Raw genomic sequence first — 271,703 nt, 5'->3', positions numbered from 1 at the left:
GTGTTCCTCTTGGGAGGGGGGCAATGGAGCCTGCTGATTCATTCCACAGTTACAAGCCCTATCATTGCCACTAACTTCTCTTATCCGTCCTCTGCCGGGCAGAGCTGCGATGCTCTGAATTGTTTTGTCTGGATGATGATTGTGTTGCTTTTTATTTTAAATAAAATGATTATTTTGCATTACTCTATTTGTCAGTTATTATTTTTCATCTAGCAATCTGGAAAAACTACATATGTGTAGCAGGTGCCTTTGTCATCTGCTGTGCTATAGCAGCAGACAGATTAGTTACAGTAGTAGTTAAGAGGAGCCTCCATCATTGTAGCTTGGGGGGGAAGTGTCAGTCTCATTGTTTATCTCACAGTATCCCTGCTACTACCTATGGTCTCAGTCATAGCCCTGTGCTGCATGTTTGTATCAGATGAGGCCAGTACACACTTTGGAAGCTTGTGCCACCATGGAAAGCTACTAGGGACATGATGGCGGCCGGGAGAGGGACCCCCATATCTAATATTCATTGTCAGACTGCAATCAGTGGGAGGGAGGGAGACAAATAAGTGAATTGCTGGAAATTTGCTTCCGGCTGCGTGGCTTTCTTGTCACAAGCCAGCAGTGGACTTGATCTTGTGAGTAGATGGGGTTGTGTTGAAGCCAATAGAGCTGACACATGCGGTGTAGAGGATCACCAGGAAAGGGTTAAATTCAAAGTGCAGTGCAGTGATTTGCCCCTCTCCACTTCTTGTTAAGTGCTTTGGTTTTTCTTCTGGTGAATTAATGGAGTTAGCCTTCCTGGAGGACACTGGACTATTCTAGTTGTCACTGGCAGAGACTAGATGGGACTCATCTATACGTTAAGCCTGCCTATATACATGTGTGCGTGTATTGGAACATTTGGAACTTATCACAGGGTTTGTTGTAAGTTTTATTACGGGCCTTTTTAGGAAACCAGATTCCTAGGGTCGACAAGTTAACACGAAGCACATGTCAGCAGGGAGGGAGAGAAAGCCCTGCGGAATCTAAGAAACTTATTTTTAAAATATTCCAGAAATTGTGGAAAGAAAAAGATCTGAGGGGGAAATGAATTTGTGGCAACGCCGGACAAGAATGTTGCTGACTTATGCCTCAGCCTAGGTCCATTCCTTTCAAGTTTGCGCCTCTCCCTGCCGAGAATTGATTTGAAAAACACACTTTCTATTACTTTTCCCTCCGCGGAGCTCTTGCAATGCAAGAGATGCACAATTGCTCTCTCTTCCCTTGCCTGCTGGAAAACTGGCTGGAACTAAACAGTGAACCAACAGCAGCCACATTGTTAAACTAATCCAGCCCCCAGCACATGTCCTTCGGGAGAGTTAACATCTTGATGGAGATGGAGCCATCGAAATGCTAACATTGTTAAGGGCTGCAGTTTGGATTAATGCTGAGCTGCAGAAGTATTTTTGCAATGGCTGTCCTTCTGCTTTTCATCCCTAGAATTCCCATGATATATGCTTTCATATGTCCCCAAATTTAGGCTGTCTGCTGTTGTAGCCTAGAAGGACTGCTATGGCCTTGCTCTATTCTTCCTCAGATTTCTTTGATTCTTTTACTGCAATTGCACCATGGCTCCTCCCTCTAGCATAGAGGATGGGCACATTGATCCTCTGTTTAATTGCTGCTAATGAGCTGCTGGAGGAGGTTACATCAGTTAGAATGTAAAGCCGTAATTATCATGTGACAGCATTGAAGGCCTGCCTAGCTCTGCCATCTTTCCCCTCTTAGCCTCAATTAGAGGCACACTTGCCAAATAAGGTAAAAGTGGCCCCCTCCTTACAGGGTCTTAGGTAAAGTGAATGTCATGGACCTCAGAAAGAGGGTTAGAAACAATGATGTTTCACAGTGAATCTCGAATGCAGCATGTGCAGTACCCTCACAACAGTATGCTAGAATGGCCGTGTTCCCACACAGCTGCTTAGCAAGGGCCACCTAACCAGCACTAAATACAATGTGGCTGCCATGGTTGGGTTGGGCAAATCCCTGTTGTTAAAAAAAAAAAAATAGTGCACAACAGGCCCTTCCATGCAGGGATCTCATAGTGCTTTACAAGGCACCACCCATGTCGCACAGCTGCACCTGGTTTGTAGATTTTGGATAAGGGCAAACTGAGGCACGTCTGGCCAATGTTTTCCATGGACCTTGTGAGTTTGGGGTACCCAACATGAGACTCCTGGGGCCTGATTTTCAGTGAAGCTGGACTCTCATAACTCCAGCTGATGTCAATAGGAGCCATGGGTGCTTAGTAGCTCTGAGAATCAGGGGTGCAGGTTGACTACTCAAAAATGAAGGCACCCAGACATTGGTGGACATTTGAAGTGGTGGCTTGAGTGTCTTGCCTAAGTTTATACAGTGAGTTGGTGAAGTCAGCACAGAATCTGCTGTGAGCAGAGACAGATGATAGGGTGGTTAAAACAGCAGCAGCACTAGTGCTCCCACCATTGCCAGTGGAGATGCTCTGGCGCAAGAACAGAGTAGGGGAATTTCAAAAGCACCTCTGGGTGGACCCAACCTAGGGCCTTTTCTATGGCAATAGATGGGGCCAAATTCTTTTCAGTGCTTGTTACAGAAAGCATGATGGGCCCCTAAATTATAAGTCAGTTTGGCCTTCCCTTTGGGGACAGGATCAATCTATTAATTTATTTAAAATTGTGCAGCAAATAACTGTAGTTCAGGACCCTGTGCTAGCAAAACTACTATGTTGGAAGGTCATGTTGTTATAACTGTGTGTGACTGGAGCTGCCATCTGTCCTCATCAGAAAACAAGTGCTAGAACCCTCTCCGCATCAGCCATGCATATTCACTCAGAGTTGGGGGTGGGGACAACTGTCCACTGCCATTGCATACATCATCCCGGACCCAGAGTATTTTCAACCTCTGTCTGAGGAAAGGAGCGGTTGCTGGTGGGGAGGGGCTGTGGTTGACACCTAGGTCATTACTACAAAGGCCTCCTCTGAAGCTGTCCATCTGCTTCCAGGAGGCCACATCAACCCTCATGCGCTGTTATCTGTAAGGTAGGAAACTGACATGGCCCTGTTGGACTGATGAGATAAATTTACCTCTTGTCAGACCTGTGTATGCTACTATTGCAGGCAGCCTTGTTAACAATAATGGTGTTGAAGCATGGCGTTTGCTAGCAGTTTCCTTGGCTAGCAGGATAGCGCTCCCATCCATGCAGGAAAGATTTTCAAGCATGACCCAACCCACACCCCAATCTGGCAGTTTTGAGAATATAGAGCCCTTAGTAGGGTTGTTGCTAGCACAGTTTTCATCCCATGGGGGCAGTAACGCAGCTGATGTATTGAGCCAGGATTATACCTGAATAGAGCAGGATCTTGTCTCGCTAGAGGGAGGTGAAACTCTCCCAGGTTGCTTTAGCTCTACTGTGAATGGGTGTGTCCCTTCTGTGCCAGAGGCTCCTGAGCGGACAAGTAGATCTAATTCCTCTGCCCACTAACTGAATATATAGAGTTGGGAGACTAGCAGCAGGTCACATTCTTACGTACCTCAACTGGATTTTCTGTCCCTGGGGAAATGCCCTTTGTTAAATCATCTCCTTTTGGCTTTTCTCTTCCTTTTTTGTTAGTTAAAATCTCTAGCTTTTTTCAGCCCCTCTGATTGGATCCATCTACAGATAGTTGGCAGAGATGGCTCCTCCTTGTCTGATGATCACTATGTTTTTACAAAGCCACTGTCTGCCTTTCTGTGTAGGCTAGCCCTTTTCCATGGATTATTTCATACCCCGGTTGACAGTTGACTGTCTGATGTAGAGCCAACCTTTTCCCAGTAGAGAGCAGCATGCTCTTCAAAGATGGCTCACAAATACACCGGCTTTCTCAAAAGCTAGCCCTACCCATTGAAAAAGGGCTGTACCCATTAACAAACAGTATTTTACCCCCTTTTAATCTTAGTGAGTGGAGTGCTGGGTGATGTATGTCCCCAGAGCATTAAACACCATCACAGTTAGCACTACCTGATCCCCTTGGCGCTGGCAATGGCAGCAGAGAGGCTAAAAATTGAATGGACACACACACAGTGGACGGTAAGACAGGGTTGATTGACCAACTGTATTGTACCCTTGGCAATCCAAGCTGCCAAGCCTGGCAAGGGCCCTACTGAGTCTTTTTACATCGTGGGCAGGAGCAGAGCTAGAGCAGAGCAACAATCAACAGGGAAGGGAACCTGAATAGCTAATTTGGCAGATAATGTGAAGATCAGCCATGTTCAGCAAGCTGAGTGTTTCCAGCCTGTTCTTGCTATGTGAATTCGTGGCCTCCTGTCCCTTAGTCTGCTGCAGTCAGACAAGAGCCAGGGGCATTAATCCTGCTGCTGGCTTGGAATCCCCCCTCTTCTTGGTCTCCAAAGGCACGGGAAGGTCTCCCCCAATGGCTGTCCTCCTTTGAGATCCAGGAAAGGAGGTCCCTATGAGCCCAGACCTTCAGGGAGGCCAGTGGAGGAAGCAGCTGGCTTACATAAGCTTGGCTTTTCAGGGATCTAGAGCACCTTGAGTTTAAGGGGCAGAATTTATGTGAGGAGGAGATGGGAGCTTGGTAGACTGCCCAGCCTGCCTCTCTGCTCCCCTCCCCAATACATGCTGGATTGGGAGCAGGTCTACCTGGCAGGTGCAAAAAAAGATGCACAATGAGCCAGCATCCACCTGCCCCTCAAGAACAATAGAAAAGAGGGGAGGGCCACCAGCTATCCTCAGCAAATGGGTAAATGTGTATGGTGTATTCAGGGCCCATTGTGGGAGATTGTTATTTGGAGGTGGAGGAAAATTATATTCAGGAGACCAAAGAGCATCTGAAGGGTGGAGGGAGAGCAAGGTCTAGTGATTAGAGCCAGAGGCTGAACTCAGGAGATCTGAGCTCTGTTGCTGCTCTTCCGCTGACTCACTGGGTGACATTTTCAAAGACATCCCAGCATTATTGGATGCCAAACTTCCAAGACCTCTGGCTGGTTTTTCAGAGGTGTTGAGTCCCTGCAGATCCCACAGACATTAGCTGGAGTTAGGGGTGCACAACATCTCTGAAAATCAGGTTCCAGGTGTCTACAGTCAGGCACCTGAAAACTGAGGCTCTCACGTCAGAGGCTGCTATGGAACAATTTGGCCTTAACTGCTCTGTGCCTCAGTTTCCCCTTCTGTAAAATAGGAACAATGTCCCTGGGTCACCTGGGGGTTGTGAGCCTCAGCTCATTTGTAGTGATGTGAGATACTGGGATGCAAGGTGCTAACTGAGGCATGACCTGTGCCTAGGAATATCAGCTAGAGCCAAAGAGTGGGGTATTTGCCATGCCCTAATAATCAATATTCCATTCAGTGCCAAAAAGGGAGCTGAGAGAAGCCAGGCTATCAGCCTGACAAGGCCCACCTGGGGAATAATGGGCCATTATAACAGGAGACAGTTTGAGAAAGAGGTAGCCTCCACCAGCTATAGCACACAAGGACAACTGAGATGACGGAGGATTCTTTCTATGGCATACCACATTCTTTTTCCATTACCTCTATTTAATGAGTCAAAATTTCTGATGCTCATAACATTACCAGTCTCAAGAGTGGAGGGGAGAGTTAACAAAAAATGTGTTTGACCGAGTAGCTGTAAATCATTCGTTATTGTTTGGGTTGAGCTGTAGTGTGGCTATGATGATCTCCCATGAAACCTAAAGCTGCACAGAGAAGAAGATTAAGTGCTGTGGTTGTTTGTTACTAAGAATACAGTTATCCATAGGCTAATGAGCTCCTGCTTGATAGGATTACCCAGAGCAGCAAGAATCAGCTCCAATCCATTTCCCCCCTCCCTTGGGATTTAATTTGGATTGAGGAGAGGGGGCTATTTTTTAGTCAATCAATAAACTGCTACTCACCTATGCAACCACGGAAGGTTTGCTGGGGCAGAATTGGGAGCCAGATTCCTGTGTCTGCTCCCCTGATGCTCCACTGTGGCAACAGTAATTAGCACTCATAGAACACCTTCTATTTTCAAAGTGCTTTGCAAACCTTTACTGAGCCTGCCACAGGCAGGGAATGCTGGATGGCAGAGACTTCAAGACCTGACAAATCACCCAGTCCAAGCTGTGTCCTATGCAGGATTGGTCCCCATGAAGCATTTGGCCCAGTCTAGTTTTTCAATGTCCCACGCAAGGTCCCATCACTTCCTTTGGGAGACACATTCCACAGCCTAAGTATAACTAACCCCATCTGACAGATGGGAGTAATACAGCCATCTAATTTTCCTTGCTAGTCCTTTTTATCCATGCAAAGGGTGGCCTGGCCAGTCCACAAGCAAGGGCTTCCTGTCACTTCCCGCATGGAGGGGGGGAGGAAGACAAGACACTCTGGAACTCTGGCTTCCTCTCACCTCCAGATCCACCTTTCCCAAGAGCAGCCCTTCCATTACTGAACAAAGGGATAATAAGGTGTAAACTATTCACTACAAGGTCCCCCTATCCTGCAGTCAGATCCAAGTCAGTAGATACCCAGGCACTGAATTTGATTGGGCTCCAGGGGAGGGTCTGAGTGCCAGGTGCCCTACAGAGGAGGACAAGGGCGCTGCCTAAACACTGCTACAGACACTAGGCTAAACAAGGCTCATTTAAATTAATAACTCGATGAGTCCCCGGAACTTTCTGGAAAGAGCCTTTTGGACACAGCCCGCTTCTCGCAGAGCTGACCATTTCCATCAGGCTAGCTTACTTTTTCCCAACATCACCCCCCCGGGGCGGGGGAACCCCTTTCCTAGGGGAGTGGAAACCCGGTTCTCAGTGCTCTGGGGGGACTGGACCCGCGCTGAGAACACGCTGAAGGAGAAAGGGGGAGAGAGAAAACCTGATAACTTGGGCTGCCTGCGCGGTGGGAAGGCAGCGGTGGGCAGGGCCCTGGGAAGTGACGCTGCTGCTGGGTATGTTGTGAAACCCTATCCAGCTTCAGCAGAGCCGGGATTTCGCTCACAGCTGCGGGCAGATTGCGCTGCCCCTTGAAATTAACCACAGCTGGTCAGTTGTTCCCAGTCAGCAGCCGCGCAGGGGAGCCAGACCAGAAAGAAACAAAAAAACCAAGCAACGCCCTTGGGTCCATTGCAAATCGGCTCCTGCCCAGAGATGGATGTGGCCGTGGATCTGTACCTGGCGGTCCCGCTGCTGTTCACGGTCCTGGCTGTGATCCTGGCTTCGGTCTTTGTGAAGCTGAGAGCGGCTGACGGGGACAAAGCTGCCGAGCCAGCCAAGGGGGAAGGGTCCCGGGGCAAGGAGGCAGGGGCCAGCGCGGCAGCCGAGCCGGGGCAGGAAAGGAAGGATGGCGAGGGGGAAGGGAAGGAGGGAGACGCGCTGAAGGAGGAGGGGATCCCGAGGGGGGAGAAGGGCGAGGAAGGAGCGAAGGACGAGGGGAGAAGGATCCTGGTGGAGGAGATTGGGGCTGAAGAGGGGAAGGCGAAGAGAGCCGCGGAGAACGAAGAGCCGCGGCCCGAGGAGGAGGAGGCGGTGGGGGTGGCAGCAAGGACTGCAAAAGCGGACCAGCAGGGTCACCCTCAGGAGATGAACGTCCCCCGCCAGGCTGCTGAGGCGGTGGAGGAAGAAGAAGAGGAGGAGGAGAGCAAGGTAGGAGCGGGGAGCTTGTCTTCCTTGCACGACTTTGGGAAGTTGGGTTGGCTCCTGCTGCCTGGCCCTGTGGGGTTAGGTGCTGGAACTGGGGGAGCTGCAGCACCCCCTGGCTTGGTGTCTGTTATACAGGGGGGACAGTCTGGCTCCATGGCTCTCCGCACCTCCCCCCGTACACGTTGGGCCAGCAGCCCTGCCTGTGGGAATGGCGTGTGTGCAGCTCCCCACCTAGAAGTTGTGTGGCTGTTGCCTGTGTGTGTGTGTGTGACAGCAGCAGCAAATGCTGGGGTTGGCCCGAAACCTGGTGTCTGTCATGACCCCCTGGCAGGCCAGGCACACCCATACAGTGCTGTGCGCAGGGCCTGTGCGGATCTCACGCACTTGGCACAGGAATGCCTCTAGCCAGCCAGTTTTGTTTTTCTTTGTGGCCTCCAGCTCATCCCACCCTGCCCCAAACCCCAGATCTGTTTGATCTCTCTCCTTCCCACCTCCTCTGATCTAATGGGGTATGACAGGCTGGTCGCTTCTGGGGGCGTGGGGGGGTGGGGTGGAGATGCTGCTCCACTGAAATGTTGATTTCGGATTTTAACTCCTAGCCCTTCCCCCAGACCCCCGCCCCTACCGCTTCCAAAAAAAATGGATTCTGAAAATTGAATGCAAGCCAGATGACTCTTTGCGTGAGCTGACCTGAGGCTGCAAATCTGGCTGGTGAGGCTCCTCCCTCTCTATCACTGGCCTCACTAATCCAGATAAGGAGAAGGGGTTCAGAGGCTTCCCCCTCCCCCCCCCCGTCTCCTTTTTGCACCCTCTATCTAGATGTCTCTGGTACAGGCTGGCTTCTTGCAGCCCTGCATATATGGGGGATGAGCCCTTGTGAGGTGGTCTCCAGTGCCCCTCCTTCCCCATGCCAAGGAAGGAGAGATTTGAACGCCCTGTCCTGCAGTCTCGGCATGAGACGGCTCCCAGAGTCTAGACTCGGTGTCCAGTAACCCTGAAAAGTGCCCTGGGTATCTGCAGTGTGTGCGGCAGTCACCCAGTGGCGTGCAGCAAAAGTAAATCCTCCCACCGCACCAGATCTTGGCTGTTTAAAAAATAAATGAGCAATCCAAGGTGGGTGAAGAGCTCATGCTTCATTGCTATCCCTCCTCCAGCACAGCCAGGACTCCAGGGGGCCAGTCGCCAACGGATGGTAAACTGGGCCTGCTGCTTTTCTCACACTCTTTTAAACATGAATTGCCTGAACCTGCTGAATTGCAGTTACCATAAGCTTTCCCCCAGGGTTTGCCTGGTGGTTATTTTCAAAGGCACTTTGCATCTGTGGGTCATTGGGTGAGTAGCTTAAAGGTGGCTTTAAAAAAAAAAAGTGTGTGTTGGGGGAGGGGGGCGATGTCTATTTAAAACCCACACTCCAGACAGGATGCTCCAGTGGAGAGAGCACAGGCCTGGGGGCCAGAGATGCCTAGTTATGTTGTTGTTGTTAGTTTTACTTTTAAAATGTCCTGGCCACGGTACAATAGACACAACAGAGCCAGCCCCTGCCCTGGAGAATTTACAATTCTTGGCTCACTATGTGACCTTGGCCAAGTCACTCTGTTCCTTCATTTCCCTACCTGTAAAGTGTGGTTAAGGCTTCGTAATGTGCTTTGAGGTCTATGAATGGAAATGTGCTAGATGATTTGCCAAGCCCTATTAATTAGTATGGAAAGAAGACTGAAGCAGGCATGGTGACTTTGGCACACGGATGCAGGCCTATATTTTAACCATGCTCTTCCTGATCTGTAACGTCTCTGTAGTGGGGCCTGGGCAGCATCCATGCTCAACTTTACTTAGCTTCTCACTTTCAGAGGTGCTGAGCTCTCACAACGCCTGAGTTCAGTGGGACTTACGCATGGGCAGCACCTCTGAAAATCGAGCTACTCTAGCTTGGTCATGTTGTTCCTTAGGACCTCCTTATCTCTTGTCCCACTGAGGATTGTCCGTATCATTGGTCTCATAAGGGGAGTACTTTGCCTCTGGAATAAAGAGGATGATACCTGGAGACATAAGTTGGGTGGTGGGAGCTGGCCTGTTCACTAGTCTTGCTGTTGAAAAGCTTATTAGCCAGGTTTCTCTGCACTCCTCAGTCAGCTGCAGGGTCCAGTATGTGTCCCAGCTTTTCTGGCTAGAAACGGGCAGCATCCTGTTGAATTTGCTGACTTTATAGATTTCAGAGTGGTAGCAGTGTTAGTCTGTATCAGCAGAAAGAACAAGGAGTACTTGTGGCACCTTAAAGACCAATAAATTTGTTGGTCTTTAAGGTGCCACAAGTACTCCTCGTTCTTTCTGACTTTATAGAGGGTTCCCATCAGCACCCTTGGCTTCCCTCCAGGGTTATGGCTGCTGCATGGCTTTTGTTTGAAGGTCTCTTCATCCTCTCTCTCATACATAGTCCCTATTTCAGAGCTTTGCTAACCAAAGCAGCTCGGATCCTTTTAAACTAACCTCTGTTGGGGTTGGATGCTCGTGCTCAAACCAGTAACTTGATCAGGGTGACCGTTATCATGCACCTTGGCTTGCACCATCCCCCAGCTTGCTCAGAGTTCACTCCAGAACCTGGCTGGGTTTGGTCAGTGGGCGGAGAAGCTAGTCAGGATGTTTCCAGAGGTACTGATAGGAGCCTGCCGGTTTTACTCACAAGGAGAGTGATTGCAGCTGAAGGCGTCTCTTCATTGCTCAGCGATGGGGCTGGGCAAATGAGATGAGACCCCCGCCCACAGTGAAGGTGTCTCAACCAGCTTGTCTGATCTCCTTCCCCAGTTGGCTTGTTGTCTCCACAGTTCTGTCTGGGCTCCACAGGCTTGTTGGCAGACTGCAGTTACGTTTCTCTGCCTCTCTCCCCAACCCCATCTTAAAACATGGGTTGTGTCCCCAAATCTTGTTTAACCCCTTCAGTACCTTGCACTGTTGAAGGATAGGAGTCTGTAGGGTGGCATGGCTGTCTCCTTGTAAAGTATGTCCGGAGCAAAGCATACTTGTGTATGTGTCAGATACAGGAGAGACCATAAAGCACGGGGCATTTGTGGGTGGACTAGGGTTGTGGTTCTCCACCTTTTTTCATTAGTGGACCCCTTAAAAATTTTTTGAATGGAGGTGCCGACCCCTTTGGAAATATTAGACGTAGTCTGCAGACCCCTAGGTGTCCATGGACCACAGGGTGAGAACCACTGGACTAGGGTCCGGTGATGTATAAACCAGAGATGTTTCCCATAGAAACTGGCCTCTGATGTGCTCTAGAGGGAGAGGCGTGTGTAGATGAGATGTGGAGAGTCTGTTTCGAACAGCAGTTGCTGCAGAGGAGAAGGCTCCTGCGCCACCGTTATTGAGCTTGTGGGAGAGGATAGAGCAGGCTGATGCTAGATGAGTGCCAGGGGAGGGGGAGGAGAGCATGAGAAGGGCCATGAAGCAGGCAGAAGGCAATGGAGGGCTGGACCTGAAGTGATTTTTAGGCAGCCAGGGAGGTGGCCAATACGAATGATTCCACCTTGCTTGCCTGCAGGCAGGCAGCTTGCTGTGCTGCTTGAAGGCTGGTGCACTTAGCTCCCCAAAAGAGCCCATCTTGATGACTAATCAGTTAGAGGAGCACAGCTGGGACACTGACCCTGCCTGGCACTTAACCAGGGCATGGACTCACTGCAGCGCTTCCTTTGACAAAACAGGGTGAGGGAAACTGCTCTGTGCCACCAGGAACCCTGCCCCAGGCCAGCCCCGACTGCCCCCAAGAGCAGAGCCCAGTTCTGTGGCTTGCAAACTCCCAAGGGAAACAAACTTGGGGCAATAGCTTGGTTCCCTGCTGTGCCCCTTTCTCCTCTCCCTGCCCACCCTGCTCCCTGACAAGCACGCTCCTGGGCTATGCCTCCTTCCCTCCATCACCCTCTTTCCCCTCCTAAACCCCCAGGTTCCCAAAGTGAGTTAAAATAGGTCCTCTCTGACATGCAAGGCATTTTTTTTTTTCCCCTGAGAAGAATGACTTCATTCAGGTCACGTTCCAAACAGCCTCTCTCTGGTGGACCTAAGCCTGTGGATGGAGAGGGTGGGAGGGGGACATTTTTCGGTGGTGAGTGAGTGAGTGTGGGAGAGAGAGAGATCTAGCTTGTGCTAGGACTCCTCTGAGTAGGGCGTTTAGTTTTACAACAAGTGCACTAGCTAAACAATCTGATTCAGGACAGTAGAGCGGAGGGAAGATGATGTGCCATCCCAAAGGGGAGTGGGTGTGCATGTGTAGGGAAGGGGTGGCGGGGACTTAATACCAAACCGCTAATGCCCCATCACTGTACTTCTTGGCAGCTGCTCACCTAGACGGAGAGGCGTCTTTCTCTGGCTACTGTAAAAACGACAGGGTCTCTGTCTTTGGGGAAGGTATTTAGCTCTCCCCATGCCCCCTCTCTCAGAGGAATTTTCAGAACATGCCGAATACCCCAAGGCTGGGGTGTGACTTTGCCAGCGACTGGCCTCATGCTGATTCTCCCATCAGCAGACTGTCTGGAGTGTGAGAGCTCTCCCTGTCCTTGGGCTGATAACCTCACCCTGCACCCCTGGAGGAGAGGGGCCGAGAGAGGAGGTGTGAGTGGGGAGATGGCAGTTCTTGGTTGTGTTTGTTGTTACAGAACGTGTTTGGGGCAGCACTAGGCAATCATGTGCCCCATAACTTCTGCGTATGCTAGAGGCTTTTAGTAGATGCGAAAGGTGCCCCAGGAATGGGCAGGGGGACGAGAGAGGTAGAATGGAGCTGAGCTAAGCTGGTGCTATCCAGACAGCACCAAGGTTAGACTCGGGGGTATGGAGCTGTCTCTGACCCTCAGTAGATTCTAGATTCAGGTCCAACATCCTAGCTGCAGCCATCTTCTAGGCAACTTCTGGGGCTGGTACAAATATGTCCTGTTCAATGGGTCTAATCTAATCTGGAAAACTGCAGTCCCTCCGCACACAAGATTCCCAGACGTAGTCGGCTGGGCTGTCTATTCCGTAGCAATGGCAGGGGTTTGCTATACGGGCTGAGAGCTTTATAAATGAATCAATACATCAGACTGGGGGGCGGGGGTGTTCTGCAGTGCCAGCGTGGGTTTCTTGCCTTCCTCAGCAGATGTACTGCCTCGGAATGGTCCAATTTCACTGCAGCCATTAACCAATCAACCAGAACGTTGAGGGAGAAATGCTTTTCTGAGCAAGCAGCACTGGTGTGTCTTAATCTTTTGTGCTGACTGGCTGGGGTCATGAATTCTGCTGTCTCCGATTATTTTCCCTAGTATATGCTCATGGCAGGCTGACCTTTCCCTTAGCACTGCCAACCAGCAGTGTCTGTTTTAACTTTCTCTGCTCCTCTTCCTCCGACAGCTTCAGAGTTGTATGCAGCGGTGGTGTAGCCTTGTTGGTCCCAGGATAATAGAGAGACAAGGTGGGTGTGGTAGTATATCTTTTACTGGAAGAAGCTGGTCCAGTAAAAGAGATTACCTCACCCACTTTCTCTTGCTTCAGAGTCTTACTCTTCAGTGTACCGAGATGATGTACGATCTCTTGGCTAGAGCAGTGGAACTGGGCACCAGGACTCCTGGGTTCTGTGCCTGCCTCTGCTGCTTGTTTGCTTACTGTGTGAACTTGTGGAAGCCCCTTAGGAGTTCTATGCCTCCATTTCCCCTTTTGTGATATGACTACAATACAGCACCCCCATGGGGTGGGGCCTAAGGCTTAGCTAATGTCTGTAAAGTGCTTTGATATCATACGAAGGGTATGACAAAGAGATCTTTCCTCCCTCCTCCAAAGGATACCAAGTCTGCCTGGCTTGTTTTTTTCACTTGTTTTGATCTACATAGTCTAGTAGGATGGAATGTGGTGACCCCTCTTCTATGGGGTGAGGGGTGAACACACAGCATGGGCTCTCCCGACCTCTGCTCTTGCTGGCCCTGACACAGGGTGAGTTGGTGCAGAGGCCAGGTGGCCAGAGAAGCTTGCGTCTTAGTGCCTTACCGCCGGGGTGAGCCGACTTGGGCTGATTCAGAAGCAGTTCAAGCTTCCCAGCTGCTTGTCATGCTGCAAAGCCTTGACGTGGAAGCAGTTTTAAATGGGATCTAGCGCCTGGCCAATAACTGTCATGGGTCAGACAAGAGGGGAGCTGCCTCCTAGCAAAGAGTAGATGAGACAAGGCCCGGGATAGCTTGTTGCTAACAAAAGGCCACGCTCGTCCTTTCCACACAAATGCCCCTTACAGACACCGTCTTGGTTAATGCTAGTGGGAAGGAACAGACATTCAAAAGGTATTAGGGCTTTACGGGGCGCTCTCCAGCTCTAGATCTCAAAGTGCTTTGGAAGGAAGGGTTGGGGAGAGGTATTCCTATCCCGCAGAAAGGTGGGTAAGAGGTGCAGTGACTAGCTCAGTGGCAGATCTGGGAACAGAACCCAGGTCCCCTGACAACCAAACCAGGGCCCTTGCTACCGGACATCCCTTGCCTGTGAGAATCTCCCTCTCCTTCTGATGACTTGAAGTTAATTACAGAGTTTGTCCATGTGTTGTTTCGAAAGTGAGCTCAGTGTCTGAGCGCTCCCTGATGTTGCCTTCTCCAGGTGCTTCCAGTTGCGGGTGTGAAAACATCCAGGCTCTGGCCCAGCTTCCTTGGGAAGATCCTAACAGAGAAGCTGAGGCCAGCACTGAGTGAACAAAAGGGATCAGATCCTCGCCAGCAGGGCAGATAACTACTCCAAGTGGTTTTATCATTTTGGCTGTCACAATCTGCTTTGCTGGCAGGATCCTGAGAACTGGGACGTATCGGAAGTGGGGGAGCAAAATGGCTCTGTTCTAAAGCAGATTCTTACAAGCTGCCCCGTCCTGTAAGGTGCTGAACATCCTCGACTCCTACTGAGGTCAATGGCAATGTGCAGTACTCGGCACTTTTTAGGATTCGGCTCCAAGTGAATAGAATGCTCAGCACTCCCCTAGCACCTTTTGTGGAAGGATCTCAAAGCATGTTATCAACATATTCATTTTTTGCAACCAACCTATGAAACAGGTAAGGATTCAGACTCATTTCACAGATGGGGACACCAAAGACTGAGGTGAAGTGACTTGCCTGAGCTCACAAGGCAAGTGAGCGGCACAGCCGGGGAAGAGAACCCAGGAGTCCTGACTTCTTTAATCACCAGTAACACTTCCCCCTTCCTTTGATTAAAAACTGATCCTGCTAAAGTACTTGATTTTTGATTGGTGTCTAATCGTCTGCTCTCGGATAAACACCCCCGGTCATGCTGTCAGCTCCATTAACACAAGATGAGTTTATATCATGAGTTCTTTCTGAGTGTGAGAACCAGACCAAGCCATCTTTGAAATTGACCAGTCTGGTTCCTGTGAGAAACTTAATCCGAAAATCGCAATTCTATTCTTATTATAGTACCAGGCGCTGTACAAACACCTACCAAGAGAGAGTTCCTGCTCTGGAGAGCTCATAATTCAAATAGACAAAGGGTGGGAGGGGAAACAGAGGCTGAGACAGGAAGTCAGTTGCCCAATTTCACCCAGCAGGTCTGGTGGCAAAGATGGGAATAAAGCCCAGGTCTCCTGACTCCCAATCCAGTGCTCTAGTCACTAGGGAATGCTCCTCCCCGCTGTCTGTTCTAAGGAAAGCCTCAGGGCTGTTGTCCGAGGTGAGAGAGAAACGTTACAAAGCCCTGGTCCTCCCAGAAAAACTGCCCTTTTCAATTTTCCTGTGTGAGCAGCCCTGGTAACAAAAACCAAAATAGGGAAGAGGTGTGAGTGTGGGGGAGACAGACAACAACCCTGGCAGAACAGCCTTTTAAAGGGGTTGTTTTCCATGAAGCAGCAGAGAGGGTGTCTGAATATCTCTGGGTAGAAGCCATCATAGAACAGAGATCTCCTGCGGTTATAGATATGGGGAAGGTAAACAATCTCCTTTCCTGGGTACCTCTGTGTGAGGGTGGGCTCAGTGATCTCCAGCCCACCCGGTGCTTTATCCACAGACCACTGAAGTCAAAGGGAGGTTTTTTCCAGTGACTTCAGTGGGCTTTGGATCAAGCCCGTCCTGGAGAGGGTTAACCACCAGGTCCAAGCACCTTGCACTAGAAACTGCCTGTCAGCCCGAGCAATCGGAGCAAACAATGGCACTAAGACTTGTGAGCAGCCTTGGGCTTGTTGCAGGGAGCCCAGGCTGTGAGAGGGCAGGCCACGTGGAAGGTGAACTGTGCTAAGACAATGCTGGCCTTCTTCTCCGGATAAACTGACACTTCCCCCGCCAAGTCAGCGGGCCTCCCACCTGGGGTATCACTTTGCAGGCAGACAAGGCCCTGATTTATGGCTGGGGGTGGATATTAGCCGAGCTGCTCTGATGGCCCTGCTGTGTGGGTGGCTGGGAGGCCATGATGGCTACCCCTGGCATCAGCTGAGCATGGGGTAGCTCTTGTGAATAGCCACTTGGGAAGCTAAGACCAAGATTTGAACAGGGCAAAGGGAGAGAGGTGGAGAGAAACTGTAAGGAGGGAGCAGAGTTTCAGTGTGATGGGGCAATCCAGCTGCTGCTGGGTTCAGGCCTCAGTCCTGCAAGCTGATCTGTGCCCTATGTGAAGCCCCTCAGTTCAGCCTGCAGGATTGGGGCCGAAGTCGCAGCAGCTTTGCAAAATCAGCATGGAAACATATCAGCTCAGGCACAAAATGCACTTGTCCAGATGCTACCACTAGGATAGTGAAAGCACTAAAGAGATTTTGTCTGCCTCTGAAAATCCCTTCCCCTGTGAAGTGAGGTTTTGCAAGGCCTTCCCCCACCCCATAGCGTGCATCATGCCAGCATCGTTATTACTGTTTGCGTGCTCTGACCCACAATGCATTGCAGTTTTTATTTTCTTTGGATTCGCATGAAACATTGCAAAGTACTTATCCAAGGGCTCTGGATACCTCTGACCTCTGGTATGTTTAAAAATATGATTGTCCTGCTACAGACAGAGATTAACCCAGCAGCCTCCCCCGCACTGGGAAGTAACCAATTCCTCCCATGAATAGCAGCTCTGGCCATGCTCCTCCCTTCCCCAGTACCTGGGGGATGAGATCTCGCCTTGTCATTATGTCTCATGAGACAGGCTTTAAGTGGCTATCAGCAGCTCTTTTGGGGTGGATTTGGGTTCGTCCCATGGTGCTGCAGGAGTGTCGTGTCTGTCCTTCCATCCCATGCTCCTGATTCTGCCTGGCCTGGTGTGGGCTGCTAATGAAAACCACATTCAGCCTTTTCCTGTAGGATTCCAAATCAGAAGTTTGGGACACGAGCGGGACCTGAATGTTATCTCCCCTTTGTATGTGTCTATCACTTTCTCTTTCTCATGTCCCTGTCTTCCCCCAAATCTGGGGTGTGCTTCTGAGGAGGTGCCAGTTCTGGGGACTCTAGAGCTGTTACTGTGTTGTTCACTGTAGCCACTTTGAACTTCCTGGAGGCAGCTGTGGGGGTAAAACTCCGATCCTCCTGCTCTAAGAAGCACAGGCCCAGTCTGCTGAGGCTAAAGGAAAATCTTCGTTAGCAGTATAGGGTCTATGATGCCCCGTCAGACTGTTCTGATTCCATCCAGTAGAGGGCAGTGGTTCACATACACTAGCCAGTTCATGAGACTACTGTATAACTACTCCCCTCCCCTCCCCAATTCAATTTTGTTGCTAGCCACTTGCTAAGCTTTTGAATCCAGGTTGGCCATAGCAATTGCGGATTTCCCTGGAAGAGGAGGATATACTTTGCACCTACAGCCCCTTTCATCCAAAGATCATCGAGTGCTTTTAAATCAGTGGGTGAGGTTTATCCCAGCTTTACAGGTGGGGAAACTGAGGCACATCAAGGTGCTGTGACTTGCCCACGGTCACACAGTGGGAGACTAGAACCCGCTGACTCCCTGCCCTCTAACTGCTAGAGTCCTGACCGGTTAGTCCTGCCCTCTAACCGCTAGAGACACAGCCTCCTTTGGTTTCTTAAACACGGTTGGGAGGTGTCAGTGCCGGCCGGCCAACCTGTGACTACGCTGACTTAGCGAATTGCAGGGCGAATGTAGCCAGGGGCCTGGTGCTGACAGACACAAGACATCCCAAGGAGACAGAGGAGTCTGATTGCGACGCAGCCCTTCTGTCACATCTCACAAGGGAGATCGGAGACCTTGGGCAGGGAGGGGAATAAATAACTTGAGATTCGCGCAGCCAGAAATCTGACTGTAAAGGAGCTGCCTGGGCTTGGTGCTGCCTTGGCGATAATTCCCCATCTGGGATGCTGCCGGGGTCTCAGGTGCAGCCGGCAGGGCATGTGACTAGCTCCTGAGAGCCGTGTTCCCCAGGGTTCCCAGTCTGCCCTGGGGGAACGGTGTGTGCAGAGAGTCCAGTGCTAAAAAACGAGACAAGCCTAAGAAGTGCCTTCTGTGCTGAGCCATGGAGTCTCTCCTGGGTGGACCTGCCCCTTTGGCCGGTTCAGGATGCACCTTCGCTGTGAGCTAATATCCTTGGCTGGCAGGCTGCAGCGGCTCAATGGCAGTAACCAGCAGGTGGGGAGGGGAGAGGCTGAGCCAGTTGTCCTGGAGGAAAAGGCTCTCAAAGGCAGGGAAATGTGTCGTGGACACATGGCACTGGGGAGAAGGGGAGATTGCTGGTGGTGTTGCTAGCTGAGCTGGGAAGCAGGGGAGGAGAGGTCAGCTGGGCCAGTGGTTTAAGCAAGTGATTTACAAAGCAGATTGGCTACAGCCCTATCTGGGCTTTATCTAGACTAGCATTTTAGTCCTGGTGCTGCCCCACCTGTGTGAGCAGGGGGGGCTAGGACAGACCAGCTGCTGGGGTTTAGCCCCCCTGCCCAGAGCTGGTCTGCATGACCCCAGGGTTAAAATGCCGGCAGCTGGTCTACACTAGCACTCCCAACGTTGCCACCAGCAGTATGACAGCCCCAGGGGAAAGTGCTAATGCAGATGAGGCCTTAGGGGGGCATGGAGGCTATTGAGGATTGAGGGTGCAAAGGAACAACAATCCATCCGGGCAGTTGGACTCTCCCTAGGAATGTTTTATTAAACCTAGTTGCCAGCGGGTAGGTGGGAGGTGGGCTAGGTCACCCAGCCATGGAGGGATTTGCTCTTCGGAGAGGGTCAAGCCCGCTAAAGGCAGGGAGGTTCTCGCCAGCTTTCAAGTCTAAATCTCAGAGAGGCAGCACAATGAGCGCCTGGCTTCCCCCGGCTGCTGCGGGAAGGACTCGCAGGATGGGGAGGCCACTGGCAGGGCTCTTCCACCACAGGAATGTCTGTAACAGGGAAGCAAAAATAGATCAATTCAAAACCGCCCTGGCTTAGGGCTCAATCCCCAACATGGCTCCTGCCTCCTTCCCAAAGGTATTTCCTAGCACCCTAAGCCCCACTTCATTGCCCTTCCTTTGGGCACTTGGGCAAGGGGAAGGGGTGACTGAACTGAGGATTAACTCCTCAGGGGCCAGCCAGTGCCTCTGCCCCCTGTCTCTCACCCACAGCAGAACTGACTGTGGCTCACAAGATGGTCTAGGTCCCCAGGTCTGGCCCAAGGTCTGGGCTTCACACAGCTCTGGTCTCGTGGTCCTAGAAATGAGAGGCGGAAAAGAGACATCCAGTCATAGTGTCGACCACCACTATGTACGGCCTGGCCCAACTCTCCGCCCTCCAGTACCTCAGGATCTAGCCACAGCAAAGTGCAGTCTTGGCCGAAGGGAATGGCCGGTGCAGCAGGAGAGCTGGCTGACCTTGCCCTTCTGACTCCCTGGTGGCCCTCGACTCCATCTCATGCCACCACAGCTGTGAATAGCTTTGGGAGGCAGGGGAGCTATCTGCACTGCTGCTCCCCCCTCTGAAATAATTGACAGCTCCCCCGGGCCAGGTTTGGAAAGCACCAGGCTCAAGAACGCTGCCCTGTCCAAAACAGCCACTCAGCCCCTGGCCCAAGAGGCCCTGCTCCCCTCAAACGCTCAAATTCACCCACTCTCCAGCCATGTCCGGGATTTCCACTTCGAAGAGCCAAGCTGCAGCCGGCAACGTGTTTCATTGCATGGAATCGTGGAGTCCTCGTGCTTTCGTCTGCTGGAACCAGATGACTGTTTGGCTGAGCCCTGCCTGGGGAGAGGCGTGCAGTGCTGGGTCTCCATCCCAGGGGTGTGAGCTAGTGTTGGTACCTTTCTCCCACGTGCTCCCAACTGGAGGGTAGCTTTGCCCAGTCCCTTCACCCTCTAATGCACATGATTGACTTACCCAGGAGCACCTACCCCACCCCGTGTCTTCCCCCTCTTCTCAGTACATACGCCTAACACAGGAGCTGTTTGAGTGTCCTGGTGGTGCCAGCAGCTGATTCCCAGCTTTCAGGGCTGCCTGCTAAAGGGGTGTGGGGGGGGGGGGTTGCATTCCCCAGCACTCTCAGGGGCCTGCGGGGGGGAGCTCAGTTGCATGCCTAGTCCCAGAATGGTCCCGTAGCTCACAGCTATGGGAGCTGCTGGTGGAGCCTAGTGGGAGGCTCGGCTGAGCCCGTGGAGGAGAAGAGTGGCTGGAGGTGGGATGTGGGGCAGAGCGGCTGGGTCACTTGCAAGTCAGGATGTGAAACAGGTCCAGGGCACCGAGGACCTGCCTCTCCTCATTCTGTCCTCTACCCTCATCCCCTCAGAAACTCCCCCGCCATGACCTCTCCACCGCCACACCAGCCTTTTCACCCAGCCGATGGATACATGTATATTTTTGCCTGGCAGGGCACAATTGGACTGGGCAAGGCAGAATTTGATGCCTCCCTATGGGCTAGAAGGGAAGAATATTGCCCCATAGTTTCAGTGGGGTTCCCTGCCCGAGGCAGCTGCCCACTTGCTTCTGCAGCTGTTTCTTGGTGCATGGGAGAACTGGAACTCCCCAGCTACATGGGCTTGGGACGGGGGCAGCGCTGAGCTGGTGATGGGGAAGGGGTGAAGGGGGCATTTATTCACTGAATTGCAGCCAGGCCTGAGGTGGCTCACATGGCATGTCCTTTCTTGGCCCCTCAGAGCCTCACTGGCCAGGATTATTTCATGGGGGAGCAAGGAGGTTTTATGCTGTAGCAGCTGCTTTCCTAGATGCACAAACGAGGCTGAGTGGCGTGATTTGGGTCAGAGGGGACGTTCTGTGTGGTGACCATCTGCTCGGCCAAACTCTGCAGAGAAGAAGTCCCTTCTTTCCCCCTTTTCTCTCGGCTCTTCTTTTTTATTCCCTCTCCTCTCTGCCCCTTTCTTTCTCTCTCTTGCAATGTCTTGCATCAGGCTTGGATCAGAAAGTGCAGCCATAAATGGCAATGTGTTACTCACGTCTGCGTGGGGCCTGGGTGGTTATTCCAAAGCACACGCTTTCCCTCCCCTCTCCTGGAGGCTGGCTACTCGCTTCTCCCTCCTCCTGCCGGGGTAAGAGACACGCTGTTCTGCCCCAGCCGCTCTGGGGAAACTGGAGCTTCGCCTCCCAACAACGGAGGGCAGCTAGACGCACCAGCCCACTTGGCCAGATTTCGGTTGCCCCCTTTGCTAAAGGGAGGGGAGACTTGGACTTGAGGGAGCTCCTCACAGGGAGGGTTTGGGCTGCACAGAGGAAATGGGAAGAGGTGAGGTAATGGCTTGCATTGTCCAGCATTGAGTTTAAAAACAGATTATGATACGACTTTGCCAATGGGTGGGGGGTGGAGTGAGGGGACAGACTTGTACAGCAGAGAGTGAGCTGGGCCTCCCTCCCGACAATCTCTTTTTCTGATCCTTCCCATTTCTTCTCTCTCTCACTTCCCGGTCCAGGGGTTAGGACTTTGAGTGGGCTAATCATTAACAGTTGGGTGCATTCAAAGCATTCTACAGGTATTAAGTCAGTATCACCACGAGTGGGAGGTGGGTAGATCACTATTGTTATCCTGATTTTACAGGTAGGGAAACTGAGGCAGGAGGTGGTGTGACTTGTCTATCTTAAGGTTTTACACTGCCACCTATCATGTATCCTGACTGTCTTCCACATCAGATCAATAGCAAAGTCCCTAGCAGACTTCAAGGCCCCAGACTGGCAGAGCCAGGACTAGAACGCAGGACAGCCTAGCTACCGCCTCTGGACCATCCTGCCTGTTCTTTATTCAGTTAAAGGCCAAGCTCTTAACTTTTTTCAGCATTGCAGCATTCTTGGGATTTGATTGCAAATCTCATAATAAATGGTGTTTTTCTTAAAGCCCCAGCTGCTGGAGTCATGTGAATACATGAGAAGCTCAGCTGTTATTTAAAAAATTCCAGGAAAGGAAGTTTCAAGCTTGGATGACCTAAGTTCATCCTAAAGGTTCAAACACCAGAAGGCAAATAACAAATAATTTTTGGTTATTTTTATTATTATTTTTAAATCTCATGATTTTTAAGCCAACCTTGTGGTTTTGGGAGTGCCTGATTGAGAGTATTTTTCACGTTTGGGGTTGGCGAGACTGCCTTTGGAAGCATGCTATGCTACCCTTTTGTTTTTGGAGGGGTGTGTTGGAAAGTGGCCTTGTTTTGTGGTGATGCTGGGAGTCAGGACGCTGGGTTCTGTTCCCAGCTGGAAAGCTGACACTCTGTGACCTCAGGTGGGTGACTTAACCTCTCTGTGCCTGTCTCCTGGGGTGTCGTCATAACTCCCACCCCTCCCATGTGTGCTGTGAGGTGTGACTGTCTGCAAAGTGCTTAGAGACTCTGAAAGAGAAGACATTTCACTGCAGTGTTGTTTTTGCTTGGAGGCACCAGCAGGGGAGGTGCTGTAGAATGGGCCGGGTATGGCAGAGGTAGCAGGAGCAGGCAGGGGTCACTGAGGGCTGCATTGGCCAGGGTGGCTGAACTATGTCTCTGGCGCTGGGCAGCTGCTGCATAACGAAGTCTGTCGTTAAGCCTGCAGTGACGTGATCTTTGTCTGTTACAGCAGCTGGCCCGAACTGCCTGTGTAACTGTCCTCCAGATGCTCCCAGATAATTATCGCTGTGTCCTGCCTCCCTAAGGCAAGCAGGACTTTTCACTGCGGGGAGGTGTCCTCCCTAGGAGCCTGTGCTTGTTGATGCAGCCAGCGAATTGTGGGGAGAGGAGAGGCCAGGAGAGCACAGGGTTTACGGGCTCGCCTAGCCAGGGTGCTTCGGATTCTGCTGCCAGCTGATGCGTCCCCTTTTCCCAACTCTAATGCTCCCTTTGCTTGGAGGGGCAGCTTGCCCTGATGTCCCTAAAACGTCTCCCTGCACCTCCCCCTGGCTGCTTTCCAACTGGGCAGAGCTCAGGGCCCAGCTTCGCACAGAGCCTGGGCCGGCTGGGCTGTCTGCCTGCCGGAGCTGCTGCAGTTGGCTCGGCTTCCGCAGGTCCTGGAGCCTCAGTCACACTCAGGGCTCGGCTGGGGTTAAAAACCAAACCCCGTCTGCATCTGCAGTGTCCAGGCCGGGCGGCCGCCCGCTCTGAAAGCAGGGTGAAGCCCCACCCCTCTATTTCACACTTTGGGAAGTGAATGGGGTCTGGAGTGAACCCTTTTCATGAGCTGATTATTCTAGACTGGGATTCAGGAGCTCTCGGTTCAGTTCCTGGCAGGTTAAAAGCTCAGTGTCAAGAGCTGCACAAAGGAAGCCAAAGCTGCTGTTGGAGCATAACAACAACCAGTTTCATTCGTCCTGCAAAAACCCAGGAGCTGTGCCAGGTATTATAGTGCACCACCTGCTGGTCCCTTCTCTGTCAGCTAACTATTTACATCCCTATGGACGTGGAGCAGTCCTGTAATGTCTCTGACTCCCTGCGTGACCTTGGGCAAGTCACTTAGCCACTCTGTGCCTCAATTCCCCACCTGTATAGGGGGATCATAATCCTCCCTTTCTTCCACCCTGTGGTCTTGTCCATTTAGATTGTAAGCACTTTGGGGCAGCAAGGAAGGGCACCAAACCCACCAGCTACTCCCACTTTCGTCTCACTAACCCCCCCCCGCCCTATCTACTGGCTTTGTTCCCCTTCCCTGAAGGCCTCCATGCACTCCCCATACCCTCCTGGGGCAGTAGGAGTGTCCTCAGGCCTCTGTCACCGAGTCCCATCTGTCATGGAGCTCCCCTCTCCACTGTGGGGCTACAAGCTGCACTTCCCGAGCCCCTTCAGCTGCTAGTATCCCCCTCTCCCTGCCTCCCGTCTTGTCACAGGGGCTACACAGTGCGAGGGGGAGAGCTGTTGCTCCGGTGGCTTGAGATGCTCCCCCCTGGTATTCCCTCCCACCCCCAGCTGGGGCCTGTGGCTCTCACTCGGCTTGTTGGCATGTCTCCTCAGAGGCAGGGAGTGCTCATACCAAACTCCCTGAGAGAGGCGTGGGGAGGGCGGATGGGTACACATCCCCGTTATCCCCTCCCATCTCAACGCTGACACCTTTGTGAGCCTCTCTTCTAGCCAGCAGCTGGGAGGGTGCTGCAGGTCTTGGCCTGGTCCTGCCTGTTGTGAAGCAAATTGGACACAGTAGCTCTGTATCCCTTCCCCTGTGTTAGCATCGGCTCTCTGCTAGGTGCAGTACTGTCAAAGTCAGGGAGAAGAGTTTGTGGCGTGAAGGGTTGGCGGGGCAGGTAGGAAATAGGGCTGGGCAGGATTTAAACAAATGTCTGCGCAGCTCCGCTTCCGAAGCTGGAAGGGGTCTCAGCAAACAGGCAGCACTGAGCTCTGTACCAGGCTGGGCACGTTGGCAGGTGGCTGAAGGGCTGCAAAGACCCTCTGGAATGAGCAGCTGTCCAGGGGAGGCGAGTCTGTCACACAGACCTTGCAAGTGCTGACTGGGTAAGAGGCTGCGTGCCTCTCCTCTCCAAACTCCTCCTGCAGCCTGCTAGCCAAGACTCAGTGCACTGGCATCTAGGGGAGCGGTTCTTATCACCCTGCCAGGAAATCTAGACAGGCCAAGCCTTGCAACAGCCGTGATGCCTTTGCCTTAGATATACTTCCAGCTGCTTTCGTGGGCCCTTAGGAGCCAGTCCTTTTAGCTTGGACCCGCCTTTGTTCATGCTGTTGAAAAACTCTCGACTGTAGGTTTGTTTGGCTCCTTGCATTACCTGGGTCCAAATCCTGGCTTGGGTCACAAGTGAATCAAGCTTTTTAGGTCTCAGCTTGGTATTCACCAATGAAACAGAGACGACGCATGACTGTGGATGGGGAGGTGGGGATGGCACAATTTCAGGGTTCTGATGGTATGTAGCAGGGTTCAGGGCAGGGCATACAAACCCTGGCAGAAATCTGGAGGGGGACATGTGACCCCACATGCCTCCTCCCCCACACGTTGCCTCTGAGCTTGAAGGTCAGTCTGTGCTCAGGAGAGGCCCAGAAATGGAGCAGCGGGGTGGGCGGGTGGGTCTGCAAGTCCGTTATGGGGTTTCCTGTCTAATACAAAGGCTGGTAACTCCAAGGGTTGGTTAGTTAGACGTGCCCATGGGCTCACTTTATTGGGGTTTGCCACATCAGTCCAGATGCTGCAGCATCTCTCGCGCTTTTGTGATCAGGCCTGTGTGTATCCAAATAAGGGTCCATGTCACCATGCCGACAGCTTTAGAAATGGGCAGAGGCAATCCCAAGAGGGCTGGGAGTGTGGGATTGCCCTCCCCTTAGGGCTCTTCTGAAAAGTCCATTCGAGCACAGTGAACCAAGTTCTGGGTGGGCCCGGGCCTGGCGGCAGGGCTGCTGCTGGGGCTGCCTGTGAACCCTGATAACTGCGCTGACATGAGAGAGCCATGCTACCCGAGTCACGTATTGTTCCAAGCTAATGCCAGCTGCAGAGGGGCAAAGCCCACGTGGTTGGGTGATTAAAAGCTGGGAGGTTCTTGGCTGCACAGAGATGCCAACTACTTCATAAAGAGGAGCGAGGCTTTGGGATATAGAGTCGTTGCTTATAGACTGTGCACAGGCCAATGGCTCTGCTATCCAGCAGAGGTCTCTTCCCCACGTTAATGAGTTGGTAAGTAATGCAAAGCACCAAGGCCCTTGAACTGGGTCACAGATCTAGCTATGGAAGTGGGTTAAGAAGCCTGTGCTGTCAATCCGAAATGCACCCAGGAGTCCAAGGGTAGCGGATTTGCTGTCAGAGGTGCAGAGTAATTTCCAAAGCACAGTGGTGGCCATGAAAACCGTCAGGCCACATCCTCGGCTGCTGTAAGCTACTGTAGCTCTCCTGACTCCCATGGAGCTGCACCTGCTGAGGAGCTGAGTTAATGTTTGCTTCCTGGCTGGCTGCCCTCTACCTAGGGTGGGTAAGGGCTTGTCTACATGGGGAAACTGATGGGCATAACCACTCCCATGTGGGCGCTGCATTCCAAACAGTGGGGTGCCGTCTATGTACGCAACACATGCACTGTGTGCCCATGTAAGCCCTGAATATGTCTTCCTGACCAGCTGTGCTCACGGGATGATTCCATCTGGGCCCTGAACATGCACAGAGGATGTCATTTTGGGATCCTCCATGCAGCATGACCTCACAGGCCCTGTACATGTGAGGTCATGCCTTGAATGCAAGTGTAGAATTGCATGTGTTAGTAAAAATGCCCTGGCATGTTCCAGAGTCCAAAAATAATTCTTTATTCCGGAATAATCACTCCACTGCCCACAGTCTGTATTTATTCTGGAGTTGCCCCTGTGGTGTGAGAGTGGAGGGATCTTGGAGATAGGAGGGGGGGCTGGCTCAGCTAAGGTGTGTAGTGGGTGGCAGGGAATCAAGAGTGGGCGCGGAAAGGTTGAAATGGACAAAATGAGTAGCCAGGATGAGACCCTGGGGGGTAGACTAGAGGACCCTTGTAGTCCCTTCTAACCCTCCCCATGTACAGCACCATGCACTTCCCAGGTCTGGGGTTTCCTGATGCTGACAGATGGGAGCTCTCACTTCTGGCTCAACGCAGTTCATGCAGGATAACGTTGCACCCCAGCATGCAGAGAGGGAGGGATGGGGCTGTGCTCAGATGGGTAGTACCCTCTTCCTAATGGGAGCCTGAGCTGGTCTGCTGCCGGCTCTAAGGATGCTGGGCTAGATTCAAAAACCCTCATTGTTCCCTGCTGTAGATATTTCTTCCCCTGTACTGGAGCTGAGAAATTCTTCTGCATGAGGAGTTATGGGACTACAGATTCTGGCGGGACCCAGGGCCTCAGGATGTCCTGCCGGGCTTGGTGGGACCCACAGCTCCTGGTTGAGAGGGTTTTCCACACTGTTGGTGCCCTCCTGTGCAACGCAGGCCAGGGGGAGCTCTCAAGGAATATCTGGAAATCTGACCACTGCGCCTGCTTCTCTCCCCACCTACTATCCCCTCCCAAAAATATGCCCCTCTGCACACAGGCATGGGGAGCTCCTCCTAGGCACCACTGCAGCTTCATTGCTAACTGAGAGAGTGTGACTTTGCGAAGGAACTGCTCCCAGGAGTCCCAGGGCAGTGCTAGCCAGCTGGCTTATGCCAGTGCCAGCCTAAGGCTCAGCACCTGAGCCGAGTTGCCCTCCCAGCAATGCTGCTGACATTCTTTCCACCACTGTTCATAAAAGAAAGGGCTCTGTGGGCTCCCCTATCCATCGCTCCGCCCCCACCCATGCAGGCCTGGGAAGAGATGAATGGAGAGTGAAAGGGAGCTTCCATTTTTGGAAGTGTGGACCAAAATAGCTGTGGTAGAATGTGTGAGAGATGATGGGCGTGTGGGCTGTCCGCGACCCAGGGACCAGAGGTGCAAGAGGAGCCCAAATGGCCGTGAATAATGCTCATTCCCCGCTGATGACATAACGTGCCCGGTCCTGGGCTCTGGGCTACATCCCAAATTCCTGATGTTTATTATAAAACTGTGCTGAGAAACTCCACTGGCCTGTTCTGCAAGGGGGCAGCTCCTGCCCTGCCTTTCATCTCTGCATTGCTGACTGAGTTCACCTGCACAACGCCTGCCCGTGGCTCAGCGAGTCGGCCCTCCCGGCCATCTTGGTTCTCCTTGTCTCCTCTCCCATGCGGCTTCTTAACCCCTTTCCTCCCTAACTGAGCTTGGCAGCTTCTCCTGGCTCTTTCTGCTCGCACACAGACCCAACCCCTGCCCTGTGCACCCCCAGCAAGCTGGGGCATCTGTGAAGGAGCGGTCGCTTTGACTCAAACATGGGAAGCCAGACGAGCTGGGGTGGTGGCAGGAGCCAGGACTGCGCACCCTCTGGATTCTGACAAACTGCGAGTTATCTTGCCGGTGCTGGGCAGACAGAGAGAGAACACTCTGCCTGCTGCCTTTCTGATGTGCATTGCAGAATCTGAGTACTAGACTCGTGTGTGTGTGTGCTGGAGAGAGGATGGGAGACACTCTGGAGGCATCACTATGATTTTGGAGGAAGAAGACTGTAGTTTTCTTCTCCCTTTTTCCAGCCCATCCTCCATGGAGAGTATCCTGATCAAAGTCCGGGGCAGTTTTCTTCCCCATGCCCCCACCCCAATAACCATGGCCCCTTACAGCCCTCTCTGAGATGCCACGGATTTTGGATCCTGCCCCATGGTAAATTTTAAAAAAATGAGATGCTGCTTGTTCATTATTCCTTTTTGCGGTTTAGTTGTTAGCCCTGGGCTGGCCTGTAGGACCGAGAGGCTGGGCTCGTTTCACGCCATGGGCCAAGGATGGAGCTGGCCTGTAGGACCGAGAGGCTGGGCTCATTTCGCGCCGTGGGCCAAGGATGGAGCTGGCGGTGCTCCTACCCCTGCAGATTGTTAGAGTTGCCAGACTCTTCCCTTTACAAGACCCTGGGTTCCGTTGCTTACGTCTTTACCAAAGTTTAATAGTTTGGGCTGAACTAGCACCCACATGTGTTGGAGCGGGGTCTTGAAAGGCAGGGAGGTGGCCTTTGTATCAGGGATGTGCCTTTTGACATACCTGTGAAAATTGCCTGCATTTGGTCAAGTAATAAGCTTTTGAAAACTCGCAATTTGCTAATGCTCTATCAAGTCTCTGCTATGCCTTGCAGCTTAATTCCCAGAAGAGTCCATCCTCACTGAAAAGGCACCAACCTGGCATTGAGGAGGACTTTCCCTGCAGTTGCAATTCCTGACTTCTGGGCCTTGCTGGGTCTAGATCAGGCATAGGAAATTAGAGGAGGCTTCTACATAACATCATGTGTAGGAGGAAGCTGATTGAATCAAATGCAGAGTGGATAAGAGCCAGACCTGGGAGACACAGGGGGGACTGGAAGCTAATGGAGGGGCAGCTGATGGAGGGGGAATGAGACGGAAACTGGGAGTTGGGTGAAGACTGGGAGGAAATGAGAGTGGCTGGCCAAAGACATTGGGACTGGAAGCCAAGGAGGGAAATGGGCGAGGGGGCTGAGATTAGACTAGGGGAGACTGGGACTGGGAACCAGTGGAGTGGAAAGAAGAAGGTTGTGGGTGGGGGAGAGCTCACAAGAAGCCAGGGTCTGACTTGCAAAAATGTGAGTATGCTCAACTGCACCTGAAAGCACTAGGAGTGGTGCCTGAATATGCCAAGTACTGTGAGAAAACAGGTGATGGCTCATCTCACGAGAGTGCCACAAAGATAAACGAACGTTTGTGGAGCACTCGGATACTGTAGTGCCCTAGAAAATCAATAATTCTCCCTTCAGATCAGGATTTGAATTGTGTGCTGTAAATAAGACGTAGGGCCATGCATGGAATAATGAAGAGAAAACAAAATACTGAATAGCGGATCATTAAATGAGCACTGTCCGTCCTGGGCAACAAATGGGGCAGGGGTCCTGTGGAAAATACAGCATGTGACAACATAATTAAAGACTGTATCATAATGTATGTGCACAAGGGGGGGGGCAAATTAAGGATGCACAGGCAACCATAATGTTCTTTTACTGTAGTGTGTGTGTGTGTGTGTGTGTGTGGAATATATAATCTTATTAATAAAAACTAGCTCTTTTCATCCATAGATCTCTATGCAGGTCAGTATCATTACCCCTATTTTAGATGGGGAAACTGAATCACAGAGGGGAAATGATTTGCCCAAGGCTCACCCGGCAGCCAAATGGCAGAGCCAGAACTTGAACCCAAGTCTGCCATGTCCCAGTCCATTGTCTGATTCACCGAGCCATGCTGCCTCGGGGAGCTCCGTTTGCTCCACACACTGTTCTCCCCTCTGAACTGCTCTGCTCTTCATTCTCTCCAGGAGGAAGATCAAGACTGGGAAAAAGAGAGACTGGTGGTGAAGGAACCAGAGCTGGACGATGGTAAGTGGTGGCGATGCAGCAGCTGGTGGGAGAGAGGGCGTAGATAGTGCCACGCTGCCAAGGGCCAGCTTGGATCTGAGCTGGAAGCTCCTGAATACTGAGAGTGAAATTTCCCTCTTCTAGAGTTCTAGGCAAAATGGGAGACCAGGCCAGTGTGTCCAGGGTCATGAAACACAAGGAGGAAAAACTGTATAAAACCCCCCAACGCACATTGCGGGGCCTTTTTTCATACTCCATAAAGAAATAATCTGCCGCCGCTCCCTGAAAAAATAGAGTGACAGGTGACACTCCCTTTTCTCCTCCCCCATACAGATCACCTTTCAGTTTGTGGGGTGTGTTTCCTTCCACCCATAGGTGCTGGAACTAGGGGTGCTGCGGGTGCTGCCATACCCACGCCTTGAAGTGGTTTCCATGATATACAGGATTTACAGTTTGCTTCAGTGGCTCTCAGCCCCCCCACTATACGCATTGTTTCAGTGTCCCTGCTTCCACCAGACCCACGTTGTGTGCAAACACACTCAGTGTTTCAGTAACACAAGGGGCACCGGACTGTAAGTGTGCACAGTACAATCAGACCATGGGAGTGGTGGGGGGTGTTCGGCAGGCTGACAAATCTCTGTTCTTGGAACTTTGGCAATGATAATGCTCCAGTGGCAGAATCCAGGAGAGTTGTGGGCTAGACAGTGTGGTGGGAGGGCGGGGGGGGGGGGGGGACGGACAGAGGACTTAATAGAAAGCACAGACCTGGGGTAACGTGAAACAAAAGGCAACCTCACCAGTTGAGGGGACCACCACAGAACTCTGCCATTGAGATCAGAACCCGATCAATTTACACCTTCGTCATCTTAGAAACTCTGTCCCAGCTAGAATGAGGCTGACGTCGCTGTCCCTTTAAATTCCCAGCTGGCAGAGAGAGTGGAAAGAGAAGGGAGGGCTGCAGGAATGCAATGGCCTGGGCATTCTTCGCCCTGCTCATTGTGTGCCAGGCACAGAGTCTGGGGTGGGAGGGCCTGTTCTAGGACAATGCTGGGGGACCAGGGCAAGGCTGTCACTTGCTATAAATATAGCCCCTGGTCAGCAAGGCCTGGAAGCTGCTCAGCTGCAAGCCTCTGGGGGGAAGGCTGGGGATTAGCTCCCCTCAGCAGCTGACAGCTTCCTCTTCCTCCTGATTATTGAGCTGTTAATTCGCTCGGTTGGGCTAGAGTCAGCGGAGCACAAAGAACAGATAGCATCACTGGCATTTGTCATTGCGGCGGCAGCCTGGCAGGCCCTGGGCGGGGGTGGCTGGGGAGGGGGAGGGGACCAGGATGAGCCATGGGTTCCATGCCGCAGAGAGGATGGAGAGCTGGGGACAGGCCAGCAATGTATGAACACAGCTGCCCCCACCCGGGGCTTAATCCTTTTAAGACTGCGTGTGGCACACCAGCTCGACGGCCGGCTCTCGTGGGTTCCTCTCACCTCCCTTCTCCTTATATCGGTTTCACCCCAGCAGCTCCCTCCCCATCCTGATGACAGATGTGCTGTGCCTTTTGCCTCCAGCCATTGGCATGACACGAGAACAAAGCCTGGCAAAAAGCTCCTTGAAGGCACCAGGGGATCTCCAGAGGGTTTAGCTAGAGCTGTGTTTAACTGATTCGTCAATGACTTTATTAGAAAATGATTAATTGACTAATTGGGACAACAACACAGGACCCTTGCTCATAACTCTTCCCCCCCTCGCCTGCCCCAAACTAGATGATGGCAGGCAAGTGTGTGTTTGTGTTGACCAGGAGACTGTCCCACGGCAGCACCACAGTCAATGTGATGGCTTATAGCCTCCATCCTGGGGGGGCCGGGGTGGTAGGAATCCCTCCTCCCTGTCCCACTTCCTTGCTAGCCTTTGCAGCCCCCTGTCACAATCCCTCTGGCGCAGGAGGCTTATGACAGATGCTAATCCTTGCAATGCACCTTCAAGGCAGGGAGCCGCTATCACCGTTTCGTAGAGAGGGGAGTGTGTGGGACAGAGCCTGGCACTGCGAGCTGGCCTGACTTGCCCCAGGGGAACACAGCCAGTGGGTGGCGGAGCTGTGACTAGAACTCAGGTGTCCTGACTCCCAGTCTAGGGCACGTGCCACTCAACTGTGTTGCCTTTTATCCTGACAAATTCCCTTCACCTCCTGTAGACCTTCAATTCTACTGTCTGAAATGCAGCTGCCTCTGGGGTGGGAGAGGGCACACAGCAGGCCACACAAGGGAGGGGGAGGGGAGTTTGGGCCCAGGATCCTGTGGCAAACTGCAGCTGCTCTTGCAACCAGTCTGTTGTTCAAAACTGTAAGAGAGCCCTACCAGCCGGCCTCAGGAGGAGGTCAGCCTGGGCTAACGACACTGGGATTTGGAACCTGTGCTACCAAGGAGTCAGAGCTATGGCAAACCCATGCTTGGAGTGGGGCTGAATTAGGAGTCCCTCTATTGGCCATTGGCCCCCCACTTTAACTGGCTAGTGGGGTCAGTGCTGAGGGGCTCACGGCTCTTCCCTATCTTCTCACACCTGGAAAAAGCACCCCCTCCTCCTGCTCTGGGTTGTCTGCGCTGCCCCAGTCCCTGCAGCACAAGGCTCCGTGCATGGTGCCTGCTCCAGGCCGCCTGCATGGCAGTACCTGCCGCATTAGCAATAGGCGGCCACACCGGCTTTTTTTGCTAAATGAGGGCCTTCACGATGATGTGCCCCCGGCCAGCATTACGGTAAAGGATCAAGGCTCCAGCCTTTTCCAAGCTGTTAAAATTCTCTTGCTCAGTTCTCCTCCTTTCTGCCTTCAAGAGCCTTGGGCCAACATTAACAAAGCGCTTAGGCCACAGTTTTCCGTGCTAAATTCCTCAGGCTCAGTTGCAAAGCTCAGCCACGGAAACTGATTGGAATCTCACTAAGCTGTCCATCTCCAGCCTCTGCATTTCCCTTCCCAAACTGCTGTGTGCCCGGGCATTCACCCAGCGGGCTCTGGCTTGGGTTCTTCAGTGTCGGTGACATTGTCGTTGTCGTCGTCGTTGTTTTATTAGAAGAAAAGAAAAAAAGGAACCTGAACACTTTTCTCTCTCGTTTTTTTCCTCCCCCCGACTCCTTGTTCAGTGGTAAAAGAGAAAAAGGAAGTGAGATGGGTAACCCCATTCTGCCTGCCTGAATTCCTCCAGCAGTTTGAAATTAGGGTGACCAGATGTCCCAATTTTATAGGGACAGTCCCGATATTTGGGACTTTGTCTTATATAGGTGCCAATTACCCCCCAACCCTGTCCCGATTTTTCACCCTTGCTATCTGGTCACCCTGTTTGAAACAGATGCTATGATCTTCAGTTCCTGCCCTAAACTGTATTGCTGGGTGCTGTTAAAGTGTTACTATGTCCCATCCCTGAAGTGGCTGCATTTCAGGGTAAGGTTAAGTGTTCCCTTTTCCACTACTGGGATGGGGAGGCAGAGGGAGTTGTGACGCTTAACTAACCATCCTGTCCTTGGATAAATGGTACTGTAGACATGCAGGCTGCAATTCATTCCCTTTTAAAGGAATGTTCTAAATAATTCAGGCATTTTAATGGGCTGAATAAGATGATGACTCAGTCTGGCCAGTGGGGATACTAAGCCATGCGTGTGCATCTAGTATAACCACAAGGATCTCGGATTGTCAGCCAGCTACCTTTTTATTTCTTTAATGCATTTTCTATTTATGCACTTATATGGCCTCCATTGCAGTAGTGTCTGAGCACCTCACAGTTATTAATGAATGCATCCTCACATCTTCTGTGAGGTGGGAAAGTATTATTGTCCCCATTTTACGCATGGGGAAACTGAGGCACGGTGCGATTAAGTGATTTACCCAAGAACACGCAGGAAGTCTGTGGCAGAGCCAGGACTAGAATTCAGGTCTCTCTAAATACTAGTTGAATGGCCTAAACACAAGACCATTCTTCTTTTCTTTCAAGAAGCAAAGTTGTACAGAAACCTCTGGGGAACTGGCAGGTTCCTGGAGCTAGAACCAAGGTGTCTGGGAGAGTAAGAAGCACTGGGTGTGGAGAGGTAGATTTGAATTAGGACTCTTTTTTCTTTTTACCAAATGACAGCCAGTAAGAAAATACCCTGCAAACCCAGCGTCTTGGAAACCTGCCGACATTGGCGGGGGAAATTCACAAGACAAATATCTTTTTTTAAAACTCACCTCACGGCTGTTCTATTTAAGTAGGTCATTTTATACTCGTAAATATTTTGCAGTTCCTGGGAAAAATCATGCCTAGAATTTTCAATGTATTTCCTGAGACTTATCTCCAATCTGAAGAGAAAGAGAGCCCTTGAGCACTGAAAACTTCCAGCTCTTTCCTTCAAAACCTACAAGCACAGGTTGGCAGGCAGATGGGCGAATGGCTATTCCCCTTCCCCTCAATTTCTAGAGTCCCTTCTTCACTCTGATTTGAACAGCCCCTGTTCGGGGAGGGAAAACCGGCTTGGTTTTCTATCAAGCAAAAGATGTTAAGAATAAAGATTTGTGATGTGAAGGGCACCGATGAAGCCTGATTCTCCTTTCACGTACCTTAGTGAAACTCCACTGACTTAAGAGAAATGACTCCTGATTTACACCAGTGCAAGTAAGAGGAGACTCAGGCCTGATATCTCCCCGAGCAACAACCGGTTAAAGGCACGTTTCAACGGCACTTTTAAGGCTCGTTTTTAGTGCCTGGTTAACTGAGCCTAGTCTCTGTTTGCTTCCAGTTGATCAGGCTTGTTTGCCTGCCAGTGCTGAGCTTTTTCCATTGAGGGAAATGAGACTTTACGGAGCTGCGTTTTCTGGGCTGTGGAGCGAGGGCACTGTGACAGGCTTAGGTTTGCTGAGCTGTTGGGCAATGGCTGTAGCTTTTCACAAGAGGCCAGACAGCGGCCTTTGTTTTCACTCCAGTGCTACGGCTAAATGATTAGCCCTTGATTCGGAATCTTCCACAGTGGAAAACTGACCAGGATCAGCGTGAGGCTTGTTGACACGCTGAGGTGCAGCGACTGGGGAGTGAAATGTGAAATATTTGTGGAAGTGGTGGATGAGGAGAAATTCTGTCTGGGAACCTCTGTTTCCTGTTAAGTCTGCAGTTTTAACAGGTTTGGACCAGTAAACATCGGTTCACACTAAAACCTGGATGCATGCTCTGTGGGATATTTTTTTACCCTAGCAATGACTGTCATGTAATAAACATGACACCTGGGTTCTATTCCTGGCTCTGCCTGTGTGGCCGTGGGCGAGACAAGGTTGGTGATCACCTCACCCACCATGTCTCCCTAATATCCTGGGACCCACATGACTACACAACACTGCAGGCGGCCTTCGGCAAGCCATTTCACATCTCAGTTTCCCCACCTGTAAATTGAGGCTTGTACTTGCCTGCCCCACGGGTATTCTGAGGCCTGGAAAGTGTTTGGAGCTCAGCTGTGGACAGAAAAGCAATGTGGTGGCAGTTTTTGACCTCTGTTTTTCCAGCCCTTGAGCTTGGGAAGTAGGAGAAAATAGCTTGATCAGGCAAAGACAAGAGGATTAGCAAACAAAGGCTGGATCCTTCCAAGGTTCAAAAGTTCTCTCTTTCTCGCACTAGCTAGGGCAAGTACAAGGGATATTTACAACACCTCTGGTCTGTATCCTTCTCCTGTGCCGGAAGGAGCCATGCTAGAGTATCTGGCAGGAGGCAACATGGCACTATGGTCCCTGGAGTGTTGACTTTATCTCAACACAGCCGCTAGATGTTTTATTTATTTTTTTATAAAGCCAACAAATATGCATAAGCCCTGGCCCTCCTGGGATGCATTTTGGGCTGACTTTGTGCAGGAAGATAACCCTGAGGAGTGGGTTAAAAATAAACAAAGAGCTCGAGCAAAATCTGCTTGGAGAAGCTAAAGCTCTGGCTCCACATCTGTGAGCTACAGAGTTTTAATTAGCAAAGAGATGTGATCTAGGGGCTTGGGCAGAGGAGAGAATGCCTCCAACAGAGCAGTGGTTTTCAACCTTTTTTCATTTGCAGACCCCTAAATATTTCAAATGTAGGTGCGGACCCCTTTGGAAATTTTAGACAGTCTGTGGACCCCCGGGTTGAAAACACTGCGTTCTACCAAAGGGATGCGACCCAAACTGGGTAGTAAAGAGGATCCTTTTCCCATTGTGTCTATCCATTGGCACCAGAGGGACTTCAGCACCACTGCAATCACAGCTGTTGATCGGGTCAAGAATGCTTTGGACCATCTCTGTTTGCAGCCCAGGAATTTGCCACATGGTGTCTCCCTTTCCCAAAGCCATTTCTCAAGCTTTCTTGCAATGCTCCTGGTTGCTGGAATGTTGTGATTTCGAAGCCCAGGGCACGGCCAGGGTGACTGGACCATCGTGAGTTTGAATAGATTGTGTGGTACATGCCCAGTGTGCTTACAGCATGGTCTCCTGAGCGATTGTTCACAAATCCAAAGCATGAGCATGGGGGTCCTAGCTTCTGGGGAGGGGGGGAAAGGAATGTCCAGACAGAAATAGAGATGAATTCTGCAGGCTACGGTTACCATCCTCCTGCTAAGCCCAATGAGCCTCCAGAGCTCTGACTCCAGGGGAGAGAAATAGCCCAACAAGTTCCCTATGCGCTAGAATTTAGTTGTATCTCATTTCAAAGGGGATAGGTCACTAACGTTGGACCACAGATTGTTGCCAACTCCAGGTGAGTCGGGCAGACTCAGTGACGCCAACAGCATTAGATGGTTGTGATGTTAGTCAGCTGTAGGCAGGATTCTAACCATCTCCCTGAATGACCAGGCCAGGGTCTTGTTAAAGGTACTGTTCGTCTTCCACTGGCATCACGTAACTTTGTTGAAGATTTTTGTGCCTCCAGTCGGTGTTTAGCTGTCAAATGTGCTTCCAGGGTGGCGCATCTCCCACTCTAGGGTGCAACAGGAGGAGCGCAAGGGATCCATCCATCGCATTGGCTGCCTGCCAGAACTCACCAGGGTCTCCTTTCTCACACAACTGCTCTCTCTCTCTCCAGCAGCGGACGAGCAGATCTCCTTTAAATACAGCCCCGGAAAGCTGAGGGGGAACCAGTATAAGACAATGATGACCAAAGAAGAACTCGAGGAGGAGCAAAGGTACGTTGAGCTTCCTCTTACTTTGGACACAAGGCCACCTTGTGGCCGTCCTCTTGCAGCACGGTGTCGATTTTAACCCCTCTCCTCCATGAGTAGCAGCGGGAGCTGTGGTGTGAATGTCTGGCCAGTGCATTTGGTCCAGACCTGTCTCTTTAAGAGAGGCTGGAGAGCTGTTAGAAGCAACCTGGATTTGGAAGGTGGGGAGACCATGACACTGGGTTCCCTTGTATCTGTTCAAGCTCCTTCTGTAGATACTTTGGGTCAGATCCTCAAAAGTATTAAGTGCCTAACTCCCACGGAAATCAATGGGAGTTAGGTGCCTAAATACCTTTTGAAGATCTGGGCCTTAGAGGCAGATCCTCAACTCGTGTAAATTGGCACAGCTCCACTGAAATCAAGGGCAGGATCCTCATCTGGGGTAAATCAGCATAGCTCCACTGCCTTTATCAGAGCCATATTGATTTAGTCCTGCTGAGGCTTTGGCCCCATCTACCTTTCTACATCACTTACCTGGTGTGTTTTCATGGAAGGTCTCAGAAATGAGAGTGTTCAGAGATTGAGTAAAACCCAGAGATGCTGGGACCCAGAAGTTAATGTAGGGCTTTAGTATTATTTTCCATGAATACAATAAGATTGTGCCCTGCAGCCTGAATGTAAAGGGATGATGATAACCATTCAAGTCATTGTAAAATTATATGAGACAATCCTATGGTACAACCCGGAGAGGGCAGGGGAGAACAGAGAACCTGACATTCAGAAGTGCTGAGCACTCACAAAATCGAATGAGGTCATTGGGAAGCACAGGTACTCAGCAGCTATGAAACCCAGGTCCCAGATGGCCTAGTGGCTCTTTCCCACCTCTGATTTCTGTGGATCAAGTTCACAGTTGCTTGCTGAGAAGGCCTGAAGTTTGCTGCTCCTCTAGAATTCCACCTGGGGTGCTTTCCAAGACTCTTTACGCCCCAGGGCTTGCCACGTTTTCATAAAATGAACTTGGCAGATTGAGTTGCCATCTTGCAATCTGATAAAGCCCAGACTAAGCCCCCACGCCAAACCGCAGCCTGTGCATAAAACCCCATTTTGAATGAACCGCTGTTCTCAGCTCAGTGACTACGAGCAGTGACACCAATTCAGATATTTCTTAGGTGGGGCAGCTTCCATTTCCTCCTCCCCCCCAGCAGGGACCCTGTTCCAGTCCTTGCTCATCCCATCCCATCCGCCCCTGCGCCGTTCCTTCTCCCCCCACAGAGACCCTGGGTCTCCCTCAGCTGGGGAGTCTCCTCTCTTTCTTACCCACTCAGCGCATGAGCTGGTGCTGCCAGACGTCAAGCTCTCAGTGACTCCCCTGCACGCTGCGAAACAGGAAGAGACTTCCTGTGAGCCACGTTGCAATACCATGTAGCTGATCCCCCATGTGTCTGTACGGAGGGGTAGCTAGGCCAAATTTGAGTGGCGTCGCCACCCCATGCGCCAGGTCGCAAAGCCTCTCGTGGGTCAGATTTCAGTGGCACTGTGACCATGCAGCTGAAGCAACGCTCCATACTGCTCCAGCACAGCTGTATGATTTAGTACCAAAAAACCACTGCTCAAAAGTGGTCAGGCCACTGCAGCTTAAGAAATTTTGAGCGAGTGCAAAAACCTTGGAGATGCGGGCATTCCCACCCCCTCCCAGCCAGTCCCTCCTAGGTTCCACCAGCTACCAGCAAACTAGTGTGTACATTGCTGTACAGTCACTAACTCTATGGGGCTTCTCTGCTGAGACTGCATTCTATTAACTGGGGTATGTTTGTAACAATAGCCTCCAGACAGTGTCTAGGGTGATAACTACCAGTACTGTACCCTGCTACCCACCCAACTTCTGCAGTTCCCTTTCATTCAGGCCAGAGGGGAAGGTTTGCCTTACCTCCAAACAACAGAGCCCAGATTTTCTCCCTACATAACACAGCATATTCTGGGGTTTTTACCCATTGCCTTTTCAGAACAGTAATGAAAGTTGCGTCGCTGATGAATTCTCAAAGGCTACCTAAGGGACTCTTGTCTCTTAAGCTGTTCATTCCTATTCAGATGACTATCTCCATGGTGAGCGCGCGCACACACACACACACACACACACACCTCTATCAGCTGTCTGATGGACTGAATTTTCTTGGGACAGTTACATTGGAGCAGAGTTTTCCAGGCCCAGTGTTTTGGGTCAATGCCATGGGTGGCAGGTATGATAAAAAAGCCTATGGTAGATCTATAGTTACTAAAGATTTGAGTGAAGTGAAGGAAGTTTATACCCTTGTCACTGCATCTCAGACTTAGCTGTTAGGCAAATTTAGCTTCAAGGGCTTGGTGATTCCTCCTGTCCAGGGTTGGGGATAATGCTGGTTTTCTAACTTACTAACTGCCAGCGTAGTGGGTTAGGCAGCTCTCTTCCATTGCTAATGGGTTGGCCTTTGTGATGCGGCAAGTGGGGTTCAAACTGTTGTCTTTTCACTTTAAAGTCTACTTCCCCTATGGTACAATGAAGGAAATATCCACCTCTGCTTCTGTAGTGGAAGCCCTGGATCCTGATTCTCCATTGCCCTGCAACTTGGGTAATCACATACGTTACTGCAGAGTGGGTGTAAAAAGCTGCTAAATCGGAAGGGTAACATTGTACACCTGCTCTGTACTGGTGTAACTGCCTGCACAGGATGTGGGGCAAGGGAGACGCAAGCCCTCTGTTTTATCCCACAGCCTTGTGTGCTGGGGCATAGGAGAGCCATGGTCTGGTGAGGACCTGTTGAAAGCAAAGTGGGAACTTGTGACACAGGCAGTCTATGAGAGGATCCAGCCCAGGACATGTGTGTCATAAGCCAGGTTCCCCTGGTCTTGGGAGATATAACAGAAAGCTAATGAGTTATAGGTTGCTGCCATCTTGATCCTGGCAAAGCTGAGCCAGAACCGACCGTCTTATGGGATTTTCCCCTCAGGAACCCTCTGAGGCTGTCTCTTCTCATCATGAGATCCTAGATATCATCCTTTCAGTGCCAAGCAGTGAGGGAGGGGCCTCGCTGGCTTTGAGGAGGTAAAGGAGCAGTGAATGACTTGCTGTGTTCCTAGTCTCCTAGAAAACTGACATGTCCGCCTCGTAAAATGCACCTTTGGGATGAGATGGGCCCAATTCAGCTGGTGATGTGTTTCTCTGGGACTGAGGGCTGTAATCTTAGGGGAAGAAGTGCAGGATAAACTCCTGATTGCTGGGCTATGTGCAGAGAATGCCTAGCAAAACCAAACTCCTGCCCAAACAAGAAAAAACCACTCACTAGGATTCCCGTTGACTGTCCTGAAGTTAGGTTCCCCTGAGTGAGCCTTGCTTTCCCCTGGCTGTATACCCTTTCCAGCTCACTGGGTGGAGATCACCTTTAACTGTTAGTTTGCACTGGAGTTAGAAACTTTCAGGTTACCTTGCAGCCGGATGGCAAAGGGATTTTACCCACATCCTTCTTACCGGCACATTGGAAAAGTGCTGTAGTCAGAAGAGTGACTTTCCGTATAGGTGACACTGTGGGGTTCTGTATTTAGTTTTGCTCCAGTTCAAACTTGCTCCATTTATAACTCAGCAGAGGATTTCCCCTCCCCCTGGGCCCCAGAAGCTTCAAACTTCCCTGGGGATCTGAGAGTCATGCTGGGCTCTTTCTCTCTCTTACCCATCATCAGTCGTAAAGAATCTGGAACAAAACTTTGTTGCTAGTTTTGTTACTGATCCATGAGGCAGAACAGGCTCCAGCTAGCTCTGCTGTAGCTGTGGTGACCCTGTATTGGTGACAGCAGTAAAAACTTGATTTGCGTTTCCCCTTTCTTTATATTTCTATCCGGACCAAACTCTCCACTCACTAACATGTAGCAAGTTGGCCATGTCTGGTAGCTTCATCCCACCATTTCCACTCAGACAGAGCCCTTATGGACAAGTCCTGTAGAACTGAAAGTGAATGACACCAATAGGGTTCTATAGAAATTACTCTTGGAACACCTATTGAACCGAAAGACTATCCTACTCTACAAGTGTTTAAACCAGCCTCTATCGTACTGTGTGCTCTAGCTCAACCAGAAGTTATGGGCTGGATGCAGGCATTGTTGTTTGAAGTTATGGCCTGGAATTCCTGTTCTGCAAGACGTCAGACGAGGTGATCATAATGATCCCTTCTGACCTTAGAATCTGTGGCTGAAATCTTAGGACACTGAAGTCAATAGAAGTTTGACCCTTGTCTTCATCAGGGCCAGGATTTCACCCTGTGAAATTAATCCTGGAGAAAGGTTGATTCTACAGGATGGCTTCCTCATCAGGTGCATTGACACCCGGCCCCAGCCTTCTGGGCACACACAGGATCCATCCCCTATTTCCATTTAATTCCTTTTTAAAGGGGTTTCCTGTGAGGTACCGTCACACCTGGAACCTGTCGAGAACACACCTGGAGTTGGCTCTTCCACTTGGGGGTTCTTTTCAAAGTTCTGCTCGGCGTTCCATGTGAAGGGGCATTGGCCAACTGCTGAGTTTCTCCTAACGGCTCCTTTATTTTCTTGTCAATGTTCCATGTTTCTGTGTGTTTGTCAGAAGCTTGTGTTTTGTTTCTGGTTTCTTGTCTTCTGGATCTCTGCTGTGGCATCAGCAACTTTTCATTTCAGGCTTCACAGCTTCCTCTTCTCTAGCTGCTATATTGGGGCAGAGCTGCCCACAGGTAAGATGCTAAGCAGATCAGTTGAGAGTAGCAGTGCAGCTCAGCCGCCTCCTTCGTCCTGCCTCATACCCCTTTACATCCTCCCCCCCTCCTGCCCCCCCCCCCGCCCCGCTGCCAGGCACCTCCTGACAATGCTACTGTTTTGATATGACCCAGGTTTGCTGCCTTTATATTGCAGGATTGAACTGACCTCTGACCTCACATCCCTGTAGCAAGTACCTTAGGTCCTCGGCCACAAACATTCTTGCAAATCTTTTTGGTAAGGAGATGACGTTTCTTAGAAGTAGTGGTACCACCTGATAACCTCTGCTAGTATGTTTTGTTTTGTTTTGTTTTTAAATGAAGTAACCATGTCTGTCCCACCTCCCTCACCCCCCCCACTCCCTCCTCATAACAAATTAATAAATCTACTCTCCTCTGTGCCCCCATCTCATTTTCCATCAGCAGCACAAACTGATCTAGAGAAACGGGATATACAGACCTTTGCCTCCTCTAGCTAGGGCTTGATCTGGCCTGTACTGAGCAGCTGTGATCTCTGCAGTAAAAGCCACTCGTGCTCAGCATCTCTTAGGCTCTGTCCATCACACTTGTGTGCTCGGCCTTTGAAACTTGGAAGTTAGGCCCCTAAATCCACTTTAGTCCCCCAAGTTTGAAAACTAGGGTCACAGCCTGGATGACGGAGCCATCGCAGGTTGTGCCGGCTAAAGTCGCACAGAAAGGCGTTTTGGTTGTTTTTCTGATAGCATCTCTTGTCTGTGCCTGGAGGAGTTGTCAGCCCCATGCAGGAAAGGGGAAGGGAATGCAGCAGAAAGGGTTATTTAATAGAAAACCATTTCTGCTTCATGCCACCCTGCATTGCCTCAAAACTGCAGATATTTTTGCACCACTTTGCTTGATCCAAATTGAGGATTTATCCCTAAATCTGCCCTAAATGCCCTGATATGGGGAGGAGTATATAATGTACTAGCTGCTGCAATTTCCTGTCTCTGATCATTTCAGTCTTAAAAATAGAGGCACTTCTCAGAAAAAGAGAAGGAGGTGACCAGACTGGTGAATGTTTTGGCTTAACGTGGTTTACCAGATCCTGTTTCTTAAAAGTCTTGTCTTCTGCACTAGTGATTTGCCCCAGTTCTGGCCATCAGTTGCCAGCCATAAGTGTAGCTGCCCCAATGCAAACCACTGGTGCAAACAGGCTAATCCACAATTTTCACTGGTGTGGTTTACCCCGGTTTCATGCTGTACCTGCGCAAATCACTGCTTGTAATGGTTTAACCTGGCTATGTGAGGTGCTTGCACAGGTGCAGCTGTCCTGGTGGCTGGGCCACAAGGGGGTACAGGCAGTGCTCTTAAATGCAACCACAGTGACTGATTGAGATACACTGACTATTTTTAAAGTAGCCTTTGTCAGCTGCTTCCCAAACTTTCCTCCAAGTCCAAAAAGAATATTTTGCAACTGGGCAGGAAGATGATCAGGACTTCACCCAACTCTGTAAACTTCTGCAGGGCTGGCAGACCGGTGTTTTTAAAGAGGAATTAATCCAGGAATAATTCCTTTTGGTCAGTTAATCCTTTTGTGACCCCTTTTCTTGGCCCAGAGCCTGGTCCTTGTAAAGTGCTTGGCAAAACTAGTGTGGACGTTAGTGGGACACAGGAGTCAGCCCCCCCAGGAGTCTGTGCCTTTCTTAACACGCCTCCCTTGCCAGATTCATTGGCTGACCTGGGCTGGAGAAAGGAGAGAGCAAGTGTGTTTGACTCAGCATGAGTATTTGTGGGAGGGTCTCTTCTCCCTCCTCCACTCCTCATTCCAGGGGCTTAGGAGAAGGTGAACATAGGCAGAAGTACCCTGTAGGGTCTCTAATCCTAGGGGGGAAACAGGGTCATCCCTGTGAGTTGGAGAGAGAAAGGGTGGCAGCTGTATTTTCAGCATAATCACCTTTCACTGGTGGGTGTCAACTCAAGCATCATAGATGCTTCTAATTCTTGCGTGGGCTGCAGGCTTAGAAAGGGGCAATCCATAACACTCCAGACATTCTTGGCTGCAACTTTAGGGTGTCAGCTAAGCCCAGCTTGTATTAATGTCAGAATGGGTTGGGGGAAGACGTTCACCCCCAGATTTGCCCAAGGGTGAGGTTGGTCAGGAAGCAGAAGTGGAACCCTGACCCTGAGTGTGCGAATTCCTCCCCATCCTTCGAGCTTCAGGGGTTATTTTTCCAGCAAAGCCATAATATGCCTGGAGTAGGAGCGCCCTCTACAGGGCAAAGTGAACCCTTTTGATTTGGATCTGGACTTCAAACCCACAAGTAGGACGAACTCATTGGGAGGCAAGATTCCTTAGTATGTGAGTTTGCTACTTAGTGGGAGCCACTGGAATTAGGGACTAAACGATCCACTAGACTGTAGCTTCTCTATCCCACCCTGCTTATTTCATGTGCGTTGTGCAGGCAAATCTGCAATTGCTTTGAGAAATCCCTGCCTTGCTCAAGGCTGGGGAGGCTGCAGAAAGATGCCGGGGTGGGGGTGGGGGGGATTGTCCCAATGGGGGGAAGTGGACTCATTATCCAACCAATCAGTTGAACTCTTTGGGGGGAAATTCTTTCCCTCCTTCTGAATGTCCCCCTCCCCTCCACTCTCCTGCCCAGTTCTTAGTAGAAATGAGCTGAGGGGGTGATACTTGGATCTGGTTTAGGCTTAGGCTAGGGTTCAAGGCTAAACTGGAGTCCAGCCCCAGGGGAGTTATAATATATTATGAGCTGATCTCATGAGATTTCCATTCTCTTGGGCCTCAATTTAGAACTGGAAAATTGGCCCCTTTCCACTTTGGGTCTCGCCTGAATCTGAAGTTCTTGAAATTCAAAGGGACGGGGTGGGAGAGCTGGTTTCCAGTCTGCGCTCACCCCTAGTTAAGGATGGGGAGAAGAGACCCTGCCGTGATGTAGCATCGCAACATGAACCTAGGATCGAAACGGGGGTGCAGCTGGACATATAGAGGGAAGGTGGTGGTTTTAAACTGGAGAGCAGTGGTGGCGACTCCTCCAGAACGGACAAGGGCTGCAAGGGGCTGGTTGACGCTCTGACAGTCTATTCGCTGGGTATATTTCAAACTCCTCCATTACTGTTTCCCCCAAGGGTGCACAGGGGGTGGGGCTGTAGCTGGACAGGACTCCATTAGCATTCCCAGCCCCTGGGCTCTCCTACCATGTCCATCGCATGCTCCCCTCTGCTTGCTCATCGGTGCATTCTGCTTGCTTTCTCCTTTGTGTAGCATGGGGATGGGGTGGGCATTTTCCCTTCCTCCTTCATCTCTTCCCCTTTGCTGCTTGCTTTCTCCCTGGCCCCTTCTTTGGCAGCTGTGCTTTCCTGTCCAGCATGGCGCTTCTTTTGGATGAGAGAGGCTGGTAAGTTTTTTTTGTTGCTGTTCCTTTTTTTGCTTTTCATCTTCTGCAGCACGATAAGTGTCCTGGGGCGAGGGACAAGCAGTGAGGAGAAGGGGTTGGCACCTGCTGTTTTATTTAGGTCAGAATGATGGCCCTGTCTAGCAGCAGAGAGCATTATAGGCAATGCAATGCGTATTGCCATTCAGCCAAAAAAAAGTCCAACGCCAAGAAATGTTTTCCCCTCCCTACCACATCCCTGATGGGAGTCCTGTGTTTCTCCGGTGGGTCTATGTTGGGGCCACACTGCAGTTGGGGCTAACCCGTCCCCAGGCATAGCTGCAGAAGTGCCAACCCTCCCCTCCCCTTTTCTGGCCAAATATTTACCTCTTCCCACTGAGTCCCTACCAAAAAGGTCTTCTAATCGAAAAGAGTTAAGCTCTGGCCCATTTATTGTTTTCCAATATAGCCACTAATCTCACTGCAGCCTTAACTATGATCCGGAGCCATACATGATGCTTCCATAACCGAGAGCCAACAGCGTAATGGAAAAATCCCCGTTTCCCTCCCCATGCTTAATACTCAGACTTAAACTTTTCTGGGGCAGGGGATCACACAGTCCTCTTGGAAGAAAGCAGCCCCGTCTCCCCTGTTTGGTAGAACACCCTCTACAAATGGGGTGCTGCACGTAAAAAAATCATAAGAGTCACATGTAGAAAATATTGCCCATGTCCTGTGTGTGGCAACGGGGGAGCTTTGAGAGCTCCTGGCAGCTTTTTCCATCGGTTTCGAGTCTCTTCTCTTTCACTGTGTTGGGCTGAGAATATGGGTCCCGCTCTGAGCTGCTGGGTTCTTTTCCTGTCTCTGCTCAGCTCCCCAATTCTCCTCTGGCTCATGGCTGCTTCTCTGTGTCTGCCCGGTCCATTATTCATGACCTGTCTTCATCAGCTTCTGCTTTGCTTAGTCCTGTGTTCCCATGGGCAGCTTGCCATTCTCCATCTCCTAACTCACTGGGAGTCTCAAACCTCTGGAACACCTGCATTCTCCCATAGCAGGGAGCAGTGGGTGCCTGTAGAGGAACTTGGGCTGAATACCCAGACAATGCATAAGTTACAAGCCAATAAGTAGGTGTAAAGCCAAAACCTGGTGTAATTTATATGCCAAAGGGCCAGAAGTACGCATCAGTCTGCCTTTTGCTCCACTTTACTCATCACTTTGGAGTCTGGCCCTTTGGGCAGGATTTTCAGGAGCGGAAGGGACGTAGGCCTGGTCTACACTAGAAAAGTCAGTCGGTTTAACTCTGTCAGTCAAGGGTGTGAAAAATCCACACTCCTGAGCGATGTAGTTAAGCCAACCTGAACCCCAGTATAGAAGGCGCTAGGTCAACAGAAGATTTCTTCCATCAAGCTATCTACCACCTCTCAGGGAGGTGGATTACCTACACCAACCAGAGAATTCCTGCCGTCGGCCTAGGTAGCGTCTACACTGAAGCTCTGCAGCTGTGCCGCGGTAGCATTTTCAGTGTAGACAAGCCCCAGGAGCACAAGTCCTACTGAAAGTCAATAGGGCTTGTGGTCCTAAATCATGTAAACTGTTTTCAAAATACCACTTGCCTAGTGTCCCTGTGAAATGATGGATTGGATGGGAACTTCTGGAGGTCACTTTGTGTATTTAGCCTTTTGACTTTTGTTAACTCCATGCTGCAGGAGGCATTTGGATTCCCATTGATTAAAGCTTGTTCCATAGCCCTTTACCTTCCCTCTTCGTCTCTCTTTCTAAGCGTCAGCGGTCTCTAATGTTTTCTCTATGCTGAAGCAGTCTCTCCATGCCTCACCCGCTGGCAGAAGCAGCCAGAGAACTCAGGTTCGATGCCCCCTTCCTCATACTCAACAAAACCTCAGAGGGCTGTGGTGAATCAAGGAGAACAGTTAAGGTCCCAGCCATGGGAGGCAGTTTGATATACTGGGCACCCCTTGTGAGCCGGACCCTGTACCAAGTTTAAGATGGTAATTAAAAAGGGGCTCAGTACCTGCAAGGGATGGTATGGAGGAAAGGTGGCGGTGGGAACATCCCTCACAGGAAGAACTGGGAGGCCAAAGGTGGGCTGGGATGCTGAGAGAAGCTCTTCCACCCAATGCCCTGGTCTACCCTGTTCCGGTGGCCCTTCCTCATTGACATCCCATCAGGATCAAGCGTGTTTTCACTCTGGACTGGGAGGGGGTTGGCCCTTCATGGAGCCAGCCAAGCTTCTGCTTCTCCTTTCTGGATTTCATAGACACCAGAGGCTGAGCAGCTGGCGCTCCGGGCAAAGTCAACGCTTCTGAAAATCGGGGCCTAAGTTAATCAGCTGCCACCGTATGCAGCCTGCAAAGGCATTCCTATCTCCTTCAGTGAGCAAATGGGACCTGCGCTGGGAGCTACACCATATCCCCTGAAAGTCTGGGTCTGCACCTCAATGTTTAGCAAGGGTTAATCCAAGTGCTTAATAGCTGGCCCATCTGGTGTGTTTTTCATGTGTCTGAAGGACAACTTAGCTGACCTCACAGTGCCACATCCCTGTCCCCTTCAGCCAGTCCGTGGAAAGTGCCTTCCCCTTTGCTCTGTCAGCACTGCTTAGGCTATCCCGCTCTCCCCGGAGGCTGGTAGTCAGTCCCATTTGGATGAGGAAACAGAGCCACAGAAAGCCTAAAGGACTCTTCCCAAAGTCCCAGAGGAAGCTTCAGGTTTCAACTAAACCCCAATGTGTTCATGATGGAGGGTGGAGGAGGGAGGCATTTGAAATGGAAAAGGAAGGAAAGGGACTCGGGAGCTTTTGGCTCCAGTCCCACTGGCCAGTTGCTAGATGGTGCTTCTCCCCTGATTCTGTGTCCTCCATGGGTAAGCTGTGGTGCCACCATTTCCACCCCACCTAGTCTAACGCCTGGACTGTAGGAACTCCTCCAGCGGGTGCATAGTATGGAGTCCTGTTACCTCACATTGACTGGAGTAACTTCTACACCCTTCCTACTGCGCCCCTGCTGTGCCACATCAGCTGTGGGAAGGGGCAGCACCGGAGACTCTGCTCTACCTGTGAAGAGGGAGGTCTGTGACCAGAAGTCTTGATTTCCTTCACTTAGAGGGGACCAAAGAGCAGGGCCGGAGCACTCCATAGAGTTCTAACGGCCTGGCCTGCACCTGCCCCCATCTCTTCTTGGGAGGTGCCACCCACGGAGACGGCATGTCCCCCGCCTGATGGGATTCTGCTGGGATCAAGGTGGAGCAGGGCCTTCTGGGACCTGCAGCATCCAAACCTCCCCTCATGCTAGGTGAAGGTGCCTCTGCTAAACCAGCTGGGCGCAGTTCTGGGCGAGTTACCAATCTGGCCCTTGGGCAGGGAGCATTTGGACAATCCCTGTCCCTGTTGAAGGGATGGGCCTCCCTGTAAAGAAGGAGCCTAAACTGAGCCTTTAGCACCATGTGAATTCATGTGCAATCGGGTTAATAGCATTTGGCATAGAGAGGTTTTTTAGCCTTAGATGAAAGTGTGGGGTGAGGAGTGTGGACCTCCATTAGCGACTCTTTTGAGGAGACACTCAAGCTTTGATGCCAGGCCCAGACAGTATGTGGCAGTCTGACTCTCCCCTTCCCAGCTTGTTTGGGGATGAAGGGTAGGAAGGGAGGGGGCTGGAATAGGAGACATATCAACCTGGCTGCTTTTTGAAAGAGATGTTTTGTGCTTTAATCATTTAACAGCTGCAGTGGCCCGGGTCCTAGGTGGAGAGGTCTGCTAAGAGACTCCCACAATGCATACAACCATGGGCCAGTCCAGAACAGGGAGTCTGGCTTCCACCTGTCCATGGAAACACAGGGCAAGATTCTCATTTACATTATGGTCCCTTTACCCCATGCTGGCACCTTAAAGAAGGTGTAAATGTGATTTGCTCCTACTTTAAAGCCAGACCAGAGTGGTGTAAAGGGGCTAGTGTAAATGGGGATCTGGGCCATATGGTTTGCCCTACCAGATCACAATAATATCCCATCTTATCAGCCACTGCCAGAGACAGGATTCCAGACACCTGAGGCTTTGGATAAAGGGGAACCCCCCATCCCAGGATCCTCCCCACCCAGACACTCACAAATCGATACACTTAGCCAGATGGACAATGCTGTACCTTTCTGGCAGTAGAGAGGAAAATCCTTCCTGGGCCCTACAGCAATAGCTTATTCCCTGAATTATGGAATCTGATTCTCCTCCTCTTCCCAACCATGGCAGGATAATGATGACCTGACCCCCACCCCCTCACCCCCTCCCCCCCCCCCCCCCGCACAGTGAATCCTCCAGAGCGATTATCCCCTCTGAAGTATTTCCGTTATTCTAAACTGGGCAGCTGCTAAGCTTGCTTGTACACAGCCCGGTAGTAGAGAAGCTTGAGTGATGCTCAGTGTGCATCTCCAGTCTGGATCTAGCCCATAAACTAGGCTCACTTACCTGTTGGGAGGTGAGGGTATTTTGCACGGAGGGACTGTACCCCTGCCTGATGCTGAAGACACTACTATGCTATAGGTGTGGAGATCTACTTCAACTGAAATTAGGAGCAGAAATACGCCAAATGGGACTTAGTCTATGAAAGAAGTGGGCGTGCAGCTGAAGAGTTGAGGCATGTTTGGGCTTGCCTTCCTGCCCTTGGAGGTTATCCCTGCCTGCTCTGAGAGGCATCCTATAAAAAGTATGAACAGTGGTCTAGAGACAAAGCTTAGCCTTTCCAAGAATGGAGAATTCCTAATGGTTAGAGCCAGAGAGCAGTGACAGAACTACTGTGTTCTAGCCCTGGCTCTGGGAATGACTTGATATGAGACCTTGGAAAAGTCATTTAGCCTCTCTGCGCCTCAGTCTGTCCATCTAGAATATTAGTCCAAAGCATCTTCCCTACCTCCTTGGCAGGTGCTGAGCTTCACCACTCCCAAAGCAATCTGAGATCCTCCAATGAAAAGCAGAGTAGTTGTGTTTATGGATTGACCCCCCCCCCCCCCCAGGCCTGCCATGTGACTATGTCCTGTTTAATACAAAAGGGACAGGCAGCACTACAGCAATAGGTATTTTTTTTGGAGGAAGATTTTAGAAAGAACAGTCTTTGTCTTTGCATGCTCAAGCCTGCTGCCGATAGCATGAGACTGTTAGCGAAGCAGTCACGTGTTCACCACAGGGCTTATTTCCCCCCGTTGGCTTGGCGTGTACTGAGGAATATTGAGCCAGGCAGGTAATCCAGTTGCTCTGGAATGCTCTGGGTCCACTCAGAACAGGAGCTGCCACAGCACCCAATTTGTAGGTCAGAAGGGTCTGAATTGTTTTGGGTACCAGTCAAGAGGGCATGCAGTCATTTTTTTGGCTTACTCTGTTGTTTGGGTTTAGACTATCTTGCTGCAATTGATGAAGCAAAAGCCTCTTACTTTGAGGCACTACAGTCTGCAAATGGCTCTTTGTGAATCAGAAACTTTCTTTGCCTCCCCCTCCAGCACCAAGTCCTTTTCCCTTGCTCGTTACAAAAATAATTAACAAACCAAACTCAAAAGGTGAAATGACTGAAATGAATTCTCTTCTTTTCTCCTTGTTTCTCTTTGCAGAACTGAAGACTATATGAAGTTATCCCTAACCTCCTCCTAAAGGCTTTTCCCTTGGCATCTTAAAGGCTTGAGAGAAATACCAAAACCAACCAAACACACAAACAAAAGAAAAAAAACAATAAACCCTCAAAACTCGGGACTTTCTCCTTGGCTGAAGTTGGGTTCTTCAAAATAACTCCTTGTGGTATCAAGGTTAAGGAGAATCTCTTGCTTGGGTCCCTGGATGCGACCAGGCTAGAGCCATGACTGGAATTGTGTTTGGGGGTTCAAGACCTAATATGGGACTGAGACCCCCCAAACAGAACCCAGAGTGGACACCAAAAATTCAGTGAGTCTACTGAGTTGTGTTAATCACACTCTGTCTGCCCTACCCTGAAATCTGTATTGTTCCTTTAGAGGAAATGGGCAAAAGCCAGATGTTATCTTAGATCTACCCAGATGTTGTACCCGAGTATCCAACCCATTTCCTCCAGGGACCAAACTCATCCTTTAGCTTTGAAAATTACAGCTGGAGATTTAAAACATTGTTTAGCATTGGGAGGGGGGCGGGGTTTGACAGACTGGACTGACTTAATCTTGCTCTGTAATCATTTCAGCAGAGAGCTGATCCTTTAGTTTAGGTAGAGGGCAGACCTGAGAAGTGAGATTGGTTTGTCTTGTAGCTCTACTGTTTGTGGTGACTTCCCGTTGAGGAGCCCAAGCTTTGTTAACGATTGGTAGTGCCTGGATTTACTTTTCCCTGCTCCAGTTCCCAAGAGGGAGAGGGTGGAGGAGGTAGCCCTGAAATTGAGGGCTCCCTCTGGATTATGATGAGTTTCTGGGGGTGCCAACAGCGTTTCCCGTTCCCTTCTCCACACCACCTTACTGTTCTAATACCCCTTTCTCTTTCCCATACCCTTTTGTCACTGTTGCTGGCCTGCCTGCTTTGCCCGAGGTTCAGCTCCTCTTCTGAGCCTTGTCATATACAGGAGATGAGCTCTGCTGGGCATCAGCACCCGCTCAATTGAGATCTAACTTCAAATAGGGTCGGGTTGGTTTGCTGGAAGTCCTTCCATGGGAAGAGGGTTTTGAGTCCTCTGGTGATATCACTTCCTGTCCTGCAGCATTACAGCATAGTTGGAATCTGTCCTCCAAGCTTCCCTTCATTTTTGTGGAAAGGTCGCCTCTTAGCTAAAGCTTCAAGCATATAAAAAACCAGGCTGCTTTGTTTTATTCCTACACAGACAATACTTGAAACTATTTACTCGGTCGTTCTTTGCAGCGCCTGGGTTTGGAGAATGTTTGTCTGTAAAAAGGGCTCATTTCACAAACAGCCGGAGGCTTCAGCTTTAAGGAAGCTGCCCCTTCCAAGCCGGTAACTGCTAGCACATTAAATGGATTGCTTATGAATCCTAGACACACAAGGCCGCTCTGCTTCAAGGTACCCAATGTGACTGGCCATTCTGTCTCCAATTCGTGCTGGCTGGCAGATTTGACGTTCCAAGCGTGCGACTATGCAAAGAATGCCTTATATACAGATATGTTTAAGTTATACGGCAAAATGTACATCAAGCAAGCAAAGTCTATAGCCGAGCCCAGATTTTGCAAGTGGCAGTGAGTTAAGCTATTTCTTTAACAACAACAAAAAGGCTGTCTGGGTATTTTTTTACCTTTTTTTTTTTTTTTTTTTTTTTTTCATCTGAAGGTGGCTCTTATACACAGGACTGTAATTCTAGTGGCTTGAAACTGTAAATTGCCTTTGTTCAGTTCAATAAATCTTTGAATAGTTTATTTGGATGGGCATTGTGTTGTTTATACCTTTTGCTTTTTTTCCCTCCTTCTCTCTTCCACAGAACTTCTCTAGTGATGATTTATAGCATTACATCTGCATCCCATATCTTTCACTGCTTTTGCTGCACTAGCAGGGAATTCTTATTCACGTGAAAATACCCAATAAGGACTTGGTGTCACATAGAATGTGGAGGAAGACACTGTCCTTGCTGCAGCGAAATAATCATGGTGCTTTTACAGGGTGTTACTGCTGTGGAAAGCAACAGAGAAATTGTAATGTCTTACTCAGCAGATTTGCTTCCTATATGTGCCCAGAGTCAGGACTTTAGTGACAGAGGGCCAGACTGTGATGTCACTCTGTGAATAAGGATATCTTACTCTACAACTAGTCCCATTGACTTCAGTGGGAGCAGAGTTTGGCCAACACTGTTAAACATCTCACCCTGAAACCTTTTGATTTTACTTCTGTTGGAGCCAGGCAGAGTCAGTGAAGCTGGGAGAGATGAGCTGGACTCTGTTTTTGCTCCTGCACCATCCGTAGTATTCGTGAAGTTCCAATTGCAGAATCTTTGGCCAAGATTTTCAAATGTGACAAGGTTATTTTGGGAGCCTCCATTTTTGGGTAGCCAAAACCCTGTACAGAGACCTGATTTTCAGAAGGTGAGTCCTCAGCACTTTCTGAAAATCAGGTCCATTTGCAGGGTCTCAAGTGAGGTGCCTCCAATCATTAATTACTTTTGAAAATCTTGAGTTGGAATTTTCAAAGAGCTAAGGGAATAAGGAGCACAACTACCATTGATTTTCAACAAGAATTCAGCTGTTTTGAAAATCCCAGCCTTAGCCTATTTTGTCAGTGATGAGTGAAAGCCAAGTGCATTGATATTGGGTAAAAACAAAAACAAACAAAAAAACACATTGAGACTTTTCTGTGACCATACTAGAAAAGAAGTGTAGGTCACTGAAAGTTGCAATTGTGTTTAGACTTTTTCACAATCTATTAAGCTGCTTGGGAACAATAAGGAAAAGAACCAGAACTAATTTTTGTTCCCAGCTGGAATAAACTTCAACGGTGCCTGTGTAAGGAGAAGAACACATACTGAATTTCTCCAGACTAGATAGGAGATGTGCCCCCCTGGAATCCAATGAAGTTCTGAAATAAAATATGAGGATCTGTAACTGCTGTGTCTCCCTTCCTTTTTCCTATTCTGAAAAGGTCAGTTTAATGCATTCTCTTGCAAGTGAGAAAAGTATATGAGAGACAATGGGATTCTTGAGGGTTATAGACTTGAGATTCCATTGGTTCAGCAGGGGTATAACGACTGCTCCAAGCCAAGGCTGTACAGAGAAGCTTTCATTTCCTAGCTCATTAACAGAATATATATAGTCTTTAAATGCTACGGCCACATGCATTTTGATTGTAGAACAAAGTAACTGGCACAATAGCTGCTTCTGTTTGCTAAGCTCTGCTTTTTCAGAATTCTGTTTCCCCCACAATGTTGATAGCACCAAAGTTAAAGCAGGGTGGGAAATGTAGCTCACTTGTCACCACTTCTGATTGGTATTATTAGTGTTTATCAGTAGGTGTAAGGAACATGCACAACCCTTCCAGTTCCAGGTTGTGCTTCCCAGATTGAAAGCTCCTCTGTTCACCTGTGACGATGGCTCATCTACCATTGATTTTGGTTTTTAATGCAAAATTCCCAGTGGGATTGCTGTTGATGGACCAATGCTCTGCTCTGTTGTTTCCCCCACAAATTGAAACTGCTTCTGTCTTCTCTAGAGAGAGATGGGGGGTGAGGTAATATTTTTTTATTGGCGAAAGAAACAAGCTTTCGAGCTACACAGAGCTTTTCAGGTCTTTTGTCTGCTCTAGACATTTATACCACTCTCATCGCCACAATTTCTAAGCAGCTTCCCGCTTAAGTTTTACGCAGCCATATTCCTAAAACTGTGATTTCACTACCAAAAAAGGTGTATTTCTACGTCAAAGTAACTAACTCAAGATACCTATTTTGAGGTAAAATCCTAGTGGAGACAAAACACAGGTAATTTTTAACTCCTTGTATCTAGTTGAGGTTAACCCCAGGTTGGGGGGGGGGGTTATAGGATTGACCTCATCTAGCTATATGGACTTGTCTCCCCTAGGATTTTACGTTGATATCGCTATCTTGATGTAAAATCACAGCTTTTAGTGCAGTGAAGACATAGCTTAACACCGGCTGAGTTCTGATCGTCCATCTTCCTGTGCTTGTGAGATTGCCACTTGCAATATCTGCTTCCCAGCACAACCTCCAGAGACTCATTCCATGGTGGTATCGTCACCATGTAGGTAAGGAAGAGACTTGTGAGGATAGCTTTGGCCACTGGAATGAGAATCTACTACTATTGACAGGAGGGCTGGCTGTGCCAGAAGCAGAGAATCCTGGGAAGGTGGGTTTTGGGACTGCAGAGACTGAAGGCCAATCCTCCACCCACTGTCAGCAGCCTGCACCAGGGACCAGTGATGCTGGGGGCGTTTGAATCTGTGTGGACAGCACCAGCTCTGCATTTCTGACCTGCTGTGGGTCAACAGACTCCGTTCTCATGTGGGATAGAAGGGCAGTAAGAGCTTTGAGGTTTATATAATAGCAAAGCCTTGTTCCGCCCTTGTTACAGTCATAACACCAAGGCTCCTTTAGTTCTCATAATCTGAGGCAGGAGAGCCAAGGACTGCGTGTAATAGGTGGGGAACTCGCTGCACTCTCAGGGAGACTTACAGTGAGACCACATCAGTCCTGTAACCAATCCCAGCTAGTAATGAAACAGAACCCTCTCCTCCTTCCCCTTAAAAAAAATTAGGGGTACATATAACAGAATATGTCCATGTGCTAGGTTCAGGGCCAACTCCTGAGGCCCATTACTCAACACTGGAAAAAAAACCTAGTAAACCCCAATGCAAGAATGACTTCTCTCTCTGATCACTCATTTCCCAGTAGCAGACTAACGGCTTGTGTACACTTGAAAGTTAATTCGGATTAAGGTAATATTTAAAGTGCAATAACAATTCTAGAATAACTCCATGTGTAGACACTCTTATTTCAGAATAGAAGAGTGTCTGTAGACAAGCCCTAAGAAAGCTCAAAATAAGGGGGTATGTCTGGGAATAAAGCTGGTTACTTTAAAGAGTTGGATTTTGTGTGTGTGTGTGTGTGTGTGTGTTTGAGGAGTGGGTAGTAAGGGTCAAATTCTGCTCATTTTATATGCACAGATTTGCTGAAGTCAACAGGACTCGTAAGGTGAGCGTCATGTGTCATTTGACACCATCGTTGCTGTTCACAGTGCCTCTTGGAGGGTGGCTATTTCTCTTTTTACTTTTCTTCTTGACAGGGTTCAGAGAGAGCAGCTGACTGCCATCTTCAGGCTCATGAAGGAAAACAGTGAGACATTTGGAGAGATGACGGAAGGAGACATGAAGGAGCAGCTTAAACTTTATGACATGTAGGCTCACAGCCATTACAGTCTATGGCCTGCCGGCTGCCTCAGTCCTTATCATATGAGACACTGGAGACTAGTGCTATAAAACTGTCACTAAATGCATAATCAGTTTCATATTTTGGATGGTTTGCAAAAATGAATAGGCCTCTTTAAAATATTTCAAAGACTTGTAATTTCTATCTTTACTGGTTTTCCTAAAGGAGCTATTGCTGTATTTTCATCTCATGCAGAGATATTTCAACTCTTTCTGACCAGTTAGTAAGAGCCAGACCATACAGCATGGTGAAATCTGTAACTGTATTCTGACTATGCTTTGTAAGTATGTATTTCTTCACTCTGATCCTCCATCATCTTGGTGTCTGAAGGAATCAGAGTAAAGTAAAACAGCAGCTGCTGCACACTCTAACATGGATAAAATGGGAGGTTACCCTTTTAGGGTATATCTGCACTGCAGCTGAGAGTGTGTTTCCCAGTGTTCATAGACAGACACACACAGTAGCTTGAGCCATTGTGGTACAGGAAGCAGCTTGGGCTAGCCACACAAGTACAATCATGTTCAACCCCCTGTGTACATACTCGGGCAGCTAGATGGAGCCGCTGCCCAGGCCACCACAGCCACACTGCTATTCTTGGTGCACTGGTTCAAGCAGAGCTAGGTGGAGAATATGCTCCCAAATGCAGCATATACGGTCAGTCAGGATCATGCCTATCGATTATTCAGACAGTATAGGGCTGATGTCAGATGATTCATTAAAATTTTTTGGCTGGAAATCAGTGATTCTGAAGGAAGCTAAAGCTGCCAGGTACAGTATGTGAATAACTTCTGTAAGTGCATTTTTGCTGTCACCCAGACCAACTATCTGCTTTTGGGCATATTCTGCATCTATAATCACCATCGAAACCTACGTGGAACAGAATGTTCAGTCAAGCTATGTTTCATGCAAATAACTTTTCCATTCCAGTTTGGGAAATTTCATTCCCCCCACCCCCAATTTTGCTTCTCCATAAAAGTATGGGGCAACTGCTGTTTTTCTCATTGCATAATGCAGCAGCAGAAAATGCCACTTCCATTGGAATTTTTGAGTGGAAGCAAGACAGTGGCCATCTTTGAAAATGATCTTTGGTCAGAGGCAAGACGATGGGAAGCACAGTGAGAAACTGATTTATATCTATGTCATAGTCCTTTGTGAGACAGAGTGAGGGAGAGCAGGTTTTAGATATAGTTAAGGTAGGTTGTAGTTGTAGGTAGAGGATGGGAGTCAGGTCAGGTGATGTAGCTGATGGTGGAGGAGAAAGGGCAGAATGTCCAAAGTTTGGAAATACTATTCCTTGGATGAAAAATGGGCTTGTAATGTAATATTCAATGTGGATCCTAGCCATGGTCCTGGATCCCATGAAAGGAACAGAGCACGCTTCAAGAACACGTATAAAATGGGGTATTCAGTCCTGCTGCTGGGTGCCCAGCCATGCTCTGCCAAGAAAGGAGAGCCACCAACATCGATGCCAGCAGGCAGGAACACTTGTTGCAGATTGTAAGCTCTTTGGGGAAGAAACTGTCTTTGTTCTGTGTTTGTGCAGCCCCTAGCACAATGGGGCCTGGTCCATGATTAGAGCTCCTGGGCGCTATCATGATACAAATAATAATTAATAAAGGGGCATCAGCATCAAGAGGTGCTGAATTAGACAGTTCTCTCACACTCTGGTTCCCAATCCCATTGTTTATTAAATAAATAGCCAAATCGAATGCATTGGTACTTGGATTAGGAATCTGTTCCAGTTTCTCGAATCCTTTAAGGGCATGTCCCTTCCTCCTCCACACCCTACCCTTTCAAAACAAGTCAAGATGGTTCCTGATGATCCTCTTGAGTGCATAGATTCTGCCTATCAGGTGGCCTGAAGAAATACCACGTAACTTCAACCAAGTAACAAAACCCACTAGTAAATACACTGCCAAAAGATGCAGTGAAATTATTAAGAGGAATTACCATGCCCAACTTGGATTAAATTTTCCTTGATGCAGAATGTTTGTGGGAAACTCCATTTCATGGAAGCGCTGTGAATTCACAAAAAAGGGCATGTTTCAAATGTGTTTTATTTCATGATAAGTATTTTGAACAGCTCTTGCCAGACGTTGGCACTTTTAGTTCACCAAGAAAATTGCAGTGCATTCCATATATTTGGTATGCACTAGTTTCTCTCTTCTTTTATGAAATCTTTTAAAACCTTGACATCAGGGGACATTTCCTAGTTTATGACACTGTTGATGTCACCCAACATCCATTTAACAACTTCCAGCCCCGCCCCATTCTAAGGAATAATCGCTTGAAAAACTAAGATTTCTTTACATTAGCCCTTTAGGTTGGAGAAACCATCTCACTAGCAGAACACTTCTTCACCATGTATATTCCATAACACAATTACATATAACTTTTAAAAAAAATCTTGCTTTCTAATTTTTTTCACTTGGGTGGAGGACTTGCTTGCAGGCATATTTACTACGAGATCATGCTGGCTTTACCATGAAATCATGGTTTAATTTGACTTTCATGTCTGAAAATCCTGTAGTTTCAGGATTATTCCTTTGGCTTTTTTAATTTTTTTCCTTTACATTTGGGCTGCTTCTACACAGGCGGAGTTCTGAAAATCTCCTAACAATACACTATCACTGATGACAGCAATGGTAGAAGCACCAGTGTAGACCATCTGCTGGCATTTTAACCCCTGTCCTGTCCAACCCTGTTTAGAGGTAGGTGACATGGGTGGTTAAAATTCCGGCAGTGGTTGTGTAATGATGAAAGATTCTCAGAAATTTGCCAGAGCTGACAAGGCCCAATGTAAAAAGAAATTAAGCCAATTATACTACGATCTCCCTGAGCTACGCTAAGAGCATAATAGTTAAAGGGATTGTGAGATTAGAACCCTTTGCCGGTTTAATGTTCAGTTTCTTAACATGTGGGGAAAACAGTGTACTTTCTTAGAAAGCTTTAATAAAGATAAGCCTTTTGTACAGCTATCTGATATTAGTTTGTCTTGTAGAAGAGAAACACAAAGTAATTTTGTGTGCAAGAATTTGAAGGTACAAAAACTTTGGGGAAATTCCCTTCTTTAATAAACTGACTACAAGTTTCCTCTCCACTTCTGATCCATCAAAAAGGGCGTGTTTACACTGGGCAACTTACCAGCATTACTATACCAGTATAATTATAGTACTATAGTTACACTGGTATATTTCCCCATGTAGACACTCTTATTAGGAATAACAGTAGCCTTTTTCTCCTAAAATAAATCTAAAAAGAGGCCACTGTTATTCTGAATAAGTGTCCTCACAGGTATAAATATATCAGTATAATTATACCAGTATAGTAATGCTGGTAAATTTTCTTGTTTGGCAAGCCCTGAAATCCAGAGATGGGAGTTCAAGGAATGTCAATTCCCACTTGACAGGTTGCGGATTCAATATTACAGATTTTTTCTTTTTAAATCTACAGGCCACCTTTAATTTGGATATTACTGTTGAAATGTATCTGTGTAGGGTATGACAAGTTAAACGGCACTTTTAATTTAAATTTTAAAAGAACCAAGATTCCACTATAGCTGCCATTTTGAAGCGTGTGCCCCAATTCTTTTTTAACTCATTAAAAAATTATATGTTTTTTTCAGCTCCTGTGCTGATGTTGATAAGGAGTTTTCAGCAAGGAAAAAACTGATTAGCTGATCTCATTTTATACTGAGACTGTATAAACTCTTTGCATCAGGAACCCTCCTTTGGTTATGTTTGTACAGCACCTAGCACACTGGGAAGCTGATCCACAGCTGAGGCTCCTAGGCCCTGCCACTATATAAACGATGAATGACAATAACAGGTAGGGGAAACAACTGATTGTACACAGGGCGATGGCAAACACACAGACTAAACATGCAGGCTGCCTAAACACCGCAGCGAGACCCTGCCATGGGAACCCCCAGCTAAGACCCCATGTGGCTGCCATGGGAACAGACACCCTGGTCTGTCATGATGGCAACCCCGCCTAAGATCCTGAGTTGCTGCCATGGTAACCCCGACCTGCGAGGCCCCGGGCGCCCCAACATCACACAGGCTGTGGGAAGATGCCGTCGGGGGCAGGTATGCACGGGGGGAGGGCCGAAGGCACTCTCAGCCATCCCAGGGAGTGACTGGCTCCCCTTTCCCAACTCAGTTGTGACTTTGGCTTGAACTGTCCCTGGCAGGATTCCGTAGTCAACCTGCGCAGCAGGACGAAGACCCAACTAGAACAGCCCCTAAATCCAGTACAGCGCATGCGTGTTCGCAGAGCCGCCCCGGACGGGGAAAATGTCTTGCCTCCGGAAGCGGCTGCGAGAACCGTTACGCGCCGCGCGCGAGCTGTCTAAAACGCCTAACGCGCGCTCTGCGCATGCGCATACTCGGGACTGGCGACTGATGCTCGTGCTTTGCGCATGCGTAACATCTGGATGGTTCCCCGATATTATCGCTCTGAACTTCATACTTGCCATGCGGGGGCCCAGGGAATGGCCGGATGGAAGCGGCCGACGTCGCCCCGCGCGTTGTGCGCATGTGCAGTGTCAAGATGGTGGGGCTGGGTATGGGTAAGTGGCGACTGTGTAAATCCAAGCCAGGTCATTAGGCGGCTGGCGCGGCCCCGCCCCGCGGCTGGTTCTCACCCTTCTCTCAGATTTCAGCGACTGGCAGCTGAGGCGGCGGCAGCAGCGTCAAGGTAACCGGGTCTGGCGCCTGCCCCGCGGGGCCCGCTGCCCCCCCCGGGGGGCCCGTTCCAGGGCCGGTGCCCGCAGCCGTGGCAAGTCGCTCGCAGGAAGAGAGCGGCCGGCGCCGGGCAGCGGGGATAGCGGCCGGCGCCGGGCAGCGGGGATAGCGGCCGGCGCCGGGCAGCGGGGATGGCGGCCGCGGCCGGGGATGGCGGCCGCGGCCAAGGACCGCAGCCGCCCCCAAGGCGAAAGCACCGGTGGGAGCGCGGCATCGGGCCCTAAGGCTAAGGCGGCTGGAGCGGCAGACCCCCAAGGTGGCTGGCGGGGGCAGGGAGTGCGGCGGGCTCTGCACTGACGGCGGCCTCAGGCGGGAGCGCAGCGGAGACGACGGCGGCGGCCCCAGGCCCCACGGTGAAGGTGGCCTGCGGGAGCGTGACAGTGGTGGTGGCAATCTTGGGCCCCATGGCGAAGGTGGCCGCTGGGAGCGGGACCCTGGTAGCCCCAGGCCCCATGGCAAAGGTGGATGCTGGGAGGGTGGTGGTGGGTTTGGGTCCTGTGGTGAAGGAGGCCGACGGGAGCACAGCGGAGATGACAATGAAGGTGGCTGGTGGGACGTTGAAGGTGGCGAGGACAGCAGCAACCTAAGGCGGCCGGTGGGAGCACAGCGACCTCTGGCCCTGTGGCGATGTCCGTGGCCTCAAGCTGCGGAGCAACGGGTCCCACGGCAAAGGTGGCCAATGAGATCATTGTCTCCCTCTTTTGGGTCACGGGCGGCCACCCCACTGCCAAGACAACGGTGGGATATCTGTATCTACAGTGGAGCCCAACAGCAGCAGCACGTTGGCCTTCAAGGGTTCTGTGGTTTCAATGACAGCCACAAAGAGGCACAACAACAACATCTCTGTGTGTGGGACTCCAGAAGCCAAGCTCCTCAAATTGCCCTGGTCTGATGACAACCATAGTCCAGCCCTTTTGGAAGCCTTCAAGGCTGTGGTAGCAGCTGGTGGGAGTGGCTGGCTGGACCCAGTAGTAGTGGCTGCAGTGAAAACAGAACTGGAAGTGGACTTTTCCTCTGAGGAGGACCTAGGAAGCGGGAGCAAAGAGACAAGTGGCAAGAGCAGTGAGCCACAGCAACTCACCTGGACCCCCACCTTACTTGTGACAGAACGCAAGAGAAAGAAGAAGCCCATTAGCCAGGAACGCACAACCTTAGTGAACCTTGTACCACCCATTGATAGGATAAAGGAACCTAAGCCCAACCCCCTGGGATCAGAGGAACAAGCAGAGGCCTACAATATGGAGCCCATGTTGTCATTTTTCCCACCAGAGTCCCCCATTAGAAGCATGGTACCAGGTGAGTGGAGTGGGAGGGCTTCAGCCTATGGAGCTGTATAATGCACTCCGCGGCCACACAAGATGTAGAGACTGTGGGTTCCAGAGAATGATGCTTTATCTTTAGAAGTAGTCTGAAGATCATTTGTGTGTTTTTTTCCTGCTTCTTTATGATGTATGGGAGAAAAACCCTAAAGAGATTGATATACATACGATGGTGCAGGAGAAGTAGAAATGAGTCTGATCTTCTGTAGATCCCTGTCACCCCTAGAAGATGATGGGTGACTGGAAAAAATTAGGAATAGGACATTTGAGAAGCCAGGCTACCTCTTCTCAGTTAATTATGGTTTTTGTTGTGGTGGTTCTTTTTTTATTTTTTATTCAGACTGTTTAATATTTCTTGTTTTTGTTAACACTTCTATTTTCTGCTAATGGATTCTCAGATGTTTGAGTTAAATAAATCTTAAATTATGGACTGAGGGAACTCCAAGTTCACATCTGAGGCTTCCAAGGAATCCTCCAACAAAAGCAGGGAATACCTGGCACACTGCTGGCTCTTCCTGCCCCCCTCCCACTGCTACCCCTTCCCCATCCGCACTTCAGTCTTCCTCTGTTCTTATATTCTTCTTTGGTAGTGATACTTCTTTTTTGCTTACATGACTGCGGTACTTTGCAGCCTCTAATGTCACTGTGGTATTACCACCATAACAGTGAATGAGTGGCAGGGAAGATGTTGATCTGTAAGCTGTAACTAAATAACAGAAAATCTTAGTCAGTTTGGATTTGGAGGTGCAGGAAATGTAAACTGCTAACTGTCAAAAGAAGTCATGCTATGAGCTGAAGGTTACTTGTATGCAGTGTCGTTGTAGTGGTTTCAGTCCCAGGATGTTAGAGAGAGATTCTCACCAACAGAAGCTGATCTAATAAAAGATGTTACCTCACCCACCTTGCATCTCTGGAGATTACTTGACTTTCAGTGAATGGAGGAATGGCAAGGAACTGTAGCAGAGAGTGCACTGCAGCTGATTCAGAATGAAAAGGTGGAGGTTGAGGGAGGCAAGCAAAGAAATCTAATGTCCTGTGGATTCTAACTTCAACCAGTTTTTTCCAGTTTCAGTCGTTTTGAATTCTAATAATCTAATCCTCCAACGTGCGTGCAACCCCTCCCAGCATGGTGTCAACTGCAGATTTTATAAGCATATTCTCCACAGCATTATCCATATTATTAATGAAAATCGTGAATAGTACCAGACCCAGGACTAACCCCTGTGGGACCCTACTAGATTCATCCCTACCAGTTTGACAGCAAACCATTGATAACTACTCTTTGAGTATGGTCTTTCAATCAGTTATATACTCACCTGATAGTAATTTAATCTAGACCACATTTACCAGTTTTGCTTATGAGAATGTCATGTGGGTCTGTGTCAAAAGCCTTACTAAAAATCAAGGTATATCAGGTCTATTGCTTCCCCATATCCACTAGGCCAGTAACCCTGTCAAAGAAGGAAATTAGGTTGGTTTGGCATGATTTGCTGTTTCTTATAACCCTGCTATCCTCTAGGTGCATACAAATTGATTGGTTAATAATTTGTTCCAGTATCTTTCCATACATCCAAGTTAGGCTAACTGGTCTATAATTCCTTGGGTCCTCTTTGTTTCCCTTTTTAAAGATAAGTACTATTTTTGCCCTTCTCCAGTCTTTGAGTTATTCACCCAGTATCCATGAATTCTCGAAGATATTTGCTTATGGTTATGAGGTTGCTTCAGCTATTTCCATAAGTACCATAGGATGAATTTCATCAGGACCTAACAACTTGAATACATCTAACTTATCTAAATGTTCTTTAACATGTGCTTCCCTATTTTGGCTTGCATTCCTTCCCCTTTGTTACTGTGAGTATCTGGTCACAATATTATTAACCTTTTTAGTGAAGACTGAAGTGAAATGGGCATTAAACACTCAGCCGTCTTGATGTAGTCAGTTATTCACTCTGCTTTCCTGCTGAGTAGAGGACCTGCACTTTCTTTTGTCTTTCTCTTGCTCTTCATGATTAATCCTGTGTTAACACTAAGAAGTACATAGGGCTTACAAGTATCATATATCCCACTCTCATTTGAGTCTAGCTTCCATCTAGTGTCTGACTAGTAACAGGACACTGATTCTGTAACCTGCTCTGCAATAGAGGTTTTGACAAAACTGGCTTCCTCACAATCAGTTGTTCTGCAATCTGTCCTCAAATAGCACATTAATTTCTGGCTATACTCAAGGACTCTACCTTCCAGCACACTACTGGCTTGGATGCTGACTTGCAAACAAGTCATCTTACCGTTTCGTAGTCCCATTTCAAATTTACCCATTTACCTACCTCAAGGGGTATGTTAAAGATATTAAGTGCCCAGTAGCTAGGGATTATAATTTTTTTTTGTACTTCTATAAAGAACACATAACTAGTGGAAATTTTCTCATGAGGATCCAGTGAGAAACTTTTTCTTGTTTTGAGATCATTTATATGAACAGCCATCAAAGAGCTGACTGTTGAAATGCCATCTAATTCTTTCCCTATGTTTGTGTTAAGCCTACAAGTCATCGCTTAGGGGGATCAGAATAACGCTGTTGATGATATACTGGCAAAAACACATGTATATTTTGTTTATTAAGTGGCTTATACCGAGAGGCCATCAGACTGGGAATGGCAGTAACTCCACGACTTCCTATCTTTGCAGGGGAGTCTGGAATGAGGGCAAAAGGGGGTTAGAATACCATAAGCTTAATTGCCAGAAATGGGCAAGAAGAAAAGTTGTCCGTTACCTGTGCATCTTTTGGAAGACGTGAGGTGGAAAATCTGGGGTGGTCTAGGAGGTTTACAGAGCACCTCTTTAAGGCAAGGCTGTAATAATACCAGAATCTCCCAAGAGTGGAGAAATTGGCTGATGACCTCTTTCAATTGGCAATACATAGTTGTTGAGCATTTTTGTAACAGGAACGAATTTGTAGTGTGAACAACACTGTACCCTTTTGTACATTAATAAAGTTATTATTTTTGTGTTCTCTTCAAAGCTGTGATATATTTGTATGCCTTGGTGAAGTGCCTACCAGTGTTTAGCTTTCTGCAGAATAGCAGAACCTTGCATGCATTTTGCTTTGCATTGCAACCCGAAAGTTAACATGGAGGGGAGAGCTGTTCCCATTGTGGGGGACTTTTAAGTAAAATTCATTACTACTTCATAAAGATTATAAGCAACATACGCTGGCATTCCTGTGATTTTCAGGTACGACTGACACATGCTTACAAATTTTTTTTTCACCCCTATTTGGTTTCTGTAATGGCACTGGCACAATGCCACTCTTGATGTCTGTCAGTGACACTCAGAAATGAAAATTTAATTAAAATTTAATTTGTCAAACAACTTAATTTTTCTTAGTATGAAGTGAAACTTCAGAGTAGTGCTGAGTAAAACTTTTAATATAGCAATTAGACTGCCAGTCTTTTCCCTATGCCTGTGCCTGGGCCTGGTATCTCTATGAATAAGGCTTTATAGGCCTAAATGTTGGTGCTCCATAGTGATTAATATTGTAGTGAAAGCAATTACACTGTATTTCTTTGTAAATGCTGTGGTAGCCTTTCACTTATTAGCTTGTACCAGCCTCTGTTTTTGATCTAGTCTTGGCTAGAACTTGCATGTGGTACTGAGGTACTACAATCATTTTGATATACATACCTAGAAAAATGGGGTTCTCAAGGAGCTAACCCTTTGTTTCTCTGCTCCTTTTTCAAACTAGCATGATCAGACCATTCCCCTTAAAGGGTAGATCATTTGTAATAAATACTAATGAATGATGCTCTGGCTGTCAGGTGGCATTAACAGATTATTTTATTATATTGTTGCCTTCTCTTTTTGTCCCTCCCCAAAGGCCAAGCAGAGAATTTAAAATAAGAAATTGAGGGCAGTGTGATACTTGTCTCACTCTACACTGATATAAATGCCATTTACTTTAGTGGAGCTACTCCTGACTTGCACAGATTTGAAAGGGCAATCAGGCCTTAGAGATGCTGTTAGGTCATGTAGTTTGACCTTCTGCTGTGTCTAGGTGACAGTTCTGACATCTCAATAACATAATTGATCCTCTAGCACAGGGAACAAAGGCCAGTGGTGGCTTCAACTTTCCAGCTCTGGTCTCTGCCCATGGTTACATTGTCATTGGTTTGGGTGTATTTAATCTTTTAAATGGAACTTTCAAACGCAATGTATTTCCATTCTGAATGTTTAACAGAAGACTGATTCCCTAGAAGTATTAGCTACCTACAAAACATATGTGGGGAAAAGGACAGTGTTACTGAATTAGGCCAGAATTTTCAAACTGGATGCCTAAATTTAAGTTCCTAAATAAGAGGCTTGCCCCCACTTTTTTCCTGTTGTAGAGCACTGAATCTTGTAAAATTACCTATATTAATGAACTTCTATGGAGTTAATAACATTAGCCTTTGGTAAGATGCAGTAAGTGTGATTACAGCTTCATAAGAAGAGGTAAGAAGTGGTATGCAAATACAATTTAATTCTTTTGGTTTATACAGAGTCAAATAACAAGTTTGTGTTACTCTTATGAACTGCTGTATTCTTTTCTATTTATGAACAAATCTGTCATCTTATCTGGTAAGATGCACTTTCCCATGGATATATAGCATAAAATTTTTGTTGAATGCTTGCATTTACTTGGGAAAGTCTAGAATATAGTTTTGAATGTCTAATAATACTTAAACTTACATGGAGCTTTTTATCTGTAGGTTTCAAAGTACTTTGCGGAGATGGGTAAGTATCAATAATATATAGAGAAAAGAAAACTGGAACGTCATTATTAGTGCATATATGTGTGTATGCTGTATGTATCACTTCTATTTGATTGTTGCTGACAATTTAATAGCTTGATCTTCAAAGACAATATGCAAAGAAATATATCCTGGAAACTACATAGGGAATCCAAGTTGTCCCATAGTCCTTGTCTATGCAACAGTTACTTGTAGGATACTGAATATGGGTATGCCATGCCCTTGGTGAGTATCTGTGACATTATCCAGGGTACAATATGGACAGCTGTGTCCCCTCAGATCTCCAGCCTGGGGTGTCTTTTACGCTGCTGTTCCTGCCATGAGCATAGAGAAATGGAGGAGAGAGGTAATGTGTGTGTGTGTGTGTGTGTGTTCTCTATTCTTGTACCTTTCTCCCCTCCTTGAAGGTCATCTCCAGCTGGGATTCAGGGGGCAGCCGGTCTGTTTACATGGGAACTCCCAGCTGTTTTCCATTTCATGTAAATTTCTCGCACCTTTCTTCCTGCCAAAGAATGGTCACTTAACTAGGTGATAATCTACTTGACTTTGTTGACTTAAGCTACCTGGCTTAGTTGCTGGTTTGTCTTTTGTTTCTGAGGAACTGGTTTGTGCCTGCTTTTCTAAACTTGGTGCATGTTACAGCAATGATTATAAGATTCTACTGTGTAATTTACAATACAATGTTGATATACATATTTTACCAGGACAATAATGTCCAGCAGATGGAGTTGTCAAATGATACCTCACAAGGCATACTTCGTACAAAATATATCATGGTCTTTGTAAAGAGATTGCCATAGGGGTACAGCCTGTCACAGGGTTACTGCATGCATAGGACCCGATCCAAAGCCCATTGAAGTTAGTGGAGTTTGACTTCCGTGGGCTTTGGATCAGGCCCACAATCGGGTAAATCTGTTTGAGATGGCCATTGGCTAAACTGTTATCTCTTTTTCCTCTTATGTCAATTTAGTCTGTGATAACCTTGGAAAGCACTTGGACTGACAGCTTTGGAGACAGACCTGTTCACAGAAAGGTGCATCTGGAGCAGTGCAAGATGTACCATGCCATCCCCAGTAATGTATGTTATTGGACGGCATACTGGAATGAGAACTGGACAGATGTCAGCCAGGACAATAGAGGGCTGCAACTTTATTTTGATGTTCACAGTTATAAAATGTACATAGTCCTGACCTCAGAATAACTGTGCTATACTATAAATCCAGAGTTAATCCTGGCAGATTAAGGGGCAGACTCCTGCTGGGGTGATCTGCTAGGTGCAGCAGAAGGAGTGCTGTCAGAAACTGTGATTGGCGCTCTGATTCTCTCCCTCAATCCTGATGCAAGTTAGAGTAACCCTTAGGCTAGGGACTGCTGGAGTGTTACCCCTTAAGATTCTCCCCTTCCCTGCAAGTGATGTTTCCTTTGCACTGGGGCTGCAAAGCGGGAGATACAGGAACTCTTTGCACATTGAAGATTCTCCCACATGGGGATTTGGGAGCAAGGGACTTGTGTGGATTTGCACTCCCTGAGTGCTGCAAAGGCAGAGGTCAGGAGCAGAGAATCTGCCCCTAAAACTTGAAAGGGTCCTAGTACAATTGTGCGGTCAAAGCTGTGGCCTACTGGCCATAAATTATATAAAATGATGTCAGGTTTCAGAGTAGCAGCCGTGTTAGTCTGTGTTGAGGTAACTAGACAGTCCCAACTTTCCTTATCAGTTTGATCAAATTACCAACAGTCAACCGCAGTTTTGCCTGGTAGAGGAGAATACAGCTGGATCACTAGGTAAGAAATACCCAGAACAATATTTTGGCATTTTGTTTGGCTGCTCTCTGAAACTAACCATTTAGACTTCCTCAAGCAATGAATGGAGATTAGGGTGATCAAGTTTGAACTGATCTCTGCAAAATGCATTTTATCAGAACAAAACAGCCTAGGGCATGAGAAAAAGTTGTAATAATCTCAGGATATAAGCCTGCTCTTCCTTTTGCAGGCCTTTTTTAAGGGGGAGTTGTTTTGATTAAAATCACCAGCGTTTTAAAGCCTAGAATTAGAAAACTTGGAAGTGTGGGAATGCACATCTGTGGCCATTCAAGGAACCTTAACTCTACCCCTGTATCCTGCCAAACTTCCATTTTCTTCACCTGTTGTACTTAATGTGTAAGATGGAGAACTTTTAATGCAGGGCTTTCAAATGAAGATGGTTTTGATGAGGACTAAGTTCACAGCCAGTGGTTGCAGACATCTTAAATCTGCTCCTGTTTGCCAGGCTGTGGAGTGCATGGGTTTCGTTTTGTACAAATGTATCCAATGTGAAGGTGTGATCTTCATGCTGTGGCTCATGTAAGCTACTTAACTTTTAGTCTAGCATTTGTAGTTCTAGGTACAGTAATTATGCATCTGTGGTAGGGGGTCAAAGTAAGGCACTCTTTGGGGCATTGTCTGGGTAATTTTCTGAATATGATCCATTTCAGTGAAGAGCTGCAGTAGTACTCTGCTGGCATAAGGCCTTAAAGAAAGCAGGAGCCCTTGTAGATGTACCCATGTGGCTTTCTTTCAGTCCTAGACTGGCATTTGAGTGCTCCACATGGGTTTCTTCCCGTAGGAAACACAGCGATGTGGCCTACCTGCTGCCTTCCCTCCCACACTCTCTCATTGTGGCTATCTGCATTTAATGCAAAAGGAATGTGGATGGTATTTTGAATAACTTCCACTAATATGTTCCTCAGAATTAATCAAAGGCAGCAGTTCTCACTAGGATACAACAAGCTAAAACAATGAGGAGTTCCTAGGCCAACCCATTTTGGAGTTATGATGAGCTAAGATTAGTTCAAGAAGTCAGATCACTTTTTTATTATTATTATTATTATTATTAAAACAACAAGGAGTCCGGTGGCACCGGACAGACTAACAGATTTATTTGAGCATAAGCTTTCGTGGATAAAAACCTCACTTCTTCAGATGCAATATATCTCCTAAACACCATATCCAATTTTACTCCTATTTTCCAGGGTCCTAAGAGCACAATCTGTAAAAATTTGCAAAAGCAGCGCTTGTTTTTCCCCAATATTAAGAGATTATTATCAGTGCCAAAGACTCATGCATTGACAAGGCAGGAGGAATGCACCAGGATTGAAAGAACAAAAAACCTTTTCGGATGCTGCAATGTTAAGGTTATAAAATTATCTGTCTAGTTTTTTTTAGAAGGTTGCTGATCACTGTGAGGTTTGAACAGGGCAGCCCTGGGAAAAATATTAGGACTGCTATTTATCTTTTCAGAGTAGCAGCCGTGTTAGTCTGTATCTGCAAAAAGAAAAGGAGTACTTGTGGCACCTTAGAGACTAACAAATTTATTTGAGCATAAGCTTTTGTGAGCTACAGCTCACTTCATCGGACGAAAGCTTATGCGCAAATAAATTTGTTAGTCTCTAAGGTGCCACAAGTCCTCCTTTTCTATTTATCTTTAGTTTTTTATCAACTATCTGGATTTGGTTTCTTGCCTCAAAGATAAGACTTATATGCATTATGACTGATTTTGTGGATGTGATCTCTTCTGTAAGTCCTCTCTCAATGTCAAATGGAGGAGCCAAGTTATTAGCTCGTGGGCACATGCACATTTCCAAACTACATTTGTGGAAACAACACTGGGCAATAGTAATCTACAACGTTCAAGGTAAGTCCAAAAGATAAAAATGAAGCATTCCTATTTATAGGAATGCTTTTTTTTTTTCTGGCAAATGTCATGTATCCCAAACTGTGAATCCAAGTGTGTTCCCCAGAAAGCGAGTGCTAAGGTTGTGGGTTGAGCTGAACATATAATGTAAGGCAGAATATGGAGTTGCTGTTTTGGGTAAAAATGTCAGGTGCAGAGAAAACAGAGACTAAATTGTGACAATTATTATGAAGTTGGCACAGCAGAAATTCAGGATGATTCTGAGAATTAGAATGTCAGTAAAGAGGAGACTAATCTGTACAGGAGAAGGTAGGAGTGTGCCACCAAGTTTATCAAGTGTGATGAAAGGAATTGTTTGAGTATAGATAATGCAAGGGATGATTAACAGAACTGTGGGCATCTACTACAGACATTGAGAACAGGAAGACAGCAAGACCTAAGAATTCATGAGATATTCTAACTGCCCAGATATCTGTTGGGTATCAAGCAACAGCAAAAGATTCCAGAGTTCAGCAGGGCAAAGCTAAGGTGCAGAACGTAGAGGTTTTCTACCAGGTGAGAAGCAATCTGAACCCTGTTTCTTATTGAGAGACAGGTGCTGCTTGAGATCATAAGATTGATGGGGAAGTGGACACACAACACAATGGAACATAGGTTAGAAATAGAGAAAATTAATGTCACTTGAACACCAGCAGTTTTATTATTTGCATTAGAGTAGTGCCTAACAGAGTCCCCAACTCAGATTGGATTCCCATTGTACTATACACTAAAGGGAAAAGCTTTCAACCGAACTTAAGTCCCAAAAGAGACAGGCTTCTAGGAGCTGAAGTCTCAATGGAAATCAGTGGGACTTGAGCATCTAAGTCACTTGCACTTTAAAAATTTGACCCTGTACAAACACATAGTAAAAAAATAACCTGTATCCCAAAGAACTTAGTCTAGCTAAATATCCTTGAGGAGCAACCATTAAAATATATGCAGAGAAAAACAGGAATGTTGAAAGAGGCTTGGAAGTGGTGATGGGCATCACTTCAGATAAGAGGTTTTTCTAATGTGATTGCGCCAAAAAAAAAAAAAAAGCCAGTGCAATTTGGGCTGCATATACAGACACACATCAAGAAGCAGAAAGTAACATTCTCTTACACATCTCCAGTGCAGCTGCACCTGGAAATGGTGCTTTCACTTTTAGACCGCTCAGAACCAGCAAGCTGGTTGGAGTTCAGAGAAGGACAATACAAATGATTAGGGTGCGAGAGGGTGTGACTTAAATTAAAAGGTAAATGTGTCTAGCTTTTACAAATGACGGCTAAGGGGGAGGTGACGTGAGTTAACAATTGTTTGAGATGAGTTTATGTAGTGAGGTGCATAAGGATAGAACTATGCAGTTGAGAGGGAAACTTGCAGAATTGTAGGAAAAAAATCTGGATCGTGAGACACTTTTGGATTATGGATAGTTTTGTAAGGGAAGAGGTGGAAGCACTAGCACTTAAGACTAGGCCAGGCAAAACACTGCAATATATAGAGAATAATCGGAAATTGGCAAGGAGACCGCCGGGATATTCTAATGGGTCTTTTCCACCTTTACCTTCTATGCATTGATGTGTTTTGGGAGATGTGTTGTGAAACTGGGGAAGAAAAGATAAACTTGCTTTTGTTTACTATAGTCCAAAGTGAGATGTACTCAATCTTGTCTTCTGCACTTGGTTTTTGTACCCAACCCCCTGTGCAAAATAGTCATGATGACACAAGTTTAACCTCTGAGAACTTTATAGTCTATCACAAAATGAAGCCTGTTAAATAACAAACTTGTCTCAATAAAATCTAGTGGAAACTTAATGTTCATATCCACTATAGACTTAACATAATAACTTTGTGAAAGCTGTTAATTAAGAAGCCTGATATTTACAAGGCCTCATTTCAGAGGTGCTGAGGGTCCACAACACCAATGGAAGTTGTGGGTGCTTGGCGTTTCCAAAAAACAGGTGTATGTTGACTTAGAAATATTAAATGCTTCCATTGAAAAACAGTCCTCGTCTGGACTCCCCGTCTTAAGACTATACCCAGAACTGTATCTTACGTTTTAGTGCCCAGAACAATGGGGCCCAACTTGGTTGTGGCTTTTACGCATTACCATAATGTAAATGTTAAACTTCCAGGTGAGAAGGATGGGTGCACACTAGAGACCATTCCAAGCTGGAAAATCTGGGAATAAGTATCCGCAACTATGGGGCATACCTTTTCCAACAGGTAAAATGGAATCCTGTCCTTTCCATGTGTTTTTGTCCCCACAGTAGTAGATTGGGAAGGCTGTGGTTGAACCGTTCTATGGGTATAAAGGAAGTGGAAGTATCATGTGTTTCAGATTTTGAATGCTCCCAGTCATTGGCACTTGTCAACTGCCAAACTGTACTGAAAATGACAAAAATAAACTAATAAAAGATAAATATCTTGTATTTAGTCCTTGTGTCTCCTCCTTATTTCCATCTCCAAAGAGGCCGGTAAACATAAAACAATCCGCATTTTCTCTTGGCAGCAGCCTGTTGACTTTATTGGCCGTGATTGTGGTTTTTATATAATAGACCAAACTATGGGGGGCATTAGGAAGGGGAAGAAGCCAGTCACCTTCTCTTGTGGGGAAAGGGAACCCATAGGATCTCACTGCAGCCCCAAAACTGGCAGTGCTGACTGTGGGAGTGGGACATGTATCAGGAATACATGTTGATTTAACTCATGACCTTGGTAGCTTCTGTTTGCGAAATGCCTGTGGAACCCTGGCTGTAAAGTAAATCTGCTCCCGTCAACTTGCAGAGGGAAAGCTCTAAGGGAGCAGTGTAGTGACAGCACCATCTGCCCTCCTTCAGAATGAGTTCTTCCCTAGCCCCTAGGGTGAGGGATCCCAGGCTGGTGCAGTGAGATGGGAATTTGTAATTCTTCACCAGTGGTAGCAGTGATGGAAGATGAAGCTACAGGGAGGCTCAGGTTGTTGTGGTTTTTTTTTTTTTTTAACCACTGTTATTAAATGCCTGAGGCCTTTCTTCCAGCATTGCTCAATGCCAGTGAAGAGTTATGGGTATGAGGTTGGCTAGTGTAGCCACAGCCGTAGATTGACTGGCTGCCTGGGAAAGGTGGAAGAAATGGTTAAATTCCAGGTTATGTTCGTGTTCTTATTGTCCTCCTCTTGGTGGCTGTGGTTGAAAAACCAGTCTCTGCGCAAATATACAGCCACCTTGCTGAAATTGTAACGCTTAAAATTCTGCTAGTGCGGTTTTTTCCCCCCATAATCTGTTTGATTAATACCTATAGTAGTAATTGTGCCATTGCCATGAGGTCGGTGAGTATTTGGAAAAACTAATGACTTCAAATTTTAATTTTGATATATGGTGCAACACCATGAGAGCTGAGCAAGTAATGCACAGTTTTGTTTTGCATTGTGTTTTTAAGACAGTCAGTGGGGAGAAGTGCAACATGCCATCGTTCTGAAGATGGCAGCAGTGATATGGGGCATCCTTGTTAAAAGGCAATTCATGCATACGTGACTTGGAAAAGGATGGAAATAGGTAGCGCAAATGGACTTTCCAGCAGGCAGAGAAATCTAGCTAGGTGCTCTCCTACCTTTTGTCACAGCTCAGCTGCGTTATCCTTTGAATTGAACCTTGCCGGCAACCGTAGAGAAATCAGAAACAATCCAAACAATGCACTGGTAATAACTTGGTAGTCCACTGGATGGTACTGTCACTGTGCATGCTTCACTATTCTAATTCTGAAGGTTCCTGTGCAGTTCAAAACAAAGATTATTTCAAGTCTTTTATTTCAAAGAGGTAAAATGGGAGGGGGGAGGAGAGAAGTGTGTGTAAATCGTTTCTATTTAAAATGTAGCTCACACCCTCCAACCCCACATGTTTTGTGATCTGCCTCTTAACCAAAATTCCTCAGAGCTTCTTGGCTGGACTCTGATTAGTATAGATGAAAATGGCTAGTGCCCTAACCAGCTGCCCTCATCATCCTCATACAGTTCCAGCCTTTGAGTGATTACGCAGCAACATGTCCAGTTGGGGTTTTCTTGGTTTGTTTGTTTTTTGTTGTTGTTTTAAATTAAGCTACTTGCAGATATTATTGTGCCTAAGAAGAAAGTAATGTGGTGTAGCTCAAGGTTAACATGGAAGCTTTTCCCTCAAAAGTGAGCATTGCTGATCTTTTGTGTATGTTTGCAGGATCATGTTTGCAGTGTATGTTGTAAGGTGCAGTAAGTTAGCCCAGAATCCTCCTAGAAAAGCTTGCTATGCATTATATTATTTCCTGTTTTGCAGAGGGAACCTTGCTTAGCCAGAGCCCAACAGTTGAGTTTTGTGTGTGTTTTTTCCCCCTGCGGGGTCAGACAGCCTCACTCATGTGTGAAGTTAGGGGATCTGAAGATTGGTACTTGTGACTTGTTCTGATGTCCTGGTAAAATCCTGTTAATGTGACTTAATTCACTTCTGTCTTACTAAAAATGGGGAAAGACTATCTCATAGAGCACTCTTTCTCTGGACAGATCTTGAAGTATTTTAGTTGGGTGCCTGTATCTGCAACTTGAAAGGTGGAGCTATTTAGCAGTGCACAGCAATGCTATCTTGACTTATAGGAAAGGATGCAAAAAAAATAGTGTCCAGATGCAACTGTAGTGTGAGCTATTTCTGCTTCTCTAGTCCTACCTATTTCCCAGTTGCTGGAACTGGGCTGTTGATAATTAGCCAAACTGAAATTTGGTCAGGATGTTAGTTTAAAAGAAAGATGCTCTGAGTCTGTGATGACCACAAGTGACACAGGCCTTGGTTAAACAGCGCATCCTAAAGATGGTGGTACTTGTAGCATAGTTTGCTCCTCCAGCATGCTAGAGCAGGGGTGGCCAGCCTGTGGCTCCGGAGCCACATGCGGCTCTTCAGAAGTTTAATATGCAGCTCCTTGTATAGGCACCAACCCCCCAGGGCTGGAGCCACAGGTGCCAACGTTCCCATGTGCCAGGGGGTGCTCACTGCTCAACCCCTGGCTCTGCCACAGGCCCTCCCCCCCAGTCCACCCCTTTCTGCCCCCTCCCCAGAGCCTGCAGTGCCCTCACTCTTCCTCCCCACCCCAGCCTCTTTCATGCCATGAAACAGCTGATTGGGAGGTGCAGGGAGGGAGGGGGAAGTGCTGATCAACAGGGCTGCCGATGGGTGGGAGGCCCTAGAAGCGGGGGTGGGGCTGATGACGTATTACTGTGGCTCTTTGGTAAATTCTGGTTCCTTCTCAGGCTCAGGTTGGCCACCCCTGTGCTAGAGCATTGATTCTGTACTGACTCAAGGCGGAGTGCTACATACTGCATCACGAGCACGCTTCTCTCAGCATGTTGGGTTTTTCTTCAAGGTCTCCCCTGCCAATATCAGCCAGACCTGACTCTAGCTTATGAAGTCAGATGAAATAGCGAGTAGGTATGGCTGCAATGCATAACAGGAGGTATGAAGGTTGCATCTGTCCAGGATTTGACGATAGACTGCTACAAATAGGGGTCGGTGTTGAGAGATTGCTGCCTTTTTTTATGTGGGGTAGTTCCTTACTCCAGGGACTTCAATGGGAGTACTGGGGAATAAGGCCCTATTCAAGATGGAAAAAGGGATCAGAATCTGTTCTGCTTCAGTCTCTCACCTTGTGCATATTCCTTTCAGACTCAATGGAAGAGTTCCATACTGGGATGTCTTAACACATGAATTCTAACTTTCTGCTTGTATCACCTAAGCCAGAATCACCTGTAGCTGACAAATGTGTATTGAAAACTTAAATAAATCCTTCCTTTCATGTCAACAGGGTCTCTTTTTTTTTTTTTAAATGTGGCCTTTCAAATGGGAATAAATCTAGTGCTCCTGTATGATATAATACTTTCAGCTACAGCCAGGACAGTTCTAGCAAAGAGGGAAATGTCACAACCCAGCAGTGCATGGTGACAGGTATACCTTTCAGAGAGGGAATTGATGGATTTATTATGGAGATGAATGATGGAGGAGATGTTACAAGTACAGGAGAGAGCAGGACTGCCTGTGAATACTGAATGTGCATGTGTTTTTGCAGTTACTCGTGAGTGATGGAATGACTGGTGGGACTAGTTTAAAGACGTAATCTCTCTGCTCAGACAAGACTGTTTTCTGCAAGGTGGGTGTGGGTTCTGGAAGCTGCTGAGATGTGCTCGCTGTGGTGGCAAAATAGCTATGCGCTTGGTTCTCTCCACAGCAGATGTTTGGGTTGCTGCTAGCCATGGTTGGTTATGCTTACTCAGAATATCTCCACACCACCACCACCGCTCCCTTGCACTTGGAAACAGTTGTCAGTTGGCTGTGTTGTTTTCTGGCATGATGTGGTGATGTGATCCTGTTGAGTGTAGTGCACAGATGTGATGCTCTGCTTAACAGTAACAGACTGAGCCATGGAGATCTGAGAAATATCTACATGGAGTAGAGCTGGTTGAACTTTTTTTTTTTGGCCTTCGACTGAACATTCTGACAAAATGTCTGGGGTGGGGGGCCAGGTGTTGGATCATATTAAAGAAGTTCTGTATTAAAATCACAAATGAGTTTGATTCCCCATAGTTTAAATTCCAGGGTATTACTAATTAAGAGGTCTCTTGGTTTTTGGTACTGTTTCTCTCCCTCTGTGTGAAACCTGCAAGCTGCTAATTGTGTTAGTACATTCTAAGACAGAGTCTGTTCTCAAAGCAATTCACAGAGAGAGAGACTCAAAGCAATACTCTAACAACAGAAACAGCACCCAGAGGCTCCCCGCCCTTTTGTTGTATTAACAATTGTGATTAAAATAGAGATAGAGGATGGATGTGGATGGATGCTTGGTGTGGATAATAACTGAATGATCAGGGAGGTGCCAGCCTAAGAATCCAGTGTCCCTGGGCTGAAGAAGAAAAGGAGGACTTGTGGCACCTTAGAGACTAACCAATTTATTTGAGCATGAGCTTTCGTGAGCTACAGCTCACTTCATCGAATGCATACTGTGGAAGCTGCAGAAGACATTATATATACACAGAGACCATGAAACAATACCTCCTCCCACCCCACTCTCCTGCTGGTAATAGCTTATCTAAAGTGGTGATCAAGTTGGGCCATTTCCAGCACAAATCCAGGTTTTCTCACCCTCCGCCCCCCCCCCATACAAACTCACTCTCCTGCTGGTAATAGCCCATCCAAAGTGACCACTCTCTTCACAATGTGTATGATAATCAAGGTGGGCCATTTCCTGCACAAATCCAGGTTTTCTCACTCCCCCACCCCCATACACACACAAACTCACTCTCCTGCTGGTAATAGCTCATCCAAAGTATCCACTCTCCCTATAATGTGCATGATAATCAAGGTGGGCCATTTCCATCATGCACATTATAGGGAGAGTGGATACTTTGGATGAGCTATTACCAGCAGGAGAGTGAGTTTGTGTGTGTGAGGGGGTGAGAGAACCTGGATTTGTGCAGGAAATGGCCCACCTTGATTATCATACACATTGTGAAGAGAGTGGTCACTTTGGATGGGCTATTACCAGCGGGAGAGTGAGTTTGTGTGGGGGGCGGCGGAGGGTGAGAGAACCTGGATTTGTGCTGGAAATGGCCTAACTTGATCACCACTTTAGATAAGCTATTACCAGCAGGAGAGTGGGGTGGGAGGAGGTATTGTTTCATGGTCTCTGTGTGTATATGTCTTCTGCAGCTTCCACAGTATGCATCCGATGAAGTGAGCTGTAGCTCACGAAAGCTCATGCTCAAATAAATTGGTTAGTCTCTAAGGTGCCACAAGTACTCCTTTTCTTTTTGCGAATACAGACTAACACGGCTGTTACTCTGAGGGCTGAAGAAGGCGTCAAGTGGAAATAACCAGAGGACCCCCAGAGGGCAGACTGGAATCCACCCAACAGCCTCAAGAATGGGAGAACCAAAGAACAAGATAACATGTAGCAGCACGGAGCCGTCAGGAATGTGCCATCTGCTGAATGATGAAGCAATTCCCATAGACTGGCCTAGGAAGAAATTCCTATAAAAATAGACTCTAAAAAGTGAGAACTTTGGGGTCTGATTCTGCAAAGCAACTTCCAGGAGCATCAGATGAGCATCTGACAGGGCCCTGCTCCCTCCTCATGTCCACACCACCTGGCCAGTGGCTTGGCATGAGCAACTCTAAGGCTGGTAACTATGATAACAACCTTGCAGAACCTGTGTGTGTGTGAGAGAGAGAGAGAGAATGAATGGAATGTTATAGCTGTAACTAACTGCTTACTATGATTCTATGATTCTTTCTGTATTCACAATAAATGTGGTATTTTGCCTTTTTTCCCTTTAATAAGATCCTGCTGGTTTTTATTTTATTGGTATAACATTTTGGTGGAGAAATGCGAAAGGGGGAATATTGGTAAAAAACCTCAGTTATTGTAAATATTGGTGTGCACACCGCCAGCTCTATTGAGCTAGGCATTTCTATTAGGTTAACCAGACCTGCTGGCCTCCGGGAAGGTAGCAGGGGACCTGCTGGCCTCCGGGAAGGTAGCAGGGGACCTGCTGGCCTCCGGGAAGGTAGCAGGGGACCTGCTGGCCTCCGGGAAGGTAGCAGGGGACCTGCTGGCCTCCGGGAAGGTAGCAGGGGACCTGCTGGCCTCCGGGAAGGTAGCAGGGGACCTGCTGGCCTCCGGGAAGGTAGCAGGGGACCTGCTGGCCTCCGGGAAGGTAGCAGGGGACCTGCTGGCCTCCGGGAAGGTAGCAGGGGACCTGCTGGCCTCCGGGAAGGTAGCAGGGGACCTGCTGGCCTCCGGGAAGGTAGCAGGGGACCTGCTGGCCTCCGGGAAGGTAGCAGGGGACCTGCTGGCCTCCGGGAAGGTAGCAGGGGACCTGCTGGCCTCCGGGAAGGTAGCAGGGGACCTGCTGGCCTCCGGGAAGGTAGCAGGGGACCTGCTGGCCTCCGGGAAGGTAGCAGGGGACCTGCTGGCCTCCGGGAAGGTAGCAGGGGACCTGCTGGCCTCCGGGAAGGTAGCAGGGGACCTGCTGGCCTCCGGGAAGGTAGCAGGGGACCTGCTGGCCTCCGGGAAGGTAGCAGGGGACCTGCTGGCCTCCGGGAAGGTAGCAGGGGACCTGCTGGCCTCCGGGAAGGTAGCAGGGGACCTGCTGGCCTCCGGGAAGGTAGCAGGGGACCTGCTGGCCTCCGGGAAGGTAGCAGGGGACCTGCTGGCCTCCGGGAAGGTAGCAGGGGACCTGCTGGCCTCCGGGAAGGTAGCAGGGGACCTGCTGGCCTCCGGGAAGGTAGCAGGGGACCTGCTGGCCTCCGGGAAGGTAGCAGGGGAAAAACGCATAGATTAAGCTATGATTTCAGAATCTAGGCTGTGTCACTTGCTAAGTAATACCAGCAGTGACAAAGAGATTGAAATATCCATGTTAAGATGTTTAAAAGAAAACAGGGTAAGCCAGTACCAGAGGGAGGAATGGAGTCAGAAGGAACTCCAACCTCACCTTTTGTTAAAGAAATTACACCTTTTAAACAAATCCTTCAAAAATTTGGGCACAGTCCTTGGACTAAACAAGCCCTAGCTGATGTCTGCACTATTTCGGACCTAGAGGATAGATTGGCTCAGTATATCCTCATATACAAACCTTCTAGTGCTGCCAAAAGAGATGCAGCAGCAATTTGGTTGTTGTGGGAGGCATGTAAGGATTCTTCCCTCCGCTTGTCTTCATGTAAAGAGGAAAAGGCACAAACGGAAAAGGGAGCAGACAATTGGAAGGTGCTGGCTACAAATACCCAAAGCCAGCTGAAAATAGTGAAAGAGGCACTCCAGGAATACAAAAAGAGTGAAAAAGTTAACTCTGCAGAGGCTGGAGGGAATTAAGCAGCTAAACTTTGTGAAAATGTTAAAAAGGAAAAGTGTTAGAGCATTCTTGGTTTCTTTGCAGCCATTCTGAAAGAAAAATGGGCACTTTTCCAAAGGAATGTCTGTAAATTAGCCAGGCAAAAATAAACTATCTGATTAAAATCATTTGACTGGACAATTTAGTCAAATTTGCTAAAAGAACATAAGAGGGTTCTATTGGAACTTAACTGCCTCAAATGTACAAAGGGAATGTACGATGTTAAAAAAAAAAAAAAAAAAAAAAAAAAAAAAAGAGCAGTGTGGAAGGGATGTTAAGGAAAAGAAAATATGTATGTATCTATCTGTGTGTGTGTAAATATGTAAAGTTCTAAGGACCAGTTGGTTTTGTTTTTGTTTTAAATAATGCCACTAAAAATCCATTTGACTCTTTAATTCAAAGTTGCAAAACTGACAGACCTTTTTGCTAGACACAGGTAATTAGTGTTGTTTGGCTTTGGGATTTGGCATTTAACCCTTAAAAGGAAACTCAATGCTTTACAAAATTTAAAATGTTTTTAAGTTGTGGCTGCAGCAGGGCAGTCAAAATCAGGAGAATATTAAAAAAAAAAAAATTCTGCATTCTTTTTGTTTTTGTTTGTTTGTTTTTGTAACAAAATAGCAGATGAGAGTTGTAGAAAAAAAAATTAAAAAAAGACAATGCCCCTCTGAAGCAACAGCAGGGGTGAGGTGCACAAAACAAAAAGAAGCAATGATAGAAACACTGAGTCTTAAAATGGCTCTGAGTATTCAGACTGTCACTTTGATAAAGGTACATGAAACCTCTGTAAGCAAAAAAAGAAATAGTGACACCTTATGTAAAAATGGATCTGGATAATGTTATAGAAGTTAAACTATGGAAGGAATGTGCATTTGCCCCAGAACATGTGCAGGGTATATTGTAGAAGGGGCAAAAGAAATGCAAAAATACCATGCTACTTAATTAAAATGCTATTAGGACTCCAAAGGGAGCCACAATAGGTTGGGTTTTGTTTTTTTTTCCAGATTGCTGTGTGTTTTGGAAGCAGAAGTTAAAAGTAATCAAAACTCTGGTGAAAGTTGATTGTGTCCCTTTTAAGATAGTCTCTGAGCTGCTGATGGCTTTAAATCCAAAAGCAGGAAGCTTCTGTGAAAATGCAAATTACCTAAATGATGAAGGAAAGAATTAGCAGCACAAAGGAGCTGCAGAAAAAGGACACACCTGGTCAGCAAACAAATTGTCTAAATAAAAGGCATGGGATAACAAGATAATTTTAATAAATTTAATGATAATAAGTATCCCTGTAACAACGTATAGTGTGTATGATTTTTGGAAAAACCCTTTAAGGTCGTATGGTAATGATGCTTCTCAGTTATTACCTGTAAATAAAACTTAAAGCTTAACACAGCAGGAAAAACATTATAAACTTGATCTGCTGTATAAGAAGGAAAACTCAGGGATTTAATGACTAAACAGTGGGATAATTTCCCCATAACCCTTAAAAGATAAAAGCCATTGAAACCTGGCCTGCCTAGAGAACAAAAACAGGAAAATGTGGGGGCAATTCCTCTGTTTTGCCTGCAATCAGCAAGGTTATTTGTAAAAGAAATATTTTAAGCAATAGTCTGCCACCCCAAAAGGGGTAGAAACATGTTCTTTTTGTCTTTCAGAAAAATCAGGAAAAGCTGATGCCAGCTGAAAAGCAACCCAATACCATGAATCTACTGTCACAATAGAAATTGTGTTTTGTGTTCTATGTTTTGTATTGTGTTTTGTCTTGTTGCTAGCACTGTTGTGTGTTTAAAAAGAAAAAATACTGAAGACCTGCAGGAACTTAAAAATAAATTAAGCTTTCTGTCCCAGCTACAGGACAGCCTGATACAAAAACAAGTACATGCCAATGTAGACTTGGTCCAAATTGGTCTGGGTAACCTTAAAGGCCAATGGAATCTTTAGTAATGGCTTAATACTACCACATGGCTTATCCATAAGAAAAAAAAAATATATTAGAAATAGGAAACTACACAGCCATAGCTCTGGGATGCACTGAAATGCAGATACTTGCTAGCTACTTTGGAACACGAAATGTTCTGGGTCATATTGGGAAATATTAAGGGTTTGATGCATTTGTTTAAAAAAAAAAAGAAAGAAAGATCATTGTTTGACACTGATCAATATGAATGGATGCAATATGTTTCCAGTATTGTAAACTAGACTTGTTAATGGGAGAAATTGTTGTCAAAATTGCACACCAACAGTCCCTGGAGGCAAAGGTATTGAAGGTTAACCCACTCCCCATATTACACATGGGATCCTTCTGGCTACCCTGGACCTTGAGCCAGTGGGCTGGGGAGGGAGGGAAGCTATTGGACACTAGAGGTTGTACCGAATGGACTCCTCAAAAGTGGGTGTGCCTCACCTTGCCTGTTGCCCCAGAACCTTGTAGTAAAGATACATCACTAGGATCGTGTATGTGGCATGAATTGGAATCACAAACTCAAATTGCCTCACAGTACCTTCTCTTGAATAGGCTACATAGAAAGTGACACTGACAATTATAAATCTTAGTGTCAAAAGGGGGATTATGTTGGATCATATTAAAGAAGTTCTGTATTAAAATCACAAATGAGTTTGATTCCCCATAGTTTAAATTCCAGGGTATTACTAATTAAGAGGTCTCTTGGTTTTTGGTACTGTTTCTCTCCCTCTGTGTGAAACCTGCAAGCTGCTAATTGTGTTAGTACATTCTAAGACAGAGTCTGTTCTCAAAGCAATTCACAGAGAGAGAGACTCAAAGCAATACTCTAACAACAGAAACAGCACCCAGAGGCTCCCCGCCCTTTTGTTGTATTAACAATTGTGATTAAAATAGAGATAGAGGATGGATGTGGATGGATGCTTGGTGTGGATAATAACTGAATGATCAGGGAGGTGCCAGCCTAAGAATCCAGTGTCCATCGGCTGAAGAAGGCGTCAAGTGGAAATAACCAGAGGACCCCCGGAGGGCAGACTGGAATCCACCCAACAGCCTCAAGAATGGGAGAACCAAAGAACAAGATAACATCTAGCAGCACGGAGCCGTCAGGACTGTGCCATCTACTGATTGATTGATTCAGCAACAGCATGATGAAGCAATTCCCACAGACTGGCCTAGGAAGAAATTCCTATAAAAAGAGACTCTAAAAAGTGAGAACTTTGGGGTCTGATTCTGCAAAGCAACTTCCAGGAGCATCAGACGAGCATCTGACAAGGCCCTGCTCCCTCCTCATGTCCAGGCCACCTGGCCAGTGGCTTGGCATGAGCCACTCTAAGGCTGGTAACTATGATAACAACCTTGCAGAGCCTGTGTGTGTGAATGTGTGAATAAATATGAGATTGAATGGAATGTTATAGCTATAACTAACTGCTTACTATGATTCTTTCTGTATTCACAATAAATGTGGTATTTTGCCTTTTTTCCCTTTAATAAGATCCTGCTGGTTTTTATTTTATTGGTATAACACAGGGAGGAAGGAGTCAATGAGAGAGGGAAATTTTTGGTAGAAAATGTTGACTTTTTTTGCAAAAAACCCAAAATATTTTGACTCAAAATAGTGGTGCCTCATAGGAGTTGTAGTTGGATGCCTTATCCTCCTATTTGTGGCCATAAGGTAAGAAGCAACCATTGTGATCATCTAGTCTGACCTCCTGTATAAAACAGCCTATGGGTCCTCCCTGAATTAATTCCTGTTCTCCAATATGGGCTTAGGTTCTTTGACTGGACTACATCTCCCATGATGCACCATGGTTGGGGCTTCTATGATGCCGCCCCTCCTCCCCACAAAGAGGGCAGGAAAGTGGTGCATCATGGAAGATGTAGTCCAACCAGGGAGTTTAGCCCATAAAGAAGAATGGGAACATAAACTACAACTTCCATGGGATGCAGTGGTGCCATTTTGAATCAAAATATTTTGCTTCTTGGGTATTTAGTATTGTGATGAGCTATTTAAGTATTCTGCAGAAATCAGACCCTTTTGAAAAACTTTCATTTTGTTGAAAACCCAACCTTCCCTTAAAACAGTTTCAACAGAATATTTTCAGCCAGTCCTAGCGCACAGTTCTCATTTTTTTTCTGACTTGGCTGCTGGGCATAGCTCCCAGGCATCTGAGGGGTTTCTGGGGTTCTCAAGGCTGTCTCCACAATCTCAAAGTAAGGCCCCACAGGTCTAGAACCTAGACTCATAGAGCTACCAGACAGCTGGCAACTCCAAGCTGCCACCCAGCATCAGCTGTAACCAACTTGCACTCCACTTCCAATGACCTACTGTGGACACAGACCATGGGAAGTACCGCCTCAAAGGTTTGAGAGACAGCAGCCCTGTCATTCCTGATCAGCTCCCTGCTTTATATAAACCCCAGGGACATTCCAGGAAGTGTCCAGGCAACAGCGCAGATCTTCTATAGCTCCTGCTTCTTGCTCTTAAATTCCTGATTTGACTTTGGCTTGATTTGGACTTCACCACCTGACTCAGACTCTGACCCTTGGTATTGACCCTGGCCTGGACCTGACTACAAACTCCTCGGCTATACCTAGCCTCAGGTTTGCTCCTGGTCTGTCCCTTGGCCTTGATTGGTCCTAGCTGGGATCCTGATACTCAGTTTTTATTAGTGTCTCAATGGAAGGTACCTCTGTTGTGATAGTGGTGTTGAATAGAAGAACAGAGGAAGGCTGAAAACAAGACTGTTTTGAAAGTTTGGGCCTAGCTCTTGTCTAAGTTCATTAAATGTGGTGGTTGTAGTCCTAATTTAAAAAAAAAAAATCTTCTCCACCCCTCTTCCCTGTTAGTTACTTATTTTTAAAGCAACTCAGTGAGGAAACCATCTGCTTGTAGATGTAGCTGAGAAGACTAGCGGGTCTACTGCAGTGGCTGGGGCTTTGCTGTGCTACAACCTTTTGCTTCTGGGCCATGCAGTCTGGACCTCAGAGAAATTCCCATGTTGGAGACTCCATTATTTGAAAGTTAGAAATGTTGCATCTACCATGAACACGGAGGGTGAGTACCCAAGGGTCCTGGTTCAGAGTTGTACTTTACAGAAAAAAGGTGGCTAGTGCTTTCTCAGTAAAACTTCCCATCAGTGGTGCTCTACTAGATGGGAGGGCTTGTGGGGCCAGGGCTTTGGGTGGCCACCAGCATGGTGAGCACTGTGCCATCTTGCACTGCTCAGAGATTGTCTACACAATATGATAAGCTGGTGGCTGCTGGTATCTTTATCTGCACTAGTGCTCTCACTGTTGCTGCCACCAATAGTAATGTTGGGAAATTGCAAAAGGAAAGAAGTCTAGTGTAGACATAACTCCACATAGGCTCATGTCCACTCTGTGGCAGAAAGGGGCAAATACTCTCTACTTTCCTGAAGAGGACTGAGCTTGAGGGTGGCACCCAAGCAAAGGACTCCCTGGATGAGTTGCTGTTTTCTGGCAGATACCTCATAGTGAGGATCTTGCTGTGGGGAAGAGCACCATAGTCTGCTCTAGTGTGGGCTCTGCACAATAGGGATGGAGAAAGGGTGAGTGCTACCCAGTACTCTGCTGAGGGCTTTTTTGGGGGCTCCAGTGCTCAGCAAGTCATCCCTTTTATTTGCGCAGGGAGTTACTGTACCTGTAATACCTCACATGTCAGACTGAAAACTCATAAATAGTTGTAGTGAAACCACCTTCAGGCTGCATGCCAGCTTTCTCATTAAACTTCCTGAGAAAGAACCCATTCAGGTCACTGTTCTAGATAAACATATTGAGACAAGTCCTGCTCTCTGCTGCTATCGGGGTCCTGAAAGGCTACAGTGGAAGTAGCATAATTCTGCTACACAGGTGTTCTTCCTGTCCCCCTGTGGGGGGAGGAGTAGAGGGCAGGATCAGGACCACACAGATCCACCAGCCATTCTCCCTTCTGGGCCAAAGGATAGCCATACTTGGGAGGAGCAAGGGGTGTGTGTGACAGCTTCAACCCCACTTCTAGGATGCCACCTGATGTACTGAGGTTTCACTGAGCCCCTCCTGATTCCCTCTCCCTGTTTTGCTGAATTAGGCTTTCCAGCCTCTTGGAGCGGGCCACACCCAGCTACAGATACAGACTGAAGTCAGCTCTGTGTGAGAGGATTCACCCAGCACTCACGTGCACACCCACTTTGGGGAATAAACCCAAACTAATACTGTTGTGTGCTGTATAGAAAGATCTGTACAGTGCAAGCTCATAAAAATTTGCCCTCTCCCTCACTATGAAGAGAGAGATGCACAACTTCTCTCCCCTGCCCCCCAGCTAGAGATTGCACAAACTGGGTTTAATAATAAACAAAAATGTATTAACTATAAAAGGCAGATTAAGTGATTATAAGGGATAGCAAACAGAACAAAGCAGATTACTGAGCAAATAAAACAAAACATGCATAATAAGCTTAAGATCTTAGAGACTGGTTTCTAGAAGTAATTTTTCACCCTAAATGTTATTTTAGGAAAGTTGCAGAGTTTCTGTCACTTAGAATTCCAGTTATTTCTTACAGACTGGACCCCTGTCTCAGTCTGGACTCACCCCTGCCTTTCCCCTCGGGTTAGTCCCTTTGTCCCGTCAGTACTTTCAGCAGACTTTCTTCTTGGGTAGGCAATGGATGAGAGTCCAAATTAACCCCCTTCCCAGCCTTAAAAAGGATTTACCTAAAGCGAGAAACCTTTGTTTGATCCCCCTCCCCCTACAGAGGAAAAGTACCAGTCAGTAGTGGCCAAGGTGGTATTTTGTATCCGGTGATCTTGCAGTGTCAAAGCAACTATGAAACCAGGTTTATTTGCAATGTCCACAGGAAGGAACTCCAAGCAGATGGGAGATCCACATCTCCAAAGACTCATTGTCTCTATCTGGTGGCCCAGTGGATTAAGGCTGATTGCGTACTGTCTGGTGAGCACTTCTCCAAGTACACACTCAGTTGTAATTGTTATAATCAATATTCCCTAACTTCAGATACAAAAATGATACATGCATACAAATTGGATAATCACATTCAGTAAATCATAACCTTTCCAATGATACTTTACAAGACCCATTTTGCATAAAATATATCTTAGGCCATATTCATATCATAACCATATTTCTATGAAGAATATGGGGTGTAATGTCACAGGGGGATAGAGAAAGAATTGTGACAGGGGAAGGGATTCATCCCCCAAGAAACTTGCCAACACATGGCTGGGATATGAATGCTGGGAAATGTGACCAAGATTTCACCCATTAGTGCAAATCTCCTTCCCCATCTCCCTCCACTAAATACATAAATAAAAATAGCACACATCCCAAACAATAAAAGCTCTATTTGGTTACGCAAGAGTTGGGACATTCAGCAACAAACATTCCCCTAATGTCCTTAACTCTGCCCCCTCGTATGCATGGATTGCTATGCAGCCTTTAATCACAAAATACACAAAGGCAGTACTACGAACAGTTGCATATGTGCATTTAGAGAAAAGGGTGATTTAGAGACAAAAGCACACCCTTGAGGTTACTTAAACAGTAGTGCTGGAAAGTATGTTATTAAAAGTCAAGTTTAAGTGCAGTTGTGCTCAGGAAAGGGACAATGAAAATGGCACATTCTCATTCACCAGCTCTGCTCCCTGTATGTGTCATTTCCACATGCTGATTTTAATGACTAACTGCTTTTTATTGCTGTTAGCCCTGCAGAGCCAACCTGGCCCTGTGGGGTAGGAGCAGGACCCTAGTCTGACTGATGCATCAGCACTAGAACTGTGAATTGAGTTTCCACTGCGGGCAGGGTAGCACAGGTGTAACTGAGGGCAGAATTTGGCCTGCGGGAGTTGGTGACAATGCACAAGGCAAAGAGCCCAGCTTGAGTCTGCCATTCTAGTTGGAGTTTGCAGAGCTGGCGATTAGAATAAACGTCATTTTACTTGTAAGCTGAACCCATTTAGGTTAGAGGCACTGCTACACAATAAACGTGGAGCCCCAGAATGGCATTTTTGAGGCATTTTCAGACAGAGATGCGCTTTAAGAACATCTGCAGTGTACAGAGTGCTGCCTATAGTAGGTAGGGCTAAGAGGCTTTTTATTTAATGGTGCTTTATTTTGTAAAAGTAAACCAATAATTCCTCAATAAATAAACTGAAAGACTTAGGCATTGACAGGAGGCACTCTGTCACGAGGCACTCTGCAGGAGGCATCAGCAGCTGGCAGGACTGGACTTTTTCTGCAGGAGCAGTGTTACAATGTAGTTGAAGTGCATATGCAAGAAAGAAGACTGGATCCCTCTTCAACTCCAAAGCTGCTTCCTTTGTTCTTCAGGTGTGGATGTCCTAGGTAGAGAGAAAGAGACAAATCAAATGGGACACATCCTTTCTCCTCTTATAGTCCTTTCTCTTCTTCAAGAATCCTCTCCAGGTGAGATTCAGGAGAGAGGAAGTCTGTGTGGATGGGAACCCCTAGCTGTTTTTTTGTGAAGATGTAGCTTTTCACCCACATCCTCTTTCCTTCCAAAGAATGGCCACTTAACCAGGTGATGTTCCATTTGATTTTGCTGGCTGAGGCGTTGGCTAGCCTTTTGTCTCTGCGGAACTGGTCTGTGTCTGCTCTCCGTAGACTCAGAACATGTCTAGTAATACCGTACAGGGGAATCATATACCTTTACATGCAATGTCATCACACACATTTTATCAGGATAATAATGATCAGCAAGTTATGAGTTTTTGAATGATACCTCACAAGGCATACTTTATACAAAATGTATCATAGCCCTGTAAAAGGGTACAGACTGTCACAGGAGGTTAACTAGGGTAACATGGTTGTCATACAGGGGATGAGAGATATCTGATGGAATCTGTGGCAAGAGAGAGCATCACACAGCAAAAATTAATCAGAAGCTGAATTCATTCTGAACCTGACTCTGTGATGATGTTCTCCATTGGTCTCTGGTGTAACTCCACTGAAGTTGATGGAGTCACATCAGGGATGAATTTGGCCCTGGGAGTTTAATGACTATATTTCACAACTGAAGCTGTATTTTGTATTTAATCATTAAGGCCCCTATGCTGGATTGCATAGTGGCTGGGTGGGGATGGAGCCACACTGAGCACAGGTGCCATAGTCTGCCCACATATCACACTGTGTGGAATCGAGATCTAAGTCGACTCTTGGGGGACTGATGAATAATTAGGAGAGTGTCTCACCTGAGAGAATATACCGTAAGTCATTCTTTTAAAAAGCAAATGAATGGTTCTTCGGGCTCAAGTCGCCTCTCCATGGGCAGGCTGGGAGGTGGGAATGTTAAATGCCTGTGCACTGCATGGCAGGGAATCAATGGAATAAAGGTCTGCTTGTCAGTGCTATTCCAAGGCTCTTTGTGTTAGACCTTTACATGGTTAGGAGTATTATGATAACACAACAAGCTTTCATGCTGATTCTAGTTTTCTAGAGATGCTATGCACTTGGAACTCAGAGTGGAGTCAGTGGAGCTGAGGGATGGGTAACAGCCCTCTGGATCAATCCCATTTTGAGCAATTTTTATAGGCAGAGTTACTACTGTGTAAATGGAGAGCTGTGACTAGGTTGACTTGTGCATGAGTTTGAAAGGAACAATGTGTGACACTACACCCCATGTGCTTCATGGAAATATTGTTAGAACATGATTATAGCCTAAGATCTATTTTATGCAAGATGGGTCTTGTGAGATATCATTAGAAAGGTCCGTCACACAATGGACCTGATTTTCTATTTCCTTGCAGCTGCTAGGGTCATTAACACCAGTGCAAATACACAAGATTCTCTGGCCAAGACATTGAAAGGACTGTCCAAGCCAAGTGCAACAAGTGAGAGTTGTAAACTCTGGTAATTCCTGTTTATAACAGCAAAGCATCTTGTTTGCATATGAAAATTGGGTGGCTGCATGCCCAAATGAGTGTTTGTGTGGGAAATTACCTGATCTGGGCACACAAAAATGGGGGGAGAAGGGGATTGCACAGCTCAATAATTACACAGAGTTTTTGTCATTTTAGTGTCTTAGAAAAGTGTTGGAGATGCCTTAATAAAGCATGGTGGTGCAGTGTTGTTCTCCTAAAGTTTGTGAGATATGTTAGGTGCGCCACATATTTGGCAGTACAGCCGTGAAACCTGAATTAACTGCAGTGTTGCACCAGGGAGGGTCTCTTGTTAAAATGCCACTGTGAAAATGTAAACAGCTTTGGAATGATTTCCTTAACTCGGGAGGAGTTCACCACTCCCCCTTTCCAAACTGCTAAATCATCCCTGCCAGAGATGATAATTCTCCATGTGGCTCAACATCCCAAAGAGCAGATGGTTTTATCTTTGGAATGGGGCCCATTGTATAAAGTCTCAGATACTCCTCCTCCATTTCGAATTCACTGGGTGAATACTGTTGTCTTATCTACACATCCCTATGTCCTTCAGGACCAAGATACAACCACTCCCAGGAAGAGGCAGTTGTAATCAGCTTGCTGACTTTGCTTTTTGGCCATTTTGTTATAATGGTAAAACAAATCCCTTCCCCCAGCCCCTCACCCTCTAGACTGTTGTAATCACTGGGGCCCGACAGGGAGAAATTCTATTCAGTCTTTGTTCCTTGGCATGTTTGCACAGGGGACCCACCAAAATCTGACACTTCACAACACAAATGTGCCAGGCTGGAGCCGGCCATTCAGGGACCTGGACTTTCATGGCTTTAACATGCCCAACGGGGTGATTTATGGGAGTGCTAGCACCGTCTAGACCTTTTCACTTCTGCCATAGGCCACCCAGATTCGAATCCAGCCGTGGCCTAACTCAGTTGTGATCACAAGTTGTTGTTCAGCGGTGGCCTCTATGAAATGGAGAGGTGGACGTTCAACACAATCCCCAGTGGGACAGAAGCCCGTCGCTCAAAACCCAGTCCCACAGCTGGACCTACTGAATTAGCAGTCTGACTGGTAGGCCCAGTGGGGGAGGCTGGGGGAAGCTTGCATTTCCACCACTGAAACTGTGCCTGCTCTCGAGAGGAAGAGAAAGTTTCCACCTCCAGGCCTGTTAATGTGACACTTTACCCAAGTACTAAATTCACTTTAAAAATCAAATTTCTGATGCCTTATAATGGATTTAACTTTGGACTTGCTTATGAGTCATTTTGGATCATGTTTAAAACTATGGCCTGTGTTATAAAGAGGTCAGACCTATGGCCTTGGCATCTATGTATCTAGCGATTGAGCTTTGGGGGGCAAGGATGGTCTCTTACTATGTGTCTATTCAGTGTTTGGCACAACAGGGGCCTGACCATGGTTGGCGCTTCCAAGCACTAGTGTAATAGTATAGACATCACTAGAACTGACCAAACCCACAGCTAGGTGCTGTTCTGAAAAATAGTCTCTAAGTGTAGCTATGGTTAACCTTGTCATTCACACAAGCTTTTATTTGCTCCTGTTTTTGCCTGAAACAGATTGAAGGGGGGTATTTATTTTACATCAACCATCAAGAAACATTGGCAAAGCAAGTTTGAACAATAGGTGTTTGCCCACGGACCGGCCAAGCCCACAGAATCCTCACAAGGCTGCTACAGTGTTGGCATGGAAAAAACAAAAACCAAAAAACCAACACCCAGCCTTCTGTTCTGGCAGAGAAAGCTCAGCATGCAGAATTTATTACTATCCCTGCATGCTGGGACAGGGGGTGTGCACCTACCGGCCAGGGATATCTAAGAAGTCACATGGCCTGCTTGTTCATTGTGCAGTACACCTGTAGCAGGGAAGGGGAACAGCTCCAGTCCTGCCAAAAGCGAGGCCATGCGATCTCTCCGGAGGAGATTTGTGAAGGTGCCCCGGTTGATCTTCTGGCCCATTTTTCTGACAGTCTTTCTGTTCCTCGTTGTCTCTTTTAGCTCCTTCTTCGGCTTTGCAGAAAAATGTCTTCACAGGTAAGAGATCCAGCTCCTTCTAAGACAAACTATCCAGGTAGTGTACTCTCTCCAATCTCTCTAGCTCTAAGTGTGAAATCTTTTATATACTGACAGGTTTCAGAGTAGCAGCCATGTTAGTCTGTATTCGCAAAAAGAAAAGGAGGACTTGTGACACCTTAGAGACTAACCAATTTATTAGAGCATAAGCTTTCGTGAGCTACAGCTCTTGCATCCGATGAAGTGAGCTGTAGCTCACAAAAGCTTATGCTCTAATAAATTTGTTAGTCTCTAAGGTGCCACAAGTACTCCTTTTCTTTTATATACTGATGTGTGTGTGTACACACCCAAAACCTTGCGCTAGAAAGCAAGATCTGAGTAATATCGGTACAAGAAAGATGGTACATTATGTATATCATCATGTCTCTTGACTATAGATATCTAAATATTAAATTAAAACATTATTTATATCAAAAATACTGCAGATATTCCATTAATACAATTGTTATTTATGCATAAAATATATTTAATGTTTTCTAAAACCGCTAATTCAGGACTTGTCTAATCTAGGGAAATTTGCATCAAAGCAAACCCTTAATGCAAACACTTTGCACTCATGCAAAGTAGGGAATCAATATACAGGTAGTGCAAATTTCCTTAATCTAAACAAGCACGCAGACTACATTTCAAGGGCTAAAGTACCATCCAAGCCAACTCTGCCACTCTCCAAATTCAATTCTTTTCGGGAGCCAGGGAAAGAACCCTGCCTCTGTGCAGAATGAGATGCAAAGAGCCCCTTTAGGTTTGGGGCAGCTGAATCATAACACTTGCTCTGCAAACTGATTTAATTTGGACTTTGAGCCAAAATTATACTGGTAATCTCTCAAACAAACAAACAAACAAAGGAAAGTATGATTCAGAATCAAGGCACTCATATAATGCAAATAATGATATTATAGAAAGTAACCCAGCAGTACAGTTGTAGGATCCTTCCCAAAGGAACTGTTCCATGCAGCTTAACCCACCAAGATCTGTCCTCACTGTGGAAGTGAAGAGGTATTGGGTTAAGTTCAATGACTGGGGCTAGGAAGTTTGTTCAGTATAACCTAAGGTGTGAATTTAAACTGACCTCATTATAACCCTCCATGTGGACACTCTTATTCCAGAGTAAGTATGGCTTTATTTGGTTTACCTTAAAACCCATAAGCAAGATAAACTAAACTAAAAAAACCCACTTTTATTTCTTTTCTTTAGATTTCAGATGATAAAAAGACACCTGTCCAAGGGCTCCAGCTGCCAAATATAATCTTAGCAGCATTAAAATAATCATCCCAACAGGAAATCAACCCCACAGTCACCGCCTGAAACTCCTTTCCACCCCTGCATCCCTATGGGATGCAAACCCTCAGCCCTCTCCAACTCTCCTATCAAACAGATGGTTTATGGTGGAACAACTGTATCCTCATGGAAGTTATACTGATAAAATTATATTTCAGTTCACACCTTAGTTTATACCAAAAAACTTTCCTATGTGGACAAGGCCTGTCTGTCACTTTCGAAAGCATGCAGACAACAGTGGATTTTTCTAAAGAAAAACTTAAACATTTTGGCTCTGATTTTTTGGCTGGGCATCACCCCAGCCTCCATTACTGCAGGTGGAAATAATGGCACTTACAGCTGTATCCATTTAAAGACCTAATTACCTGGTTGTATCTGTAAATCAGGCAGTGGGGCCTCCAAATGGATGTAATTATGCTCACACTGTATTGGAGGCTATTTCTGAAAATGTAGGCATTTAATACCATGTATTTCAAAGCTTTAAAAAATGTAACCCCTCTAAAATTCCCGGGGACTTGCTGATGTGTCCCTTTGCCTGTTGCATGTCAAATGACGTGTGTATGAAGCCGTTGGGTTGACGAGCCAAAAGACAGAAGCATTCTGCACTAGTATCTGACATACGACCCAGGTAGTTATTACCTGTATACAGTAAAGCCTCATGGAACAACGTTTCCTTAAAACCAATATCTCTTTAAAAGCAAATGTCAGTGTATAGTTTGCAAATCCCATGTCCGCACCAGTGCAGAGATCAATGGATCAGTGCTCTGCACAGATGTTGTGGAGTCCCCCTGCATAGCCTCTCCATGACATGACACCCCACGTGAACCGTGGAACTACCATGGTAACTTAGCTTTCTGAGCCTTGTAGTCCTGCATTGTGGGGGCCAGGATTAGGCCCCATTTTAATCTTCCATTTCAGTAGCTCAAAGCACTTTGCAAACACGTTGCAAAAGTCTCAGATGGTCAAAAAACAGAAAGTCATTTTTGTTTCATTTGTTGGTTTTCCTGTTTACTTTTCATTTGTCCAAAAAAAAAAAAACGTTTTGGCTTTTTAAGGGTTTTTAAGGATCTCCAGGGAGGAGGGGGTTTTAGAGAATGTGTGTGGGGGGAGAACCCTCACTTTTTTTTCCACTTAAAAGGGGGTGGGGAATAAAAATCTGTGAAAAAGTAACACTGTTAACTGTGAGGGAATCTTCCAAAAATAAAAACGAAAACTGTTAAGCATTTTTAAAAACCCACAAATTTTCACTTTGATCATTTTTCTTCAAAAACCACAAAAGGACCCCTGACTTCAAGTGGTTTCCATCATCAACAGGGTTTCCAGTTTGGTTCAATGCCACTCAGCACCCCCACAGTACAAATTGTTCCAGCGCCCCTGACCACTGCCCTAAGGCAAAATTGATGTGGGTTGTGCCAAGGTGACCTTGTTAGAGTCCATCTCTGCCTTCCTCCCAGGATGCCAGCCGTGTGCCCTGTTGCAGGGTACTGTAATGTGCGGTATATGTAGCTAACTGCTATAGGGTTTTTTTATTGCATACTGCAGTTCCAGTGTGTGCTGGTAAATGACAGATGAGCACACCATGCACTCTGGCTGCCTTCCTGCAGGAGGGCGCAGTAGGCAAGCGCCTCTGCACGGTGGGTAGCTACAGGAGGCGTTACCCCTCTGAGGCGCATTGGGCTTCCCCCAGGAAAATTCACACGAGCTGAAAACGTGGCCTGCTATCTTTACATCAACCGGCTCAGCTGCCTCGATGCCGCTAAGTCCGTAGGACTTCCAGCCATTCATTGGTCAGCATCAGGAACTGCAGGTCTTCTTAGACTCTAGACGCTAGTAAGTTCCAACCTGCTGCCCAGGGACCTGCTAACAGTGGCTAGGGCAAAAGCTGAACCCTGACAGAGGACTCCAGGCCTGGAACTTGACTGGCAGAATGCTGGAGGTCCTGACTGGTCCACAGGTTCTATATAAACCCACCACAGGAACAGGAAGTTATCCATGCAGCTGAGAGTCACCCTATTCTGGATTGGGTGCCTCCCGCTCCTGCTCCCGTGGCTTGACTTCCTGGCATTCTGATGTGGCTTGACTCCTGGTGTCCGACTTGTGGTTCCGATCTCAGTTTGCCTCCTGCCTCTGACCCAGCCTGACTCTGGTTACCGATTCATGGTTCTGATCGCAACTTTGTCTCCTGCTTCTGATATCCCAGTATCCTGACATGACCAACTGTTGACTCCTGTCTCGTGACTGTGGACCCTGGCTCTGACCACTAGGTCTGGCTGTCCATGAGCCAGCTGTGACAGTCACCCTGGAGTGAAACTGAAACTGCAGGAAGAGGCAGACCCATGCTGTGGAGCCAGCAGCCTGAAGCCCATTTGTGTGAAAGATGAAGCTTTGTGACTTTGAAGCTGCTTTGCCCCTTGCTTGCAGGTGGCTGGAGATCCCTTGTATGACAAGCCCATCCAGCTGCTGCTACTCCCTGCCCTGGGCTGGCACAGCATTTATAGTACACGTGCAAGACGGGTTTTCACTTGTAATCCCCAAAGGGCAGGATTTGGTGCTGTGTCTTCCTCCCCTTTTGTTGTTTTCCTTCTGCCTTGCTGCTATTGCCCACTAACATTCCATTGAGCTCACTGGGAGGCTGGGATGTACCTGGTCACATTGGGACTGATTGCTAGAGCCCTGCAAATCGGGGGCTATCCGCATCCGTGTACCTTGTTTGCAGATCGCATGCGAATATACATTTTGGCTCTACTGATGAATCTCTTTAAAACAAGCATTTATCTGCGCTCTGCACCAGCTCAGTAGAGGTCCCTAGTCACTGCCAGTCTGCAAGTAAGGAGCAGTCCCTGTTCTCTGAATCAGACTGCTGTGCGTTCCATACTTCGGACATGCAGACTTCATAGAAAGTGACGTTTAAGCTACAGGAACAAATCTCACCTCATTCTGACCTTACCTTACTCGAATCACTTCCTTGTGTCCCTGATTTTGGCTCTGGGTCACACATGGGGCTTCATCCTGCCATGTCTTAAGCACCCTCCCCTCTTATTGACTTCAGTATGAGTAGGGGACATCCGGCATTGCAGAATTGGGCCATAGTGTCCCCCACATTTGCCCCTTGTTAGGTCAAGCGGTGTGTAGCTAGTATCCCTGCAGCCCGCACAGAAGTCTTTCTAGACATCAGACGACCTCTTCCCAACATCGTGCTTGTTCTTCTAAGTATTGAAAAGCTGCAGTATAGTTAGCAATCTAGTCCATGGACGCCAAATCTGGACCAGGAGTCAGACCCATTCTGGCCGGGAATTGTGAGGTGCATCAACATTACTCAGCGAGAATGCGAGCTGGAGAGCAAGGGGGCCACTGGTATAGTGTTTGTCCAGTATCCTGAATAAAGGTTCTGCTCTGCTTACTACACCATAGTCCTGTCTCTTTCATGTGGGATGTGTCAGTGTCCTAGGATGATTGTCATGGCTTGTGCCTAGCTGCAAATAGGTTCCTCCCTTCCTCTACATTGATTTCCAGCTACCACTGGTCATTAATATTTCAAAAACCACCTGTGTAATAGTCTGAATTACGTATGATTGATTTCACAGGTGGCGGGGGGCAAATCACATGATTTCATGTCTGATGGGTCCAAGATGCTGAATAACCATTTTATGGCTTAATCACAAACAAGATCAAGTTCAGGCAGATGTCCTTTGAGCAAAGCATAATGACAATTCCCTGCAGAAACTCAATGAAGGTTATAAAAGTGGAGCCCTAGAGAGGGCAATTGCTGTACTCACTAGTGTCATAAAACGCTTGGAGGGTAAGATAGCCATTAATGTGGTGGAGGGGATAAAGGGGGCTTCATTCGACTGAAGTACATGTGGTATATTTGCCTTTTTTTATTACATTTAGGCCACTCATTTATTTGCAATATGCCAAAGAAATGCCAGAAAGGGACATCCAACAGAGCAAGCTCCACACTGTGACGGTTGAAGGGGATTCCTCGAGCCAGCTAAATGTGATACTGGGCACAGACAGCAATAGGCTGGAGCAAGATATGGTTAAGAGCATGGCGGCAGATAAAGGAGAGGCCACAGAGGAGCAAGCAGAGGATAAGAATGTAATATCAGCATCCAATAAGATGCAAACTCAGGATAAGAGTGCCCCACCAGCACCCAAGGGGAACGAAGCCAATGCAAAGACCATAGCCCAAGACCAAGCAAAACCAAAACCAAAAAAGGCCCCTGTGTCAACTAAGCCCGGTGCGCTGAGACCCACTACAAAAGGCAAGGTTCTTCCCAGCCTCCCGGTGCAGAACGTAGCCCCTCCCACAATGCAGAATGTCACGACTCAGGCTCCTACAGTGGCAGAAGAGAGAAGGCTGAGGATTGCCGATTTCAAGTCCGAGCCTCGGTGGGATTTTGAGGACCGCTATATCTTGGACAGTTCAGCCCCGCAGTCGGTAAGCGATTACTATGTGTTCTGGCCACGTATACAGCTGGATGGTCTCCTATAAATCTACCTCCTTGTTAGCCTCCACATTAGTTTTTCCGGTTTCAGAGTAACAGCCGTGTTAGTCTGTATTCGCAAAAAGAAAAGGAGGACTTGTGGCACCTTAGAGACTAACCAATTTATTTGAGCATGAGCTTTTGATGAAGTGAGCTGTAGCTCACAAAAGCTCATGCTCAAATAAATTGGTTAGTCTCTAAGGTGCCACAAGTCCTCCTTTTCTTATTAGTTTTTCCAAGTCACCTATTTTCATGGATTTCTTGATTAGCCTCTGGCAGGGACAGGTAGCTACATGCAGAGGAGCTGCCCCGAGCTCAAATGAAGGAGGCATGTGTGGATTGTAAGGCAGGACGGAATTTGGCCTTTCATTCAAAACAATTAAGTTTAATATATAACTTTTGAGATCACCTTAACACATCTTGCGCAGCCCAACCCTGGGATTAGCCTCTGACACAGGCCAATTGTATATATTTAGGAGGGGCAGTCCTTATTTTGCTGCCAAAAAAAAAAAGAGAAAGAAATCCTTCCCCCCCATCCCTCTTCTATCCCACCAGAAATAAATCCCTCTGCTCCAGTGTACTGCCTGGTGGATCCCTGTTTTCCCACTCCGGCTGCGGCTGGGAGCCCCGGGGCCTTTAAATCACCCCCGGAGCTCCTAGCTGCAGAGGCGGCTGGGAGTCCTGGGGCTCAGGGGAGATTTAAAGGGCCCAGAGCTCTGCTGCTGTGGTGATGGCTGGAACCCTGGGCCCTTTAAATCCTCCCTGCAGCGGCAGGAGCCCCGGGTCCTTTAAATTGCTGCCCAAGCCCGGCTGCCAGAGCCCCGGGGTAGCGGTGGCAGGGCTAGGGTGGTGCTTTAAAGGGCCCGGGGTGTTATACCAATAAAATAAAAACCAACAGGATCTTATTAAAGGGAAAAAGGCAAAATACCACATTTATTGTGAATACAGAAAGAATCATAGTAAGCAGTTAGTTACAGCTATAACATTCCATTCAGTCTCATATTTATTCACACATTCATTCACACACACACACACAGGTTCTGCAAGGTTGTTATCATAGTTACTAGCCTTAGAGTGGCTCATGCCAAGCCACTGGCCAGGTGGCCTGGACATGAGGAGGGAGCAGGGCCTTGTCAGATGCTCGTCTGATGCTCCTGGAAGTTGCTTTGCAGAATCAGACCCCAAAGTTCTCACTTTTTAGAGTCTCTTTTTATAGGAATTTCTTCCTAGGCCAGTCTGTGGGAATTGCTTCATCATGCTGTTGCTGAATCAATCAATCAGCAGATGGCACAGTCCTGACGGCTCCGTGCTGCTAGATGTTATCTTGTTCTTTGGTTCTCCCATTCTTGAGACTGTTGGGTGGATTCCAGTCTGCCCTCTGGGAGTCCTCTGGTTATTTCCACTTGACGCCTTCTTCAGCCGATGGACACTGGATTCTTAGGCTGGCACCTCCCTGATCATTCAGTTATTATCCACACCAAGCATCCATCCACATCCATCCTCTATCTCTATTTTAATCACAATTGTTAATACAACAAAAGGGCGGGGAGCCTCTGGGTGCTGTTTCTGTTGTTAGAGTATTGCTTTGAGTCTCTCTCTCTGTGAATTGCTTTGAGAACAGACTCTGTCTTAGAACGTACTAACACAATTAGCAGCTTGCAGGTTTCACACAGAGGGAGAGAAACAGTACCAAAAACCAAGAGACCTCTTAATTAGTAATACCCTGGAATTTAAACTATGGGGAATCAAACTCATTTGTGATTTTAATACAGAACTTCTTTAATATGATCCAACAGGGGCTCCGGCCACTGCAGGGAGCCCTGGGCCCTTTAAATCGCCAGCCTGGGGAAGCTGGTCCGGTCCAGCACGCCATACTGGACCGTACCGGCTTACTTTCACCTCTGGAGGAGGGAAACAAAAGGTTACACATAAAACAAAATCAGAGAGACAAAACTTAACATGCTAACCTCCTGTCTAAAGAAGTCTTATCTCACCCAAAGTATACTGCAATGTTTCCAACCAAATCTGGTTGCGATCACATTTTCATGAATGTAAATGCACTGCCCATTTACTGCCTAGGTGCAGGATGCTGGGGTGTCTTTTTTGTTCCCCAAATATAGTCCAGCAAACCTTTGAAGCATATCTCCATATAAGGTTCTCTTCCCCCACTGTGTTTTCCTTTCTGAAATTCTGATCATCTTTCAGCATAGACAGGGGATGGGAGACCCACTGTGAATGAGACAGTACTTAATTTACTTTTCAACAGCGAACCCAGTGAATAAACATCCCTTGTCTGACAAAAAGCCTGCTTGTCAGCTCCGCCTTGATCCAGACTTTAAAACATATTTTCAGTACATGTACATAACTCCAGCAGTATCTGTACATACATGTCACAATGATATGAATGACCAGTAAGAACTCCCATGACATTCTTTGGGGAACCAGAATGAACATACCAGAATCAGGATCCTGTAACCCGCCTTGCCAGTTGTTATTAAGGGGTTCTTGGATCACAAATGGATCCCCAAATGAAAGTATTAACTTTGTCCCCATAGAAATCACGGTGCCCACTGCTCCAATGCAGCCCCCTCTGGGGTGGAGAGCAGCGGTTGGCAGACCAGCACAAAGTGACACTGGGTAGCAGGTTATGACAGGAAGTTAAGGACACTTTATTCAGCTAAAACTACACAAAATTTCACTAGGCAGAACTTAATTGCTCACGTTGGATTTTGGCCAGCACATGGGGGATGACACCCCCAGAGTCTTTTACAAAAAGTGTCAGGGGATCTTTAATGAACACATGTCGGGACCTCAAGTTTTAGATTTCAAGTGGGTTCTAGCCCACGAAAGCTTATGCCCAAATAAATTTGTTAGTCTCTGAGGTGCCACAAGGACTCCTTGTCGTTTTTACCCAAAATATGGTCCATCACTCAGCCCCTAAGGATGTATAGGTTCCGATAGTGAGTCTCAGGGGAGAAGCAGCGCTTGTTACTGACTCACCATCTCCTGCACATCTTGCTTCACTGGGTTTTCCCCTAGAAATCATCCACCCACCTATGATGCCACGCTGGCCCTGTGTGAATTTAGGAGCTGTGACAAGCTCTAAACCTAGAGCAGTGTAATGAAGCTGCCGGCAGAGAAGGAAAGACCTGAGTCGCTAGAGGCCAAACTGCTAGAGGTTAAACAACACTTTGCTGTTGATACAGTATTTGTATGAATGGCAACAGACCTACAGGAACATCCTGCACCGTTCTCTGCGCTGCACTCATGAAAACAGAGCAAATAGAATTAGGTGTGTCCTCGTTAGCGCAAGAGAGGAGCATCAAGGGGGGCTTTGCCCTCCGTCCTTCCTGCTTTGCCATTGCTGGGCTCAGAGGGTTGCGGATGCCTTCCAGGCCTCTGCCAGACCATTAGTCTTCATTTGCAGCTTTCAAAGCTATTCAGGAAATCCACCTGTGCACAGAGGCGGCTAGTAGCTGGAACCTGCTGGAACCCACACACCTTCTGCTTGTGATGTTGTCTCATCTAGTGGCACCGAGACCATTTAGCGAGAGAGATCACATGAGTCGGCTCTGCAGCCTTAGCTAAGAGTGAGTTGGCTTTTAGCTCACGCGGTAGAGGCTCATGCACTAAGCTCCCAAGGCCCCACGTTCGATCCCGCCGTCTGTCGGTGTTACACTGGCACACACCGTGGCTGTCCCCATTGCCTTCAGTATTCACCAGGCTGGAGTCTGATCTCAGTGGAAGGCAGTGGAGTTTCTCAGAACGTACAGCTGAAATCAATGGGAGCTGTGGGTGCTTAGCACCACTGAAAGGCCAGCCCATACTGGTCCAGTGTCTCTGTTTCCCCACCTGTAACATGACTTAATACTCATCGAACGCAAGAAGAAGGAGGCTCTGGTGATTATAGCCGTTAAATGAGGGTAGCGTTCAGGAGCCCGGGGGTCTATGACTAGCTTTGCCACAGACTTTCAGTGTGACCTTGGGCAAGTCACTTCACCTCTCTTTCTCATCTGTAAAATGGGGATAATAATTCTTCCTTTCTCCCACTCTTAGCTATCTTGACTAATTAGATTGTAAGCTCTTTGGGGTCAGGGGTTGCCTGACTATGTGTTAGCGGCACTGATCTCTAGATGCTACCTTAATACAAATAACAAGAACTCACATTAGTGGAGTGAGGCCACAGTGCTAGTGAAAAGAAAAGGAGGACTTGTGGCACCTTAGAGACTAACCAATTTATTTGAGCATGAGCTTTCGTGAGCTACAGCTCACTGTGAAATTATCTGAGGAGCCTTGGACAGTAGATGCTGTCAGCGTGCAGAAGCAGGGATGAAAATCTCACAGACGCAGAACTCTCCAGGCAGCCACCCAATCCAGTTTTTTCCCTCTGTTCATGTGATGCTTGAGTAACAGACTCACATTCTGTGTGGACGGGCCACAGAAGGGGACGTGCAACTCCAGCCAACCCATGGATTAGACTCAACACATCTCCCTTGTGGTTTGTTGACCTGCCACTGGGTGGCAGAAGTGGGAGTCTCATGGATCCGAAGGCGACTGGCTGTGAGCGTCTGTGGCCCCTCCATGAGCTTTCCAAAGAACGCCTGCAGCGTTCACAGTCAAGCGTCTGTCACAATGATTTCCCTGCGTATCTGAACAGTGCTGATGAGCACGAATGCAGGGGAGGCTTGTGCAGCTGCCCTACAAGCATTATGGTGCCTTTAACTAGCGCACTGCCTTGTGCAGAGTTTAGTTAATCTTCCAGTCAATGCTATAGCCTCAGAACTCAACCCACTGTGTACTGCAGTAATCCTTGACTAGGCCGTAAAGCTTCAGGGATGTGGAGCCGCACACAGAAGCTTGGGGCTTAAAGCCAACTTGCTGCAGGAAGTAACTAGATTTTGGGAAGTTTCTTCCTGCCAATCAGCACTCACTTTGCTGAGCTGCCCAAAGTGCAGCCTGAAGGGCTGATGTGGCTTGTGAGATTTGCTACAATGCCGGCCTAAGGCAGCCTCCTAAGCCCAGATAAGATCAGGGCCCTAACTTGCTGGAAAGGAGGAATTGAGCTGGGTGTAGCCAGCTCATGCTGCAGTGAGTTCTGCTGCTGGAGGCGGCGTGTTGTTACTTCTCTTTCTGGTAGCGCAGCTAGAGGGGAAGTGTAAATTCTTTGGGGCAGGGACTGTCTTTCAGTTCTGGGTTTGTACCGTGCCTAGCCCAAAAGATCCTGGTCTGGGACTGGTGTTCCCTGGTGCTACCACAACACAAATCAAGAATAATAATAATAATAATAGTGTAACACGGCAGGCGGGATCGAACCAGGGAACCGCTGAAGCTTAGGGTTACCATATTTGAACATTCAAAAATGAGGACACTCCCCCCAGCCCCGCCCTAACGCCACTCCTTCCCCGCCCCCATTCCAACCCCTTCCCTAAAGTCCCCACCCCAACTCCGCCCCCTCCCTGCCCCATTGGACCCCTTCCCCAAATCCCCGCCTTGGCCCCGCCTCCTCCCCTGAGTGCACTGCGTTCCCCCTCCTCCCTCCCAGCCACGCGAAACAGCTGTTTCGCGGTGCAAGCACTGGGAGCTAGGGGGGGAAAGCAGGCACTCTGTCAAGTGATCAACATTCACTTTCTTTGTCGAATGATCAACATTCACTCTCTTTCTTGAATGATCAACTCTTCTTTGGGGAAAAATAATAATGGCAAAATCCTGGATATTTTTAGATATTTAAAAATTCCTCCCGGACGGCAATTTAAGAACCAAAAAGCTGGACATGTCCGGGAAAATACAGACGTATGGTAACCCTACTGAAGCTAAATGCATGAGCCTCTACTGCATGAGCTAAAAGCCACGTGGCCCTTAGCTAAGGCTGTAGAGCAGACTCATTAATCTGTAAGTGGTCTCGGTGCCACTAGAGGGGACCCAACACCACACTCAGGAGGTGTGTGGGTTACATAAGGAAGGGCTGGCCTGCAAGTTGCGTGAGATGCAACTTCTGAAAGAACAGTGCTGGAAACAGCCATATAGTCAGCTTGTGCTCAAGATCAGCCAGGCCACAGCTGCTCTTTGCCTATAACTGTAGGGGAGGATTGAACTGATCAGGTGCAGGGTTCTGTTGCTACTGCATGCAAACAGGTGACTCCTGGTCATTGCAAGTAGAAGCACACTGAAGGGAGTGATGCTTTTATCTTCAGTTTTTAAAACGGGTTAATTCAGAGCTGACAGCCGCCTGCACTGTGGGAAGAGATGCAGAAAGCAGGGAGGCATGTAACCCAGTGGAAGCAGCCGTAAGGGGATGTGCACCACGGTGACTGACCGGGAGGCTGAAGTGGGGAGTGGCTCCAAGGAAAGGAGGCGTGGTTAGGGCCTGGGCAGATATGCACATTGAGAGCTGGTTCAAGGGGACGTCCAGCTGTGCATGGCATGAGCTCTGTGTCGAGGAGCATAAGGCCATGGAGGCCTCATTCAGGGCAGGGGGCAGCAAGCCCATTCAGCAAGACCGGGTCAGCCACTGCATCATAAAACCATAATGGCATTTTTCCGAGACAAGGGCAAGTGCCCCAGGGGTGGGTGGGTATTCTAGCTCACCCTGCGTCTGGAAGACTTTGGCTCTTAGCTGCTGCAGCATGAAGGCCCTAGCTCAGTCCCTGGTGTGGCGGCCAAGATGGTGGCCATCATGTAACCCTAGTCTGCTTCCTTGCAACCCTGTCTTCTGTGCTTCCAGCGCTGCCCCGATGCCGTAAGGGCCAAAGCCACCAAGTCTGCCTGGCTGAGGGACCTTTTCCTGCCCAACATCACGCTCTTCATAGACAGGAGATACTTCAACCACAGCGAGTGGGAACGCCTGGAGCATTTCAAACCACCGTTCGGCTTTATGGAGATGAATTACTCATGTGAGTCGGGCAGGGGGATGGTGGGCTGGGCTGGGCCTGCTCCTTCCCTGATGCTCACAAGGTGCCCTCTCCCCACTTGAAGTGCAGGGACAGAACTTCCGAGCTGGGACACGCCCTCATTGGGCAAACACTGGTTCCTCCTGCTGGGACAGGGAGGTGTCTTCCACTTCTTTGTCAGTTCCTGGAGCAGGCCAGTCCCCTCCATCAGCTCCCAATTTTGTGCTGACTCTGAGGCATGGGCCCTAATTCACCACTGCATTACGCCCATATAACCCCACTGAAGTCATGGCATTTCACTGAAGTCAAACAAGAGCAATGCAGTGGTGAATCGAGCCCATGGTTTCTTTTCATTGCAAAGACTATGGTGGTTTTTTGATGGCTCCTTTAGTTGAGGGACTCTTGAAGTAAGTAGTGTATTAAGTATCCAAGAAGGTATGGGCAAGTATACCAATAGGCAAAGCAGCTGCAGCCATGCTAGTTAGGATAACAGTTAGGTGAGCTGTCAGCCCTCATGCTCCAGGCCATAAACTGATTGTCAGTTGGGGTCAGGAAGGAATTTCCCTCCATGGTGTATTGTTGCCTTCCAAAGATGTGGAGGTGTTGCCTCTGGAGCATCCCATGTGGCCGCTGTTAGAGACAGGATAACAAGCTAGACAGCCCACAGGCTGGTTCACATATGGCACTTTCCCTGTGATCCCTTCCCAGCCTGAGAGCTCTCCCAAAATGCCCCATTCACTCATCCTCCTTGATGGAAAACCACCTGTCTGTGTTTCAGTGGTGAAGGAGGTCATAACGATGCTGCCACCCAACCCCTACCAGCAGGTCCTCCTGGCCAACAACACCAGGCAGAGGCCGACCTGTATCAGCTGTGCCGTGGTGGGAAACGGTGGGATATTAAACAACTCTGGAATGGGCCAGGAGATCGACTCCCATGACTACGTGTTCCGGTAAGAGATGCAGCTTCCTGTTACTTTCCTTTCTCCATCATGCACTTTTCTTTATCCCCCCACTCCCTTCTACACCCGTCTACTGCCTCTACAGAGATGATCCCACAAAAAAACTCCAGAGCCATGTTTTAACCATGTTTCCAAATCATTGCTACTGGCCTGCGAAGTCCAAGGCTAAATAACCTTTGTGCTCAACCTTATTCAAACCTCCCTGGTCTGTAGTTCAGACTGGAAATCTCATAGGGACGGGCTTTCTTATGCTATTCCCAGGTCGTCTTATTTCTGGCTGGGACAAAAAAGTATAGCTGTGGCTGTGGTATTGTGTCACTTCCAGTGCCACACTGGGACCCACAAGTGCGGAGATTGCAAGTGAAAATGGGGGTGGGAGTCCAAAACAAAGTGCGAACAGCATGTTTCTGAGCCTCAGGGAAGGTTCCATCTGGATTCATTTCCCGCTGTGGCTGTCCACCCCAGAGTGTGAGGTGGTTCCTAGGTGGCTCAGGTTCAATGGTAGTTTTGGCTCAAGGTTATTTTGGCCAAACCAGTTCCCCCAGCCCTGCTGTGAACGCCAGCCCAGTGATTCAACGAATACGCTGCTGACTTTGCAATTCTGTTTGATTTTTCTGGCCCAGGGTGAGTGGGGCCGTGATCAAAGGTTATGAAAAAGACGTGGGAACAAAAACGTCCTTCTATGGATTCACAGCCTTCTCCTTGGTGGCCTCTGTTGTGACGCTGGGGAGCAAATTCAGCAAGATCCCAATGGGAAAAGTAAGTCAGGCATGTGACGTGTGTACACGTGCCCTTGGCAAGGTGCTGCTTTGCCTGTGGCCTGCGTTTCTGATCCTGACCCATGTGAAGGGCAACAGGGCAGAGGTAGCATCTCAGGTCACAGCAGAGTTAGCCCAAGTCTGGACGCCTGGGTCTGGGAGCCCGAGTTAGCCCAGTCAAGTGTCCACACTGGCAAGGCACACTTGAGTCATTCCAAGTAGCTATGGCCAAACTGGTGCTGCACTAGCCCAACTTAGGTGTGAGGGTACAGATCTACAAAGGTATTTAGGGCCCTAACTCCCACTGAGTGAGGCACCTTGGTGGAGCTGGGCTTAGGAGTGCTGGGGGTGTAGCCCAGGGTTCTGAGCACTGCACTAAGCTGTGTCGCTCAAGTTGTTTTGCAGCGGGCTGTGGAAATGCTCTGAGCCAGCCAACACAGTAAAGCAAAGCACCCCTGGCTTGCTACGCTCCTCACTTCCATGGCCTCTGTCCCGGCCGGTAGCACGGCATGGATCCAACTCAAGACCATGACCTGTTCCAGCTGTTGGCATTAATGCAACTCCGTTCTGCCCTATATCTCTCCAAGGTAGAGGCTTTTGGCCTGCAGCCACCTTGTGCTGTGATTTTTGTCAGCTCCCTTAGCTGAGCGGAGATGGGTTGGGTCAATACTTGGATGGCAAGTCTTCATGGAACGCTCAAGTGCTGTAGAGAAGCTATGTTGGATCGCTCTTCCGTCTGAGTCAGCCATGACCTGGCATGGTGGTAGGGTGCCATACGATACTGGATGTGCCTCTTTGGGAGGAGACATCATACTGAGGCCCTGACCATCTGTGGTCATTAAACATCTATTTACACTTATTTTGGCAAGAGCTAGGCACTAATCCCAGTGTCATGCCCAGATTATGTTTCATCTACTTATCCGCCCACCTGCAATTTCACTTTGAAATAGTGTTCTTCACTTCCTATTCTAAAGCACTAGGCAGTGTTGTTGTAGGCTGCTAAACAGCTACTGTAATGAATCCCAGAGGTGGATGATGTGATCTGTGTTCATAGCTGATCACTGTATAGCGGTTTGGGCACCTTTGAGATGAAATATTCCATAGAGGTGTGTGATCACATTACTGAATTTTGCTCCGATGGCTGGGTTACTGGGGAAAATCTAGTGGAAGCTGTGGGGTGGAAGTTGGCCTTGGATCACTTTTCAGTTCAATCAAATCTAATTTTTTCTAACTGACTTGAGCGGTTGTCAGTCTGGGGGTTGGGAACAGACATCGGGGTCATGACTAGAGCTGAGTGAACAATTGATTTTTCAGTTCTGTGGCCAAACTGAAAAATCTCCCCAAAAACTAGTTTCAGGTCGATCTGAAACAATTTTTGTTCATTTTCTCTTGGGGTGGTTTTTACTGTTTTTTGTTTGTTTGTTCTTTATAATAAATCTAGCTACATTTCTAAATGAAACATTGTTTTAAAATGAAAATTTGAAATGTTTCATTTTGAAAATGTTGAAACAAAGTGGTTCAAACTTTTCTAATTTTTGGCAAGGGGGGGTTGTTTTTTTGTTTTTGGCCAAAACTATTTGTGAATTTGGGTCAAGTTCTTGAATAATTTTGGATGGCCCCAGACTTCATTCTTCAACAAATAAACTATTTATCGGAAAAATTTTGGCCAGTTGTCAGCATGACAACCCTGCCCTATCTATGTGGCTAAACGGGAGGGGAAGTCTGGGGACAGTGGTGGCTTTCAGTATTGAAAAGGGGTCCTGCTATAGCAAAGGGTGTGAACTACTGAGTTAATGATTTTCTCTGTAGTTATAGATCTGATCTAATCTGTCTTTTCCCTCTCTCTCACCTGCCTCTCTTCCTACTAATCTATGTCTTGCTCATCACTGTGTCAATCATTATCAAACTAACGGGTGTGTCTTTTGCTGTTCTTTACAAGTAAATGTACGCAAGCTACCTAACCATTTGCTGCTCAGTTACCTCCCAGTTTTGTTTCCAGGGGATATAATTAGCAACAGATGACTTTGGCTCTGTGCCCAAGAAACACAGCAAATCCGGGCTCTTGTTTGCCATTAATTGTTAATGCTCATCTCCCTCTCATGTCAGCCACTAACTCTTCCTTGGTGGGTTTTCTAGGAGATCAAGTACCTTCACTTCCTGGAGGGCACGAGGGATTTTGAGTGGCTGAAGGCTCTCCTGCTGAACAAGAACGTCAGGAAGGGATTTTTGGATGCATACGGGTAAAACAGGCTGCCATATACCCTGTCCTTGAACAGTGAAGCTTGCTGCAGCCTCACCTCCCTTTGTGCAGAGCTGCATGAAAAATCCCCCTTGCAATTTCATTTGGAGAAGTCAGACTTCCCATCTGCTCCTTTGTGCATTGCTGCAGGAACGGCCGTCACGCGCTGCCCCTGAAGTGGCTGCATGTCAGTGATGGGTGTCTGAATGCTGCAGCCTGTACATCAGTAGCTTGTAAAGGACTTTGTGAGTCTCCTGAATGAAATGTGCTGTTTAGAGCTGCGTGAAGTTTTTCAACTGAAACTTTTTTCCAGCAAAAAAACTGCAGATTTGGGTCAACCAAAATATTTCCCAAGTTTGTGCAGATTTGGGCAAATTGTTTTGGTTGCGGAAAAACCAAAAAAGAAGAAATCTGAAAACGTGGAAACATTTTGTTTCATGTTTTTTGACATTTTCAAAATGAAATGTTTTGACTTTTTGATTTGAATTCACCTTTAACCATATTCATTTATTTATTTTAACTTAAAGGGGGAAAATATCTCAACATCAACATGAACCATTTCCTTCTGGGTCAATCTACACATTTTATTCAACCCCAAACTAGTATTTTTATAAACTTTTTGATGCATTGAAAATTCTAAAACAAATTCAGTTTCAGTTTGACACTATCTTAATTTTTTCTTTGAGCTTTTCAGAGCTGCCGGTGACATGAAAAACCCATATTGGGCACATCTTTATTGTTGTTATTTATTCCTTTATCCCCCATTGAGGGATCAGGGCCCCATTGTTTTAATTCCTGTACACACATGCCATGAAAAGATGGTCCCTGCCCCAAATTGCTTATATTATAAAGCTACAAGAAGGTAAAGATTTTGCGCTGTTCTGGGAAATGCTCCAGAATAAGTTAGCATAATTTCTGTCTGTTTCATCTCTTAGCAGCGTGCATGATGGGGCCTGATTATTTTCACAAAGTGAAATGTGTGGTTAGAGCACTCACCTATTTCCATTCCCTTCCCTAGGCCCAGACCACGGGACAGATTCAGTAAGGATTTCAATCTGGACAATTATCTGGTCATTCACCCTGATTTCCTCAGATACACGAAAAACAGGTCAGTAGCAGGGGGTTATTTGCCATGGCGAGTGCCATTTGTCAAAATGTCTCTGAAAGGCTGCTTGCTGGATTCCGTCTTCTTCATTCTTTCATCCCCGCCCTCTTCCTCACAACCCCAATCATATAGCGGGTGAAATTGACTCCCATACAGAGAGCAAACACAAGTAATACTTAAGCAGAACTTCAGTGTCGTCTAGCCCTCATGCTGGCCCTCTGCCAAGGAGTGGATTTCACCCATAAGAAGCTGAGAGGCGGAGAGGGAATGACTACAGGGCAGTTTGCTTTTCAACCTACAAGAGGAAAGAGTATTGAATTTGGCCCATCAGAACAAATTAATGCCCTGATCCTGCCAATGGATCAGTGTAGGTGGAACCCCTGCATCCACGCAGAGTTCCTCTGAAGTTAAGTTGAAGGATCAGGGCCAAATTGTCTGGTGTCCTGCCTTTGACAGAGGCCAGTGCTAGATATTTCAATAGAAACCATAACCCCCCTAAAATGAACTTTCTTCCTGACCCCGCCAGCATTCTATGTCCTGAAGGATGAGGATGGATAATTTTTTATTACTATGCTAACTAGTGTGATTGCCACTGCTATTCTTTTATAATTGTCTAATCTTTTTTAGAAACCTACAAAGTGATTTGCCGTGGTAATGTCCGCCCGTAGCAGGTTCCATGTGTAGGAAAAACTACTTCCTTTGCCCCCCCCTTTAAAACATGTTGCCTTTCAATTCCTTTGAGTGCCCACCTGTGCTTAGATCCTGGGAAGGCAAACTGCAGCCCAAATGGACCATCCTTTATTTTACAGACATCAGCCATAGCTCCTCTGACTCTGCTCCTTTCTAAAGAGTGCTAGAACTTTATTGTTTCCTACCTTGTGTCTCTGATCAATGCATCATTACACAAAACACGCAGGGCCCCCAACAGCTTTAATTCCCCTTCTCTGAGCCTCTTCTACAACTGCTCTTTGCGTCCTACAAGTGGATAGGATCATGGGATATCTGACCAGTGCAACGCCCCATAAATGCTATCCAGGGGACTCCCTATGTGTGTGTGCATCATACCGTCATGGATGAGATCAACTTTAGACACCAGCCCCGCAAAGCCAGTATTTCTGATGGATGGGGCACCATTGTTGCAGCCATGTGTGGCAGTCCCATGTTGTTTTCAGAGGTGGTACTTCCTGCTGAGACTCCATGCATCATGGAGCTATTCATTCACCCAATCTTCAGGACAAACACCCCACCCCTCTGTGCGGGGGAAGGACGGTAAGTCCTGTTAGGCACCTGGGGGAATAATTCTGAGCTCTATAGAAGCACATAATGAGCCCAGGGTCAGGATGAGTCAAGATGTTGGAGTGCACAGTGGCAAATTAATCACAGGCCCATGCTCAGGGGCACTGGTCAACTGGGGGCCCCCAGAAAAAATCCACTGCCCAGAACTTGGGTGGCCGGGCAGGTGGGGAAGCCCCCATGTCCTGACCCTGCTCCCCAGCAGAAGCCGCGGGATGCGGGAAGACCCAGCACACCCCACTCCGACCCCATCCCTGGTAGCAGGTGTGGGACAGCAGGGGAAGACCCAGTACCTGCACACACCACCCCCGACCTTGTCCCTGGCAGAAGCCACAGGGCGGCAGGGGAAACTCCCATCCCCTACCCGCACTCCAGCAGAAGCGCCAGGCAGGTGGGGCAGGAGAAGCCACAGTGCCCCAACCCTGGTCCCCCCGCAGAAGCACAGGGAGTGGAGGGGGAAGCCCCGGCATCCGGATACTTGCTGAGGCCCTGGGACTGGAGGAGCTTTCACTCTTCCTGCTGCGGCCCTGATGTGGCACAGGGACAGAGCTTCTCCGGTCTTGGGGCCACGTGATGGGGAGGGCAAAAAGGAGTAAACGGGTTGGGGGCCACAGTGGGGGGGGCAGAATCAGGGGGACCTTGGGTGGGACAGGGACGGGGCCCAGGGGAAGAGGCACAAAAGGGTGGGTGTCATGGGTGGGACCGCAGGCAGAATGTGGGCGGGACTGTAGGTGGAAGGGGTGGGGAGGGGGCCACCCACTTACTCTGCCCCAGGGCCCCAGGAAACCTTAATCTGCATCTGGGAGTGCAGCATCTCAGAGGGGTGGAGGTGCATGTGGGTGAGACAGACCCCCCAACTTTCCAGCTGTCTGGCCTGATTTTGTGGTTGGACCAAATCAGTGCTTAATTTGTAATGAAAGAGGTCCCGGGGCTCAAGCAATTTTTGTACTTTCATAACTGAAGCGGCAAGCCCAGAGGTGCCAGGGCTATGAACTGCCAAGCCTAGAGGTGCCAAGGCTCAGCCCTGGCAAGCCCTGGCACAAATTAAGCACTAGGACCAAACCCGAATCAAAGGTTGGCTGACCCTTATCTCAATGTTGAAATGCTCAACATACTGTGGGCAGCACTGGCCTTCAGAACGTGTGCATCATGCATTAGACACATGGGGAGGGACAGGCTGCCTCCCCAGTCAAGCCACCACACCTGGAGACCATGCTCCTCCTTCTTATGTCCTGCTGCAGGTTTCTGAGATCCAAAAGTCTGGATAAGTCCTACTGGGCACTATACAGACCCACCACAGGGGCCTTCTTACTGCTGACTGCCCTCCATCTCTGTGACCGGGTAAGGACTCCAGCGGGCTACTGATCCCCACCACACTGCCTGGGATGGGCAATAGTCCCTAGCTGGGGAGAGGGAGCTTGTATGGTGGATCGAGCAGGGGGCTGGTAGCCAGGAACTCCATTCTAATCCAGCTCTGCCTCCGAATTCTTCTCTGGGCTTGGGTTAGTCATTTAGGGCCTGCTTTTCAAAAGCACTGAGCACCTGCAGCTCCTGTGGGCTTCCTTTGGGGTTGTGAGTGCTCAGCACTAAGGAAAATCAGGGGCCCTTAACTTTGCCATTTCTCCATCTGAAAAGTGGGTATTATAAGCTTCATAAACAATGGGAGTTTGGACTCTGTGAAAACTGAGTGAGGAACTCACAATGGGGCCTAATAATAACAATGTATGGGATAGGTGCTTCTTGCAAAACAGAGACCTGTCTGTCAAACCTAGGATTTTACTCCTTGAAGATTTAAGTCTCCTGATTATATTGTCTCAGGAAGATCATATTCCTGAAAGACCCATGGGAGGGGCACTCAGGCTCTGGGTATGCTCGAGGACGAGGGAAGGAATGGGATGAAGGGGCATGGTATGAGTCATGCATCAGCACCTGGTTGGCCAGTTAAGGAACTACATTGCAGACTGACCTGGTGGCAGACAGTCTAAGTGTCCCAGTGACTTGGGGACAAGACAAATGGCAAAAACACCCCTATGGGTTAAGAAGACCTGACCTGATCCTCCTCTTGTGCGGCTGGGAGCGTAACTCCCCTGACTTCCAAGGCGTTGGTGTGAGAGCAGAAGGACAATCTTTGGAGTGAAAGTTCCTAGCTTGGTCTGGCTGGAACCCTACATACAGCAATCTGGGAGGCAAACTGCCCCTTGCCCCAGCTGCAGGGACCCCACACTTACCTCTCCATCTGGAAGCAGCTCCCCTCTCTGATAGCCATGCCCTCCCAGCTCTGTTTCCCCCCACCCCTCCAGCCCCAGACTTCCCCATTTCTGAAGCTCTCTAACCCACTGGACTCTTCTGGCTTTTCCAGGTGAGCGCCTATGGCTTCATCACAGATGGCTACCAGAAGTACTCGGATCACTATTATGACAAGGAGAGGAAACGTCTGATCTTCTACACCAACCATGACTTCGATCTGGAGCGAAGGGTGTGGAAAAAACTCCATGATGCAAATGTCATGAAACTCTACCAGCGATCCTGACCTGGGGCCAAAGGGACATTGGTTGGAGAGTTTGACCCTCTCTAGCAAAAGGGTCATATGGGAAAGAAACTTGAAAGGCAGGGGTGCGTCCTGACTTCAAGTCATATTCTACTTATTTTCATGAAGGTATGTTAATTCTTTGGCACGGAAATCTTCTGTCTCAGGGCGTTGGTTCCAGTAATATGCACCCCATGCACCTCGGCAACAGGCCAGGAAAGAAGCACTAAGCAAACAGCAAGGACCTTCCCAGCTCAGACCACACATGCAGCCGGTGCAGGGCTGATCGTTACTCTAGGGGCTACAAAAGCCATTGTCAGTTCTTTGGTTTGCAGCGCTGTCATTGGGAGAGAGGATTCCAAGCTGGAGGGATCTTGAATGTTTCCATCTAGAAGCCTTTTGCTAGCAGCAGACATATCTATGGAGTTCGGAACTGGCATTCAGCTGGGTTTCTTGGGAGAGGTGCAGCAGTCATTGGGGACAGGGAGTCTGCTTGGACTGCTGTGGTGAGCCCCAATTGCATGGTGCATCAGGAGTCCCATTTAATACCCCTGCTTGAGCCCACAGAATAACCATTGCCCTGCTCCCCACTCTTCTGCTGCAGCTCATGTGTCCCCATCCATCCCTCTGTGTAATTGGTGGGAGATTGTTTTGGGGAGGGGGATTTGTTCCTGAGCTCAACCCAAGTCGATCCAGCCCTGATTGTCCCACTCTGGTTTAGCTCTTTTTTTGCCTGTGTGCAATTAGACTGCTCCCATCGAAATGGGGCTACTTTTTTTCCAGGCGGTTACCAATATGGTCTAATGGTTAGTGCTCGGGAATTTGGCACCAGGACTCCGGGGTTCCATTCCTGATTCTGCTTCGTGATCTTGAGAAAGTCACATATCCTTTCTGTGCCTTGGTTTATACTCAGTAAAATGGGTATAAAAAGGTTTTCTTTCTTAAGGGACTTGTGACTAGGGCTGAATCAATAACTGGCTTTTTGGTTTGCTGGCCGAAAATTGTTTTGGTTTGACCTGAAACAAAAATATTTTTTTCAGGAAACTGAAAAAAGTGAAAAAAAAACATTTTATTTCAGGTTGAAAAAATGTTCCCATCAACCCAGCAATAAATATTGTGTTTCATTTTTGAGTTTAACCTTTAAAAACATGAAGTAAAATTCTAAATGAAAAGTTGTTTTGAACTGAAAAAATCTGTTTCTGTTTTGGGGGATTTTTTTGTTTGTTTTTGCTTTTTTAGACCAAAACAATTTGGTGAGTTTGACACGAATTCGCGAAATGTTTCACTTGACCTAAACCTGCATTTTTTTATTTATTTTTTTTTTTAGCGAAGAAAAGTTTCAGCCCAAAGATTTTGCCCAGCTCTACTTACGAGGCTGAACTAGCAGAATAGCTCTGGGAGCTCCTCTGGCAGAAGATGCTAGAGAATGACGCTGTATTATCAATATAATACGCTTAGCTCTAGACCTTTAGGCCACATCTACATTAGCACTTATGTCATCAAGACTTTTGTCGCTCAGAGGTGTGAAAAGGGCACCCCCGTGAGCGACATAGGCTTTGCCAGCAAAAGCACTCGTTTGCACAGCACTATGTTGGTGGGAGATGATCTCCCACCGGCATAGCTGCCGCTGCTCATTGGGGGTGGCTTAATTATGCCGGTGAATGCTGCGTGGGGTAAGATGATCTGTTCTTGCAGCAGTCAGTGGGCCCCATCTGATGAATCATCCTCACTCGTTTGGGGCCCAGTCCTGTCCTAATGGGCGGTTGAGGTGCTCAGCACCTTGTCAGACACGCTCAGGATCTCCTAGGATCAGGCACTCACAGCAGTTAGCACCTCCCAGATATTTCAAGGCAAACGATTGTGGTAATTCCTTGCCCTGCTGCTCATCGCTGAGTGTCATATAGAGATGGCAAAGCTGGGACCTGCTATATGCTAGACGGGGTTTGCAGCCGAACGATGCCGCTGTGTTTTGGCTAGGGAGGCTTTTGCTCATTGCAACCTCAAGAGAAACGTGTTTATTTCACTCACCCACACGCACGCACGCTCCAGCAAACCCAACCACTTTAATGCTCTGCAGAAATTGGTGGGGGGAGGGGCAGGGATGTGGGGACGTTCCTATTAACACTCTGCCTGCGAGTGACATGACTTTCCTTTACCAGGCCGTTCTGCAGGGCCACGGAAATGCCACTGAGGGAAGCACCTGAGTTCTAAGGGGAGGAATTTCAGATCTGTTTGGCAACGCAAATTGTCACCGTCATCTGGCCAGCTCGGCCCAGAGTTGTTTCACTTTTTTTATACATATGCTTTACAAAGGGTGACCAGCTTCACACCTTGGTCTGTCAAACCATTTATTCGTGTTTATGAAGGCTGGGTGTGGCCTCTGCTGGCGGCTCCCTGGGGCTTCTCAGCTACCCTTGGGATCCCCATTGGAGTTGAGATGAAACGTGCAGTGTCACCTGTTGTGAATGTTTTGCACAGCTCCCAAAGCTGCTCTAAGGAGACAATTCCCGGCACACCAAAGCTGCACCTATCCAGCTTGACCCTTTAAAGGTCTGATCCAGAGCCCACTAGAGTTAATGGAAAGACTCCTATTGATTTCAATGAGCTTTGGATCATGCCTTTAGCCCTTCTAGGGTACTGTGACTGGGTCCTGTTTGTCAGTAACCCCTCAGTTGTCTGGATCTACCCTGGGCGTGGGAGAAATGTACTGGCCTTGTCTACATTGGGATTAGCCCACCCTCGAGCCAAGCGTAGGCAGGGGTAAGTTCCACCAGTGCAAATCAAGGCTTTGCTTGTACCACGCAGGACTTTGCCAAGTGCTGATGGCAAAGTGGTTTAAAGGTGTTTCCTTTCTCACTGCAGGGAGTCCAGATCAGCCGCCATAGTCCAGGTGTGTATTCAGAAGGAGGGAAGAGAAGGTTTAAATCCCTCCCCCCCGTAGATGAGGCTGAAATAGGGCTGTGTAGGGCGCAGGTGAGGACAGATGATATCCCTCCAAAGATGCCAGCATACCACTAGACCCGCAGGTCTGACTCTCTTCTCTTATACCCAGTATAGCTCCAGTGGAGTTGTCCCTGATTTACATCAGTATCAGAATCCAGCCTGACCCCCACCCCTGCACGCTGATTGGGACAATCTCATCTTCCATTCTCAAAGGAAGCCCATTCTCATGCTGAACACGCCTGGCTTTCCCAGCCCTGGCAGCCCGCCCCACTCTTCTTGGGAAGGCCCCCCAGACTTTGAGCTCTCAGGAGGGTGGCAAGGAATCATTGTTCCTTACCGGCAGCGTCTGGGCCATGCCGAATCGCTCCAGGTTGCTAGGTGACTGTCTCTACGCTGTTATTCTTCAAAGTGAATAGGGCCTTTTTATTCCCAAGAAGTTGGAAGAAGTTTTTCTGTCGCCTGCCCTCCCCTCCTCCTCTTCTCTTCCCTCCTTTCTTTTCTCTGCTGGCAAGAGGGGATTAGGGCATGTGGGGGGGAGGGGTACAGTCACCAATGAGGGCCAGAAAAGCATTAGCCACAAGGCCCAGCCTGAGTCAAGGGCAATCCAGGGCGCCGGGCTAGGAACACTGCAAATGGCTGGTGCCGAGGGGCCTTTCCAACACTGGGCCTCAGGCACCCTTCTCAGCAGGCACAAGGCAGGAATGCTCCCTTTTTACAGCTCATCACCTGACCCCCGTCCTCCCCAACAAGGCTCACATCAGCCCATGTCTCCTCGCCATAGCTAATGTGGGGTACACTGTGGCTATGGTGGGGAGAAGCTGGATGAGCACGAGGGGCCTTAGCACATGAGAGATGGACAGTACTGGATGGGGAAGGACGTAAGTGTAAGCTCCCCCGCGAGCCAGTCCACAAGGCTCTGCCAACGCAGGCTCCAACCTGCACCCCTCCTGGTCTGGACCCCGCGTAGCTCTGGCCACACAGTGCAGGGCTAAGGTGCCATTCCAGTCCTGAAACCCCACACAGCTCTGTCAACACACCCCAGTCCTCACCTGCAGTGACCCCAGCTATTGCAGTCCTGAAACCCCACACAGCTCTGCCAACACACCCCAATCCTCACCTGCAGTGACCCCAGCTATTCCAGTCCTGGGGATCCCACACAACTCTGCAAACGCACCCCAATCCTCACCTGCAGTGACCACAGCTCTGCCAACGCACCCCAATCCTCACCTGCAGTGACCCCAGCTATTGCAGTCCTGGGTGCCCCACACAGCTCTGCCAACGCACCCCAATCCTCATGTCAGGATTCCTTCCCCATGCTGAACTCTAGGGTACAGTTGTGGGGACCCGCATGAAAGACCCCCTAAGCTTATTCTTACCAGCTTAGGTTAAAAACTTCCCCAAGGTACAGACTTTGCCTTGGCCTTGAACCCTATGCTGCCACCACCAAGCGTTTTAAACAAAGAACAGGGAAAGAGCCCACTTGGAGACGTCTTCCCCCAAAATATCCCCCCAAGCCCTACACCCCTTTTCCTGGGGAAGGCTTGATAATAATCCTCACCAATTGGTACAGGTGAACACAGACCCAAACCCTTGGATCTTAAGAACCATGAAAAATCAATCAGGTTCTTAAAAGAAGAATTTTAATTAAAGAAAAGGTAAAAGAATCACCTCTGTAAAATCAGGATGGAAAATACTTTACAGGGTAATCAGATTCAAAACACAGAGGATCCCCCTCTGGGCAAAACCTTAAAGTTACAGAAAACAGGATTAAACCTCCCTCTTAACACAGGGAAAATTCACATAAAACAAAAGATAAACTAATCCACTTTGCCTGGCTTACCTATACTGGTTGCAATTTTGGAGACTTGGATTAGGATGGGTTGGAGAAGATGGATTTCTGTCTGGCCTCTCTCAGTCCCAAGAGAGATCAACCACGTAAACAAAGAGCACAAACAAAACCCTTCCCCACCTCAAGATTTGAAAGTATCTTGTCTCCTTATTGGTCCTTTGGGTCAGGTGCCAGCCAGCTTAGCTGAGCTTCTTAACCCTTTACAGGTAACAGGATGTTGCCTCTGGCCAGGAGGGATTTTATAGCACTGTATACAGAAAGGTGGTTACCCTTCCCTTTATATTTATGACACCTCACCTGCAGTGCCCTCAGCTATTCCAGTCCTGCATGCCCCACACAGCTCTGCCAACGCATCCCAATCCTCACCTGCAGTGACCCCCGCTATTCCAGTCCTGAAACCCCACATAGCTCTGCCAATGCACCCCGAGCCTCCCCTGCAGTGACCGCAGCCCCACACAGCTCTGCCAACGCATCCCACGCCTGACCTGCAGCCCCACCTGCTACCCCAGTCCTGAACTGTGCAGGGGTGAAGTCGTGTGTCTGAGGCTAGCACACATACAGGCCACTGAAGTCACGCGCCTGACCTCATCTGAAAAAAAACACTCAGGTCAGACACTAGAATCTGCCAGCTCCTTGGAGACCATCAGCTACGCATTCTTCAGGACAGGAGGCTGGAAAGGGGCAGAGTCCAGCAGGCATGGGGAGCAGAGCTGGGGAGTAGGGTGGGGGAAGGGCAGCAGAGACGATGTGAAGTGACCACTTCTCAAACACACAATCGGCTGGGCGGAACTGATTTGTCCAAACGATTCGGTGACTGGTTACAAACAAACAGCCCATTTGAAAGGCTGCAGGATCCACCTGTGAATGATTCACTAGGCAACAAAGAGGCTAAATTAGCAATAAAATACCAAGTAGCTCCGCTATGGCCTAACACCTGTTCTCATCATGTAAAGTGAGAGTAAAACAGTGTGAGAGCCGGCAGGTTGCACTGCACACCTACACCTGCTTGGCATGGTGACGGCCCATATGGCAACACAGGGTGCCAGGCAGCCAGGGATCAGGCCCACCGGCCAGCACGTGCCGCTCAACCTGGTCTGATGTTATGCAGCATAACGCACTTTCGTCACTAGACCTTATGTCACTCAGGCAGGGCCAGCTTCAGGCACCAGCGAAGGAAGCAGGTGCCTGGGGCGGCCAATAGAAAGGGGCAGCACTCCGTCTGTTGTTGGGGGCCGGCACGTCCGGGTCTTCGGCGGCAATTCGGCAGCAGCTCAATCGGGTTGTTTTGTTTTGTTTCTTCGCCGCTTGGGGCAGCAAAAAAAAGCTGGAGCCGGCCCTACACTCAGGGGTGTGAAAAAACACCTCTCTGAGCGGCATACGTTCCACCGACCGTCACGCCAGCGTGGCCACCGTGACATAGCTCTCGCCGCTCGTGGGGGGTGGTTTAATGATGTCGATGGGCGCGCGCGCTCGCCCGTTGACCTAGCGTGGCTACACGAGCGATCCGCATCGGCACAGCTGTGTCACTGTAAGCTTCCTAGTGTCGACAGGGCCTTACTCCGTGCCCAGGGTCAGCCCAGTATGAGTGAGCTCCAGTCAGAAAATCGTCCTCAGGTCTGTCTCCACGCAGGGTTGACAGGGCTGCGGTAATATGGTGAGACAGTCCGTGGCAGCAGCTCTCAACGGCACTGTAGTAATATGACTGATGATAACATTGGCCAGTACGACAGTGCAATGTGATACCCCAAGATACACCACAGTACTGCACCCCAGGGCCAGATAAGCCCCGTCAGTGGGTACTTTTAAGACCTGATTAGCTGTCGGGGTGGACGAGGTCCTGCCTCAGTGTGATGGGGGTGGAATGGACCAGAAACTAGAGGGCCTCGTGTATTCCCATCCAGCCCTACGTGTCCATGAGTCTATGGTACTAGGCTGCAGCACCATGTAATGCAAGAAGAAAAGGAGTACTTGTGGCACCTTAGAGCCTAACCAATTTATTTGAGCATAAGCTTTCGTGAGCTACAGCTCACTTCATCCGATGAAGTGAGCTGTAGCTCACGAAAGCTTATGCTCAAATAAATTGGTTAGTCTCTAAAGTGCCACAAGTACTCCTTTTCTTTTTGCGAATACAGACTAACACGGCTGTTACTCTGAAACATGTAATGCAAGCACTTCTTTGTGAAGGTCCAGAGTGCATTTTTTTAGGTTCAATTCAGAGGCTCCTCCCTCATGCAATTATGCCCAGGGAATTAACAGCCTGTGACTATTCCCTGCACCGGTCAGATCCTAGTGCAGATTTCGGTAGGTACCCCTGCTGTAGGAGAACTTTCCGCACCCCAGGATGCTTGGTATCTTTCTAGTTTGAATGTGACCACCAGGGAAGCCTCTGTTTATTATTTGTTCGATCTTTGGGCAGGGCCCAGCTATTTGGTCTATGTTTATCCAGCACCTAGTGCAGTGGGGCCCTGGGCCAGTTGTAGGGCACTGAGGTTCTTCTGCAACACACACCACAAATAATTAATATGTGTTAAATAATATTTAGTATGTACATTGTCCGAGGCGCTGTACAAACACAGGACAGGCAGCTGGTCCCTGCCCCAAAGAGCTTCCAATCCAATGGGTGTATGTCTAATATTTTAGAGTTAGCACAGGAGACCAGGCATCAGGATTCCTGGGTTCTGTTCCCAGCTGTACTGCTCACTTGCTGTGTGACCTTGGCTTAAGCCTCTGTGCCTTCTGTAAAATGGGTGATTTATACCTAGCTAGCTAACTGGGCTGTAGCTATGCATCTATCACTCTGACGTCTCACACACTGGGCAAAATTCATTTCTGGCATAAGTCCACTGGGGATGAATTTGGCCCACTGAGTTAATACCCCCCTGAAAATGCCCTCTGGGGTATAACGGGCAGGTAACACTGGGAGTGGGGGCAGGCGACGTGAGCTATTTTTGCACCTGAGATGCACAGCAGGTGGAAAGCCCATTTTGGAAATCCCCATTCTCTGCTGCAGAACTGCCCAGGGCCTGGACTGCTAAGCTCCCAGAGAGGATGGATGGCCTGGTGGTTAGGGCTCTAGCCTGGGGCATGAGAGACCTATGTTCGATGCCCTGCTCTGCCACAGACTTCCTGTGTCACCTTGGGCAAGTCACTTAGCCTCCCTGTGCCTCAGTTCCCCACCAGTGCTGTTAATAGTGGGGGACAGCCCTGCCCTCCCCCACAGAGGTGCTGTCATGATAAATACCCCAGAGGTTGGGAGGCGCTCAGATACCACAGCAATAGGTTAAGCTCCCGCTGTGTCCTGGCCCTGAGATGTCCCACTGCACTGTGGATGCCAGAGAAAGCTTCTTTCTGCTGTGGGAGGTATCACTACACTTGGGAAGACAAGAGTCCACTGTAGGTGGCAGCTTTGGAGGAGGCCCTGGGTTGGTTCCCGGGCTCAGTCAGTGCTGAAAGCTCCATACTGCCAGTCACCATGCACTAAAACCTGGCTAGGAAAGTGAAGACCCCTCACTGCTCTGCAATGGCGAGTGGGCTGCCCTTGCTTTGCTCCTGCCCCTTGGCATGGGTGCCACGCACACCATAGCGCACAGCCTTCTACTCCCTGCTGACAGCATTTCTCACAGCCATGGGGAAGGATCTGCATTCTTCCCTGTCAGGCCTTTAAATAGCACACTGCAGTCTCTGGCTCGCCGACGTGGTAGCATTCATTCAAGGCCAAGGGCTGCCAACCCACGGGGAATCGTGTGGGAGGAAGAGGCATGTGACCAAAACTGTCCCAGGTCTAATTCGTAGAATTAAAAGCACATGTCCTGGGGGGTCTGGGGGGAGCTTGGGGCAGCAGGGAATAGGTGGGGCTGGGAAAACCCTACAGACTCTGGCTTATGCCCATGGATGACCCCTATGTGGATGGCTGGGTGTCCTTCCTCCCTGCTAACAGGCCCATGCTGCCACTGGCTTTAGCTTCTGTGCCTTACCCGCCTTGCTGAGAGGCCTGGTGGGCAGGGCCCATGCATCCCCTCGCTCCCACTCTATTCTCCAGTACTTGGGCGGGGGGAGGGAATAGGGTATTCTAGAGGTGCAGCTCCCCCTTCTGCAGTCCTTGGCGGGGGAGGGAGCTGGCCCCATCCTGCTCCCCTCTGCACCATGCCATGGAGAGGAGCATCAGGACACGTCTACTGGAGGGGGATCTGGGTTGGGGAGTGGGGACGGGGTGAAACCAGCCAGCCAGCACACACCATTCCAGCTGTGCAGCACTCCCCACCCCTGGGTGGTGCTAAGCCAGTATTCCCAGCCCCCTCTTGGGCCGGCAGCAAAGTGCCTCACAGGGGTCAAGAGCAACTACCGTCAGAAGCAGTGAGCGGGGCTGTTGGGCTCCATAAAAGAGCCCTGTCGTGTCCTCCTGAGTCCTTGCTGTGACCTGGGGCCAGAGCAGGGGAACCCCCAGTGGATCTACAGCTCTGCAGTGCAGGTCAGTCAAGGTGCTGTTGAAGGAGACATCCCCCGAGCCTCCTGCCCTCTAGGGCACAGCCCATCTCTTCCTGGATGTCTCTGCCTGCAGGGTGGCCCTGAGGCTGTGTGTTTAGCTTATCTGAGGGTCAAAGGGCCCACAGATGTTGGTTATAGTAATTCCTCATGCGGTGCATTGTGCCCAGTACCATCTGGGATGGGAGTGTTTGGAGGGATTCTCTGGGCAGCCTGTGACACAAGCCAAAAAAAGACAGGAAATTCAGCATTAAGGCCCCCAGCTGCCCATCTATACTTAACCCCCCATGGCTCTGTCAGCATTTCACGCTGGTGTGAGCTAAGGGCACAGCCCCTGTACATGTAGTTTGACACAGTTGTTAACCACTTGTGTGCCGCCAAGCACACCAGGGATGCAGGAGCCTCATGCAGATGCCCCCACGTCTCCTGGACACCATGCATCCCTGGAACCTCTGTGCTTCAGAACAACATCACCGCAGCCCACTGCTGTCCAGCAGCTCCGGGATAATTCACAAAGGAAAGGGTTAATGGATGTTTCTTACCCAAATGTCTCGGAGACATGAACCACCTAGGAAGCGAAAGAGCCCCGACAACCTCTATTTATCTAACAAGGCTGGGATGTTCAGTGTAAGGGGTGAGGTGCCCAAGCCCCACTGAAATTCAATGGAAATTGGACACCCAGGAGAGAGGAAGGATGGTCCAGTGGTGGGGGCCCCAGCCAAGGCGCCAGAAGATCTGGGTTCCAGTTCCTGCTCTGCCACAGACTTGGTGTGCGATGTTGAGCAAGACACACAGACTCTCTGGGCCTGAGTGCACTACCTCTCCAATGGATTTCCCTCCCTCACATGGGTGTTGAGGACAAATGGATTGAGAGATGCTCAGATGCTATGGTAATGGGCGCAATTAGCAGCCTCTCACCAGCCTCCTCAGAAAGAGCTACCTCCATTGCCTTGCCTCAGGCCTTGTGCACTAGAAGTGTGAATTGTATCTAACAATCCACTGGGGGTGTTTTGAAGTAAATAACATTCTCTGTGTGACAGCCCTAGTACAAAACACCTTCGGATAATGGGCACCTTGTTTTCTTCTGACTCTGACCCTGGCTGAATGGTCAGAGAGAGAAAACATTCCTCCTCAAACATTAACCCTTTTTTTTCCAGTACTCACAGGGCATTAGTACAGCTGGTGCACTCAGCATATGATCATAGATTAACTAAGCCTCCCAACCCCTCAGCACGGTAGGGAATATTAGCTTCATTCGATAGATAGGGAAACTAAGGCAGAAATGTTCAATGACTTCCCCAAGAAGTCAGTATAACACCCAGGACAAGCTTAGGACTTCCCATCCCCAGGTCTACACTACCGGACCAGCCGTCTTCTTTAGTATGGAGGGTGTTTTGTCTAGACTGGAGGTCAGACGGAAGAGTAGGAGCCGGGGGTCAGGACTCCTGGGTTCTATTCCCATTCTGCCACTGACTCACCAGGTTTACTGCTCCAAGCCTTTTTCTCCATCTATAACATGGGATAATAAAAATATACCTACCAACTCAGGAGCGTTTTTTCATTAATGCTGTTATGCTATTTTGAAATCTTCAGATGAAAGTCACTGTTGAAATGCAAAGTATTATTATTGCTCTTATGCTTTTAATGCAGCCTGTGAGCAGTCCAGCACTGTCCTGAGCATCTCAGATCCTGCATATTAGGTCATGCTCCCCTTTATGTCCACTGTCACTATAATAGTGTCACTTGGGACTAATGATCTCCATGCTCAGTGTGTCCCTGAATCCATAATGTCTGGTCACTTTGGTAAAAAGCCACCCCAGAAAGCTAGGGAACCAACCCAAACACAGACTTGATGTTTCATCCAGCCAAAAAGCCAGCAATCAGTACAGGTCCTTGGAACACATGGGAGCTCTTATTAGCAGTCAGCGTTTTACATGTGCTGATGACTGCCAGATCTCTGTGACCCATAATCATCCCTTCATTATTATTCATCTTGCAGTAGCACCGAAAGCCCCAGCTGAGATGGAATGGAGCCCTGGAATCCACTCCCTCCCAACTAGCTTTCAGTTCCGGCTGGTGTTTTGCAGGATGCTTCTGCCCATAAATGCATGCCCCTTTTCTGGTGGGTGAGCTGGCAAGGGGCTGTTAGACACATCTTGCCCTGTTTGTGCTCCTCATGTGTGCTATTGAGGGGCCTTGCATAAGCCTCCCGGGACATCTGCTATCGAATCTGTCAGTATGCTGCAGCATTGCCTTCGTGAGCACCATATGCTCTGCTTTCTACAACAAGGCTGACAGAACACAAGCTCCATCGCTCCAGATTTTGATCTGGAGGGAGATTTCCTCATGCCAAATTTTCTGCAGTTGGCTGAATGCACCTCTTGCCTCTGCTGAACAAACTGGATCGACACACAGTCCTCTGGGTGATGTATGGAGATCACCTTCCCCCAGCGTGATGACGCGTCACCGTGCAGCATGCGAATTCAGAGCTTTCCAGCAGCAATTTGCTACCAACAGCCACAAGATGCAAAATGTTCTTGTTTTTCTCTCTCTAGCAACGTCACTGGCTTTGTTTCCAATAAAAAGTCATGGACAAAAACGAGACTCTCTATTTTTTATCTCGATTTCTTCTTCCTGGATTAATTTTTATGTAGCAACTTCAGTATTAAGAGACTAGTGCTCAAAATTTTACACTTATTCAGCTCCTAGATAAACATCACTTAATTTCTGGACACTGGCGAAATGCATCCTAGCCCAAAAGAAGTAGTAATCCAGGAGGAAAACAGCGAGTATCATTTTTACCCAAGGCTATGTCATTTCCTAGACCTAAGTCCTAACAAAGTCCACACAATTACTTGGAACAGGCTGCATAAACCAAGCTCTGTTAACAAACAAACAGGGAGCTGCCAGATTGACAATCTGACGAGAGTGCGTAGGGCTCAGGGAACGAATGTTCCATTTGCAGACACATGAAAATAGGGGGTTCCAAACTGCTTCAGGGTACATTAAGAAAAGGAAAAGGGGTACTTGTGGCACCTTAGAGACTAACCAATTTATTTGAGCATGAGCTTTCGTGAGCTACAGCTCAGTTGTTTAAAAATGTAACAGTCTCCAATATTCAATTAACCAAAAACTTGTTTTCAAAGAATATCAGGATTTACTGTGCAACAACTTGCAATCGCCCTCTTCCTGTGCATTCAAGTGGGAGCTGGATTCCCTCTGACTCCTGCTCAACTTCTCCAACCTGGAGCTCCTGCTGGGCAGGATCAGTAAAATGATACTATCCACTGAGAGAACTGATCACAGTTATGGGGATCATGAAAGGCTGTCAGGGATTGCTAGAAACTCTATTGAAAATGCACCTCTTATACGATGGGCCTGATTCTCCTGGCACACCTGCTTTATAGTGATGTAACTCCATTGACATCCTGATTTATTCTTGCATAACGGAAAGGAGAATCGGACCATATACCTATCTAGAAAATATATAATTAACTATGCAAGGTATTCCTTAATCCCTGTAATTTTCCTCCATGTTTCAGAGTAATGCATTCTGCCTTCAATGGATTGCTGCATTCTCGTTGCTCTGTATGAACTCCTTCTCATAAGTTCAAAAACATCAACAAACACAAGCTCTACATAACTTTTTATGAGTGTTCCATCAGATATCGAGGCACCGTTCTAAGTATAGGGCTTGAATCTGCCTCTTTGTCATCTCCCAGGCATGCATACAAACATCTGGGTAATTTCTCTGCTGCATAAGTCTCATATGGCATCTAGCCCCTTTGTAAGGTTTCTCTGCTCCCTCAACTCTTGGTTTCTCAGGAACGCAGTAGCATCTTGTGACTCTCCATAAAGCTGCCCATCCGTGCTGTGCAAAGCTCTCACGTAGTCAACAAAGCAAAGCAACATCATGATGCAGCTGCTATATCACCAATAGTGAATGGATGAGGGTGTGTGCGTGTGAGCATGTGTGTCAATGATTGTGTGCATCAAAGAGGTAAGTGTGCACATGTGTGTATTGGGATGTTCAGTGTGGTTGCTTGTGTTATGGATGGTAGCGCATGGATTGAATGTTTCTGGAGAGTTTGTGGAGTATCTGTATGTTTACTAAAAAACAACAACGAGGAGTCCTTGTGGCACCTTAGAGACTAACAAATTTATTTGGGCATAAGCTTTCGTGGGCTAAAACCCACTTCATCAGATGCATGGAGTGGAAAATACAGTAGGGAGGTATAAATACACAGCACATGAAAAGATGGGAGTTGCCTTAGCAAGTGGGGCACCCAATCTTTTTGAAGACCGTGACTTTTATTTTTGCAAAATAATTGTTGTTGCTTTTATTTTTGTTGACATTTTTCATTGATTGTTTATCGTTTCCCATTTTCAAAATAAGTCATTTTCAAAATTGGATTTGTATAATTGAAAAATTAAATTCCACAGTGGCCAAAAAATTCACTTGTAAGATATTTCTTATTTTGACAATGGAAACCAACAAATTATAAATGAAAATGTTTGATTTGATAAAAATTTATGACAAAAATCGTGATACATTTTTGGATACAAAAAATTTTGAAAAATGAAAAAGTATTTAAACATTTTTCTTGACTTTACTTTTCATATTTTGACTAGCTTTAATCAGAGCATGAGGATGTGAATGTGTGTTGTGCATTGAGGAAGTATCTGTGGATGTGTATATTTGCAGGTATGTGTATGAGTGTCAAGGAGAGTTTTGGTTGCTGTTCCTAGATCCGTGTATGTGGGAAATGGCTTATATAAATTTGTGAGAAGAGTGTACGTGTGAATATGAAGCTCTACCTTTTAGTGTATTTTAAATACCAGCATGCACATGGAGAGTGCATATGCACAGGGCTGCTGGAACAATTTTTGTAGTGGGGGTGCTGTGAGCCACTGAACTAAACTAAAACCTGTATATAATGTAAACCATTTCAAGTCAGGGGGTGCTGCAGGACCCCACACAACCTTAGTTCCAGCACCTATTCATATGCATGAGAAAGACTGCAGGTGCATTTGGGAGAAAGTCTCTATGAGCGTTTGTGGGTATTTCTAGGTTTAAATAACAGCAGGTGATGAGAAAAGGAGTACTTGTGGCACCTTAGAGACTAACTCCTTTCCTTTTTATGGATACAGACTAACACGGCTGCTACTCTGAAGCAGGTGATGAGTGGCAAAGACAAAATTTAGGATGTGTGCACAGGTCATAGAATCATAGAAGATTAGGGTTGGAAGAGACCTCAGGAGGTCATCTAGTCCAATCCCCTGCTCAAAGCAGGACCAACACCAACTAAATCATCCCAGCCAGGGCTTTGTCAAGCCGGGCCTTAAAAACCTCTAAGGATGGAGATTCCACCACTCTCCTAGTGAAACAGCGTTTCCTAATATCCAACCTAGACCTCCCCCACTGCAACTTGAGACCATTGCTTCTTGTTCTGTCATCTGCCACCACTGAGAACAGTCTAGCTCCATGCTCTTTGGAACCCCCCTTCAGGTAGTTAAAGGCTGCTATCAAATCCCTCCTCACTCTTCTCTTCTGCAGACTAAATAACCCCAGTTCCCTCAGCCTCTCCTTCTAAGTCATGTGTCCCAGCCCCCTAATCATTTTGGTTTCCCTCCGCTGGACTCTCTCCAATCTGTTCACATCCCTTCTGTAGTGGAGGGACCAAAACTGGACATAATACTCCAGGTGTGGCTTCACCAGTGCCGAATAGAGGGGAATAATCACTTCCCTCGATCTGCTGGCAATGCTCCTACTAATATAGCCCAATATGCCATTGGCCTTCTTGGCAACAAGGGCACACTGTTGACTCATATCCAGCTTCTCATCCACTGTAATCCTCAAGTCCTTTTCTGCAAAACTGCTGCTTAGCCAGTTGGTCCCCAGCCTGTAGCGGTGCATGGGATTCTTCCTTCCTAATTGCAGGACTCTGCACTTGTCCTTGTTGAACCTCATCAGATTTCTTTTGGCCCAATCCTCCAATTTGTCAAGGTCACTCTGGACCCTATCCCCCCAGGTTAGTGTCATCTGCAAACTTGCTGAGAGTGTAATTCATCCCATCATCCAGATCATTAATAAAGATGTTGAACAAAACCAGCCCCAGGACTGACCCCTGGGGCAGTCCAACTAGACATCGAGCCGTGGATCACTTCCCATTGAGCCCGACAACCTAGCCAGCTTTCTATCCACCTTATAGTCTATTCATCCAATCCATACTTCTTTAACTTGCTGGCAAGAATACTATGGGAGACCGTATCAAAAGCTTTGCTAAAGTCAAGATATATCACAACCACCACTTTCCCCATATCCTCAGAGCCAGTTATCTCTTCATAGAAGACAATCAGGTTGGTCAGGCATGACTTGTCCTTGGTGAATCCATGTTGACTGCTCCTGATCACCTTCCTCTCCTCCAAGTGTTTCAAAATGGATTCCTTGAGGACCTGCTCCATGATTTTGCCGGGGACTGAAGTGAGGCTGACCGGTCTGAAGTTCCTCGGGTTCTCTTTCTTCCGTTTTTTAAATATGGGCACTATATTTGTCTTTTTCCAAACATCCATGACCTCCCCTGATCGCCACAAATTTTCAAAGATAATGGCCAATGGCTCTGCAATCACATCAGCCAACTTCCTCAGGTGTCAGTGTGTTTATATGCATCTGTGTAAATGTATACACAATGATGACATAGCTGCCTGCCTCAAATAGTTACAAGACAATGGACAACCCTCAGATATCATCACCCCAAACACATCGCCAAACTCATCCACTTCATCCTCACCCATTACAATTTTACATTCAAACAACAAACACCTTTGTCCAAACCATGGGACCAGCCATGAGTGCTAGGATGGCTCCCCCACATGCCAACTTCTAAATAGGCCTCCCTGAAGAAGAATTTCTGGACAAATGCACAATGAAACCTATGATATACCTGAGATACATCGATGATATTTTCATCCTCTGGACAGATGACTTCAGCTGCCTCATAGATTTCCACCACAACGTCAACAACCACCACTCATCCATTAAACTCTCTCTGGAAAACTCCCAAACCAGCATCAACGTCCTGGACACCATAATCAGCTTCAACAAAGGAACGCTACAAACAATGATATTCATGGATCACCACACCTACCTTCATAGATCCAGTAACCACCCTAAACACACCAAGAAATCTATTATCGACAGCCAGGCACGCAGATACTACAGGATATGCTCTGAGGAAAAAGTGGGGGAAATACACCATAGTGCACTCAAAACTGCTCTCACCAAACAAGGACATTCCACCAGAGGAGTACATCACATCATGGAACAGGCCAGCCAAATACCCCAAGAGAACCTGCTTCAATACAGAAATAAAACCCCGTCTGACCTCAACCCACTGCTTGTTACCTACCACCACCCCTACCACACTGAATCCATATGGAGTATCATCAAACAACTACAACGCGTACTCGATGGGGACCCCATCCTGAAATAAATCTTTCCTGAACCCCCTCTTCTGGCCTACAAACAACCCCCCCCCAACCTTATCATCAGAAGCAATCTCCCCACAGATCAGGACACACCAACTCAAAGGGGCACCAGACTCTGCCAGAACAACAGATGCAAAACCTGCAGACATCTCCACTATTACAATGATCAACACTCCCCACAGCATACCTTGCAAGATCCCTCATCCCTGGGTCCTATATCTGCCTATCACAACATGGGGCGTACCTTATCCAGTGCACTAAATGCCCCAATAACAACTATGTAGGTGAAACGAGACAATCACAACACTTTCAAATGAACTCACTGAGGAAAATGATAAAACACCCTGTCACCTGTGGGTTAATACTTGTCACAAAGCGATCTCTCTATCTGCCCTATTATGCCTCTTCCTCAAAGGAAACCTGCACACCACTTTCAAAAGATCAGCTTGGGCATACGCACCGACTTCCCTTCTAGCCGGGGGGTGCTCGACCCCACCTTCACACCAGGCCCTGCCCCCACACCACCCCTTCCTCCAAGCCCCTGCCCCTTCCCACCCTGTCCTGCCTCTTCCCCACCTCCTCCTCTGAGCACGCCCCATCCCCGCTCTTCCCCCTCCCTCCCAGAGCTACCTACAAGCCATGAAACAGCGGCTCCTGTTCCCAGCAGGCGGGAGGCGCTGGGAGGGAGGGGGAGGAGTTGGTCAACAGGGCCATGGGCAGGTGAGAGACGCTGGTGGGCAGGGGGAGCTTGGCTGCTGGTGCTTAGCACCCTCTAATTTTTCTCTGTGGGGCCAGCACCCACAGCGCCGGCACCTATAAGCCTGGGAGCTTAAATCCATAACTTTGCTAGATACTAAAAATCATGGTCTTAAAAAACACTGGATTTATGGTTTATTACAACAATCTGTAATCCACTAACTCCTCTTTTTGTCCTGTGACTACAGGGGTGTTAATGGGCCACTTCACCGCAAATTGTCCCTTAGAATATGTGCTAACTACTTATGCTAAACAATCTGTTCAATCTTGTATTTCTCTGTGATGCTCTTAGGGCTTGTCGACACTTACAACACTGCACCGGTGCAGCTGTGCCTCTGTAGCGCTTAGTGAAGACACTACCTATGCCAAAGGGAGAACTTCTCCTGTCGGTGTAGGTACTCCACCTCCTGGAGAGGCAGTAGCTATGTCTGCAGGAGAAGCCCCCCGATCGACATAGTGCTGTCTACACTGGGGGTTAGGCTGGTCTAACTATGTCACTCAGGGGTGTGGATTTTCTGCACCCCTTCTTCTTAGCATATGTGCAACATGCCTCAGCTGGCACGTCACCAGGATTCATCACCGAATTTGGTCTGCTGGTTGGATCATTAGCTTCCCCAGCCTGGCTACTGATGGGGAGTGTGACGTGAACGCTTACCGATATAAGTCTGCAGTGTAGACCAGGGCTTGGTACCTTTCCCAGACCTGGAGAAGAGCTCTGTGTAGCTCCAAAGCTTCTCTCTCTCACCAACAGAAGTTGGTCCAAGAAAAGATCTTACCTCACCCATCCTGTCTCTCTCTATGTCTACACTAGAGACACCCCTGAGTGGGTGAGCCTGGGTATGTGACACTGGGCGCCTGCCAGGCTAGATTCTGAGCTCACGGACCCCAGCGCCCACTTCCAAGGATTGGCTAGGGGAGCTGGGAGCAGCGGGGTTACTCTGGGTGTCCTGGAGATCCGTCTGGCCCTGGGCCCGGCCCCGAGAGTGCAACCCTGGTGTGCCTTGGCGTAGGCTCGAGAGGCTGCTGGATTTGCTGCACAGTTGTAAGAAGCAGCCTCGGGGGAGGGGGGGGGCCGAAAATGGCATCTCCTCCCTCCCTCCGGACCCGCTGGCCACCTGGCTCCCAATTCGAAGCGCTTTCATCGCTCAGCGAGCCCCGCGCCGCCGCGCCGTGCCGCCTCCCCCGCCGGAGGGACCCCGAGAGCGGCAGGGCAGGAGGGGCCGGGGCGGGGCCGAAGCGAGCGGCCGGGCTGGGCGCGCACCGGGAGAAGCAGCCGCCCGGGAGCTGGGCGCGTTCGGGTGCCCGCCTCGCTCCACGCCCGCCGGCGGCCGGAGTTTGCGCTCCGGGGGCTGGGGGCGAGGCTCGGCGGCGCGGCGCGGCTCTGCCCGGCGCCCCAGGCTGCTCGCCCCGGGATGGGGGCTCCGCGATGGGCGCGGCTCTGCCTCCTGCTCCTGGCGGCGGTAACGCTGTGGGTGCTCCTGTGTGGGCACGACCGAGACGCGCAGGCTCCCCCGAAGCCCAGGTAAGGCGAAGGCGGCGGCGGCGGCGGCGGCGCGGGGGGGGTTGGAGCTCACAGCGGACGGGAAGAGACAGTTCCGGAGAACTTCTGGCTACAACATCGTGTCCTGCGGTAGGCAGCCGCGCAACACATGCTCTGCGGCGGGGCTGGGGCAGCGGACTTGCACACAGAGCGAAGGACGGACGGACAGACAGACAGACACACACGCACAGAGCAAAGAACACACACATGGAGCGAAGGGAGGAAGACAGATACATATAATGGACAGACACACACACACACAGCAAAGAACAGACAGACAGACACAGTGAAGGACAGACAGCTAAGGAGTAAGGACACACACACACACAGGGAGCAAAGGACGGACAGATAGACACATATAGTGAAGGACAGACAGACACGCACACGGAGTGAAAGACAGACACACACATGGAGCAAAGGATGGACACACAGAGAGCAAAAGGCACACACGGAGACAACAGAGTGGAAAACACCACCCTGGAGAGTGAGGCAGGCAGCAAAGGGCAGGAGAGAAGAGGGGCATTTTAATCTGGGTCTCAGGGGGCTGGGAGTAAAAGAAGACAGGGAATGTTAAGTGCATAGGGATAAGCCAGGCTTCTGGCTGCCCTTAGCTTTCTGTCAAGCCTCGGGATGTTTTGGCCAAGGGCTGTGTAATGTGCTGCACAGAGGTCTCTCTCTGGGCCCAAACCTGCAAGGTGCGGAGAGCCCTGCATTTACATTGGTTTACATGCTCGAGCCCCACATGCACACAGCGCTAGAGCTTCAGCTGGTGTAAATCAGCATAGCTCCAGTGACCTAGCCTAGAGATACACGGATTTACTTACCCCCGCTGCAGATCTGGACCCTGAACTTCAATGGGCTGAGGCTGATTCATCCCAGCTGGAGATGCAGCCCTCTGAATTCAATAGAGCAGTGCTGATATACACCCGCTGGAGGCCTGGCTCCCAGCACTTTGAAGGTACCTATGGCACCTTGTGATCACTGACCTGCAGTGATTCCCAGCACCTGCAAAACTTCATGGACACCATTTCCTAATCTCCTGGGATCAGCCCTGCTCAGCTGCCAGGCCCTGAAAGGACCCTAGGAGGGTTCCATCCACTGCCGACTCAGATTGTGAAAATGTTGAAGTAGCTTGTAATGTAGTGGCCATGCATGTGGGAGGCAAGTTTCGCTGCAGGGCATTTTGCTTCCAGGGGCATAATCCATCCTGCTTTGCTGGGAGGATCACATAGCTTGTGCAGTATTTGCACTTGCATTTACCTTTAGGAGCATTGCTCACCTCTGTACCACGCAGCCTTAGGTCAAGTAGATGGATGTAAAGAGCGTGGATGTAACAAGCAACTCAGGGTGATGGTTTTTACTGTATCAGCCTGCAAAGTGAGTCTGTGATTGGTACTGGTGCCGGCATCTTTCTGTGCTATATGTAAATACAGTAACAACAAGGAGTCCGATAGCACCTTAAAGACTAACAGATTTATTTGGGCATTTATTTGTTTTTGTGGATACAGTCTAACACGGTTACCCCCTGATGTAAAGACAGTGGGAATCACCCAGCTGTAGGGACTGGGGATTCATTTGGATATTACTGTGGATCTCAGACATGATCCACACCCTCCCTCCTTTCTAGCCGTCATCTAGCAAAGCTTTGCTAAATTCTCCGTCCCTAATATGCATTTCTACTCCTGTGAATCCTTCTCCTGCTGGGAAGTGGCAGAGCTGGAAACCTCTTTACCTCTGCTGCTCTCTGCAGCCCTGTTTAAAGGTGAAGCAGCAGTGAACAAGTTGTGGGACAGCCACACACTTCCTGTGTCTGCACTGAACAACAACATCTAGTAATCAGGAGGGAAGAAGGAGAAAACTTGGCTCTCATATAGAGCTTTTCATCCTACAGAGTGCTGTAGAAAGTGTTATTGTCCCCATTGTATGGATGGGGAAACAGAGGCATAGCGAGGTGAAATGATTTGCCCAAGATCCCACATAGCAGGATCAGTGTCAGAGCTGGGAAGAGAAATCAAGACTCCTGACCCCCAGTCCAGTGCCATAGCCACTGGACAAAGCTGCTTCCGGGGGGCAGTGGGGATGCTAAAAAGGAGGAATATATTAGTAAAATCAAAATCCTAATCCCAAAACAAGGTTCAAGTGCCAGCCTGGGTCATTAACCCCCATACATTCTAAACAAAACAGCAACACCTGCCACCCCATATTAAATCAAAAGCCCTAACCCTAAATCCAAACGATACAATCAGAGACATGGAACCAAATTCCTTATCTCTGTGCACTCCATTGGATTGTAATTACTTCCCTTGAATCATAAACCTAAGTCAATCTGTATCTGACCTCAAGGCCATTTCTATAGCCGGGGCTGTGTTGTGTTTGTTTGGTCTGTACAGCCAAGCGCCAGGCCCACAGAACTCAATCCCAGTTTAAAGCAAGCATGCTGTTCCTGCACTACCTACAAGATTGGGAGATGAGCTTGCTGCCTTGCTTCATTTTATAGGTAGCTGAATTTCACTGTTGTCTCATGTTTAGTGTGTAGTTTGGGACCCTTCCAGATAAGAGTGCTCCATACATGTAAGCCGTACCTATGTACATGCCCACTTTTCAGCTCCATGAGTCTGATTCTCCAGTGCTTTTGCACAGCTGATCACACCTGTGCAAAGTGGATGTAAAATGCCACACTATCCAAATATGATGCTCCAGAGCTACGCGCATGAGCTGCTACTTCTTGAGCTCAAGCTCCTTGACTACTTGTTACAGTGCAATCCTCTGGCTTGGCACGGAGGGGGACCTGTAACACACACACACACTCACTCACCCATGGGTGACAGTTGCACAGGGTGTAAAGCAGTGCAGAATCTCATATGCCAAAGTCCGTAGGATTTCATGGAACATAAAGGCCTGGCTCCTAATTTTCTTTCCAAATGATGTACTTAGAAATGTCCGGTGTTGGCAGGATGGGAATGATTAACCTTGTCATTAATTATTAGCACATAGGAAAAGATGGTTGACATTTCCATAGCTCCGTCTGCCCTTTTCCACCAGTCTGATCCTGTAAGGGGTGGGCAGCTGTCGGAGGGAGTGCCACATCTCGCAGCAGGTGCTCAGCACTTTGCAGAGCAAGGCCTTTTTCAGAAGGCCCTGCTTCGGCTCCCTCTCCTGTGGATTTGCTTAGCCCCTGAATGTGCGCTTAAGGCAGCGGAGTTCCACTGTGGGCTCACAAGTGAGTTATCTACAGGGAATGCGATGGGGAAATGAGCCATTGGAAATACCATCTTTTTAGATTCCAGAGCTATTAAGACAACCCACCTGCACGCTTTGGGGACACTGAAGGGTCCCAGGAAGGGTTGCCAGCAGCCACAAGGTCAGAGTAGTGCTTTGGTGCATCACGTGGTGACGTCATGACTTTTCAACGTGATGCCCTGACAGGGAATCTGGAGTGGCTGCAGCTCCTGGCAGGCCTTGCAATGCCCTGATGTTACTGCTTTAGGTCATGGCTTCGCTCCGTGATCATTTAGCTCAGCAGAAACGTGCAAGGAAGTGACCTGCCGGCAGAGGGGTGCGTGCATGTGAGGCATCACATCACACAGGAAGGCACCCTGGCAATACAGGGCCTGAGGAGATCCTGGAATGCCTTAGGGTTTGACAAGCTCTGAATAAAATACATCGGGCTTGAGGCTGAGATTTTCAAACAAGCCTAAGGGAGTTAGGCCCCCAAATCCCACTGGAATTCAGTGAGAGTCAGGTTCCTAATTCCCTAGGCAGCCTCACTGCCCCTGCCAAACCTACTCTTCTTATTGGGGGCAGCATTTTAACAAACGGCTACTCCACCAGTAAATACCTCGAATTTAAAGTGGCCCAGAACCACCTGTCTTTCCAGGAATGCACCAGGGGCCTGATCCAAAGCCCACTGAAGACAGTGGAAAGGCTCCCATTGACTTCAGTAGCCTTCGGTTTAGGCCCTGATTGAGTAATCCCTCCCGATGCTCTTGCAGTGAAGTGGGTGCGGTTCCTCGCCTGAGGGAGGGGGCAGGGTCTGTTCTAAGAATCAGGTCTTAGCTGTCATGTGGGAGGGCTCTGTTGCTCCAGCTAGAGATGAAGGACCCAGGTTCAGGATTGACCCACAGCTTTTGGGGTAGTAGCAACCCCAAGGGGGGGATGGGATGACTCCTTCCTAAGCTGCCACTTAGGGGTGTTTTAACACAGATGTTTTAACACTGCAGCCACCACCTCTTGCTAATCTGTCTTCCACTGTCCCTGCTGCAGGAATGCTAGGAATTAGGGGAGGGTTCAGTGGAAGGCAGAACAGATGGGAACAACCTTCCTTTGACAGGGTGGAAGTCCCTTGCAAAGCTGTGCCCCGGGCCTGGACAGAGAAGTCACTCGCAAGTCAGCTTGAAGCTGGAGCAACTCCTGTCTGCAAAGCCCTTTGACAGTCATGACAACAGTGAAGCCTGTCCTATGGAAGCCTGTCCGGGGGCAGGGGGAGAGAGCCCATTAAAGGAAAAATAACTTTCTGGAGGGAGTGGGCCCCAGTTAATATTGGGCCACAGCTCCTTGTGGCAGAGGGGCTGCAGGCCAGGTGTAAATTCCCCTACACTCCAGGGAATTCCCCCCTACTGCAGGGAGCCTCTGCACCAGCCCTGGGTGCTGGAGTGTCCTGGAGCATGAACTGGTATGACTGGGGCAGGCCTGTACCTGGGCACTTCTGCAGCCCTGCCATGGGCCATAGTGACCATTATGGGAAGGAGGGGGCATGCAAAGTAGGGCAGCTGGTAAAGGGTTGTTCTAAATAGCACTGGGGCCTGTACATGCCCTTGTGATCCCCTAAAAGGGCAGGCACAAGTTCTCTCTCCCTTGGTCCCTGCACTGGTGCCTGTGCAAGCAAAGGGATGAATTGGGCCCAGTGAGTTTAAACTGCTGGTTTGACACCATATAGTGCTTAATCACCACTGGGAGTGCTTAGATCGCCCAGTGCCAGGAGCCTTAGAAAAATCGTAGGGGTGGGATTTCCAAAAACGATTGGCCTAAGTCTGCTGCCATTGACATCAAGGCCAATGCTGAGTGCTTGCGAAAATCCTACACTAGGTAAGTAGAGGGAGAGAGACATGTGTTACTTGGTTTGTTGGCAGATTGCAAGTTTTTCCACCTGTTTTGATTTTTCCAACCTTTCTCTTGAAACATGTAAGTTTTTGATCAGAGATAGGGCCAGCCCAGGGCTCTTCAGCTTTGAGAACAGTCGACTGTAGATCTGATTCCGGCTCTGAATGTCACGACTCTGCTCCTCTGACTCTACTTTTTAGCTGATTGCATTTTGCAGTAGAGTCCCAGTCAGATGTACGTATATGCCTTAAGCCTTATTTTAGCAGGAATGGTCTGTACAGGATTTAAAGCTCTTTATAACTCCACAAACTGTAAGGTCCCTGGAATGCAATGTCTGGAGAAGGGAGGGGACGATCTTTCTTTTTAGTCAGGACCTTTCTTGGAGAAAGGGAACAAAATATTCTGTGCCACTCAATTGTTTCACAGACATATGCCTCAGAGATTCAGATCTTATCATCTCTGCAAACAAAGAGTCTGAGAAAGAAGGGTGGGGAGTCTCGGATAAACTAAATTCCCTTTCCCAGGCCTCCGAGACAATATCTGATCACAGTTTGGTAGGGTTGGGGTAGACACACTATTTCTAAGCACGGGTGACTTGACTACCTGTGTCTGAAGGATCATTCAGAGACTGGGAGGGGACAGATCTTAGGAATGGTCGCAGTTCAAAGAAGCATCCCTGTTACTTCAATGGGACTTAAGTACATGCTTAAATGTAAGCGTATAACCTCCAGTGGACTGGCTGACAATACAGAACCTGAGGAAAGCCTTGCTGTTGGGCCCAACCTCTCTGTGGTCTCAGGGCATTGTCCCAGGAGCAGCTCGGGGGTGAGAACTTCAAAGCAGAGCAGAGCAGCTCTGGCTACCATCCCTGTGCTCCTATAACACAGGCAGGGATGACTGACAGGGGTTATCAGCCACTTTCTATAGAGCATGGGGAATTTTTAAAAAATTATGTTGGGTATTGGATATGGCTGTGGGGAGCTAGATGGATCACCCCCAGAAAGCACTGTGAATTTCTCCCTTTTGCCCTTGGAGTCACAGTGGAGAGCTGGGCTCCCTCCAGAACCCATCGATGGTGCTCCGTCGATTGGCTAGCGGTGGACACTGCAGCCGCTGGGGTCCTCATGTGCTTGATTAAAATACAACCAAAAGACCCACCTTGTGGTTTGCTGCTGCATATCCCGTTCAGCAAACAAAAACATACTGCTGCCGGCCCAAGACTTCCAAACTCATTCCACCAATGACCCCTGCTTTGATGGGCCCGCAGTGCTTGCACTTTGAGGAAGCATGGTACCAGTGAGCAGCCTGCTGTGTAAGGACAGCAGTGGCTGGACAGCTGCCCTGCACTTTAGCCTCTGAGCACCCTTTGCAATGGACACCTCACTATGAACAAACTATACAGGTATAATTTGGTTTCCCAGACAGTTTGGAAAGAGCAAACCTCTTTGGGCAGGGTAGATTTATTTAGTTTGCTTTCTGGATCACATACCCACACGTGGGGAGCTGAGACTAGAACGCTTCCTGTAGCTCCAAAAGCTCTCTGCCTCTTCACAGCGAGCTCCCGTAGCTGCTACCAGTAGCAGGTCTCTTATCCTCTCTGTACTTCAGCCACGAGGGGGATGGCATCAACTGAAGGCTCTGCATGAGCAAGGCCTTTCAATTCATGCTTAACTTTATATGGCATTGATTCAGGCATGGGCTTGAAGTGGATAGAGCCACTTTAACCCTGCTACGTGTTGTGACAGTTTCTAACCAGGATAACTAATTTTTGAGTGTTCAGACCTGTTCCTGTGTGTCCTGAGGGACCCCTGCCCCTCCATGCTTGCTAGTAGCAGCTGCCATCTTGATGTGGTCACCAGCAGGTGACATCTTGGAGCTGACGGCATCCCCCACATCGGGTTGCTAGGCAGCAGTGTCTTTGGCACCTGTTTCTCATCTGGTCCACATCACTGAATCGGAAAGAGTCCAGCACCATGAGTGTAAGTCCTGGTGCATGCCGCACAAAAGGCGCCAGGGTATATCTGCCCTTCGAGTTGGGGGGCTGTTCTCAGTTCAAGGATGCGTACCCAGTGTAGCTCCAATCAAGCCAGCTACTAGCTCTGATTGAACTAAAAATAGAGCATAGCCACGGCCGCACCAGCAGTGAGAGTGGCTAGCTGTTCTGAGTGTGTATCCAGGCTCTCGGACCGGTACTCAGATACAGTTACTCAGGTTTGCTAGCCCTACTTGCCGGGGCCGTGCTCTATTTTTAGTTCAATCAGAGCTAGTACCAGTCTATCTCCTTGAACTGGAAATTATATGCTTGAAGTGCGGATGTAGTTGCAGTGCCTATACCTGGCCTGAAGCTGAGGCCTTGCCAGAGAGCCTGAGTACATCAGGAAAGGCCAAGCAGAGGAGTCAGGGTGAGCTGTGTCTCAGAGGGGTGAGGCTTGAGGAAGAAGGTGGCAGGGGCTCAGGTTGGGTTTTCTCCAGTTTTTGCCTGAAGGTGGCAAACTTTCTCTCAGGAATCTCCTTCCGTACAAGGGTGAACGTGTGCTGGGTCAGCCAAAAATATCCTGAGCCTGTAGTGGGTCTGGAATGGGCAGACCAAAGCCCTGTAATGTCATAAACCAGGGGTGGCCAACCTGTGGCTCTGGAGCCGCATGCGGCTCTTCATGGGTTAATATGCGGCTCTTTGCATAGGTGCTGACTCCGGGGCTGGAGCTGTAGATGCTAACTTTCCAATGTGCCAGGGAGTGCTCAACCCCCTGCTCTGCCATGCCCTCGCTCTTCCCCCCTCCCCACCAGAGCCTCCTGCATACCGTGGAACAGCTGATTGCTGGAGACATGGGGAGGGAGTGGTAGGCACTGATTGGTGGGGCTGCTGGCGGGCAGACGGCGCTGCAGGTTGGAGTCGGGGGGAGCTGATGGGCTGCTGACGTATTACTGTGGCTCTTTGGCAATGTACAATGGTAAATTCTGGCTCCTTCTCAGGCTCAGGTTGGCCGCCCGTGTCATAAACTAATCTTCACCACTGGGCGATGAGAGACCCAGAGCTCCTCAGAGGCCACTGCTAGAGCACCCCTACTTGGAACCTCATCTCAATCTCTCCTCCACCCTAGCCTCCCCTGTAGCTTATCAGAAGTCTTGTTTTTTCCCTTCCTCCCACCATGTACCAGCCTGTTTGCATAGCCCCTTCCATTCTCTCCAATCTCTGTTCAGCAATCCAGAGTCCTTCAGAATGTGTAAATATGCACATAGGGAGTTAGAGCAGGCTAGTATGTGGGACAAGAAATCTTTATGAAAAGGGGTTACTGTCTATGTACAAGGGCTACCTTTCAAATCCAAACCTCCACTCTGTGTCATTTTCTCCTCCCGAAATACCCAAAGTGGTAGATTGTTCTCTGCTGCCCACTTTGCAAACCTGCAACCCACGTCTGCCAGCTATGGACATCTTCCACCTCCCTGAAAGCATCACAATCATTTCATTGCTGCTTCAGATCTGCAGAAGTGCTGAGAACTTCAGCTAAAAGGGGGCTGCAGTCCTCAACCCCTGCCAGGCATACTGGGGAAAAAGGCAACTCACCATTACTGTATTTGTTAGGGAGTCAAAAACGCCTGCTGAACTGCCAGGTATCAAGCGAAACACAGGTCCACCATTAGTTTATTCAGATGACAGTAGTGTCTGCAGGCCTCATTGTGCAAAGTGCTGTGCAAATACACAGTTAGGCACCATCCCTGCCCTGAAGAGTTCACAATGTAATTAGACAACACAGGGGGAGGGGGAGAAAGAGAAAGAAAGTTGCCCTCGGTCAAACGGCAGGTTAGCAGCAGAGCTGGGACTAGAACTCACCCCTCCTTCCCTCCAATTCAGAGCCATTCAGGCCAGCTGTACCAGACCAATCAGCAGATCATCTAGTCTGACCTCCTGTATAGCACAGGCCAGAGAACTCCCCCAAAGTAATTCCTAGAGCACAACCATCTGTCATGAGCCCACTGGAACATGAGTGAAAAGTAGCAGCTCAGAAGGTGGCGTTGGGGGAGCCAGGGGGAAACAGCTAAGCTGGTAAAAAGACAAGAATTAGCCATGTTCCTCGTGGCTGGCTGAGACCAGGTTCGCTGAGATTCAGCCCAGAAAGAAACTCAAACTGCAGACGAAGCAGATTTCTTTGAAGGGGGAGACAGGGGAAAAGGGCGGGGAAAGGACTCTGTTGGCAATGCTGGTAAGATCTATGTTTGTGCTGCTCAGTAATTAGCATCTTTGCTTCCTCACCAACTGGAGCATTGGTTAAAGGAAAACATGCACTTGGTTTGATCAGCAGTTAAATCAGAAGTTTTCCCAGCCTGAAACAGCGCCTAGATATCACAGGAGATAGACAGCCTGTATTGTATGTTAGAAAACAAAGAGGGATTTCACTCCGAGGAGGAGGCCACTGCAAAAGTGACATCCTTCGTGACACTACAGGCAACCCTATCATTACAGTGTTTAAGGAGGACCCCTCAGCAGGCCAACAGGAGGGGGCCACATCCCTTTGCTCCCCAGTGGTTGCAGCTGTGCATTCAGCCCTGTTTGGCACACAAGAACCCACCCCAGGTCTCACGGTAAGTAGGCAGAGGGCACTGGGGAATGGCGTACATCCTGGGAACCTGGTGGAGCTATCTGGAAACCCAATCCCGGAGCGAGCTCTGGCATTTTTCATACAGAAACCTGGGAAGAAGGGCCAGGAGGCAGGCTACATTATCCGCCTGCCTCTACCTGTCCCAGGCTCCTCAGACAATGTCTCTAACAGCATGCTTCTTGTCTCGTCCACAGTAAGGTATTTTAATATAGGCACCTGATGATACGCATCCCCTCCCCAGCTGGCCCCCTTCGTACAGAACAGAGACTGCCACGGGAGTCGCTTTGAAGTGAACCTTCTGTTTGCTGATGAATAGGAACCTCTTCTCCCCTTTCTTAGGGATCCCAGCTGGCAGGCTGGGATGTGGAGCTGCTGTAAACTTATCTCTCCTGCCTCTGAAAGTACAAGTACGCAGGTGGCCTGCAGCCTCGGGAAGGCAAGCTCTCATCCACTAGATCCATCTCTCTCTTGCACACAGCACACACAATCTGAGCACCCGGTACTGTAAGCCCTCCGATTTCCTACGGAGAGATTTCAGGATGAGGGCGATTTTCCATGGAAGTCGAAGCAGTTGCTCAGAGCAGTCTGGGCATTACCCCAACTCTGTTGCACAGCCTTGATCAGCTTTGAGGCTTAGTTTGTTTTGAAGGTGATCCTGATATACTGACAGCTGTCATTGTGGACAGAGTGGTGGAGATGGGGCGGTTGGGAGAGCATATGCCCTTTGCTCCTCCTGTCAAAGGTCTGTGGTTCTTTCTTGGCAGCAGCTATGTACCAACACCCTGCGGGACCCATGCAATCCTGGAGCCTGCAGAACAGCAGCCTAGATTCAGCCTTTGGAATTCATTCTCACAGGGAGTCAGCGAGTCACATACGTAGGCTCCATTTTGAAAAGGTCTGGGAGGCTTGATGAGTAGATCTGCAACCTGAGCGTGTGGTACAGATGGTTAACTGTTGTGCTTCCAGGGTAGGAATCCTCCCAAATGGCACAGCATTGCACAGTTGCCCAAGTGTGTTTTTTATCTCCATCGGAAACATGAGGGATTGGCCAGTGGCGGGAACTGGCTGCTGGATTCCGTGGGCTGATGTGCAGACGTGTCATAGCTAATCCTGAGTTGTTCTGATCACTCCCAAGAGAGGCTTAAGGAAGAAAAAGATACTGGAGGGGCTGAGAAGTTCAATTTGGAGGCTGTCCACACCGAGGCCTAGTTTCAGCCCATTATAGATGTAGGAGCCAGCCATGGATTTCAATATTGGATCTAACTGAACTCTTCCCACTTTTGAGTGTGTTTCTATCCAGGGATTTGGCCTGGGCCTTTCTTTGGTTTGTTTATTTAAAAAAAAAACTCAACAGGAACATGAGTCTTTTTCAACTTGCAAAGGAGTAAAGAAAATAATCCAGTAGGCCGGGAGCTGGTGACTAAAAGAGACTATTGTTTGCAGAGAAATTCTCCTTGCTCAGAGAGGACAGCCCCAGTGAGCAGGTGACAACTGGCTTCCTGCCATAAAGTGATCTACTGACGGGTGACCTCTCACCCCAAGGGGAACAGTAGGTAGTTTAAAGAAAGGAACCCCAAGGCTGCACCCTCCCCTCAGTGACCTCCCATTCTGCTCTGGGTCGTGTTACCATGGTGACTTTGGGAGCCATGTTAAGTCAGAGGGCTGGTATGGAGGGCCAGAACTATCCGAGCTTGGATCTCCTGGTGCCATGCCAGGAAGCATATGTTTCTGGAAGGGGGTGGGATTCCCTTCGGCAAATGTGAATAAACCCAATTTTCCCCGTGTGGTTCTCCTGGACTGAAAATCACTACCGTGAGCACTGTCGTTCCAAAGAGACTGGATATCCAACCTACGCAGGTGTTGTCGGAGAGAAGGCTTTGGATTCTTTGACCATGGGATGGTGTTCCAAGAAGGAGGAGTGCTAGGCAGAGACGGGCTCCACCTAACGAAGAGAGGGAAGAGCATCTTCGCAAGCAGGCTGGCTAACCTAGTGAGGAGGGCTTTAAACTAGGTTCACCGGGGGAAGGAGACCAAAGCCCTCAGGTAAGTGGGGAAGTGGGATACCGGGAGGAAGCACGAGCAGGAGTGCGCGAGAGGGCAGGGGTCCTGCCTCATACTGAGAAAGAGGGACGATCAGTGAGTTATGTGCCTATACACAAATGCAAGAAGCCTGGGAAACAAGCAGGGAGAACTGGAAGTCCTGGCACAGTCAAGGAATTATGATGTGATTGGAATAACAGAGACTTGGTGGGATAACTCACATGACTGGAGTACTGTCATGGATGGGTATAAACTGTTCAGGAAGGACAGGCAGGGCAGAAAAGGTGGGGGAGTTGCACTGTATGTAAGGGAGCAGTATGACTGCTCAGAGCGCAAGTATGAAACTGCAGAAAAACCTGAGTGTCTCAGGATTAAGTTTAGAAGTGTGAGCAACAAAGGTGACGTCGTGGTGGGAGTCTGATATAGACCACCGGACCAGGGGGATGAGGTGGACGAGGCTTTCTTCCGGCAACTCACGGAATTTACTAGATCGCAGGCCCTGGTTCTCATGGGAGACTTCAATCACCCTGATATCTGCTGGGAGAGCAATACAGCGGTGCACAGACAATCCAGGAAGTTTTTGGAAAGTGTAGGGGACAATTTCCTGGTGCAAGTGCTGGAGGAACCAACTAGGGGCAGAGCTCTTCTTGACCTGCTGCTCACAAACCGGGAAGAATTAATAGGGGAAGCAAAAGTGGATGGGAACCTGGGAGGCAGTGACCATGAGATGGTCGAGTTCAGGATCCTGACACAGGGAAGAAAGGAGAGCAGCAGAATACGGATCCTGGACTTCAGAAAAGCAGACTTTGATTCCCTCAGGGAACTGATGGGCAGGATCCCCTGGGAGAATAACATGAGGGGGAAAGGAGTCCAGGAGAGCTGGCTATATTTTAAAGAATCCTTATTGAGGTTACAGGGACAAACCATCCTGATGTGTAGAAAGAATAGTAAATATGGCAGACGACCAGCTTGGCTTAACAGTGAAATCCTTGCTGATCTTGAACACAAAAAAAGAAGCTTACAAGAAGTGGAAGATTGGACAAATGACCAGGGAAGGGTATAAAAATATTGCTCAGGGATGCAGGAGTGAAATCAGGAAGGCCAAATCACAACTGGAGTTGCAGCTAGCAAGAGATGTTAAGAGTAACAAGAAGGGTTTCTTCAGGTATGTTAGCAACAAGAAGAAAGTCAAGGAAAGTGCGGGCCCCTTACTGAATGAGGGAGGCAACCTAATGACAGAGGATGTGGAAAAAGTTAATGTACTCAATGCTTTTTTTGCCTCTGTCTTCACAAATAAGGTCAGCTCCCAGACTGCTGCACTGGGCAGCACAGCATGGGGAGGAGGTGACCAGCCCTCTGTGGAGAAAGAAGTGGTTCGGGACTATTTAGAAAAGCTGGATGAGCACAAGTCCATGGGGCCGGATGCGCTGCATCCGAGAGTGCTAAAGGAGTTGGCGGATGTGATTGCAGAGCCATTGGCCATTATCTTTGAAAACTCATGGCGATCCGGGGAAGTCCTGGACGACTGGAAATAGGCTAATGTAGTGCCCATCTTTAAAACAGGGAAGAAGGAGGATCCTGGGAACTACAGACCAGTCAGCCTCACCTCAGTCCCTGGAAAAATCATGGAGCAAGTCCTCAAGGAATCAATTCTGAAGCACTTAGAGGAGAGGAGAGTGATCAGGAACAGTCAGCATGGATTCACCAAGGGCAAGTCATGCCTGACTAATCTAATTGCCTTCTATGACGAGATAACTGGCTCTGTGGATGAGGGGAAAGCGGTGGACGTGTTGTTCCTTGACTTTAGTAAAGCTTTTGATACGGTCTCCCATAGTATTCTTGCCAGCAAGTTAAAGAAGCGTGGGCTGGATGAATGGACTATAAGGTGGATAGAAAGTTGACTAGATTGTCGGGCTCAACGGGTAGTGATCAATGGCTCCATGTCTAGTTGGCAGCCGGTATCAAGTGGAGTGCCCCAAGGGTCGGTCCTCAGGCCGGTTTTGTTCAATATCTTCATAAATGATCTGGAGGATGGTGTGGATTGCACCCTCAGCAAGTTTGCAGATGACACTAAACTGGGAGGAGAGGTAGATACACTGGAGGGTAGGGATAGGATACAGAGGGACCTAGACATATTAGAGGATTGGGCCCAAAGAAATCTGATGAGGTTCAACAAGGACAAGTGCAGAGTCCTGCACTTAGGATGGAAGAATCCAATGCACCGCTACAGACTAGGGACCGAATGGCTCGGCAGCAGTTCTGCAGAAAAGGACCTAGGGGTTACAGTGGACGAGAAGCTGGATATGAATCAATAGTGTGCCCTTGTTGCCAAGAAGGCCAATGGCATTTTGGGATGTATAGGTAGGGGCATTGCCAGCAAATGGAGGGACATGATCGTTCCCCTCTATTCGACATTGGTGAGGCCTCATCTGGAGTACTGTGTCCAGTTTTGGGCCCCACACTACAAGAAGGATGTGGAAAAATTGGAAAGAGTCCAGCGGAGGGCAACAAAAATGATTAGGGGATTGGAACACATGACTTATGAGGAGAGGCTGAGGGAACTGGGGATGTTTAGTCTGCGGAAGAGAAGAATGAGGGGGGATTTGATAGCTGCTTTCAACTACCTGAGAGGTGGTTCCGAAGAGGATGGATCTAGACTGTTCTCAGTGGTAGCTGATGACAGAACAAGGAGTAGTGGTCTCAAGTTGCAGTGGGGGAGGTTTAGGTTGGATATTAGGAAAAACTTTTTCACTAGGAGGGTGGTGAAACACTGGAATGTGTTACCTAGGGAGGTGGTGGAATCTCCTTCCTTAGATATTTTTAAGGTCAGGCTTGACAAAGCCCTGGCTGGGATGATTTAGTTGGGGATTGGTCCTGCTTTGAGCAGGGGGTTGGACTAGATGACCTCCTGAGGTCCCTTCCAACCCTGATATTCTATGAACCTGTAGGAGGCACCACTCCCACCTGTTGCTGCTGCCCCTTCTCAGTGGGGCTGAGTCAGGGAGATAATCCCTCACCACTCCCCTCACCTTTCAGGCCTGAGGACAGAATGAAGGGATAGAAAGGAGGGCCTAGGAAAGTCAGACTTCCAGCTCACTGCACCCAGCTGCTGGCATGGAGCTTCCATTTGACTGCCACGCATCTCTCCAGAGCACAGGGGCAGATTTGGATCTGCATTTACTGTTGACTTTAGTCACTGCTTCTTTGAACTCCAGGGCAATGGCATCTCGACCCACCTGGCAGTGAGCCCATTGCCCTTTGTGCATGCACAGAATAACAGAGACTTCTAGTGGGCTAAATCCTGAGCGGGTGAGAGCACGCTCCACTCCCGCGGGCTTCAGTGGGAGCCATGAGTCCTCAGCACCTCCCTGGGTTTAGCATGATGACTTCAGTGGAAGGGGCCCAGCCTCTTACAGGATCAGGGTCCCAGGTCATAAGCAACTTGGTGCAGAGACCACAAACAAGCCTCACTAACATCCCAAGCCAGGGCTTGAACCCAGGTCTTCAGGGCCCTTGTCTAAGCTGGGAATTGGTCTGGCACCAGGTCCATTGCTAGCACAGATGGAGCAGCAAGAGCGCTAGTGCAGCCCAGGAGCTGGCATCTTTACCGTTCTGTCATCTAGAATCTAGACCTGCTCAGAACATGGTTAATGCCACGATGCTAAATACACAGGAGCCCTGTCTACACTACAGCTGCACTGGTGGTAATTACGGATCTTAAATTTGCCAGTGTAGATGCAGCCGGGGATGCAGGGCCGGAGCAAAGCTGCATGTCTGAGCCCCACTCAGGCCCGTTACTGTGCCTTTGAGGGTCAATGAAATGCCAGGAGGCCCATTTCTCTCACTGCTCCAGGCAGAGCATATTGCGGGAACACCAGGGGCTTCTCTGCTGGTTAGCACTGGCTAAGGCCAGATTAACCCCACCCCACCCTGGGCTGGTTGTGTGCCCTTTGGGGGCTGGGTTGTCTCTCATTCCCTGCATCGCTGCCTTGATGGGCCACAGTTAATGTTTAAACAGGGACATTTTTTGCTGAATGATAAATACCAGTCACGAAGCTGGCTCGCTGAATCCCAGCCTAAAACGCCTCGCCTTTCCTCAGCCTCTGACTCCAAACACCATGACCTCATCTTCCTGAACCTCCTCTTCAGACGCACCCCCAGCAGACACAGCCATGGGCAAAGGCAGGACACTGTCCTAGCCCACTTGCTTCTGTTCTCAGCTACCTAAAAAGACAGAAAAACCTAGACTGGTTCTCTGCAATTGTGGCCTCTCTTTTTAAGGGGGCGTTTCTGCTTGTGAAGGGTGCCAGCCATGAAAGCTGAGGTTTGTTGTTTGCCCACAGGACGGTTACAGCATGGGCAGCAGCGGTACAAGCTTCCCCTGTGCCACACTGTCAGTGCTCCTGCGTGGGGGGACGCCACTAGGGGCAGGAGGGGAGTTCAGTTTCCATTGACCTCTCCATTGACTGCTTAGCCTCTCTTCTGAGAATGCCCACTTTGGGCAAATTGAATGGGTAGTTTCTCAGATGTGGACATGTGCCCACTAGGAACTCTTCTGAGACCCACCCACTCATTTCGTGTGGGCCGTGAAATAGCCATCAGATGCCAATGACTACAGCTGGTCGGAAATTGCCGGATAGAACAGTTTTATCGGAATATGCTGATTGGACAAAGATCAAACTGTTTCCTGGGAATGTACCAATTTGGTCTAATGTTTCCTGGGAAGTTAAGAAAATGTGTTTTGTTTGTGCTGTTTTGACTTTGATATCATATTAAAAGAAGCATTTTGATAAGATCGGAGTGAAATATTTTCAGAATATTTCATTTTGCAAAAAGTTCTTCGAGAGACTTTTTGTCCAAGATCGGGACAAAACCAAGTTTTGGAATCTTGGAGTTTCCCCTACGATGGAAATTCCAAATTTTAACCAGCTCTACTAAGGACTTACTCCCGGAGGTGAATGGCTCCTTAGGAACCTGCAGGATGGTCCAGTGTCCCCACTTTTTCCAATAAAACAATCAAATCTGACCCCTTGAATTTCCCAGATTGCCCCAACTTCCATCATTGGTCTCATCAATTTGGTATTAGTTAATGTTGGTGAAGTGCTGGAGACATAAAAGGTGCTAAATGCTCGGCTAATGGTGTAAAATACTATACACCTTTCATGCTCCTCTGGCATGCCTGGAGTTCCTCACTTGGGTGTATTGTACAGTGCTATAGGATAGACTGGTTCCCTGCATGTCTCATCTCTTAGAAGATGTACATGTCACAATGGGCAAAACTGTTGAGGGCCCAGCACTGAAGAGGGAAAACCCCTGGTTTGATGTAGCACCCAAGTCACAGGGAGCCTGTCCAAGCCAGTGGCCCCTGAATTTTCCATAGGGCCCCCCAGCTTTTGCAAGACTAGTGCCCCTCTACCTGAAACAGACACTGTTGGGGTTGTTCAGGCCCTTACCTTTTGGCCCATCCAGGCCATGTTCAGATGTATCAGATCTCAGGTTGTCTCATGAATCCAGTTGTTACACGACTGGTCTATGCTGCTGCTGGTACTCCAGTGCTCAATTGTTCTCACTTGAAGGGGACAGGGGAGGCCTGATAAACACGGGAGGTGATGGCTTGGCTGCACCTTCCCCCCTGAGGCTCTCTCTGTGTGGTCTGTTCTAGCCTGCTGCAGCAAGAGTCACTGCTGTTGGTGCCTGGAGGGATGTCCCGACATGCTGGGAACCATGACCTGAGCAGAGAAAGCAGCATGGTCAGGTGAGTAGTGCTGGGGTAAGGAGGAAATTAGTTGCCATCTCTCATGTTTTTTCCCTGCCGATTGTTCTCATTGGAGGGGCAGGGGGGTTACTGTGGCCTCCTAGACAGGGGAAGGTTCCATCAGCATCAGACCGCTGGGTTTTGTTGTTTTCCTTCCCAGGTGAAGGTTATGCAAGGGGAAGGCACTGGGCTGACAGCTCTGCACAGCAAAGCCCTCTAGGTATCCCCAGACCAGGCAGCAACAGGACCAGCTTCTACCTTGTCTTGCCAATGCCCCTCAACCCAGCCCTCGAAGGCCTATCTGTAGGATGGGATGGAAGTTTAGTCCCCTGCCTCTGTGCTGAGACTGCCAGCCAGGGGCTTGCTTACTCCCAACTGCTTTCCCGTGATTGGACTGGAAGGAGGCCGGCACCTCAGCTCACAAGGGACCCCAGGCACCTGCCAGATGGTGACAGCCTTCCGTGCTATCTGGACGGGATCTGGCCACCGCGTGGTTTATTTCTTTCCATTCATCTAACTCCTTGGTGAGAGGGGAAGGGCTGCTCTTCCCCCAGGCTGTGCTGCCCATCTCACCTTCACCGCTCCCCCCTGGTGCATTGACCTCCAGGAGAGAGCCCGCACCAGGCCTGTACATTACCTATGCCCCACAGAGTTTTCAGCCTAAATGGATAGGGGCTGTCACCCCCAAGTTACAGCGGGAACCGGGGCAGAGAACAATTAAGGGACTTGCCCACAGTAACGGGGGGCAGTCGGCCGAGGCAGTAACAAAATCCGTAACTCCTGAGTGCCTGTGCAGAGCACGCTCACTATCCCCCCCTTGTGCCAGGCCACAGTGTGGCAGGGGTTTTTTACTGTCATGCCCCTTGTTGCTGGGCAGATTCCATGGCTCAGCCCTCCCTCCAGGTCCCCTTTCCATTTCTGGCCCTTTCCAGGGGTAAGAGAAAAGTCCAAACAAAACAAACCCAGAGACTCCAGGCCATGATGCCCAGCCTTCCGTCCCCATCTGGGACTCCTAGTGCCGAGGCTTGTACTTCCCTCTCTTGTTTGGGGAGGGAACCCAGCCCACCCGCTCCTCTGGGTTCCAGCCCAGGGACCCGCGTGGGGCAGCTGAACGCTGCTCTTTATAATCCCTCACCGCTACTCTTGCCTTTGCCTTGTTTGTCAGCCTCTCTCACAAGGCTGCAGACTCCACTGCCCCTGCTCTGTCTGTAGTTCAGTTTCCTCATGTGGCTTCTTCCCAGCCATCCGCTGAGATGCTCCCTCAAGTCCACTCCCTGGCAGCTGGGTTATGCCTCAGGCATTTAATAGCTCTCCCCTTAGCTCTTCTCCTAGAGCTAGGTTCTCATTCAAGCCAGCTGTAGGTCCTCAGCCGGCTTCTCCTTCAGTTGTCCCTTTCCCCCCTCATCTGCCCTTTCACCTTTATGTGTGTGTGTGTGTGTGTGTGTGAGGGGGGGTGGAATGGCTCCAGCTAATGCCTCATCTGCCCCCGCTCTGCGGGAGGCAGCAGAATATATGCTGGTCCCCTTCCCAAAGCTCATCCCAATTGGCTGGGAGGGAGAGGAGCCTTGTCTCACCCACTCTGCAAGGCTCCTGGTCCCTGGCCCTTAAGGAAACAATAACAAGTTTGCCCCCCAGACACTACTTATTCCTGGGACTCCGTCCCCTTATGTCTCCTATTCCTAGGTCTCTGCATACATCTGCCTGGTGGCCAAAAGCTTAAAGGGCCATGCCATGGGACAGAGGTGGACTGCCATCACAGTGTCAGTCTAGTGCCTTAACCTAGTGCTTAATTTGTGCCTGGGCTTGCCACATCAGTTACGAAAAAAAAACAAAAACAAAACAATGGCTTGAGCCCCAGCACCTCTTTCATTACAAATTAAGCACTGCCTTGACCACAGGACCAATCTTCTTCCTTATTGACTGAAAATGGAGTCACAAGGGTTCAGCACCTCTGAATCGCTGGGCATCTCAAACTGGGCTCCCAAAACCCAAGGTGTGCAAAAATAGTGCACAGATTTGAACGCTTAGAGCAAAGTGACTAGCTCAAGGTCACACACTGACCCAGTATTGCAATTGGGACTAAACCCCAGGTCTCCTGACTCCCAGCCCCCCATGCACTAACCATTAGACCATCAGGAATCCCGATAAGAGAGATAGGAAGAGCTACAGCAGAAGCTGTTGGATCTTCTTATGATTTCCCCGCACATGAAAGAGAAATGCACACAAGTGAAATTCAGTGCAAAAGGAATATTTAGCTCTTCTCTTCTTTTTTTCCAGAGGGAAGCCATCTAAATATTCTTCTGAGCCTGGCAAGGCTAAACCCACCAAGGAACAGGTAATAAGCATATGCTTAACGCTGTCATTCTCATCACTTTGTCCTTGTCTTTCCAAAGTTTTTAGTCAGTTTGGGGTCTGGGAAAAGAAAGGAAGGGAAAATGTTCTCTGAAAATAAGGTCTGTTTATTTGAAAGGTATTGGACTTACTCACTCACACGCACCCACCCACACACCCCATGGCACTTCTCCTAAGAGACTGAGTCATCCTAGATTTGCAGGAAGGATAGGCAATTCTGAAAAGGTTGGAGGTTTGGTTTAGAGAAGCAGACAGAGTTTCAACCACTCATTAGCTCTCTCCAGACCTCCTGGGCCTGCCAAACTGGATTGGGACTCTCAAGAGACAGGCATTTGCTTTTGGATGCCAACGACTTTTCTCACGGCATGTTTGTGCCTGGGCGCCCAGCTCTGGGTGGAACCCAAGGAAGCGAGAACATGAAAGATACTAATGAAAAAGCAAGCCAAACTCTTCTGAACCTCAGAAGAGCTGCAGTGTGGGGTGAAGGTGAGGGAACCTCTTCTTTAATCCAAACAGCTATACCAGTGACAGCCTGCGTAGTGGCACTGGACTAGTGCAGGAGTTGAATGTGAGCTGTATTATGTTTTGCCCAGGATGTGACTGGCAAGGAGCTGGCCTTCTCTGTACCTTCCCAGTGAAAATAAATAAGCAAGAAGTCATAGCTGGTGGGTGGAAGAGGAGGAGCGTTAAGCAGCACGTGTGGGAGTGCTAAGCCCGGGTCTGTACTGTCCATACCAGCCAAACTATGGTAGAACAGTGGTGGAACATCTGTGTTCTACCAAGGCAGGAGCTTGCTCCAGTGCCATTTGAAGTCAGTGGGAGTCGGATCTGGTCCACAGTGCCTAGTCCTGCAGCTCTTGCTTACCATTGGGCCCACTGTTCTACCCGTCTCCACTGGCTTGCCAAGCTGTGGCAAAACCCCATTTAGAATTCTGCTTTCACATGGCTTTCACACTGGCTTGCCTGGCCACTGTAGATGGGATCTGTCTAGTGCTCAGCTCCTCAACCCTGTATTCATGCTTTCCATGGACATGCTTGGTCTGGCTACGACTTCAAGCTTTAAAACCAGCCAAGGAAAGTACATTTGAGCTGTGATGAGGAATCATTAATAAGGTATTGGAAGCCTCTTAACACAGAATAAGTCTGTGGAGGAGACAATACTGCTACTCTTTATAGAGCACTCTTCATCTCTAAGTGATTTGTGAGCTTTGATTAACTGATTCTACCAACACCCCTTGTGAATTGGGTATCACCATGCTTCTTTTACAGATGGGGAAACTGAGGCAGAGAGCAGGGAAGTGACTTGCCGATGGTCACACAGCAGGTCAGTGGCAGAGCCAGGGACAGGATCTAGGAGTTCCCAGCTCACAGTCCTATGCTCAGACCAATATGTATAGAAGCTCCTTGGGGCAGGGTCCATCCTTTTGTTCTGTGTTTGTACAGCACCTAGTACAATGGGACCCTCCTGGTCCATGATTAGGGCTCACAATAATAACGAATAATTCAAACAGCTGCAGGTGCTGAAGAGAAATACAAAAACTTCCCTGTGGGGTTAGCAGATGTCTATAGGTGAGTGCATCCCTTTCACACCTCCCTGGCACCTGGTAAGGAATGGAGGTGTTAAGGAGAAGTGTGGGATGATTTCAAGACCGAAATGTGGTTCATTCTTCTTTCAGGCCAGCTCATGCCCCCAGTCACTGACGTCAAAAGTGAAGGCAGACCCCAGGTTTGGGAAGCTCTTTCGATTCCACATCCCGGTGATGATGTGGGCGCGGCACGTCACCCAGGAGACCCGGAACAGACTGAAGGAGCGCAGCGTCCCATATGGCTGGCAGGGCTTGTCCGACACAGGTAATGGGAGTGATGGTGCACTGCAAACCCCTTTGTGACATGCCAGACGCCCCATTCCTGGTCCCAGGAATAGTCTACCCAACAGCCATCTGAGGGGGACAACATTCCCTTGAGGCCAACCGAGGCTGGGACTGGTACCTCCATTGTGTTGGGTCCATTATAAATACAATAGGCTGGATGAAAGAACGAAAGGAAAGTGATGTAGAGATGGAAGATTATGGATCTCATCACCAGTTCTCTTAGCCATCTGTCCCCTGCTTTCCATCTATAATTCCTAGCTCAGTTCTAGTTGTGTCAGCATAACCCTATATCCCAGTGCTGCCCCTGCAAGCCTCCTAGCAGACGCCCATATCACAGAAGCCTCCAAACTAATGAGCTCTGACTGGCAGAGAAGCCAAGGAGTGAACGGGCCATGGAGCGTGAGCTCCCTGCTCACCTCGAGGAGTGGCTCCTGCTGTGGAGAGACATGGGCAGGGAAGCTGCCCATGCTGCAGCTTTTGGGAGAACTGCTCCTCGAGCATTGGGACAGGCACCTTCCACCAGCACTTGCTTCCTGTTTTGAGTTGGGTGGCTATGTGGGATGGGAGGAGGGGGTGAGGCAGCTGGGGTGTGGGGAAGCAGGCCAGCTGGGGTGGGCAAGCGGGATGGGTGGGGAGCAGGGCAGCTGGAGTAGATGAGTGGGATGGGGGAGGGGAGCAGGGCAGCTGGAGTGGATGAGGTGGAATGGGAAGGGGGAGCAGGGCAGCTGGGATGGGGGGAGGGATCGGGGGAGGGGAGCAGGGCAGCTGGGCCGGGGAGCGGGATGGGATGGGGGAGGGGAGCAGGGCAGCTGGGGTGGGGGAGTGGGATGGGATGGGGGACGGGAGCAGGGCAGCTGGGGAGGGCGAATGGGATGAGAGGAGTGGGGCAAGGCAGCAGATTTACAAACCAAGTGGTTACACTAAGATTTCCCCTGCTCCCAGCGTCTCTGTAGAACAGCCATCTCATCCTGTTCCTGAGGGGAGTGGGGCAGGTTGGGCAAACCGCCTCTGAGGGTAAAGGGTGATCTCTGACACGAGGCTCAGGTCAGGCTGGAAATGCTGGGCACTGGTTGCTCTACGAACTTCTTTGCCACATAGACAGAGAGATTAGCCAGAGGGGCATGTATGGGCATGGCTGGGTAGAGATCATCCCACAGCCCAGGCCTTGATTAAAACGCCTGCTGTGTAACCAGAGAATTAAATACCTTTCAACTAAAGCCCCTCCTCCCCGGGGAGTCAGAGCCCATGGGGCAGGAGGGGACTGTTAGGAAATGCTGCAATCAACATCTTGTGACATTTTCCTGAATAAAAGGTCCCAGTGTCTGTGCAATGATTAACTCAAACCACAAGGCTCTCAAACAACGTGCTCCATTGTTGCTGGCGACTGGCTGCTGGGAATTGTTTCCCTTCCTACCCCACACCCACCCTCTGCACCTCTCCAGCCGCCAGCAGCAGGACTGCCTCAATGGTGAGGTGACGAGGGAGGCATTTGGGGGCTGTGTGGGCAGCACCAGCTGCGAAGAGTTGTGCCTGAAAGGGACAGGGCAGGGTTGCTTCTGTCTCAGCACCCCTAGTAGGGCAATGAGAGCAGAGAGCTCCATACGCCCCAACCGCAAAGAGCCATGACTCCGACGGTAACCTTTACACTGCTCCCAAGCCAGCCAGACACACCCAGGGAGGGCCGGGGAGCCGGTGGAAGTCAGGGCTGCTGAGCTCTGAGCTGGGCCCAGTTTAGACGTTGTAGACACCTGCACCTCTGCTCTTGCAATACGAGGCTGGTGCTGACTAGCCTCTTTCTTGCCTCGATCTGCAGCCATTGCTTCCACCTTGCATCTGCTCAACGACTCTGCCAACAGCTGGCTGTTCGACAAAGCCAGGTTCCCTGAAGGCTGCGTCCGCTGCGCCGTGGTCGGGAATGGAGGGATTCTCAATGGATCCCGGCAAGGCAAGGAGATAGATGCCCATGACTTTGTTTTCAGGTATGGAGAGCTCAGCAGCCCACACATCCTGGAAGCTGTAGTTTGAGGGAACCAGGGGCACTTACCTTTGACAGGGACCGGGTCATTGGGGCTGTTTTGCTCCTTAACTAGCAGAGGATCCTGCTTAAAGATCTTATGTATTAACAGTGTGCAGGTCTAATGGGGTCCCAGGGCATTCTTAGTAGGGCAACTCCGGCTGTACATTTCATGCTCTCTTGCAGCCATGGCTATTACTGCTGCCCATTGTGGGCAATGCTGCTTGATAGCTTGTCATGGCCCTGATGCTCCAACAGATTATCTGACATTAACAGAGACCATATGGCAAATCTCTATCCCACAGTTCCCCTTTCAGGCTGCTTTGGTCTTTTCATGGATGCCTCATTGTAAGGCACGTTCCAGTCACTTTGTACCAGCACAGTCTCATCCTGTGGGATTATCTGCCCCCAGGGTAGGATTTGTGCAATTAGGAGGAAGATGTAACCGCTGTCGGTGCTTCCAAGACTGCGCCTGCACTTCGGCCAAAGGGAAGACATCAGTATAGCACTCTGCACACCAGTGAGGGGAGAGGAAATGTACACCAAGGACACCAGAGCAAATCCCTGGTGCTGTAAAGGGGCTGTGAGATATTTATTGCCCAAGCGAGAGAGACCTCAGTTTGTAGCATCCCATCTGAGTGATGCTCCCGTCTCTCCTCATACAATAACTGCATGGTACCCAGCATGGCTACCTCAGAAGGATGAGGGATGAGTCACCCCTGCTGGGAACTTGAACCAGGACTCTAGGTCTTTCAAACTGCATGTGTGGCCCTCTGTGCCATCCCTGTGTAATAAGGTGTGAGGGACTTTAGGTAACAACTCTACAGCCGTAAACTGGCACACAACCCCAATTAGTAGCAGCATCGATGGGGGAGAATCATACTTAGTGCTCTGTGGTGAAAGACCAGTCCTTAATCAGAGCCTTGGTCTTCTCCCTTCTCCACCCACAGGCTAAATGGGGCTGTGATCAAAGGCTTTGAAGATGACGTCGGGACCAAGATATCCTTCTATGGTTTCACGGTGAACACAATGAAGAATTCCCTGATCGCCTACGGAGAGTATGGCTTCACCCAGATACCCCAGTCCAAGGTAAGCCATCAGGACTGGGGGGTGTTGTGCAAATATTTGGACCTGGAGAGTCATGCAGGCCGTGGCAACACCCGCTGAGGGATGGAGCTTTGCTGACCACCTTGGCCTTGCTGACCCCTGACACATACCACCTTAGAACCCGCATAAAGTGCAGGAGACCCTGAGACCATCAATCCGTGACTCTTCCTGTGAGGTCTCCCTGGTTCCTTTCAGCTCCACCAGAAACCTCCTCCATGTTTGAGAAGCGCTGGGTGTCCATGGCTCCCCACACTCAATCTTACCGCCAAAGAACATGTGTATGTTTAGTTGCCCTGTGTTTGTGAATGAGGCTCTTGCATCTAAGTGGGGCTGAGGGTGTGACAGGATGTCACGTTGTAGCGCCTGCTACACCAAAGCATTGTATGTATTTTGTGCCTCCCGCCCCGCTGCAGGACCTGCGGTATATTTTCATCCCCTCGGACATACGCGATTATGTCATGCTGAAGTCAGCCATACTGGGCAGCCGTGTCCAAGAGGGGTACGACAGAGGCGATGAGTGAGTAATGCTTCCAACCTGCTTTCTGCCCACCCTGAGCCATCTCAGGCATAATGCTACTGGGCAATGGATGTCCTCCAGCTGCAGGGTGGATACAGCATAGACAGCATTAGTGCATACTGCCTTCTGCAAAGGTGTCTCAGCCTTCTCTAAGGTACTTATGTGGCCCACATTACAATAGTATCTGAGTGCCTCACTGTCTATATGTATTCATCCTCACGACACCCTTTTGAGAGAAGGGCCATTATACAGATTACAGAGACTTAAGTGACTTGACTAAGGTCCCACAGGAAGGCTGTGGCAGAGCAGGGACATAGGTCTCCCACATCCCAGGCTCGTGCCCTAAACACTGGACCATCTTTCCTCTCTCTGCTCTGTCTTCAGGCCTCAGCAGCACCTCATTTTCACAACCCTGATTGAAGCAGCTCTGAAAGTATCGCCCAGACTTCCCCAACGCCCAACCCAGAAGTAGTTTAATACAGAAAATCTCTGCACACAAATTATTCTCCTCCCTTCTATTAATGACAATCATTTTTCACAAGCACCCTTCATTTGTACGCAAAGTTAGAGGGGAGCGGAATCAAAACAAGGCTTACAATGTACATCTGGCTGCAACCTTAAGTCCATAATAAAAATGAAAGCTCTTCAGTGTCTCTCTGAGTTTCTGCCTCAGAGGAAAAGTGTTAACTCTGCGCTCCAGGGAGTTGTATTTTTTTTCTTTGTTTAATATTTTCTCTGTCTGATACCTCTGCTGCTGACAACCGGCACCACTGGTCAGTCTAAATATTCAGATTCTTTTCAGGTTGTAATATAAACACTGAGCTGTCTAAATACTGACTTGAAATGAAACTATTCCTTTTGATCTTCCCGCCACAGCCCGCGGACATATTTTGGACCAGAGACATCTGCAAAAAAGTTCAAGCTGCTGCACCCAGATTTCATACATTATCTAACAGTGAGGTAAGAAAAACCAGGCGCCACCTTTGGGGAAAACATTGTCTCAAAACACTCCAGCTCATTCGGCAAATAGCTCTGGAACTGCCCCAGTTCTGTTCACTGCAGCCTGCCCCACAATCAAACCCCTCCAACCTCAATCCCACCTGTTCACTGCAGTCTTCCCCCAGCACTGAAATGCAGTCCAGTCCCACTCAGTGCATTACATCCCCGTCACTGGAGCCCAACCCACTGTGATCCATCTTGGATTTATGCCCACGTGCTCCTATTCATTGCAAGCCAATCCAGTTTCTTGCAGGCCACTGTGTTTCCATTCACTGCCATGTAGTCTCATCCTTTCCTCGGCAACCCATCTTGTTCACTGGGATTCAGTGCAGCCCATCTCTCTCTATTTCACTGATCTCACCTATTATAATCCCTCTTTGTTTACAGATTTCTGAGATCTGAAATAATAAATACTCAGTATGGGTATCTGTACATGCCCAGTACTGGTGCCCTCATGCTACTGACAGCTCTACATACCTGTGACCAGGTAAGAGCCTTCAGGGCTACCTTTTTTCAGTGCCTAGTACTCTGCTGGTCAGCATGAATAAAGGCTGATGGAATGAGTGTGGGGTGGAGTTAAAGCATGTCCCTGGCTTGGTTCTTAACCCTTCTGTTGTAGGACCCAGAAATATTTGGGTAGTGCTCACATGAGCCCCAACCTAGTATGAATTATTTCACTGATGGTGCCTGCTCCAGTGTGCCACATGGCTTCCAGGATGTACCATTTAGGACATAGCACTGAGGATGTACCAGGTACATGGGACAGCACTGTGCCCCACACAGCTACTCCAGCAATGTCTGACTGACCAGGGTAACTCCTTATCCGAAGCCCAGGGTCCGGTCTGCCTAGGACAGGCTGGGCACTGATCCCACCTCCCAACTGTTCTGTTACCCTTTTCCCCCTGTCTGCAGGTCAGTGCCTATGGATTTATCACAGACAATTACCGAAAGTTTTCAGACCACTACTACGAGCGGGAGAAGAAGCCTCTGGTGTTCTATGCCAACCATGACATGCTGCTGGAGGCGGAGCTGTGGAAGAGCCTGCACAGGGCAGGCATCATGAAGCTGTATCAGCGGTGAGGCTGGGTGGCACGTCCCTTCTTGCTGTAACGAAAGTAGTCCTTCTCCTCTTCCCCAAGGGCTCCCTTCTCCCTGGCAGGGGCCGTCCAGAATTCATGGGTAAAGGTGGCAAACGGAGAGCTCACCCAAAGCCAGCCTTACAAGCTGGAGATTGCATGAATTGCAAGGCTGCCTTCTGCGAGCCGAGGGTGCTGCCTGGAGGATTCTGCTCAGATGTTGCTGAGATGGCAAAGCAAGTGTGGTGAGGCCTCTTTCCAGGGAACCTGCTGATTGGCTCAAGACAACAGACCCCAGACATGCCCCAGTTCCTCCCATCAAATAAGGGACCTGTGGGGAGCAACTTCTGACACTAGGAAATGAAAAGGCATTTCAGCAGCAATAAGCCCGAATGTTCAATGCGTGTCTCCCAAAGGGGCGTGATGGCCCTAAGAAGATGATTGCTCACCAGCAAATTCCAGCTTCTCATCGCCTTCAAGTGTTACATGCTGAGCACAGAGCTTGGATGTGAAAAATACCCCGCCTGCCGTTTCCACCTTTCCATCACAAGGGTCTGCCACAACCCTGAAAAGCCTAATTTATTCTGTGTTCAAACTCATTCATGATGGGATGCATTACAGCCACAATCCTATAGCTGAAGAGACCTGGATGGAGCTTGTTGATATTGCTCCTCAATAGACCTGGGGGGGGGCAGGTGAAGAGCATTGGGGCACGGAAGCCATAACTGTCTGAAGGCCCATGGAGCCACCACATGCACATACACTCCACTTTCCAGACAGAGCTCCCATCGCTAGCAGAATACAGCAGAGGCTGATTGCCTTCTCCCACCTGTGCTTCAGCCACACTCCTTGGGTTTTCACTCCACATTGTGATGTCAGAGGGTCTCAAACAGATGGAAGTGGGGTTGCCACAGCTTAAGTAGGCCCCTGCAGCAATCTGGGGGCAGGCAGACCTGATCGGATGGAAACCTGTGCATTTTTTGCATTGCAAACCTAGGGGGCCTGTGTACATTCAGAGGAAGGCCCCCAGCCCAAGTACAGATGGATGGAACCCACCACTCCATTACTTAAAACTAAATCCTCATCAACCTAAATAAAAAACCCAACTAGCCTGCAGTGAGGAGGGAAAGTTCTTTACCCTGAAGCTACATTTTGTAAGTTAATTACATGTAACTAGAAAGAGTAGATCAGCAACAGGTTGGTTTTGTTCTACAGGGAGGTTGCAATGACTAGTGATGGATGGATGCTAAAGCACAGTGGAGGAGTGTAATTTGAAACATTTTCCCACTTTGTATAATTGCATAAATGTTGAATGATCTTTTATGTTTTCTTTTGTTTTCGCTTGGGGTGAGGGAAGGGGGTAGAATATGACTGGCAGAGGCTGGCACAGAAAGCAGAGCAGCAATACAGTGTGAATGGACAGCAGAGGATTGCAGGGTTTAGAGGGAGGGGTCTGACCTGGGAGTACTGCTGCAGTGAATTTCTATATGGGAGGGGAGGATGAATAGTTCTGAACTCTGTGAGTGACAAGTGCTGGCAAGGGCTGAGGGAAGTGATCCTAACACATACAGCCAGGGGCTCAGCACTCACTTGCTTTGCTCTGAGCCTAAGAATTAACATTTAAAAATAGTTTAGTCCTGGTTTGGCCAAGTCATCCTTGTAGAACAGCACTCAGCACTGCAGACTATAAAGGAGAACAGCTAGGGTACAAGACTAGGTGTCAGGATACCCAGAAACTCAACCTAGCTGTGCCACTGGGTCTGGTCTCAGGTTTGATTTTCTGTATTGTAAAATACAGAAAATAGCAGCGTTCACACTGACTCATTCCATACCTGTAAAGCACATACATGTTATAGCTCAGTGGTTTGAGCATTGGCTTGCTAAACCCAGGGTTGTGGGTTCAATCCTTGAGGGGGCCAGTTAGGGATCTGGGGCAAAAACTGGGGATTGGTCCTGCTTTGAGCAGGGGGTTGGACTAGATGACCTCCTGAGGTCCCTTCCAACCCTGATATTCTACGGTTCTATGAACAGATGGGGGAACTGAGACAGATGTGAATTGTCCAAGTCCACATCAGTGCCCGCTGTGGATGATCTAGAACTTTAGCTCAGTTAGGGAACAGTTCTACTATACCCTTCTGGTGCAAGCAGGTCTCTTGCCTTCTGCAGGTGTAGGCTAGTCATGGAAAGCAGTAACCATGTCTAAAAACTGTTCCAGCCATAAGCCCCAGTGTGGAGGGTCTTACATTCTCAAAACCCTGTAAAGTGCTACATGGTACTTGCTTTTTCTATAGCCTAGTGATGTAGCCTCTTAGTAATGAGGGACTCGCCCTTCACCTTGCAGTCATATAGTATAGACTGGAGTCTGACATATCACAGGTGAAAGGGCTGTTTGGACTCACGTAACTTTGAGTTTAGAGCATCATCAAAACTCAGACACTGGATATTTTTGATTATTTATTTCTGAAAGATAAAACGTCCTTGGTCGACAGCTCTCTTTCTCTCCAGCCAGCCCTGCTGGGGGAAAAAAAAAACAGAACAGGATCTAGTCAGTAAAGAGAGAGACATTAACAAGCCCTTTTCTTCTGTACTGTCAAATCTATTGTAAAAAAAATCAGAGTAGGGAAGGTGGCCAAGCGCCAAGGACACAAAAGAGACTTCCATCTTTATTTTACCAGGAATACAAAGATGATTGTTTGAGAAGGTTGGCAAGACTTAACTGAAATGATGGACAGGCCAGTTCTGACTGGCATGATAAAAAACCTACACTTTGACAGGAATAGCCTCGCATCTATTAACGTCACAGCTAGCCTCACTGGAGCCATGTTCCTGTCACTCCAAGCAATCATCCCTTTTCAGCACTCAAGTCTAAGACCCATTCCCGCCTTAACAGACACCATGGAGCTATGTCAAACTCAACAGCAAAGAGGAAACCTTGCAGTTGCCCACAGGTGACTTCACTAGCACATATCAGGTACCAAATGAGAACTAATGATCAACAAGGACTACACAGAGACAGACTGAGACCTTGCTTCAGATCATTCTCCCTCTTTTGCAGCAGCATCCTGAAGTTAGAGACTTATCAAAGTCAACTGACATGCAAAGTCTGCAAAAAACAGCTGCTACCTAGATACAGGAAATAAGATTTGCGTTGAACCAGTTCCTGAATCTCCACAAGTACTGAACGTTGTTTACTTTTCTAAAATTTTCTATTTCTAGCTGCTCTCTTCTTTTTGTTTTACTTGCAACCTGGGAGCAGACAGCTCCAGTTTCTCTTACCCAATAAATTATGCCTTCTAATTAAACAAATGCTGACATTGTGCCAAAGTGTGACATTAAAAATCCACATGATAGAACAAAGTTTTGTACAGAAATTCACTGCAAATCTACTGCATATCAAACACCAAACACTTAAAACAAATCCACTGCTTTTCTACTATATTCCTCCCCATCCCATATACCAACCTCCAAGCCTACAGGAGTTCTGTTATCTTTGGATCCATTGTCCAATTCATTTCAGATCTGGGAACCATGCACGTGTTACAAGGACCTCCGGCAAAATCGATCACACATTCAAATCCTGTTGAAGTTTAGATTACAGTGAGTTGCTAGAAAGAACACAGTTAATTGTCAGTCATTTGGAAACTTTTTTTTTTTTTAAATCCAAGATCTCCGAGTGCTTAAAAAGGTCAGTATGAGTTCTCCGCTTTCCTCATTGTGACATGGGCTACAGAAATTAAGTGACTTGACCACGGTCAAGCTGCAAGTCAGTAACAGAGCCAGAAATAGAATGCAAATCTTTGATTTGATATCCAGTCTCTTGCTGTAGCCTCGAGAGCAAGAAAATCCTCTTGCTCTCAACACTATTACTCTTATTGTTTTCATAAAAGAATCAAGGTGTTATTTGGGGATGGAGAAATAAAGTGTCACCAAAGGACAGTAGGGCTCTTGTGTTCCCTGCGGAGAAAGCAATGACTTTGCATCTTGCACCGAACAGGGCAGCGTACTGAAGAGAGCATTATGCAACGCACTTGAAACAAACACTATCCCAGATCTGGCTGCTATCGTTTTGGGATAGGAAGTAATTATTGGCCCAAGTGTAGGGGGGAGGTAGAACACTGCTTTTGCTTTTGCTCTGACATGCTAGTGGCACAGCACATAGATAAACAAGCAGTTAAGGACTGATCCAAATCCTGGCTTCCAGGAGTACATTCTTCTGACGTCACATCAAATCATGATTTCACTGACACCACAGGAAGAGAGACACCACAGAAGGCACGATCCAGTTATTATAGCCATTGTTTTGCCTATAGGTCTCCCCACCTGTTAGAATTAGTTAAATCAGCATTTTGCCAACAGAACAAGCTTCAAAGCTCGTTTGGCCGGAAACAATGACAGTGTTATTGCAGGGTCAAGGTAACCAGCAAAAACCAGATTGTAGGTTAATAGAAGGTTGGTCACTCAAGTTAAGCACAAACGTGTCTCAAATTCTCCCACTAGCCAGGACAAGCAACATGAGTGTCTCTAAAAAACCCTTTGTCATGCATGAAATCCACAACCAATTTTTTCTTTTTTTGCTAAAGATTTTACAGAATACACTAAACTGGGCAATGCCTATTTTTAAGGGTTCCATTTATCCATTATGTCAAAAAAGGGTGGTTCCTGGAAAATGTCATGGAGCGCACGTTCTATAGGATTTCACCAAGAACAAAGCTGTGATGGTTGCCCCATAGGATTCAGCACAGACACATGGGACACTCAAAGGACAGCCTATCCTTTATCTTGTCTTTCAGATTTTAATCTTCTACAAAGGTCACCAAGGTAAGAAAATAAACTGCCGTGGGAAAAGTTCAAAAGCCTCAGAATATTTGTTTTTCCCCTCACAGCTGAGTTTTCAGACAGGGATAACGTCACATCACTGGCTTATAGGCTTCAAGGGACAGAAAAGCAGACTGAAAACCTAGTTAGGATACACTTGAAGAGCTCTGCAGAGTGTTTCAGCCTTTCCCACTGCAGGTATAACCCAGATATGATCATTGAGATTAAGCAACTGGCAGGGAGGAGGAATGTGTAGAAAATTAGACTCAAAGTATGATCAACATCAAGTTGAGTTCTGCTCCTTTCGTCAACACTTGGACCATCATTTCCTCAGCCCTTTGTTATTCAACATGTCAGGTTATAGCCTGCTAAGAGACAGGATTCCATCTGCTCAGGAGGGCAACAGCTGAACACACTAAGGATCACCCACTACATTCCTATGCTTCCCTGGCAAGGAATAGGTTCAAGAAATCAGCACTCTGCACACCATGACCCACCCCTGCCGACCAGAAAGCCTTTGGATTTCTCACAAGGCACCGAGGCAAACATTTCTCTAGCAATTCCTTACCAGCTTGCAGTCAAAGTTACCAGCCCCTGGCTTGAGACAGGCACTTTCTTTAGTGCAGGATCATTGGGTGGAAGACACATTGCATCCTGTGAATGCAAGTACAAGCCACATGTTAAAGATTCATCATAGTAGTCCTTAAAGTAAACTTTGATCCTCCAGTTTCATTAAAGCAGATGTGAAAGTGCTGAGCCTCAGAGAGTCAGAATTCCACAAAGGAAGGTTTCTTTTTCAGACAGGGATAACTTATCATCATCAGCTCAGCGCTCAGGCTAGAGACCTGCCCAGCAGGAGGCCAAAGGACTTTCTTTTTGCAGCTGTTTACTTGTCACCCACTCAAGGGTAGGCATCCACACCCCAAGATTTCTCATTATAAATCCTTGCTTTCTGGGACACCAACTTAAAGTGTTACCTGTAGTTACGAAAATGAAAAAAGTCTACCACTTCCCCAACCCCCTCCCAATTTGGGCCCTTTGTACAATCAACATTGGGTGATTAGAGTCAGTTTCCCCTGCATGAGAGACAAGGCTGTAAAACCACCCACTGACAGGGACAAGAAGGGGACGGTCCATTACCTGAAGCTACTTTAACATTAATTTTTATTTACTACATTTCAAGCCAACGGCATCCTTCTTGGTTCAACCTTTTCAGTGCTCATGGCCGGATGCTAGTTTTGGGGCACCTCCACCAGACACACACAGAAATATGTGCTCTACAAACCAATGTCCTCCACACAACGTGTCGTCACATACAGTGCATGCAAGGTCATGCTGCACCAAGGACACCATTTTCTAGAGCAGTCTGCTGTGGAGTGGACACGTTTGGGGGCCACCAGTTGGACCACCCTGTGCTACATTAAGAACATAAGAACGACCCTACTGGGTCAGACCAAAGGTCCATCTACCCAGTATCCTGTCTTCCAGCAGTGGCCAGTGCCAGGTGCTCCAGTGGGACTGAACAGAGCAGGTAATCAAGTGATCCATCCCATCGCCCATTCCCAGCTTCTGGCAATCGTTATGTTGTAACCCCCCCCGGACTCACACATACAGGAAGAATCCACCAGCACTTTCTGTAAGACATTTGAGGGCTTATTACATGAAATACACTTGGACATACGGAAAATAAACTATTAATACATCCTTTGGAGGTGCCTTTAGCTTTTATATTCCCTGTTGAGTCATCACTTGGTGATTCTGATCTATGCCTCCCCTCCAGCCAAAGAAAGCTTAAAAGGGCTTCAGTGTAAGTCTGGATCAATTCACAAACTAATTACTCTTTCACTAGTTCTATTCTTGTAACAAATATATTTGTGGGATGAGCTGCATCAAATGTCTCCATCGCGGAGTGTTACCTAATCCCTTCATATTCCATTCTCCAACTCACCTTTTATGGTCACAACACCCAGCTGTCCAGCCTAGCACACTGACAGACTTAAATCCCCATTCACGGAACACTACCTTTCATCTTGTGGTCTTTGAAAGCAAAGGGGTTTGCACTCAAGAGTCTACCACACCACAGCAGCAGCCATGACTGGTGGGAGGGAGAGACGGAATAATTACAATAATCAAGCTATTGAGCTTTTATATCTGCACTCATTAGCCATAGGGATCACAACATAGTCATCCAAAACCACTAAATAGAGCAGCCTTGCCTCCATTTCCCAACAACAATGAAAGGCACCTAGTTTTTTGACTGCAGAAGACAAATGCTAACATGCCTCACCATTGTGCAGATGAGCAGACAAACAAGGCTGATGAAAGGAATTTTCACCTCCTTCGTTAGAGACTCATGGGCAGTTAGTGGGAGGGATAATCTCATCCAAAAGCCTCATCCTTGATTTCCAAATAGAAAGAGGTGCGGCACCCTGGGAATTTAAGAACAGGGTCACAGGGTTAGGGTTAGTCACATACGATCAGACAAACTTTCATTTCTGGGTTTCCTTAAATCAACTTTGCAGTGCTGAGCCTCAGAATCACAATTCCACAAGTGAAAAGATCTTTTTCAGACAGGGATAACTTTGTATCATCACCTGCTCAGCTTTCAAAACAGTTAAGACCTGTACCTGGAAAAGTCGGTGCATGCAAAGCCAAAGGTTCTGCTCTAACTGTATCTGTTCCTTTGATTACCATGCTCTCCACCCCATGTGACGAGGACACCTGGTGGCACCAGCAGTATGCACCTTCAATATTATTCATTTTCTATTTTGGACATTTCAGTTGGAGGTTGTGTTGTGCAAAGGCAATGCAAGTTCAGCACGAAGGCTGTTTATTAGCCAAACAAACCTTTCTTGTATCAGAGTATTGCTTTTGTAGTAGAATTCACACCAGAACTGCTTAGAGAAGCACTTCATGCTGATGGGAAAGTCAGCTTAAAAAGAAATCAATCACTTCTTTCTGAAGAAGTGTCACCATTACTAGAACCCCCTAAGATTAGCTGGAATGAAAAGAGTAAAGGCAAAGTTTATTTACAGTAGAACCTCAGCATACAAACACCTTGGGAATGGAGGCTGTTCATAACTCTGAAATGTTTGTAACTCTGAACAAAACATGATTGTTCTTTTAAAAGTTTACAGTTGAACAAATTTAATACAGCTTTGACATTTTATGTTTAACACAGTACTGTACTGCACTGCATTTGCTTTTTTTGTCTTTGCTACTGCCTGATTGTGTCCTTCCAATTCCAAATGAGGTGTGTGACTGACTGTTCAGTTCGTAACTCCGGTGTTCATAACTGGGTTCGACTGTACCTTTTAAAAAGCTTACTTTGTCCATCATAGACACATACAGCATATTGTGTCATTAGCTTTACTGTTAACCCAAATCAGTTAGGGCAATGGTTCAAACCTTACTGAAGCGAATGAAAAGATCCCTATAGACTTTAAAGAACTCTTCCAAAATCTCTTGGTTTTCCCTGTTTGTGCAGTTCTCCCACATAGCAGGAGAGAAACACACCATATACAATTACATGTTCATATTTTGTATAACAGTAGTTAGCATGAGCAGTCAGCAGAACCTGGCATGACTTAGCTTTGTTATATTGACTGGATTTCCCACTGACTGTTCCCTGTTAAGGGAACCCAAAAGAGACCTTAAGAACACCATGCAATCCAAAAGCCTGTCCCTTCCACCAACAGAAGTTGGCCCAGTGAAAGGATATTACTTCACCTACCTTGACTTCCTGTTAAAGTGTCAAAGAAGTGCATAAAATGCTTAAGTTTGAGCAAAGAAGAAAACAGACTCAGTCTCTGTTCCTTGGGAAAACCATTCCCTTTAGAAGTGAAAATTCTCAGACACTTCCCATGAGCTACCAAGACCAGAAGTGCTTTTCAGTTTACAGACAAAAGGAAATGATTTCAGCAACAAAAGCAGGATTCAAGCTCTCCCTTCAAAGTATGCAATAATATACAGGAGTCATTGGAACAGAGTATCTGAATAGGTGGTGTCCCTTTAAATCACAAACTTTAACATTCATGTGACATATACGCACCCCAGACACATTTAGCAGAGGCCATTAGCAATGCCCAGTGGGTAGAATCAGGAACCATTATGAGTGCATATTATACAGAGAACCCTACAGTAGTTTAAGGCAGTGGTTCTCAACTAGGGGGCCATGAGCAGGTTTTAGGGGGTCCATCAAGCATGGCTGGTGTTGGACTCCCTATCGCCCAGGGCAGAAAGCCAAAGCCCCCATCCCAGCACAAAACTGCAGCCGGGGGCCCTGAGCTGAAGTCAAAGCCTGAGCAACTTATCAATGCTCCCTGTGGCATGCCGCCCTGGCTTTTATATGCAGAAACACAGTTGCTGTGGCACAGGTGGGCCATGGAGTTTTTATAGCATGTTGGGGGGGCCTCAGAAAGAAAAAGGTTGAGAAACCCTGTTTTAAGAGACAACTCAACGGCTCAGCAAGTCACTGTGACCTAGTAGGGGTGGGTTTTAAACCTGAATTACAGGGAGACTGTGTGCGCCTCAGCCCAGGCTCTTGAAAGCAGCTTTCCGGAGGCAGGGAAGGGGGAGCTGCCAGCTTTCCCCTGCGCCTGCACTGTCATTTAAGTCGCACGCTTACCAGGATCAGCAGGGTGCTGCTGGCCTCTCCGGCTGGAGCTGGGCTTTCCTCCCTCGTGCATGATTTTGGCAGGGACCTGCAATAGGAGAAACCAGGGGGGTTAACTGGGGCATCTTAACACCAGCCCAGAGCCAACGGTCAGTTGGCGCTGTTCCCTCTGAAGCTACTGGCCCAGCACGTTCCCCATACCCAGCTGGGCCAGTGGCTTCAGAGGGAACAGAGCCAACTGACACAGGGGCACCCGGGCCCTAGTCACTCCACCATCGGGGGCGGGAAGAGAACAAGCTAAAAGCAGCCATGGGACTTGCGGCCAAGCATCCTCTGCACAGGCTGATGGGGAGGGGGGCAGCCCTTACACCACCAAAGCGACACGCTAACCGGGCACCAACCCAACTGATACATGGCCGGGACGAGGCACAATCGCCACCCGCTCACATATCACGAGACCGTATCTGCCTACAAGACACCGTTACCGAGGATGGCATCGGATCCTGCCACACTCCGAATCTACTCACCACCAGCACAGCCATCACCCAGGCCGGCAGCGAGCGGAACAGACCGCAACAGCCGAAAGCATCCCGCCCTATCCAGGGCAAGTCTCGTTTCACCTCTCGCGAGGCTGAGAGGGGGTTGTGGGAAATGTAGTTGTTTCGTCTGGCCCCTCGGAGGTTTCTTTGGAGGGAGGCTGAGTCTTGGGGGCGGGAGGGAAGGAAGGGTGGTGTTTCCATCATACAGCCCGCTTGGGTCTCCCGGGTGTTTTATATGCTGCTGATCCCTGGAGCAAGCTGCTAACTTTGTTAACAATGAGCTTGCATGATGGGAAGGCCAAATTCTGCCCAGGATTGCCCCGGCCTGGGCAGTCAGAAGCAATGGGGATACAAATCAGAGCAGAATTTGGTTAATTTCTTTCTCCGACTCCTGTCTTGGTGCTTTCTTCCGTGCTAAATGCCCTACCTAGCAGAGTTCACAAAGCTGCCTCCATATCTCCATTCAAGCCCTTTCTAAAATTAATATTATTCTTCTTTGTACACCCACAGTGCCAGAGGGAACAGGCGCCACTGGACTAGGCATTGTACAAACACATAATAAAAGTCTGTGTTGCAAAGATCTTGCACTTTATGTATATATGATGAAAGACAAACAGGTGGCTACAACAAAGAGATGGGGAAACTTAAGGCATCAGTGATATGATTTTCATTAGTGTCATAAAGAGTGATCACATCATGCTTGCTGCCTAGCCATTGTCAAGTGTTTTGTAGGTACCAGAGCGGAGGTGAGTTTTAAGACAACATTTGAAGGACAGTGTAGTGACTTTGTGGTTTTATTATGGAGAGCTCCTTCCATGGTGGCAAGTACACTGGTGCTTGTTGGAAATTTGACTAATGGGCATTAAAGGTTGGCATCAGTGGTGGAGCACTGTACCATATACAAGATAATAGCTAAGGTGAGACTAAATGATGAAAGACCCAAAGCCTCATCCCTTTTGTAAAGGAGCTAATAACATAAATAATTCTCTGTTACGCCCTTCTGTAAATTCCCCACTACAACTTGTCTTCTCTACACTTTTGTGACAAGGATTGTCTTATTTTGGATTTAGAACAGAGCCAGGCTTCCTGTTGGCACTTAACAAAGAACAAATAAAATAATAATAAAGAATGCAACAAATTCAGATCCTGGGCTTGGTTCTGATATCACATATACAGCTGTCACATTGGTATAACTCCACTCCAGCTGTACAGAAACCACAGCAATAGTACACTATAGATAGATGGACAGATTTGATTAGATGTCAGTGAGTTTCTCCTGATTTACACAGATGTGAGTTCAGAATCAGGCACTAGTGCCTCAGTGAACACAGTATTAGCATTACTGGTCATTAATGGCGTTTGTTGAATCTTCATAATTAATAATAAAAATATGATCATACTTAGCATTGATACAGAGCTCTGCATCTCCAACAGGCAGTACCAGCCTTAACTTTAAATGGCTAATTAGCTAGAGGTTTTGGATTAATTAGAGATTAATTAATAAGTGTGTGTATAATACTTTGAATATGTAATGCATTCTATAAGTGGTCTGATTATCATTTATTATTAAAAGATGCTGTAAAATTATTAGGGCCCCACTCAACCCATGAATTGTAACAAAATTTAAATAGCCAAAATGTATACTGCTCTAAAAGAAACAGATGGAACAAAAGCAAAAGTAGCAAGTATACAAAGTATCCATTTCTAAACCTCTGGGGTTTATCTGCTCATGCGTAGATGTTATCTTTAACCTGCAGGTGTATAATCTATAACACAGGAAAAACCCTGAGCATCTTCCCTACATTAGAAATCAGAGGTTTTCCCCCGCTTTTCTCAGGATTCTTCCCCCTCCTCCATCCCCCCAGGAAGCATAGTGTTGGTGAAAGCCCTCATGAGTGACCTCCTAATTATTACTAATGTTACAATAGTGTAGTGTGCTGGGTACCGTATGAACACCCTGGAGGGAGAGTCCCTGCTCCAAAGAGACTGAGAGAGATAAAGCGTGGGAGGGGAAATGGAGGTGAAGTCACACAGAAGGTGAGTGGTAGATGTGTAAATAGAATCCAGGTCTCACAGACCATTTCACTAAATCACATGACTGTACTGCCTCTGGATGTCACCCTCTGTCTAACCAGAGGCCTGACACAGCATGGGCACCAGCCATTCACCCTTACCCACCAGTGTCCCCCACCCCCACCAATGACCTGACCTGGAGAAACCATTTCCAGGGATAAGACTGGAGTTCAGTCTCCATGTCCATTCAATGCTCAACCTCTCTGCAGAGGGTGCCAGCTAGTGCCAGCTGAGTGGTGCTTCTGTGTGATGTGGGCACCGGCCTATTAGGTGCCGGACTGAAACCCACCAACTCAGTCTCTCTGTCTCCCCTTTTCCCATCACCATATATCGTTATAGGTGATTGAAACATTCTGTAAACTTTTATCCACTTTCCCACAATTAGGGTACATTTGTCAGCCCAGTTATTACAACACCCCAAAAACCCTAAACTGGCCAACCAAACAAAAACCCTTAATAAACCAATCATAAAAAACAATAAAGGTGAATTAATAAAAATTTTTTAAAAGACCTAAAAACCTAAAAGCCTACCCCATGCAGAACTTAGACCCTGAAAAGAGAGATGAGTCAAAGACGCATTAGGGATTTTGCTATTGCTATAGATTTTGTATGGAAGGCATTCAGATACTACAGTCATGGGCAGCAGTAAAAGCCTAGGATAGATCGCTAGATACCCATAGCAAATGAATTAATTTTGCTAAATAGCAAGTAAGCAAACCAACACAATGAATAAGTGCCACAATATGTACTTAGGTCCTTTATCTGAGATGAGTGTAGTTCATGGTAATTATTTAAGCTCCTACACTCACACTGAAGCAGAAAATGTTCCAGGGGCTATTTTGTAGAAATGAGAAAGTCTCTGGTTACAACAGTGCTTCCACTCTTAAATCTTTGCCGGGTGACAGGGAAAGCTTTTTGTTTGTGTGAGCGGTGGAGTTTGTGGCTTAACAAAGTTAGAATTAACGAGTTTCCACTAAGCACATCACCCATTAGGTATCTTACATGTTTCATTGCTTATCTGCAAAGACTTGTCTGCTTGAGAATCCTGACTCCCCCTTCATCTCTAGGGGGCGCACAAGTCAAACAAATCTTCAGTGGTAGAACTTTGCCTTACTGTTGTAGTGTATGGAAAAGCCCCATAGAATTCAATAGAAAATGATAGCCCTTCTGTAGGCTTTATGAACCATTCTATAGAACTGAATAGAGAATTCTATCCCTGCTTAAAAAACTCTATAATAGCCAGTACCAGATGTTGCATAGGAAGGGCAAGACACCCCATAAAGGACAATTATGGACTAATCTGTGCATCGGGGAAGATTTTCCCTAACCTCTGTCAGTTAGGAGTTGGCTTATGCCCTGGAGCATTGGGATTTATATCTGTTACACAATTCTATCCTGTCTCATGCAACGGTGGATGTTATCATCACTGTAAATATCTAACTCTATTCTGAATGCTAATAAGCTCTTGGCCACTGGAAGAGTTTGTGCAAATGAGTTCTTCAGGTTAATTAGGTGCTGTGAAAAAACAAAAATTAATCAATTTCAACAGATAAGTAATGGGTTCTCCTGGATCAGTCATGCAAATTAATAGCAGTCCTCACTGTTTACAAAGCTGTTTGAGCTCTAGTTTGGGGTACAATATTTCTGTGATACTGCTGATACCCAGCTCAGATTCCAGGGTGATGAGCAAGGTATAGGAGGGATGATCGATCGTTCAATCCCAGGGGTAAAATAAAATCCTGTCTCCACTGAAATCAAGGGGAAAACCTCCATTGATTTCAATGGGTCCAGGATTCCACCCCAGAATTGCAGGGTAAGGTTGCCTTTCCAATATTGTCACTTGACCCCACTCTTTTAGCATAACAAGCATTTCCACCTGGGGAACTCTGCTTACTTACTAAATGTATCAATTGAATTATGCTGCTCACTTTCCATCTCGGAGCCCTGCCCATCACAATCTTGCCGAGCAGCAAACGCCATAGGTATGTGAGGCTAGGAAAAGCAGCGCATGATTTCTATTTGAGACCAGCCACTGCAGTGACCTGCTTAAATATATGGCTAGGAAAAAAGGATATTTGGATTTATTTTAAAAAAGCCCCCCATTACTAAACGTTTCCTGTGGGCAGCAATCCACAAATGGAGTCTATGAAACAAAGTGGGAAGCAGCGTAGCTGAACAGACTGGAAGTCTAGTTTGTTACCTCTGCGCTTTGTGTCCTCAGATTTCAGCCTACTGCTGTACATATCAGGTTGGCCTTAGATATATGACTGGGGGCCAGATCCCTGTAATTCAGGTATTATTAGACCATGAGGAGGAAAGACCTTTATGTTCCCCAGTTGTACTGAAGAAAGCACAAGATGAGGCACTCAAATCTAATTCTCTGGAGTCACTAGAGGTTCAAATCAGTTCCAAGTGGTACAAAGAAGTGCCACCCCCCACTCCAAAAAAAACAAAACCAAACCCAGAGCACAATGGACAGAAATTATACCCCACCAGCACAGGACAAGGCATACTGCAAACTAAGGCTCTGTGACAGAAAGCACTCCCATATTCACATCCTACACATCATTGTAATAACCTTTGTACAAAATACGCCTTGTAAGGTCTCATTTGAAAACTAATAACTTGCTGGTCAATAATATCATGGTGAAATGTGTGCAGCAACAGTCTATGTAAAGTTATGAATTTCCCTGGTATGATGTTGTTAGCACATGTTCAAACCCACACAACCCTGACTAAGCAAAGGTTGTTTAACAGATCTGTCCTAGAATCATAGAATATTAGGGTTGGAAGAGACACGAGCATATGTGTTTATCTCAGTTTACATATAAGTAGTAAACAGGGTTCTTGAGACTGCAAGGGGGGGAAACGGTGGGAGACAAGGCAAATCTGCATTTCAGCATACACAGGGGAGAAGAAAGAGCAAGGAGCCACCTTCACCACCAGACTCTACAAAGTCGCCTTTGTTATTGTTTGCATAAACTTTGCTTTGAGGGGTAATCCCCAGAAGAATCCACTTCGAAGGGTGACTGGACTATAAAAGTGAAAGACAAAAAACACCTCAAGGGATCTCTCCTGATCTCTGTCCCTATCTCTCTCTTTCTCTCTCTTCCCATCTCTCTCTTCCCCCCCATCCCCACAAAGTCAAAAGAATCAGCCCTTTGACTTTGAGGGGTTCCTGACCTGAGATTTTGGTCAGCAACATTGCTAGCTTATTAAGTTTTAGTACTAGAAAGTATTTTATTTTTATTTCTCTTGTAACCATTTCTGACTTTAATGCTGTATACTTGTACTCACTTAAAATATCTCTCTTTGCAGTTAAATAAACTTGTTTTATTTTTTTAATTAAACTAATTCAGTGTTGTTTGGGTAACTCCAATTAAAGTAGCCAACTGTTGCATATTGACCCCTTACAGGGGCAACAGACTGCTGAGATCTGAACTGCTCAGGAGTGGGTCAGTGCAGAACACACATTTTGGGGGTATGTTGGGGGTCACCCTGCAAGGCTGGTGGAAGCCAGTGTGTGACTGGAGTGCTGCTGACCGGCTGCTGTGGTCAGAGCTGTTGGGCCAGGGCTGTGTCTATATACACTTACTCAGGCTCTTACCTGCATGCTCTTAAGTTGTTTGTGAGCGGCCCAGGTTGGGAGCTACAACAGCAAAGCATTCTGAGGCACCCAGGGTTACGGGGCAGGTGGTGACTCAACCTCTCACTGGTCTGGATTGCACCCTGGAACCAGACAGGCCCCAGTTCAGCAAAGCGCTTAAATACAAACAACTTTAAGTACACACTTAAATCCGTCCCTCTTGATCAAGTCACTTAAGCACTTGTTAAACTTTAAACACGTGTGTATGTGAATTGGGGCCTAACTGAGGGCAGAATTCAGCTGAGAACTGGGTGCACTGACTGATGGAGCCCTTTGTCTCAAGGTGGAATATTAGTAAGGGCCTGGGCTGCAAACGTCAGATACAGATTCAAAAAGCAGCGTGTGTTCAGGGCTTCGATTTGGGCCCTTCACTACTGAGAGTTTATACAGCGCTGCAGCTGCGCCATTGCAGCCACTATAGCAAAGCTGCTCCTACACCAGTAGGAGAGCTTCTCCTGTCAGCGTAGCTAGGCCACTTCCCTGAGAGGCAGTGGGAGAAGCGCTCCCACCAACACAGCCCTGTCTACACAGGGAGTTAGGTCGGTATGATTATGATGCTCAGGGGGGCGGATTTTTTTCACAATTCGTTATACCAATGTAGGTCTGCAGCGTAGACCTAGCCTGAGATTGGAAACTGACCTCCTGCCTCACATCACATGTAAATGCCACCAGATAGCAGAAGAAATGGATGATTCACCCAGCCAGCCTATTATTTTGCTGACTTCTTCCCTCTGCGGCTCCACTCAGCCATGTGCGCATCCACCCTGTGTTTTGGGAAGAGTGCACAGGCTAGTCTCCTCTGAATGCACTGTTGGGCGTATCGAGCTCACACAGAGGCATTGAGATACAACCTGAAGCCAGAGACCACTTGAATTTTCAGCTTCATGTAGGATGTTCCAGTCAGTCCAGGCAGCCAGGGTTTCAATATCGGTCAGATTGTAACAGCAGCTTGTCTTTGAAGGAGTAAATTATGACACGTATCCCAAATAAATCATTCCGATTACAAAAATAAATACACATAGTGGGGACACCCATGTGTACTTGTTGGACAATAACACTAGGGATCTAGGTTTTCCATGGGCAAGGGATGTAAACAAAATTTCCACCCATCACATGATTCCTTGCCAGATGACATTTCAGGCCTTGTGCCTTATAACATCCCATCACATCCAAGCCAGTGTCTGTGGCCCAGACACCTTCTTCTCCCACATCTCCCTAATGCATCTGACACCTTCCCCACCCCATCCCTCCTGCAGAGTCACAGCTGATGGGCTCTCCACAAGAAGGATGCTACATAAACCCCCATGCCACCAAGTTCTTCTCTCTGATTTCCCTGTGTGCTCTGTCATCGCAGGGTACATCTATATGGCAAGCAGCAGCCTGCTGCTCTAGACCCAGGCTCTGAGACTCACTGACCTGGCCTGCTGCTTGCTGTTAGACCAGGGCATTCAAGTGTACGTATTGTACAGCACCAAGGAGGGAAGCAGCCTGGAGAAGGCACTTGACAAGGGAGTTGGGAGACCCACATTCTATCCCCATCTCTGCCATTGACTCACTGTGTAGCTTCGGCTAAGTCATGGTGCAGCTCTGTGCCTCAGTTTCCCCATCTGTGTACTTCCCTTCTCTTTGTCAATTGCTTTGAGCTCTACAGATGGAAAGTGTTATCGAAAAGCTAAGAGCTACATTTTTAAAGGTCTTTAGGTGCCTAACTCCCACTGCTTTCAATGGGAGTTAGGCACCTAAATACTTTAAAAACCCTGGCCCTAAGTTTATTCGCAAATAGCAATTATCTTAGAGAGCCCATAGCATGCTAGGTGTTGTGCAGAACAAACAAGATGGCTCAATACCTGCCCAGATGTGCGTACAATCTCCTTTTAGCCATGACGCAATGAAAAGGAGTAACAAAAAAACAGGGAGCATAATATATTAATACATTGCGTCTTGCCACACAGACTGAAGACGCTGCTCAGGGCTGGGCCGGCCCTTGAAACCCAGGCTGCTTTCTGTCCATTTCACACTATCCATCATTAGCATCCATGTCATGTTTCGTGTCAGGCCACGGCAACGTCAATGGCACTGAATAATAGCAGTAATGATAATAAAGAGACGCAGCAGCAGTTCAGTTTACTGGCTGGCTTTTCGTCTGTTGACCCTGAAACGCCTCCTCTGCATCTCAGCATCCTTTATCTCAAATGTGCAGGAATTCTTTCCTGTCAGGGCCTGGAAGGGATTTCAAACAAACAAACAGAGATTTGCAGCCAGTCAGATAATTAAAGTGAATCGGCCAAGTTCTAATTCCCTTTGTACTCGGAGCAGACATTTAAAAAGAGGAAAACAAGAACGGAGGCTGCCAGTGGGGGAGGCCGGCCTGCTCTCTCCACCCCATCCCCCTTCCAACCTAAGCGGTTTGAATTCTATTTTGTCTTCCTGCAGCCTCCCAGGGGGAGCGCTCGGTGCTCTGGTCCATACGCCTGCCCAAAGGCCAGAGTCAGCTCATGCGGCCCATATTCTGGGCTATCCTGGGAGTGGGACGATGGGCCTGAGTCAGGGTGTAAAAAACACCCTGACATGACACACCTATGCAGGCCATGCAGGCTTTGGGCCCCTGGGAGTACCTGGCATGAAGTGCCAGTTTACCCCTTTCTGGGGGCAGGTGGGAAGGGAATGGATGGACCCAGGGTCTCCCTCCCTCCTCCCCTCACCCCACGCACAAACTTTATGGCCATGCAACTGCGGTAGGGGGCGTTATTACTGGAATAGGGCGGGTGCTAATTACTACTTCCCACACACACAAAATTCCCACTCGGGCAAGGAGGAATTGTAATTGACAGCGGTGTTTCCGAAGCATGTTTTCTGGGGAGTATTTCTTATGTATCACTCCTTCTCAGGCCTGTGTTGAAAGGCATAATCTAGCCCTATATAAATCAACAGTGGCCACTAAAGCAATATTAGCCCTGGGGCATGGCCCAGTTTAATCTCTGAGGTGTAAGGATGGGATTTGTCACCGCCTCCTAAGCCTGGTCTGAATGGGCCAAACTCAGGCCAGGTGTAAATAGGGGAAACTCCATAGACATTGCATTTGGTTACACCAGGTCTGAATGTGGGACATCTTTTCTCAACCCTTCTCCCGCACGTTGGGTCTAGCAGGGATCAAGGGAGGCAGAGAGCCCTCCCCCCGCACCCCTACATAATGGCTCAGCTATGGCATTGCAGGAAAGCACCTCTCTGCTCCCCAGCATGCTGCATCTGTGACAGGCTCTGCCCAATGAGCCAATGCCACGTGGGACTGTAAATGGGCCTAGTTTGCAGTGAGAGTGGCTGGCAGTGAGAATGAACCCATGACAGGTTTTGCCCCAGATGGTGGAGCCTGGAATTAATAGAGACTAAAAATTCAGTGCTGATGTCAGGAGTTGGCAGGTTTAGTGCAAACATCCACTTGGACTGGATGTCTGCACAGGCTTGAAACACCCACCCCTTGTCCCAGCCTTCCCTAGAGCCTCTGCCAAAGTGGGCAGGGGGCATTTGGGGGTGGTTTGTTTTATCCTGGTAAGGAACATGGAGGCGGATTTTCCAGGTCATTACTTCAAATTGCTCCTCTTTGGCCTCCCCAAGTCCCAGTTCTCCAGACTCTGTCATGTGCAGACCAGACAAAGTGTTCCATTCTCATCCTTACACACCACTGGTTTCCTGTTCATTGGGAAGGCTCCACTTCAAAACCACCCTCCTTGCCTTTAAAGACTTCCCTGCACTCACCTACAGCTTATCTCATAAATGGAATCTCTGTCTCTCTTCCTGCTTCCACCACTCACTGCTCACCCGTCTCCTCTCTGTCCTTTTACTCGGGCTTAGCAATTGTGCAAGAGCCTTCTCCTCTGCAGCTTTTGCAATCTGAAACAGCCTCCATGCCTCAGTAGCTCTCCGTCTCTTTCCAGATTTCAGCCGAAAACATATGAACCAAACCTGGGCTGCAAATCCACGGAGGTTTGCCCAGGACAGTTCAGGTGCTTCTCTTTCCAACTGAACTACAAACACATTTATTGTTGTTTTCTTGTTGATCTAATAACTCTGACATTGCTAAAGGCTGAACAGTCTTCAGATGCCTTTGTAACTGCACATTGCAAGCACTTTCCCCCCCCCGCCCCCCAAAAGCTGGCTCTAAAACAGTCTCTCTGCTGAAGGAGAATGGGAGGGGAACACATATATTATGCGAGATGGTTGATCTTTTATGGCAGTCGTGTTTACTTGTGAGGAGAGAGGGGATAACTCAGAAGTGGCATCCTCCTCTCCTCACTCAGGGAGATAATGTCCCTAACAATCATCACTCAGCATGTGTTCTTGATGTAGACAGTACACTTCATGCTGGGTTTCTCAGCCCTTGCTCTCTTCCAGATGCTGCTGCTGACTTGCTGCGTGGCTTTATGGGAGTCACTTCACTTCTGCTTCCCCATCAGTAAAATGAGGATTATGCTACTTTATGTACCTTGTAGGACAGGGAGCTGTGAACCATTAGCTAATGGTTTTAAAGTATGTTGACATCCTCAGGTGAAAGGAGCTAAAGAAGAACAAAGTATTTATTATTAGTAGCACTTAAGTACTTTTCATCTCAGATCTCACAGCATTTTGTTAAGGGAAGTCAGAATTGCTGTATCCACTTTACAATAAGGGAAAATGAGGCAGGGAGAAATTAAGGGACTTGCCCAAGGCTCACAGTAACTCAGTAGCAGAGTCAGGAACAGGCCGCAGCTAGCCTGCATGCTAGTCCAGTATCCCAGCCATTGACTGTGCTGCCTTACACTTCCACAAGACCACAGTGCTGCTGAGTTAAGGTGTGATTAAACTGTGGGAGAAGCTGCAGATTGATTTGAGTGCCCCACAGTAATATAAAGAAGGGATTACAAGCTGGTAAATGCCCAGGCTGCATGTAGAAAATCCATACACTGGGAGAGACTCCAGCTAAAAGGTTCAGCTGGGACAAGCGTTTGTGGACATGTGTACCTGATCTGCATGGGAATTTACCTCCCAGAACTTCATACTCCCTCGAGTTATAATCTCTGCATCCGTGATCATCACAGCACTGCCTGAGCCCCTTACAAAGAAACACCAACCCAACAACAAGGATTTTTTTGTGAGAGAAAAAGGTGGGCTTTTTTTAATTGAAATTTTTAATGAAAATTTTGAATTATTTTCATTTTGAGGGAGAAAATGTGCAGTTTTAAAATATTTTTCAAACATTAAACAATTTTGATACTTTTTGCTCTACATTTTTCAACAAATAGAGAAAGCACAAAAAATTTAAAAAGAGAGGCCATTTTGAACACTTTGAAAGGAAAACAACATTGACATTTCAGCGTCACCAGAACAGGTTTTGGTTCCAGCCTGCACACCCCACCAGGTAGTGGCTCAGAACTGCCAATGCACATTTGTGTACACCTGAGCTACTAACAGATACAATTTGGGGCAAGAACTGTCTTTTGTTGTGTGTTTGTACAGCGCCTAGCACAATGGGGTCCTGGCCCAGGACTAGGCTCCTAGATGCTGTGGTTATACACATAATAATAATATAGGTAAACCACAGGATGCAAAGTGGTGGAGGCACCATAATTTAACTCACTTGGCTTTTTACTTTCAAGGACCTGGGCTCAAATCTTGATTAAGCCCCAGGATGAAATGGGTTTAGCAGTCTCAATGCCTAGCCTGTGCTGGAAAGATCACAGTTATGCAGCAAATCTGGTCACCATTATTTCCTCAGAAGGAGCCCCATGGCTGGAACAATGAGGGAAACATGCAGGTCAGAACTGGAGATGCTGACTTGGGACTAGTATGGACTGGCAGGTGGGGGACGGAGCCCATCTGAGGAGGAACTGTCCAGTGCCTGTCTGCCCACCTTCCTCTTGTGGCTTCAGCCCAGGGGGAAGAGTGCCATTTAGCCTCTTTGCCAGCCCAAGATCCCGTTACACTATAGACAGTAGGGAGCACAGTCAGTCATCTCAGCATAACTGGCGGAACAGACCCTTGAAAAGTAGCCAGAGGCCAGGCACAGCTCAATGGGAAGTATTTGGACTGGCCAAGGATCCAGCTAGAGTCCCCCCTCTATCCCACGATGCTTTGCCTCTTCCTCTGATCCCCACTGGAGAGTGCAGGGGGTCTTGGTTTCCCCTCACAGTTTTCTTTTGTTTTCTGTGGTTTCTCCTTTTATTAGTATTTCTAGGCGGCTCTCACCTGCACTGCTTGGACACCTGCACTGCTTGGACACTGTCACCATGTCATTAGCCACTGTCGTATCCCCTTGCCCTGCAGCAATCCCCCTGCTGTTCCCAGATGTCTGGCTAACGCAGTGCAGACAGGACTCCAGCCCTTGCAGTTCCAGTGGGTTTCAAAAGGGCCCAGTTACATCCATAAGCAGTGCTGGTGCTAGCCTATTGGGGGCCTTAAGCAGGAATATTTGCCCCCCCCCACACACACACACACCAGACACAACACATACTAGTAATTAATAGGGGGCCCCCTTGAGCTGCTTGGGGCCTGAAGGAATAGCTCAGTCTGCTTATGCCTAGCGCTGGCTCTGCCCACAAGAACCTCAGGAAGCCCCAGGCCTTGGGGGAGGATTTATATTTTGCCAGCTGACCCTGTTGAGGCTCTGTTCCCATTTCCTCCAGAAAACAGACCCTGTCCCAGGAAGACTCTGAGACTAAACTCCCTTCTCATCCTCCAGGTCGAATATCGATGAGGGAAACACCGGGGAAGCTTGTATGACAGTCACCATCCTAGTCAACCCCCAGGATCAAACCAGGGTGAGCCCGACTCGTGATTTCTGAACATTTGGGGTTGGCAGTACTGGAGCACACCCTGACCAGTAGGTTACAGTTGTTCTGCCTGTTCCTGTTGTGTGGGCAGAGGCCTCGTTCTCTGGGGATGGCCCCTCTCACTGGCACTGCGCTCAGCAAGCAAGAAAAAAAACACACACTTTCTTCTCTTGGCTTGAGAAGTTTTTAGACCAATGGCCTGAGCCGGGGCCGTGACATGCGGTGACAGTTTGGGAAAAACAAAACTGAAGAAACATACTGAGGCTGTCAGGAAACATGACAGGCAGGTTCACAGCCCCACCAGGCCTTTGGCTTCTTGTTTCCTTCGGCTGATCTAGGAAAGAAGTCATCTCTGATGACCAAGCTAGAGACACTGAGTGAATAATGCAGCGGTCCCGCTCAGACACCTGCTCAGTGGGTGGGTTAGCATGGATGGAGGCAGGGGCCTAACATTTTCAAAAGTGGCTCATCATTTTCGGGGCCTCAATTTTTGGATACTCAACCTAAGACAGCTAAAAGGGGCCTGATGTTCCAAAAGGGCCAAGCACCTGGGCTCTGAAAATCAGGGCACTGAGATGTGTCTCAAGTCGGGCACTCACACTTTGCCACCCAGGCCCACTCTAGTGCTGGGCGGTGGAGAATGTGGCATAGCTTCCACCTAGGCCGAGATCATGCCCCCGTTGTGCGATGGCACTTGTTGCATGAGTGTCTCATTAGCACGGTGCAATCAGCTAAGCGCTCACTGCTGCCTAGCCCACACCCTCTGCTGCACAGTGAGCTCTTTCCCTCTGCTGTGACATGCATGGGAAGGGCCAGTGGGGCCCTAACAGTGTGGGCAAGTGAGGCAGAGACACTGGGACCCAAATGCTGCATTCCCGATGCACCTAAAATGCTCACTGGCTTCGATGGGGGTTTGGGGTGAGCCAGGAATGCAGGAAAGGGCTCTGGGGGAGGAGACAGAACAGAACCAGGCCTTGGCTACCTTAGCATTGAGACACACAATTCAGCGGGGTGCAGGTCCACCACTGGTAGCAATGGTGGAGGCTGTAGTGCAGAGAGGGACCAGGCTTTTGCTATTTTGTTATTGCCTAACAGCTTATTTACAGGCAGGTTTACTATGCACTGATTTGGGTTTGTGCTCACTGAAACGACCTGCATACACAAGCTGTAAACCCTTAAAAGTGTACTAGCTCCACCATTAAAGCGTAGTCTCTAGTACGTGTTGACAGCGTAGCAAGTGCAATGCATACTGACGGATGTTCGCGTGCACACGTTGCTAATTCAGACTGATTTGGCAGTGCTCCCGCTATTTCCCCACTGCTTTGCGTGGCTCTGTGACTGACTGGTCTGTTCACCTGCGTGCCCTCCCATGCTCTGGGGTCCAGCTGACTGGCTGTCACCTTCCTGTTTAAATGCTGGTGCGATGCCAGGATCAGGCTATTTGCTGCTGGATTCAAATCCCTCTGCATTACAGCAATAGTATTAGGGAGGCCGCAAAACAGCCACCTAATCAAAAACAAACCTTGTGTTGTTTCTGAACTGAAAGAAGGGGTTGTGCAACACAAAGATACAGCTGGTTCCTCCAGCATCATCCTGACCTGCGCATTAGCTATCAGGACAGTAACTTCATTGATGCTGGGCAATCTATTCACGCATGCATCCGGCTGATCAATTAAGTTCCTCAGCAGCTTCCTCCAGCATTCAGGCTTGGATGGTGGAAAGAGTTTGTTATTCTAGGCACTTCTGGAATGGCATAAACTCTATTGAAAGAAAATTGGTTGTGCTCTCCGTGCGCTGGCATTTCTCGCTTACGGCTTAGCATTCTGGTTTCCCCCACAGTCTTCTCTCCATTCCCCCAGTCGACTCTGGGCACAGACCCGTCCCTTCCCGCTAGCATATTCCTCTTCAATAGGGCTGGCTTGATAAGCATTGGGTCAGTGCTAGATTGTGGCCATTTATTTCTGGGACTGGGTGTCAGGGTCGCTAAATGTCCCAGCCAAAAGGAGAGGACACTGTGTATGGGGAGGGTAAGTTTGACCATCACCTTTCTAGGGCTTAGCTCTTTTCATGCCCCCCCACTCAGTCCTGCAGCTCCTTCCTGAGCCATATGCAAATGCTGATGATGTGCAATGACATCGGTTTAGTTAGAGACAATAAAAGTGGGAATGGTCCCAGGATCCACAGGCAACATAGTGGGGCAGGGAGTGGGTCTCAGCGCTCTGTGTCAGCAGACACAAAGCCCCCAAGATGACTTCCTTCAGCATTTCCTTCCTTCTCTGATGGGGGACCTTAAAAGACTGCCCCATGTGAAAGCTCACTGGTGGGAGCAAGGGAAGGACAGGCAAGAGGGCAGCGGGAGAGAGCAAGAGAGAAACTGGCCTACGATGCTCTGCAGAGTCACATGGGTTACTCTTGTCCCCTCACAGGAATGTGCCTGATTTGGCTCTCATTTACACCGGTGTCACTCCATTAACCTCACTCCTGATTCAGCCCAGCAGCAAAGGAGCACTGGGCCCTGAGGTCCTCTGCTACGCTCCCAGCCCCTGCCACCGGGTGGCAAATTCTCCCCTCGTCTCAGTTCATCCCTTTAGAACTGAACCTTTTCTGACCACTTTCTCTCTTCCTCCTTTTATTTTACTTTCTCTCCCTTGTAAGCTCTCTTCCTCGCAGAGCCAGAAATGGGCATAAGCAGATTGAGCAATTGCTTCGGGCCCCGAGCAGCGCAAGGGGCCCCCTTATTTGCTGTTTTAGTATGTGTTGTGGGGGTTTTTTGGGGTGGGGTGGGGAATGTTCCTGCTTTGGGCCCTGATGGGCTAGCACCACCTCTGCTGCCTTGCCTTTCCCCTTTCCCACTGTATTTCACGCCCCTCTCCCCCGATCAGAAGTGACAGCTGTTTGATTTACACGCTGCTGCCCGGAGACACTCCTCAATCTTTGTGCATACGAAATACAAGAATGTTAAGTGGAAGTGAAAGGATTCCATGCACAGGCGGGGGCCCGGGGGGTGGGGGGAGGCAGCAGGAGACATGGAGAGGAGGGTGGGATGGGGAATTTGGGGTGTTCCTGGAAAGATTAATGGCTGACAGAGACGAACAGGAGCTACTGCCAACTGGGCTACAGCCTGGGTCTCTGCTAGCAGAAGTGGGGATATGTTTTCGTCTGTGTATAGCAACCCAATGGCTTGCGTATGGGAATAACAGGGCAGCTGGGGGTCAGGAGAGGCAGCCGAGGTTTAGCAGGAATTCAGCAAATTATACATAATGGTTCTTGCTCCCCAGACTCCTGCGTCTCTGTCTATCCTGTGACACACAGACACAAACACCACGGGCAGGCCTGGATCAAAGTACAGCATCCCCTGAGCATGGCCACTGCTTCTGTTGGCTGGGGGCTGGGTAGCCTAGCTCAGCGGGTGGGCAGAGGAATACAGAGCCTTTCACTTCAAGGCCACTGGCTGGGATCCAGCTCAGGTTGGTAATGAGCGACCGTCCTTACCATCTGGTGGCCTCTGTGAAATAAGCCAGCGCTCTCTGTTTGGTTCCCAGTGGAAATACTGCAAAAAAGAATGCCACCTTCACGGGCAATATCAGCAGAAAGGCCAAAGATCAAGTGGCTGTAGAGAATGAACTACTCTCTTATCAGGGCACCTTTACAGAACAAGGCTGGTGCACAACGATAGGACCAAGTCCAACCGACTGTACTCCTCTCATCTACACTGACGCAGCCTTATTGCTGTCAATGGCATCACAGCTGTGAGCTAAGTACCAGGTCCATTTTACACAGGCATTCGTGGTGAAGCCAGGAACTAGAGCCCAGGAGTCTCCTGTTCCAACCATTACCTGACACGCTTTCTCCAGGTTTAAGCCAATGGGAAATGTCTGGCAACGCTGCAGCTTATTCAGGCTTGGGGAAAACGTAGCCGGAGAAAGTTTGAAGCAAGTAGCTTCAAAGACCGATTCTGTTAAGAAGCATTTGGAAAAGTCTGGAAATGAAAATGAGAGAAACAGCTACAGCGAGTGGGGAAGTATCACGAGAGGGCCAGGGAGAAGCTGAAATCCCCCGAGGAGTGAGTGACCGTCAGAATTGATGAGAACATCTCATTTCCTGTTAAGCCATGAGACATTAGAAATTACATTTGAGTAAACAAGACTGCACAGGCTGGGGCTCCCAGTGGGAAGGGAGTCAAGGGAAAGACCACAAAGCTGCTTGGAAATTCCCCTCTGGAATGGAAACGCACACAAAGTGAACGGAACGGTAGTGCCAGCCCTCCAAGAATCCAGTGAAGGGCATGGCAAGGTCTGCAACAATGTGGCCGCATGCCTGAGTAGAGAAGAAATACCTGTTAATTCTAGGAGTGGATTTTGAAGGCTGTTGGACTTACAAAGAAAATACAGGGCTAAACTCATCATTGGCATCGTGCCTTTGGCTGCAGTGGCAATGCGTTAGGGAAGCATTTAGCCCATTGGTTTTGCTTTTGAGAACTGCAGAATACACATTTTTCCAGACCTGGCAAAGGTGGCCCAACTGAACTGGGAGGAACGAAGATGGGTCCCCGAAGTCTGGCTGTACAAACTCTACCCAGCTGTCTGTGGAGGGGTGTGGTGCTCTGTGGTCACTATCAAGCTGGAGCTATTACGCGAATCTCGCCTGGGTGGCACGTGGGGTTGACCTTGAGATGGAGTCTGTAAGCAAGTGAAACAGCCTCCGGCTGACTGCTGGGAGTACTGAGCGAGGAGGACACCTAGGCTGCATCTTGGCGCTGTCTGGAGTGCGCACGTGTACCAAGTTAAATGCAGTGCTCCCTCCTTAGGCACTGATCCCACACTTCTGAATTCTCTTATGTGCTGTTCCTGCTCGTCACACAGATGGAGGAAAGCTAGGCAGCTCCTCCGTAGGGATAAGCGCGGGTGCAAATTCCCTCTTCCTCTTTTGTTATAACTAGGATGGCAAATTTGTCACATGGATTTTTGCCTTATAATCACTGGTAGTTTATGGGGGCTTTATGGAAAAAAGCCACAGTCATCATGAGGCAACGCTGCCCTTCAGCAGTTTCCATTCCTCTCCCCCGGGCTCCTATATCACCTACTTCTGCTTCCTAGCTGCCAGCTTCTAGTCTCCCTCCCTTCCCCCACCCTGGGTTTTGCACACGTGCCCGTCAATCATTGCAAGAGCTGCTAAACTAACTCCCAGCAATTTCAAAATACCAGCTCCCCACCAGATCTTTGGCCCAGATCTTCCAAATACCACTTGGGGAACAAAGTACTGGTGTGGATCTGAGTCCAAGCCTGCTGGTCCAGAGCTGGGCTTGGAACCACTTGCTAGAAGTGGAAAGGCTGGAGGAGGAAGGAGGAGAAAGGAGAAAAGGCAGCTGCCTCCCCTCGCAGGGACCATGCTTAAAGAACCATGGAATCTGTGGCTGCCACAGCATCTGTGACAAGTTGGCCTCCCTAGCTACCCTCGCAAATGAGAGCCGATATAAACCTCACACTCGATTATTTCCATGGAGTATTAGAGACTCTCATTTAGTATAAACATTTTCATCTCCAGTAGAGCATGAACAACAGTAAATGAGATAGTTTAAATGTTTCAGGCCAAATATAGCCCAGGGGTAACTCCAGTAGAGTTACACCAGGGACGAATTTGATCCGTTGAGCTCTACCTCCCTTCCTAAACTAGGATTCCAGTGCGGGTACATTACGTTCCGTCTCTGTAAATTCCTGCCGTTTTAATTGGATACAATGGACCAGAACCTCAGCTGGTGTAATTCAGTGTAACTCACATATGAGCTATGTTGATTTACACCAGCTCAAGATCTGGTGAAATATTATTCTTCATTTCCTAGCCTATTTTCCTGCACAGGGTTCCTGTGTACTATCAGACCACTCCTACCTTCCACCCCAGGGGCGGCTGCACTGATCCTATATATACACTATTGTTTGCAAAGCACTTTGCTGTTCTGGAGCTGAGAGATATTATTGATTTCTGTCACTTGGCTGATATTGACCCCAATTATCACTGTTATACAGTGCAGTTCTGAAGCATCCATATATTCCAATATAATCTTTGGGATTTTTTCCCCTTGCTTTTCTCTCCTTCACGCTTAGAAATACTGCAGTGCTATCATGAAGAAAAGACCATTTCTTCCCCCATCCATTTTGCCCTCCGCTCTTAAGCAGAGATTTTGCCAGTGGAGACCGGTGATATTTGAAAGCACGTGGGTGAAAGTGACGCAGAAAAGGTTAACTCAACACCAGTTTACAGCAGAAGGTGAAGATCAGAAGGTATTTATTTCAAAACAGGCTAGGGAGTGACCATGCTGCCTTCCTTGAGGAGCCTTCACAGAATTCTGGTCTCAGCAGCATCTCATGGGGCTGTGTGCGTTTAACTGAGAGTAGAACTTGGCTTCTGACCTGTTTCTAATCTGTTTACGCTAAAAGCAGCGTCCTTTTGTAAACATCCTTGTCTATGGACCATCATTGTTGCTGGTGCAAGCAAGAGCACAGAACTCTAAGTGAGGGGCCTGGTTCCACGTTGCTATGCTACTTGGCCCAGATACTCAAGGATATTGAGGCATCAGGGCCGTTGTGTTGTCATTTATACCAGTGCACAGAGAGTGTAAAATGCAACCAAAGTTGTTGTTCTTAACGTATGTGCAACATGCCACAGGTGGCACATGACCAGACAGGATTCATCACCAAATTTGGTCCGCTGGTTGGATCATTAGCTTTCCCGGCTTGGACCGGGTACTGACAGAGAGTGCGATGTGAACACTGATCCATGCCCCCCACCAAAGGACTGTGCACTTGTGTAAATGATGACACCGAGTACCTCTACACTGCCTTCAGAGGTGTGACTGCAGCACAGCTAGGCATACTCATGTTCGCTTTAATTTAGCTAGTCCCACTACAGATAGCAGGGAAGACATGGCAGCAGGCCCCCCGGTGCAACATGAGTACATATCCAGGGTGCCAGGTGGGCTTGTATACTCTGCTCTACTGCGGCTTCACTGCTATTTTCCACTGTGCTAGCTAGATTGAAACTCACGTGGGGAAACCCACCCAAGCTGTGTAGATGTTACCGGCAAGGTGTGGGCCGCTGATGAATCAGGTGCAAAGAACCTGGTTTTCAGGTGTGCCTTTCCTGCATTTGGAGCAGGGATGGCCTTCAGTCATCTTTGCACTCCCCATAGTCCCCTTTGCTACCTCTTGCAATTTTATGACGAGTCGGGTGATACACTGGGTTTATCAAAGCCACAGCCCTTGGAGACAGGTGATTGATTAATGGAGAATCTCAGATTTCCTTTCTGTTAAAAAAACTATTTATTTCGGAAGTTTTAACAACTTTACAAATCCTTGCCAAGTAAATATCAGAAACAAAACAATCACCACAGCTGTTAGCTTTTGTTTAAAGAGACATTGTACAGCAATCTAGTCATCAGATCTTTCTATTTAACAGGTTGATGCTATATTATTGAGTGAGTGTCATTACAACACCTATGTCATTTCTAATGATTTTATTAAATGGAGTGAAATCTCTATATACATATTTAATAGACCAGGTGTGTCTGTCAAACGTTAATATTCAAAAAAAATTGGACAGGTATGCTGGGTTTTTTTGCCAGAGAATGGGCTGTGTCTTGAGTACTGAATAAGAGATAAAGAAATATCTAAGTATCTATCTGTCCTTTGTCTATTTTGCTGGGTGCGTAACTGGTATGTTAATTTTTCTATTACCACAACCTCCTACGGTTTTTTTTTTGAACCATTCCTCTATGGTTGAGCTCTTTTTTCTTTTTCCAGATTTTAAGAAAAATAAGTTTCTAGCACTCGTGGTTGTAGAGGAAAAGCTGGGATACATGGCCTAGGTGCTCCCCAAAAGGCTTAGAAACCAGAAGGCAAATAAAAATACCCCAAAATGTTTTGTTTTTTTTTAAAAACCTTTGTGATTTTTTAAGCCAATCTCATGATTTTGACTTTAAATGTTTGGGGTTGGCAGCAGAGCATATTCTAAGCTGTGCAGGGGCCTATGCAACTCCCAATATGAGTTTTCACAGCCTCAGGGTTGCTCTGATTTACACTTTGCTTCCTATAGCCCAGGAAGCAGAAAGGAGCTGGGGTGCAGAGTGCTCTGGCAGTGCCTCCAACGTGGCTCAAACCCAGCACAGTCTGTGAGCAGGGCTGGTGTAGAGCCCTTATGCCATCTCTGTGCTGGGCAAGGAGGTACCTGGACAGGGGTATTTTCAGGGTGCAGTTTACACATCCTTTTTAGTACCAGAATGGCATAAAGGGGCCTTAGCAGAACTGAGAATCAGCTGCCAAGTTTTTAACGTAACTGCTGCTATAAGCCGTCAGAGGAAATGGAAGGATATGAGACAACTTGAGCCAAATTCTGTCCATGGGATACAAGTCAGGGAGAATTGAGCTCTTTTTGAGTCGGTCCAACCCAAATTGTGAGCTAGTTATTAGCTTTGGTTAAAAACATCCAGAAGATCTTCCCCACAATCCCATTTATTACAATAGTAACATAGGTCAAATTTCAGATCTAACCTACTTCATTATAATCATGATACAGCCCCTACTTTTTAGACTCGCTAAATCCTGTGCAAAACTGTCCCTTCTGGCTACAGACTCTGGCATCTCAAATGCAAACAGACAGGAGGTGAATGGTCCATCACCTATGTGCATGAAACAGAATCCAGGCTCCAGATTTACTGAGACAGGCAGCTGGAGCATCTCCCGATCTTACTGCCTGGCCCTCTTAATAAATCAGCATTAATTAGTGGTGTGCAACCCCCTCTCTCCCCAAAGCAGCCTGAAAGGGCATGCTTTGTTCCATGAAATACTGGAAAACTTGCAGTCAATCCCTTTCCCCGCACCCACTTTAGCTTTTCGGCCCTAAGGAAACATATAGGAGGCAGGTTACCTTCAGAACACTGGGCCTAGAACACAGGCTGCAGTCTTCTAACTGGAGCAGGGGGAGGTAGCACCTAGGGTACGTCAGTCTGGATGGAGGTTCTCTGAGCAGGACCAGCTTTGCCACAGAGAGCAAGACATAGGCAACACTGTAGTAGGAGCCATTCAGTGTGTGTGGGCTGGACTGGCACTTCCCCCTTGGCTAGAGCAGGAAAAGCTGCCACTAATCAGGACTTTAAATTGATGGAGCCTCTTTACTAAGATCAACCCCCTCTCCCTCCAAAGTCTGCATCAGAACATCCGGGAAAGAAACCAGGAAGACTAAGGGCCCAGTTCGACTCTCACTTGCACCTGTTTAACCTACATTGACCTGCGGGATGGAGGTGGGGAGGGGTGTCATGAGGTAGCAGAGCAGCATTCAGCCTTAATAGTGTCCTAAATAGCTGGCAAGCTAAGAAAGGGCCTTGTAATAGCGCCTCTCAGGGCTGCAGGAAGCTCAGCTCTTTCCAGGACAGCGCCTAGGGGTGTTTCTTCAGGCTCAGTTTGTGTGGGGTTTGCACCTCACCACTTTCATTCCCTCTTTGGGGGTTGACAGAACTCTGAGAACTCCAGCCATAGAGTTTCACCTGCTTTTGTGAAGCTCACTGAGACGGCAATTGCTTTAAGGTGAAGGTCCCCAGGCACACTGGGCCCAGCGACCCTAGAGTAGAGAGATGGGTCTAAACTAGCCCTCCAACATGGGCGCCAGGTTTGTATAATTTTTGGTGGTGCCCAGAACGGGTCCAAGCAGAGCCATCCTGTCCATAGGACGGACCGGGGCAACCACCCTGGGCCCTGCACTTTGGGGAGCCCCGTGCTTCAGGGGGACACAGGGTCCAGGGTGGCCTGGGGGGTTAGTGGGGGGTGTGGCACCAGCAGCAGCGAGCGACCTGGCCCCAGCCTGCCCCGCTCCGCTTTGCTGGCTCCCAGCGTCGCTCAGGGGAGGGGTGTGGAAGCTGGAAAGAGGTGGGGCTGGGGCAGGGGCTTGGGGGAAAGGGTGGAATGGGGGTGGGGAAAGAGCAAGGGCAGAAAGAGGCAGGGCGGGCTGGGGCTGGGTTGCTCACTGCTGCCAGCGCCAGGCCCCCCCACTATCTCCCCAGGCTGCCCTGAACCCTGAGTCTCCCTGAAGCGCGGGGCCCAGGGTAGTTGCCCCAGTCCGTCCAATGGACGGGATGGCTCTGATTAAATATAAGCCCAAACACTGATGGAGCCCAGCCCATGTTCCTGAATGTTGGTGAAGCACGGGCACCACAGGCCCATATAACTCACTGCCTATCCAACCTTAAGCATCCTAGAACTCTGGGCTCCAACCCGAGCTTTGCCACCAGCCCCTCTTGCTAATGAGCCTTATCCAAAACCCCCTGGAATCTGGATTCCCATGTCTAGACTGGGCTGAACTCTGGATCCACATGCCCCTGGGATCTGAGGCAGTTCAGATCCAAAGAGGGAGGCAAATAGGCCTGAAGCCGTGGGAAACTGGTTCGCGTTTCAAACCCCAAAGCAGGCAAGTTTTGTGCAGTTCCAGATCTCATTATGAACACTTCTTTCCTGCTCTGCTATTTCTGCTCTTCCTTTAATGCCCTTGGGCAGAGGCCTCCAGGCCAAAGTATCACAGCTCTCTTTAATGAGATCTGCTGCATACTGGAGATGGCTCTGATACTTTTTCCCAGAGGAACACATTGGCTGAGCTTCTGCACAGCTCTTCTCCCCATGTGGTAAAGAGAGGGAAGGAATTATAAAGGGAAAAGCCCAGCTGGCCCCAAAGAGACAGGGACCTTTCAGCCTCTAAGGAGAGGTTCTGAAGGGCAAGAAGTTTCTGTAGAAAAACCCCTGCCCCACACACACTTGGTTTCTGTCAACTGGCAGAGCAATGATGAGCATGGCAAGGCGCTGAGGTCAGGTGCACATTGGGGGAGAAGCCTAAGGACTGAGGAGGAGATGAGACTTGGAGGGCATTCAGGGGAGAGGTGGACCGGTCATGCATGAAGATAGGTGCCTTCCCTGCTGATTTCCTGGACTTTGTACTGCTGTATGGTCCCTTTATCTCTTCACAGGCACACTGGGAGAGATGATAAAGCAGCGGCACATCCACCAGTTCTGAAGTAAGCCAAAAATTCTTTCCTGGGAGCAGGTGCCAAGATCTGCCTTCCCACCATCATTGCCAGCTGCACAAGCAAGTTCTTCCCAGCCGACCCCATTGCCTCATCCCGCATCCACTCAGAACAAGATGGAGTCGTCTTTGCTGCATACTGGTTTCATTTCCCTTTGGCCCCGGGCACGTCTATTTTAAAGAGGTGGTGAGAGGAAAGAAGAAGAGAAAGTGAATCACAACCCTTCTTTCCTCCCAGCACTCACAAGGGTCAGCCAGGAGCAGCCAGCAAGGGGAGGGGCCAGGATGGAGGACAGCGCTATGGCCGGGAAAGGAACTATCTTCTTCTTTAAAGGCGACGGCCGTGTAACATGGATGCCTTGACAAGGCTGCGGCCTGGCTCAGGACTTTGTTCCATCCACCTCAGGCCACCTCTGAGCTGTGGGCTGGAACGCATGTGACTGGGGCCCTGCCCCAGCTCAGCCTTTCCAGGCAGCATCTCAGTTCCAAAGAAGCTTGGTCGTTGTTAAATGCCAGAATGCAGAATGCCAGCGCGGCTGTGTCAGGCCAGGAAGGCTCCCAGAGGATTGACAGTTCCAGTTTTGTTTTTCTTGCTAAGTCGAGTGTGGGTTTGGCCGGTAGTGAGGATGTGGATAATAAAATTACGCAAATTTCCCTCCAAACCATCAGGGGCCTTCTGGGAGCCACACAACTCTTAGCACAGACAGCAAATGCCTCATTGTGGGCCAGAAATCTTCACTCAGCCACTCACTGAAAGCGGCTCCACCCATTATTAGCTCAGCTTCTGGCTGCAACTAATCAAGTAACTAGAGGGCTTCTCACGGAATACACCTCCTTGGAGACTCCTAGGCAGGGAACTGGCCTTTCCCAAGACTCAGGGAAACGTCATCTCCAAAATCCACTATGCCCCACACACAGCCAGTGTTTGTTTACGAACCCATATCCCCATTCAGAAAAGGAGGACTTGTGGCACCTTAGAGACTAACCAATTTATTTGAGCATAAGCTTTCGTGAGCTACAGCTCACTTCATCGGATGCATCGATGAAGTGAGCTGTAGCTCACAAAAGCTTATGCTCAAATAAATTGGTTAGTCTTTAAGGTGCCACAAGTACTCCTTTTCTTTTTGCGAATACAGACTAACATGGCTGTTACTCTGAAACCTATCCCCATTCAGTAGTTCAGCAAGCCCGATCTCTCATATGCTTGGTGCCACAGCTGCCCATGTACTCCTCTCTTCTCACCTGTCAGTGCCCACTGCCCTCTTTAACTCCAGCTTATCCCACAATACTGCTTGCTAGACACTTTCATTACAGCCCTGAAGACTGAAAGTAGAGATGGACAGGAGCTGCAACGTTCAGCTCCAGATCTGAATCCAGACTTTCCCAAAGTTTTGCACGTGGGGATTAGGGATTCCAGTTCCAACCATCTAGGGTCTACTGCTAATATGGTTGTGGTTACCTGAAATGTATCTCCCCTCCACACTGATACTGTAACTCTGTAATAGCACTGGTCCGAGAGCATCCTCCTCTGCAGCTCTTAACATTTGGGGCACCCCCGTCTCTGCCTCCCTGGCTCACCAGCTTTTTTTCAGCTCTTAACTGAAAATATATATTTCTTGGTCTAGCTCTTAGCTTCTTCTTTGCCTCTCTTTTTACTGGAAGGAGAGAGTGGTTGGAGCAAGGGGCTGTGAATTCAGAGCTGTGCCTTGGGAGACCTGCCACTGTCTCAACATTTGTCCTTGTGCAAGTTGCTTAGGCCTGGATTTTTAAAGATAGTCATTGCTGTGCTCAGTGCCTAACTGATTTAGGAGCCTAAGCTTATGCTACAAAATTAAGTCCACCTAAGTTAGGTCAACATACAGCTGCCGCAGTAATTAAAGTGGTGGTTCATGTCCACACTTGCTTCTTTTGTCAGCGGCGTGCGTCCTCACCAGGAGTGCTTCCACCGATTGACGTGAGGCATTGTGGGGCATTGACAGCTGGACCCCTGAGGCTGACAGCCAAGTGCCCCATTGCCACCCCTTGATGAGGGACTGGGGGGGCCAGGAGAAGGCGAGTCCAAGTCCAGCAGCCTCCTAGTGAGGAATGTGGGGGGAGCAGCTCAAGCCTGGGAAGCAACTGGGCTTGGGCTCTCCTCCCGCCACAAACCATCATTGGGAGGCAGCTACAGGGCTCTGGGCTGTGAGCCCAGTGCAGGGCTGACAGCTAACAGGCAATGTAAGTAATGCACTGTTGATGCAGACGCTGCATTGCCCCAACTACGTGGACCTATGCACTATGCCTATCGTGGAGCTGGAGTGATTAGGTTTGTGTAATGGGCAACGTTCATAGGCAGACCCAATATGGTAGTGTAGACACACAGTGTTAGGCCGACATAAACTGCCTTACATCGGCCTGACTCTGTAGTGTAAACCAGGCCTTTTAAGTCTAATTTTCTAAAATCCCATTGATTCCTAAGTGCTAAAATCCCTTTGGAAAATGAGAGGCACAACAGCACCTAAATACCTTCAAACATGTGGGCCGATGCCGCTTTGTGCCTCAGTTTCCCCAGTTGTTTACAAAAGTAGGTGAGGATTTCTTTTTTAATGTACTTTGAGATGCTCAGCTGAAAGGGGCTCTGTAACGTATCCTGTAAAGTCTGTGTGAACCACGCTCTTATTGCACTAGAGCTAAATGTGATCATCAACGAGGTAACCCCGATAGTGGCCATGGGCTTAAGCCCTGAGCTTATTAAAAATAAAAAAGCCAATACAACAAAATATGTGAAGGCCTCATAGGGCCAGGTCCTCAGCTGATGTAAATCTGCCTAGCTCTATTGAAATCAGTGGAGTCAAGCCAATTTACACGAACAGACCCTCTGGGCCCTACTTGGGAAGCTCTAGTGTACTCCAGCTTCAGCAGAACAGTCCTTCACTTCATCAGCTTTGCCCTCACTGAATGCACGGTGCTGCCTCTTCCTTTCACCTGATCCTTCTTATATCTAATTATCTGCACCTTCCATGTCCTCCTCTTTATTCCTAATCTGCTGTAAAAATGGAAACAGCTCCAGCTAAGCAATGACTTTCTTCGCCCCAAGGCCATTGTTATTTCCAGACAAAAAACCATCAGTATGACTGAGCTGAGGTTATAAAGACTTAATTAAATGCTTCAGGGGAAAAAAAAAATCCATTAGAAAACATTTTGTGGGCATTAACAAAAGTCTAACTATGGAAACTAGGAAATTATTGTCTACATTAGAAAGTTTAGTTAAAGCACTACAACCCCTTAGTGTGGGTGCAGTTATATTAGAATAGCTCTTCTGTACAGTCAGGGGAATAAGCTAAACTGGGATAAGACACCTTTACACTGGTATAATTGTGTCCACACCAGGGGTTGGATCGGTATAGCTATTTCAGTAAAAAAAAGCCACACCCCTAATTATACCGATACTTTTGAGTGTAGACTAGGCCTAAGGTAGAATTAAGAACAAGTAAGTGTTTGAAAGTCTAGAAGTTCTAAGTGAAAGTTCCATAAATAACCTCAATTGGGCAGGTCAAAATTTTTCCATCAAAACTTTTTTTCAGTGGAAAACTGGGTTTTTAATTAAACAAAAGATGTCATGGAAAGTATCTGTTATCCTCAAAAACAAATAGATTTTTCATTGGAAAACCAAGAGCCTGAGCCATTTTGTCCAAAACCCAACTATTTCTCAGTTTTGGGCTGTTTTCAGGCCCTAAGTTTTGATGCAAAATATTCCCCACTGCAGTAACAAGGGTCTTGAACGCTGAACGTGATGGTCACTGCTGCTAATAGACAAAATAAAACCACCAAGAGATTGACATTTAACAGAAGCAAACGTGCCTTTAATGCTATAGGCTAGAGTGAGCTGGTCTTCAAAGTGATCTTTTATTAACATACTTATATAAAAGGAAACCCTCTCCAGGGCGTGTATCCCTGATCACTGGGAGCAGGACTTTCTCCCAGGTGAATTGTGATCACTTCCTGGTTACCGCAGACCCTGAGGTTGCATCATGGCTTTTGGATGGCATTGCTGAGGTGACCTCCATGGGGCTGTCGGCCATCTTGTAGTTGCTGTATATTAAAGGCATGGTAACCTCTTCCCCTCAGTTCCAGCTGCCACAATAAGAGCCCTTGGTTGCATGGGGTTTGTCAGAAGTGTAGCTAGTTGCCTTGGCCAATATCTTCCAGCCACTGCTGCTTGTACCACGGCTGGTGTGAAGTAAAGGGCTGCTTCCGAACAAGCTGAGGTGATGACACGATCAGCACCTGCAGTCAGAGTGGGGGGAAGATCCAGAGATACTGAGAAACAAAACACAACAAAATTTTATTTATTAAATAGCAGCATGTCCTGAGATAGGCAAGAAGCTTGGAGACCAGCGTCCCCCCTATATACACTGAACAGGTGGGAGGTCCCTGTACGCTGCCAGGGTTTACGGAGAGTCCATTGTTGTGATCAAGCCAGCTGTGAAATTTTGCTGTGGATCTGAGTGCACATACTGAGTGCCCATCCCCTACATACAACCCTGGTGTCCCCGGGTTATCCCGCCCCCTCCCCTCCCATGTGAGAGGGTCTGAGTTTTCTGCCAGGTTTCAGAGTAACAGCCGTGTTAGTCTGTATTCACAAAAAGAAAAGGAGTACTTGTGGCACCTTAGAGACTAACCAATTTATTTGAGCATGAGCTTTCGTGAGCTACAGCTCTGTAACTCACGAAAGCTCATGTTCAAATAAATTGGTTAGTCTCTAAGGTGCCACAAGTACTCCTTTTCAGTTTTCTGCCAGTGGCTAGTAGCATGCAGTGAGGTGCTTACTGTTCCTTTCCTGATCCTTGGATCAGAGCCGTTGGGGGACAGCCTCCTGCAGGGATGGGAGCTCACTTTCTGGTTTCCCTGCACAAAGCACAAAACCATGGGTCGTCCCCAATGTCCAATACAAATCTCCCTCCTACATACACACCTGCTGTGAATCATGCACACAGCACCTTCCTGGCTGGGCGGGACGTGTCCTGCTGCCAGGTTGAGTTGCTCCCTGTGACCTCTCGGAAGCCTGGGCACACTCACAGTCAAATGGCAGAAGTGGGCTGAGCTCCTGGAGGACCCAAATTACGACTAGGTATCCACAGAGAAAGGACTTTTGCTGGGAACTGAAGGAAACCTGCTGCTTTTCCTCAATGGTTACTTGAAACAGCAGCAACAGGTTCAGGACAGGGTTACTCAATCTCCAGTGTGTCTTTTCCCCCCGTGAAAGGCCCATGTCATGAAACTACCCCAAAAAGTGACATTTTATGGGCCCGAAATTGTCGTGAAAATTTCCATGGGAGAAAAAAGCCCTGTCTCCATTTTGCACAGCCCTGGTACAAACACTCAGATTTGTCCCTGAAAAGACAGCGAGGAACAGAAATATAATGATCATACTCTATGCCAGGCTAGAGTTTTGCTTCCAAGATTTTCCCAACTCTGGGCTCGGAAGTCTCTCACGCCCACACGGCCTTCCTACACCCAGCCACCATGCCCTGCTTTTATTTTGAAGCAATGTTACCTTGTGAGGGAGTCTGAGCCAGCCTCCTGCCTGGGCTCCTCGGCTCCCCCAGGGTGTCTGAAAGAGGGAAAAGAACAGGGTGAACCAGCATGTACTCACCTCCTGGGGCAGTGCCAGGGAACAGCCAGGCACCCAGCATTCCCTCTTTCCCCTCCAGCTGGCCAAAAGCTTTCTGCTAAAACTTTTTGACAGAAAATGGGGTTTTGGACTGAACTCATTTTGTGTGTGAAAAGTGTCTGCTTTCCACGGGACATTTCGGCTTCTCAGTGAAAAAACCCAGCTCCCGAATTTCAGACTGGAAATGCCACTGCAGTGCCTCTTGGGAGCTGTGATTTGGGGAACTCATGCCCCATTGTTCTCTGTGGGCTGAGTTCCCTGCCTGGACAATGTGTCCGCTGGTGACCTGTGGCCAGGGACTCCCACGATTCACTGCAGTGGCTTGGCAAGAGAGGAGGCCGGGGTGCAGCGCAGGCAGTCCCGCCAGGAAGGCAATCTCATAGAGAATGGGGACATGGTCCTATGAAGTGCTGAAGCATCATTTTTGAATCAAAATACAAGTTTTGGGGTGAAAAAAAGACATTTTTTTTGCCCAACCCGCATCCCCTCATCATTTTCCAACCAGTTCACCTTCTCACCCTTATCTCACTCAGCCCTTCACTGGGGCTTTTGGGCTAAAATTTTTAGAGGAAGCCCAAAGGAGTTGGGCTTCCACTGAAATTCAGTGGGAGTTGGGCACCTTACTCCTTTAAGTGTGTTTGAAAACCTCAGCGGGCATATTTAACAGTACAGTGGGGTTAGAGTACAGGGCTTTCCTCTTTGAATAGGGCCCATTCCTCAGGCCTTTACATTGCAGAGTGCATACAGACTAATGATGGAGCAGGGTAGTAGGCAGTGCCTAAGCAGGTCTTAATTTAGCTCTTGCATAATCCAAGAGAAAAGCAATCCGGTGACATCCTGCAGTACATTGTGGGCAGGCATGTAAAAATACTTAGCACTTACTCTCTTCAGAATGCTTTACAAGCAGTTGCTAATTAATCCCAGTCCATCCCTGGAGAAGCAGGTCAGTAGTGTTACCTTCATTATTGAGATGAGGAAACTGAGGCACAGAGACTAAGATGTTTCAGGTTGGGTGCCTAAGAAGTGAGGTGCGCAGACTCAGTGGCCACATTTGAAAATGGAGGCATAAGCAAGTTGCGAGCCAGTGTGAGAGCCAGAATTAGAACTCAGGAGCTCCTGAGTTCAGAGCATTAGAGCAAAATTGCCTGTGAAGAAGGCAAGTTCAGGAATTAAGTGGGTTTTTTTTAAATGTCTATTCTCATGTGGTGCAGACTCTTTCACCTGTGTTGTGATCAACAGCACTGCCTCCTGTGGAGAGGGTGAACCAGCCTGGGCAAATACAGGGTCCCCTTACCTTCTGCCCCCAACTCAAACCTTTCAGAACTTGAAACAGTTCACTTAACCTTTGTTTCTCCCCTTATTTTTATTTTTGCTCTGCCCGGTCCTGACACAGCCAGCAGTCAATATGCTGCAAGAACCAAATCCGCTACAAAGTTAAGGATTTCATTTTGCAACATGCCAGATATTTGTTAAAGCGACACCAGCACACTGAGAAGGGAGACAAAAGGGCCACACCTGCCCTTGAGTCCCCTCACCAAAGTCTGTGGTTTTACAGTCACATCTTTTAAAAAAATGTTTGTGTATCTGGATTGTAAATTCTCTAGGGCAAGGACCATTACTCACTGTGCACGTGTACAATGCTTAGTACAATTGGGGCCCTGATCTTGGTCGGGGCTTTTAGGTGCTATTGTAATACAATCAATGAATGAATAAAGAATGGCTTTGAAAACAGAGTTCCTTTGGGTATAGTGGGTTCAGCATCATTCTCTGCCAAGTTACATCTGACAGTGGAGAGGAATAAATACTTATCTGTTATGGTCCAGATTTTCAGCTGCTGAACACCCATAATTGGGAACAAATTTTTCAGAGGATCAGCTTTCATTTAGGCACCTAAACAGGGCCAGATTTTCTGTAGTGCTCAGCAGCCAACCTATTCTTCAGAAAAATCTGGCTGCCTGTTAAATGAGAAACTAAGCACTTTTGAAAATCTGGGCCTTATTAGTTAAGTGTTGACAGAGGATTGAGCCCCATACAAGACACACACTATACAATAGTCCTTGCCCTGGCAAGTTGGCAATCGATCAGATACAGCAAACAAGAGGCACTGGGAACCAGAGAAGGGAATGGTTAGGGTTATTACTGCTTTTAATGGTTGTTAGTATTCTGGTAACTCAATTAAAATGAAAAGAAAAGAAAAAGTCATAGATGATCAGTGAATTATTACTAGGAAATGCTAAGCTTCTTGATTGTGAATGAGGGATTAATTACATTCTACAAACAGAAGTTTTATCTGCATTGAAGGCAAAGAAAGCGGATTTTTATTCCAGTCCATGGTATGCTAGTAGACAGTGTTATGATAGGTGTAAGAGTTTAGTCTTCTTGTCACTGTGGTTTAATCATCAGAAAACCTCTTCTTTTCTAGTACAAGGTACACTGAGAATTCTTAATATTTACACACAAGCGGGGCTTACTTCTTTGTTGATATATTCTGTATTCACTTGCCAGGCTATTAATAAGCATTGGCTGGTATTAACTGTAAAATAAATTCTTTTAAAAACCTATAAAATGGAAAATAATCCAACAAAGAGAGGGCTAAACAAACATCTATCCAGTTTGAGGGACAGCACCCTGCTAACCGGCAGCTCTCGAAATGGCCTTCTACACAGATTTTTCTCTAGACTAATTAAAAATAGGCGCGTGACAAAACAGTTGCAACCAGTGTATCATCACCAACTTCTGTTTGTTCACAGACATTTATACAAGAATTGTTATAATTAATCCACAGACTGACATGGAATTGGCCCTGCTGATGCTGCACTAAAACATGACAATAGTGGAAAGTGCGTATCTAGCAACCTAAATGGATACAAGAAACAACCCCGGGGGGCGGGGGGGGCGGGAAGGGATGTCATTGCTTGACAGACATTCTAGGAGAAGGAGGCTTTTCGCTTAGTTGTGCCATTTGCATGCATAGTTGTTTTGAAATGTATTTTTGGCCTTGATAATTTGAGAATATTTAAAGTCATTCAGAAATGAACAGTACAATTGTTGTCTGTGCCTTTCTGCTAATGCTGATTGCACTGTTTGTAGCTACAAGCTCCATAGCACGGTTGAAAGAAGCTGCTGCTCCTGTCTGCAGCTCAGCCAGCCATGCTTCAATGGTGGAAATTATCTGAGGTCATACCTCCATTTCCATATGGGACTGAGCTGCACAACTGTTAAAGCCAAGAGATGTAAAGCTATTGAGTCCATTTTCACTGACCTGGGGTTCTGAAGACCCCTTCTTTAGCAGCAGTTTAGCTCTCATGCTTGCAAGCGACTTCTCAGGTTCCCCCTCATTAGACCACCGGCAAGACTAGGAGAACTTCCGCCCTTCTGGGATAACAGACATCCAAATGAGAGTCCAAGCCTTCCCCCAGTCACCCCCACAGTCAGGATATGAGAGCCCTATACATCCTGCTGGACCCACTCAATCAAAGGGGAGCTCATGTCCCCCTTCCTCCCCAAGCGCCAACCTTGGCAACTGAGATAAAGAACAGGCAGCCTCCGAGGGGACGTCTATGCTGCAAAAAAAAATCCCAAACCTGGCAGCAGCGAGTCTCCAAGCCCAGGACAGCGGACTCAGGCTCACGGGGCTCGCATGACAGGGCTCAAAAAGCGGCATAGACATTCCCGCTTGGGCTGAAGCCCAGGGTCTGAGATCCAGCCCAAGTGGGGACATCTACACTGCTATGTTTACCCCTATAACACCAAATCTCACTCCTCCTCCCCCAAAGCTATGTCCTTTGCTCTGCTACCATCCAAGCACCCATCCAACAGGTCCAAAGTCTTTTCTCCTTCCCAAATCTCCCCTGTTCGGTTGGAAGCCTCCTTCTCATGCTACTTCCCACGTTCCTTTCTAGCAGGCCTACAGTTCCCATGCAGCCTGGGAACTACAATTCCCAGAATTCCCCTGTTCCAAACTGGGACTAGGACCTTGTTGGACAGGTAGCCAGCCTTAAAGGGCTAGCATACCATCCTATAGCTTTCCTTCAGCAACATATCCGTCTACATAAAATAATGTATTATTAATAATTAACAGATAAACAGATATTACTGAAAGGCAGCGCCATCTAATGAGAACCAAGGGGGGGGGGGGGGCGCGAGAAACAAAGACAAAGCAGAAATACCCTCTGACATGCAGCCTATAATCTCTATCATCTTCCCATCAACTATTGGCTAAAACTAAGAATACACCATAACTTATACAGAAAACAAAAGCTTTAAAGCCCAGGAAGTCACATTCCTGATCCCCTTTCCTTCCAGGGAAAGACTAGTTCAGCTTAGAATTTCAATTTGCTTTTATTTTCCCATGGACAGAAATCTCATGTGTACATTTGATCCACCCTGGCAAACACACTGGGGGCCCTCACCCCTCTGGCAGCTGAGACCTGGAGGCAGGAGAGACTCAGCAAGGAGCAGAGGCAGGGCCACGCCAAGGCAGAAGAACAGTATCCACTCCACTCATGAGACTTTAAACTGAGGACACCAGAAGCTCAAGGCCTGACCCCTGCAACCATCAAGTTGCATAAACCGCAGACAGTGTACAGAGAATCTTACGTAAGTTAATCTTCACTCTGCTGCTCGTTTGTGTCTGCACTCATCCTTTCTCATAACACACGCTCTGATTTTTGGTGCATGGGCAGAGAAAGAGGAAGGCCCCTATGTAGCAGATATCAGAGGGGTAGCCGTGTTAGTCTATATCCACAAAAACAACAAGGAGTTCAGTGGCATCTTAAAGACTAACAGATTTATTTGGGCATAAGCTTTCATGGGTAAAAAACCCACTTCTTCAGATGCAGGGAGTGACACTGCCTGGACACTCAATAACAGATTTAAAAGTAGCCATACTTCGACAAAAAAACTTCAAAAACAGACTTCCAAGAGAAACTGCTGAGCTACAATTCATTTGCAAATTTAACACCATCAATCTGGGCTTGAATAGGGCCTGGGAGTGGCTGGCTCACTACAAAAGTAATTTCCCCTCTCTTGGTATTGACACCTCTTCATCAATTACTGGGAGTGGACTACATCCGCCCTGACTAAATTGGCCTTCAGCATTGGTTCTCCACTTGTAAGGTAACTCCCTTCTTGTCATGTGCCAATATATATTTATGCCTGTATCTGTAATTTTCACTCCATGCATCTGAAGAAGTGGGTTTTTTTACCCATGAAAGCTTATGCCCAAATAAATCAGTTAGCCTTTAAAGTGCCACCAGACTCCTCATTGTTTTTATGTAGCAGAGTGGCTTTTTTCCATGTCGTATTAGGTTGATGAGAGCTTTGCTTGACTATGGGATTGGTTTTCAGATGGGAACGTCTTCATCATGAGATGTATAACGACTAACCACCACAAGCGTTGCGGCCCGCACTTTGCAAGTGGGTTACAGATGGAAATCATGGTCTTGTGCCTTTGTATGGAACTGGAACCCCTGAATTCGAATCCTTCCTCTACTCTGGGCTAGCCCCGTGACTGACTCACCGGGGCTTAGTAGCTCAAACCTGGAGTAAGACTTAGGGAGATGTGGGTTTCATTCCAAAGACGTTATGGGCTGGATGCAGAAATTATCGGGTGAAGGTCTCTGGGCTCAGTTGTGCAGGAGGTTAGACTCGATGATCACAATGGCCTCTTCTAGCCTTCAAATCTTCTGCTCCTGCTCCTATGACAACATCACACACACTTTGGAGTCTTTTCACCTCCTCACTGGCTCCTACTGCAGCAAGTTCAAACTTCACACTCTCACCCCAGACATCTTGGCTTCGACCTACATTCCAACCCTGATCTCTACCTATTTCCCTCCCCATGCCTGGTGTTACGATTCATGTGTTGATTTAGGCCATGAGCTGAGAGCAGGGACCGGGTCTTCTTTTATTTTTTGTAACACCCCATGTACACTTACAGCTGCAGGGAGTAATAAATCATAACTGCAAGCCAGACTCTCTCTTTGCTTTGTCCCCCTGGGCTGTGAAACGAGCTGTGTTCTGGCTACCCACAAAGAATACTTGTGCCGAGAGTGGGAGTTCTCCAAGCAGAGTATCAGGGCGGTTGACACTCAAACCTACAGGCTACTGTAGTGACATCACCATGGTGGAACACACCCTCTGACAACCATCTACAGTGCAACTGGGAGGTGTGATTGCCGCATGTGTAGACATGTCCCAGCTAGCTGTGATCTAGCTAGATCAGGGGTTCTCAAACTTCATTGCACTGCGACCCCCTTCTGACAACCAAAATTACTACATCACCCCAAGAGGGGGGACCAAAGCCTGAGCCCACCCAAGTCCCACCTCCCCAGGTGGGGAAGGGGTCAAAACCAAAGCCCAAGGGCTTCAGCCCCAGCCTGGGGGCCTGAAACTGACCCCGCCACTCAGGACTGAATCCCTCGGGCTTTGGCTTGGGCCCCGAGCCCCAGCAAGTCTAAGCCAGCCCTGGTGACCCCACTAAAATGGGGTCACGACCCGCTTTGGGGTCCCGATCCACAGTTTGAGAACTGCTGAGCTAGATGAACACTAGTTTGAGTAACAATAGCTGTGCAGCCGCTGCAGCTGGCTACAGGGAGTAGCCATGCCGGCTTGGGACCCTGGGTACATACTCAAGTGGCCACTGGACCATGCTGCCACAGCTTCACTGCTTGTTATCAGGCAGTGTCCTGCCCTTTGTAACTCAGCATGTGGAGGGCCTGCAGAATGTCAGCTGTGCAAGTTCCTCAGCCCTATCTCCCTCCGTGCAAGGGCATTTCCCTTCCTGACCGGATAGCACAGAGCCAGCATGTGGGCTTTTATTTATAACATGTTTTCTCGGGCAACCAATTAGTCTTTAATTCTGCGTCTGTTACCGGCAGTCCAGGAGGCAGCTTGGACCATCCAGACCCTGCTTAGAATCAGACACTTTTTCGTCTCTGCCCTGACGGAAGCTGGCTCTTTAAATGCCAATTTCACCGACCTGCTTTCAGATGTCTCCAGTCTCCGGCGGTAAATAGATTTCAGTGTCTACAAGAGAAACCTCTTCAAGCCAAGCCTCTCTTTGAAGAGAACAGCTGCGCTCTCTGCAGAGGCTCCCCCTCTCCAGCTCGGCCTGCTAGAGTGCAGCGAAGCCATTTGGGGGCTTTCATCCCTCTCCGCTGCGAGCACGGTGCCATTAGCGCTGAGTTGTTTCCATCTGAGCCAGACTGGGGCAGGTGCTGACCGAGAGCTGAAAACCTCAGCCACCCACTAAGCCCTCCTCTGTGAGAGGCGATGGAGTCCAGCAGACAGGGCAGTCTGCTGTGAGTTCAGAAACCTGCTGCTGGGTGACCTTGGGCATGCTCTTTGGGGTGGGGACTGTCTCTTAGTGTGTGTTTGTACAGCACCTGACACAGCGATTGCAGGTGGGGCCTCTAGACATGACTATAATACAAATAGCAATATTACTGAAATCAATAGGCTTTACAGGTGCTCAGTGCTGCATAGGCAGGTCCCACTGTACAAAACAAACCCCTGCTGCATGTGTCCGGAGAACTACATAGTGACCCTCACATTTACTTGAGTGGGGCTACCCATGGAATACGTAAGGAAGTGTGGCAGCATCTCAGGCTTAGCTATTAAATGCTCATTGCCAAATTCAGCCCCTTGTAGAGACTGCCCTAAATCATAACCCTCCCTGCACAGAAGGGACATTTACATATTGCCAGAAAATGTTACAGAGCAGCACTAAAACTGGCAGCAGGATCTTGCACCTGCAGGGTTGCACGTCTGCACTCCACAGGGCTTGCTCCTGTGAGATCCCTGAGAGCTCTCAGCTCTCGTTAACGTCAGGGGGCTTTGAGGGTGCACACTCAGCACTTCTGGACCACACACGGAGAACACAGATGAAGGCTCCTTTGGAAATGCGGTTCTGCTGGTATGTAATTAGCAGCGGAAGAATGTCATTCCCAATGCACACACAGAGTCGGGCTGTGTAGATTTCTCCAAACCGAGACACAGAATTTATATACACGGCAATGCTAGTCGCAGCTTTCCCAATCACAGTAAACAAGGGCAAATGCAGGTTAATGTCCATACAAAACCATCTGCGTTATCAGATACACTGAGTCATGGCATTGGGCATACACATTACGGAAAGGAAACAGCCTTACACTCTTGATCCGCAGACATTTCCCTAAGGTCTGAAAAGGGTTCAGGAGTGACGAGAACACAGCCCTGCCCCACCAAGCCCAAAGTTGTGCTAACAAGGCCCATAAAAGAGATTCAAGAATCCCAAAATGGGATTATAATAGTCAGAGAAGGAAAAAGCTTGTTGGATAACAGAGGTCATGCATCTGCCAGGGCATGTATGGGACCTATCCTGATCTCACACCAGTTATACAGTGGTGTGACTCTCGGTGGAGTCACTGATATAAGTGAAATCAAGCCTACCTCTGTATCAGATGCCAGAGAGGTGCAGTCCCCCTGTGTCTGGTACAATAAATGGAAACTACCCATAACCTTAGATCAGGTGCTGAGCAGTAGCAATAACCACTGTCCCTTGTGGCTGCAGACCCATACGTTTCAAGCACACTAGATAGTGCCGGTGCAGCTGGGCTTCTTAGAAAGAACCAGCTCCCGAGCCCCCTCCCCTCCCCACTGCCCCCCACAAGGCAAAGAGAGACGAGGAAGGACGTACGGTTCGACCCTGTTGAAGAAGTGGCGCCGCAGCAGGATGGCCAGGGTGCTGATGACCAGGAGGGTGGTGCACATGGCTCTTCCTCCATCACCACAGAAAGCAGGAGGCCGGCCACATCCCTGGCGCTACCGAGGGGGCCGTGGCAGAGCAGCTCTGCTGCCCTCAGCCTGGTCCCGTCGGCTCCCACGGCTAGCGTGCGAGCCCAGCAGGTTGTTTCCCAGTCACTCAGTCACCTGCAGGTTCTCATGACCGGTTTTAGAGGGGATTAGAGCAGGATCAGATGTAATTAATGGGCAACAAATGAGGACACACTCCTCTGATCTTTGGGTAGGAAGGGGCTGGGCAGCCGGGCCATGAACCCTTTGGCTCTTAATTGGTTTAGGCTTTTCACCCCATTCTCATGTAATGGGCCAACCCCAGATAGGTTAGGCCGGAGGCAAGCGTCCCCTCTGTGTAGTGATCCTGTCCTGCATGCACCCTTCCCCCATCACATGGGCCTCCCCTCCCCGACTTGCTGTCTCTGGCCATAAGGTTTCCATATGCTGCCTTCTGTTTTCTACCTACTTATCTCCTGTCCTTCTGATCTGTCTGAATGCCCTACAGTGCTCATCACAGCCATCTGTAGGTACTCCACCCCTGCTTTCTCCCTCTCTCTGGGTACATGGCTCCAGACTCCTTTTCCATCCCTTGCCACCCCCCATTTCTGTGCTTACAAGGCTCTGAATCCTGGTTTCACCCCTCTCTCCATAGCCGGCCCTCTCCCCACATCTCCCTCCCTCGCTGCTAATCTGACAAGCTGCAGACTACATATAATTCCCCATGGATTTGCTCCTGCAGCCGATCTGTTAACCTTTGTCCATCTCCACTCCCCTCTTCTTTTCTCTGTCCCCTCATGCAGGCTCGAAAGTGATGCAGGTGCCTTCCCCTCTGCAGCTGCTGTCCTCCGGAGGAGCCGTCTCCTCATCAGACCTTTGTCCCTTTTCAAATCTCATCTGAAAACCTGCAGCAACGTCTTCTCTCTTCCCCACACCTCTTCATTCTTTCCTTCCGCTGTTGGCCTTCTGAGAGTGTGCTTAGCTTATGCACCATCCCATTTCACTTTCCCATGCAAACCATGTATATCCTAGGCAAGGTGACTTTTATTTCAGGGTCAGGAGAGCAACCAAGAAAGACGTCTCCATGAGAAAGACAAAGGCAGGGTCCAGGACACACATGTTTAGGCTTTATTCTCACTGCTAAAAGAAGGCGCCTTTAACCACAGGCCGACTCACACGTGAGCTGTCCCACTGTAAAATCCTGGTGCAGACAAGCACAGTCGTTTTCACCAGGAGGAAAAGTCATGAGGTCAGCCACGGGCAGAGGGATAGCACTGCTTCCTCTGGCTACCTCGCAGGAAACACTCCAGGTACCTTGTCTGCACGAGGATTTTACACTGAGATAACTGCTGCATGTTACTTATCTGGCTGAAAACCACTCGCCTTTTTGGTAGTAGCCACAGACCGACGGACCGACCGACAGACCACAGTGACTCAACCTGCCCCATTCTGCATCCTGAACCGATGGCAGCTCACAGCGGCCAAAGGGACTCCTCTGTGTTTAAAGGTCCAGCTTACACAAAGCAGAATGACCGCTTCCCCTTTCAAAACCACATCTACATGCACTGCACGTACAGTGCCTTTACCCCACTGCTTTCATGTCCACATCTACATGCACCGCACAGTTCTGGGCGCCACATGTCAGGAAAAATGTGGACAAATTGGAGAAAGTCCAAAGAAGAGCAACAAAAATGATTAAAGATCTAGAAAACATGACCTAAGAGGGAAGATTTTAAAAACTGGGTTTGTTTAGTTTGGAGAAGAGAAGACCGAGCGGGGACATGATAACAGTTTTCAAGTACATAAAAGGTTGTTACAAGGAAGAGGGGAAAAATTATTCTCCTTAACCTCTGAGGAAAGGACAAGAAGCAATGGCTTAAATTACTGCCAAGGCAGTTTAGGTTGGATATTAGGAAAAACTTCCTAACTGTCAGGGTAGTTAAGCACTGGAATAAATTGCCTAGGGAGGTTGTGGAATCTCCATCATTGGAGATTTTTAAGAGCAGGTTAGAAAAACCCCTGTCAGGGATGGTCTAGATAATGCTTGGTCCTGCCATGAGTGCAGGGAACTGGACTAGATGACCTCTCGAGGTGTCTTCCAATCCTACAGCTATATAAGTGTATGATTCTATAAAGTTAACAAAGCCATCAAGCTAAACAAGCAGGGGGACTGCTTAGTGATCACACCAGCAGACAGTCTGCACTTCAGGAAACCTTCCTGGCTTTCGAAACAGAGGCCAAAGGCTTTGGGTAACAAAAGGGGGGGCAGAGACATTTTAGTTATCCTTCTCTGAGGGGACGACAGGGCACAGCACCATTGCCCCTTTGAAAACTGGATCCTCTGGGTCTGGGAGGCAAGAATTGCTGGAAATTTAACACAAGTGAAAAACTTGCTTAGACTCAGACTTTAACTGTCTGAAATTAAGTTTTACTCACCAGAGAGCGGGTTTTGTTTAGTTTCTAACCTGTCTGTCTCTTTTATTCTTGCTTAGCATCACTTAAAGCTCTGTTCTTTGTTAATAAACATATCCTTGTTTTACTACACAACCATCTGAGGGCTGTGTATTAAACTGGAGGGTGAGTCCTCAGCTAGCCAAAGAGACTGGTGTGTGTCTGTCTCTTTGGAGGCAGCAAACTCAGTAACTTCTGCGAGTGTCCAGTGAGAGGAACTGGGCACGGCAGAGAGACGTCTCTGGGGAACTCAGGGATTGGGGTGCACTCATTGTTACCTGCCAGGCAAGGCTTGGCTGAGCAGAGTGCTGAAGAGTTTGCTGGCCAGGCTGATGAACAGGTGTGTCAGGGAGCTGACACATATCTTAGCAGCATCAAAGCTCTCACTTGCTGAGGATGAGAGGGGTCACACAGGGGGCTCACAGTTCTGAGTGTCGTGAGCAAGAAGTCACACCTCCCAAAGAATCCAGTGCAGGACCTGAACTGTGGCTGGAATAGCTTCCCCAGTTACAGGGTCTTGATCTTCGGCTGGTATAAATTGCCATAGCTCATGGATTTGCACCAGTTTCCACCAGCTGAAGATCTGTGTTAATTGAACAGAGGGGATTTCTGGCCATTCTTTGGAATGACGAAATGGCACTTTTCCGCAGCTGGACTTAGCCCAGAGAGCTCAATGAACTCACTTTAGGACACATCTTGTCCTGGGATGTAGCCTATCAGTTCCAAATAGCTTGACTGACATGGCGAGAGACCCAGTTCAAAAGCAAGGTGATGTAAGCAGCCTAGTTAATGCTTCCTGCCCTAGACCTCGAGAGCAGGGATGGAAGGGAAAGGCAGACTTAATGGGTTCTGAAGGCTTTTCCTTTTAAGATATGAATCAATGAATCTTTCTGGGGAGCTTGGGTAATGTGATCTGAATAAGAAATGGGGCTTGTCTTTGAACCTGAGCTAGGGTCCTTGACAGTGTTTGCTTCATGCGCTGGCGCCAAATGCAAGACGACAGGAATCTCTGAGCAGGCTGGCTTTCCGGCGCTCCCCCTGCCACGAGCAGACCAGCTTCACAAAGTAAAGTTTCAACAAAGAGAATTCTGTTGAAAGTGTTGGCTTGTTTCCCAATAGCCCTGTCGCTGCGGCTGAGCTGCCTGCCCCTGACAACGGTTGCATTTATGACCGCTCTGGACTCGTGGTGGGGTCAGGCAGTAACATTTGGATCAGGTTCTTGAACATTGGCGCTTGGATCAGCTCAGGACCTTCCCTTCATTGTTCCACTAGGACTCCAGGAGGGGGCAGATTACCTGGCCTCACAAAGTACGGGGTGCCCTGCCAACACGGTGCATAGACCTAAGCGAATGCAGCAGGGCAATAGTAACTGCGGAAGGACATTTGAGGGAAAGGCTTTGCATGGCAGCCTGGAGCCTGAGGTGAGGGAGGAGAAATAGGAGGCTGATCAGGGCCCAAGGAGGGTTAGCAGCACAGCCTGGGGTCACAATCCTGTCCCACATGGCCTTATCTAATCTATCTATCTAATGTGGGGTGTTTTTAAAGCACCCTCTTGGTTACCCCCTACTCTCACCTGCCGTGCTTAACCACAAAGTTTCAGTTCTCCAGATCTCCATGTGGGAAGCTGGTGGTTTCACTTCAGTTCTCCCAATGGGTGAGTTTTGCACCAGTCACAATAACACACACCCGGTTCCCCTCTCAGCTTCTCTGCCCTGTCTATGAAAATCCAACCTGCCACAAATCCAGAAGCATCCAGGGCTCTTCCCGCTATAGGGCGGGCAAGCAACCACTTACCCTGGTTCTCCATCACCCAGGGACCAGTCCACCATGCCTGCTTCAACACAGAGTGTGGCAGGGCCTCAGGCCCCCATCCATTTCCTTTTCTCCACAAGACTTTCCATAGAGGCTCGAATACTCTTTTTTTACAAGCTGGCTAAGCTGTTAGTCTCCGTAATATCGGATGGCAGCTCATTCCAGGGGGGGATTTTTTTTTATTTAAGAGTCACCAGCTCCCCAGATGCTCACACTTAAAAGAGGTCAGCAGGATACTGTACTTCCCCAAAAAGAACAGGAGTACTTGTGGCACCTTAGAGACTAACAAATTTATTAGAGCATAAGCTTTCGTGGGCATCCGATGGAGTGGGCTGTAGCCCACGAAAGCTTATGCTCTAATAAATTTGTTAGTCTCTAAGGTGCCACAAGTACTCCTGTTCTTTTTGCAGATACAGACTAACACAGCTTTTACTCTGAAACCTGTACTTCCCCAGTCACTCTCTTCCATCCTTCCCAGCTGTACCTATGCTGCTGGTCTGGCGCTGGGTGTGACAGTACATTACCGGCTTCCCAGGGCCCTCGGGCTACTCTCCCAGCCTCCCCAGCACTACTCCCCCGTCTCTGCACCGTTTCTCTGTGATGCAGACGTGTGGCCGTTGTCATCTCCCAGATGGATCCTTGCAAGGACATGCCTCAAGACCAGAAGCTGCAGCTAACTCAGGACGTGACTGCTGCCTCTTGGGGTATTCTCTGAAGCGGCACTGGCTTCCCGTTCAGGATTTCGCTATGGATTTCTAGAACCCTACATGGTCGAGATCCCCAGAGCTGCGGGAAAGGCTGGTCACTCTTACCAATGGCACTTGACTTAAGCATCTGGGCCTGGGAGCTGGGTGTTCTCACTGGAGGGGCGCTGGCTCTGGAATTTCCTGCCCCAGTTGATCCAACAGCGCCACAAGCCTTGTCTACATGGGAAAGTCACACTGATTTTTAAACTGGTGCAAACCCCTGGGTGGACATTTCTATTTCAGTTTAACAGAGGCTTTTGTTTAAACCTGTTCCCAATTGACTATAGTCAGATTTCAAAAGGCCTGGTTTAAACCACAGTAAGAATGTTCACCCAGAGATTTGTACTCCTCTAATTACATCAGTTTAAATTCATCCCTTAGGTTAAACCAGGGCTGCCATGTCATGTAGACAAGCCCTAAAGTTCTTGCCCTTCTGGCTCCTCTGTTGTGCCAGGCTCTTTCATGTGCAGGCAGTTGTGGGGGATGGGATTCCCCTGCCCCTGGGAATGGGGGAGCCCATATGAAGTTGGCCTGTGTTGGCAAACTCTGTATTAAGTATCTAAATTACCTAGTCGGACGGCTGAATAAATTAGCGGGGATCCCGTCACACTCCATGTCAGCCACTCCTTCTTGTGGCCCCTTCATCACCACCACAAGGCTCTCACACATAGAGTCCTGGAGTTCAAGGCCAGAAGGGAGTGTCACATCATCTCATCCGACCTCCTGCAAATCCCAGGCCACCCACCACCAGCCAGCACCTGCCCACTAAACCCAGCAACCAAAACAAGACCCAAGTATTACAGCCCACAGGAGGCCAAATGCAGAGAACAGGAAGGAGAGAGGTGCACTGACATCCTGAGCAATGGCTGGGAAATGATTAAATGACCCAGATAATCCTGGCAAGTGACCTGCACCCACATGCCTCAGAAGAAGGTGACCCCCCAGTTGTTGAACGGATTCAGATACCTGAAGGCTTCGAGCTTCTCTCTGATGGGGGTGTGTGTGTGTGATTTCCCCACCCTCCTGCACTAATCACACCCAGAAAGGAGTTCTTCTAATTGCTAGGCAGGCAGCGTGCTCAGCTCTGCACCGGATAGGCCCTGTTTGCTACCCAAGACAGGCACAGAAGTAGGACGCTCTGGGAAGCCCCCAGGACGGGGGTGAGTAGGATATTTGTTTCCAGTTAAAATGTTTAACTTTTTGCGGGCCTTGCAGAAGGAGCGAGTCTTCAGGTGGGACCTCAAGGAGCTGAGGAGGGTGGGTCGGTGGGCTGGGATGGAGAAGGATTTCTGGGCCTCCTTCCACATTTATACCCACCTGGCACCTATTTCTTAGCCAGGCTGAGGAGCCTGTCAAAGCCACAGCATAACCTGTGTATGTTCCACGCCCTCCCGTACTCTTCACGCTGCTCCCTGGGGCAGGGCTGCCTCCTGCAGGACAACCTCTGATGAGGGTTCTGCTCCCTACTCCTCAGGTGTAGCACACACAGGGCTCTGCAGAGCTGGCCCAGCAGCTAGGAAGCTGCAGGAAGAGCAAACTAGGGTGGGCATGAGCAGAGGAGGAAGCCAGCACAGAAAGATACCAGAGTGCTGCAGCAGAGCGAGGTTATCTCTGCAAAGAAAGGGAGAGCGAAGCAGCTAATGTCACAGCATTTGACAGGCTCTGCAGGGCTTGCATTGGCTTTCGCATGTTGCTTTAACCTTTTCTTTGAAGCTCAAGCTTGTGCTGCGGTGTCAGAGACAACACACATACACACAGGCACATTCTGCCCTTGGTTATACCCTCGAATCCCCACAGAGCTCAGTGTAAGCGAGGGCACAACTTAAGCTACAGTTTACACACAAATCTCTTGGTGCTCAGTAATGACGGAGGAAAGAAACCTACAATGAGTCCACAGCATTTAAATGGGCTTTAGGCAAAATCTCTCCCTCGCAGGGTGCCTGGCTGTGGTGAGAGCTCCTTAAAGCCTCTCTCATTTCCTAAAGTCTTGTTAATTTCTTTTCACCCCAGGCCTTCCCAATCAACAGCAGGGTTATATTCAAGAGAGAGAGAAATTGCACTACACAGCACCGTGGGTAATGCGTGCAATCCGTTCTAGCAGCCAGAGGGCTTAGCCTCAGCAGCGTTAGAGGAGACAAGCTGAAAGATCCCAGAGCAAAAAGAGCAGTGACACTGAGCAGCGTTTTTTCCCTCCAGAGAATACAAGCACTGTCTAGGGTGGGCAGCAGGACTGAGATGGGCCCTGGGATTAGAAAGCCTACCCCTGTACACACAAAAGGGTGCCCCCTCCTCCCAAAACACTCTTCAGGCACGCTGATTCCGATATGGGGTTGCATTCACACAGCATGCCGAACACACCATGCACACAGTGGAGAGTCCTCAGACACACACCCCCTTTCCTGGGGATTGCCTTGATTCTTAATTACAGTAACACAGGCCTAAGACAGGGCTGTACATACAGACACGAGCCCCAAAACTCTTTCTGGAGAGGGCTGGTAGGATTTCTCCCTGCACGACCAATTGTCCCCCACCCCTTGAATTCTCTGTCACATCAAAGAGACTCTCTACCTTTAATGGAGCTAATGAGACTCCCCTGTTCTGGCTGTCAGGGTGAGTCAGGAGAATGGCCCTACACCTCCATTCAGGGACCTGAGACATGACAGCCAGTTGCAAGAAGTTACAAGGGAAAAGCAAGGGCTGGCACTTATCATAAATATAAAGGGAAGGGTAAACACCTTTAAATCCCTCCTGGCCAGAGGAAAAACGCTTTCACCTGTAAATGGTTAAGAAGCTAAGATAACCTCGCTGGCACCTGACCAAAATGCCCAATGAGGAGACAAGATACTTTCAAAGCTGGAGGGGGTGGGAAACAAAGGGTTCTGTCTGTCTGTCTGTCTGTTGCTTTTGCCAGGACCAGAGCAGGAATGCAGGTCAGAACTCCTGTAAAGGGTTAATAAGAAATCTAGTTAGATATGCGTTAGATTCTGGTTTGTTTAAATGGCTGATAAAATAAGCTGTGCTGAATGGAATGCATATTCCTGTTTTTGTGTCTTTTTGTAACTTAAGGTTTTGCCTAGAGGGATTCTCTATGTTTTGAATCTGATTACCCTGTAAGGTATTTACCATCCTGATTTTACAGAGGCGATTCTTTTACTTTTTCTTTAATTAAAATTCTTCTTTTAAGAACTTGATTGCTTTTCATTGTTCTTAAGATCCAAGGATTTGGGTCTGTGTTCACCTATGCAAATTGGTGAGGATTTTTATCAAGCCTTCCCCAGGAAAGGGGGTGTAGGGCTTGGGGGGATTTTGGGGGGAAGGACGTTTCCAAGTGGGCTCTTTCCCGGTTATATTTGTTAGACGCTTGGTGGTGGCAGCAATAAAGTCCAGGGAGAAAAGGTAAAATAGTTTGTACCTTGGGGAAGTTTTAACCTAAGCTGGTAAAAATAAGCTTAGGGGGTTTTTCATGCAGGTTCCCACATCTGTACCCTAGAGTTCAGAGTGGGGAAGAAACCTTGACAGCACTCAAAGTCAGGACTGCAGCATCCACAAAAGAAGTGCTTCATCCTGAGAACTAGAATTAAAGGTTAAACTAGAAGGTTAAACTGAGAACTAGAGTTAAATCAAACTGGGCAGCAATGCACAGGAATATCGAATGGGCAGACTCAAAGCTTTTGGGAGTTGGAGGAGGTCTTGGTTTGAGCTTCCTTCCCCCTCTGAGACCAGGAGCTGAGTAAATGTCACACCTCTCCCAGCATATCCACGGCACAGGAGACCAAAGGCAGTGGAAGAGGTAATGGAACTGGGGGAGAAAAGGGAAGGGAGAGAGGCTAGAACGTTAAAGCTGGGGAATTGGAAAGGGAACATGGGCTGGGGAGGAGCAATGGACAATGCATGGTAGCATCGCTTCAGCACCTCCTGCGGCGGGGAACATGGAGGATGTCCTAGCATGCACTTGATCTTGTAGGGCTGTGCTGAAAGGAAGCAAGGAGACAGCACTGTCTGCCTCCAAAACAGCTTGAAACTGATAAGACTCTACTCTCTTCGCTCTCTGACTGCTGGCAGGTCAGCATCCTGTCATTTCCAGGCCACTATAGAGGCAGCCGTGGTGGAATGGCTGGCAGAGCATGCTCTGTTTCAGAGTGGGGCAGGATGTGAAGATGGGAGACCGAGCAGAGAGGCAGAAAAGAGGGGCTGCCGAGGAGAGGGGACTAGAGTGACTGAAATGGAGAATGGCAGGGGCGGACAGAGAGAGAGAGAGAGACTGGGCCTGCCTAAAAAATTCAGAGGAGAGAGTGAATGAGACAAGGCAAATAGGAAGATAAATGATGCAGGAGGGAAAGTGACCAAACATAAATGGAACAAGGAAAAGCAAAGAAGGGAAGTGAAATGCCTGCAAAGAAAACAAGAAAACCCCTCCCCCACAAGTAGTTTCAAACCCTCACACAAATACAAGCACACATATTTGGAACAACTCTTCCATCCGACTGGCCCACCTCTGGCCTCACCTGCCATCAGATCACCTCCAACTTTCTTTGCTCTGCCAGCCTGGAGGCCTCACCTGTTTGTTTCATTCCAGGTCATTCTCATGTCTTTCTCCAGGCTGCCCTTTTCCCACCCCAAAGAGCCCTTTCCCTAGGCCAGCCCACCGCGTCACCACTCTCTCTCACTCACTTCTCCTACAATGCCCACAAGAAAAGAGTCCACAAATGACTGGCCATTCCCTCCTCTGGGCTTCCTGTCGTGAGTTGTCTACTCTGCCCGGTTTAGACTGTAGGCCCTTCAGGCAGAGACTGTGTATCTTGTGTTTCGTACAGTGCTAGGCACAGCAACAATCCATAACGATAAATATGAGGCCACCGAGGAACTTCATGGTTTGTACAGCACCTAACACAAAGGGATCCAATCCTGCTGGGGGCCTCTGGGTCGTACCATCATATAAATACTAAATAATAGGAAGGGAATTATATGAATAAATAGACCTGTCAGGCGTTAGCTATCCAAACACACCTTTTTCACTAGTGTAGGCAGAGCCCTACACATTCAATAGCATCTCTGCCTATCTAAGGTACTTTTATTTAGCCCCCTTCACCGCAGTTTCAGAGCATCTCACAATCTGTAGTGTATTGATCCTCTCTGCACCCCTATCAGGGAGGGCAGTGCTCTTCTCCCCATTTTGCAGATGGGAAACTGAGGCACAGAGCAGCCAAGTGACTCTCCCAAGATCACACAGAGAGTCAATGGCAGAGACAGGAACTGAAGCCAGGTCTCCAGCTAGCATGCTAACCGGTGAACCACCCTTCCCCTCATTTGGTACCTACTTTGCAAATATATATATATATATATATATATACATATGACACCACGTGAGCTGATCTAACTCCTAATGAAGTGAATTGAAAGACTCCCATTGGCTACACTGGGAGCTGGATTGGGCTCATAAGGGGACGAATCAGGCCCTGAAAGTACTGTACTGTGCTGTACGTATATTTCACACACAATACTAACTTTACCTACCTTGCAAAACAATATTGCAATGACACGTGACAATTAAATGAAAATGTTGATTGGATGGTAGCATGACCAAGGTCCAGGATTTTAAAGAGACAGTGTCATTTTGAACTCAATTTTTTAAAATGAGTTAAAAGTGGATTCATGTACTGTACCTGCCCGGAGTGCCCTGTACCTGCCCGGAGTGCCCAGCCTTTTGTTGTAACAGTAGCCAATGGAAACCATGGAAAATGACCACTGCCATGTGGCAAGAGGTACAACATGTTGTCCCCCTGACTCATGTCATGTGACCAGGGCCAGGCAATAAAGTTCAGTCCCTTACCAGCCCATCTGTGTGTCCCATCCTTATTACAGTGTTACAATCACATGCTCTTGTTTTTAAAAATGTGTCCTCTGTCCTGTTGCTGTGTGAGAGATTTGCTCATTGAAAAGTGGTAACTGCAGTATTGCCAACCCCAAATGCTCAAAAAACAAGTCGGATTCCCCCAAATAATGGGATTTAGATTGTAAATTCTTAAGGGCAGGGATCTTTTTGTTCTGTGTTTATACAATGCCTAGTACAATGGAGGAGTCCTGCTCCACAGTAATACAAATGAATAAATTAATACTAATAATGAGATTGGCTTAAAAATCATGGGACCTTAAAAATATTTTTGAGCCTTTGAATGCTGTCAGGTCTCATTTTTAAGCTTTTCTCTGCAACCAACGGGGCTAGACATTTTTATTTTTTTAATGAAAGGTAAGATTCTCACATCCTTGCCTCCAGAAGCTGGGGCTTTAAGTAAAACAGCCAACATTGCCAGATTTATGATCAAATCAAAAGTTGGCAACAATGTAACTGACTATACTTCAGAAACAGTGAAATAGACTATACATTCATCCTAGATCATTTGCATGCACTTTCATATTTTCAGTAAGTGCAATTTCTCATTTTTCAATAAGTTGAAGGTTGCCCTAATGTTTATTTCTTTCTTTAATTTGGAAATTGATTCGGTCATGATTTCCTATATTTTCAATGGGAAGATGTAATTACTGAAATTATGAATTTACTGAATTCTGCAGCCTTTTTATGCAGTGTTGCCAACTCATGATTTTGTCATGATTCATTTTGGTTAAGGCCCCAGCTCCCAGAGTCTTGTGATTTTGTGAAAATCTCAGATTCCCAGAAAGGGGGGCGGGGGGAAGAAAAAAGAAAAGTACGTTTCTAGCCCTCGTAGCTGTGGAGCAAAGCTTGAAAATGCAAACCCCAAAAGCTCAAAAACCAGAAGGCAAATCAACGCCACCACAGTTTACCCCTTTCTTTTTAGAAATCTCATTATTTTAAAGCCAATCTCGTGATTTTTGGAGGCCGGCCTGATTTTTAAATGTTTGGGGTTGGCAATATAGATCATGTGCAGTCGGGAGTCTCTCTTCCTGGGCAAATAAAATGCCCCTATAGTCTCCTTCCGACTGGCGAAAGAAAACACTTTGTCTCACCAAAATGGGGGAAGAGTTGCTCCACCACACCCATTCTTCTATCTTATAGAAGCATAAAATCATAGAACTGGAAAGGACCTCGAGAGGTCATCTAGTCCAGTCCTCTCCCTGTTGCTGATCAGAAAAGCCCTGGCTGGAGGGGCGGGGGTCAGCAACAGAGACAGAAGTCAGGACCCAAAAGAGAAAAGGAAGAACATGAAACCCCACTGGAAGCAACAGGGAGCTGCCAGTGCAACAAAGGGGGAAAGAAAGACATACAGTGACAACAAAGCACCATAGTACAGCCAAGGCAAATTACTTTAGAGGGCATCTGCTGCTCTGGAGGATGGGCCAGTAGTGAGAGTGCTAGTCTAGGAGTCCCTAGCCATGAGTTCTATTTCCAGTGCTACCCCAGACTTCCTGTGTGTGACCTTGCATGAGCCGCTTGGTCTCTGTGCCTCAGTCCCCTGCCTTTAGAATGGGGATAATAGCACTTTCCTCCCTCAGAGGGATGCACTGAAGATTGTCAGGTACTCAGATCCAATGAGGATCAACAGATAGCACCGCACACTTCATTCTGGATTCAAGCTGGAGTGCTAACTGCTAGCCCAGGTTCTGCTCTTCGCTCCTAAGTTATGTAGGTGATAGCAACTCCCAGAGCGCACTCCACGGGTACATGCTTGCTCCAGCAGTGTCCCCTGTGCACAGCTGCGTTACAGGCACATGATACACGCTCTCTGCTTTGTGGTGCACATGTGCTCCAGCAGCCCGCTGCGCTCAGCATGGACCTGGCTTCAGAAAACAAATCGGACCGCACTGTGTGGCTATCCTCATGTAGCACCGGTGGGCCTGTCTTTCATACTGGTTCGGTCTCTCTGTCTGCCTGCCTGCTGCATCTGCCTCTCCCTCTATAGCATTGGCCTGTCCGTCAGTCTGTCTGATCGATCTCTCTCCCTGCAAGAGTACACACAGACAGGCAAACAGATGAAGGAGAAGAGAGAGAGAGACTGATATGTTTACACACTTTTTCAGTCTGTCTATTTCTCTGTCTCCGATCCCCATCTGGGTATTGTCTATTATTACACGTCCCTGTAGGATTTTCTCTCTATCTATGCAAATGTCTGTGCTGCAGGTACAGTATTCCTGATTTTCAATTAGTTTGAAATGTCATTTGGTTAAAAAAAACCCCAGACCCACAACACAAGTATTTCTCTTCTCCTCTAATTCAGTCTCCTTCCCTACCCAAGAGGTGGGGTGGGAATATCTGAACAATGCAATCTTCATTACAAAATTATTAACACTAATTAATAATAATACACCAATACACTTTCTCCCAGCGTGCCCTAAGCCCACCTTCCTCTACCACTGTGTTTGGAGAAAGGAAGACAAAGCAAAATCTTATCATTAAAAATATCCCCTTGGGACAGAAAATAATTTAGCTCATGTTGAAGTTAAACTTTGATTTAACAGGTATTTCTCTCCTTTGCCTTCCACCCGCGGCCTCAAACACACAGAGTAGAAATCAGAAGCAAGCAGGGATTTTCCCTTCAAAACACAATCTCCTGCACCATTAGGTAACGCAAGAGAGAGAAGAAAGAGAAAAGGCTAAGCCAGCTGTTGGGATAAGTTTAACTGCTCACTTTGGATGCTGCATTTCCTCAGAGTTGTTTACAAGGGCTGAAAAAAGACCTGTAGTCATAAAATCCCCTAAGCAGACGATCCTGATGTTCCACAGAACCTCTTTTTCATCTCTCCCTGTTCAAGGAGCGAGAGAGAGAGAGAGAGAGAGGAGGAGAGAGAGGGAGAGAAAGTGAGCTCACGTTCACACATTGGTAAAGAGGCTGGTCTTGCAATGCCTTTGAATATTTTACTTTTAGTCAGTTTCCCATCAGAGTCAGAGTCATACATGCACACACTGAGCTGAAGCAAACTACAGCTATGGACAGCACTAGAAGATTTGAAATCTAATCACATGCATTATACCTCTTGGATATATTTTTAATCACACACACACACACATATATATAGACACACAGATATAGACAGAGACAATATCATCCACACCACCACCAAACAAACACCTTTTTCTTTTCTCAGAGGATACACATACCCACACATCTCTCTTTATCTCCTCCTGGCTTCCTGGAGGATTGTGCCGGCTGTTTTTCATGGAGAAAGTCCAGGGAGAAATGGAGATTGAGAGATGGGAAAGGAGCGAAGAGCTGTCAGATGCCGAGAGAAAGGTGATTCAAGAGACCTGGAGCAGAGTGTACACGAACTGCGAGGATGTTGGGGTCTCCATACTGATCAGGTATTTTAAAAAAAAAGAAACAAACAAAAAAAAAAAAAGAAAAAGAAAGAAAATGAAATGAAATGAGTGACAAATAGACAGGAACCATTCTCAGTCCCTATTGGCTCTGATCATGGACAATTTCACAGCACTTCTCTGATTTCAACATATTGGGGGGGGGAGCCTTATAATGTAGTTTGTGGGAATCGGTATTTCAGTTGGAAAGGTCACCTTATACCCTGTGTGCAGTGTTGGTGGGGGTGGGGAGGGTGTAGAAGGAGGAAATAGCTGTACACAGTTTTCTGCTCAGTGGTTTCTACTCACATCCCTGCTGATGGAATTATATGTACTAGGTTCCTGGGTGAAATAATGCAACTTACAAGCCAGGATGAAACCAAAACAGATCTGTCTCTGACAGCACCATCTGTTTGTCGGACGATAGTGTCAGTATAAAGGATAATGCTGAAGTTGCCTGCTAAGGCTGGTATGAAGGTCATAAGCAGGCAGGAGGGGGGCATGTGGCAATAGCTAATGAGCATTGGAGGAATGAGGCGTTATTGCATTGGGATTAGGATATGGAAACTACCTTACAGCACCATACTGTGTGTTGCACAGACCTTCAGGTAAAAGGAAAGATGCGTGTCTATCCAGGGGTAAGAAAGGGGCAGGTTGCTACCGGGGTGTCTCATTCTAAAGTAGAAGGACTTGTTTTCTTTCGAAGAACCTTGAACTGTTATTGAATGTTTATCTTGTTTTGTGCTTCTGAACCCTCTGGGTACGCCCGGATGAGCAGCACAGACTCCGGGACCGAGTCTCATCTCGCTCACACCAGTGTAAATCAGGAATAGCGCTGCTGAAGTCAGTGGAGTTACCCAAGTGCACCTCTGGTGTAGGTGGGATGGGAATCAGGCCTTAGGTGTAAAGGAGCGTGCGGAAGAACCGTAGAAGGAGCTGGGGAGGGGAAGCTGGGGCTGTAGAATCATAGGGTTAGATGGGGCTGCAAGGTCATCTAGAGTAGACTAACCCCCTGCAGATAGAAGCAATGACCAGTTGCCACTTGATTTGAGCAAAAATGTTTGATTTAAGGATGGACCTGAACTTCAGCCTCCAGCTCCAACCCCCCATGATTGCTGAGAGAAAGCTGAATCCAGATGCATATTTGGCCAATGCCCTCCTTCCCTTACAATGGTCCAGGACGAAACCCCAGACGGAGAAAGCTGGGGTGCTTGAAATCTGGCTGCAAATGTTGTTTCTTGAGATTAGCAGGTTGTGGTCTTGGGACTGATCTGTGTTATGAGAAACACTTGGACTGGTGCATTTCTCACTAGTAAGAATTACAACGTTTCCTTTAAGTTTGGGGGAGCGGCAGAGGTAGCAGAAACTGCCTCAGATGTGCAGATGACCCTTCTTGGCTTTCCCTTTGTCTGACTTATAGGAATTACTACAGGATTTCCTCACAGCATTCCTGTGCGGGGAACCGGTTTGGATAAAATACAAAGACGGCCCCATCCCACAGCCCTCCCTGAACCTCTCCCTACTCGTAGAGCTAGACATGGTTTGAGACGGAAATATTTAGGTTTAGTCACTGCTCAGAAGATCTCCTGCCCGAGTTCATAAACTCAAGAGGTTTAGCGAGTTTAGGTAAACATCAGGGGTGAGAGCTTGGCTCCATTGAAGTCAGTTGGAGTTTTGCCATTGACTTCAGTGGGGCCAGAATTTCACTCCAGGATTTCCAAGTGTCAGTCTAAACCAAACCCTCCCTGTTCCCTCTCCTTGTGGAAGATCACCTCCAGATCTAAATCATCCAGCTGCCTCTCCCTCCCCCTTTCTAAAATGGGCCAAGCACCAGCTCCACAAAACACTAGGCCCCACGCAAATCCAAACAGGACCTGAGATCTGGATACTATTAGGTCCATTTTCTATTAGTCTTCTGAGCCACAAGTAGGGGCAAGAGGAATTGCCGGTGATCTGATCTGCGAAGAGGGGCCTCAAACCTGCTGCTGGGAATTTCCCTAGGGCCTCCCTGCGGCTGATCATTCTTCCTCCCAATGTGCAACGAAGCACCGAAAGAGTGCTCTGCTGGCCTACGCTCGTGCCCAACATGACTGGCAGCTGCCACCTGCTTGCTCACTAGTGCACAGCCCGTCCCGCTGTGCCAGTCACAGGGGGAACCCAGACTGGATATTTAGTGCCACTTTTCTGATCGTTAGAGATGGAGCTGGGGTAATCTGAGCCCAGTCGCTTGGGCACATCTCTGCTGAAAGCAGGCTCTTGCCAAGTTCCTGACGAAGGGCTGTCTCCTTGGACATCTGCCCCTGCCTCTAGGAAAACTGCTGGTGGTGTTGTGTGCATGCGGGATGGGGGTGGGGGGAGCAGCTGTGGACGAGTGGTAGAAGTGGCACCCGACAGCCTATCCTGGGCAGTTTAGCGTGGTAAACACCCTGGATTCCTGTCTGATATGAACCGCATGAAGACAGAACGGATCCGGTCCATCGGTGGTTGCAGGGAGGGTGTAAGTGACGCATGGGATGGGGATGAGCCAGAACACAGCAGTGAATGGCTGGTATCAATGCTGGGCAGCATGTGTGCACAATGCGTGTCATGTACATGTTGAGGGGGCAGGAAAGGGCTGTAGCCTTCGTAACAGGATGGTGGAAGAGGGTGCAAGGAGAAGCCAATAGCAGACATGCACCGGGGAGCCAAGCTCATCTCTCTTGGAGTAGAGGTGCTAAAACAAAGTTATTTCCCAAGTAGATGCAGCAATTCCAGCGGGAAAAGCAGTGGCCATCTGGCATGTGTGGTCTGGGGTGTTACACAACAGACCGAAAACCAGACAGAAACGGGAACAGGAGAGGGTGTGAAGAACAGCTGGCAGAGGGGCCCTAGCTGCAAAGTTCCAACCTGGAGCTGAACTTCCTCAAAGCTCGGGGTGGTTTCTGTTCCAGGGTGGTTTCTAAAGACCACTGCATTCTGGGATTTCCCTGTCATTGTGCCAAGAGGAAAGCACCACCTCGCAAAACCAGCGCCAGTCCCAGGCAGGAGTGAGGACTCCTGTGAGATGGAAGAATTTGTTAGCTAACGCTTAGCACCTGGGATTTACCCAAGTACAGGCCACTGCCAGAGACGGCTGCTGGGCTAGACGGACCATTGGTCTGACCCAGTATGGCAGCTCGTACGTTCTTAAACTCCAGCTGAGATCATTGCGTTTCTCTCCAGGAGTCCTGCAGGCAGAGGTGAAGGCAAGAGGCATTTAGGAAAGGATGAGGCAGTAGACAAGTGACCCATCCTTTCCCCTGGTGCAAAAGCAGCAGCTCACATTGTCACCCTGACATGACACGCTGCAGGTGACTCACTGCTCCATTGCGACTGAGACCATGGAGGGAGGGGTGCTGAAGCACAGCCATCAACCACTCACCCCGTGAATGCCAAGTAGTGAGCGGGAAGAGAGGCAGCCCTGGTCACAGGGGAACAGCAGAGCACAGGCTTGTCTCTGAATAGTGAGGACCGATCAAGAAGCTCTGAAATTGCATGTAAACCCTCCTTTGCTGGGAAGGGATTCACTCTGCATAGCACCCCACCATCCTCCCCGAGTTCATGGCAGAGCTCTCTGGGGAAATGCGGGCAGTGCAAAAACAGGACAGCCCTGGTTTGAATTGTCAGTACCTGTGAGAACAGCTCTTGCCCAGCTGGCTCCTGCATGCCTTTACATTTCACCGCTGGCATCAGCAACAGCTCCCTCCAGGAGAACTAGGTCATGAGCAGAGGCTGTGGGGAGGCACAGGAAGGGAAAAGGAGACGGACTCACACGCTGCTTTTACTTTCTTATAAATGATGCAGCAGCTCAGCAACTACAAAGGTCACTTTCTCGTTCGGTTTGCTGACCGCATGCAGACACACTTAGAGCTATGTGCGCATGGGAAAACAATCACGTCTGCCCATCACGCGCAACCACAGTCCACCGGTATACACTGGGGTATGTGAAACCCTCCCCTGTAGGCATCGTATGCTTTGCAGTGACACAGCCCCTTTCACCTGCAGGTCTCAAAGGGAGTTGCAAAGGAGGGGTAGTATCATCATGAAACCGAGGCGCAACGTGACTTGCACAAGGTCATCCAGCGAGTTGGTGGCAGAAGTAAGGAAAATAGGCTGACTCAGGTCTCTTAACCACAAGCTCGAACCACTAAGCCAGAGCAAACCTGCAAAAATGAGCAACTATACTTGTTGCCTGTCAATGTCAGGTTTGAGGAGTAACTCAGGAATCATCTTCATAGCCTATTTAAAGTTTATCTGTATGTATTTATGCATTTCTTGACATGCCTGTGTATATGTTGTACCCTTTCCCCCTGCCCTTTCCATTCAGTTCTCTGCCTGTAGATTGTGAGCTGGTCAGGGCAGGCAGGGCAGGGTGCCTTATTTTTTCCATTTGGAAAGAGCTTAGCACATTGCACCCGTGGAAATAAATAATACTGATAAATATAGGGCCTGATCCTGTGCCCATTGAAGTCAATGGGAGCTTTGCTGCTGATTTCAACAAGAGCAGGAGCGGGCCTACAGGACAGGAAATCCAAGATCACCCAGCAAGGATAAGCACGTATCATATACAAATAGAGGCAAGATACACAAACACATGGCAACGGGGATACGCACAGCTGCATTGCGCAGTGAAACTGCATGCCGTATCAGCAACCAGACTCAAACAGCCCACAGGGAAATGCACAGTGCATGCCACCGTGCAGGCATTCTGATCAGTCACCACCAGACAGCTGCCCCTTTGCCATGCAGTAGCAGATTGTGGGTGGGTTAGTTTCCCATTGAAAGACGACGAGGTTCCTGGGAGCCAGGGTATTTTCTGGAGCACCGCATTTGCGCAAAAGTCCTGCTGGTCTGGAAGAGACGGGCCAAAACCGCAGCTAAGGCACCACTGAATCCAGCCCTGTTTCAAGGAACAGTTCCTTCCTCTCTCTCCTCCTTGGTCTATGTCCCTTTGATTCCAGCACACGCTGTCTGCTCCTATCTCCTGCCCCTACCCTGTATTTTATAATGGTAAGACTTAAACAAAAACCTCATGCTTCAGGATATAAACCCTACTCGTCTTTAAATGAAAGAAACTTTCCCTGGATCATAACCGGCTGGTGCAGGGGCTGGTACACAGGCTTGTTCAGGTACTGGGAGAGAATGGAACAGAGCACCCTGGTACGAGACAGCAGGTCAGTGGCAACTCAAGGGATTGGGCATGTGTTTGTGGCTCTGCGCTGGCCTGCTGTGTGGCCATGAGCAAGTCACCCCCGTGCCTCAGTTTCCCCTCCCACCCATTGTGTTTCTTGTCTCTTTAGACTGTAAGTTCTTCAGAGCAGGGGCTCTCTCTTACTGTGCACGTGTGCAGTGCCTAACATCACATCTGGTACTCAGCTAGTCTGCACCCTCGTAGTAGCTGAGCACCTCACAAGCTTTAGTGAATCTACCCTCCCAACATCCCTGCAAGGTAGGGCAGGGCAGTTATTCCTCTTGACCCGAGGCACAGAGAGGGTACGTGACTTGCCCCTGGTCACACAGGAAGTCTGTGGCGGAGCAAGGAACGGGACTCTTGTGTCCTAGGCTGGTGGCCTAATCACTGGACCATCTTTCCTCTCTGAATCTTCCTTCAGGACAGGAAGGTTCCAGTCTTGGCTGGGGTCCCCAGGCACTACTGGAATATAACAATAATAATGCCATTTGGCTAAGTTATCCCTAGACTGTGGGAATAAAAGTTGTGTGGATAAAAGTATTTAAATAATTGATAATTTCCTTTGCTGGGGAACCTCCTGCCTGAGAAAACACAATCTCTTCATCTCACGCATCATCCTCCCCTGAGAAACCAGAGGTCTCTGCATTTAATATTATTATTATCTAACCATATGCTTAACTTTTAACAGAGCACGAGCGGAATCTAACTTAGGACCCAGCTGTGCCTTGGACAACCATAGATGCTGGAACTAGGGTTGCTGGGGGTGCTGCCACACTGCCTGTCTTGAAGTGGTTTCCATCATAGACGGGTTTACAGTTTGGGTCAATGTCTCTTAGCACCCCCACTATAAAACTTGTTCCAGCACCCCGGGGACAGTACTAAATAGCACCTTACTGGGGCAACCAGTTCCACAGATCCCAGTACCTGAACTTCAGTGGGATTGCTCACAGCTGTATGGGGAAGTAGGGTGGCCCCAGTGGATCAATCACTTCCCCTCTCTCTGCCTCAGTCTTCCCATCTGTAAAATAGGTTGGCTGATATCCTTTCTTTGTAAAGCACTCTGAGAGCTGTAGATGAAAAGCCCTAGGTAATAGCTAGGTGCATGAGTAATGGTGACAGAACTGTATTCAACAGCTCTCAATGTAACTACACAGATTTTGCCCTGCTTAGTAGATGTTTCCATTGATGGTGTCTTTGTAGATCACAATTTATTCTTATTTCTGTAAAGCATCGGTCTATATTGTTAAGGGTTATTAATAATTCAAACTGAAACCTTGCAAAGTGAAACACATACGCATTACACATATCCTCACAATACACGCACACAGGCAGTACCCACCACAGGGGAGTTTTAAAGACACCAAAGAAAATAAGGTGCCAGCTGGGAGTTTTAAAGACACCAAAGAAAATAAGGTGCCAGCTTCCATTGCAAGTCAATGCATCTGGAGGCCTAACTCCCTTAGGGACCTTGGAAATCCTACACCAATGCGCTTCTCATAGAAACACACACAATGAATGCAAACACACACATTCAGTGCACGTAACAATCACAATGAATGCAAACACAGGCACTCAGTTCACATAGAACACACACACACTCAAACCTATGCCACATGCAGTTCATATGTGCCATCACCATGCATGTAGAAGAGACACACGCAGGCGCTCCATGCTCGCAGGGCTAAGGCTCAAAGGCTGGAGCCCGCTGGATGCCCCTTCAAACGCTTTGGTGAAAAACTCAGATTCTTTCATTAGCTCCGTGCGGCAAAAGAGTAAATCAAAGATCGCATCCAATTTGAAAGTTACACCCAGCAAAAGAGCTGTCAAAACCATTGCAAGATGTACCGTCTCCTACTGAACCAGGTAGTAGTTGTGTGTGTAAGGCCCTGGCATTTCTTCACTAACTTTCCATAGTTCAATGCCCCATCTCTGACCTTGCAGGGAGACTTCTCCCAAATGTTCACAGCTCTAGTTTTAACTTCTCAACCTCGGAACAGCTTCCTCCCTGTTTACACACCCTTCTCTCTCCTACCCCCGCTCTGTCACACAAACCAGAGCAGTGTAAAGTGGAGTTAGTACACATGGAGAATCAGGTCCCATTGTTTTCAATAGGCGTTCTGTCTGAGCCAGTCCATCAGGGTTTGGCACCCCCCACTTGTAAAGGGCGCTGAGCATGAAAAGCACTCGATGAGTGTTAGACTTGTTCGCATTATTAGGCGTCTGGGGTTTAAACACCAAGCAGCTTTACTAATGAGCGGACATGGTAAGGAGGCTTATGAAAACACGAGAAAGGTTAAGTGGTTGTTTTCTCCTGGTTTAACAAGTGTGTACAAGAAGTGGATCTTTTGTCTGAGCTTTGGGAAAGGCCCTTCAGAACAGGAGAGGCCAGAAAACAGCAAAACACAAACATGGTACGGTTTTACCTCGAATGCCCCAGTTCACCCATCAACGATCACTGTGGATGTTAGTCAGCAGCAGGGAGTCTCACTACGCCAGTGCTTTGCACAGAGTGGCTTGTGGAACACCTGCTGGCCTCATGCTGCCAGTGGCTCCTTTTCCTCTGCTGACCAGCTCTGGAAGATACTTAAGTGTGTTTTTAGCTGCCATTTTTCCTTGTGTGCGACTACTTTGAGGATGTTATATGGTGGCAAACAGGAGTCGGGAGGTCAATTTGATGGCCAATGGGAGGGAAGTTGTCTGCATAATGTGGAATGCTAAGGGAGGAGGTCTCAGTGATGGCCAATGGGAAAAGAAGTGGTTTGTGAGAAAGTGGCTGAGGGAAGGCCTCCATGAGACACTCTTTCTATTAAGTTTCAGAGTAGCAGCCGTGTTAGTCTGTATTCGCAAAAAGAAAAGGAGTACTTGTGGCACCTTAGAGACTAACCAATTTATTTGAGCATGAGCTTTCGTGAGCTACAGCTCACTTCGTCGGATGCATCCGACGAAGTGAGCTGTAGCTCACGAAAGCTTATGCTCAAATAAATTGGTTAGTCTCTAAGGTGCCACAAGTACTCCTTTTCTTTTTTCTATTAAGTTGTGACCCCCACTTTTATTATCAATCTGGTTTATTTATTTGTATTACAGCAGTACCTAGACAGAGGCTGCAATTGAGATCTGGTCCCCATTGTGTTAGGCGCTGGACACACACAGAATAAGAGACATTTCCTGCCTCATGTGTTTACTAGCTAAGTAGACAAGACATAAGGTTGGGAGGGGAAACAAAGTTGTAGAGAGGTGTAGTCATGTCCCCGATATCACACAACAGGGCAGTGGCCAACAGGTCACACAACAGGGAGCGGAGCACAGGTCACCTGACTCCCAGCCCAGTGTCCTATCCGGTAGACCCCTACCCTCACAGTCATATGTAACATTTCTGTTTTAAGCTGCCACCCCGAGATTACGCATCCAAATAATTCATATTACATGTAACTGTCAACCGATCAGCTTCATTTCAAAACAAGTGCCCACTGGGGAAGAAGAACACAGGACATTTTAAAGTTGGATGCTTCTCTTCTTCCTTCCCCATCCCCTTTGAGACCTTTGTTATAATGATTACTTTTAACTCTGATCTGCTGTCTATGAAAGTTTCCCCTCCTGCAAAGCTCCTTCTTTAAGAGACATTCTGATGAACCAGAACAATTGTGAGAACCCCCCAGGGACTATTTCTCAGATTCACACGTTTGCCACAAAAGGACAATTCAGCAGCAGCAGAGTTAAGAAATTAAATGTTAAAGATAACTATTGATCAGCATGTGACGCGTCCTTAGCTGAACTGATTTGTACCAGCCCACGAGAATCCCTCATTTAGAACAGGGTACGTGGGCCACCTTCTCTGCTCCGTTAAAGTGCTCCGTTTAATGGGGATGCTGGGCTGTCACTGTGAAGAGCAAAATGTGGTTCTCGGCGTCTATAAATGCATGTAACGTCTTTGCTGTGGGCTACAAAGTGCTCCTGTCTGTTGAGCTACAATGCTCATTAAAATCACTGAAAGGTAAGGACATTCCTTGTGGATTTGGCAGAAGCTAAGTGTTTCATACATTTGGTAGCAATGGGCAATGTTGATTAAACAGCATACATCTCTCAACCTTCAAAGTACAGGTTGACTGAAAAAGACATTCTTCCTAGGCTGAATCATCTACCTTGGCTGAAACATGCAGCCTTGGAATGTGGGTAACTGTCCAGGGTCCTTGGGCACCAAGGTATCAGACAGGACTTCTGAGCTGTGGAGCTGTCTATGGTATGTTGCCCATCCTTGAGGGTTTGAAAAGTCCTGAAGTATATCTAGTACTTTTGTGCTCCTGATGATCTGGGACCTGATGCCAAGTGTGAGGGACGCACTAAGCATATATTGCAGCAGATGTGGTTTGGGGATGTCAAGAACTCAGAGAAAATCGCGATCGTCAAAGGGCAAACCTCAGTCCCTTGCAGGGGTTGTGTGCCTCTTGAGAAATGCAAGTCTGAGCAAGGATGCATGCCACACGCATTACCATCATCTGGCAACCACAGCATACACACTCTTAAGAGGCACAAGCAGGATGTAAGATCAACCTCATGAGCAATTGCCTCAGGTCTAAAAACGCCTAGCAGCGCGTGAGAGAAGAGTTGTACAGGGAGCCTCGCACGCATGCCACCAACATTAACACAAAGCGAGTGACAGGCATGATGTATGTCTGCTGCACTGCAAAGGAGATGTATCGGCAACACTCCCCATGCTGCTCAGAGACTACAGCAGACTTCCAGCATGCTTCAGAGAAAGGCCAGCTGCCTGCCTGCCCACTGCACCTAGCCGGCTGTGCCATGCGATGCTAGCGAGGGGCTGTCACAGAACTAGTCAAAGGCCCCTCCTTGGGTACTCACCAGACAGGTGTGGGGGAACCAGCTGCTGCATCCCACATGTTTTAAACTTCCAGAGCCTGAAGAGAGTCCAGGCACTGCCCCTGGGCCAGCACCCACTCCCCACTCTTCCCTCCGTAGCTTAAAGACACCGTCTCCCAGAACTCCACCTGTGTGGGTGTCTTGGGTCCACAGTTAGCTCGGCAAGGGGCACGCGATAGGTGTCACACGTAACACGCAGACAGACTCCGCGCAGGATTCTAAGGCACCAGTGCTCTAAACAGATCTAAACAAAAATCATAAAACCTACACACATGCCCCTGCCTCAGTTTTCTCACCGCCCCAGAGCATTCTTTGGGCGGGGGTCAGAGTCTTCCAGGGGCGGCCAGTGCCCTTCTGCTGCAGTGCCTGGCTTCTCAACCCCCAGTGCCCTTCTCGGCCCCACCCACTCAGCCTGCTTTGACTTTGCTCGGCCCTGCAGCTAAACTGGGTCCCCCGCTACACAAGCCTGCCAGTCTCTTCCCACATCTTCTGCCCAAAAGCTTCCTGTGAGTCTTTCCTTCAAGTTTATACATCCCACCACCAAGACCTGGTTCTTTTGGCCTGCTGCTGATAATTTTGACTATTCAAACCCCAACCCCCTACTGACAAACAGGAGGAGTGGCTTCTCCCTGCTCCAGTAAACCTCCTTAGCATATCTATTCACAGGTCAGAGTACAGTGGTTACGGTTAACTATTGTCCATTGTATCTAGTCTGGGATGTTCATGCTACAGGCCCTGTCAGCCCAGAGCAGATAAACACAGACGTAGAGGCAGTCCATGAGAAAGCAGGTTTCATAAGAACAACTTCCCAGTATCAGCCAGAATCCATAAATTGTACAGAAAAACTCCCCAAATTATCACAGAGGGCAAGATTCCTTCCTGACCACTCCAATGAGCAGCTTACACTCTGCAGCATGGAGACTACATTCTGTTTAGGATAATTATTATTTAATATTATACTGCAGTACTGCCCAAGGCTCCATTCAGGATCAGGGTCCGATCCTGTGTGAGGAGGGGAACATGCACATAATAAGAGACTGTCCCTACCTCCAAAAGCTTACAATTTCAATAGACCAAGCAAACAAACAGTAATTAAGAGACAGCAAACAAGCAAAATACTTGATGTGATGTCAGATATGCATGCAGGGCCCAACCCTGCAGGCAGCCCCAATGGATTTCAATTGTAGGATATGAACCCTAGTTATTTCTTTATTTCATCTTTACAGCTAATCATTAATAACTTCATTTTATGCTTAACTCTTATCTACACTATTCCTCCTTTTCTTTTGTTCAAGCCAATTCTTTCTTTCATTTTAGATTTTAAAACCATTGTCTATTTTTCATTTACCATTTCTTTAGGGAAATGGGAGAGCCTTGTGGATCAGGCCCTAGACTAAGCCTGAAGAGATCTGGGGTCAAAAACCTGGCTCTGCCACAAATTCCCTATGCTACCTCAGTCAAATCCCTTAATCCCTCTTACAATAGGAAGAATACTACTTCTACCTTGTCTATTTAGACTGTAAGCTCCTGGGGCAGGGGCTGTTTTGTACAGCACCTAGCACAACAGAGTCCCGAGTTTGGTGGGGGCCTCTGTCATAAAAAATCATCTCTATTTTTCTGCTTTGTAACAGTATTAACTATGTTAATGTCATGGCTGCCCTTGCTGGCTTTCTCCTGAAACTTTCATTCATTTCCATTTCCTTCTGCAGCCCCCCCCCCCCCGATTTGTTATCCCATTATTAGCCTTTCTCAAATGTCTCCCCCCTTTCTGTCTAAACCCTGACATCCTTGCCTCTCCCCATCTCAGCTGGGGCCCAGAGCTCACTGCCCCCACTCTCCTGCGCGATCACCCTTCACTGACAATTCCCACCTATGGCTGTCTGAGAGTTGTGGGGAATCAGTGCCAAAGGTCTGACCTTAGGTGGGTCCTCACCCACTGCTCTTCCTCCTCGAAATCTCTCAGGGCCTGATCCAAAGGCCATTAGCATGAATAGGAGTCTTTGCCTTGCTGCCAGTGGGCTTTGGATCAGGCCTTCTGAGGGCGACACTTGCTCCTCTGGGTTGGGGAGCTGCTCACTGGAGCTGGGCTGGGGAGACAGGGCTAGAAGTCCCCTGCAGAGTCTCGCTTGCCCCCTCCCAGGGCAGGGAGCACCTCCGCAGGCCAGCTGCTTGGCTGGGAGCTGAGAAGAGGAAAGTCAGTAAGACAACCCTTTGGCTGGACGATTTGCAGAGCTGTGTTGCCGTAGCTCTGTGTCACTGGCAGCATGGCGGTGCAAGTCGATGGCTTGTGAAAACCAGTGCAGACAAGCTCTGTTCACAGAGAGAGAGAGGACTGAACAACGGGAAATGTACAAGTAATAATATTAAACAGTGCCAGCTGAAACCTCAGCTCCAGTGAGACTTTTGGAAACAGGAATATGGGTTTCTTAGCGTGAGGCCAGATCACTTATGCCCGGAACTGAAGTAATTGCTATAATGGCTTTTGCAAGAAGACACTGCAGGAGCCATGTGCCTCCAAGAAAACCAAAATAGATACTGTCAGAATTAAGAGCTTGCAGAGCACTGAGTGGAAAGCTAGATTTATGCATCAAGGGGATGTCTGGGTCTCTGGCAATACCCACAGCTTTAATGAAGACAGAGTGAAGCTGAGGCCCATTATGCAGTGTAGCAGGATGAGCTGCCTGTGGTGGCAAAAAGACTATACATGACCAGGGTTCACATTGTGAGGCTGGTAATTACTTCAGAGCACAGCAGTGGCCTCTGCTCTTTGAGGCGAGCCTCTTAGAAAGCCGCTGAGCAAGGAAAGCCAGAGCTGCTGAAATCTAGACAACAACATTACTAAGGACAGGCGGCTGTCTGCCGAAGGTCAACCGTGCGGTGTAATGCTGAGGAAGGGACGGAAGCAGCTCGTCAGTTGCTAGGTGTTCCTTATTTTGCTGCCCTTGGGGGAACGACAGAAACCATGAAAAGACAAAACGGGAGGGAGGGGGAAAATCCACCCCATTGGATTTTGCTTTGTACAGAAGCGGAGACGTTTGAAACAGGGAAGACCTATGAGGTCATCCCAGCTACTCCCTTCCCCTCTCCAGTCAGGGCAGAATATTTTATCAGGCTTTCCGTGGTCCATTTCTAAATACCCAACCTCTTCCCTTGGGAGACTAGTCCCAGGGTTGCTTCGTGAAGAATTGCTGGGAGCTCCGGCAAGCTCCACTTTGGCACCTGAGACCATGCAGTGGATCTTAGTTCGAATATTGTCACTTTGGGTCACTTTCGTTGACAACATCCTCGCCTTCCCTCTGAGGATTTGTCCTTTCTCTTTTTCAGTTATGTGTCCCTCTTCTCATATGGTGCGTTTCTGCAAAGTCTGGAATGGGCGAAGGGTGCTCAGCGCCTCATGGTAGCAGCCAGCAAGACGAGGCCCTTTGCTGAGATCTCTGTGCACACACGTTTAGTGGGGTGAAGCCAGTCTCCAAAGAGGCATCTTACTCTGAGACTCCCAGCAGCAGCAGTTTCTGACCAGGCCAGACTAATTTTCTGCCCTGTATAAAGGTGAAGCATTGAGGATGGTGAACTATTGCTTTGAACAGGAACTGTTCAGTAATTTACTCTATGTGCCGTCTCCTAAGTCCGCTCCTTGTTTCCGCTCCTTGATCGGATGACTCACAAAGCGCTTTCAAGGTGGCCATATGAGTGCTCCTGGTGCAGATACAACTTTGCACCTGCATTCAAGGGAGACTCTTGTAGCTGCTCCTGGACCTTGAGAGTGGCCTTTTCTCACCCCTGCAATCAGAATGGACCAGGAGGGGAGAGGAGGTCTTTAAAATTGTCCCCTTGCTGGGCCTGATCCCCAGTACTGATGAGAGTCCTCTGCAATGGGAGTAGAGGGGTCTCAGCACCCCACAAAATAGGGTGACTTTGATACTCGTGCTGCTCCTGGGTCCTGAGACTGGCAAGGCAGAGGGAGACGTGTTGGTACCTCACAGTGAGCAGCATACTAACAGTAAGCTAGCTTTTAGCTTCAACTTTTGCAGCCGCTTTGTCCTTGGAGCAACTCTGTGGGCCTCGTAGCACGTCCCCTTCCCACAGCTGTCACCACTCGTGGTGTTATGACTCATCCAGCCTGTGTTTTGTTGGGCTTGACGTCTAGGGATGAGCGGTTAAAAATATTTGCACCGCCAAACAAGATAGCCTGTGCGTATCTTCACAAAGAGCACAGCCTGAAGGAAATCTGTTGTATTTTATTATGTATTCCTGCTACTAATTAACTATTGTAATGCCTGGGACCCCACCCTCATTTAGCTAGGCAATGTACACACATGCAACAAAGAGAAAGTCCCTGCCCCAAACAGATTACAGTCTAAGAATAAGACAACAGGGGAGAGCACCCGATAAAGAGTGAGACAATTATAAGTCATTTGCAGTGTTGCTATAGCTGTGCTGGTCCCAGGATATGAAAGACACAAGGAAGCTAAGGTAATATCTTTTATTGGAGCAACTTCCCGCAGTGGAAGGTACAAGTTTTAAACTACAGAGAGTTTTTCAGATGTGGGGAAAGAAATCAGTGTCCGGGCTAAACAGAAGTTGGGACAGATAGATGAGCATAAAGAGGTGACATGTTGTCAGAAGTCACTTGAAATGAGGTGAGCAAAAAGAGGTCTGAAGTGGGCCATTAAGGGTTAGCAGGCAGGCATGTGTTACAGCTCATTCTAATGAGCCATAGAATCAGTGTCTCTGTTCACTCCATGGTTTCTAGTGTCTAGTAGCATTATGAATTTAAGCCCCCGGCTCATCTTTTGAAGGTGTTGTGCAGGCTTCCTTTGAGGACGAGTATTGCAAGATCACATGGAGTGATCCCTTTGTGAAAAGGGTTTGCCCATGGGGGACAGAGTGTTTTTGGTTTTTTATCATTTTTCTGTGTGAATTTTCTGAGTGTACGGATTGTCTGGTTTCACCCACAGAGTTGTTATTGGGACATTTGATGCCCTGGATGAGGTATGTCACATGTTGCGATAGGCATATGTAGGACCCCTGAATCTTGAAAGGTGTATTGTGGGAGTGTTGATCATTGTAGCAGTGAGATTTCTGCAGGTTTTGCATCTGTTGTTCTGGCAGGGTCTGGTGCTGCTTTGAGTTGGTGGATCCTGATCTGATGAGAGCCTGGTGAGGTTGGGGGGTTGTCTGAAGGGCAGAAGAGGGGGTTCAGGAAAGCTTTCTTTCAGGATGTGGTCCCCATCAAATAGGGGTTGTAACTGTTTGATGATACCCCACATGGGTTCCAATGTGTGATGGTAGGTGACAACTAAGAGTGTGTCGTCAGTGGGTTTTTTTCCCTGTACTGAAGCAGGTTCTCCTGGGGTATCTGGATGGTGCTTTCTATGATGCAATCTACTCTGGTGGAGCGTCCTTGTTTAGTGAAGGCAGTTTTAAGTGTGTTTAGATGGGTATCCCACATTTTCTCTTTGGAGCAAATTCTGTGGTAAGAATGCCAGGCTGTAGATAACAGATTTTTTGGAGTGTCTGGTATGATTGCTAGGGGCAGCAATGGAGAAAACACTGTGGGGCCTGTAGGAAACTTTAACAAATGGCTTCTAATGCTCAGTGCTTATGGGGCTCTTTTTATCTGTAGATCTCAAAGCACTTTACAGAGGAGGGGATCATTATTATCCCCATTTTATAAATAGGGAAACTGAAGCAGGGGCACCAGAATGGGGGGGCAGGAGGGGGCAGGGGCCAGGGTCCTCCCGCTTTTTACTGGCAATAAGGGCCAGCAATGGGGGAGGGGTGGAGAGGAACGAAGGGGGGGGCAGGGTCTTGGGGGGAAGGGGTGGCATGGGAGCAAGGCCTCAGGGGAAAGGGTGGCTCAGGGGCAGGGCCTTGAGGGGGATGGGTGGGTGCGAGGGTGGGAGGCAGGGCCCTAAGTTCCCTCTAAGCTGTGCAGCCATGCAGCAGCCTATCAAGGGCCGCACAGGTGCTCAGGGCTGTGGCGGGGAGAGATGAGGAGAGACGCTCTCCCCCAGCCTGGGAGCTGCTGTGGCCAGGGAGAGGTGCCTATCCCCCGGCCCCAGCCCCAAACCTGCCGCGGCAGGGAGAGGCAAAAAGAGATGCTCTCCCCCAGCCCCGAACCTTGCACGGCGGGGAGAGGTGCCTCTTCCCGACCCCAGCCCCAGATGGACCTGTCGCGGTGGGGGGAGGTGCCCTGCTCCAGCCCCGGGCTGCTGCGGGGAGAGAGGGCTGGGGGAGTCCTCTCTCCCTGACACAGCCCCAGGGCAGCCTGCACCCCAAACTCCTCATCCCAGGTCCCACCCCAGAGCCCAGACCCCCAGCCAGAGCCCTCACCCCCCTACACTCCAACCCTCTGCCCTCGCTCTGAGACCTCTCCCACACTTATGTGCCTGCTGGGTTGGGACTTCAGAGCAATAAAATGACACGTGCTGCTTCTTCAGGTGTGTGTTTTGCAGGCTGTTGAAATGAATGTGGATAAATCAGATACTCGTTCAAATTCACAGTCAGGCATTTGTAGGTCATTTTTTAAGGTCAATGATAGATATGAACTAAAGACCACCACATTGTCCAACCTCAGCTAGGTTGTCCTAAAGGGCCAGGCTCTGATAACTGCTCCCATTGAGTAGCAGGGGAGGCAAGTGCCCATCACCATAGTGTCTGACCACGTCACAGTCTTTCATGTATTCATCCTTGCAGCACCCCTGGGAGGGACAGCAACATTATGCCTAGTATACCGTTGGGAACCTGAGGCTCAGAGAGCCAGATTTACAAAGCATTTAGGCACCTCACTAAGGAAGCAAAGTGGGGATTTACAACTAACTCCTGTTGACTTACACAGGCACTTTTTGTAAGCCCCACTAGGTTCCTAAATACCTTAGTAAATCCAGCCCCTGCCCAAGGTCTGTGACAAAGCAAGGGACTTGAACCGGGCTCACCAAAGTCCCGGGCTATCGCCGCAATCACTGGACCATCCTTTCTCCACTATCTTCCCCTGCAAGTTGCCCCATTGATTACAGCAGGGCTACTTGTTGAGTACCTTCTACTCGGTGTGAGTAGGGATATCAGAACATAGCTCAGAGCTGTAACAAATTCATGGATTCAAGAAAATACACCTTTCCCTAGAAGAACTGAAATTTCAGAAAACAACTCTCCCGCTGCTAAACAAGTGAGTATTGCAATTACTGGAAGGGGAATCACCTTCTAAATACTTTCCTCGATCAAATATTTTATAGAAAATCACTCCTCCGCCAACATATTTCAGATTCCAAACAAATGAGAACAAAGAGCCGATTCCCAGTGCCTGCAGCCATCTTGCACTTTAATTATTTCCTTTGGTTCTGCTGCTGATAAAGGTCGTGTACCTAAAATGGTTAAAGGGGAAGAAGGAAAAAAATGACACTTAGGACATCCTGTCCATTTTGTCCAGATGTGTCTCATGCAATACAAATTAGGGGGCGCGGAATCGAATCACTTACAAGGAATTTAATGAAATCGGCATGCAGGCCTCTGTTTTGTATCAATCGCCATTTTGCTTATGCACCGGTAAATATTATATTTGTAATGATCTTGGATGAATCAGAAAACAATATTCCAGACACTGAGATGTTTGAACTACAGGAAAAGATGCAACAGATAGAAAAAAAATCCCTATTCATCAGAATGTGTTATTTTTTTCTCTTCCTCCACCCCCTGCTTTTGTTTGTCCTTTATCAAAATGATAAATTAAACTTCTAAGTTAATTAACAACTACTGATGAACTGCTTTTTTTAAAAGTTTCTTGAGATTCAAGTGAATTTTTATTTAATATGCCTTTCTTGAATTTAACACTAGTGTTTTTCTTCTGGATATAGGCCAAAAGTTTCAGTTTTGAATGCCCAGCTTTATTCACCCAGAAACAATTTTGGTCCAGTGCTCAGGGTACTAGCTTGCAATTCAGGAGACCTGACTTCAATTCCCTGTCTTGTCACAGACTTCCTGTATGAGTCACATAGGCCATGTCTACACTACAATAGCACAGCTGTGGCGCTGTATTGTAGATGCATCCTACATTGACGGAAGGGGTTTTCCCGTGTATGTAGGTAATCCAGCTTTCTGAGAGGCAGTAGCTAGGTCAACAGAAGAATTCTTCCATCCACTTAGCTGCATCTACAGTGGGGGTTAGGCTGATCTTTTTCTATCCTTCACTTTGAGAGAGGGGACGTTCTGATTTCCTAGTCATGATACACATAGTGGCGGTTTCTTTCTACCCCCTTAGCCTCTTTCCCAGACACCATTTTTGCATTCGGAGCAAGTAATGCTTCCCAAGTACCTAAGAGCAGAAGCCAAATGCAGGACATCTGGCATGTGCTCTGAGGCAGCACTCCTGGCTGGAGTTGCCTGCCTCATCTCAAACATCAGTGCCTCAAGCCTCTTATCCCAGGCCTATTCCCACCCGACCCAGAACACATGGAATTCTCTAGAGCTGTGAACCAGCCCTTAGCTAATTCCCACCAGCTTCCCCACAGTCGGCAAATTGATCTCTGGATTCAATGGATTTATACCAGACAGGAATCCAGCCCTACTAATCTCCTAGATTCCCTACAGGCTCTCTCCCAGACTTCACGCACCTGGTTCTCCTCTCACTTACATCAGTGTTACACTGGTGAACATCACCAATTTCCAAGGGGGTTCCTCTTGATTTATATTGGCATGAGTGAGAGGAGAATCAGAACTTATGTGCTTTGAGTTGGACACACATTTCAGGATAGATGGTTTTCATCCTATGTGCCAGGTCAGCTATTCTTCTGGCTGCTGCTCCCCACTGCCCCTTCTCCGAGCCTGAATTCCCCTCATTCAGCCCTGTACAGAGATGGTCGCCGCTGAGGGGACCAGATCTCTTTGTTAGCTGGGCTGCATGGGAGAAAGGCAGATCCTCTGATATTACAGCTTGCCATGATGGGTGAGACTCCAACACCCGGGATCCTAGAGAGGATGGTGCCATTAGCACTCACACTGGCCAAAGTGCCCCTGGCCCCATGAGGAGGAGAGATCTGCTAACGTGGGCACGGAGAAGACCAGCTCAGTCACTGGGAAGGACTTCTAGATATTGACATTGGGACTGATCCTTTCCTGTTGGCTCCGTTTTTTATGCTGAGTGCTGTAGCCTCTCTTATCTCCTGTGACAGCATGGTCAGGGGAAGGAAGAGAGAATGGGGGGAGAGAAAGAACTTCAGAATAATAGAGCCAGCAGGTATCCAGGCTTAGAAACCAGGGCTCAGGGTGAAGCAAGGATAACAAATGAAACCCTATTGCTATGGAGGGGGAATGTCTGTCCTGCTGGGAGACATTCTAGGCCGAATCCTGGGAACTCGGGGAAAAGGGGAACATTAATAGCGATGCTTCCATGTATATATAACAATAACCCAGCCTGCTGCTTCTCCCCAGCCAGAGCCGCCCTGGCCTAATGAGACTCAGAGATCTCCCTAATGCTCTGTCAGAAGGATGCACGAGACCACAAGGCCTAGTTCCCGGGCCCTGGCACCGTGCGTATTCCACTCCAAAGCCCTTTCTCAGGCTCAGTCTCTCCCGGACAGCTGTGAACGGACGGAGATTGGCTAAAAGCGGCGGGACGGTGAGACCTGGGGTTCGGGAAAATGATTTCCTCTGGCAAGGAGCAGACATGCCGTGAGGAGCTGCTTCAAGCTTCTGCCAGGAGAGGTTAAAAAATAATCCAAGGAGCTTGTTCGCGGCTCCCTCTCTGATTTTCAAACCGATGCCTTCCTCCCCCCACCTTCCCTCCTCCCCCCTGCTTCTCACTCTTCACACATCGAAACCTATTTTGGGCCCGCTGATGAATCCCAGATGCCTGAGGGAAGCAACAGAAGCGATGTACGTTCCATTCGCTGCTTTCTTGGCAGCCCCCCGGATCCTCCGGGAGCCAGTGGAGGGGTGGGGGGAGAGGACAATGATGTGGCACTACGAAGAGCAGGCTCTCGTTTGTAATTGCTCGTGGGCTGGCGGGTACAGAGCATGAACCCACCTGGCCCTGGAGGCGGTGTGTGCATTGGCATGGGGCCGTGCAGTGCCTGCGAGAGGTTGCACCAACCTGGAAGCAGGGAGGAGGCAGATGGCAGGAGGGAGGTGTTTGTCTGGAACTGCGGACAAAGAAGACATCAGGGGACAGCCCTGGGAGCTGAGTCTACCAGCTCCCGAGCAGCCTACGCTGGCTCCCAGCCAGTGTAATGTACACACATAAGGACGCAGAGAGAGCCCAGCTGCTCAAACCTTGGGCTGTTCGGAGTGGAGAGGATGGGCTGAATCCTGATCTCGCCTCCCCCCCGGTGTAAATCTGGAGCAATTTCACTGGAATCAATGGAGTTACAGACTGATGGAGGTGCCCCGCTGCAAGTGACAGCAGAATCTCACCTCTCATGCAGGGATTAAGTAACTCAGCAGAGATTTTTAGGATGTGGGTTCCTGCGTGCACACACACACACTCCTCCGGCCCCAGGCTTCTGCCTCTGTTACCAAGTGGTGTGTGGGTTCACTAGCCTATCATAACAGAGCCTTCGCCCCTCCTCAGCTTGGAGTGGGACCCCCTATACACACGGCAAGTGGACTCAGAGCTCAGCAAAAACTTCCCTTTCACTCACAGCATTTCAGATCCGTGCCCCGGGGGTTCTGCCCCAGGCAAAAGGATACCTGTTCCCAGCACAGAGCAAAGCTGCCCTTTCTATGCGGGGCTGGGGCAGCCCCAGCAAATTTGGGGAGTGTGTGTGAGACTCTTAAACAACCACAGCAAAGACACACGGACTCCCCCCTCCCCATTTGTCCCATGGCTTTAATCCCATCAGATTTGAGGGTCTCCTGTACCCCTTTCCTGGGGTCCGGGAAAGAGGGTTGGCCCCAGAACCACTCCACTCTCCAACAGGGGATGAAGAAGACATCCCTGTAGGGTGCATCTGTAACCCACACACACCTTCTGGGTGTGGTGCTCTGTCCCATCTAGTGGCACCAAATCCACTTAGAGAGAGTTAAATGAGTGTGCCCTTCAGCCTTAGCTAAGAGCCAGTTGGCTTTTAGCTCACGTGGTAGAGGCTCATGCACTAAGCTCCAGAGGCCCCAGGTTTGATCCTGCCCGCCGACGACCAGGGTCTGTTGGCATTAAACAATAACCTAGGATCGGTACATTGGAGACCCAGAAGCCCTAGGGCTCAGCACCGCCCCCCAGCAGGAACGTTGGGAGCACTGATTTAATTTCTCATTGTGAAGCCCAGCTGGATTCTCTGGGCCAAGTGCTGCCCTTGATTCCCCCTGTGAAAACTCAGGGGAATCACGGGAGTGGCCAAGGGCAGAATTATTCAATTTGTGTGGACGTGCAGGGGCAGAGTGCAGCTGTTTCATTCATGAAAGCCATTGGAAAGCTGCTGCCACTGAATGGGCTCTGGAGGAAGGAAAACCTGTCTGCTGGGGACTCTGCACAGACGGGAGAAGGGCTTTGCAAATATCAGATTGCAAGCTGCGTGGGGCAGGAAAAATCTTTCACTTTGTGTGCATCGAGTGCCCAGCACAAGGGGGCCATTAGCCACAGCAGTAATAATGACTATGACAAATTCAGCCCCCCCCGGCACCTCTGCTAGGCAGATGAGTATTTACTGAGAGGCCCCTGTTATAGCTGGGAAAGCTCCCAGAACATGGGTGGCAGATGGGCCACGCACCCCTGCCCCCACTGAATTACCGGGAGATGCAGAGGCTCAGGCCTAACGAAACCTCACGCCATTGCAAGCCAGGATGTCACACAGTGAGTATGTGGCACAACTGGGAATAGATCCGCGCTCTCTTGCCTCACTGGGCTTTGCTCTAGCCCCATGGTCAGGAGCTCTCAACCTTTCCAGACTACCATACCCCCTTCAGGAGTCTTATTTGTCTTGCGTACCCCCAAGTTTCACCTCACTTAAAAATTACTTGCTTATAAAATCAGACATAAATATACAAAAGTGTCACAGCTCACTATTACTGACAAATTGCTGACTTTCTCATTTTTACCATGTAATTATAAAATAAATCAATGGGAATATAAATATTGTACTTACATTTCAGTGCATAGTATATAGAGCAGTATAAACAAGGCATTGTCTGTATGGAAGTTTAGTTTGTACTGACTTTGCTAGTGCTTTTTATGTAGCCTGTTGTAAAACTAGGCAAATATCTAGAGGAGCTGATGTGCCCCCTGGAAGACCTCTGCGTACCCCCAGAGGTATGTGTACCCCCAGTTGAGAACCACTGCCCTAGGCCACTTCACCTCTCACTGAAATTCACGTGGCTTCTCTCTCTTTCCCTCTCCTTCTCTCCCAACTGCACTGTGCAGGTTTTTTGTCAAATTCCCATCTGCCAAGCAGTACTTCAGTCAGTTCAAGCACATGGAGGACCCCCTGGAGATGGAGAGGACCCCGCAGCTGCGCAAGCATGCCCGGCGGGTCATGGGCGCTGTTAACACCGTAGTGGAGAACATCAACGACTCCGAAAAGGTCTCGTCTGTTCTGGCCCTGGTGGGCAAGGCCCACGCCCTCAAGCACAAAGTGGAGCCTGTCTACTTCAAGGTAAAGGACTGGAGCGAAAGTCTCGGACACTAGATGGAAAGGGAAGGAGGGCATAAGGCCCACACTGATAAATGGATGCTGGCAAGAGATGGTGGGGATGCACTAGTTTATTCTAGCCTCCAGGATGCTGGCCAGTCCTATGGATTTTACATGTTATGAGTAGTCAGCTTCCTGGGTATCCTGAAGGGGGTGCTATACCAGATAGGGTCTGCTGGCACTGGGAAGAAAGGCTGGAGTCGGTGCTACAAGTCAGCAAGTTCCCTCCCTGCTCACCTCCTCTCCTTACTCACTCAGCTGGGAGTTTTCTCTCGCTCCCCTTAGTAGCCAAGGGGCAGGTGGCACTGACAGGCAGCGAGATAGCGAGGGAAGGGGTGAGGACTTCACAGGCTGCACCCCAGAAGCATCTCCATGCCCAAGAAACTGTGTGGTAAGGCAGGTGCTTGCCAACAGTAGGGGCCTATTTTGGTGCTTCTGGAGGTGGGGGAGTGCAGGGGAGGGCTGTTACAGTGCCAGGGGGTGTGTCAAGTGAGTGGAAGGGGCTATGGGGCTGCATGCCAATGAGATGAAGAAGAGGGGAAAAGAGTTGGGATCCTCATTTGAGGGTTATCTCCTTTGCTGGGAATTGACCTGCCTTCAGATGAAAATGGCCAATGAGTTAGCAAACAGAGCAATCAGCTGGCTAGTGTCAGTGCAGCCTCCGAGCACCTCCGCATCCTCCACTGAAATGCAGCTCGCAGGAAACGGCCATGCTCCTGCCAAGATGGGGGGAGAATTGCTTTCCAGCTTCCCCCAGGCACCATCCCCCCGCCCCGTGCCACACGGCACCAACACCCAGTTCTGCTCTCACAGAGAGCACGGGTCCGCGGGATGGTTTTTAAGATGAACCTCAGGGGAAGAACCCCCGCCTCTGAGCCCATGAGGTCGGATTGAAAAGGGCTGTGGCCTACAGCCCTGGGAGACTCGCCGCCATGGGCCACCTCCCCCAGCCATGGGCATCAGAACCCATCAGTGGAAGAGACGTTGGGTTTTCATTGTGAAACTGGGAGGGGTGGATTGTGGAAGAGAGAAAGCAGACGAGGGGCTAGCTCTGGACCAGGTCACCTACAGCTGTTTTATTGGCTATGGCAGTGGGGTACCAAGCTGCCCCAGCCCATGGAAGCCTGCCTTTCCCCCACAAGGAAGACGCAGGGAACTCCTTCTCCCACAGCTTCTGATGGAGGTAAAGGGTTTCCTCCCCCTACCAATAGCTAGCGCTCCAGTGGGGGAATAGGATAAAGATCCTGGGAAGTAGGGGAAAGCTGCTCTGCCCCTGCACGGCCAAGCGTGTCAGAAAGCAGCACTGCAGAGCAACGATGAGGCGACTCAGGGCAGGCAACTCCTACTGTGTCCGTGGGCAGCTGGCCAACATTCTCCTCTGCCGCACCTGGAGAAGCAGAAAGGAGAGGAAGTTGCCGAGCGCCTAGAGAGTGCACCTGTCCAGAGCTCAGCAGCTGTGCCGTTAGAGCAGAGGTGTGGCAGGCAGGACGCCGGGGTTCTGTCCCTGGCCGACTTGTGGCGTGACCTCAGGCAAGACACTTAGGCCAAACTTCTCAAAAGTGGCCCCTCCTTCTGGGCACTTGTGGGCGAGCAGCGCGAGATGCCTGGGGCCTCAGTACTGATTTTCAGTAGCGCTGACTCAGGAAGGCAGTGGGAGCTGTGGGCGGTTAACACCTCTGAAAAGCAGACACTACAGGACAGATTTCAAAGTGCCTAGTACCCAGCAACTCCCACCGTGACGCTTGTGACCTGATTTTCCAACCAGCTCCATACCTGCCGTGCAGAGCTCTTTGGAAAGATCTGCCCTGGTCTCTAGTTGGGAACCCAAAAAGTGGGGCCCCTAAAATGAGCGGGCTCAAGACAATGTAGCTCTCAACCTGCCTGGGGTTCAGTTTCCCCTCGGCACAGCGGGGCTAATAACACAGCTTTACATCTCCTGGAGCCTAATGAGCATCTGTCAATCTCTCAGAGCAATGGCTGGGGGTAATGCAAAGCAGGGTAAAGTATCCCTATGGACCTCCTCAGCAAGATGGCAGAAGCCCCCTGAACTCAGCCGCAGGGTTGCTTTGGAAAAGGGGCTGCCCCAGTGGCCCCTGACCACCTTCCCTTGTTTCCCGGAGAATCTAGGAAACCTTTCCTGTCTCCCTCTCCCCCAGTTCTTCACCGGTGTCATGCTGGAGGTCATCGTTGAAGAATATGCCAACGACTTCACCCCAGAGGTGCAGAGAGCCTGGACCAAGATGAAGAGCCTCATCTACACCCACGTGACTGCTGCGTACAAGGAGGTGGGCTGGGTGCAGTATCCAAACTCCACCATGTGAGCGGACACAGGGGCAGGGAGGGGCGGGGAGGGACGTGCATCAAGACTTCACTTTGGTCTCCCCTCAAGAGCCTCACGAGCTGAGCAGCCTGGTAGGGTTAGCTCTGTAATGGCAGAGGACAAATTTGATCTCCCTGTGGCAAAAAAAGTGGGTTGGGAGTGGCAGGGGGTGGGAATGGGGAATCATTTCGCTCGGTGGCCCAGTCTTGTTCCAGAGGCCAGTAAATTATTGACCTCCCCAAACCCAGAGCCTGGCTTTGATTTGATCCCTGAGAAGTGCATTGGCTCAAATTCTGCGGTGAGCCAGAGACACACTGCCCGAATTTACTGAAGAATTAAAAGCCCATCCTAACCCGCTACAGTCTGCAGTGCCCCCCGCCATCCTGGGCTCCATACCCATGGGGTTTGTGATTTATCAGGGTCATGTCCTGCTCTCCTGTCTGGTTTACAAAGGAAACACGTAACTGTTGCATTTTTAAAAGAAAAAGAACCCAGCTGGAAAGACTCCAGCCTGGAATTCGTGTGGGATGCAGAGAACCTCCCACTAAACTATAAATCCCTGGTACAGGAGCAGCCCAACCCCTCGCCCATCCTCACCCCATCCCGAGGCAGCAGAATTTCATTGGCACAGAAACCCTTCTCCACGGCCATCTGTTGCCCGTAGTCCTGGGGGCTCAGCCCACCTGCAAGGTGTACTGCTGCATTTTCAGAAGCAGTTCCAGCACCCCAGAGCATGTCATGGGATGCCATTTATAGGGCTTGTAGCACAGCCTTGTGGGTAGAGAGTATGCCTCCCAAGGCAAGGGGGAGGGGAGGAAATTGGCACAGGATCGGGGCCCTGCTCTCAGAGAAGTGGCAGCAGCAAGAGAATGGGCAGTAGGCAGCGGATTGCTGCTGGCCAGGGAAACGCAGGCTCCGGGGAAAAGGGGAGGCACTGCGGAACCAGGCTGTCTCCCTTCAACTCCCTCAGTCATCCCATAGGAGGTGTGGGAAGCTGGGACAGGCCCCTGAATTGACTTAGCCAGTAGGTTCTACTCGCAGTGGCCATGACCCAGGGAGCTCGCAACTGGCATGTGTGCGTCTGCAGGAAGAATGGGGGGTTTAGTGCACCCAAGCCCCGGCTACTCTTAGCACCCTCTGGTTGGGGGAAGGGGAATTATGCAATGAGCAGGAAAGGGGTGAAAAGATGAACTGAACATATTAAGGGTCAATTCCTGAGTGTGATGAAAAGTCTCTACTCACTGGAAAAAAAGCTTTGCTCCTTAGAGCATACATTTACCCTCAGAGTGAAACTGGGTTCCTCCATATAAAGTGCCTGATAAAAATCACTGCATGAAAGACACGGATTCCGTCCTCATCAGTATCATGAGCACCTGATAAATCCCCACATTAATTTGTAACAAATGACTCTCTCCAGCATCCCCCTCTGGGAGAGATACATAGTTTAGCACAGCGGTTCTCAAACTTTAGCAACCTGAGGACCCCCATTTTGATTTAAACATTTTCATGGACCCCCAAGCTTCCCGCTCAGCCCCAGGCCTTGCCCCTACTCCACCCCTACCCCCAAGGCCCCCCCCACCTCTTCCCACCCCAACTCTGCCCCTCCTCTTCCCCGCTTCTTTCCACCCCCTCCCCCATGTGCATCCCGTCCCTGCTCCTCCCCCTGCCTCTGAGCGCCTCCTGCCCACCACTGAACAGCTGTTCTGCAGCGTGCAGGAGGCACTGGGAGGGAGGGGGAGGCATTGATCTGCGGGGCTGGCAGCCCTGGACATGACTCACGGACCCCCAGGGGTCCATTGACCCCAGTTTGAGAAACCCTGGTCTAGCAGCAGGAGCTCTTTCTGCAGCCTTGGACAAGTCCCTTACCTTCTCTGTCTCAGTTTCCCCACTTGTCAAAAGGGATAGTAATACCCCCCATCCCAATGCACAGGGGTGTTGGAGGGATTAATCAGTGCATGTCTGTAAAGCAGTCTGGCAATGAAAAGCCAATCTGCTCAAATAACTCTCAGAGAAGCTTGGCATGTTTTTCATCCAATAATTATTTCCAAGTAGATGTCTCCAGGATACATCCAGCTGGAGTGGTAAGTGCTACTGCTCAAAGCAAGGGGCAGGGCTCTTTTCCTCGGAGGCTCCCATCTGCAGCAGACTACCCACAAACCTCAGATGTAGTCTGCACCTGGGGAGAGACCTGTTCTTATTCTGCTCGGCATGAGAGTCTCCAGTTATATTCCTCCCAGACATTCTCTGAGGAGCCGACAATGGTCAGTTCCTTGGGAGTGGGGCTGGGACTCTCCCCTTATCAGGCACATAAGAGGACCAAAAGCGTGGGGTAGGGCTGAGTGTGCTCCTTGTAGCATGAGTGCCACTCCTACCCCCTCTGCAGGAGCTCCCTCTTTCCAGCCGGTCCTAAGAAAGTGGCTGTTCTCACTAGGGCAACTCTGTTATACGATCTGTGCTGGCAGCGAGCCCAGGAGCTTTCCCCATGGGCTAAATCGATAGTTACACCAGGGATGGATTTGGCCCCATGCAGCCTCTATACCAGGAGGCTGCACTGAGCAGGTCTGGAGCCAAATGACAGTTTTAAGTAGTAACTGAAGTGATGTCACTTCCCCAAAACTGCACCCAGTTTGTGGATTAACTTTCCTTCCACCTCCCCTCATTTTGTCACTCCTCCAGCTCCTCCATTTGCCCCCCCCCTCGCGTCTTTCTCCCTTTCCTCTCCCTGTATGACTTACAGGATAAGTAATGTAGTTGGGCCAATAAGAGATTTTACTTCACCCGCCTTGTCTCTCTAACATCCTGGGACTCACATGCCTACAACAACACTGCATACAGAGTACCACAGACTCTGCTACCACATGGGACTTCCCTTGAAAATGCCCTACCGGTTATGTGGTGCTCACCCAGCACAGTACATTGTTCTGCCTTTGTAAATAGCCTGCTGCTACATCATACTTCTATCGTAACTACCCTGCCCTTGGATGGTACTTACTCCACACACGTTCTGCCTTGTTTGTCCCATGCAGACCAGCTAGTAGACAAGCGAGTCAGAGAGCAAGAGTCCTATTGAGATTGGAAGCTCTTTGGGGCAGGGACTGTCTTCTCCTGGACTGAGTACTGTTGATGCGTAATTCACAATACTGAGTAATAAAGAGCTGCTGGTGCATGTTGTAGGCCATGAAACTCAATGATGAAGTTTGACCAAACAGGCATTTATCGTTCCCTCACCATTTTCCACCAACGAAGAAGAGAGTAATTCTGCTGTGAGTTAAATCCTTCCCCGTGTGCGTCGGCGGTGGCCGGGTCCCTTTCTGCGAGCGTGGCTGGTAGAGCACAAGTCTCTTCACCTCTCACAAGGAGGAGCAGGGTGGAAAGGAGCAGAATGTTTTGTACGTGGGCCCTTGTTTATTGCGTTTCTCTGTAACCTTCCCCACAGGTTTGGAATTCCTTGGGAGACAGAGGGCTGGGGCAGGGGGGTCATGTATGGAGGAAGCTGGGGGCCACACTTCCCTGTCGCACACAGTTCTCTAAGCTGCTCGTCTGGACTTGGGTCCTTCAAAGTTCTGAGCCCTCTAGCCCCAATCTGGCAGAGCACTTGAGCACCTGATTCACTTTAAGCACGAGTGGGCCTGATCCAGATGTCAGGGGGCCTGGAGTGCTCAGCATCTTGCAGGATTGAGCCCTTGGTGCCTCTCTTCTTTCTCAGCATCCCGCAGCTATGAAATGGCAAATTCCAATAAGATTCCTAGTGAATCTAACCTCAGCTGAGCTGATCAGACACTAAATCCTTCTTAGGCTCTGGGGCAGGGCCCGGCCCTGCGTTCCTGTCTTCTTGTACCAATGGCTGTAACACCTCCGGTTTACAGACACCATCATGTCATTTATTTGTGTCACCCACAACCACCACCCTTCACCGTCTGTGCAGCAGCTCTGCTAGCAGACACATCCAAACCCCATCCTCTTCTGCCAGAAGGAAGCGATCTCTCCGCGCAGACCTCTCCCTTTACCCTGGGCCTACCCACCTTTCCCATTCTCTCTCATTCCCCCTTTGCCCTTCCTCCCCATGTGCCTTTCTACTCTTCCGGCTAATGGGTTAACTAGCTCTTTAGCGCCCCGCAGCTCAGACTGATCTAGTAGCCAGCCCCAGCTTCCCCGAACCAGGCCCTTCTCCGGGGAAACTAATTGAGCGTACAGTGACCAGAGTGCTGTCAGACCCGTCTGATTCCAGTGCCATAAAGTTCTAGGTACTATGGCTTGGATTTAGTCCCGGGCTATGCCGAGATTTCGTAAAAGCCTATAGAGATGTCCTGGGATTGACACATCAGACCCATGGCTCCACTTGCTGAATGTTCCCCCCTGGCATTTTGAGCCAGTGTTTTCATTATGTGCAGTTTCTGAAGAGTCCAAGTGAAAATTGTGCGGATCAGAAAGAGGGTCTCTGCAGATTTTTGGCGTTATCCCCAACCCCAAGTTCATCTCCTTTTCTTGTCTAAGGAAGAGGGGGAATTTCTTATGCATGGGGAGAATGGTAGCAAAAAATTCCGATCCCAGATTTTGATCAGAATTGCCGATAAAAAAAAACAACAACATTCTCTTATCACCCACAGATAGGTCTCTTTTAGCCTTCTCTCTCACTCGCGAAGAACCTGCACTGTCTCTTTGAGCCAACCTGAGACTAACCCAGGGTCCTTTAAAACGTATATAAATGTAGTGCTGGTGGAAGGTACTGGACAGACAGTCCTGGAGACTGAAGTCCTCTGCTGTATTTATCTATTGCAAAAGGACAGCACAGGGAGCAGCAGTGCAAACTTCCCTGCACCGTGCTACCAGAGCACCGTCTTGAGCAGAGAGGCCAGTTCAGTCTCCATCCTAGTCTCTCTGCTGAGAGCATCAGTTCAAGAGTTTAAGGCCAGAAGAGAGCATCAGATCATCTAGTCTGACCTCCAATATACCACAGGCCACTACATTTCCCCCAGTTACACCTGCACTGAACCCAATAACTTGTGTTTGGCTAAAGCATCTCTTCCAGAAAGGCAGCCAGTGTTAATCTGAAGACATCAAGAGCTGGCAAATCCCCCAATCCTCTTGGGAGCAAAGATGGCTCAGGGTATTCTAGGGCATGGAGCCCTTTACCTCGAAGTCAACGGTTGAAATCCCCACCAGCTTGGTGGAGACAGAGAGAATTTTTTAAAGGCACAAAGGGCATTTCAGCGCCCAATCCTCATTAAAAGTCAGTGGGAACCAGGCACCGATTTCCTATTGTGAACTTTGAAAATCTCCCCCAGAATTATTATCCTCTGATTGTTAGACAATGGCCTCTGTGGAATAGCTCAGTCTCAGCCCAGACTCTAGCAGACCGGTGTCCATGATGTCACAGTACCCACCACTGATCTATCTTACTCCCAGCTGGCAGAAGAGAAACTCAGGAACAGAGGTCTGAGCCTGCTTAGGCTCTGCGCTGCTCTCCAAGCCGCGCACGGGGAGAGAGAACAGCTTTCTAGCTTCAGACATGACATGACTTAAGGGTAGCAAGAGGCCAATTTTTTATATATATAAAAAAATCCAAGCGGATTGAAGAGAATTAAGCCGAATGAGGGAGTTTGTTCCAAGACTGAATGGAAGGCAAGCCTGTGATAAATACATTAACTCTCCCAGGGAATGATTTCTCCCCGGGTGGCAAGCAGCCAGACATTCCTGACTTCACTCACTAGCAGCCAGATTGATTTATTCTTTGAAATAGCTCAAAGGGTTTTTTTCTTCAGTGCAAGAAATGCTCTGGCCTCTCTGTATTGGCTGCCCTAGGGCCAGGTTAGGGCATGTCTATACGTACAGCACTGCAGCTGGATCAATACAGCTTTGCTGCTGCCTGGTGAGGACACTCTGTGCCGATGGGAGAGCACTTTCTCGTCGGCGCTAAAAAAAACTACCCACATCTGCGAGCGGCATAAGCTATGTCGGCGGGAGCAGCTCTCCCACCAACATAGCATGGGGCACACGAACGCTTGGGTCGGTGTCGCTCAGGGGGGTGGAAGATTCACGCCGCTGAGTGACACAAGTTTTGCTGACATCGGTGTAGTGTAGATACAGCCTTAGTAAGAAGCCCAAAAAGCAACACGCGCACATTGCAGTCTTCCCAACCAAACACAATATAGGCAGCCTCTGCATTTGCACGACTCAGGAGACTTGAGAGTAAGAGGGGCAGGGCTGCGAATGAGTCCCTCCACAGGGTTTTCATTAGGCACCTTCATGAGCGCCCCTGCCTTTCCTGGCACTAATGGGGGTAAAGATATTAAATAGGATTCTCTACCTTGTTCACTAGCCAGGTGTGGGGTGCAGAAAGATCCCCATTCAAGGTCACCCCACTCTGATCCTACCAGATAGGAAATGGATCCTGCCAGGGATGTGTGCCATGCCCACTGAATTCTGTTAAACAGAGCTGGTTGCTTTCTCCTCCCATCCTTTTCCCCTACAATCACCTTTCTCCCTCTCTGCTGCCTAAGACACTGAGAACCCCACAAGACTTCTAGGATCGCCCAGGAAAGGAATGCGAGCCGACATAACATCCAGATGCGGAGAGAGCAGCCCCTGGGCCAAGGCCCAGTTAAAACAAGATAGAAATGGAAACATTATGAACAAATTTCTTTCCCGCCCCTCTTTTTTGAGCCCTGGATTTTAGCCAAGGTTTGGGCTTATATAGATCATAGATCATTGCAGACTCTGGTGTAAACTAGCATTTGTGAAACATTATAAATCACCTGGCCTCTTTACGCAGCCATTACTGTAGCACCCAATCATCCCCACTCTCCTGGATTAGCTTCATTCTGCCACATATGGCTCTGCTCACTGGCTGCAGCACTAATAGGGAACACCCAGCACAGGGGCCTTCAGACCTTTCAGGAAAGGTAGAGATTTGACAACCAGGAACACAGAATACAAATTCGTCCAGGAAAGGAACAAAGGATACTTTAAAAATCAAATAGCTAGAAGTAGGTCCACACCAGGCCACCAAATCTGATCCATCCCAGAGCACTGGAGAAGTTAGAGCCAGATCTCAAACTCAAAAGTGGACCATGTCAGGTCATTGGGGCGGAACCCCCAGGTGTGGGATGCTCTGGATTCGTATCCCCTTCTAGAGCTGAACTTTGTGAATCAAACCCATGCCTAGAATGAACATAGCCCCATGAGTCGTTTTGCTTGGTGCCTCTCTCATGGACAGTGCAGAGCTGCAACCACTCTTGCTTTGCAGCTCTTTCCTCCAGAGCACAAAGGCAGAACGGATACGTTAAGAGATACCCTTCCAGACAGTGTGTGTCTAACCATTAATGGCCCTAGTAGAGGGTATTTCCTGGGGATAAATGACCAGTTGGATAGAAATAACCATCTGACCTGCCTACCTGTCTTTCCAGGTACTTGTCTGATCTCTGTCACTAGAGTATCTGAACCCCAGATGGTCATAAATCCCCAGTGTGGAGGCTGTTATAAGATTAAAGGATTTAAAAAAAACCCACAGGAACATGGATTTATAATTAAGAACAATGCAGGGTCACTTGAAACATAAGGGGCTTGATTTAGAGAATTAATACCCTGTATGTGCACAAACATCTCAACAGCTAACATCTGAATGTCTATTCAGCTGCTAGCCATTTGTATAAACTTCAGGGACGTGTTCCACCTGTCAGCTAAGTTTGCAGCTGGGTCATTTCATAGCTAGGACCATATTAATTACAAATGGGGGAAAAAAGCTGTTAATTCATTGAGTTTATTCCCGTGCAAGGGCAAGGATAAGTATCTAACAGGTGATTTCAGATGTCGTCTACCTAGCCCCCAGGAGTGTAGCGTGGGTTAATGCATTAATTTTTGCAAATCCTTTGCAATCCTTGCCTGGAAGGTATTCTAGAAGCAGAAACCGCAATCAATTAGCTCATGTTATCTAAGTGCTGTGCAGACAGTGGACCGGATCCTCAGGTGATGTAAATCAGCATAGCTTCACATACTTCTACAGAGCAATGCTGATTTACAGCTGGCCCATTATGTGCTAGGTGTTGTTACAGTCTATGAGTAAGGTGAGTTAGTAAATATGTGTTTTCAATCATTGTCTCCTTGAGGGAATTACCCACCCCCATCAGACCTTTTCTCTCCATAAGACGTAATGGACCAAATTCCCCCTTGGTGTAATTGGGTGCAACTCCACTGACTTAAATCCAGTCAGGGTCACTTACTCCAAGGCTAGATTTGGAGCTAGGACTTTGGTCCTGACACAACAGCCATTGAAATCAACAGAAAGCCAGGTCAGTGGGCGTGAGCTTGGCTATGAAAGGCCCGGAGGATTGTGACTGTGGAGGTATGGAATTCATTGGAAAAGTCTGGCATGGGAGATGGACAAAAGCCACAAGGTTCAAGCGCACAATCAGTCTGGGGGCCTCGGTTTCTTGATGGCCAACGGGAGACACCCAGGGCTGATTTTCAAAGGCGCTGAGCACCCACAACTCCAGCTGAAGTCAAGTTAGGTATTCGTGTGGTTCAAGCTGTCCCCCACCAGGAAACTGTGACACCCAGAATTAGTGGACACTCAAAAATGTTGGTATTTTGTGTCCTGAGCAGATTGTCTGTAGCGTCTGGAACTCAGCGCAGCAATCACATTAGAAAGACACAGCACAACTTGGCGTATTTTTTTTAAGATACATTTTTCTTAATACCATCCAGCTGTGCACAGCTGCTGTCCCTGGAGGATCCACCCAATAAGCCAAATCGCAGGCCACTCAAATACATGCAAACAAAAACATGTTTATTTTTACCAGCACTGTAGGAAGTAGAATGAATGGGGCCATGCCAGAGAATAGACACAGATAAAGTCAACACCCCCTCTCCACCCCCGAAACAGAACAGGGCTTGCTTAGATCAGGAAAATCTCATCAGAGAAGAGACAAAACCAAGTTGAACATTGGACGGGAAATAATTCCTGAGCAAGACAGGAATGAGAAAGGCTGTGAGGGAGAGCAGAAGGGAAGAACCGGTCTTGGCTCTGAACGTGGTTTTCTCTTGCATGCACAAACATACGCGCACACACACAGCTGCTGCATGTTCCCGACAGCTCTGTTTCGTATCCCAAATGGTCTCTTCTCACCATCATCCAAAATTTTGAAATGGAGATTCTCGGAAACTGGACTTCATTTATCTCCAGCTCCATCTTCCCCTGCCCAGTGGATGTGCAGTACATTGCTTCTTGGCTTGTCTACAAGCCGCCTGTTACGAAGGCATGTTCCAAAGCAAATGCAGGCTGAATATACTTCGGTTTGAATTAATGATGAAGTTGCCTAAGCCCACATAAGTAGGGGTAGCAGAATCTGGGCCTATGGCAAAGAGTATCTCACTCAGATTAGTCTATAGAAATCTGGGAGTCTACTTGCACAATAAGGTATTATTCATTGTAAGGGTAGCCAATTCAGGATCTTACAGCCTGCTCCAAACCCCACAGACGTCAACAGAGAGCATCCCATTGAACTTGGGATCAGGTCTCCTTTGCATTCCTCTGCTATCCCCCATCTGAGTCTTCCTGTCCCTTCACAGCATGGCCATGTCTACCAGACCCAGGACACTACCTGTTCTTCTGGTTTACCGGGTCCCTGGAGTCCTTCCCCTCCCATCAAAGTCTCACCACTATCCTCTCTGCTCCAATAACTTCAGTTCACTAAATGCTCTTTAGTTCAACTTTAAAACCACTGATTGACATGCCAAGCTGTACCAGTGTTGCTGTGACAAGGGGAGCAGCTGCCTGGAAAGGATCCCTGCCTGTCACGTAGCTGGGCCTACAAGGAAGAAGCTGACTCCCAGAGGGGAAGGGTGTGTGCGCTTTTCCCTTCGCTGGGGGAGGTAGGGAACCTTTAACCCTTTCCAGGCGACTGCCTCACTTTCTCAGAGGCCAAGGGTAAAAGTGAGAAAACACAGGGTATCAAGCACATGCCCAGCACAGCGTTCACACTAGGTTTTGGGTTATATATCTATCCATTTCTGGTTCAATGGCAGGCTGCTCCATAGTGCAATACCGCCTCAGCTGTCCCTTCCATCTCAGCAATACAGTTTTCTGCCCCACTTTTCAGTGGAAAGGCTTTGATAATCCTTTGAAGAACAGTTTCCCTCATCTCCCTTCCTACACAGACAGACTAGAAAGGGCTTGTTTAGCCTCATCTCTCCTCTCACGTGGGTTGCACAGCTGTTACCCTCTGTGCTTGCACTTCTGCCTTGGGCCTTCCAGCTCCCACCTCTAGTGCAGCCCCGGGTCCGTATTTGGTAAGAGTCTGGTGCAGTTTGGCATGTTTTCCTGCTGTGGGGGGGAAGGGGGGATAGAGTTTTTCAGGATGGAGGCTCTGTACAGGGGGGTGCAGCAGTCTAGGTTGTCTTTTTAACCTGTTCTCCCCAGTGGCTCCGGCAGAGTGGTTTGAGATTTGGGGCTGGTGGTTTGGACACTGTTCCAGGGTGGATGAGGTTCAGGCTCCTCTGAAGTGACTTTGGCGCATTGAAAGTTTTTGCTTAGGACTCTGCCGTGGTGTAACCTTGACTCCATAGAGTGAGCGTGCCCTGACTAACAAAACCCAGTACATGAGTGACATGGGTAGAGAGGGTGACTTAGCAGTCTAACCCTCAGGTTTGAACTCCTCACCGTGTGCCCCACTCAAGGTACACACACCAGCCACCTGTTCCAGGGGTGCTGTTTCTATGATGCCCCTGTATGTCCTAACTCAATAGAGGCAGTTCATGCTCCTTTTATTATCTCAAAACTGCCTCTGCCCCATCTGCTGCCCCGTACAAGCCCTGGCAATGGCCTTCAGTTCTTCTCCTTCATGCATCAGTGTTGTTGCCGGAAAACTGAGCTGCCCAGCCTCATCCCTCATTATGGGGCTATTGAGGAAGGAAGCTAGAGGAGCAGAGAATCCTCAACAGGGATGGGTTCTGCACCATGCGAGCAATGATCAAACACAACAGATAGCCCGCATATGGATGTCATCTGTATTTATTTGTAGCCTATATACACACACATTTTTTATAGCTACAGAGGAGTTTCTGTATGAAAGCTAAATAGAATACCTGCATGCTAACTTCAGCATTTATACATGTTCGTGGGAGAGCATAGAGATATATGAATATGTAGTACCCGTGTAGCAGAAGTATAAAACATTGTGGCTGACATTTTTAAACCTCCCAAAACAATTTGGGTACAAACCAGGGAGCAAGTGGTGCCCACTATACAGGGTGGTATCTCGCACATGAAGTCCTGTCCTCTCCCAATGGAGGCGATACCACCCATTCCTTTTGCACAGGCTGCCAAAGAACCTTCAGAGGGAGTCTAGTTCACGTCAGTGCAAACTGGGGACCTGGACATGAAAGGTTTTGCAGCCTATGGCTTATCCCAGGATGAATGATGAGGATCTAGAAATTAGGTGCTGGGGGAACAAAAAACATGCTGCATAGGAAGTGGACAAGGCAAAGGTCCCATCTACCCGGTCTCCCCACCCTATGAGATTTGCTTTTGAAAACACAGATTTCAGAGCCAGCTAAGACCAGGACACCAAATCCCTTAGGGATCTTACAAAACTCTCAGCCCTACTCTACAGGCTATACTCAAGGGCCAAAGCCTGCAGCTTACAATAGCGATATGGCCACATTCAGACTGTTACAGTAGAATCCTGCTGTAGTTTGGTTTTTTTATTTTTGGATCAAGGAGATCTTAGGTTCATTGAAATCTATGGCGGAATTCCCATTGACTGAAATGGACCTGAATTTCCCCTCCAGAGCATGTCCTCCCTACTCACTGCTGTAGTGAAGCTGTGCGGTTGTGTTGGTATCGGTGCAGGTGTTGCCATGGTCAACACAGGCGGTGTCAGAAGAAGGTTGGATGCTCAGACAAGAGAGTGCAAAAAAAAGCTTCGACCAGCTTTAAAAAGAAAGCGTGGGATAAATAAGTGTGGGTCTGAAATATTTAACGACCTGTAACGATACTATTTTCCATAGCTAAAGTTGTCTGTCAGTGTGTCCTTAGCTGGTCCCACGGTGACCTGCACTTGTGAACCCATTTGGTCAGATGTAATTCTGTGTCTTCAGTGTTAAGAATACTATAATGGGTACTGTTCATGTACGTGTTATCGGAGCTCATGTGCTTTTTTTCTACATGCCGTTTAGTGTACTATGGATGTAATTTTTCTTTTTGTAGGTTTTTAGTATGTTTGTAACAGGACAAAATTGTGTCATTAAACTGAACTTGTACCTTCCATCGATAAACCAATCAAACCCATTATCCTCAACAGACTCTTCCTGGTTTCTTTCATACTGGTGATAAATATAAGGTGGCTGCTAGATTTAAAGAGTCTTGGTTTAAATTTACCTAGCACAGCTACCCTACTGTGCTCCTCTCCAATCCTCAACCCTGCTAGTTCAGAGTTTAATTACACTGCAAGGCTCTGCCACTCCCTGAAGTATCTTCATCCCTTAGCACCTTGGCCAACTCCCATTGAAATAAATGGAAGTCTTTAGTTCATTTCAATGAGAACTGAACGGGTCCCTTGCAACAGTGGCGCTCAACCTTTTGGACTACTATACCCCTTTTCAGGAGTCTGATTTGTCCAAGTGTCACCTCACTTAAACTACTTCCTTACAAAAGTCAGATATAAAAATACAAAAAAGTGTCCACACTATTACTGACAAATTGCTGACTTCCTCATTTTTACCATTATAAAAAAAAATCAATTGGAATATAAAGATTGTACTTACATTTCATTGTATAGTCTATAGAGCAGTATAAACAAGTCATTGTCGGCATGAAATTTTAGTTTGTGCTGACTTCGCTAGTGCTTTTTCTGTAGCCTGTTGTAAAACTAGGCAAATGAGTTGAGGTACCCCCGGAAGACCTCTGCGTACCCTCATTGCTACTGGGAGAAAGACTAGCCCCAGGCCACACAGCAAATCAGTGGCAGAGAAAGAATGAGAACCCAAGAGCTCCAGTATCTTAGGGCTTGTCTATGCTTGAAACACTATAGCAGGTAAACACTCATTACAGCGATAGGAGGGGTTCGCCCATCACTGTCGTTAATCTGCTTCCCCAAGATGTGGTAGCTAGGTTGATGCAAAAATTCTTCTGTCGACCTGTCTACACCAGAGCTTAGGTCAGCTTAACTACATTGCTCAGGCAGGGTTGGACTTTCACTCCCCTGAGCAATGTAGCTGAGCCAACTTAACTTCCGAGTTTAGGCCTGGCCTTAGTCTGCTAGATCACGCTGCCTTTCCAATGTCTGACGCACACAAGCCCCATCCCTAATAGTCTAGCAGAGTGACCAAAAATGAGCGTTGGCTCAGTGTGGAGACTGGGCTAACCTGTTCATGCCTTTCAGGGCTTCCTCCCAGACAGGGCTAGAGGCACCATGGTGGGGTGACCTGGTGGTAGCTTGCACTGTGGTTGCATCTGCTCCCTAGACAAAGATCGATTCAGTCTGTGGGGCTGATGGACTAGCGCCGGCAGGACATTCACAAAAAGGAAGTGTTGGGCAATTTGAAACAAAATGAAAGGCACCAGGATCAACAGCAGCCTGGAAAGCTGTGGGGTTACCATGCAAAGAACCCACCACTGCCCTACATCAGCTTTACACTAAGGTAACTTAATGGAGTTACAGCAGCAAACTGGTGTAAGAGTGGGGAACTAGGCCCAGCTCCCAAAGTCACTAACCTACTACACCACAAGAAAAGGGATAACAGGAAGTGTGGGGTGGGGAGGGACATTTGTGTGTTAGTAATATGAGGGACTGCTGAGTGGGAAGTTATTTTTCCCTAAAGGACCCCTTTAGTATCGTGCTACGGTCATCCTTTTGTTCATTTCTAGAGCTAACATACAGGGCTCTCCCCAACGCTCTCCTGCAAATAACCCCGGCCACCACTCAGCCTCCCACAAGTTATGCACAGGCCCCAAATCTCCAGCCAGAGATAGAGGGCCCGAGCCTGGCCCTCTATAATCATACCCCAAAACTAAACAGGTTCCCCTTCCTTTGTGAGCCGCATTGAGCTCTCCTTAATGAGATCTCCCCAGTGGCTAGGACAGGATCAACCTGCAGACACATTGTCCCCTCCCAGCTCAACCCTGCAGATGTGGAGTGCTGTGGGTATAAGCGCAGGTTAAAGAGTGAAGAGCAGGAAAAGGAGCACAGGGGGATACTAGGCTGCCACGTTACTGAGGCCTAGTAGCTCGAGTGGGGCCTAAATGCCTAGCTGACTATCCTCCTTGCCGGCAAAAGCTTGGTGTACTTGAGTGCAAGTGAGGGAGAATGTAGGAGTCCTGAGACTTGCATCCCCTCAGTGCAGAAGCCGTGCCGGGGTTTAACCTTTCTTGGGCCCACATAGCACCACTGGCAAGCGACCGCTTTGCTCTCCCTGCCGTGCATTGCGCAAGGGCTGGGAGGGTCAATGCTGCTATGACACTACTTGTTTCAGCAGTTCATGGGGCCCTGTTGCCCTAGGCATAGTCTGCCATTTGAATGCATTCCAGCAGTAAAGTTACCTCAGCAGCCATGGCGGCATTTGAGAGCCTGTAAAACAGAGAGGGCAAAGACTTCTCCTCTGCAGCCACAGTGCAGAACCAGCCTCCCGCCAGGCTGGTGCTGCAACAGTTCCTCGTGCCTGTGCCTGCGTGGAGAGATTAGGCCACATGCTGCTCAGCTCAGAGCTGCTAGAACGACTTCCAAGTTCCACGCTTAATAGCCGCAAACAGCTCAGTGAGCCCCCAAAAATCCAATTCCAATGAATTATGAATACTTCAGAGTTTGGTGCAGAAACAGTCTGCTAGGTAGCCGGCCTCCGTCAGTGAGCCTCAGCTCCCTGCCTGGGTCCTAGCGCCTCCCTTCATCACAGATTCAAGAAAAAGCTATTTTGAAAAAGGGAATGGGAAGAAACTACACAGAGAGGAGAACAATGGGAATACAAGAGGGAAACATTTGTAAATGGAATGAGATTTAAAAACAAACTGAGAAATAAGACAGAAAAAGATTTGGACCAGAGAGACCTTTCCCTGACTGTAAAATGGGGAGAATATCATTTGTTATTGTTTTATTACAATAGCACCCAGAGGCCCTAGTGTGCCAGGCCCTGTGCAAACATGCAGGAAGAAATGGCCCTAAAGAGTCTGTGTAGCCCCTCATTGAGAAAACACTTGGGATGAAAAGTACAACAGAGGCATTATTATTATTATTACTGGAACAGCAAGCACTTGAAAGTACTTGTGAGAGCTTGGAGGGGAGCCCTCCACTCCCAGCAGAGAAGCGCTCACTGCTGAGTCTTCAGAATAGGGCCCAATGGCTGGCAGCTCTGCCTCACCAGAGCTCATCAGCAGGGGGTTTGCACATCCCCTAGTCCTGTTCAGCAATGCCTGGTTAGTTTGGGTGAATTTTCATGAACGTGTGCCATACTCCAGGCCTACCCCTGACTTCCACAGTTAGTGGTTACAATCAACTGGCTATTTTTTGCCAAAGAACATCATATAGAGGAAATTTCTTGGTGTTCTCGGTATGAAGGTGGCTCTTGATTTAATGGCCTATTCCAAAGAGTGGGGGGGGGGGGGGCGGGAAGGATGGCCTAGTGGGCAGAGTGCTAGCCTGGGACTTTAGACCTGGGTTCAGGGCCCTGCTCCACTACAAGCTTCCTTGGGCAAGTCATTGAGTGTCTCTGTGGCTCGGTAGATAGATAACTATTCCTAATCTGTCATCACTGGAAAATGGGCCCCCCATCATTGCTCAGAGAGTTCACCTAGCTGGAAGAATGGGCATGGGTTTGTAGTGAGATGTGACCAATATTGTGGACTGCCTGCACATTTCTCATTCCCACCATACTTTGTGGTTAGCCCACTGAGGCTATGTCTATACCACAAAGAAAAACCCGCAGTACCGAGGCTCAGAGCCAGGGTCAACTGGCTTGGGCTGGGGCTGGAGGGCTATGGAGAACAGTGTGGGCATTCCCATGTGGGCTGGATTGCGAGCACAGAGACTCTCCTTTCTCATCCAGCATCAGAACCTGGGCTCCAACCCAAGGAGGAACATGTACCTGGCTATTTTTAGTTCCACAGCCTGAGACAACTGACCCAGGTGCTGAAATGCAGGGCCAGGGGGTTTTCTTTGCAGTCTAGACTTACCTGGAGACCTTTCAATTAGAACCCAGTGTCTTCTCCGCTCTAATGAGGAAGGACAATGCCAAGAGGATGGATTCTGCTGCCATAAGTGAATGGAAATAAGGCTTTTTTTTTTAAAAAAAAACAGTGAGTAATTAACCATTAGAACAATTTACTAAGGGTCATGGTGGATTCTCCATCCCAGGCCATTTAAAAAAGCAAGATTGGATGGTTTATTCTAAAACACCTGCTCTAGGAATTATTTGGGGGAAGTTCTATGACCTCTGTCATACAGGAGACCAGACTTGATGATCATGATGGTCCCTTCTGGCCTTAGAATCCATAAATTTCATTTATTTCTACCTTGGCTTCTGTTTCCTTCTTCTGTCCTTTTATTTCTGTATTTTTCCAGTTCTCTCTCTTCTTCACTATCATTTTCCTCTAAGGTCTTTATTCTGCCACCCATCACTGTAGTACCTGAGCTTCTGCCATGGCCCCCCTCCCTTTTGTCTTTTCACCATCTCCCTTCTACCATTGCTTCTATCCTTTTCCTTCCAGCAGTACAAAAGGTCAGATCGATGAACCAGTAACATCTGGTCCCTCCATTGGGACCACTGGCAATGCACTCAATTACTACTAGTAAAGTGCTGAGCCCTGCACAAAACAAAGAGATACCACCCAAAGGAGGTTACAATCTAAGGCCCCAACTCAGGAAAGCTTCCCATTCAGGGAGCATGGAACTGAACTGGGGTTTAAGAAGTGCTGTCAGACTGATTCCAAGGCATGGCTATTGCATTCAGCCTTCTAGGCCTGATTCTGAGCCCTCATACACTGCTGAAAATTAGGAGTCGCTCTGAAAACACTGGAATTACACCAGCATCAAACCAGCACCTGGGAGGTCACAGCCAGACCACCCAGTGTCTTAAAACACTACAGCCAAGATTTTAAAAACTAAGTGTCCAAAGTTAGGCTCTGAAGTCCACATTGAGTTGCCTAAATAAGATGTCCAATTTTCAACAATGCTATTGACTACTGGGGGTTGGGGGAAGGATGCTAGGAGCTCTTCTGAAAGTCAGGCCACATGGTTAGCTTCCCACATATGAACCTGGAGCCTAAAATCTTAGGCTTAGGCTAGCATGCTGGCAAAAATCATTTAATAGTTTAGCAAGGACAGACACTAATTGGACCATTCTTTTAGACTAATATTTAAGTATGGAAACGAGTACTTGGCACACTGCAGAATGGAAGGAACCGACCAAAGCTCCTGATGTGAGCTTTTCATTATATGCCTGCAACAGGGGTCTTGGGGCAAACATCTTCCAACCATCAATGAAGTGCCAGGAGTTGCAAGCCACCCATTATATTATAGTAGCATCTGGAGGTCTCAACAGAAGTTGTCAGCCCATTGTGTTAGATGCTGCACAGATACAGTGAGAGACTGTCTCTGCCCCAAAGAGCTTGCAAGTCAAATAGAGAAACAGAGGCTCAGACAGGTGAAGTGATTTGACCAAGGTCATCCAGCAAGTCAGTGGCAGAGCCAGGAATAGAACCCAGGTGTCTTAACTCCCAGTCTACCTCTTAGCCATTGGATCACATATTTGCCGGAGGTGGGATTTTTAAATGCTCTTAAGTCAGTTCGGAGCACGAGTCCTGCTGACTTGAGGGACTTTTGAAAATCTCACCTGTTAGAGGAGGAAAAGAAGTTGTGAACTCTAAGTTAGATTTCTTCCAGGCTGATTCAAGTCACCACCTAGAACCACAATGGGGCAGAGCCTCAGCTGGCATAAATCATCATAGATCCAGCAATAGAGCGGTGACACTTTACAACCTGCTGAGAATCTGTGCCTGTGCCCTATGTTTTTTTTCCATGGAAGGGACTTGCTCTGTATTAAGACTGCAGGGACACCCGTCCCCCCCACCTCCCTTGCAGTCAGCCCAGTATAAGTGTGTGCCAACATGGGATGAACACATTACGTTAAGTTGAAATAGTGTCTGTTCAGGATACTTGTTGATTCCCTTCCCCCACTTTTCTTTTCTCCTGTGTCTTTCACCCTCCCTATCAGCTGGTCCATTTTTTAAATCCATATCCCCCAAAAGAAGGGTGAGCTCACCATTGGCACATCTTTTGTGGCTGGGCATGGTGTAGCAGCTCTTTCCTTTCTAGCGCCTCTTGTCCTGCAGCAGTTTGCCCAGCTCTCCACCAGGTCACAGGTTAGTCCCATTCTTTCCAAAGGGACAAAGTCCAACAAACAAGAGTCCTTATGTCAGGTCTTCAGCACTCAACTCTGGGCCCCTGGGTCCCTACACCCCTTTGTCCAGGGTGTTCAGTCCTCCACCTTCCCATCTCAGGGGCCTCATGCCACCTTCCCCAGTGGCTAGTGGGGAACCCAGTCCTCCCACCATACTGGGTTCTAGTCCAAGGACCCTATAACCAAGCACTGAAGGTCTGCTCCACAAGACTCCTTGCGGTTTCCTCCCTGGATTTCTTCAACCAAGACCAGGCCTTCTCTGTAGCCCCTTTCCAGGCTTCTCTAGTGAAGAATGCCTCCCAAAGCTTCTCCCCAGTTCCTGCCCTAGGCCATGCTCCCAATCCATCACAACCCTCATGTCAGGGCAAGCAGGCCTACTGCCTGGGCCCCTGTGAATCCTGCCCCTACCACACTCCAAGGTCACACTCCTGCTGTTGGCTGAGCTGCTTCTTCCCCATCACCTCATAGCCTCACACAAGCCATCTACCCTAGAGGTTACACCAACCCCGGCTATCCCTTATATCACTTTCCTGTTCCTCTACCACCAACTGAGGGACTACTGAGCTCTTCCTTTGCCTCCTGCTCCTTCCTTTATGAAGACCTACCTCCTTCCCAGCTGGGTTTGATCACCAGTTATGCCTAGCACCCTGGACCAGGTGCCATCCTGCTTAACTGGGCTCAGGCTCCTGCTAACCCCTGGCTAACCAGGGTGGGGTTTGTACACCCCATCATATTCCCCTTCACTGGATTTTTTTCTCCTTCCCTCCCACAAGCTCAATAAAGCCAGAGTCAATCCTTTAAACCTAGGATGCTCCAAGCGGTTTGACACCAGCTGGGTTCCCCCAACCTCAAGCCTGGCATGATGATGTATCTGCTAACCCTGAGCTCACAGACAGGTACAGGTGGGCAGCTAGAATGAGGTGGATCCAAACTTCTGCCCAAACCATTCATCCAGCTCTCAGATTTGCCTGGCCTCCCTGTCCCATTAAAGTTATTATCATTAAGGTGTCTTTATTTTTTTAGCTGTTAGGGCTCTCAGCCACTCTGTAGTGAAAGGCAGTTGTAATATGACTAAGGCAGGCTCCAGAGACAAGATAAATATATCACGCCATGCTCAAACACTCAGAAATTCATCTCCCACCCGGAGCAGCTTTCACTTCCAGAACTCAAAAACTTTTGACTCCCTCCTGCCCCGAAGGAGAACATGAATGGAAAAGTCCAGTTTAATGAATGGCTAAGACAAAGCCAAGGTCAGCTCTGCACCTCCGCTCTGATCCTCAGCCCCCGCAGCTGTCCCAGTGCAGATTCCTCACACCAGTCTGCCATTGCGCCAGGATAGTTATCCAGCAAGCAACGTGCCACTGCCCATCCAGTCCTGCACCCTGGCGCGTCATTGCGAATCAGAGCTGGTCCAGGCAAATCTAGCCCTCTCTGCAGTGTCCTTTATTTGGGAACCCGGCAAAGACCAAGAATCATTTTGCAAATTTCTTCTCCCTCCACCCCAGAAGGTGAATAGAAGATCATTTGAAACAGCTAACATGCCAGCCAATAGAAATGCATGCAGAATCAATATTTCATTATTAATGTAATATGGATAGATAAATCCTGCAACCTCAAAGGAACTCTATCCCCTTTTCTTCATCTCCTCCTTTATTGTATTGAACCAGGCCCCCATTGTGTTAGGCGCTATACAAACACAGAACACAAAGCCCCAGCCCCAAAGAGCATACTTGCCTGATCTCAAGCCCCCATCTTTAGTGGCATCATGCAGCGTTTTGGATGCTGATTAAGTTCTACTACACTTTATGAGCCAGGGCCCGGATCCTCAAAGATATTTAGGTGCCTAACTCCCATTGATTTCAGATGCCAATCTGGCGTAAGCTGAAACAACTCAATCGATTTCACTGAAGCTGCACTTGACTTACCCTAGCTGAGGATCTGGCTCTGTTTTCCCCTCAAAGAGCTTTGCTAAAAACTAAGAAAGAAAGAAAGAAAGAAAGAAAGAAAGAAAGAAAGAAAGAAAGAAAGAAAGAAAGAGACTCTCCCAGCAATGATACTAACCAGGAGTCCATCCCTTCCTTTCCCATTCCCTGTCTTCTCTTCATCTGCGCTGGGTGATATGGTTTATCTGAACAGTACTTACTGTAAACTCTGTCAGCCCAGACCAAGATTAATTCTCTGCAGTTTGGCAGCAAAGAGATTAAATAACAAGGGGGGGAAATAAACATCTGAAATTGAAAAATTCTTCAGGGCTAATTTACAATCAGGTTCCTCTTCTCCTCCCACATTTTCAAATGCTAACACAGGAGAGGGGAGGAAAGATAGGGAAGGAAAGGATGTGGGGAGACTCTTCTGGTTGTACCCCCACCCAGTGAAATGAGAAAGCAGGGCAATGACCAGAACTTACACAGCACCAGGCTGCTGGTTTCACAAGAGAGATGAAGTATGGAAAATTCCACTTCTCCCTGTGCACAACCCTGTCAATGGTCCCATAGGGGCCCTGGAGTCTCTCAATATAATACAATCTTGGAGCTTGGAGCTCTCAGCTTGGAGCTCTCAGCTTGCCTTGAAGGATTGGAGTCCCCACCCCCAGTTGAAAGAAATATTCAGATTGCACCGTCTGGTTAGTAATAAATCCATCAGGCCCACTTGCCCCCAGTAAAGGAATTTATAAAGCACTAAGGAACTTATGGTCCATCTAATGGCTCGATTGGCCGGCTGTCCTGGCCTTCTCGTTTTGAATAGGCAATGCTCTGTGCAGCCTGGGAGTTCAGTGTTACTCTCACTCGCACTGGTGTAAATCTGGACTAGCTCTGCTGCCCATCATTGGAGTTACTCCAGATCTGGATGGATAAAATGCCAAGCAGAATTCAGCCCCCTGTCCATAACCGTGAACGGTTCCGTTGGGCCTTCACAGAGGCCGGTTGGAGGGATACAGAGAAGGGAGATTCCTGGCTTTATTTAGGATACAGATTGGGCCAAAACGCAATGCCATCGGGAATCCTGATAACGTTGCCACCTCTGAGAGACAGAAAAAAAAAAGCCACTGCCTCCCCCGCCCACCAGCCTGACCCTCCTCTTGCCCTCCCAGGCACCCCTGTAACAACCAGCCTGATCCTCCTCTTCCCCACCCAGGCACCCCCCCAACAACCAGCCTGAGCCTCCTCTTCCCTTCCCAGGCAACCCCCAACAACCAGCCTGACCCTCCTCTTCCCTTCCCAGGCACCCCCCCAACAACCAGCCTGACCCTCCTCTTCCCCTCCCAGGCACCCCCGTAACAACCAGCCTGATCCTCCTCTTCCCCTCGCAGGCACCCCCCCAACAACCAGCCTGAGCCTCCTCTTCCCTTCCCAGGCAACCCCCAACAACCAGCCTGACCCTCCTCTTCCCTTCCCAGGCACCCCCCCAACAACCAGCCTGACCCTCCTCTTCCCCTCCCAGGCATCCCCCCCAACAACCAGCCTGACCCTCCTCTTCCCCTCCCAGGCACCCCCGTAACAACCAGCCTGATCCTCCTCTTCCCCTCGCAGGCACCTCCCCAACAACCAGCCTGAGCCTCCTCTTCCCTTCCCAGACAACCCCCAACAACCAGCCTGACCCTCCTCTTCCCTTCCCAGGCACCCCCCCAACAACCAGCCTGACCCTCCTCTTCCCCTCCCAGGCATCCCCCCCAACAACCAGCCTGACCCTCCTCTTCTCCTCGCAGGCACCCCTCAACAACCAGCCTGACTCTCCTCTTCCCCTCCCAGGCACCCCGCCAACAACCAGCCTGATCCTCCTCTTCCCCTCGCAGGCACCCCCGCAACCTTACCCTCCTCTTCCCCTCGCAGGCACCCCCTCACAATGAGCTGGGGAGTCAGGCTGCTGAATCCCTTCACCATCCCCTCCCCCACCCCAGTCCCACTCTGTACTCCTCCCTGCTGGTGAGCCACGGGTCCATCTTACTTTCCAGCGCCATGAGGAGCAGGAGCCTCAGCCCCCGTATTGGCATGCTGAGGGCCCGGCACATCGAGCAGCACCCGGATGCCATGCCAGCAGCTCTCCCAGGTGCCATGGGACCTGTGCTCTATAATGGAAGCAGCCACTGGCACCCCTGTACATGCACGCAGAAGTTGTTGCCAGTTGCAGCTTGCCAGGGTGTTTTCACTAGTGCCAAGTGAAGAAAACCCCAGCACACTGCAACCGGCAACAGAAGAAAAACCAGCCAGGTTGGTTTAAAATCACCCAGGTGGCAATCTTAGGCCCAATCCTGGTTGGTGGCCCCTGAGATTGGGGGCCCTGTGCAAGCGCACAAAGTGCACACTGGTTCATCCAGGCTGGATCCAGAATCAGGATTCCTGAGTCTGCCACTGACTAACTGCAGGACCTCAGGCAAGTCATTTATGGCCACATTTTCCAGAGCAGCTACTGCCTTTGGGTGTTTTCATGGATGGCTGCCGAAGTTGGACTTCAGAAAATGTTGGTCCCAAGGGGCTGTATTGTGTTCTGTCTAGCAGGAGGCTACCAAAGGCCCTGGATCTGAACATGCCCAGTCTTTGGGAAGTCCAGAACCAGATCCAAATTTTGCAGCTATTATAATGGACCAAACCAAAACTCTGAGGAAATTCTAGATCTAAACTGTGCAGCTCAGGACCATCTCTACCTAAGAGCCCACCTAGTGTCTGGGAGCTGGGATGAGACACCTTGAACCAGCTCTTGCCAAGCACGGGGTTAGCTACAGGATGGACACTGACCATATGTTGGAGCAGTGCCACTCTAGCGGTCCCCCGGTTGCAGGATCAACCTTGCAAGCAGAAGAGAAGTTGAGCTGGTTGGTGCTTTTCTGCTCCCCCCTGGAGACAGATCTTCAGGACATAAGATTTAGCCCTTACACTGGGAGGGAGGGGAATTACTGACAATATTTAAGGGGGCAATGAACTAGCAAGATGCATGCTCTGGTTTTTCAGGAGCCTCCTGGTGGCAGTGGTGGTGCCAGCAGCAACAAGGTGACAGAGCCTCCACTGCCAACCTGAAACACTGCTGTCCATGAAGAGCAGCTTGCATTAAACCATAACAGTGCCCAAGAGAACTGCATCTGTCTCATTTAAAGTGATTATTCAATATATGTATATTAGAATGTGGGAGAACCTCAGGGGATTCCTGTAACCAGACCAACAATGTTATACGCATGCATCAGCATTCCCATGACTGTGCTGTGACTGGGAAAAACTAGCTTCCATTTCCTGATATGACCATTAGCAGAATGAGATAATCTGACTGTCATGAGACCTTCTATAGTTCCTGAGAATTAAGATGCTATCGGCCCTGCAGCGTGCGTTACATTGAATAAACACTGAGTTCTTTTAAAAAGAAATTCCAGCCTGGAAGAATGGGAAAGACCTTCAGATTGCAGAGCTCCTATCCTACAAACATTTACACAGATAAGTAACTTTACACCCATACATACGCACATACAAAAAGTTATTCATGACCATCAGAGTTTTCAGGATCAAGACTGTATATGCATGATCCATTCTAGCAACATCCACATGATACAGCTGATCACAGCGAATCTGGTCTAGATCTCAACTCTTAACAGTGGACCTAATTCTGACCTTACTAAATCAATTTCCAAGTCGATTTCTTTTATTTACACTGGATTAGCATAAAGCAGAGTCAGACCCAGATTTTACATCATTTTCATGTTGTAATTCTTTTCCTTATGATTAGGATTGGAAGGATTTGACTTTTATCTCTGGTGAAACTCAAAAAGAAATATTGATGTTTATTTC

At 48.4% G+C, this 271,703-nt stretch overlaps 4 protein-coding genes, 3 long non-coding RNA genes and 2 other non-coding genes across 17 annotated transcripts; 4 read left to right on the top strand and 5 right to left on the bottom strand.

Moving 5' to 3' along the window:
• The first annotated feature begins 6,889 nt into the window (after positions 1–6,889).
• Positions 6,890–58,893, top strand: MXRA7 (matrix remodeling associated 7). 6 transcript variants are annotated; one of them, XM_074971997.1, is made up of 5 exons: positions 6,890–7,620; positions 29,754–29,814; positions 36,835–36,931; positions 41,816–41,896; positions 50,610–50,966. In XM_074971997.1, the coding sequence occupies exons 1-4, from the start codon at positions 7,126–7,128 to the stop codon at positions 41,847–41,849; spliced, it is 687 nt and encodes a 228-aa protein (XP_074828098.1). In that variant the 5' UTR covers positions 6,890–7,125; the 3' UTR covers positions 41,850–41,896; positions 50,610–50,966. The 6 variants fall into 6 exon arrangements, with proteins under 6 accessions (XP_074828098.1, XP_074828096.1, XP_074828094.1 ...); XM_074971996.1 differs by having other exon boundaries at positions 6,914–7,620; positions 36,832–36,931; XM_074971995.1 differs by lacking the exon at positions 41,816–41,896 and having other exon boundaries at positions 6,893–7,620.
• On the bottom strand, positions 18,663–21,225 carry LOC141998645 (uncharacterized). Its single transcript, XR_012641876.1, has 3 exons — positions 20,943–21,225; positions 19,607–19,737; positions 18,663–18,902 (listed from the first exon to the last, which is right to left on the bottom strand). It is a non-coding gene; the product is annotated as an uncharacterized LOC141998645 (long non-coding RNA).
• Positions 58,894–92,083: 33,190 nt separating the features above from the next.
• On the top strand, positions 92,084–114,888 carry ST6GALNAC1 (ST6 N-acetylgalactosaminide alpha-2,6-sialyltransferase 1). The gene is made up of 9 exons (XM_074971200.1): positions 92,084–92,214; positions 97,423–97,972; positions 104,740–104,908; positions 105,684–105,855; positions 106,488–106,623; positions 108,759–108,862; positions 109,880–109,969; positions 112,501–112,600; positions 113,619–114,888. Exons 1-9 carry the CDS (start codon positions 92,084–92,086, stop codon positions 113,787–113,789), a joined length of 1,623 nt encoding a protein of 540 aa, XP_074827301.1. The 3' UTR covers positions 113,790–114,888.
• Positions 114,889–132,654: 17,766 nt separating this feature from the next.
• Positions 132,655–163,171, top strand: ST6GALNAC2 (ST6 N-acetylgalactosaminide alpha-2,6-sialyltransferase 2). The gene is made up of 10 exons (XM_074972119.1): positions 132,655–132,826; positions 150,245–150,337; positions 152,615–152,672; positions 154,366–154,540; positions 156,374–156,539; positions 157,525–157,663; positions 158,095–158,198; positions 159,075–159,158; positions 159,585–159,684; positions 160,110–163,171. The coding sequence occupies exons 1-10, from the start codon at positions 132,717–132,719 to the stop codon at positions 160,275–160,277; spliced, it is 1,197 nt and encodes a 398-aa protein (XP_074828220.1). The 5' UTR covers positions 132,655–132,716; the 3' UTR covers positions 160,278–163,171.
• On the bottom strand, positions 162,731–170,289 carry LOC141999033 (uncharacterized). The gene is made up of 6 exons (XR_012641950.1): positions 170,231–170,289; positions 169,716–169,791; positions 167,376–167,517; positions 165,657–165,742; positions 163,736–163,850; positions 162,731–162,787 (listed from the first exon to the last, which is right to left on the bottom strand). It is a non-coding gene; the product is annotated as an uncharacterized LOC141999033 (long non-coding RNA).
• On the bottom strand, positions 165,841–165,917 carry LOC141999106 (small nucleolar RNA R38). Its single transcript, XR_012641965.1, has one exon. It is a non-coding gene; the product is annotated as a small nucleolar RNA R38 (small nucleolar RNA).
• On the bottom strand, positions 167,613–167,690 carry LOC141999107 (small nucleolar RNA R38). Its single transcript, XR_012641966.1, has one exon. It is a non-coding gene; the product is annotated as a small nucleolar RNA R38 (small nucleolar RNA).
• Positions 170,290–198,642: 28,353 nt separating the features above from the next.
• Positions 198,643–222,698, bottom strand: LOC141998649 (uncharacterized). Its single transcript, XR_012641877.1, has 3 exons — positions 222,333–222,698; positions 199,359–199,415; positions 198,643–198,709 (listed from the first exon to the last, which is right to left on the bottom strand). It is a non-coding gene; the product is annotated as an uncharacterized LOC141998649 (long non-coding RNA).
• CYGB (cytoglobin) lies at positions 221,849–271,010 on the top strand. Of its 4 annotated transcripts, none has more exons than XM_074971505.1 (4): positions 221,849–222,533; positions 244,961–245,192; positions 247,385–247,513; positions 259,336–259,844. In XM_074971505.1, the coding sequence occupies exons 1-4, from the start codon at positions 222,391–222,393 to the stop codon at positions 259,534–259,536; spliced, it is 705 nt and encodes a 234-aa protein (XP_074827606.1). In that variant the 5' UTR covers positions 221,849–222,390; the 3' UTR covers positions 259,537–259,844. The 4 variants fall into 4 exon arrangements, with proteins under 4 accessions (XP_074827606.1, XP_074827607.1, XP_074827608.1 ...); XM_074971506.1 differs by lacking the exon at positions 259,336–259,844 and adding an exon at positions 270,879–270,936 and having other exon boundaries at positions 221,856–222,533; positions 247,385–247,545; XM_074971507.1 differs by lacking the exon at positions 259,336–259,844 and adding an exon at positions 270,879–271,010 and having other exon boundaries at positions 221,857–222,533.
• The last annotated feature ends 693 nt before the right edge of the window (positions 271,011–271,703 follow it).

The sequence above is a fragment of the Natator depressus genome, chromosome 14, assembly GCF_965152275.1.
Source record: "Natator depressus isolate rNatDep1 chromosome 14, rNatDep2.hap1, whole genome shotgun sequence".
NCBI lineage: Eukaryota > Metazoa > Chordata > Testudines > Cheloniidae > Natator > Natator depressus.
This window is presented reverse-complemented; position numbering and strand designations above follow the sequence as displayed.

Coding starts and splice junctions, on each gene's coding strand:
- ST6GALNAC1 (XM_074971200.1), top strand. CDS start 92,084: ATGCGATCTCTCCGGAGGAGATTTGTGAAGGTGCCCCGGTTGATCTTC. Junction 108,863..109,879: donor GGATTTTTGGATGCATACGG/GTAAAACAGGCT, acceptor TCCCTTCCCTAG/GCCCAGACCACGGGACAGAT. Junction 112,601..113,618: donor CCCTCCATCTCTGTGACCGG/GTAAGGACTCCA, acceptor TGGCTTTTCCAG/GTGAGCGCCTATGGCTTCAT.
- ST6GALNAC2 (XM_074972119.1), top strand. CDS start 132,717: ATGGGGGCTCCGCGATGGGCGCGGCTCTGCCTCCTGCTCCTGGCGGCG. Junction 132,827..150,244: donor CAGGCTCCCCCGAAGCCCAG/GTAAGGCGAAGG, acceptor GGTCTGTTCTAG/CCTGCTGCAGCAAGAGTCAC. Junction 152,673..154,365: donor CTAAACCCACCAAGGAACAG/GTAATAAGCATA, acceptor TTCTTCTTTCAG/GCCAGCTCATGCCCCCAGTC.
- MXRA7 (XM_074971992.1), top strand. CDS start 7,126: ATGGATGTGGCCGTGGATCTGTACCTGGCGGTCCCGCTGCTGTTCACG. Junction 7,621..29,753: donor AAGAGGAGGAGGAGAGCAAG/GTAGGAGCGGGG, acceptor CATTCTCTCCAG/GAGGAAGATCAAGACTGGGA. Junction 36,932..55,745: donor GAACTCGAGGAGGAGCAAAG/GTACGTTGAGCT, acceptor TCTTCTTGACAG/GGTTCAGAGAGAGCAGCTGA.
- CYGB (XM_074971505.1), top strand. CDS start 222,391: ATGGAGAAAGTCCAGGGAGAAATGGAGATTGAGAGATGGGAAAGGAGC. Junction 245,193..247,384: donor TGGAGCCTGTCTACTTCAAG/GTAAAGGACTGG, acceptor CCTCTCCCCCAG/TTCTTCACCGGTGTCATGCT. Junction 247,514..259,335: donor TGACTGCTGCGTACAAGGAG/GTGGGCTGGGTG, acceptor TTTCCCCTCCAG/AGCATGTCCTCCCTACTCAC.